Source organism: Sesamum indicum, linkage group LG10 (assembly GCF_026168435.1).
Source record: "Sesamum indicum cultivar Baizhima isolate 11 linkage group LG10, ASM2616843v1, whole genome shotgun sequence".
In the NCBI taxonomy this organism is placed as follows: Eukaryota; Viridiplantae; Streptophyta; class Magnoliopsida; order Lamiales; family Pedaliaceae; genus Sesamum; species Sesamum indicum.
This window is the reverse complement of record NC_142666.1, coordinates 667,662-909,366: the sequence shown is the minus strand read 5'-3', so window position 1 is coordinate 909,366 and position 241,705 is coordinate 667,662. Positions and strand designations below refer to the sequence as shown.

At 34.7% G+C, this 241,705-nt stretch overlaps 35 protein-coding genes, 4 non-coding genes and 1 pseudogene across 66 annotated transcripts in view; 24 read left to right on the top strand and 16 right to left on the bottom strand.

Annotated features, from left to right (window-relative positions):
- Positions 1–1,060, top strand: part of LOC105172979 (laccase-11-like) — a 2,174-nt pseudogene extending 1,114 nt beyond the window's left edge. Inside the window, exons 5-6 of the transcript XR_016067824.1 lie at positions 1–735; positions 862–1,060. The exon at positions 1–735 is cut by the window's left edge and continues 155 nt beyond it. The product of XR_016067824.1 is annotated as a laccase-11-like (transcript). The remainder of the gene's footprint in view (positions 736–861) is intronic.
- Positions 1,061–1,181: 121 nt separating this feature from the next.
- Positions 1,182–2,892, bottom strand: LOC105172896 (syntaxin-112). Its single transcript, XM_011094500.3, has 2 exons — positions 2,643–2,892; positions 1,182–2,447 (listed from the first exon to the last, which is right to left on the bottom strand). Exon 2 carries the CDS (start codon positions 2,432–2,434, stop codon positions 1,544–1,546), a length of 891 nt encoding a protein of 296 aa, XP_011092802.1. The 5' UTR covers positions 2,435–2,447; positions 2,643–2,892; the 3' UTR covers positions 1,182–1,543.
- A 615-nt stretch (positions 2,893–3,507) lies between these two features.
- LOC105172897 (protein RER1A) lies at positions 3,508–6,162 on the bottom strand. The gene is made up of 4 exons (XM_011094501.3): positions 6,004–6,162; positions 4,889–5,264; positions 4,059–4,239; positions 3,508–3,882 (listed from the first exon to the last, which is right to left on the bottom strand). Exons 2-4 carry the CDS (start codon positions 5,239–5,241, stop codon positions 3,829–3,831), a joined length of 588 nt encoding a protein of 195 aa, XP_011092803.1. The 5' UTR covers positions 5,242–5,264; positions 6,004–6,162; the 3' UTR covers positions 3,508–3,828.
- A 4,086-nt stretch (positions 6,163–10,248) lies between these two features.
- LOC105172898 (uncharacterized) lies at positions 10,249–15,433 on the top strand. 3 transcript variants are annotated; one of them, XR_016067813.1, is made up of 5 exons: positions 10,249–10,601; positions 11,120–12,554; positions 12,783–12,808; positions 13,939–14,792; positions 14,903–15,433. XR_016067813.1 is itself a non-coding variant. In XM_088885838.1 (5 exons), exons 2-5 carry the CDS (start codon positions 11,189–11,191, stop codon positions 14,704–14,706), a joined length of 1,833 nt encoding a protein of 610 aa, XP_088741964.1. In that variant the 5' UTR covers positions 10,249–10,601; positions 11,120–11,188; the 3' UTR covers positions 14,707–15,433. The 3 variants fall into 3 exon arrangements, 2 of the variants coding, with proteins under 2 accessions (XP_088741964.1, XP_088741963.1); XM_088885838.1 differs by having other exon boundaries at positions 11,120–12,062; positions 12,390–12,554; positions 13,939–15,433; XM_088885837.1 differs by having other exon boundaries at positions 13,939–15,433.
- Positions 15,434–16,852: 1,419 nt separating this feature from the next.
- Positions 16,853–18,386, bottom strand: LOC105172899 (small ribosomal subunit protein eS25). The gene is made up of 4 exons (XM_011094505.3): positions 18,245–18,386; positions 18,069–18,143; positions 17,821–17,955; positions 16,853–17,145 (listed from the first exon to the last, which is right to left on the bottom strand). Exons 1-4 carry the CDS (start codon positions 18,245–18,247, stop codon positions 17,032–17,034), a joined length of 327 nt encoding a protein of 108 aa, XP_011092807.1. The 5' UTR covers positions 18,248–18,386; the 3' UTR covers positions 16,853–17,031.
- A 5,456-nt stretch (positions 18,387–23,842) lies between these two features.
- Positions 23,843–24,977, top strand: LOC105172900 (uncharacterized). The gene is made up of 2 exons (XM_011094506.3): positions 23,843–24,069; positions 24,145–24,977. The coding sequence occupies exons 1-2, from the start codon at positions 24,014–24,016 to the stop codon at positions 24,698–24,700; spliced, it is 612 nt and encodes a 203-aa protein (XP_011092808.1). The 5' UTR covers positions 23,843–24,013; the 3' UTR covers positions 24,701–24,977.
- A 1,934-nt stretch (positions 24,978–26,911) lies between these two features.
- Positions 26,912–31,205, bottom strand: LOC105172901 (diaminopimelate decarboxylase 1, chloroplastic). Its single transcript, XM_011094507.3, has 8 exons — positions 30,643–31,205; positions 29,897–30,071; positions 29,522–29,671; positions 28,780–28,941; positions 27,909–28,094; positions 27,534–27,656; positions 27,362–27,451; positions 26,912–27,231 (listed from the first exon to the last, which is right to left on the bottom strand). Exons 1-8 carry the CDS (start codon positions 31,146–31,148, stop codon positions 27,151–27,153), a joined length of 1,473 nt encoding a protein of 490 aa, XP_011092809.1. The 5' UTR covers positions 31,149–31,205; the 3' UTR covers positions 26,912–27,150.
- A 2,049-nt stretch (positions 31,206–33,254) lies between these two features.
- On the top strand, positions 33,255–37,588 carry LOC105172902 (phosphatidylinositol/phosphatidylcholine transfer protein SFH3). 2 transcript variants are annotated; one of them, XM_088885654.1, is made up of 13 exons: positions 33,255–33,455; positions 33,813–33,932; positions 34,342–34,597; positions 34,705–34,804; positions 34,905–35,171; positions 35,351–35,428; positions 35,516–35,617; positions 35,704–35,753; positions 35,831–35,930; positions 36,040–36,153; positions 36,312–36,429; positions 36,786–37,165; positions 37,244–37,588. In XM_088885654.1, exons 2-13 carry the CDS (start codon positions 33,887–33,889, stop codon positions 37,328–37,330), a joined length of 1,698 nt encoding a protein of 565 aa, XP_088741780.1. In that variant the 5' UTR covers positions 33,255–33,455; positions 33,813–33,886; the 3' UTR covers positions 37,331–37,588. The 2 variants fall into 2 exon arrangements, with proteins under 2 accessions (XP_088741780.1, XP_011092810.1); XM_011094508.3 differs by having other exon boundaries at positions 33,262–33,455; positions 36,780–37,165.
- A 1,235-nt stretch (positions 37,589–38,823) lies between these two features.
- LOC105172904 (phosphatidylinositol/phosphatidylcholine transfer protein SFH8) lies at positions 38,824–45,131 on the bottom strand. Of its 2 annotated transcripts, none has more exons than XM_011094512.3 (15): positions 44,769–45,131; positions 44,542–44,660; positions 43,452–43,755; positions 42,880–42,979; positions 42,489–42,755; positions 42,296–42,373; positions 42,111–42,212; positions 41,971–42,020; positions 41,776–41,875; positions 41,567–41,662; positions 41,357–41,470; positions 40,630–40,759; positions 39,684–40,084; positions 39,190–39,264; positions 38,824–39,086 (listed from the first exon to the last, which is right to left on the bottom strand). In XM_011094512.3, exons 2-15 carry the CDS (start codon positions 44,573–44,575, stop codon positions 39,066–39,068), a joined length of 1,872 nt encoding a protein of 623 aa, XP_011092814.1. In that variant the 5' UTR covers positions 44,576–44,660; positions 44,769–45,131; the 3' UTR covers positions 38,824–39,065. The 2 variants fall into 2 exon arrangements, with proteins under 2 accessions (XP_011092814.1, XP_011092815.1); XM_011094513.3 differs by having other exon boundaries at positions 39,684–40,072; positions 44,769–45,128.
- A 4,913-nt stretch (positions 45,132–50,044) lies between these two features.
- Positions 50,045–50,809, top strand: LOC105172980 (uncharacterized). Its single transcript, XM_011094607.3, has 2 exons — positions 50,045–50,265; positions 50,441–50,809. The coding sequence occupies exons 1-2, from the start codon at positions 50,187–50,189 to the stop codon at positions 50,659–50,661; spliced, it is 300 nt and encodes a 99-aa protein (XP_011092909.1). The 5' UTR covers positions 50,045–50,186; the 3' UTR covers positions 50,662–50,809.
- Positions 50,810–53,081: 2,272 nt separating this feature from the next.
- LOC105172906 (uncharacterized) lies at positions 53,082–57,418 on the top strand. Of its 5 annotated transcripts, none has more exons than XM_011094519.3 (5): positions 53,082–53,313; positions 54,420–54,675; positions 55,748–55,776; positions 55,907–56,857; positions 57,030–57,418. In XM_011094519.3, the coding sequence occupies exons 1-4, from the start codon at positions 53,278–53,280 to the stop codon at positions 56,840–56,842; spliced, it is 1,257 nt and encodes a 418-aa protein (XP_011092821.1). In that variant the 5' UTR covers positions 53,082–53,277; the 3' UTR covers positions 56,843–56,857; positions 57,030–57,418. The 5 variants fall into 5 exon arrangements, with proteins under 5 accessions (XP_011092821.1, XP_011092820.1, XP_020552691.1 ...); XM_011094518.3 differs by having other exon boundaries at positions 53,084–53,258; positions 54,251–54,651; XM_020697032.2 differs by having other exon boundaries at positions 53,084–53,313; positions 54,251–54,675.
- Positions 57,419–57,785: 367 nt separating this feature from the next.
- LOC105172905 (26S proteasome regulatory subunit S10B homolog B) lies at positions 57,786–61,425 on the bottom strand. The gene is made up of 10 exons (XM_011094515.3): positions 61,228–61,425; positions 60,156–60,275; positions 59,704–59,840; positions 59,447–59,608; positions 59,280–59,366; positions 59,117–59,203; positions 58,886–59,023; positions 58,568–58,759; positions 58,400–58,498; positions 57,786–58,108 (listed from the first exon to the last, which is right to left on the bottom strand). The coding sequence occupies exons 1-10, from the start codon at positions 61,328–61,330 to the stop codon at positions 58,034–58,036; spliced, it is 1,200 nt and encodes a 399-aa protein (XP_011092817.1). The 5' UTR covers positions 61,331–61,425; the 3' UTR covers positions 57,786–58,033.
- A 1,460-nt stretch (positions 61,426–62,885) lies between these two features.
- LOC105172907 (putative receptor-like protein kinase At4g39110) lies at positions 62,886–66,282 on the top strand. Its single transcript, XM_011094520.3, has 2 exons — positions 62,886–64,139; positions 64,424–66,282. Exons 1-2 carry the CDS (start codon positions 63,192–63,194, stop codon positions 66,128–66,130), a joined length of 2,655 nt encoding a protein of 884 aa, XP_011092822.2. The 5' UTR covers positions 62,886–63,191; the 3' UTR covers positions 66,131–66,282.
- A 3,037-nt stretch (positions 66,283–69,319) lies between these two features.
- LOC105172908 (RNA-binding (RRM/RBD/RNP motifs) family protein) lies at positions 69,320–78,313 on the top strand. 5 transcript variants are annotated; one of them, XR_848687.3, is made up of 20 exons: positions 69,320–69,660; positions 69,913–69,973; positions 70,216–70,252; positions 70,340–70,470; positions 70,641–70,733; positions 70,817–70,895; positions 71,466–71,599; positions 72,341–72,480; positions 72,966–73,016; positions 73,158–73,240; positions 73,327–73,381; positions 73,970–74,084; positions 74,383–74,881; positions 74,963–75,176; positions 75,336–75,406; positions 75,961–76,129; positions 76,245–76,374; positions 76,563–77,257; positions 77,349–77,523; positions 77,789–78,313. XR_848687.3 is itself a non-coding variant. In XM_011094523.3 (19 exons), exons 1-18 carry the CDS (start codon positions 69,562–69,564, stop codon positions 77,243–77,245), a joined length of 2,832 nt encoding a protein of 943 aa, XP_011092825.1. In that variant the 5' UTR covers positions 69,320–69,561; the 3' UTR covers positions 77,246–77,257; positions 77,336–78,313. The 5 variants fall into 5 exon arrangements, 3 of the variants coding, with proteins under 3 accessions (XP_011092825.1, XP_011092824.1, XP_011092823.1); XR_848686.3 differs by having other exon boundaries at positions 77,336–77,523; XM_011094523.3 differs by having other exon boundaries at positions 70,653–70,733; positions 77,336–78,313.
- Positions 78,314–81,224: 2,911 nt separating this feature from the next.
- LOC105172910 (beta-galactosidase 3) lies at positions 81,225–86,956 on the top strand. Its single transcript, XM_011094524.3, has 18 exons — positions 81,225–81,957; positions 82,040–82,135; positions 82,245–82,357; positions 82,460–82,526; positions 82,616–82,708; positions 82,873–83,016; positions 83,463–83,551; positions 83,636–83,741; positions 84,050–84,137; positions 84,228–84,346; positions 84,566–84,730; positions 84,887–85,065; positions 85,154–85,263; positions 85,420–85,529; positions 85,653–85,763; positions 85,863–85,976; positions 86,332–86,534; positions 86,635–86,956. The coding sequence occupies exons 1-18, from the start codon at positions 81,784–81,786 to the stop codon at positions 86,750–86,752; spliced, it is 2,199 nt and encodes a 732-aa protein (XP_011092826.1). The 5' UTR covers positions 81,225–81,783; the 3' UTR covers positions 86,753–86,956.
- A 4,125-nt stretch (positions 86,957–91,081) lies between these two features.
- On the top strand, positions 91,082–94,251 carry LOC105172911 (chromatin remodeling protein SHL). The gene is made up of 5 exons (XM_011094525.3): positions 91,082–91,250; positions 91,413–91,758; positions 92,816–92,884; positions 93,473–93,608; positions 93,818–94,251. The coding sequence occupies exons 1-5, from the start codon at positions 91,178–91,180 to the stop codon at positions 93,842–93,844; spliced, it is 651 nt and encodes a 216-aa protein (XP_011092827.1). The 5' UTR covers positions 91,082–91,177; the 3' UTR covers positions 93,845–94,251.
- Positions 94,252–94,560: 309 nt separating this feature from the next.
- On the bottom strand, positions 94,561–94,633 carry TRNAE-CUC (transfer RNA glutamic acid (anticodon CUC)). Its single transcript has one exon. It is a non-coding gene; the product is annotated as a tRNA-Glu (tRNA).
- A 3,288-nt stretch (positions 94,634–97,921) lies between these two features.
- Positions 97,922–100,431, top strand: LOC105172912 (E3 ubiquitin-protein ligase RSL1). Of its 2 annotated transcripts, none has more exons than XM_011094528.3 (2): positions 97,922–98,678; positions 99,787–100,431. In XM_011094528.3, exons 1-2 carry the CDS (start codon positions 98,044–98,046, stop codon positions 99,896–99,898), a joined length of 747 nt encoding a protein of 248 aa, XP_011092830.1. In that variant the 5' UTR covers positions 97,922–98,043; the 3' UTR covers positions 99,899–100,431. The 2 variants fall into 2 exon arrangements, with proteins under 2 accessions (XP_011092830.1, XP_011092829.1); XM_011094527.3 differs by having other exon boundaries at positions 97,927–98,678; positions 99,792–100,431.
- Positions 100,432–102,060: 1,629 nt separating this feature from the next.
- LOC105172913 (cysteine protease RD19A) lies at positions 102,061–104,888 on the top strand. The gene is made up of 4 exons (XM_011094529.3): positions 102,061–102,606; positions 103,008–103,127; positions 103,801–104,047; positions 104,432–104,888. Exons 1-4 carry the CDS (start codon positions 102,112–102,114, stop codon positions 104,704–104,706), a joined length of 1,137 nt encoding a protein of 378 aa, XP_011092831.1. The 5' UTR covers positions 102,061–102,111; the 3' UTR covers positions 104,707–104,888.
- A 232-nt stretch (positions 104,889–105,120) lies between these two features.
- Positions 105,121–115,130, bottom strand: LOC105172914 (V-type proton ATPase subunit a3). The gene is made up of 18 exons (XM_011094530.3): positions 114,790–115,130; positions 113,714–113,758; positions 112,946–113,068; positions 112,763–112,870; positions 111,789–111,899; positions 111,534–111,707; positions 110,738–110,875; positions 109,867–109,974; positions 109,545–109,652; positions 109,227–109,375; positions 108,158–108,311; positions 107,463–107,623; positions 107,175–107,381; positions 106,807–106,990; positions 106,616–106,696; positions 106,329–106,522; positions 105,888–105,947; positions 105,121–105,683 (listed from the first exon to the last, which is right to left on the bottom strand). Exons 1-18 carry the CDS (start codon positions 114,937–114,939, stop codon positions 105,479–105,481), a joined length of 2,460 nt encoding a protein of 819 aa, XP_011092832.1. The 5' UTR covers positions 114,940–115,130; the 3' UTR covers positions 105,121–105,478.
- A 943-nt stretch (positions 115,131–116,073) lies between these two features.
- Positions 116,074–122,535, bottom strand: MCM4 (Minichromosome maintenance (MCM2/3/5) family protein). The gene is made up of 18 exons (XM_011094531.3): positions 122,385–122,535; positions 121,500–122,153; positions 121,298–121,426; positions 121,127–121,208; positions 120,272–120,404; positions 120,110–120,181; positions 119,880–120,002; positions 119,680–119,793; positions 119,368–119,580; positions 119,176–119,274; positions 118,833–118,993; positions 118,436–118,532; positions 118,190–118,351; positions 117,539–117,619; positions 117,378–117,456; positions 116,907–117,043; positions 116,763–116,816; positions 116,074–116,430 (listed from the first exon to the last, which is right to left on the bottom strand). Exons 1-18 carry the CDS (start codon positions 122,419–122,421, stop codon positions 116,356–116,358), a joined length of 2,502 nt encoding a protein of 833 aa, XP_011092833.2. The 5' UTR covers positions 122,422–122,535; the 3' UTR covers positions 116,074–116,355.
- A 5,876-nt stretch (positions 122,536–128,411) lies between these two features.
- LOC105172916 (protein SHI RELATED SEQUENCE 3) lies at positions 128,412–130,197 on the top strand. The gene is made up of 2 exons (XM_011094532.3): positions 128,412–128,991; positions 129,654–130,197. Exons 1-2 carry the CDS (start codon positions 128,694–128,696, stop codon positions 129,998–130,000), a joined length of 645 nt encoding a protein of 214 aa, XP_011092834.1. The 5' UTR covers positions 128,412–128,693; the 3' UTR covers positions 130,001–130,197.
- A 5,507-nt stretch (positions 130,198–135,704) lies between these two features.
- On the bottom strand, positions 135,705–139,061 carry LOC105172917 (mitochondrial import inner membrane translocase subunit TIM14-1). Its single transcript, XM_011094533.3, has 3 exons — positions 138,883–139,061; positions 137,077–137,255; positions 135,705–136,226 (listed from the first exon to the last, which is right to left on the bottom strand). The coding sequence occupies exons 1-3, from the start codon at positions 138,883–138,885 to the stop codon at positions 136,070–136,072; spliced, it is 339 nt and encodes a 112-aa protein (XP_011092835.1). The 5' UTR covers positions 138,886–139,061; the 3' UTR covers positions 135,705–136,069.
- A 1,112-nt stretch (positions 139,062–140,173) lies between these two features.
- Positions 140,174–143,690, bottom strand: LOC105172919 (protein IQ-DOMAIN 2). 6 transcript variants are annotated; one of them, XM_011094534.3, is made up of 6 exons: positions 143,406–143,690; positions 142,908–143,011; positions 142,483–142,803; positions 141,728–141,949; positions 141,374–141,493; positions 140,174–141,218 (listed from the first exon to the last, which is right to left on the bottom strand). In XM_011094534.3, the coding sequence occupies exons 2-6, from the start codon at positions 142,980–142,982 to the stop codon at positions 140,544–140,546; spliced, it is 1,413 nt and encodes a 470-aa protein (XP_011092836.1). In that variant the 5' UTR covers positions 142,983–143,011; positions 143,406–143,690; the 3' UTR covers positions 140,174–140,543. The 6 variants fall into 6 exon arrangements, with proteins under 6 accessions (XP_011092836.1, XP_020552998.1, XP_020553000.1 ...); XM_020697339.2 differs by having other exon boundaries at positions 142,908–143,006; XM_020697341.2 differs by having other exon boundaries at positions 142,923–143,006.
- A 2,668-nt stretch (positions 143,691–146,358) lies between these two features.
- On the top strand, positions 146,359–146,430 carry TRNAE-UUC (transfer RNA glutamic acid (anticodon UUC)). Its single transcript has one exon. It is a non-coding gene; the product is annotated as a tRNA-Glu (tRNA).
- A 529-nt stretch (positions 146,431–146,959) lies between these two features.
- Positions 146,960–158,364, bottom strand: LOC105172920 (kinesin-like protein KIN-7D, mitochondrial). The gene is made up of 25 exons (XM_011094536.3): positions 157,580–158,364; positions 157,370–157,467; positions 157,003–157,092; positions 156,738–156,790; positions 156,129–156,194; positions 155,893–155,946; positions 155,577–155,636; positions 155,094–155,172; positions 154,885–154,952; positions 154,151–154,207; positions 153,926–154,030; positions 153,525–153,629; positions 153,143–153,250; positions 152,931–153,062; positions 152,590–152,772; positions 152,005–152,229; positions 151,389–151,529; positions 150,465–150,584; positions 150,304–150,354; positions 150,088–150,135; positions 149,832–149,978; positions 148,345–149,082; positions 147,817–147,946; positions 147,626–147,737; positions 146,960–147,363 (listed from the first exon to the last, which is right to left on the bottom strand). Exons 1-24 carry the CDS (start codon positions 157,906–157,908, stop codon positions 147,655–147,657), a joined length of 3,270 nt encoding a protein of 1,089 aa, XP_011092838.1. The 5' UTR covers positions 157,909–158,364; the 3' UTR covers positions 146,960–147,363; positions 147,626–147,654.
- Positions 158,365–172,185: 13,821 nt separating this feature from the next.
- On the bottom strand, positions 172,186–172,257 carry TRNAP-CGG (transfer RNA proline (anticodon CGG)). Its single transcript has one exon. It is a non-coding gene; the product is annotated as a tRNA-Pro (tRNA).
- Positions 172,258–174,471: 2,214 nt separating this feature from the next.
- LOC105172921 (squalene synthase 2) lies at positions 174,472–181,680 on the top strand. Of its 2 annotated transcripts, none has more exons than XM_011094539.3 (15): positions 174,472–174,702; positions 174,917–175,117; positions 175,541–175,583; positions 176,075–176,164; positions 177,183–177,258; positions 177,638–177,707; positions 177,992–178,135; positions 178,278–178,382; positions 178,517–178,663; positions 179,274–179,349; positions 179,928–180,016; positions 180,826–180,917; positions 181,011–181,056; positions 181,154–181,223; positions 181,313–181,680. In XM_011094539.3, coding segments are annotated over exons 2-15 (1,245 nt in total). In that variant the 5' UTR covers positions 174,472–174,702; positions 174,917–174,922; the 3' UTR covers positions 181,315–181,680. The 2 variants fall into 2 exon arrangements, with proteins under 2 accessions (XP_011092841.1, XP_011092839.1); XM_011094537.3 differs by having other exon boundaries at positions 174,473–174,769.
- A 332-nt stretch (positions 181,681–182,012) lies between these two features.
- LOC105172922 (SH3 domain-containing protein 2) lies at positions 182,013–185,876 on the bottom strand. The gene is made up of 10 exons (XM_011094540.3): positions 185,658–185,876; positions 184,711–184,827; positions 184,415–184,484; positions 184,159–184,310; positions 183,553–183,654; positions 183,229–183,429; positions 183,079–183,141; positions 182,821–182,970; positions 182,640–182,714; positions 182,013–182,454 (listed from the first exon to the last, which is right to left on the bottom strand). Exons 1-10 carry the CDS (start codon positions 185,715–185,717, stop codon positions 182,338–182,340), a joined length of 1,107 nt encoding a protein of 368 aa, XP_011092842.1. The 5' UTR covers positions 185,718–185,876; the 3' UTR covers positions 182,013–182,337.
- Positions 185,877–189,354: 3,478 nt separating this feature from the next.
- LOC105172923 (cytochrome P450 84A1-like) lies at positions 189,355–192,060 on the top strand. Its single transcript, XM_011094541.3, has 2 exons — positions 189,355–190,330; positions 191,330–192,060. The coding sequence occupies exons 1-2, from the start codon at positions 189,392–189,394 to the stop codon at positions 191,951–191,953; spliced, it is 1,563 nt and encodes a 520-aa protein (XP_011092843.1). The 5' UTR covers positions 189,355–189,391; the 3' UTR covers positions 191,954–192,060.
- Positions 192,061–194,393: 2,333 nt separating this feature from the next.
- On the top strand, positions 194,394–198,646 carry LOC105172924 (uncharacterized). Its single transcript, XM_011094542.3, has 4 exons — positions 194,394–194,554; positions 196,398–196,642; positions 197,057–197,149; positions 197,879–198,646. The coding sequence occupies exons 2-4, from the start codon at positions 196,470–196,472 to the stop codon at positions 198,408–198,410; spliced, it is 798 nt and encodes a 265-aa protein (XP_011092844.1). The 5' UTR covers positions 194,394–194,554; positions 196,398–196,469; the 3' UTR covers positions 198,411–198,646.
- Positions 198,647–199,046: 400 nt separating this feature from the next.
- Positions 199,047–199,119, top strand: TRNAE-CUC (transfer RNA glutamic acid (anticodon CUC)). Its single transcript has one exon. It is a non-coding gene; the product is annotated as a tRNA-Glu (tRNA).
- A 53-nt stretch (positions 199,120–199,172) lies between these two features.
- On the top strand, positions 199,173–201,586 carry LOC105172925 (uncharacterized). 2 transcript variants are annotated; one of them, XM_011094543.3, is made up of 2 exons: positions 199,173–199,332; positions 200,539–201,586. In XM_011094543.3, the coding sequence occupies exon 2, from the start codon at positions 200,541–200,543 to the stop codon at positions 201,261–201,263; it is 723 nt and encodes a 240-aa protein (XP_011092845.1). In that variant the 5' UTR covers positions 199,173–199,332; positions 200,539–200,540; the 3' UTR covers positions 201,264–201,586. The 2 variants fall into 2 exon arrangements, with proteins under 2 accessions (XP_011092845.1, XP_020552890.1); XM_020697231.2 differs by having other exon boundaries at positions 199,179–199,332; positions 200,505–201,586.
- A 696-nt stretch (positions 201,587–202,282) lies between these two features.
- On the top strand, positions 202,283–205,314 carry LOC105172926 (fructose-bisphosphate aldolase 1, chloroplastic). The gene is made up of 6 exons (XM_011094544.3): positions 202,283–202,532; positions 202,912–203,181; positions 203,341–203,450; positions 203,554–203,644; positions 203,965–204,234; positions 204,820–205,314. Exons 1-6 carry the CDS (start codon positions 202,359–202,361, stop codon positions 205,096–205,098), a joined length of 1,194 nt encoding a protein of 397 aa, XP_011092846.1. The 5' UTR covers positions 202,283–202,358; the 3' UTR covers positions 205,099–205,314.
- A 148-nt stretch (positions 205,315–205,462) lies between these two features.
- On the bottom strand, positions 205,463–208,258 carry LOC105172927 (B-box zinc finger protein 19). 3 transcript variants are annotated; one of them, XM_020697269.2, is made up of 6 exons: positions 207,724–208,258; positions 206,638–206,812; positions 206,439–206,554; positions 206,139–206,345; positions 205,950–205,982; positions 205,463–205,852 (listed from the first exon to the last, which is right to left on the bottom strand). In XM_020697269.2, the coding sequence occupies exons 1-5, from the start codon at positions 207,814–207,816 to the stop codon at positions 205,962–205,964; spliced, it is 612 nt and encodes a 203-aa protein (XP_020552928.1). In that variant the 5' UTR covers positions 207,817–208,258; the 3' UTR covers positions 205,463–205,852; positions 205,950–205,961. The 3 variants fall into 3 exon arrangements, with proteins under 3 accessions (XP_020552928.1, XP_020552927.1, XP_011092847.1); XM_020697268.2 differs by having other exon boundaries at positions 205,950–206,041; positions 207,724–208,255; XM_011094545.3 differs by having other exon boundaries at positions 205,501–205,852; positions 205,950–206,041; positions 206,638–206,734; positions 207,724–208,241.
- Positions 208,259–213,325: 5,067 nt separating this feature from the next.
- On the top strand, positions 213,326–220,620 carry LOC105172929 (kinesin-like protein KIN-7E). Of its 2 annotated transcripts, XM_011094547.3 has the most exons (13): positions 213,326–213,485; positions 214,511–214,901; positions 215,359–215,448; positions 215,577–215,677; positions 215,819–215,932; positions 216,005–216,086; positions 216,184–216,251; positions 216,363–216,428; positions 216,545–216,669; positions 217,190–217,517; positions 217,990–218,919; positions 219,097–219,386; positions 219,977–220,620. In XM_011094547.3, exons 2-13 carry the CDS (start codon positions 214,679–214,681, stop codon positions 220,296–220,298), a joined length of 2,739 nt encoding a protein of 912 aa, XP_011092849.1. In that variant the 5' UTR covers positions 213,326–213,485; positions 214,511–214,678; the 3' UTR covers positions 220,299–220,620. The 2 variants fall into 2 exon arrangements, with proteins under 2 accessions (XP_011092849.1, XP_011092853.1); XM_011094551.3 differs by lacking the exons at positions 213,326–213,485; positions 214,511–214,901; positions 215,577–215,677 and having other exon boundaries at positions 215,361–215,448.
- A 1,103-nt stretch (positions 220,621–221,723) lies between these two features.
- On the top strand, positions 221,724–224,543 carry LOC105172930 (NADH dehydrogenase [ubiquinone] 1 beta subcomplex subunit 9). Of its 2 annotated transcripts, none has more exons than XM_011094552.3 (6): positions 221,724–221,914; positions 222,081–222,122; positions 222,631–222,712; positions 223,286–223,341; positions 223,694–223,767; positions 224,210–224,543. In XM_011094552.3, exons 1-5 carry the CDS (start codon positions 221,786–221,788, stop codon positions 223,733–223,735), a joined length of 351 nt encoding a protein of 116 aa, XP_011092854.1. In that variant the 5' UTR covers positions 221,724–221,785; the 3' UTR covers positions 223,736–223,767; positions 224,210–224,543. The 2 variants fall into 2 exon arrangements, with proteins under 2 accessions (XP_011092854.1, XP_011092855.1); XM_011094553.3 differs by having other exon boundaries at positions 224,107–224,543.
- A 650-nt stretch (positions 224,544–225,193) lies between these two features.
- LOC105172931 (epimerase family protein SDR39U1 homolog, chloroplastic) lies at positions 225,194–229,598 on the top strand. 3 transcript variants are annotated; one of them, XM_020697127.2, is made up of 13 exons: positions 225,198–225,520; positions 225,594–225,662; positions 225,844–225,919; positions 226,218–226,277; positions 226,836–226,954; positions 227,484–227,528; positions 227,649–227,727; positions 227,948–228,009; positions 228,142–228,244; positions 228,422–228,482; positions 228,563–228,633; positions 228,841–229,031; positions 229,192–229,598. In XM_020697127.2, the coding sequence occupies exons 1-13, from the start codon at positions 225,431–225,433 to the stop codon at positions 229,306–229,308; spliced, it is 1,143 nt and encodes a 380-aa protein (XP_020552786.1). In that variant the 5' UTR covers positions 225,198–225,430; the 3' UTR covers positions 229,309–229,598. The 3 variants fall into 3 exon arrangements, with proteins under 3 accessions (XP_020552787.1, XP_020552786.1, XP_011092856.1); XM_011094554.3 differs by having other exon boundaries at positions 225,210–225,520; positions 228,841–228,980; XM_020697128.2 differs by lacking the exon at positions 229,192–229,598 and having other exon boundaries at positions 225,194–225,520; positions 228,820–228,957.
- A 612-nt stretch (positions 229,599–230,210) lies between these two features.
- On the top strand, positions 230,211–235,704 carry LOC105172932 (epimerase family protein SDR39U1 homolog, chloroplastic). The gene is made up of 13 exons (XM_011094555.3): positions 230,211–230,352; positions 230,436–230,507; positions 230,943–231,018; positions 231,290–231,349; positions 231,923–232,041; positions 232,585–232,629; positions 232,747–232,825; positions 233,049–233,110; positions 233,242–233,344; positions 233,548–233,608; positions 233,678–233,748; positions 235,011–235,150; positions 235,346–235,704. The coding sequence occupies exons 2-13, from the start codon at positions 230,454–230,456 to the stop codon at positions 235,460–235,462; spliced, it is 987 nt and encodes a 328-aa protein (XP_011092857.1). The 5' UTR covers positions 230,211–230,352; positions 230,436–230,453; the 3' UTR covers positions 235,463–235,704.
- A 1,879-nt stretch (positions 235,705–237,583) lies between these two features.
- LOC105172933 (arginine decarboxylase) lies at positions 237,584–240,609 on the bottom strand. Its single transcript, XM_011094556.2, has one exon. It carries the CDS (start codon positions 240,092–240,094, stop codon positions 237,923–237,925), a length of 2,172 nt encoding a protein of 723 aa, XP_011092858.1. The 5' UTR covers positions 240,095–240,609; the 3' UTR covers positions 237,584–237,922.
- Between the last annotated feature and the right edge of the window lie 1,096 nt (positions 240,610–241,705).

Below are 241,705 nucleotides of genomic sequence, written 5' to 3'. Positions count from 1 at the left end.
AATTCTGATAGCACCTGGCCAGACGACAAATGTTCTCCTCCGAGCAAACCAAGTGCCTGGCAGATATTTCAAGGCCGCTCAGCCTTTCATGGATGCGCCACTATCCGTAGACAACAAAACAGCCACAGGCATATTGCAATACAATTCCAAGCCTTCCCCAGTTACCAGCTCTCAATGACACTGCTTTTGCTCTTAGTTACATCGCCAAGCTCCGGAGTCTACACTCTCAACAGTTCCCAGCAAATGTACCTCTTAACGTAGATCGTCTTCTTTTCTACACAATCGGCTTGGGAATCAACCCTTGTCCTACCTGCCAGAATGGGGCACAGCTCACAGCTTCTTTAAACAACATAACTTTGGTGATGCCTCAAGTTGGACTTCTACAGGCCCATTATTTCTCACTCAAAGGAGTTTTTACTAGACTTTCCCGACCAGCCCCCAATGCCTTTTAACTACACTGGTGCACCACTCACGGCAAACCTTCAAACAACACAAAGTAAACATCCTCGACTCAGCAAGATAGCATTCAATTCAACGGTGGAGTTAGTACTACAAGACACCACCAACTCGTGTCGGTCGAGTCTCATCCGTTCCATCTCCATGGCTACAATTTTTTTGTCGTTGGAACCGGAGTCAGGAACTTTGATCCAAAGAAAGACCCTGCCAAGTTTAACTTGGTGGATCCACCTGAAAGAAATACGGTAGGAGTCCCAGTGGTGGTTGGACTGCCATAAGGTTCAGGGCTGATAATCCAGGTACTGCCACCTGCTTAACTGTCTTTCTGAACTCATATTTCACATACTTTAGCTACATTAAAAATTAATTCATCAATCATTAACCAAGGAAAATATGATCTTGTAGGTGTGCGGTTTATGCATTGTATTGTAACTTGGAGCTTCATACCGGGTGGGGGCTGAAGACAGCATTTGTGGTGGAGGATGGACCAGGTCCAGACTATTCAATTTTGCCTCAACCAAAGGATCTCCTCCTTGGTAAAACTCACTCAAAATCGTTTGTTTTGCATTTGAAACTAAAAAGAATTATGATTTCTGTTGATTGAAATTCAAACTAGAATCATATATATTAATAACATGCTTCACTCTTTATCTGAGATTCTTGATTGGCTCGTCGATATTATACATCCAAATTCCGTATGGCTATGCGAAAATGCAGAAAACTCAGATAATCCAACAACAGAGATCTCACTGCTATTAAAATTTTAAAATGCTATTCACAATATTGTCAAGAAAACAGGGATCATCTATCTCCCTTCACTTCAAAAAGGAAAAAAATGAATACAACTTGGCACAACAATGAGAAAATCTCAATGAACACAATCGACTTCAATGATGCAGTGAATGATGAACAGAAATCATCAGACACATCGCACTCAAAATTAAAGTAAAAAGGGAAAAAGAAAAAGAAAAAAAAAAGCAATGAAATTCTCTCCAAACCCTCAAGTTCTGTGTCAAGCAGCTGAAGAGACAATAGGCAACAAGCAAAGACGATACACTGCATATAAATCTTAAGTTAGTTTCTAATTTCAGAAAAGCATTGCAATGAGGCATACCAACACGAACACCAGCACGACTACCCCAATCCAACAAGCCCACGTCCTTCTGCCCTTCATCCGTTTAGCACGATCGAGCTCTTTCGTCCCATCATTTATATATGCTCCAGCATTAACTACGTTCTGCTCGATATTATTCATTTGCTCGCCTTGAGTCTCGACCATCACTGCCATGTCAAGAAAGACTTGGTGTAGCTGAACTAAGCTTCTCTGTATTTCCTTCACTGCCTCATCTCTCTCTTGATTCTCCTCCATTGATTCTCCCTTGCCCTCAAGAACTCCCACAAGCCCGCCTTCTGATATCATCTTTTCGATCATTTGCTCGCTCGGTTGCTCGCCTGTAGCGCTATAATACCTCCTCTTAAGCCCTTCTTTGTGCTCAGAAACAATTTTCTCCCTCAAACACTGAAAATCATTCATTATATCTTTGAGTTTAACTCTCAGGCCATTAGTCACCGCAATTCTTGTACGATCAATGTGGCTTCCTTCTCTATACGCAGATGATACACTACGATTTGCAACATTCGATTTATCAAGCAATTCCAATCTCGTTTTGATGATCTTGGCTTTTCGAAGAACCATGACCATGTCGGCATTGATCCGGTCCCTTAACCCGCGAAGAATTTTGGAACTCTGAGCAGATTTAGTCTCTTCATTGAGATCTTGAAGATCAAGAAGTAGATTGGTGATTTCCTCCATGTCGGCCTTGATTGCGCCTACTTCTTCAAAAAACTTTGAGAGATTACTTTCATCGGATGGGTCGAGTTGCCCCATCTCAATATCTCGCCCTGCTTCAAGGTCCTTCATTGCTTGTTTCTTGAGATCAACATAACTTAGGAACGATTTCGTCATTAAGTCGTTCATCTTTGCAACAATTCTGAAAAACCCACAAAGAAAAATACCTCAATCCTTCAGAAAATAAAGACAAATTCAATCACATGAGTGTGTGTGAAAAGCACATACACAAACTCATAGTCAAGAAATCTCATATGCCTTCATAAGATTAAGAAAATTGAACCATATATAACTGAGAACACACAAACTCATAAGCCAAAGATAGAAAATGTCGTACCAAGAGATGAGAAATTAATAGATTATTTGGGATTTGAATGATACTGAAATTCCAATTCTTGAGAATATCTTCAAGATCCGCTCAGCAACGACAGAATGAGTAATTCCAAATCAGTGAAGAAACAGAGGCATAAATCTTGAAGAAGGGACTGAGAGGAAAAGGGTGAGAAGGAATACAATTGAATGCTGTGAGAAAAGAGTTATTAAGAGCCCAAGAGGGGACGGGATGGTTGTGGCAATGGCGGTGGGTTTCCGTTGGGATTTTGAAATATTAGACCGTTCCCAAATTTAAATTCCGGCTTTATTAAATAGCCGTTGTATTATTAATAGAAAGTCTATTTTGCCACTAGGGCTTGGAAACAGACGTACAACAGAAATAGTAATTAAAACATTTATACCTTGTTGACGTTTATTTCCTTTTAATGCATGTGGTTTGGATGAGACAAAATGTAAGTGAATTTTTGTAGGGATAATGAAATTTACACCCTTGACTTATGACTTATTTACACAAATTATTTATATTTTTTATATAATTATAAAACCACTCTTGACAGCACAAAAACAATATTGACTGTATAATATTTTTGACCTTTTTGAGAATGTATATCTAGTTTCTCAAAAAATAAAAGTGATCTGTGTAAATGATACAGTAATCTAAAAGATAAAAGTAATGCATATAAATAAACTATAGGTCAAGAGGTAAATATGTAATTATACCATTTTTTTCATAAAAGTCTAGATTTTCCACTCTTTTATAGATGCGGTTTAGGAGTAATGATATTGATAATATACAATCATTTAGGATCAGGAGTAATGTATGTTATCTCCAGCACACAACATAATAATATGAATGCAAACATTCGCCATGAAACAAACAGAAAATCGAATTACAACAAACTTTAATATTCCTGCAGTGAGGTGTCGTAAACAAATTGAACTTCCACTACTTCTGCTGCGTAATTAGCAGTTATGATGCCATAATGAAATAACAGCCCACAACTGAACTATATGCTGATAATTCTGTATTCAGCTCCATGTCAGTATCTCAATCTAAATACAGATCCCATAAACTAGAAATGTCGTAGTAAAGGTATTTTCCTGTGCCTTTTCTTGTTCTTGTTTCCCTGCTGCCATTTCATCTTTCTGATGTGATTCTTCATCCGGTTAAGTCATAAACCAGTATATGTTCAGTCGGCTCGCGGGCTGCTGGCGCTAGAGGCAGGTTTTTTCCCTTTGTACGTCTGTTATGAAACAAGAACCGTTACTAGCAGTGATAATAGTAAGAAAAGAACTAGAACAACCAGAAGAGTTCTCGGCTAAAAGCTACTACCATACTATAAATATGCTTCGGAAAGATGATTTACTGTGTATGATGAAGTGGAGGAAAGACAGAGTATACATCTTTCTAGAGCTTTACCTGCTTCCCAATGTTGAATGGGATATACTTGTACTTGATCATATGCATTATTTGACGCTTCATTGTTAATGCAAAAAGAACAAGCCAGTAGCACAATAATATAGGCCAGAAAACTGGAACATCAAACATGGAAAAGAAGGTCATAATAAATGCTATACAGAAAGCCTTCGTGATGGCATACCTGCAACCAAAATAAAAGACTTCATCAACATTGATATCTTTGTTAAGGGAAACCCGTGCATCTTAAATCAATGAAGTGATCCTTTCAGATTCTCTACCAAGACTGAAGAAAGGAAATTCTTTACCTGGCCTTCTACCAAGACTGAAGAAAGGAAATTCTTTTCCTGGCCTATAGGATATTAATCAAAAAGTTCATAGGCAAACTTATTTGCACTGTCGTTTTCAAATTACAGTTGTTCTACCAGCAACTACATACTCCCCAAGTAATTTTATGTTTAAACCTTTCATGGAGCTTTTCACTGAGTGTATTAAAGATGCAGAATAAGATCCATATAAAAATCAGATATGACTAGTCCAAAAATCCTTCTATGCCACCTTTTACATACTAATAAACCTATTCTTCATATCAAGTTCCGGAACTGTATGCTGCAAGTACCTCATGATATCAGAAAATTCAATCACAATTATCCATCAGATTACTTTCCAGGAGTTTATGCATTACTAAGAAAATAAGCATACCAATGACATGACAGTATGTCGACCACCTACTGCATATTAAAGCTCATGGCTGCAATATAATAATGTCTAACCTAATAGAAGTCAGAGCCTACAGAAACAAAATTATAAATGGCTAAAGAAAATATAAATACCAGAATTTGAACTCAGGGAGGCGGCGAATAAAAGGTTTGAATTCGTCGGAACCCTTCGTAGGCAACGAAGGACCATCACTAGGTTCCAGCTCTGGGTCAACTAGAGGTGACAAAAACCCAATGAGCAGATTCAGAATGTAGATCCCTAAACCGTATGAAACAATATAGAACCCTTGAATGTAGTAAACCCGCAGAGCATAAACAAGAACTACAACAAAAGTTCCAATCCATCGGTAAAGAGCGTGGGGAGTCGATTTATCTAAATAATACTGGAAAAGTTTAGATACTTCATTCCTCCGTTGGTTCAGCGCAGCAGCAGCCGTCGATGGACCATCACCTCCAACCCCCTCCATGATTAAGCTCGAACTTATCAGTCCTACAATTGGAGACAGAACTTCAATCAGCGGGCTAACTCTAATTTGAAGAAACATCATGTTCACATTACCAGTATGATGTTTGACAGCTGGGATACATGCAAATGTCCATCGAGAAGCAGTTCGAAAGCTTCGCAAAAGTTTTATTTGCAGAAAGGGAACTATAATTTTCCTGAAGACTACCCATAATCACTGAAAAAGTTTCTCGAATCAAATCATCCATAGAGCAATCCCAAGCCGCAGGTTGCATCATTTGCAATATTGACAACACAACAGAGCGTCGAAATCAAACAGACCAGCGACTAAGTATTTGATCAACTAACTGGGCTAGCTTATACATTGTATCTAGCAGTACCTTCGATGACTGAAAAATTGCAAGGGGGTCAAAAAATAGTAACACTTCTGCATCGAACAAAACCCTCGTAAATCCAGTCTCAAAATTAAAACGTATTTTCAACCTGATCTCCAATTACTCATCTAAACCTTATCTAGATGCTAAACAATACGAACCGTAAATTTCTAACCAATTGCAAAATAAACCCCTTATGACAAAGAATACCAAATCCAAATTAAACACAACTGTCGCCCTAACACTGAAATGAAATGACGACTACAAGCAGATCTGAAACAGGAATCTCAATCAAGAAAACCTAATGATTGCTGGTACCAAATATTAATAAAACCAGAGATCATACAGTCTTCATAAGGAAAACAAAGGAACAGCAAACAGATTAGGTTTACCTTCGCCGAAAACAAAGCAGGTGGAATAGAAATTATAAATTCAGGGGGTTTTCGGAGGTGAAGATGTGAATTGGGAATGGGGAGTTGAAATCCGTGCGAGAAAACACTGCCAGCGAGGAAGTACACTACTAAACGACGTCGATTAACTACCCATGGAGAATATGCTTGTATACTTTGGATAATATCGTCATTCCACAAACTTGTAGAGTCAATGGAATTCCTTTGATCCTGTCTGATCAGAAACTGTAATATTAGGGTTACCAACTTACCATTGCATGTAATTTTATCTCATTTTAATTAAAATAATAAAAAATAAAATTAAGCAAGATACGTATTTTCTTTAACGTGCGGTTTAATATGACAGTTGATGCGATGTATAATATATATTAAATAATAAAATTTATATAATAATTATAATTAATTTCATATTTGTACTTTTTAAAAATCAATAAATATATTTAAGATATATTTGGGAGAAAATTTCACAAGCAAAAGCATATTCGATCGAAAAAAATATTTTAGATGAGAAAAATTACTATATATATACTTTATAAGGCAGCTCCTATAAATTTATTTTAAAAAGTTTTTAATAATATATGTAATGATCCCTCAAATATTTTTCTTCAAAATTTAAAAAATAAGAAAATGGACCCCCATCAAACAGCTCAACAAATCAGGACCCGTTGATTCAAGAACAAAGTTTAAAGCCCATAACTGTTTCTTGTTTTTTTAACCCGATAGGCCTGAAAAACTAACTCAATCAAAATTCGGTAAAATAGTCATATCTTTGGACAAGTACAAATCACAAATGGATATTTCCGTTGAGTAGCTAATACGTGCAGCTTTCTGATGGGGTATGATTCACCATAACCACCTTTCAGGTCTTGCTCCATAGACTCTTATAAATAGACCCTTTGTGCAGTCATTTTGGGTGGACAAGCTATCAAATTTATTCTCACATTATGTCTCAAATTTTAAGCTATTTTCAGTATACCTTTACACTCCACACAAGTTATATCACTTTCACTCTCTTTCCGACCATTATTTTCATTTTGATTCAAGTTTTTTTTTATTTTCTCCATAAATTCGTTATTGATATAAATAATGGAATACTAACCTTTGTTTTACATGTTAATCATAGGATAATCTTAGAATTTTCGTGAGCATTATGGTGTTATTGGACCCGTATCAATATATAATTTTTAGTATGAATTTAGAAAAATAAAAAGATTTTATTACTGAAGATAAGCCCATTTGATGTGATTTATGAGCATATAAAATGGAATAATAGTATATTATTACCATTTCTTAAAAAATAAATTATAATTACACTTTAAATTGCGCCATAACACACAAGAAATAATTAATCAACTTCTTACAATGTATATCGTATTAGAGTTGTGGAGTCAAATTTGAAGAATGTTAGATATAATTTTTTAAACCATAAGAGAATTACGTGTAATTACACCAAATCTCATCGAACAAAAAGTAATTACCACTAATATCTAAATAATTTTTTATAATCTGATTTTATAATAACTTTTGAAAAAAAAAATCATAATTAACATGTGGAGTTTATTTATATATATAAAAAGGTGAACCTTATAATTCTGAATTAATTTAAATATTTTGTCTCGTAAACATAAGTCATATGGTCATACAAATTAAGAGATAATAACATAACTTAGACTGATAGCTTTAGCTATTTTTGTTTGTTTGAGGACAATGGATGTGGGGGGTCGAGACGACCTATGTTTGAACTTAGGCGCATCTCCTTTAAAGAGGAGAGTAATGTCAACTCTACTCTGTTAGGCATTCTAATTTTATAAAATCTTCAATTTTTTTTAATTTTATATTAATTCAATCAATACGTTAATATAATTAAAATAATAAATAAATTATAATAATTTTAATTTATATTAAATACGACAAATACTTACATATTCAGTAAGTACAATGTGGGGGCGGCCTGCCTCAAATGCACATCCACACCATGTCAAATTGCAACCTACCTTCAACTTTATCTCCACTCTCTCTCCAATTGGTCCAAAGAGAAGGATGACGTGTAGGAAGATGAGCCAAGCGCTACATAAGAGAATCCCTCCCAATCCTCTCTTCCAAACACTCCTTAAATTTAACACTAGTAAAAATTAAGAATTTTTAAAATTAATATTCTTTTTTTAAAAAAAAAGTAAAGTTGGTGTTATGCTAAATTTGAAGAAACAGCTGTATATTTTATAATTTTACTAATAAAATACAAAATTAATACAAAGCTGTTTATAATTTTTAATTTATTCTCAATAATAAATTGATCAATATTTATTTTAAATCATTGCAAACACCCGTTAAACCTCGTTTTACCTTGTGGTTGACTAATTCAAATTTGTATTTTAAGCACAATATATATTTTTTTATATATTATTTTTCCAATTCTTTTAGGACATTTTTTAAAGTTAATTCAATGAAAAGAATATTTAGATAGAAATTACAAATTATAAATTTTGATCTCACTAACATAATTATTCATTATATTCATTAAATTACTTTTTAAATTCGTTCAATTAATTTTGAAAATAGGTTTAATCGTTAAGTCTAACTAAATTTTTATTTATATAATTAATTAAGTTTATGAATTCAACACATCAAAAATTATTTTTTTTTTTGTAAAATTCATTATTTAACAATAAAAAATATAATCAACTATTTTATCTATACTATATATTAAGAAAGAGACTTTTTTTGGTGTTTTTTCTTTTTCGGTCTGTCAATTTTTTAATTTTCTAAATCAGTACATCATATTAATAAAAAATAATAATTTTTCAATTAATGTAGAATTTAAAAAGTTAGTTATTTTAAGAGTATTTTTAATTTTACAAATTAATATTGCGACGGTATTATTAACAATCGTTTGTAAGTGTGAAGGGATTATTTTTATATTAATATAAATTACTTATACCCAAGTACTGCACCGCCACATAACGGCTCCGTTGGAAACAGCACTGTCGTAGTATGTGCACCGTTTGGACTGCCAGCTCAGTAATTTCTTGACCATGAGAGATTGTTTGGATGCATTAATACCGTACAAGATATTTCATGCTCTACATATTTGTATTGTTTGGAACAGACAATCATTCTACTCATCAAGTTTGAATACAGAATTTTCTCAAATTTAATTTATAATAAATACAATGGAAAATATAGATTTTTTTCTAAATCCTCACATTTTATAAATAAATATATAAATAATGCGTGTAAGAACTCTATTAATATTCAATTAATTAACTCGTATTTGTCCCTCTACTGATAATTGTGTTGTAAATCAATTATTATATTTATATCAACAATAAAAAAAAATCAGAGTATTAAAAAGCTCGGTTAAAATGTGTTTCTTACTCGTATAAAATAAATATGTACTTAATTTTTTAAAAGAAAAAAAAAACTAATGTTAAAAAAATTTCTTAGTTTTTAAATGGAAAAAATACAAGGAACCCCTTTGTGATATCACAAATGAGCAAATTACCCCCTCATGAAAAAATAAATAGCGATTTACCTGCATGTATTTTCTAAAATACAATAACTTATCCCCCATGATTTTTAAAATGAAGCAATTTACCTCCCTGTATAAGGAAGTAAATTGCTTCACTTTAAAAAATATAGGGAGGTAAATTGGTAAAATTTTTCATAGGGGAATAATGTGCTCATTTTCAATATCATAAGGTGATAAATTGCTATTCACCCGTTTTTAAATAGGTGTTAGCAGTGCTTTCTTTGTTTTGGTTCTTGTGCTTATTATTAAAAAAAGCTTGTAGTTTGGATGTTATAAGAATTATGGGCAAAAACCTTTATGTAATATGTGAAATGAGTAAATACCCTTTGCAAAAAGAGAATTAGTAAATTACTCCGTATTTTAAAAAATGAAGCAAATTACCGTCTGTCAGTAATTTAGATATGTTGGTAAATTTACTTCATTTTTCAAAACACGTGAAGTAATTTACTATTATAATTTTCAAACGAAATTTTTTTTTTTTGCCTCATTTTTAATAACACATAGAGTCAAATTACAATTTTTCCGTTTATTACTCGTTCCGAGTTCTACTAACTATGCTAAAAACGCGCCTCATTATAAAATATTTATTTTCAATAACTTATTTAAATGTCAACAAAAAGAATAATAAAAAAAATAAATGATAAGAATATAAAAGGAAAGAATGCTAAAGAGCGACAGAAAAAGTGTAGGACAGGTGGGGCGGCTTGGTAAGTAGCATAAAGGCGAGGAAGCATAGACGATAGAACAAATAGCTTAACTCTCTTCTCGCGGAATTTTCTCTCTCTAAGGAGAAGCTCTACATTTACTTTTCAACATACATATGATATACATACAAACATGCGGCACGTATATGCACCGAGGCTGAGAGCCACACAACTGCGTACGACATTATATGGAGTATAATAGAGACTCTGAATCTTCTATTTCTCAGTGTTGTACGGTTCTTTGAGTTCGATCTCTGCGTATTATTTGCTCGGAGCTCTGGATTCAGCTGGAAAACGATGATTTAGTTCTGGTTCGGGAAAAATATCGAGGATAACTCAGCAAACAGGTGAGTCGAGTGCTTGCCGAATTTTGAAGTTGTGGTGTTGTTTCTAGCTCTTTCTTGCTCATGTTAGGTTAGGTGTACATAATCTGGTTTTGTTTTCTGAGTTTGCGAGTGAATCGCGTCTTGTTTGTGAGGAAGATTACGCTAGTTTTCATATATAGTTTTTCCGACATCTATGTGTGGATATCTCATGATTGGGGGAAGTGAAGATATAATTGTCAAGAAAACAACTTATGAGAGTTGTTTTGGTATTTGATTCTTTCACTGTGAGTTGCTGAATTGTTTTCCGAGCACGCCTCTCAGTGAACAGTAAATATTAAATTTCTGTAAATTTTACTAGTTTAATGTGTTTTCAATGTCAATTTGTAAGTATGACCAATAAATTGAAGGACCTGATGTTTTCCTTTCTATCCTGTTAATCTGCGTTTTCTAAGTTTTATGTTTCTTTTTACTGCTAGGAAGATGGATTTTTCTTCTCCATCTAGCTCTTTGTTGATTGCCTTTTCAAATCTTTTTGTTAGGTTAAAATCACTTAAATCTCTGAGGAAGTTCTGAAGTTAGACTTCCAACTAAGTCCAGTCCAAGTCATAATGTCTGAACGAATGGTGCAATCTATTAAGAATAGCAGTGACAAGAATAGGCAGACAGTGCAACCGTACCAGCCTGTTTGGATGGCGCATTGGATGCCGCTAAGCAGGAATGCAGCAGCAGAGAGAGGTAATCCGACTGTTTCTGAAAATGAGGAAATTAACCTCATATCCAAGGATGATGAGTTAACAAATGGATTGAAGGCTTCTACATCCCTAAAAGAAGATGGAGTCATTGAGACTAAAACTTTTGAAATTCTGAATGAGAGTCTTAGAATGAGTTCAAAAGGCTTGGGAAATGAGGGGATGTCCAGTTCTCTTGTGAAGCATGGCCAAGACACTGATGACATGCAAACATTAAGGTCAATGTCTGGTCGCAACCTTGAGCGTGGTAAAGCCACTGACTGTAAAGTTGGGATTCAGTTTCCATCTGGCATTTCGGCTGCAAGTGAAAGTTCCCTTAGAGGTACCTCAAAGAGATCTCTTGAATGGATCAAGCCTCATTCGTCTGCCAAGGACAAAAGCTTTGCATCGTCAAAGCCTTTTAAGGGAACATTTCTTGGATCCTCAAGACATACTTTGCCTTACTATGACCTTGAAAAACATAGGTCTGACAAAGGAAAATCGACAGTATGTCCATTTATCAGTAATCAATTGCCAAATGCTAACCTTAGAATGTTTGAGCAAGAACACTCCCACAAGCACGGCCAGCCGGCAGGTTTAATTTGTGAAAGAAAAATTTACAAGCACTCAGTATCAGATACTTTTATGAAGGCTTGTTTAACAGAGTGTAATACATCCTTGTTATTTGATGCTCCATCTACGAGTGACCATCACCTGCCAACATTTGGTCGCGATTGGTTCCAGAAGTGCCCAGGTATCTCACTGCTCCCAAGTCAGTGCATTGCTTCCGAGAAAACCGAATCAAAGAAATCACATTACGATTCTTACTCTCTACAGAAGTTGCCAAATTATGTCCGTAATTTGGGGACAATGAGAATATGCACCACCATGGATTCTGTAGAAGCGATACCTGGATGTTGTCCTAGGTTATCTCAGACAACTCACAGTCTATTAATCACAAAAAGGACTGATGTCAATCTGTCGCAAGAAAATGATATTTTTGGAACTGCCCCGTTAATTACTAAAATGAATGGAAACACATCTAGCAATCTACATAATGTATCGCCATTTTTTGGTCAAGGTAACGGAGGAGTAAAACTTCAACCTCTGAGCAGTTCCTCCAATAGTGAAGGGAAAAGAAATTTTGGAGATCTCGAGGCTCCTAAAGTTACTGGAAAGAATGAATCATCAGCTGAAACAGACACCATGGACATGAATATTTTCAAGGAGGAGGACCCGAATTCTGGTATGCATTTAACTTTGCATCCTGAGCTTTGCCATTGAACTTTTACCACTATAGTATGATTTCCTTATATATGAGCAGAAGGCAGGCTGATATAAATTTTCAATTTAAAATCATTTTTAGAAGGTATTGTATTGGATCTTTTCCGGTGTTCTGAAGTTACATCTATTATCATATTGCAATCCAAATAAAGTCCTTTTTTATTAAGCTATTTCCTTTTCTTTGCTGTAGGTGCAAATTCTACCCCCTCAACTGAGGTACACGTGCTATGACCGTGATTCCAAATTTAGTATATTCTTTCTGCAATTTATATCTTCATGCACATATTTTTTCAATTTTCAAGTACCTAGGTGGTAAATGGTAATCTCCAGTTTCTTTATGTGAAAATTTTTCTGCATACACTAATGCAGCATGTCTATTTCTGTTTATTTACACAATATCTGCAGCAGATAGCATGTAAATGTGCAAACATTAGTCTCAGTATAAAAGGTTACAATGCCCTAGAAAGGTCAGATTACAGAGCTGTAAATCCTTCGTATATGGTCATAGTCATTTTGAATAATTCTGCTCCTGCTCTCGCATTATTGATGAGATCCTGCCAGTCTCTGATCGGGGCCACCGGATTGGATTTATAGAAGCATGCAAAACAGGAATACTCCACTAAAATGTTCGCATCAGAAACCTGAAATCTGAATAGAACAAGGACAAACCTGCCCCTTGCTATAAATTTTTTGTTAATTTGTGGTTGTTGAAGATACAATTTAGTGAATGGGCCTTGCTCCATTCGTTATTGTATTTGACATGTTAATCTTGCTAATTCAGAACTTATATAAGATTGTAATGAAACTATTTTGCACAAAGAAAATGACAAAATGTATTGAAGATTTTATATCTTTCCCGTGATACTTGCCACTCTCGAGTGAAAAGTTCAAAGATCTTTGTGTTAAATCCCTAAGAGAAAATTGAAATACTCTTTTTGTATTTTTATGTCTTGTGGCATATCATGGAATTGGTGACAGTGCATGGCAAAGTCTAGGAACGTCTAGTCTGCTACATTCCTCTTCATGTAGCCATATATCTTTCTGCTTGACTTATTTTGTCAAGATCACCCCGAGCCTATCCACTGCTACTAATATTTAAGATCAAGTTTGGACTTCCGGAACAGTAGAAGGTGCACTTTTGAGTGAGATAATTGTCTAAGGATGTACCTAGCCTGTTTTTGTCAAGATTTCTACTTGTAGTCAGAATTTTTTACTTGTTAAGAAGCTGTTTTTAACTCTCATTCTCCGTTTCTGTTTTTTTTTCCTATTCCGTTGTCATAATTCTGGCTGTGCTGTTGCATCTGCAGCAACCGTGACCTCCATATTGATCACTGAGTGTGTTGTAGGGCTTCAATATTAAGTCAACTTTATCAACACGAATTGATGTTGCTTCATCAAAAGAAGTTGGACGTGTTTGGACGGACACCAGCATACCTGATATCAACCTGGAGCCGCCTGCCTTGCAGGCTGCTGCTAGTTCATCGGAGAACATGGCCCCCAGCTCCTCAAGGACTCAGAGTTTAGAGGTGGACGTGCTGCTTGCACACTCGGACCAGCCCAACCCAAAACCCAATCTGTCACAGAATGATTCTTCTAAAGCAGATCCAACCAACAGATGGGTCAAACGTCTCAAGCTGAGCTCTTCAGGCTCCTCTGCTCAAGGAACAAAGAGCTCGAATTCTGCTGAAAACTCATCTCATGATAAAATCAGGAAGGGTTTTCGAAGATTTGTTGGGAGTAGCATCACTGGTTCGGTGCCAACTCCAAGGAAGCATCATGACAAAGAAACAATTCTTTCTGACCAGAGAGCGGACTTGTCAAAGGAAGACGGGAACACCATAGTTGATACAGTAAAGAACGGTAAGGAGTTATTGCTTTCACATGCTTGGATAAACAGATGGCTGCGGTGTGGGTCAAGTAACCCCCAAAGGAAGCCTGAAACAGTAGTAATTTGTGAACCGCAAACTTCAAAATTGGCATTGGACGACCTCCAAAAGAAGCAGTTCCCCAGCATTGCAGCTATGGCTTTGATGGGAAAGGCTATGAGCGGTTTCCAGTCGTGCGAGCTCCAAAAGAGGGGATGTTTCACTATCTGGAACACAAAGACTTTCTGAAAACATTCTTGCTCTAACCAATGCTTGCTTTACAAGTGTTCTCCAGTCTAATGCTTTGGTGGTGAAGATCTCAATTGGCGCCTAAGGTAAGTGTTCTCTTACATTTACGTACTTTCTCCCACGACCTGTAAAGGGAATTATCTTTCTAGTACTACGACATGAGGCCAGTTCCAGAGCATGTTTGTTTTCCGAACAGGTGATTGAATTGCACACAGCTATGCATATATCCTAGAATATACATTGGGCGCAAAGAATGACAAGTCGAGGCTTGATTATCTTTCAACCAATATGGTAATCTTCTTCTGAATGCTCTTTGTAAGTAAGCTAAGCGCATCTCCTGTGGACCGAGTATATTAGCAGACCACTTCTAGAATGTGATGTTCTGTATCATCCGTCTGTTCTGTTTTGACCTAGTGTTTTGCTTGGATGAAAAGTGTAAGTTTGTTTCATTTTGGTTGTTGGAGTTACCAGTTACCACACCAGGTAAATTATGGCTGATATGTGCGTTTTGTGCCTGTCTCCCTCATTGTTGCACACGATAAGGTAACTTGAGTCGTTGAGATGTAACCACGTGCTTATTCTTCATGTGTTCAAGAGCTTTATAACTTCACCTGTTCTGCAGCTCTTTATAATAGGTCGTCAGGGGGAGAGCAGGCCCCTGGACCCTCCTATTCTGTGGTGGCCACTATATTATTTATTAATATTATTATTATTATTGTTGTTGTTACGGTTATTATTTATACAGTTGCAAATCTCAATGGCCTTTTGGTGTGTCATTTAATGCACAAACAAAATAACCCTATTTAAAAAGATAATACCAAATTGATTTTTCTCGTTCATTTTCTCTCTTTCCTTTTTCGTTTTCCAGTACTTGCAGTGAGTAAGCAGATGGTGCTGGTTATTATTATTATCGGAAATACTTGCGTTGCATAATAGTCTGAAGTTGAATGACTTGTACGAATCATTCATGGCTATGTTGTCTCAACTAGGAAAGTATAAGCATCCTGGTTAGATGGTAGAAGCCGCTCTTTCTCCATGCGCCTCTCGTAATATGATATCAATCCAGTCTTAACAAATTCCTAACAAGACTACGGAGACGAAACCGTGTTTTAGCATCAACATTTCTTTCATTAAAGAAATAGAATCCTCAGGACATCTCAAATTTAATGCATCAACGCACGCTAAACGAGTGGAGTACCTTATCTGAAAGGGTTGGGATTTTGTAACATTTGTTTATGTAAACAATTCTTTATATCTTTTTGCAGAAAAATATAAGACAGATTGTAGGCGAAGTTTGCAAAAGTTTACCTACTATCACACACACAAATTGTGGAAACCAAGCAATAAACCCTTGTTCAGAGACATTTTCATTGAAATTAAATAATTCAGTTTCCTTGTAATACAATTAAACCCTCTCGGAAGCATGTTGGTTGTAGAACACAGGTTTTTTCAACATGTAAACTTCGTAGCGCACACAACTTCAATCTCTTAAAGTTCACAAAATTGTTTGATATAACACCTGGCCACATTTTTAACATTCACAAGTAAAAGGCTTCCTTTTCAGCACAAAAAACAATTACGACTGCACCGTCCTACATTATAGTTAAGCCTAACGTTACAGTAAAGAATAAAATCACAATTATAGTCAAGTAAGGTTATACTAAAGAACAGAACCACGTATTCTACAGCTAACACGTATGTTGATAATGGGGAAACCCAATTTTCGAAATGGAAGAAAGGAAAGCTATTAATTCTTCCATCCTTCAGCGGTTTCCATACATGTAAAAACTAAAATCCGGTCGAGATCACACCCAACTCTCTCCTCAGGCAAACACTTCATTCAAACTATACAGTGCCTAAACACATCCGTAAAAAACTACTCAAAACAACTAACGCCATTCAACAATGAGAATATAAAATTTTGGCAATTTGAAGAAGCATAGATTTATAAATCATACTACCAACTTCTCAAACGGGACAGCACAAAAGAAAACCACGCCCTAAAAATCTATTTTTGAATTTGCAGTACTACACTACCATGTGTAGCTAGTAACCCGAAAGACTATCAACGAACAATGCAAAGTTCTGGATGGGATGGGAAGTACGGAGCAGGATCCTACCATAGTTAATATGCAATGCCAGCATATGAGAAAACATCAGCTTAAATAAACTCAACATTGCTCAGATGCTCTGAGAACAAAAAATAGTAAATCAAACACCTCAAGCTTAATTAATGTCTTTCAGAGAAACATTGAGCTACAAGAAACCAAGATCTAAATTGACAAAAACCCATTTGAAGATCCTCAACACCGTGAAGTACAACACTTAAGTATTAGTAGCCCTGGTGTATATCTGCTGGCTTGCATGAGCTGAAACCATTCTGATCAAGCCTCTGGCCATCAATTCCCTAATTGCCTTCCTTGCAAGTGATCCACTTATCTGTTACATGAAGGTATCAGTTTATCAGTAAGTAAACTAAAATCCTTCAAGAATCATCACAAGAAACAAAACCTTGCCATTCAAACTAGCTTCAAAAGCACACCAGATAAGATTGGTAAGTATATATTCTAATAACTAAAAGATATGTACAATTATGAGACACAAAAATCACTCAAATGGCTTACAAAAACACCATTATTACGTACAAAAACAAGGATCCAAAATCATGGGAATCATTCTAACTACGTTTTATCTTTCGTCGGACATTACATCTTACACACTGCATTCATTCAACCACAAACATTAAGAATTTGCACACGGGGACAGATTTCCGGATCGAAGAGAGAAGGCACTAGTGTGGGAGAACCGTAGATAGCAACCATCAGGTAGTCATGTACAAAATTGATCAAAATAACAAAGCAGATTAGATTACAATGATACCAGTGATTTAACTACATACATAATCAAACCAAAAGAGCACAAAATAACAGAAAATATAGAACAGAACAAAAACGAATACAAAGCAACGTTATACATACAATTAATAGAATAACGCTAACCAGTAAATCTCGAAAATAACGAACAAAATTTCAATACAGAAATCCGAAACAATTATACGTGCATCCAGATCTACATTTGCGTGTATCATAGATATCAAAGCATAAACGAAATTACCCTGAGACGATCAGAGAGAACAGAAGGAGTGATGAGCTTGTACTTAGGTGCCTCCGACAGCAACTTGTCGTAGGTTGCCTTATCAAAAAGCACCATGTTATTCACCTTCTCCTTTTGCTTTCCCTTGCTCCACTTCTGCGAATAGTAAATTTCCGTACAACATTCTCATTGAATTAGAATTCCAGTCCACATGAACACACACTGCAGAAAAAATCATACACAAGGAAAAATATAAATAAACGACCGACCTTCTTCTTCTGCTTGCCTCCACCGGACTTCGCCGGCTTGGATGACGGCGGAGGAGCCTTATCCTTCTTAGGTGCCTGCAAAAACGAAAATACAAAAAAAAATCAGCCATCGTCATCGAACGTACTGTGCGTTAAAGGAGTGTGTATGCGAATTAACGCTGAGAGCGAGAATGCACCATCGGAGGAGGTGTAGGGATGAGAGATAGAGAGCGCGGCGGCGAAGGGGGGGGAGTGAAATAAAAAGGCGATCTGGTTTCGTAAAACCTAGTTAGGGGGTTTTATTTGCTTCTCCAAAGAAGCGATGTCGTATAACTGTATTGGGTTGGGATTAGGTTTGGGCTGGCCGAAGCAACTTCTCATTTCTCCAATGGGCTTTTTCTGTGAAGGCCCAGCCCATGAATTTGGATTGAGGCTTTATTGCCCAAAAACAAATATAAAACGTCACATTTGAGTTTATAAATCCTTTTATTTTGGTTTTGAAGTATATTTTATTTAAATGCGTTAAATACACTTTGTTCCTAAATTATTTTTTATATAATATTTCTTCTTCTAAACTAAAAAATATAATACTTACACTCCGTAATAAATTTTTTGATAATATTGTCATTATATTATGTATATATATCTATATATCTATTTAGTTCGAAGAATTTTTTTTAGTAATTTCGTATTTTGAATTTAATTAAAAAAATTAATTAAAGAAAATATTTTTAACTATAATAAAAAATATATATACATATATATAATTAGTTTTCTTCCCTCAAATCCGAAATTCACTAATGCAATTGTAACGTACAAGTGGAACTTCACTATAGAGCTCGAGAAACACTAAGAATTGTTCTGTTTTTTTGTTTTATTTTCTATTTATGCGGAAAAAAAAGTAGTAAAAGAAATATAAATTTTTTTAATTATTCTATTTATATTTCAATACTTATATTTTCTTCAATTTTAATTTGATTATTGACGGATATTATCTAATGCACCATTCGACTGTTCTAAACAACTTTATTCGTATCTTGCACATCATCCCACCCTCGTTATTAAATATCCTTTCCTCCTTAAACAAAATTATACTGCAATTTTTAAAAAAGAATCAAAATCAAATACTTAACTTTTTTTTTTATGAATTACATGGAATTAAAAATCATATATAGTGTATTTTTGAGGATGAGAGATTGATGCACATGCTTTTCTCCCACTAAGCATTGGAATAATAATGTAGGAGTTGAATAAGTTCATATGCATATGCTTTCTAATTCTTTATTACATAGTAAAGATGCTTATTAGGAAATAATGCTAAAAGAGAGTTGAAAAATATAAAAATAAATAAAGAGTAGATATATAGCAAAAGTGGGTTCCAACTCAGAATTCTCAACCGCGTGCATCTTTCAGTTCACAAGCATATTACATTATGTCAGATTAGATTTTTCAAGATTTTGGTATCCTCTTTTCTACTTACCTTTCTTCTTCTTCTTTTTTTTTATTTAATCTTTTTACATACACATATTTACATACATACTCAAATTCGAACACAAGACATTCTGTACAAAATTTGAACCCAAATTATTGGATGTCCTTCAAAAAAATTTCTAATCGTCTGAGACGGCATAAAGAATGAAATAATTATTTTATATATATATTAAAAAAATATTATTATATATATGAACTACTGAAACTTTAATTTCGTCTTTCGTATATATCTATACTATATATCAAAGAAAAACACTCTTTTAGTGTCTAAATTAATTTTGATCTGTCATTGTTTTTTTTTTTATTTTAAATTAGTTAATTACTTTGAACCTCATCATGATATTCAATAATGACCTTTTGATAGTTTGTTTTCTCTCATGCATTTTTATCTTCTTTTAAGTAATTTTTAACTTACAAAAAATAAATAATATAACTTATATAAATATTTTATTTTAATTTTTTTGTAAAATTATGCATATACATATAATGTGCCGTACTTACTAGCCCTGTTATTAAGGAAAAAGGACATTTTGATGTCTCATCTATTTTCTCTGGTCTAGTGATTTATTTTTTAATATTTACTTTTATTTCTTTACGTATCATGTAACATATCACACACATAAATGGTACTTTGTAATAATAAGATAAATTACAATAACCTCCCCTAATACGTGTTATAATTATAAATACTATCTCGTTACTTGAAAAATTATAAATAATCCCCTGAAATTAAAGGTCGCCTAACAAATACCCCATCATGACAACTGATGATGAGGTATTTGTTAGAGGGCTATAATTTTAAGTCGTATGTATAATTTTTTAAATAACGAGGGAGTATTTATAATTGGACAAATTTTAAGGGGGGCCATCGTAATTTATTCTAAAGTATATTAGTATATTCTAGTATTGTTCACATGCATAATGCACTAAAAAGGAGAATAGTGTATTTGCATGGAAAAACATAAGTATGAGAATTTTAAAAATGTGGAACCAAAAATGTAGCATTTATTCTCTTTTATAATAATTGTATCCTACCTAAGTATGATTTAAATAAATTCCATACCGTTCTTATGCTTTTTGCATGACGCTTTAAATTATTTAGAATAAGAATATTAATGTTCACATACTAATACAACATGTTGGGATTTCTTATATATATATATATATATAAAATGTGAAATGCGACTACTTCAGAACAAACTAATGTGAAAGACTTTTGGAAAGGCATGCCCCCCCACGAAAGTCGTGTTTGTTGGATAATTTAAACTAATTAAGGACCATGGGAGCCCAGAGATCTGTGTGCTTTAAGCCCAATTATTGCCTATTGGCCCTGAAAAAAGGGGCCCCACCGCCACAATTATTCCTTTGTAAATTTAATTCATTAAATATATACATTAAAATGAGCATGTGATAGTCCATAGAAATTTTTTATTTTATTTAAGAAAAAAGTTGAGGGATGGGTTTGGGAAATATATAGATGAAAAAAATAAGGCAAAGTCATTTAATAATACAATTATTTCTTGCATATTTCTAAAGAAAAACTTGACATATTTTAACCGCTTATTGTTGAAAGTAAATTAAAAAAATATTTAAATTGTTTAAATTATATTGATTTAAGTTAAATATTATAAACAGTTTTCTACTAATTTCTGTCGTTTATTAGAAAATTGTAATTATATTAAATTCTTTTTTCAAACATCTTTTTTTTTAACTTTTAACTTTTATTTTCACTATTTAATTTATAATTTTTTTTAATAATTTATTCCTACTATATAAATAAAAGTTATTGCATTGAACCCCTTAAGTCCACTTGAAATTTTATGGTTTTGAAAAAATTAAATAAGTTTCTCCAAAATTTAAGTCTAACTATAAATAGCTTTCCTAATTTTTTTTTTTTGAAAGGATAGTTATATTTAATACCACATGATCTCTAATCTACTTGCATTAATCATCCGTAGCAGCAAAAAAGCAAAGGTAACTTGTGTAATGTTGTAATTTTTTTAAAAAATAGGGGTAATTTTTGTAAATGATGTTGACGTTTCTTGTAGGTGTATGTATAAATTCTTAAAAAATAATGGAGATTTATATAAATAAATCTAAATCAGGGGTATAAATATAATTATCCATTTTTGAAATTACACTATCTTCTTTGACTCTGCGTACAATTGAACATTCCATAGTTTCATTTTTCAGATCATTTGGAAATAGATAGAAATAACTCCAAACATAATGTGGGGTCCTAAACTCTCAATATTAAAAATAAATAAATAAACATGTCATGCCTCCTCTTCTTATGTTACTTTTTTTTTTAATAAAATTATAAATATTCACTATCAATGTTACAATAATTTTTATTTATTAAAAAAATTACTCTTTAAATCCTCCAAAATTCAGTAATTTAAAAATCATCCCAAAAATAATTGCAGACACTCTGCAAGTCTGAAAAGGGTCGGACGGTCCTAAGGCAGAATTTCTAAAGGAGCATTATATGTTGGGCTTCTTTAGCAAAGGGGGAATAGGCACCAGAAACTACAGCTAAAGTCAAATTTGCAAAGCTTTTTGGAGGGCCCTTGTTCTGAAATTACCATAAGTTGGAGGATTTTAATCCCCATCTCCCCCCCCCCCCCCCCCATAAAATAAAAGTCATCCACACCCGCCCCAATTATTACTTTTTGTGGGGTCTGAGTGAGAGATATTCAGCTAGTAAAGATGAGTTACGTGGCAGTTCCTTTGTTGGTAAGGAAGAACTAACTGACCCCACGAGAATCGAAAATTGCAAATCCCACCCCAATCAAAACCCACAAATATAACGATAATTAGAAAAAGAAAAATCAAGATAATAAAATTTAGGAATAACGACATCATGACCCAAGAGTGTAAGATGAGTAGAGCCGGCTCACAAACAGACTTGATAAGAGCTCGAGTCGAGCTCACTTCACGAGCTAAGCTCAAACTCAAGTATTTGTGTATAAAAGGTCGCTAGTTTTTTTTCATTTTATAAACATTTATATATTTTTTGTATTCTAAAATATTTTTATATATCTAACTACATAATTAATATTATATCAATATATCATATTTTAAATTTAGATAATAATAATAATAAAATATACTATTTTTATTTATATTAACAAATATCTACCTAAAACTGAGCTTAATTAATTTAGTTTTTGATGATTTTATTTATAAATAATTATTTCATAAAATACATATAAATTTTATTGGTATATTTTAATATCAGTAACCTCTTATATTTTTGTAAATCAACAAGCTCAAATAATTAACTTATAATAATTTATACTTATTTACGAATATATATTTGTACAAAGATACATTATGTATATGTAATATTTATCTTTTACTGTTTTTAAACTTATGTTAAAATTTGGTGATTCTTATAATTTAATAATAATTAAACACATTTACTTATGTTTTATTGATATTGCATTATGTATATGTCTATATCTAAAATGAGATCAATCACTGCTTGATTGAAACTTTTTTTTTTTTTGAATTGACAGATTTAAAAAGTAAAATTGCAATCATCATCTTTCAAAAATACATTTTCATGACCATTGTCATTAATTTTATTTTTAGAAAATACCTTATGTTTATCTATGTTATTAAAATTAATATATTATATAGTTCAATTATTAAAAAAATTATTTTGTTGGAAAAAAATATATTTTTAAAATTGAATACTATAAGTATTATTAAGTTATTTTAATAATTTATTAATATATTCTATATATTAATGTAGTTTATAAACTCGTCCAAACACCTTCTAAATTCATGTCAACAACTTGGCTCATATAAGAGAGATGATAGAAATACAAAATAACAGAATAACTTATTTAAAAATTTAAATATTGGTATTTTGTTAAAACGAAAGTGTTTTGTGGTCGATTGTTAATTTTCATAGGCAATGAAAATACAAAAGTCTTTTCATCCTCCAAAGGATAAATTCCAATTTATATGGAATGAGTTCACGACCACACCCATAAATATATGCATATAAACGTTAATTTAATTCATAACTTACAATCACCCCTAATTTGGACTTGAAAAGAAACTGGATATGTGCTATCTCTAACCCAACACAAGTCGTTCACCCCTCCCCCCCAACCCACCCACCCACCTATAGTTCACCCAAAACCCAAAAATTAAAATAAATCAAAACCACCATAACGTTTGATAAAGTAAGTGGAAAAGAAAAAGATGAAGATTCTTTTTTCTTCTTCTTCTTCTTTTTTTTTTCTTTTTTTAAATATACTGAGTCTATAAATATCATTACTCCTTGCCATGCATTTTCTCACTCCAAAAAGAGAGAAGCAAAATAATAATTTTGATTTTCTCTGTATATTATTTTATGATGAGTAGAACTCACTTCTGCTTTCTGTTCGGATTGAGGGCTGAAGCCAAATTCTCCAACTGAAGTCCCAGAAGAGAGCAAGTTCTTAGCAAATCAACAAGAAATGGAGTCCTTCAACTTTCACGACATAAGAGTCGAGAAAGCGAACGCGATTTCAAGGTACCGACGGATTCAGAGAATCACGACTTTGTTTCGGTTCATGGAGCTGTTTGTTTTCCTGATCGTTGTATCCAGGTTTTCCACGCAGTTTGCGCTGTCACTCAGGCTGTCCGGGGAGTACTTCCGGCGAATCTCCGTGGCGATTATCAGCCCCAGATTTGTTTTCTTAGTCGGGAACGCGATCGTAATCGCTTTGTTTTTGAAATCGGGGCGATTTTCCGGAGGAGATCGGGAAAAAGTCGCGGATTTTTACGAGGAGTACGTGGAAAAATGTAGGAAGAATCAGCAAGCTTGCAGCAGCAAAGAGGAGAAAAAAGCATCGGATGCTCACAAATCACACGGAGTTCGTCACGTAGAAAAGACGATGCACAGGAGCAATTCCGAGAACCTAGAGAGATGCGAGCAGGCGAACATTCGCCACCGCGAACTACGGCGAAGCATGACGGAGGATTGCCGGAAAATTCAGGATCCGGAGCGGAAGACGGAGAGGGCTGGCAGTTATTCGTACGCAGAGGAAGAAATGAGCAACGAAGAATTCCGACGAACAGTGGAGGCGTTCATTGCTCGGCAGCAGAAGTTTTTGAGGGAAGAAGAAGGATTTTCAGCTGCGGTTTCGTTGATTCAATCTTGAACTGCTGATATAGATCGATCCTTGTTTCCACTGTATCCGCCCGCTCTTCACACCTTTTCTCGTAGCTAGGTTATCAGAATCCTTCCTCACGGGGCCTTTTACTTTCCCCTGATAAATTAGAGTTAAAACGGATGACTGCTTCAATTTAGTTAAAATCATGCTCATGCTATGACATGTACATCACCTTTTTTCTTTCTTTTTTCTTTTCCTTTTTTGGGACAAAATATAAAATGTACATGTTTTATTTGGAGATCTATGGCATGGAAAAATTATGTTATATTTTATATACATGCAATATATTTATAAAATTCACATCACACTACAAAAAGTTTTAATTATTCTCCAACTATAAATCACTGCGACTTAAGAATGGTAATAAATCAATACTATCTACGATGGTCAGACAAAATCGAAACAAAAATTCAAGTTTATTCCAAGGTTCGCCATAATTTTACTTATAGTCAAAATATTTGTTAGTTTTTAGCTTTACATATGATCTCGCTTGTAAAAACAACGGCTAATAGTAATTGTGTAGATTAGTAATTATAGCAATCAAACATAGTGAAAAAATATATTATCTATATTTAAGTAAATTTTTTACACACATCCATGCACAAATCTAATAAATATAACATCATTTTCTAATAGAAAATCTGAATTACGGAAACAATCATTGTTTAAGAATTAGAAAAAAATACAAACACCGTCACTTTAAATTGTTATAAATCGAATGTCAAAATACCAACTAATACTGATCATATAATATAAAAGAAAATATCCAAATCATAACCAATCAAATAAAAAGTGTATCACACCTGTTATGTGACTGATTAATTTTTTTAAATTTTACATGTATCATACAATAATTATATATTTGTTCTACTATTGAACACGACTCAGTGTATATTATCTGATGTTTTCACACTGGAGGCATATGAAAAGATTTTGGTGGATAGTATTATGTAGAAAATAATTAAAAAGGAAGCAGGTGGAATATGAAAGAGAATAGCATTCGAAATTCTGGTTCTGAGGGCACATATGCTTTGATGTCGTATTAGAACATCTGATAATGGAATTTTAGAAGCAAAAAATAGGAATAAATCCACAAGAAGAAGCATAAATATATAATTTGCTGTTGTGTGCACGCATGTCTGCTGCCATTTGTTAATTTCATCTTATCTAAACACCTTTTAACCTCAAAAAAGAAAAGCTATAATGATCATGTTTGTCAAATGACTCACTTCCAACTCAGCATTCCAGAGAAGTTCAAATACATGTATTTATGGGATATTTATACTCTCATCTCCTAAATTTTATATAATTATACGCATATTTCTTGTAGTTTAAAAAATCACATTTAGCATCTTTAAAATTTACTTTCGTCTAACAAATAAGTCTCTCTATTAGTCAAAATTCACTAAATTTACTGATATTAACCAAAAAATTAAATAAAAATTGATGTTAACTCTTGATTGACTGATTATTGATTTATTAGTCAAATAATTTTTTTCGGACTAAACACCACTCTTATAATGGTGAAGATATACTTTCTCATATATATTAACGCGTAAAAACGAATTAAAGTAATTTGGTTATGAAAGAATCTATTTAACCTGTAATAAATTAATAATAAATTAATCGAGAGTATATATATTTTTTTTATTAATACTAACAAATTCGATAAATTTTAACTAACGAAGAGACGTATTTATTAGATGAAAGCAAATCTTAAAAGTGCTAAACATAATTTTCCAAACCACAAGAAATCTACATATAATTATACCAAATCTCAAAAGAAGAGAGAGTAATTATTCCTTTATTTATTATATCTTCTTTTTTGTACCCCAGAAAATCTGTAGTTTGATTGTGGACTGTTTCTTCAGTCCTTACATTAAACTCATCTAAACCAAATGCTATAATCTTACTCACCAACTTTTATCGGTAAAATTATAAATATATTAAATTATAATTTCCCCCATATCCTCCAATTCAATTTTTCTTTTTAAATAGTCCCAACTTTCATTAATAATTCTGTTTACAACCTTTCCTTATCGCAAAACCGGAAGTTTTTGCAAACACCACCTTAATGTTAAGAGTATGATCAAACGCAGTTTCTATGGAATAAATACGAGAAAGATTACGTTTTCACCTTATCACTCTCGCTGTTAGTAAGAATAATGATCATCCTGATTGCTCGAATATATGGAAATCTTGACAGGAAATGAATGACGAGGCTTTCCTGCATTCATTTTTTACTGTTGATCAACAAAACTCAAACTGCAGAAGTATACACAATACTGTTCACTTTTGGCAAATATAAATAGCATAGTTAGCCGTTGAAAACATACAGATACAAAATCAAGAGCAGAAAGAGGCAGCCGGTAAATTCAATCAGGATCCAAGATTCTAACGCAGTCAATGCTGATATGATCATTGACAGCTACAATAATTTAAAGGCCCTCAAAGAATCTTAAATGGTCGTCAAATGTCTCACCATGCCGGATTTTGGACACTGATCCATCATTGTCAATCTGAAAAACAAGCTCCATTTCAGTAACTCAATTATTAGATGTAATATTTCTAGCTTGATTACACAAGAATCAACAAGATTGGTGGCAATATATTGAGAGAAAGACCAATTCAAGAAGGAAAAAAACAAACCCAGTATTCAGGTGGACGCATCTTGAGATTGTACGTGGAAGCCATGCTCATGCAGTATGCACCAGCGTCGTGAACTACCAGTCCAGCACCCTAGACAGTAGAGTTTGAACTAGTAAGATGAGATGAAATCATCGACTTGTATCATGGATGAAGGGCCAGACTGGCACATTACCTTGGTTGGCGTGGGTAGCTCCCGATCCTTGCCCAAGAAATCTGCTGACTCACAAACAGGGCCGACCACGTCGAAAGTGGAAGTCTCGGCATCTGGAGGTGGAGGGGAAACCAGCTCTATGTGCTGCAATGAAAAGTCAAGCAGTGAACTAGGTTATTGGAAAATGAAAAATTCTCAGAGCCCAAATATAAAGATCAAAGCCAAATTCAACACTAGAAAAAAACTTCGTTATGGTATTGTTATATAGGATGAAGCTGTCTGTGGAATGAACGCCATGCATGAATATAGAAAAAGTAAAAAGATGCGGTAGCATGTTGCCAACTATAACATATTGGATCAACTGCTTTTGCTGAATGAATGCATTAAGAACCTCACCTGGTAAGCTCCATACAAACTTGGACGAATAAGCTCGGCCATGCTGCCATCAATCACAATGAAATTTTTTGTTCCATTTGTTTTCACTCCAGTGACACGATTGACAAAGCAGCAAGTGTTTGCAATAAGTGATCTTCCAGGTTCAATTATTAGATTGAGATTTCGTGAAATAACCAGTCCACGAACCTAAAAAAGAACACACTAGAAAATAAGTTCACTTTTATCCCAAATACAACCAGAAAGCAATACATTTGATATCATGTTGGCATCTGGTTAGATGTGTGCAAAAGTTACAAGGAAAAGCCCAATTTAGAAAGATATACAAAATATATTCAAGGTGCAAAATGCGAGGTCTCAGGATCGCGGAAAAGGCATCTGTCTGCTTTCTATCTTACACTAACCAATTGCCGAGATACAGGTGTTCTGTAAATTTTAGGGGTGACGTGAATATTTTTCCAACAATTTGACACATTACCATAATCCATGTATTCTCACAATACCTTAAGGATATTTGTACTCCATATGGTGCAATTATGTGCTAGAATATAGATTATTGGAACTTCAGCTAAATAATCAGCTCTGAAGATGACGTAAGAATCTAAAATGGTTATTAGGGCTTAAGGCCATGAATCCTCTAAAGATGTCATGCTGAGCTAACTGAAATATATGCTGCACTGATGGTAAAAGGAACTGCTTGATGATAGTCATCTGTGATTGCACTTTGAGCCAAACAACCAAATGGAGATTATATCACAGCGAAGACAAGTAACTTTGTATCGTTCTGAATGAAATGCCTTGTTTAGGACAAGGAAAATGAAAGAGCACCTGGTCAGAATTTGAGTATAAAAAAAAATGAAGTCAGATTACTTACAGTATCAATAAGGTCTTTAGGAGTCGGAAGGACAGCTCCAGTATGGTAATAATCAATCCCTAACCCTCCTCCAATATTTAAATAGTCTATTTCAAAACCTTGGTGCCGAATCTCATCTATGTAGTTCACCATCAAAACAGCAGCATCTCTGAAAATGTCTACCTGGAGAATTAATCAACTCTTAGGTTCCAAAATACTTATCTCAGCATAAAGAAAACAGAACTTTAACTGGTGAGATTTATGGAGAAAACATGCACAGAAGTTATGAGGTGACAAAGGACCAAAATGGATACAGAATACTGAAACTTTAGTTTAAACACAAGGATTTCACAAAATATGAAGCAACATTGCGGTCGTAACTGTTTTTGTTCTTCTCCACAAGAAGAAATGACCAACTGGATCAAGATGACATGTTTCAAAAAAAAAAAAAAAAAGAACTGTTCCCCCCCCCCCCAAAACAAAAAAAAAAGGAAAAAGTCAGCAAATAACATAAGTAATTTGGAAGTCCACAGTAGCAGGAATAAGCTGCTAAAAAGTCCCTGACTTGTGCCTGCCCTGTAACTAGAATAATTGCAACACAGCCACAAATATCGCAACATGTGCATCATCATTGCCACTAAACCCTAAGAGTCAATCTAGCAATAGCGAGTTTTACCTAAAAGACTCTATTCTGAAATATTTTTTTAAAACAACTAAAGTTCATGCAACAGCATAATCGTAGAAAGGCACACAAAGCAGGTACCTTTGTAATTGTGGAACCAAGATGACAGTGGGCCCCAACAAGTTTCAATTCTTTAGGGTGTGCCTTCACAGCATCTAAAAACCACTGCAGCTTCTCATTTCTGATACCAAATTTGGAGTTCTTATTTCCAGTAGCAACATAAGGATGGACCTATTTTACACAGAAGCAAGTGTTAATTCTGAGGCACACAAGAAATAGTGACATCATTTATAGGAATCTGCTACAATTTCAACTGAAGCACCGTTTCTAAAGTTCAATCATTAAGCATATTGCTCTTCTTCCATCTACTTATCCCTACGTATAGATTTCACATCAAGAATGCAACATTCAAATTAAATATAGTCTAACATATTACCATGCAATGGATCTCAATACCTGAGGATCAACATCTGGATTGATGCGTAGTAGCACATTAACCTTCTTCCCGGCAATTCTTGCAGCGGCGACAATGTTTTCCAAATCAAATTCACTGTCAATGTTCACAAACACACCTGCTTGGGCAGCCAAGACTAGATCCTCCAAGATCTTTCCATTCCCATTAAAGACACACCTGCATGCCAAAGTAACATGTGCATTTATCTTTAGGTAGAACAAAGTATTTTGCCAAGCTACATGCTAAAACATAAGATTCATCATGCCTCAAAAGTGCAAAAGTTTTATATCTAGATACAAGCTATTTCATTCAACCCAATATATCAAAAGGTGCATAATTCAGCGCTTTTCTACAGAAAAGCTCAGATTACACAGAGTGCTGCATGAAACACTTACAGTGATCAAAATAAAATGAAAATTTTATCTAGTGGGTTACTCAAGCTTCATGCTATTGCTATTGAAGAGTTTCTTTTCCACAGGAACCAATTATAGTAAGTCTAACAACATGTAAAAACATTCAACGTCAGGATTCTCAAGCTTCATGGCATTAACTTTCTCCAAGAAAAACTCTTTTTAGGAACAAGTGCAGTCACTGCTGCAAAATGTCAAACACTTAAGAGGTCACAATTCAAGCTTCATGCTATCGTCTTTCTCCTCTTGAAAATCATGGCATTCACAAACCCAGGTCAAACTCAGATGGAAAATGACAAAAAGTAAAGCATAACACAAATCACTCTGAAAATCAATACCTCGTAGGATCAAACCCAGCATGAAGAGCTAACTTAAGCTCATTCCCACTAACCAGAACCGCTCCACACCCCAACTTCTGCAAATGCTCCAGAATCTTGAGATTATTGTTCGCCTTAATCGCATAACCAATAATCGAGTTCAATCCCTGCAACGCTTCTTTATACGCCTCAACATTCCGAGTAATCTGCGGTTTGCTATACAAATAAAAGGGCCTTTTCTCCGCAACCTCCATAACTTCTTCCACTTTGACTCCCTCACAACGCAAGAACCCATCTTCGGATTTCGTGAAACAGTGCTGAAAGTTCTGGGTTTTGGGTTCTGGAGTGGACAGAACCGCCCTCAGAACACGGGCTTGGAGAGATGTCAAACTTCTCGAAATTGGCTTGTGTTTGAACCGCAAAATGGGGTTCACAGAAAAAGGATTAGAAGAAAGCTGGTGGGACTTCGTGGGGAGGGTTGTTGGGGTTTGAGAGACGAGATTCGAAGCCGCCATTGTTTGAAGCATAACAAGACTCAGCTACAGACCAGAAACTAAAGTAAAAATGTGGCCCTGTTACTACAGAGACAAATTCAACGGCCAAGATTCTAGGTTTTACGACGGGCGGCTAGATAAGCCGAATTCCAATAAATTCGTTTCATATTTTATTAAAAATAAATTAATTACATTTAGACCCATTTCAAGATATGAAATTATATTTTTCTTTAGAAAAAATAAAAGTACACTTATATCATTTAAAAAATTCTCTATTATTTACATTTGATTCTTTTTTATTAAAATTTAAATAAAAAATATTAATATTAATAAAAAAAATTATATAATTCTTAATTTTAACTCTCATTTAGTATTTCTATATATACTTTTATATTTATAAACATATAAATATAATATATATAAAGAAAATTAATATTATTATATTTTTCTTTTTGCAAGTATAAAATTCTTATATACGAGTATTAAATAATGAGTAGAATTAAAAATTTATATAATTTTTTGCTAAAGTTATTTTTTTTATCTAATCTAATAAAAATATATTTTATGTAAATAGTGAATTTTTGAAAGGATATAATTATAATTATAATTTTTTTAACTTCGTATCTTTAAAAAAATTAATATAATTAATTCAAAACCTAAAAAACAAAAAAATACTTCTAAAATTTATTAATTATTGAATTAAAAATTATACACGCACAGAATGTGCTAAAATTGGTGGTAAACAATATCGGAATTCCAATGAGAAAGTGCTCATTAAGCCGGCCCCAATATCAGTAAACGGTTAATGGTGGAAATGGGCTACCAGCAACATAGGCCCAATTATGAAAATGGGCTTTGAATTAAATAGAGTCCAACCATATGGGCCTATAAATATTTTCAACGGGCTACTGAAATAAATTAAATGATAAATTATGCACATCCAATAATATTAGGTCCAATTAACAAAACTATCTATCTTTGATAAACTACCAAATATATCCTTTGAAATTGTAATTATAACCATAATTTCACTTTTTATTAATTCGCGATAAAAGCTCACATAAACACTATTTTAGATACATTACACTAACCCTTCTCAAAATTGTGCTTATAACTTTATAAAGAGTAGGACGTATTTGCATATTTAAATTTAAACTCCAGGGGTATTAGAGTAATTTACCCTCAATTGAATGGTCTATATAAATATATATATATATATATAATAATATTTACATCTGATATTTTATTTAATATATATAATTTCACAATCACATTTTTATATGTAATAAAATAAGATAAAGACTATATTATTTTATTAAACAAATTGAAATTGTAGGTATATACAGTACATGCTATGCTATTATGAAGTTGAGAGAGACGGCGAGTGCCACGCTGGAATTAGTGGAGCACCACTAATCATAAGTGCTGGACTTCATCCAATGAAAACTCACTTAGTATTACTTACACTTACGCCTCTCTTAAAATATAAAATTATATATTTTTTTATTTTCTTTTTATAATTATATTTACACCTAAAAAATATCACCGTTTATATTTAATCCCCTTTCATTATAATTTGAATAAAAAGTATTGTGTTAGCAAAATAAATATATCTTATTTAACATTTTCATGTAATAATTTTAAATTTATAAAAAAAAAAATATAATAATATTAACATTACTATATATATATATAGATTAATCTCCTTATAAATGCAAAAATTATACATGAGACTATTAATGAAGAATAAAATTAAAAATTTATATAATTCTTTTTATTAATATCAAAATTTTCTGTCATAATCCTAACATAAAGAGGTCATGTACAATTTTATTTTCCCGGGAAATAAACTGAAAGGGACGTTCGTTCTCAACTCAAAATGGAAAGCCACTCACAATTTGAACGGAGTGGCTTTGCACTATGCACAAACTCTCTCTCTCTCTCATACACACAGCAGAGAGAGAGAGAGGAACAGGTAATGGGGAATACTGGTGGCCTGGTCCAAGAGCTGGAAGAATCTATCATTAATCAATTTCTGGAATATATATAGCTTTTTTTTCAATATAATATGATATAGATTGGTGGGTGATTTTTTTATTATTTCTATTTCAAGAATACAGCTTTAATGGGTGTGTGTGTGGGGGGGGGGGGGGGGAGAGGGGGGGCGGTGCTGGTGTTGGAAGAAAGAGTGGGGATGAATGAAGAATGGGCAGCCATTGATTTGTGAGGGAGTGAGTAAATAACGGGCAGCCATTGATTTTGTAATCAGGTATGGCGATATTAATACACCTCCTCCATTATTTCTTAATCGCCCTCCATGTTCGTCACTGACATAAATAGGTACCTCCTTTTTCCCCTCTCTCTCTTTCTCTCTCTTACTCCCAAGAAATCGGTCGAACTTCAGCTCTTTCTTTCATATTTTTTGTGGGTATAATTTAATCCGCTCATTGAAGGAAAGTTGTGGAAATTGTGTTTATGAATAAGAGTTAACTGATCATGATGCATTGAATTGTTCACAGCTCCTCTGTTCTAAATGCATAGAAAGATCTATTAATTTGCAATGCAGAGCCATTGTTGGATTCAGTATTAGTGAATTAGTAGTTTTTTTCTGTGCAATGTTTTTATTGTTGAGAATCAAAGTTTATGTTTCTGGTTTTTTAATGTAAGTATTGGAATTAACTCTTGTAAAAGTCACAGGTAATTTGCATGTTCGTGAATTTCGATCGTGCGAATTGCGCATTGAAACGTGATCAAACTTGCGAACTGCAATCATGAGTGACAATAGGTCAGCATCTCTTGAACGCCCATATAGGCCAAGTAAGTGTTTCTTTCTCCATATATATTAAGCATAATTCGTTTTATATAGTTCGAGTTCTGAGGATTGTTTGATTGAGCTTTTTTTCATGTCTGGAAACGAACACTTTATTTGATCTTCTGTCCGTAGGCACAATGGTCGAAGAATTATATTTGTGGGGGATATTGTGAATATGTAAAACGGCAAAAGCATGATGAAAAATGAGGTGTAATGGAGGGGTTTTATGTGAAATCTTGAAAGATGCTATGAATCTTGACCTTGAACAATCAAGATTATAGTAATCAACCGAAAATTCTGCATTATTGTTTGTCCGGATGTGGATGTTATAAGAGAAGATGAAATATCAACGAGGAGTGGTTTCTAAGAAAGCAGTATCCAGAAATTTTGACTGTTGGCGAAAATCTTGCGCAGGTCTTGAGAATATCGACATTTCCGAGGATGAGAGGAAAACTAGGCTCGGGTCTCTCAAGAAAGTGGCAATTAGTGCCTCGAGCAAATTCAGGCACTCTTTGACTAAAAAGGGCCGGCGTAACAGTCGAGTTATGTCCGTTGTGTTTGAGGACGAGCATGATGCGGAGGAAATACAAGCTGTGGATGCCTTGCGCCAGGTACTTATCCTGGAAGAGTTACTCCCTGCAAAACATGATGATTATCATATGCTGCTAAGGTAAATTTATTTCGTTCCTTTTGTGTATGAATACTGTAGAGTTGACAAGTATATATACGAAAGAAAATTTTGAACAAGTAGAAGTGTTTACGTTGTACATGATACAGGTTTTTGAGGGCCAGGAAATTTGATATCGAGAAAACAAAGCAAATGTGGGCTGATATGATTCACTGGAGGAAGGACTTTGGTTCTGACACCATTATGGAGGTATTTTGTGATTATTAATTTTAGCCTAAATTGCTAAATGATTTGGAAGCTTAGGCCCAAAGTGAAATGATCTCATCTTTTTGCCATATATTTCTGCTAGGACTTTGAATTTAAGGAGAAAGAAGAGGTTCTCAAATACTATCCACAAGGGCATCACGGTGTGGACAAAGATGGTCGACCGGTTTACATCGAGAAACTTGGTCAAGTCGATCCAACCAAGCTCCTTCAAGTCACAACAATGGATCGCTATGTTAAATATCATGTCCAGGAGTTTGAGAGGACCTTCATTGATAAGTTCCCTGCCTGTTCCATTTCAGCCAAAAAGCACATTGACCAGAGCACAACCATCTTGGATGTCCAAGGAGTGGTATGGTGCAATGTCTTTCATAATTGAACTTTTTAACATAAAATACCTAGATTTTTGTAACTATAATGTCTGTATAAATTGGAGTAGACGAGTCTCCATGGATACAATAAATGTTTTCCTTCTGATCTGCTATCTTCTTTGAATGCATGAATAAACTATATGGCTAAATTGTTCATCAGGGACTGAAAAATTTCAATAAGGCTGCCCGTGACCTCATTCAGCGTCTTCAGAAGATCGATGGTGATAATTACCCTGAGGTAAGTGACTACTTTTCTCTTCTTTTTAATCTCAGTGGTAAATTAGAATCTCATTGTCATTTTAACTTTCTTTTTCTTTTCTTTCAGACCCTTTGTCGCATGTACATTATCAATGCAGGCTCCGGGTTTAGGCTCTTGTGGAACACTGTTAAGTCATTCCTCGACCCGAAAACCACTGCCAAGATCCATGTAAGCTACATTCACCCTCTGTTTCACACATTTCATGTATTACTCAAGTTCCATCTGGTGAAGTCCTTATGTTTCTCTTTTACAAGGTTTTGGGTAACAAATACCAGAGCAAGCTGCTTGAGGTCATTGATGCAAGGTAAAACTAGTTACCTAATAAGCCTTCTCGATTTAGAGCTTGTATCATAGTAACTTTTTGCTTTTATCTTCCGTCAGTGAGCTGCCAGAGTTCTTGGGTGGCACATGCACTTGTGCCGATAAGGGTGGTTGTATGCTCTCGGACAAGGGCCCTTGGAACGACCCTGAAATTATGAAGGTTATCTATATTCATCTAATCTGTGAATTCTCAGTAGCTACTTCTGGTTCTATTTCATTTTATTTTATATTATAAGTTACCTAATCTGGGACAATCTTTTGATTGCAAGATGGTCCGCAATGGTGAACACAAATGCTCGAACAAAATTGTCATTTCAACTTCGGATGAAAAGGCAGATTCTCAAACCGTTGCACGCTCACAGCTCACTAGTGTTCGTGAAGAAGTATGTTGTGACAAATTTATAACTTATGTCTCTATTTACTATGTTACTCCAAGATTTATTTTAGAAAATCTCAACTGATTGATACCTCGAGACGTTTGTCAGTTTGTTTCCTATATCGTTATAGAATTTCTATGAAACTGAGAACAATTACTCGTCAGGCAAACAACAACTGCCCCAGCCCAGATGCTCCTGCTAAATATCAACCCACTGTTGACAAGGCCGTTACTGCTAGTTGGCCAAAAGCAGCAAAAGGTGACAACTATGCTGTCTCTAAAGGTAACATCTTTGTCATTCCTTATATTCACAAATCACTGATTGTTTCCATGTAGTTCCACTTATATGTAATGTAAAAGATTTTGGAATAATCACATCGACATCCCATGAAGTTTAAGCATGTTACGAAGAGAACCTTTGATTTAGAGAATTACGCTGTGCGTTTCGCAGTTATGCTTCAAATTACAGGTTCCCTCTAAAGACTGGATAATCAGAAGGGAATCTGTAACATAAAGACATGACTGCATGGAGTGCAGTGTAATTTTTCAAACTTTAAGGAGGTCTATGTAATTGCTCCAATAACATTTTGCTGACCACCAACTTTGACCTGATTAATGTTTCTCTTCCTATAGCCACAGATTATTACCCTCGGCACAATGCTTGTAAGACTTCCGACGGACTTAGCAACCATCTCTTTACTGGAGTGATGACCTTTGTTATGGGCGTAGTTACTATGATTCGCATGACTCGCAACATGCCAAAGAAACTCACAGATGCCACCCTCTATTCTAGTTCGATGTACAGTGACGACATCAAAGGTCAGTCACACGGCTACAACATGCCCACTATCTCCAGTGAGGATTACTTCATCATGATGAAGCGTGTTAACGAACTAGAGGAGAAGGTGAGCGTCCTCGTGAACAAGCCAGCATCCATGCCACCGGAGAAAGAGGAAATGCTCAATACTGCCTTGAAGCGTGTTGACACATTGGAGCAAGAGCTTTTAAAAACCAAAAAGGTATGTGGTGTTAACTAATTGAAATTAAGTTGAATGGTCCGCACATCCGATTTTTAATGAAAGTAGGAACAAATGCAGAGTCTCGAGGATGCTCTGGTTCGACAAGAGGAACTCCTTGCCTACGTTGAGAAGAAGAAGAAGAAGAAGAAGTTCTTCGCTTTCTGAATGAAGAAATGATAATGATTATCAGATTATAGTGCTGATTCTTGTAGAGATGGTGTTTCTTTTAGCCTCTCAAAACAACTCAACCCTCTGGACTCCAGATCTTTCTGCTCTGTTTTTTCTTGTGAACTGTTTAAGTTTTAACCTTGTGTAAATAGCACGATACGCTGTTTGTATTATAGCAAGCAAATTGCTTGTGTCTTCTGTATTGAATTTTATGCAACCATTGATAGGCCATGGTTCTTCTTGCTGACCTCGGCATTTTCGGCTCTTGTTCCAAACTCTGATGAGAAAAGGTTGCCTGGATAAAGGCTTGTTCAAAATATCGTTTTGCTTGCATGCTGAATCCATATCTAAGAATTGTTATCTCCACTTTGTTTTACTTTATTTCAACTTTTTTGCTTAATATTGGTAGCATCTTCAAATTATAAATTGAGAACCATACTTGCCTAATAAGCTCGAGTCAAGCAAAACTAATATGCCAAGACTTTTGATTCTTGAATTTGAATCCCACTCAAGGTGCAGAATGGAAAGGGCCGGCACGAATCATTCCACTATTGATCATTATCAGTCTTGGGCCTTTAAATGGGTCTTAATTGAGTTCATGTATAAATCTTGATCCAGCCCATAAACCATCTCAGTTAAGGTTCGGATCAAGCTTGAACGTGCCTAGTTTATTTTTATTTTTTTAATAAAATTGAGATTTTTTTTAACATTATTATTGTATTATGAAATAAAATAAATAATAAATTAAATCATAAAAAAATTATAACCAGAAAAACTAATAGTTAAGATATAATGAACTTAAATAATAATTTAATGAATATGCTTACAATATTAAATTTAGATGAAACAAAGAGTATTAATAAATTAAAATACTGAAAATTTAAAAAAATAGGATAAGGATAATAATTTTTAGAGTTTCAAAAGTAAAAAAAAAAGACTACAACAATAATCAAGTTAGAAAAATAAAATAAAATTCACAATGTCATGCGTTATTTTTAAAACAAAATGGCACAATAGGTCCGGCCCTGGACTGGCCAGACCTAGGTTTCAATATTTGAGACTAACTCAGAACCAATTCGATCCCAAACAAATTTGGACCAACTCAAACCCTTTTTTTATTGATTCAATTTAATTCTAAGCCGTCTAACCCAGTCCACTAAGCCAAAACCCACCATCATCTGTCTTTATGTGCATTCATATTCGTAGTAACTGTTATTTTCAGTATGTATTATTTACTATTTACTTGTTAGCAAACAAATGATATTTGTTTTAGCGGTCAGCTGACATTTTGTGATGTATGAAGATTTGAATTTAGAGAGAGTGAAATCCCTCGAAGCTTAAAATCAGCATGCAACCAATATTAACAGAGTTTTTCATCAAATTTAGGCAATGTAAAAACTGGTAGGTTCATTTTCCTTTTCTTTTTTCCAGTGGTCGTCGGGTGCTGGCGGGAATAAACATAACACATGAAAACATAAGAAGTCACATGGTAACGAACTTGAGTTGATATATTAGTCGTACCAAAGACGTCCCTCTGAAACAAACTAACCCACACCCCACTGAGTTTCCACAAGATGTAAGCATAGATGTTCAATAAATTCTCACAAAACAGTATGTATCAATGAGATTTACAACGGTCAAATTAAAACTCAAAATGATGGAGGTTAGGCGGTGAGCGTCAATTCTGGCGGAAGATGTCCTCTACCATCAAAGCTTCAAATATGACACAATCTTACCAGCAAAATTTCTTCTTCTGGGAAAAGAAAGAGGAAGGTAAGCAACAAATACTACAGATAACCTTGTGATAATTGATAGCTTTCTACTTTTCAGGTTGACAATGAAGCAACTTCACTTACTCGAAACTTCGCATATTCTTGACTGTCTATATAAGCAAGCAGTTCCTCTTGCTTCATTAAAGCCTCGTGCAGAGCCTGTCAAACACCACAATTCTCATTTTCGGGACTTCAGAAAGATGTGAATCAGGCATAAATAGAAGCGCCAGATACAAATTTAAACGACCAAGAAATTAATATTGGTTCTGTTACTGACGTTCCTTGCATGATTAGAGAATAAAAAGCAAGTGAATTCTGTTAATTAGTCGTTCTTTCCCACTTAAGGTTCTCTCCCTCTCACTGTAATCACCTTTATGTCATGTGGTTACTTCATAACTTTTTCAAGTCTATGAGAAGTAGCCAAAACAGCTCCTCACAGCATAGACTCATGTTATAATTCTTGATGGATGACATGGAAATGATGCTGAAGATAATCTTAGCCGAACAAAGTAAAGCCGACCATGCTATTTTTTCGTGGCTGTGTTTTCACAGTTGAAGATATAACGAGCAGAAGGTACCTTCTTGGTTGCAATTAACTCAGCTTCTAGAGCATCCACTCTGTAAACAGCAGCATTTAGCAGTTCCTCTTTCTCATGGGGCATCTGAGACGGCTTTTCTTGAAGAGTATTGACAGCGTCTTCAAGCTCAGCCAACCGCTTGAGGACAGAAGATAGGACCTCTGCATCTGTAAAAGATGGCGTCGGTGATGGCGGTCTTAATGTATCAGAGGCAAATTCCGGGATTGTTTGATCATTTTGTGACGGTGCAGCAGGAAGTTTCTTTGTCACACGGTAAGCTATTGAACGGGGAAGCAAGAAAAGGGTCATGAAGAAGGTCACAAGAGCTGCCAAAAGTCGAGCATGTAATCCTTCTGGCGCCTTCTGAGAATCAGGTGATGGAAACATCTCTGAATAAAAAACTTCAAACCAAATTAACACATGGGAATGAGGACTCTTTCATACAGAAGAACAAACAGAAAAACATAAAAACGAGGCAGCAAAGAAGAGATTGTCCATCTCATCTCCAAGACCAAGACTAGGTTTATTTGTCATAACAAATGTAAAACTATGTTTAACTAGAACCAAAAAATCAGCAAATAAAACAATGCATAGACAGTAAAATTCAAAGGAAAATTTTAAAAGTGGGAGGGATGACTAGAAGCACCAATCATCTCTAAGAAAAAAGTGAAATCTCATGTGTTTCTTCCTTTTCTCCAGTCATGATACCTACTGATTTCCTGTCTCAAACAGTTCAGCAATACATAGGAGAAACATGGTGATGCATCTCATGATTTGAGATTATATATACAAATAGCGCAGAGAGATAGAGAAAGATGTGTATATATATATACAGAGAGAGAGAGAGAGCACAGATCTTAATTAGAGACGATGAGTAGATCACTTGCAATATTCTACAAGCATAAGAAGACAATAAATTGATTTAAATACAGCATAAAAGATTAACCTTTAGAAACATAAGGCTTCTGGGGCGGTGTTTGCTTCCATCCAGAATCAACAGCCTTGTCAACCATCGGAACATATTCATCATATCCTGAGAAGTTACCAACATAGCCAGCTGTTCCTATAGCTTTAGCCTGTCAAATAAGTCGAATATTTCTTAGCATCATTAGGGAAAGATAAAACAATTCTCAACCCAACTTATTGGACAACACTCCCCCACTCCCAAAGGGGCAGTAAGAGTGAGAAATTTGAGATATAATGAGCTAGAAAAATATAAATAAGCAAAAATATAAAGTTTGTATAGGTCCTGGTTCTCTAGATATTTATTTACATTTATGATAGGCAGCCAAACAAGACAGAAATTGGCAACATGGGCAAGCATCTTCATTTCCTTAAAGGTCTTTCGATCTCAAAAGAAAAGAAAAAGCAATCAGTTAATTATACTAGGGTGACCCACTAGTATAGCTCATGGATGGAGTTACCAGAAGTTGGATGAAATTATAATAAGTGTAGCATAAATCTTCTATACAAGAGTCATCCCTTCTTTCAAGGAATTGGAGTGGGTTGTACCTACAGCTGTCAACTAAACATTTTATTGGTGAAGAATCAACTTTCAGAAATCTACACAGGCCTGCTGCTATATTGACACTAAATAAGGAGTTCATAACTAAATCAGTTTCTTTTCAACCATAAAACATATGATCTAACTATGAAGCTTGGCTTAACCATACCTCCTCACGAACTGGAGTCAACCGAAGGTGTGAATAATTTCTACTGGCTTTTGGTGAAGCAATATCTTCAGCTTCAGAACCAGACTCTGCAGTAGATGTATCACTGCCTTTCAACTGTTGCAACAACCGACAGAGATAAAATACATCCACTTAGAAAAACCTAATGATATAACATGAGCCAACAGTGTAAAAAAGGCAAAGCCACCATACCATGGGGTAATGAGGTTTGGCATATACCACCTTCCCCTCACTGTTGATAATTTTAACAACCTGCCTGGCACGCCGTGCTTCACCATTAAGCACCATCTGCAGCACAAGCCAATAAGTAAACTATCTTAAATTTGAAACAAATTTCATAAGGGAATACTTGTACGATTATGTTACAACATAAGAACTATACAATCAAGGCAAGTTAGGACCTTCAGTATATCTGGATTCTTCCAAGGTCCTTTATCAGAGCGAAGGCAACCACCTTGGTCTGCACAGGTACACATTCCTCCCAAGAACTCTGGCAGTTCACTGCACAAGCACATAAAAGCATGTTAAGCGCACACAAAAGGACTTCAATGATAGTAGGTTACAAGCAAGACAACAAATGTTATTTCAACTTTCACCTGGCATCTATTATTTCAAGCAACTTGCTCTGGTATTTATTTCCAAGAACCTGTAACAGATTCCAGCAAAAGAGAGAACCACAACTTAGAGTCAGCAAATCAATAAGTTCCCAAATGATGAAAAGTACGAACCAACATACATGAATCTTAGTAGCTGTCCTCGGATCTATAAAATTCTTTACAGTATTCCACAATAGCCGAAAGCCTGGACCAGCATTGATTATAAACATTTGATGGAGTGTCTGCAATTAAGAGATGACATGATTATGAACCGATAATATACAAAGCATCTTGAACTGATCAAGTTAAGAATCCAGTGGGTTACTTCAGGGTAATTATCGCCATCAATCTTCTGGAGCCGGGTAATGAGGTCCCGCGCACTCTTGGTAAAGTTTTTAAAACTCTGCAAAACAATATGGCAGATACAAGAGAATTATATATACAGTTGCATAGACCGATCAAGAAAATCTAAATCATGACAATTATGTAAACACAAAGCAAAAAGGTTTTTGACATACCACACCATGAACATCCAAGACAGTCGTACTTGAATCAATGTGCCGTTTGGCGGCAATGGTACAAGCTGGAAACTTAATGGCAAAGGCTTTCTCAAATTCTTTCACATGGTATCTTATGTAACGATCCATTGTTGTAACTTGCATAAGTTTAGTTGGCTCGACTTTCCCTAGTCTCTCAATGTACACAGGCCTTCCCTCTTTATCTACACCATGATAGCCATGCGGGTAGTGCTTCAAAACTTCATTCAACTCTTTGAAGTCAAAATCCTGAGCAGGAAACACAAATAATTCAGAAAATTTTCAACGTAGTGCTGAGAATATGAAAGAACAAGTACGACAAGAAAACGAAATCATTCTTATGAGCCACTGGCAGAATATTACAAAGTTTTACCTCCATAATTGTGTCAGTACCAAACTCTTTCCTCCACTGAATCATATCAGCCCACATGAGTTTTGACTTTTCAATATCAAATTTCCTTGCTTTCAGAAACCTGCATGCACCTCTCTCAAGAGTCTTAAAACATTGAAGATTCTTTTGTTCATAAGAGCATCAAGAGATGCAGAAAAAAGCAAGACAAAATAAAACTCTACAAGACAAAACTACTGCAGGGTAGAAGTACCAATGACATATTAAATGGAGGCCTCAAGCCAGAATGCCCTACCAAGAGAAAGTGTCAGTATAATAATACTGGGGATATTAAAACTTGTCCCATCAGAAGTGATGGAGTATCAAATACTAAATTAACTCCAGAATATTGAGAGAGAAAACCATGCTAAGTATATTATTGTCCATAGTAAGATCATAAAGGACACCTTTCAACTCCAAATTTTGCAGAATAAGACTGTGTTTCCCTAGATTTCCTCATGATCTAGTGGTAGAGAATCAAGGATGCTCCTCTCCAACGTGAAGCTTCACATTCAAAACGTATCTAAATAAAAGTCACAACAATAAAGAATATTAACCTCAACATCATATGATAATCATCAAACTTTTCTGGCAGCAGCTCATCCAATATCAAGGCTTGTCGAAATGACTCAACAGCTTGCAGTTCCTCAGCATCCCGAATATCTTCAATTGAAACTGAACTGACACGACCATCGCTCTTTCTTCTAGTGCTCTTCTTTTTGAGAGAATGCTTGAACTTCGATGATGCATTCAATGCTTTCTTTTTCAAAGAACCAATTCTCGTTCTTCTTTCATCCTCTGAATTCTCAAAATCAGATTTTCTCTCTCTTCTCTCATCGTTACCAGATGACCCCTCAAAGCCTGTTCCACCAGAAGGAAACATGTTGAAATTTGAAAAGTAAGCATGATCATATAGTTTTTGGCTTTTCTGAAGTAATAAGTCCACTCCTAAGGGATTTAGTCCTACAAGCACACTTAAAAGCTCAATGCAACAGTAGTATTGCACTGCAAAGAAGTGCTATCAATTCCAGGTTATCAAGAAATGACAAATAGGTTGCTTCGCATGCGTCCGCGTATAGGAAGCACAGGCACAAAAGTAAATAAAAGACACTACGCATATTACCTAAATTCTAGGAGAAGCTTATCTGTTTGATTCTTCATTCTAGTCAACCTTTAGCAACAGCTTTAGAAAGAAAATTCAACTAGCCAAACTTGGATAAACATGAACAGAAAACTCATAGATGCAGATAAGTCCCTAACTGCGTCGGGGACAATATTCCACTTAAACATCAAGAATTATTAAAAATTACTTGTACCAATAGCAGTCCCGGTCCTCAAATCCTTAACGACTAAAAAGAAGGAAAAGGTTCACAACAATGAGCACCATTCACATCCACCAGGAATCGTCTCCCCTTTTGTTTCTTGTTTTTCCAACTCCGACATTCTAACCCAAAAGCCCTAACACAAACCATTAAACGAAAAAAAAGATGCACTAACAAGCTCAAATTGGAGAAGGAAAACAATGTTCATCACATTCATCCATTCAGTACCAGCAAAACCCTAAATCTCACAAGCCAATAAAACCTCAGCTAATTCCCCGTACAAAAATTGCAGATCAGGAACAACCAATAAACAGAAATCACTTACAAGGCCTCGCCAATCTATCCAAAGGTCCAGACATCGCAATACTCGATCACCACCAACCGATTCCTGATGGCCGAACAATCTATCGATCGATCAAGAAAGCAGCACCAAATCTTCAACCACTGAAAAACAAACTTTAATCAGCTGAATAAACTGAAATAATTAAAGAAAACACCTATAAATCTTCCCGGATCGAAAACTCAAGAGTTCAATTCAGAGTAAAGCAATACCTCCAAAAAGTACCAGCACGAATCACGAGGCTGATCCTACGGTAATAAATGCATCAACATCCGTAACGGCGACTGGAATTAAATTCAGAGAGAGAAAAAAGAAAATAAAACGGCCGTCCGGAAAAAAAAAGAAAAAGTATTAATTACATAAATGCGTATATGTATCGCCGGATAACTTGAGCGACGGCGATTTTAGAGAGAGAGAGAAGAGAGGGAGTGGGGGAGACACTAGGGGGGTAAAGGATTATCTGCGGGAGGCTGCATTTTAGTGGGGGAGCCGTGGGACCCAGTACACGTGGCAGGAGGAGCGGGGGAGAGGATGGAATGAGGAAATAGGAATGTCCCCCTGCCCTCAAGCGCCAAAATGGATTCGGGGAGGCGACCCTCAAGTTTTTGTACAGTAGTGTATTATTTATTTATTACGGGTACCGGCTGGTCAGGGCCCGGTGAGCTCATTAATGCACATGATTGGCACGTGATTTGTCCATCATTATGTTCTGGTTATCACAAAATGGTGTCGGCGCACAGTTAATAACCACTTTGACTTTCTTTTCTTTCTTTCTTTTATTTTTTAATAATTTATTTGGTTGAATTAAGGTAAAGAAGTGGCCACCAGCTTGCCGTGCAATAGTAAGAGTACCTTTTTTTTTTTTTTTGGAATTTGTATTTTATCGTAAGTAACTATTTTTTAATAATTTTTTCTGTTGGAAAAATATTACATAACATAATTCTTAAATATTATATATATACTACATGTGATATTTTTTGATAAAAAAATAGTCATGAATGACAAAACGTAAAATTTTATATAATAAAAATGGTAAGTTGACCACCACAAAAAATTTACACGTTAAAGTGTAAAAACGATTATAGTTTGAATTACAAAATACAATTAGCCCTTTTTTAGCCCTTTTATCTTTTACATCCTTCATGAGATATATCAATACAAAAAAAAAATTGATATAAAAATTAATTAAATAATAACTCGAACATAAATTCCGTAAATCCACATAAATTAAGACAAACTCTTATATATTTAGTGAAATTCAAATTCATTTATTGTATTAATTTACGAGGATCTCATATTTAATTATTAGATCAATTTATATTTAAATCAATTTAAAATTATAAATAAAATTGTATTTAAATCAATTTAAAATTATAACCTACCTTGTGAGAGTGTATGCGTCATTTTAATATAGATTACAACATCGGTTATAATTTTCATTTTAGATGATGCTTCTGAGAAAATTATTTTAAATTAGACTAGAAAAATAGATTTTCTTGATAATCATAAATGTTGAGTATCGGTTTATGTGAATTTATTAATGTTGTTACAATTAACGTACGTCGAATTAATTTATATAATTGTAAAATTGATGTCAAAAGTCAAGAAAATTAGGTATAATTTCAGAAGAAAGAAATGTAAAAGTGAAATATCTACATTCAAACCTAACTTCATGTGAGGGTCGTACAATATTCATTAATGAAATTGAGTTGGGTGCACTAACAAACCAACAACAGCTAGAGACTTAGAGGACCACCAGCCTCCAGCTGCCTATATTCTGACCTTTCTCAGTAGTTTGACTTTATCAACTATGATGTGTCTATTCATTCTCTTGTACCTGTACAATAATGTATGTATAAGGTTTTTTTTTTTTTTTTTATAATTTGTGTTGCACAAAATCAAGATTATAAATTATTCGAGTCGGAGCATATTATTGTTCAAATTTATTTAAATTGATATCAAGTTTGAAAAATTATGTTTAAATTTGATTTGTTTTGTAATAAAATTTAAGATATGATAAAGACATAAAATTGTTCGTCTATTTAAAATCAAAGGGCCGATTACAACTATCTTCCTTAAAATTTAATATAATTGCAAATATCTTATCGTTACTTGATAAAGTACCTATTTAATTTTAATATTTGTCTAATAACGAGCCCGTATATTTAGCCTCTACTAGATTTTCACTCAATCTTTGTTGTGAACTCACTAAAATGCTATTTTAGATTATAAATTATAATTATATATATTTTTTTTTTAAAAAAATATTTTTATTAACTAATATTTTCTATGTATTATTTATTTTACCCACCCTTATTTTTTTATTTTTTCAAATATATATATTAAAATAAATACGTCATGGCCAATTGATCTTATTTCTTTTTGTCTTTTCAGGGAAATCCAATGCCCTTCTTGCTTCTTCTGGTCTAATTCTCCAAGTCCAATAGATCATATATTTTTCAGGCATTTCATCTAACACGTTTAATGCAAAATTCATATCTTGACCAAATTAAAAAAGAAATTCACTCAATTTTTATTAATAAAGCGATGAATATATATTAATAAAAAAATGTAATTACCATGCAATATATTCTAAAGCCACTTTTATCAAAGAAAAAAAAAAGAGAGAGGAAAAATAAAATAAAATGCAATTAGTGATTCTGATATTTAATCTCCACCACTGTTCATAGTGGCAATGGCTGCCTTCTTTTTATCTTTGGGTTTAATATAATTTACGTATTTGTGATATTACAAATGAATAAATTATATTTTTATAAAAAAAATAATAATTTATTCATTGTATTTTTTAAATAAAGCACTTTATCTTATTGTCTAAAGAGGTAAATATTATTTTTATAAAAATACTTTATTTATTTATAATATTACAAAAAATTGGTTGCATTTTTTTCTTTCGTCGTTTTCTAAAGTCTTGTGTATGTGTGTGTGTGTTTTTTTTTATAATATATTTGGAAGTGGGTAAACTTGGACAGAAGCTAGTTTAGGGCAACCTAGGCTGGTATGTCAGTAAACCAGACAAAATGACAGGCCTATGCCTTGTCTTTTTTGCATTTTCCTTTTCGGCTCAGAGGCTTGCTTTGGGGTGAAGGGAAAGAGCGGGCACGGTACACTTAATTAATATTTACAAATTCAGATAAAGAAAAAAATATATATTAGTTTTGAAGGAGGTGTGATGATGAGAGATATTTAAAGAATGTCTTTTGAATAATAAACAATTAAAAACTAACACAGCAGAAGTTCGTATCTGTATACATAGCGGGGAAATTCTAGCATAAATTGGTCAGACATTAATTCATTAATTAAATAATAAATATAATATATTTATCATTTATAGTCAATATACTTCAAAAATTATTCGATACAATGTATGTCAAATAAATAAATATGATTAAAAAAATTTAAATTGTTCAAAGTCGTCCTAATCAAATCGAATTGAATTGTTTTTCATGATATATTTTTAAATCGCAATTCTAAATTTAGAGTAAAATTGCACCGCACTATTAGTTTAATTTTAATTCAATACTTAAAAAAATGGCCAAAAACTTCACTGCACTGCTAAATATATAATTAATTTTCTAAATTGTATATATAATGATTCAACAAAAACTTAATTTTTAGGAGAATTTCATACTGAATTATATAATCCCAAAATTCATATGTTATCAAAGATTTACATTACAAAGTTCATTTTTGTAAAATTTATATTTGAACTTTATACAAATTTACATACATATATATGTTTAATTCTTTAAGCCCATTCAAATTTTAAGCTCAAGATTGTCTCAATTTTTCATTCATTTATTTTTGGAAAAAATGCAAGCAATTCCCTTGTGATATCGAAAATGAGCAAATTACCCTCTTATGAAAAAATAAATAGCGATTTACCTCCCTATATTTTTTAAAATACAATAATTTATCCCCCCTATGATTTTTAAAATAAAGCAAGGAGGTAAATTGCTTCATTTGAAAAGGTACAAGGGGGTAAATTGTTATACTTTTTCATAGAGGATAATGTGCTCATTTTCAATATCACATGAGGGTAAATTGCTATTCACCCATTTATTTTCTCCTATCTTTTTTTCCTCCCTCTTTTTCTCTTACCGTTTTTTTTGTTCTGTCTTTCTACCTTTTATTTCTATTCTACTTAAAACCGACCATTGTCCGTTGTTTAATTAGGTATTTTCTTATTGGATTAATATATATGATCTTATATTTTAATTTACTTAAAAATTTGTAGAGAGTGTTGGTGGTCTATGGTGCATAATGTTGATTTTTTTTGCTTGCTACATGCAAACGCTTGTTTCATTTCTTAATTTTGTTAGTTTTAACATCTTATTTTTGTTATAAATATTAAAACTGCCAAATCGTTCGAACATTATCTTTGATTTTATTTTAAAAGTGATAATTTAAAAAATTATTTTATAAAACTGTCAATGACAATTCAATTTGAAAATAGATTTAAAAAAACCGAAATTGCACTGGTAGCACGCCTACAAATAACGACACAATTCGGACATACTTTAGATACGACACCCACATGTCTAAAAAAATAAAATAGAAAAAAAAAAGGTGTCGAACACTGATTTTTTTGTCAAATAAATTAAAAAAAATTGAGCTGTCTTTTCATTTAAAAAGGGGGGGGGGGGAGGATTTGGCTTAATAAAAAAAAAAAAACAAATTAATTCACTCATTTGAGACTAAAAGCTTTGGGATGAAATTATTAAAAATTCTGGAGGTGATCATTATAATTTAACTAAATTGAATAGATATAAATTTTTCATTACATACTTTTTAAAATAAAGTGATTATGTATCTTTTTGAAGTCACATTTGGTTAAGAATTTAGACATAAAACATGTTTATTTTATGCTTAATTTTCTTATTTTTAATATTGCAATTTACCTCCTTCTAATATTACACCAAAAAATTACACCTTTATAAAAAAGTAATAGCAATTTATCCCATATATTTTTTAAAACGGACCGATTTACTTCCCTATTTTCATTCTAAAAAACACAGGTAGGTAAATTGCTCATTTGCAATATTAAAAGGAGACTGCTTGCATTTTTACCTTTAATTTTATGAGAAATTGGGAATATATATAATTAAAAAAATTATTATATAATAGTGTCAGTACTGTGTCATGTCTTAATTTTTTTAAAAAAAAAAACTTTTGTGTTGCTATGTCTGGATCACTGTATTTGTGTCGTACAATATAGATACCAATCAAATAATGAATATGTAGTTATTGTATAATTGATTGCGTTTGGACTAAATTTGGTTTGAATCAAAATTTTACAGCGTGGCATTGGATTAATGCATGAATCCTACTGACCGCTTAGACTTAGTGCTCTCCCTCAACTTTACAGTATTATTATTTTAATGGCAAAAGATGCATATATGGCCTTCTTCTTTACAAAATAAAACTGTTTAATTTCCCACTTATCCCTATATGTTTTGTTTTATGGTAAAATTGACTTTATTGTTCTTGTGCAACAATATTCTAAGGATATATATATATATAACGCTTCTCCAACAGAAGCTGATCAGCCTGATCGATCTGCCTCGGGAAGAGAAATTATAACTAAAAGCGTGTTCATCCAAAAGAACGCTATGGGTTTCGTTCTGATGAAGAAGAAGAGCCTTCTTTTTCTCCTCTTTTCTGCAGCTATTTTCTCCACCTCGTTTGCAGGTACGTAAGACAACAGCAATTTTCCCATTAATAATTACCCGGATTCAGCATTTTTCTTCCGGGTCGAGCACCTAAAAATTCAAATCCAGTCATAAACACGGGTCGGGTGAAAAATCTCATCATAATCGTTCAGCATTATGTTTTGGCCTTACTTTTGCTCAATTTGTGCATACAGTGCGACTATCCAAATCATTGGACAGCCCAGAGCTGAAGGAAATCGCAACGACTAATAACGACTTTGAATCGCGGGAGAATGACGACTTAGAACTGTGGAAGCAACAACGCCATGATGATGAGATCCAGGAAAGAGTTCTCAGAGTGGAAACAAATGACTATGGAAGATATGATCCTGCGCCGGCACTTGTGAAGCCGCGTTTCAAACTCATTCCCAACTGATCAAAGTGATGAGGAGATTTTCATTCGCTTTGAGGAGTATATATATATATATATGTAAATAAATATTTTTTGCAACAGTACTGTACATAGCAATCCTTTTTCTCTTGTTACCTATACAAATGTTAGTTTGCACTTGGAATGCAGCAAAGTGAAGTTGAAGTAATTAATGTACCAGAAATTGTAACTCAAATCGGATATGATTAGATTCAAATTAATTAATTAACTATATAGTAATTACAAGACACTCGACAAGTGATTGATATACAATTCAATAAAGTGACCAATTATATAAAAAGTGATTGCTTTTTTGTTCAATCAAACATAATACTGACATGATTTAGTCCTTAATAACATAAGGTTTCAATTTTTTCGATTCAAATAACATTAATCCGTCACATTTTATCATATTAAATTATGATGGATTGGAATTGACGTACTTAAAGTCATGGATGTCAAATCCCAAGTAATAAATTCTTTGGACCAATGTGAGTAATTATAAATTAAAAAGAACTTCAAACTCTTCGATTCTATATTTAAAATATGCTTTTAAAAAAATTCATGGATTTCGAATTATTCTATATTGGAATTATTTAAAATTCTTATTTACACATCAGCTACATAACTAAGTATAGCTTTGGAGAGTTTTGCAACTGCTTTTGAATGGATGAATTTGAAATTATGAATTTCAAATATTTAATAATTATTTTTTTTTATAATTCTAGGTTTAAAGAATTTCAATTCTTTAATTTTAATTTTCAATACGTTTTATTGAAAAATGATAGATTCTAAATTCTTATAATTTTCTTTTTTCGAATCTTCTCTTAAATCCAAATATAAAACAGGCCATCAATTTGGGTGAAATGGGGCCCAAATCGGGAAAAACACCTCCCTTATATTTGGATTTGTGTTTTAAATGTTTTGTTTTGTATTTTGAAGATAGAGAGAGAAAAATAGAGATAAGCGTGGGTTGAAAATAGATGGTATGTTTGAATTGTGTTTTGAAGTAATTTAAAATACTTTAAAATAAGTGGTGTAGTTTGATGTTGGGATTTGAGAGACAAAAATCACGGTTCATTGTCAAATCATATTTCTTTTATATATAAATATTATATGTTTAATGTTTGTATTTTTTGGAGACAAAAATCACTATTTATTGTCAAATCATGTATCTTTTATATTATTAAATATATATATAAAATTAAAAAATACAATAATAAGGTGTAAAAATACAAAAATAAATATTATGTATGTTTTATCTTGTCTCGGTCGAAACCATAAATCCAAACATTGCCCTCTTGTTTTGGACCCATGAAAGTCCAGACTGCCCGCAATTTCCCCGTGTTGGCATAACTTCAGAATGTGTGGAGAAGCAAGAGCGATAGTGATAGCTCCACTTCCAAGTTGCCAACAGAATAAAATACTGTACTTCCTCAATATGTCTATTATTATTTTTTTGGATAATTACATTTATACTCTCAATTTATAATTTATTTATATAAATTATTGTTATTTTTGATATAATTATAAAAATTATTTCTAGCTACAAAAAAATAGGTGTAGTTTGCGTATTGTTGTTGAAATTTTTTTAGGGATGTATGCGTAAAATTTTCAAAAGTATTGATAGTTTGTGTGAAAGACAAATAATAACGAACTCCCCTAAAATTTGTCATAATTATAATTACTTCATCGTTATTTGAAAATTTATAAATACTCTGTAAAAAATTATAAATAATCTAATAAATGTCATCTTGTGACAGGTTATTGTAGGGAGTATTTGTTAGAATATTATAATTTCATGGGAGTATTTATAATTTTAAAAATAATGAGAGAATATTTGTAATTAAGACAAACCATATGAGAGTCTTTTGTAACTTACCATTGTGTAAATAATGATAATATTTTTTGTGAGTGTATATATAATTTTTCAAAATATATGAATAATTTGTATAAATAAATTATAAATCAAGGAGTGCAATAATTGTCCAAATAAAATAATTTTATGAACTTGAAAAAAAAAGAAAAAAGAAATCCAACTTTAATTTTTTTTTTTTGACAGACCAATTTTTTCTTGTTGTGTATCTGAAATTTCAAAGCTAAAACACAAAAAAAACCATATCCGATTTATTTACATATTAATATTTTTAGATATTTATTTATTTTTATATAAAAAATACAGATTTTTTGCTAATACTAGAAATTAAGACCCACAAATTTACGATTAAAAAATAATTAATTATTTATAATTTGATATAGACCTTCCTTTTCCCTTTCATCAGAGATAACTAACGCCGTTAAATAAACCGTCATCTTCCCTCCCTGTAAATTGTATACATGAAGCGTAACTAAGTAATGAAAGAAGAGGAATCAGACAGAACCTTGCCTCTCTCTACTTTCCACGTCTCTTCTCTCTCTCTCTCTCTCTCTATATATATATATATGTATATGTATACTTATATGTAATTATTCATTTTATATTATATATAAATGTTTATACTAATATTTTTGTGTATATATAAATCACTGACTCTCACACACTCGTACGCCTCTCATATTCTTCTCTAGGGTTCGTGAGTGGGCAAACGGTACCGCTCGATCACGTAAGTTTCTTTAGTTTCTATGTGGGGATTCAATACAGTGCTGATGTTTTGTCAGGTATGTGTGTCTCTGTGTGTTTTTGGTTCTCGTTTGCGGTAAAAGTATGTTTATAGGAGGTGAGAATGAAAATTATGTGAATTCTAGTTGGTATATAATTGCTGTTTACGCGTCAAATTCTATTCAGCTGTCTTGGTTCGAGCTGGCTGTGTTTCTAGGGTTTGTCATAGTATTTTCCTTTAAAAATAGTGGATGAAAATAATTATGTTTTTCATTTTTCCTTTTTGCTACGAGTGCAAGATTATTGGTTGCAATTGTTACATTTATTTATGTTGTTAATTGTTCTGTGTTTTTGTCGTGTGGGATTCAACTGCTATTTGTATGAGTAAAAAGTATACTGATCAATTATTTGGCTAGTATGCACTTTTAGCTTGGGTTAATGGAACCCAGGAAAGGATTTAATCCGAATTGTTGAAGATGTAGATAATCAGCAAAAGTAAAATAGGAAATCAATCAGGGATTCTGATTCAGCTTATTGTTGAATTCTGTTGGTGGTCTGTATTTTTGTTTCATTGAGCTTCTTTATAGAACAATTTGGTCGGTAGTTGATATTAATTTACTAAGATCTAAATCCATCTTGTGTAAGAATCATAATTGGGCAGGTATATCTCAAAGTTATTCAGTTTCTATGCACACCTTTTTGGATGATGTTCTAGAATATGATTTTTGTTTCTGCATATCTTCCAAGTTGTAGTCTCATTAATGATGTTTTAATCATCTGAAGAACATTGGGATTGGTATAATACATTTACCTAGAATTGAGGATTAATGTTGTGGTCACGAATCTCTAAGGCTTGATATACAGCTTACCAAGATATCTGGGTTATGGTTGGGGATGTTTTATTATTTACAACATTGTCAGATAGAAACAGGGATCATCGTTTTTGGACTTTCTAACTACTTGTTAGATGTTGTTGACAGTTACTTTGTACTGCAGGTAATATTCTGCTGATGTCCTTCTTTTATTTTGAGACTGTTAATATAGAAAGCAGTTGGTCATAAGTTATCAATTCTTTGGTCTGTACTTGAGAAGAATGGGGGCTGTTTGTTGTGTCGCTGCAAAGGATAAAGCTATAGTAAATGGATCACATTCTGAAACATTGCAGAGGCATGTCCGCTATTCACCATCTTGGAGCTTTAGATGGGATAACCGTGGACGAGTAGCTGGGGAAGAGACACCTGCATATTGCTTACGCGATGGAGGTGGTGGACATCAACGAGTAGAAGTAAAATCTGGAACTATGGTTGAAACTACATTTGCTTCTCATGAAGGTGGTCCATTAGATAGTTTCAGGTCACCTTCAGAGCAGAAGTCCCCAATTTCTGAAAGAAATGCAGGTAGTTTAAGACTTCCAGCTTCTGGTAAGTTACTATATGGCACACCGCCACACCCTACTTGTTAATGCTAAGTGAGGTAACTGGGGTGAACTTGTTTGACTCTGGTTCTATTTTCCTGAGATTCTTTTTTATTCATCTTCATGATGGTGAAGTGGAAAATATATTATATTTCTTGTCTTTATCATTCTACTGTATTATCAATTGGTGCAAGGATTTTTAGATGTTATTAGGTAATAAGAAAGGGAAGGGAGATATCACGAAATATCTCTCTCGTACAAAAGTGGGTGATACTCAGGCAGACTTCTTTCGTGCAGTTTCCATGCTTAGTTGAAGAGGTCTCTAATTGAATAAGAAAATAAAATATTTTATAACGTAAATAATTATTGACAATGAATGAGGATATCGAGGATCTTGCTTTTATGGTCAACCTAGTAATATGTTCCCTATTCTGCTGGGTCGAATCTTGTAAAGTTAATGTAGAAGCACCCGGAAGCAGAGGAGTAGATTTATGAAATTCTTATATTTGGTGAGGTATAGATGCTTTTTACGTATCATGTGGTTCCGGCTTGAGCGGGAAGGGGAGAGGGCATAAAATGTTGAAAGTTCTCTGGTTGCCTCTTGCAGTTAATCCTTGTTCAAGGTCACATGAGAGGATGAGCTACTCAGAAAGAATGTTATGGTTGCAGATAGTTGTAAAATCTCTCTGGTTGTGCTTTGTAGTTGATTGAGCTTTTCTTCAATGTCTAAGAAGACTTAAAGCTTGCAGATTTTGGTGGATTGTTATTGTCCATAGTATAGTTTGGATGAAGTTTGACTTTTACCATGTCCCAATCAAAGATCTCTAATCACAGAGAAATATGAAACTCTCAGTAACTTGATGCTGTTCCAGCATTATAATTAATAGTTGGAGCATATTTATTAGAGATTAGTTGTCTCCATTTGAACAAAGTGGAAATAAGTTGCATCCCATGTATCAAGTTCTTCTCCAGTATGTCCTAGCAGAATCATGCTTATCTCTGAGATTTACATGGAGAAGACAAGAAAAGATGTTAACTTTGCTCTGGTTCTGTATTTGAGAAATTTTCATCTTTTGCAGATCAAGCTATCTCGCAGAATCTGGTAGAGGTACGTTTAGAGTGTAAGTTAGTTTTGGTACTTCTTAATCGTTAATCCATGTAAAATGCAAATATGTGGCATGCAAATTTTCTTCTGAAGTTTGAATCGTGTATTTCTCTTCTCCCTCTTCACTGCTCAGGTGAAGGAGTCAACAGAATCTCCATCTGTTTCACATCAATCCCCTGTAAAGCTATCTTCCTTGGCCCCTTCAGTTTCATCGATTTCAGCATCTCCTCGGTCTTCCCACAGTCACCTTCCTCCTCCAAACTTGACTCCTTCAAGATGGCATCACCGATCTCCCGGACATCAGCTATTACGTCACCTGTCAGATATCCGGATTCCAGAATACAAGTCGCCAACATTCTCAATTTCCGAAGAGGCCTCTTTGTTTGCTTGGGGAAATGAATCAACCAGGGGATCCAATGGGTCTTCAGATAGCTGGTCAATCCCTGTCTTTTCAGAGCACATGACTACTAGGAGAGAGAGGTGGTCATTTGATAGTGAAAACTCAGGCATCAGTAGGGACAAAGTCACCAGGTCTAGTGGCCGAAAATCAAGATCTACCTCTGATGATCTACAAACTTGTGGTGTTTGCACAAAACTTTTGACTGAGAGATCCTCATGGTCGTGGAGCAGCCAAAAATTAATATCAACTAATGAACTGGCTGTGGTTGCTGTTTTAACTTGCGGACATGCTTACCATGCTGAATGCTTGGAGCATATGACTCCTGAAACGGACAAGTATGACCCAGCTTGCCCAGTTTGTTCTTCTGGGGAGAAACGGACTGCTGAAAAGGCATTGAAAGCTGAACTGGATTTGAAGGCCAGAAAGAGATCTAGGAAACGTGTTGTTGACAGTGATCTGAGCAGTGATATTGTGTTTGATCACCATAAACAGAGTGGAGTTGAGGAAAGGAGTTCTAAGATGGGCTCAAGTACGAGCATGAAGAGCTCGCAAGGAAAGCCTTTTCTGAAACGGCACTTCTCATTTAGCTTGAAACCTACTAGGTTGTTGTCTGAGAATCAATCTACTCAGAGAAAGGGCTTTTTCTGGTCCAGATCTAGCAAGAACTGAACTTAAGGATACAAAGTAAGTGTCCAACTTCATCACTCTGATAGAACCGAGTAACATGTTATCTTTCTTTATCATGAGATCTCACTAGAAGCAAATGTTAGTGGGATGAGTTTTGACACATCTGCATACTACAATTTCCTGGGAAATTCTGCAATTTGATTTATTTTGTTTCACGTTTTGTGAGCAGAGATGGTTCTACGTGTAACCTCGATTCCATGGTTGCTCTACTGTCCCAAATATTGGAGAGTAAACCATGAAGGAAGCAGGCTGTAGGCCACCAGTATCTTCATCGGCGCAAGGCAGGCATAGGATAGCTGCTGCTGAGACACACTGTAAAGAATTGGTATAACACTAAATGAAGTTTCAATTCATTATACAGGAAAAGAAAAAGAAAACAAAGGGAAGATAGCGGGAATGTGAATTCCCTATTGACTATGCTTTGTTTTGTATAGTGGTGATGTTTGGTTGTTTCATGTGGTAAGTGCGCATCCCAATCATCTGTTGGCCAATATCTTGTAATAGCCATCACGACGGCAGATATCTGAGTCTCTTACGGACATTATGTGGTTCCCTTTACCTTTTTGTCCCCTTTCGCTTTGTTGTTTTTGATTTTTTTCTCTCTGGGGTGGGGCAAGGGTGGAATGGGAGTTGATGTTGAGCTTCCTGTCAACCCAATACCAGTTAAATATGAACCAACCAATTGCAAAGTCATCACATTTATAAAAGGAGCTACATGATTTATGAAATAGAATTTCCAAATTACTGTTGGGGGCAGCAAATATTTAAACTTGAGGCGGATGTGATTCAATGATAGTTATGCCTGAAGCTGGTTCCATCGATCATAAGCTGCTCTATACTGTGGCGTTGTTCTCCAAAAGGGGTAAATGTTGGCAATTGTTTCGTCTAAAAGGCTGTATGATGATGTTTAATCTGCATGCGCTCGTCCAGGAAACACGCATTTCCTTAGCATTCAAAGTAATAATCAACACAACAGACTTGTTCCACGTAATAAAAAGAACTATATTTGCTTGCAGCTAGTGAATTAAAATACAGAGATACCAGAGAGACTCAAAAAGTGAAAAACAAATGTCCAATAGAAACTGCACCCTGTCACAGGATCTTCTGAGAAGATGATACACCACATCTACCGAGACCTGTTTTGCTCCCATCCCGTATGGACTACAAGGCATTTCAATCCTTCCCAAAATCAGTGCTATAGTGCGCGCTGGATTCAAGTTTCTTCGCTTCATTTAGTTTTCTCACAGCCTGGAAAATTTTCAAGCATAAAAGTAAAATTCCCCCGTGAACAAATGTGGAAACCACAAGATTACCAGAGGAGAATCCTTAGTTGAGAAAGGAACCAGATAAACAAGTTTTATGAACAAGCAAAGGCATGCACACACATGAACTAACAGACGATGCACATGGACCACGAATAATAAGTCTATGTATGATGGCATTCCGACATTCCAATATCTGAAACTTTATAATGTATGACATCCCATAAAGGAATTGGTAAGTTGAATATTCATATATCTGAGATGCATGATAGTTTACCTTCATGAAATCTTCATGGATGACATAATCACGCTCCGCACGAATTGCTGACATACCAGCTTCCGTGCAAATATTACGAAGGTCAGCCCCATTAAAACCCTGGAAAATGGAACATGTTAAGCAAAAAACTCTTCAGCAACAAGGTTGGATAAGTGTCTTTTAGCTTACCTCTGCAAGTTTAACAACAGCTTCATAATCAATTTCGCCATGTTTGGCTATTCCAGCTGCATGGATCTTCAGAATTTCCATCCTTGACTGTTCATTGGGCAATGGTATTTCAATTTTTCTATCTAAGCGACCAGGACGAAGAAGTGCAGGGTCCAGAACATCAGGTCTGTTTGTTGCCATTATCATTTTAACCTGCGCATGACAATCCAAATCACATCATGTTGTAGCAAGGCCAGTATGTTACTCGGATATTTTGTGCCTGGCTGCTCATGTCTATGCAATAATGATACATTCAATACTTAATAGCAAGAACAGAACCTTTCCGAGCTGATCAAACCCATCAAGCTGGTTTAGTAACTCCATAAGGGTCCTTTGAATTTCACGGTCAGCACTAGTTCCCTCGCTAAACCGACGTCCACCAATGGCATCAATCTCATCCATAAATATGATGCATGGCTTCACACAAAGAAAAGGGGGTCCTTGATGTTACGCAGTTAATAAAGCTCTTACATTCAGTCAACAAAATACCATATTGCATCTAGTACATACCTGGTGATCACGAGCATACCCAAACATTTCCCTGATCAACCTTGCACTCTCACCTATATACTTATCGATAATAGCACTTGATACAACCTGCACAACTACAACTGGTAAGAAGCTAACAAAATGATATGACAACTGCTATAAAACAGGGTTTCTATAAGCCTACCTTTAAGAAATTGGCATCTATGTTACTCGCAATAGCTCTGGCCAACAATGTCTTCCCAGTTCCAGGAGGCCCATAGAGAAGTACACCCTAGAACAAATAAACAAGGCATTAACGAAAACACAAACCAAGGGTAATAAAGTTGCCAGGTGTTCTCTGACAAATGTTACCTTGGGAGGTTTGATGCCAACTCTAATGAAGAGTTCAGGATTCATTAGAGGTAATTCTATGGATTCCCTCAATTCTCGGATTTGGTCTGACAGGCCACCCACAGCAGAATAACTAACATTTCCAGGATCTTCATGGAGCATATTATAAACAACTGGATCTACCTGCACCAAACATCATAAAATAATGAGTCAGAGAAACTTGGATTGAACCATTTTGAGTTTTAACCTGCCAGATAACACTATTATACATATTTCACCTCACGAGGAAGAGCTCGCATTATTGTGAGTGTTGTCATATCAAGAACTACCCTGGTGCCTGCTGTAAGTTTATCTTTGTCCACTTTACTGCGGCAACCCACCACATATCTTGGGCCACTGCTGGCCTTGACTATCACTGAGAAAATAATAAAAATGATGTTCATTTCTTGAACAGAAACTAGAGAATAAGACTAACTATGGAAACTCCTAGAGATCATGATGTCATCACAATCACCCAGCCTGTTAATGATCAAACAACCTTAGACACAGCTGAGACAGATCTATACAGTAATACAGTTGGTCTACTGAGCATTTATGGAAAAGAGCTCAGAGATTGTGCAGAACACATTTATCAGTTCTACCAAGGTGGCAGAAACAATATTCAGCGATCAACTCTTAGAAAATAAACAGATACTTTGAAAAAATAAAAGAAAGCAAATAGATGTCTTACAGCGCTCATTGTCCAGAGGCCTTAGAACTTCTCCTATGATCTGCCCAACACTCTGGAGTGATTTCAAGTCATCTTCTGTTTTAGCATACTCCTTCTTTGTAGTTCTTAAATTCTCCCTTGCTATTAAAATCATATAATGCCCATTAGTCACAGCAATAGTGCATTACAGATGTGAAGACAAACCCAATATCATATAGAGGCAAACGTTGCTTCAACAAGTCTAGTTTTAGATTTGATCTATCATCAGAAGGAGCACGAACCACATTAGCCAAAGAAACTAAGTAGCAGAACTTACAAAAATCAGCATGCACCAAACAATTAATCCGACTAGAGAAACATATGAACTGAAATTGATATGCGTTCTATCTAGGACGGGAAAAAAAGGGCGCAGAAGGGAAGGAAAATGTAGCATTTGCTTCTTTCCAGAAGCAAACAGGTCAACACCTATGGAACAATACATTCACTCAGTATTTACATAGAATGCTCGAACAAGCCTAATAAAGAAAGTGGCTGGAGCAATCAGAACAAGCATTCGCTAGGAAGTGTCCTACAAAAGCAACAAGTTCCAAGCAATCATCCAAAGACCAGCCCACAATAGCAGTAGTGAGACTCACACAGAAAAAAACTACAACACGAATTTCACAACCTAAGCTGTTCCACCGTTTCCAGCTTAATGCCTGATCAATCAACTGAAAGCCCAATTTAGCTTGCTCAGCCAAAATGAGATCCCACACCCCGCTCAGTTCCATCAAATTGTCAAATCTCAAACCTGGATATTGCATCTTCACATGAAAACCCTATAATAGCAAATTCTCCACTCTTCATCCAATTTCTTAGCTCAATAGAACGAGTAAACACTATAATCCCCAATAACAGAATGCTAGATTCTATAAATTTCCTACAAAACACACTACTAACTAGAACCAGAGAAAATCTGGAAATACACAAAAACACTGCATAGATAAAAAAAAAAAAAAAAACCCTGCGGTAAAGCAAACATAAGTCCAAGCAACAGCGCCGCTTTAAAATATCCTAAAATTAAATAGGTGAAATAGGGTTAAGTAAGCGGCACCAGATCGAACACGGCCTTCAAGTTCTTTGTGACTTAGAAGCTTCTTCCGGTACTCCGCAATCGCCGACTTGCGGCGGGCGTCATCGCTGCTCTCGCTAGCCATTGCCGGTCTCTTTCCCTTCTGCTTCTCGCCTTTCTTTCCTCCTTTTGGGTAAACAATTTTACTATTTCTTCCAGTTTAAAAATGATCCCGACTCGGCTTGCTATCCAAGAAAGGGATATTTCTTATACTGGCGAGCCTGGGCCCAATATTAACGGTCCATTAAGGCCCATTTAACGGGATTCGGCCCACTAAATGATATTTCTTATAATTATTTTTTTTTTCTTTCAACCCACTACTCCATTTTTCTCTCATGTTCTCCATTTTTTTGTCCTCGCAAATTTTTCATAAGTTAAATAAACTCTATTACAATTAATTTTTTCTCAATCACATTCTTCATATTTATTTTTTCTTACAAGTTTTCATATTTTTAATAAACCCACTATTATAATTTTTTTTCTTTCTTATTTTATCCTATATTTTTCGTTTCTCACATACTTGTTTCTTTTTCATCATCTTCACTACTATTTGCGTCTTTCTATAGTTCTTTTTTTTCTCTTCATCTCACACTATAGAATTTTATATACTCGTGTAAACAACATGCAAAAACCACTAGTTAATATAAAAATGTAGTTGAAGCTCAATGGAAAAATAAAAATATAAATGATAACGAATTTTCTTTAGGTGTTTTATAATTATAAATATTTTCTTATTATTTAAAAAATTACAAATGCTCTATTGTGACAATTCAATATAGGGGGTATTTGTTAGGATATTTGTAATTTTATGAAAGTATTTATAATTTTTCAAACAAATAGAATGTATTGTAATTAAGACAAATTTAAGAAAAATCATTTATAATTTATCCTAAAAAAATATTGAATAGACTTTAATTATGGCTCTTCAATATTTAAAACTCCAAAATTAAAAAATAAAGTCAAATTTATGTACTTAGTGTTCGTATAATATATATATATATATATATTTCTATAATAATGATCAAAGTATTAGACTAGATATGTTCCTTTTATCCGGTAACAGTGAGATGATCACCAAAATTACTAATATCAACTAGTAGAGTTCAGGTTAGACATAAAAAACGTAAGAATTCCTTGAAGTATTTAGTTATTTTTGGAAAAATTTTACCCAAATCACGTTTAGTTCAACCAAATCAACTATAGAACGAGTATATCGCAGTTGTTATGTGATTGATCACTTTCTTGAACTATACACCGATCACACAGCAAGTGTATGATACTTGTCATATGATCAATTGAGATTCGGCCTAGCTCGATTTGAACTAAAATTTCCCGTTATTCTTCCAATTCATGAAGTCATTTGAATAGTTTATATAAACGATGTTGATATATTTTTAAGTCAAATTATATGAATGATTTATTGATACATTTGATAAAACCTAATTCCCACCAAAATTTCCCCAATCAAACACTTTGACAATCTTTTCTATTTTGTTTGAGGATTATGAGAAAGAATCCTGATTAATTATTATCCTCACATGTAAGAAACAATCACAAACACTAATCCAATTTCACCACACAAGAATGTAAATCAAGAAACTCCGACAAAGGGTGGAAGGCAATCAGATTAATGCGGACAACCTTAACACCCCTCCAACCTTTGATTTGATATTTCCTAAAAATAGTGTAAGAATTAACAAAAACAGAGACTCTGCTCATCCCTCCACCCCACAATCCTCCGACAGTATTGCAATCCCAAATTGAAATGAGTTTAATGTAAACATGAATTTCGACAAGAACCAGAAACGGAAGAGACAAATCGGCAAAATGCTTACAGCTTTTTGCAAAAGCAACCATTGAAACCCCAATTTTCTCTCCCATTCTTCCACAGCAGAATCCTCCTCATATTTTATCATCCTCCTCACCAGGAGGGGCAGTTGGAGATAATGGAAAACACGTCTCCACGCCGGTTCACATCCGGTCTCCGCCCTTATCTGCCGCCGCCCTCCGGCATGGCGATCCTCCTGGTTCTTTTCTGCATCATTTTCTCCGACGCCCCGACCGCAGTACACGCTGCGAGAACCGCTGCGCCAGCGAAATCCGATGCTTTTACCCCGCCGGACAATTTTCTCCTCGACTGTGGGAACTCATCCTCCACCACCCTCCCCGGGAATCGTGTTTTCATTGGTGATCAAGAGAGTAGCAAGTATTTGTCCTACGAAGGCCGCGATATCCAAGTCGGCATCGGGCCGGAGCATTCGGAGCTCCAACTCCCCTCGCCGCTCTATCTATCGGCCAAAGTCTTCGAAAGCAACGCCACTTACACCTTTCACGTGGCTCGACCCGGATGGCATTGGATCCGGCTCCACTTCGCCCCGATTCCGAACAACCAGAAGGATCTCAAAACTGCTAAATTCAAGGTGAGCACCAGCAACAACCTCATGCTGGTCTACAATTTCAAATACAAGGAGAACATGACGTGGTCGTTCAGAGAGTACCTCGTTAATGTCACAACCGAACGTTATTCTCTAACCTTCGAGCCGAATCTGGGCAACGTGGCTTACATCAGCGGCATTGAGTTTGTTTCGGCACCTGATATTCTGCTCGGCAATGTGGCCACCGCTGTTTTCCCCAAGGCCGAGTACTCGGGGCTGACGAATGTCGCGTATGAGACTGTGTATCGGCTGAATGCCGGCGGCCCGGTGATCACGGCTCAGAACGACACCCTAGGAAGAGCGTGGGAACCCGACAAGGAATATCTCGACCCGAAATCTACGGGCAGCGAAGCCTCCGTCGAGCCGAATGTGATCACCTATCCTGAGGGCGAGTCACCGCTGATTGCACCGCCGGTAGTTTACGCCACGGCCACCCAGATGGCCAACGCCAATGTTCAGGTCAGAAAACACAGCTCATAGTACTCAAGAAGAAGAATTAAAACGAATTTCAAAATATTTTAGGATAAAATCAAGAATTTTTATGATCGAATCTTCGATTGTAGTTTGTTTCGAACATAAAAATTACTCCCTCCAAAACTTAATTCAATGTTTGGGTCGGGTCAGGTTTGATCGAGAACCCATTTTCTTACACACACAATAGGAAAGATTCAATATTATACATTCTTCTGCTATCTAATTCTTTTATGAAGCTATATAGCTTGACTTCAAAGCAACTTATGCAGGTGCCCAGTTTCAACATCACTTGGAAACTGAATATTGATACTTCATTCCAATACCTGGTTCGTTTGCACTTTGCTGATATAGTGAGCAAGTCTGCTAATGATCTCTATTTCAACGTGTACATCAACGGAAAATCAGCAATTACGGGCCTGGATTTAACCACAGTTGCTGGCGGCTTAACATCTGCTTACTTTGCTGATTTTGTGGTGAATTCAACTATGGTTTCGACCTTGGACCCATTGACAGTTCAAGTCGGGCCGATGAACGAAAATGTTGGAACCAAGAATGCACTTCTCAATGGCCTTGAGGTGTTCAAAATGAATAGCTCTGTCGGCAGCCTTGATGGTGAGTTTGGCGTTGATGGTGCAAATGGCAGTAATGATGTCAATGGCACGGTTGCAGCTGTTGGATTCGCGATGATGTTTGGAGCGTTTATCGGGTTGGGTGCGATGGCTGTGAAGTGGAAGAAGAGGCCTCAAGATTGGCAGAAACGTAATAGTTTCTCTTCATGGTTGCTTCCTATTCATGCTGGAGACTCGAGCTTTATGTCGTCTAGCAATTTAGGCTCTCGAAAGAGCCAATTCTTCTCACAAACCTTGGGACTAGGCCGATATTTCTCGTTTGCTGAACTGCAAGAAGCAACAAATAACTGGGATCCAAACGCCATCATAGGTGTTGGCGGCTTCGGCAACGTTTACCTCGGCCACATTGATGATGGAGTTAAAGTAGCCGTAAAACGAGGCAACCCTCAATCTGAGCAAGGGATCAATGAGTTTCAAACAGAGATTCAAATGCTCTCCAAGCTCAGACATCGTCATTTAGTGTCTTTAATTGGATATTGTGATGAAAATGCTGAAATGATCCTCGTCTATGAGTTCATGGCAAACGGGCCTCTCCGAGACCACCTTTATGGAAAGAACATGCCTTCTCTTTCTTGGAAAAAGAGGCTTGAAATCTGCATCGGTGCAGCTCGAGGTTTGCACTACCTACACACAGGGGCAGCTCAGGGGATCATTCACCGTGACGTTAAAACAACAAACATCTTGCTTGATGAGAACTTCATTGCCAAAATGGCTGATTTTGGGTTGTCGAAAGATGCCCCAACAACCGAGCAAACACACGTGAGCACAGCCGTGAAGGGGAGTTTCGGGTACTTGGACCCAGAATACTTCCGCAAGCAGCAGCTTACAGATAAATCCGACGTCTACTCATTTGGTGTTGTCCTGTTGGAGGCTTTGTGCGCTCGCCCAGCCATCAACCCTGCTTTGCCTAGGGAGCAAGTGAACTTGGCAGAATGGGCAATGCAGTGGAAGAGAAAGGGACTGCTAGATAAGATCATTGATCCCACGCTCGCCGACCACATCAACCCCGAATCGATGAAGAAATTCGCTGAGGCTGCAGAGAAATGCTTGGCTGAGTACGGTGTCGACAGGCCAACGATGGGTGACGTGCTGTGGAATTTGGAGTATGCTCTGCAATTACAAGAAGCATCATCTGAAGGAAAGAGTGAAGAAGAAAATAAGCCTTTGCCAACCCCTGCATCGCCTGCCGTTGTTGTTCCGGTGGCTACTGCTTCTCCTGCAGCTGACAACAAACCGACAACGTCGGCACCCGAGGGTGCTGCGGTAATCCCTACTCAACCTCATGCCGTTGATGAGCACTCAGGAACAGCTATGTTTGCACAGTTTGCTGCTCTCAATGGCCGGTAAATTTGAGCGTCTGATTGATGGATTCGATTATATACGCAGATATAACCAAGCAAGTCGTTAGGTGACCAATGTATGTACACTGCACGAGGCAATCATAATCTCCCAGTTATTCACTATTAAGATTCACTTTTCTTTATATATATATCGACCAAGTTCTGTAATATCATCATTATATATATATCTATATATTGTAACTACGTAATATAAACTCACTATCTCTGTGGGTGTTAAAATTTTTCAACGGCTCTCTCATCATTTTGAGATGTAAAACTCTGCTTTTGTAAATCTGATGAAATTATTCAAAGCCTATTCCTCCCTTAAAAAGCAGTATAGTAGTAGCTTTCTTATTATCCACGTTTCAATCTAGTTGGCCGCTCTCTTTAAATTGTGAATTTATCATTACATACATTTGATAAGTGTAGAGCACTTCTCGTATTCAAGAAATAGCAAGATATTTTATTTTAAATAGTATTATAGAATTTGTATATATATACAAGTATCCCATAATCACTAGTATATATATGAATCGTTTGAGAGGCAAGTTTTTGAAACAACTTCTAACTAGCTCAATCCCAGGCTCCCTAAAAGTAATACAAGATTTGTATTAATTGATTTGAATTTGAGAAAATAATTTAGAGAAATGATTTCAAATTAGTAAATATCAAAAGTACTTTAAATTCACAAATATATAATAAAATATAGTTGTAATGATAAGAATGACAATTGAACCCGAACCCATGGAGACTTGCTCCTAATATAGGGCAGATTCAGGTAAAAAAATTTGACGATAGGGGTGGATAGCGGTTTATATATGCAGGATCAATATTTTCGCTGGCAACCTCAATAGGACTTCCAAGGTTTAGATTGTGGGATTGGTATATGGGCTCGTTTCCAAGGGCAATTGAAGTGCAATCCACCTGAGATTCAGAAATATCTTCAGCAGGAGCGGAAGGGAGATGAGAAGAATCTGTTTCAGGAGCGATGACTGGTCGCTTAGCCTTTTTTGCATGAAGTCTTTTCGCAATACGAGCATCCATGATAATGCGATCTGCAAGAGAAATTATTTAATCACAATATATGAAAACGACATAATGGGAACAAAGGAGAAGACTAATCACCTAAAGAGCCATGGACTTGGAGGGATGTAACACAGAGACCGGCTAACTTCAAGGCGTTCTTCGTCACGAGCTGTTTAGCTTTATACTGATGTTGGGCGAACCTATTAATCAGGTTGTCATCTAGAACCCCCCCTTGAGTTTTGGGTTCAGATTTTGAGGTATGCCATTCACAAGGAAAAGGCCAAGCTTGATTAAGTGGGGAGCGAATAAAATAGAATTTGTCTTTCCATGGACCAACATTTGATTTTAAATTAGCTATGAAAGTGCAGTGAGATAGAAAAAGCCTTGGTCACTCGACCTCTTTGAGGTCGTGAATTTGTAAAGAGCCTAGAAGTTATCAAAGTCGGGTTCAATCCCCATATGGTTCATGACTATGATAAACGCAAGTATATGGTAAATAGAGTTTGGAGCTAATTGCATAGGGTATATTTCTAATCTAGATAATATACGGGCAACAAGTCGTGAAAGAGGAAAGCACAAGCCTACGTCAAGATGAATTACAAAATGGGACAACAACCTAGAGGAGGTTGGTGCATTCGATCGAAAGAGGAAGGAAGAATGATTTCAAAATTTTGGTGGATATGGTATTTTTTCCCAATCGTTGTAGCAATCATCTGTAAGGTACTTTCAATGCTAAGCTAGGGTTTGTTGGCCAACATTGTTTCATATTTCTCGATGGTCATAGTGGGGGTTACGATTTCTACATCATTTATATCTATCCTAGAAGATGGACCGATTAAAAGGAAAGGAGAGCTCGCAAGGAAGATGTAATTAAAAGGAAAGGAGAGGTCGCAAGGAAGTACATACCTGAGAATGAAGGTACCAAGCAAGCAAATGGCACCTAGAGGTAGTAGATTGCACTTAGAAGAAGCAGATCGTAGATGAGTAGCAGGGCTGAGGTCAAATCCTCATATTTATAGGTGTTACACCATGAAAAAACGTGCCAAGATTAAGGGCTGGATGCTAAGAACAGCAAGAGAATCCAAAAGCTCTGATATGATGACTGTTCACTTCTCTTAGCGTGCTCAGCACACTAAGAAGAAGTGGGGGAGTAATGATAAGTATAACCTTAATTTTATCTAAAAAAGACTATTTTGCCTATCAAGGGCTTCAAATTGCAAATTTATCCAGAAGGTCTGCATCCTTTTAACAGTTTGGGTCCAGCGACCCGCCCCGAATAACTCGGGACACGTGGCGGACGGCTATTGGACAACTGAACCCCCTCGTACACTATAAATACTCCTTAATCAGTACATTTATGGTTAGATATTAATTACTTCCAATACTTTACTTAGATCGCTTAAGCTCGCTTATGCTCTAGCGTCCTGCTTGTTGGCGACCTCGATACCATCACTGACTTGAGCATCAGAGGGTTTTAGTTGGGGGCTACCCCAGCAAGCCTAACGATTTGCTTCTTTTTTTTTTAAGGGCCCGTACATTAGTTGGGGAGATGTAGCGATCTCGAACAACCTGAATGATCATTTTCGTCTCTGACTAGGGTAGAGAGGTTGCGTGAATTTCGACTCGGATCAGATTGGAATCTTTGACTGTGAAACATAATTTGATTGGCCGAAATATTTTATTTTGACACTTGTCGGTCATTGATTTGATGACATTATATATATTAAGATATCAATTCAATTGACTGTTTATACTATGAATTGATTTAGTAAATTCTAAAATATAAATAAAAATTAAAAATTAATATATTATTGGCACTTGTCTTTATTTAATTGGGTATAAAATTCATTTGGCTACAGACTTTGAAATATTATTTCCCCCCCCCAAATATTATAACCCTACATGGTGACTATATGAATCCAAAATTTGAGTAAATTCGGATGTATTACGATTTTCAACTATTATTTAATCCGGATCCTGTGGGTTTGTAGGATCGGACTGAAAAAATCCGGTTAATACGGGTCAGAACTGGATCCTTTGAGGCCCAAATTAAGTTTTGCTCAGGATCCATACTTTTGGAACTTGGCCGAAATGCCTCGGAGCCGTTCGATTTCGGTATCGAGATTTATTAGTGTTACTAGTAGGTGTGCTGGGTTTTGTATTTGCTGGGCTCATGTTGAGAATGGCCCGTTGGAGTGTGTACCTTCCAAATTTCAAAAACCCTATATAAAACCCCCGTATAAATCCTTGCCACCAGAAAATCGGCGTCTACGACGGGACAGCTCCGCCGGCCGACCAAATCGGTGTCCAATTATTTACGGTTAAATGGACAAAAGTTGTTAATTCCTTTGTTGAAACGTAGTTCCGATTATTTCTTCCAGCAAAAGAGGGCTTTCGAACTGTTAAGTGGCGATGGGAAAAAGGAAGGATAAGAACGCCGGTGCCGATAATGAGCACTCCCCGTCTACCGTATTTGTTGCAAATTTGCCATTCTCCTTCACCAACTCTCAGGCAATCTTTCCACCCTGAGTGTGTGCATGCGTGTATTTGTATATACTCTTTGTGTGGGTATTTCTATTTCTGCTGTGAGTAAACATGTAGACATCGTTCTATTGATACATGTTGTGTGCGTTGTGTGATTGCGCGCCCAGAGCAAGTGTGTTTTTTTCGCTGCTTGTATGTAACAGTTACTAAGTTCACGCACAAATAGTCTGTACAAGTAAGATTAATGCTGACGTTTTGTTGTTTCTTTTTATATTTTAGATGGAAGAAGTTTTCAGTGAGGTTGGACCAATAAGAAGGTGCTTTATGGTCATGAAGAAGGGTATGCTTACATGAACTCCTACTTGAGGATGGCATTGGATAATTATGTATTTTATCTTAAAAACAAGTCTCCATTTCCCCAGCTGTTGTAATTGCTGATAAAACTTGAGAAACATGATACTTTGGGAATTGTGTTTTTGACTAGTTATATTGGATTTGAGTGGTAGTTTGGTTCTTCCTTGCCGCTGGCTTGCTATTTCGGTTCTAAGTGTGTGCATCTTTTGCTATTTGTTTATGTGTCAGGGTCTACTGAACACCGTGGCTTTGGCTATGTTCAATTGTAAGTTAAGTTTGCATATATTGCATCACCATCTGGATGTTTACCAGCAGTGCGAGTGCTAATGTTGGATCTGTAATATGAATATAGTGCTGCTGTTGACGATGCTAAACGTGCCATTGAGCTGAAGAATGGGTCGACTGTTGGAGGTAGAAAGGTTGTTGTCAAACAAGCCACACACCGTGCTCCACTTGAGCAACGTCGAGGAAAAGTAAATGAAGGTTTGTCATTGTATAACTTGTTCCCTTATTTCTATCCTCCCACTTGTTAGAGCATATGTAAATTTCATGGTTGAAGTTACAATAACTTTTTTCCATGCACTTCTCCTCTGTATGCTCATGTTGGAAAAGTTACGACCATGTTTTGCTTCCTCACGTCTTGTATCTATTAGTTCAATCTGAAGATGCTGGCCATACAGAGAATGACAAGGCTGTTGGAACTGCAGTGGACAAAATTGACAAGTCTTCAAATATTAAAGCAAAAGGTTCTTGCTTCTGGAAGGCTGAGATATACATGCTTGTATATTCATACATTGAACTTAATAAGTATTAATTGAAAACTGTTTAGGTGAGTCAAGGGATAAAAGAAAAGGAACGGCTGTTTCCACTGGTCTTCTTGATGAAGGGAAGAATATCGAAAAACAAAGGTGCTGTTTCAGATGCCATATCGACCACTCTTGTCATTATATTTCCTAATTATGTTGGTTATGCAACTTATGATATGCTGGGTTATATTTAAATCAATAGCCATCTTTGAGATTAAAGTCCAATCATGGATCTCGTCTTCTTTGGGTCCTTTAGTTGTTTTGTTTATTGATTTTTGTTTGATCTTATAACTTCGTTAATTTGAGGACTGCAATTTAGTGCCTACCTGGATCTATTTAGGAACTTCCTTAATGTTTAAAATATTAGTTTACAATATTTTGTATCCCCAAGTTCAATTTCCTCTTTTTGATATCCATAATATAAAAATAGTGCGGGCATCTTATAGTAGCATTAGGTATACCGCATACGCAAATACTTATGGTTACTTTCTCCGCAGCGCTGATAAAGAATGTTCTCTGGCTTTCATTTTATTGGCTGGAGTTTAGTTTTGCTATTAAATTTGATTTATTTAATTTGTTGAGGTATATTTTGTAATTTGAAACATCATTCGCACATTGTCCTTTGTTTAGTTATTTTGATCTAACATATAAATTATTCGTCATGGTAAACAGGGTTGCTAAGACAGTTGTATTTGGTGGCCTTCTTAATGCTGATATGGCCGAGGAAGTTCATCGTCTGGCTAGGGAGTTTGGTACAGTGTGCTCTGTCACTTACCCTCTTCAAGAGGAAGAACTTGATCATCATGGTAAAGACATTTAAACAACTATTTTGGAACACCAACCTATAAAATTCGCTACAAAGACTATCTTTTTTTACAGAATATCCAATGATGAAGCAATGTGATGTGCTGGAACCTCTGTTTTCATGTTATTTTTCTGCCTTCTGAGGCAAAACTATTTATTTATGAAAACTTTAGTCAGCGACAAATTTATAAATTTGAAGTTGTGGGGTTTAGAAGACTGCTTGGTGCACCAGCTTGCTTCTCCCAAATTTCAGAAAATCCTCAAAACTTCCCCAACTGGGTGCATGGGCATTTGACAATTATTGCCTTTAAAGTTCCACCTACCATCTTGGACTGTATCAGAATTTTCCGTTTTTTGTCCTATGGGAAACTCTTGCTTCAGTTATCTGGTTCTTTATTACATTGATGATAATCCTTTTACCATCTGCATATTTTTATCTACTCTGCGTATTCTCAAAGGTTTCTGGCACTTTCATCATGTTGCCTACCATACTCTTTAGTTGTATTTGCATCTTATCATGCTTACCTATTTGGACTGCTTCAGATTTATCAGTACCTAGTAATCTATTTTCTTTTGCATATTAAACTTTGTATGGTTGCCTAATTTAGGATTAGTATTTCAGTAAGAGCTCTAGCTTCTACTTAGACTTTTGCTGCATCTTACCTTTACCAGTTCATATGCTCTTGAAGAATTGAATGCTTTTACTTGGTATTATTATACTCACTGAGGTATATGAGTTTTAGGGCTAGCTCAAGATGGATGCAAAAAGAATGCGTCATCTGTACTTTATACAAGTGTAAAATCAGCTCGTGAGTGTGTTGCAGCACTACACCAAAAAGAGATACAGGGGGGATCTGTTTGGGCACGCCAACTTGGTGGAGAGGTAGAAATATCTCATTCATTGTATTTAATAAAAGGGAAAAAAAAAATCTGGTTTCTGTAGTTAAGATCTTATCATGCTTAAATATAACTAAGTTTATGCAAATTGTGTTGTTGTCTTTATCCAACATTACCCCTTAACACTGCTCAAAATTTTGACTTCTTGAGTTAAAAATCTGAATCTCAATTTCTTCATTATCCTTTTTTTCTGGTCAACTTTTTGTTCTTTTTAAAAAGTCTCAAAACTCCAAATATTGTCACAACGACCCTTCTAATCTAAGTCAAAAAATCAATTTTAGATAACAATACTGATTGATTAAGGGGCTTAAGCTCTGTAATCTTTGGTTCACACTCTTATTGTTGTTGACCGTCGCTTTGATTGCTTTAAGTCCTTGAATGACATGTACTTGTTTGTTCTGAAGTCTACCTTTTGTTAATTAACACAAAGTTTCACAACTAATCATTTTTACCATTGAATGTGTTGCCCAGGGCTCTAAAACTCAGAAGTGGAAACTTATTGTGAGAAATCTTCCGTTCAAGGTTCTCATCCTTCTCTTTAGAATTTCTAGTTTCAGATGTGATTATCACCACTATGTTTACATGATTCAATAGTATTTTCTTGGAGGTTTTGTTTTAAGCATGGAAGTTGCTTCTTCTCACTCTATCGGCTATTGGTTGCAGGCTAAAATGGCCGAGATAAGAGATATGTTTGCTGCTGTAGGATTCGTGTGGGATGTGTTTATTCCTCAAAATCCTCAAACTGGGTAATTCTTTGATATTTTAATCAATACTTTAATTGCTCTGCATCTAATGTTCAACTAATTCCTTCCTTCTTGTTTGCATTTTGCAGGTTATCTAAAGGGTTTGCATTTGTTAAGTTCACATCAAAGCAAGATGCAGAAAATGTATGTTGCATATTTTCTGAATATGTTTTACTGGAAATAACTTGACACTAGGTACTATGGTAATGTGGACACTAGCCATAGGAATTAGCTTGTCCTCTTTTCCAATTTTGTGTAAGAAAATCATACTGAAGATTGTAAAGAAAGGGATATAAAAGGTGTTTGGCGGAAAGAACATGGTCTGCCTGGTTGTCAAAGTTTTCACTTGATACTGAAACCAATACGCATGTGGAGCATCTTGATACAGGAGCAATAATGCCCATGTGGGGAGAGGCGTGCTTATTCTCAAGGGGTTTCTCACTGATTTTGACGCAATTATACTTTGGGGCGTACTTGTGTATGGAGCAAAAATATTGTATCATATTTGGATTTAGAAAATGAATAAAGAACTTATACCCCTTTTCATGAATAGCTTGCAGCATGGTTGTTAGGACGTTCTTCCAGACATAAGTGCAGTATGAAGTCTACTGTTCATGGGCAGACTCATTGCATTGCATTCAGAAAAACTTTTAACTGCCTTAGAAGCATTTGTTAAGCTTTACTTGTGTTAGTGAACCATTGCTATATGGTTGAGTTTTTGTTCTTATGCAGGCTATCAAGAACTTAAATGGGAAAAAGTTTGGTAAAAGACCAATTGCTGTTGATTGGGCTGTTCCAAAGAAGATTTATACAGTTGGAAATAATAATGTTGCTGCCGTAGGAGATGGTATTTGACCTCTTATCTTTCTTCTTTGAAGTTAACTTAGTTTTTACTCTCTGTTGATTTTCTCTAAGATGTCCTTACTCTTGTTCTATACTAGCTACTTAATTAGCTAGAACCTTGTTCTTATCTTATCTAGTGATGTTGAAAAAATATTTGTAGGAGAGTATCAGATTCGAGAAAGTGTTTGTTTACTTGTCACGCAAGGTTGCGCATAGCTATTTTTCTCTGTGTAGTTCGACATCTAGGAGATCTCCTTGATAATTGTTTGATACTATCTTTCGATTTCATGTTCTGGATATAGGTCAGGAGAGAGATGATGAAAGTAGCAGCGAATCGGAAGATTATGATGTGGAATCAGTTGGAAAATCAAAAGAAGCACATGATAGTGATGATATGACAGATGAATCAGAATCAGATCCGGTTAATGAAAATGAGAGTAAGCCTGAAGTTGATTTTGAGGAAGAGGCTGAGATTGCAAGAAATGTACTGAAGAACTTCATTTCATCATCTTCTGGAAATGTTTCTGGAAGTGACGTACTGCCAATGGAAAACATTGATGATGAAGCTATGCCAGTTGAAAAAAAGTCATATGATGCATTCGGCACCCATGGTGCAGCCACAGTGAGTGATACCGGAGGAAACCAGAAAACTATCAAGTCAAATCAAGGAGAAGATGAGTTGCAGAGAACTATTTTCATTAGCAATCTCCCTTTTGATGTCACTTGTGAAGAAGTGAAACAACGTTTTTCTGCATTTGGAGAAGTGCAGTCCTTTGTACCGGTGCTTCATCAAGTCACAAAGTAAGGATGTGTGTCTTTCAAAGTGTTTTACATGCTTCACACATTATCCTGACTCTATGGGCATCTTCCATATTTCTGCAGACGTCCACGTGGAACTGGATTTCTCAAGTTTACAACACTGGATGCTGCCAATGCTGCATTTTCAGCGGCCAACTCTGTTGCTGGTCTGGGTATATTAATAAAAGGCCGAGCTGTGAAAGTGCTGAAAGCTTTGGACAAGAAATCAGCTCACAATAAAGCATTGGAGAAGGCCAAAAAAGATGATCAGGACCATCGCAACCTATACCTTGCGAAGGTTGATCTCCTAGTTCTCTCTCATTTCTTGTCATTATATATTAACTAAAATGCATCTGATCTATTGATCGAGAGTTATAATGTTGGTATTTATAGTTTTCCTGTTTATGCTGGGACATAACTTTTACATGTAGTTTTATGTTTTGTCATCTGTTAACAGGAGGGTCTTATCACAGAAGGGATGCCTGCTGCAGAAGGAGTTTCCGCCAGTGATATGTCAAAACGAAAGAAGTACGTAATTTGCAGAGGAAGTCCTTGTCATTATGTTCACTTCCTCACATGGATTCTTATTAATGTCTCATATGCTGCTATTACTTTGAGTTGGTCAATTTATTTAGACGATGGAATTAGAAATGCTATGGTTGAATACCGTACGACAATTAAGACTGTTACTTTTTTATCGTCCTCTTAAACTTACTGATGATCTGGTATATATGCCATTATTGGATATTATTGCTCCTTGTCTGAAAATCAAAGACATAGGATTGGCCAGCTCCAAATGTAAAGCATGAATATATGCCAACATAACAGAGCTCTGGATATGAGGCCATTTGCCAGCATAGCAAAGCTCTGGATATGCAGTTGTTGCCGCTCACTCTTAAGTCTTAACAATGTCTTCTGAAGTGATTGATGGATGTGAGGCTATGGAAGAGTGTTATAACAACTGTTTATTTTAAAACCCTCAACTAGCTGATGTCCATCTTTGACATGTTTTTTTCTTTTGGATATTTTTGTCTTCACATGTTTTACCACTCTTTGACATTATTCTTACTGACGACATGTAGGTTGCATGAAGAGAAGATGGCTAAGCTCCGTTCCCCAAACTTTCGTATATCAAGGACAAGGCTCATTGTATACAATGTACCAAAGACAATGAAAGAAAACGATCTTAGACGACTTTTTATGGATGCAGTTATTTCCCGTGCCACAAAGCAGAAACCCTCAATTCGGCAGGTTGAATATGGTTTATTGTAATTGATTTCTAATGTTAAGGATACTTCATCAGATTTATTTTTATTGTTTATTGATAGAAAGAGTTTTTTTATATAACCTTTTTATGCATGTGCAGATAAAGATCTTAACAGATTCAAAAAAAGGAAAGGAAGGCCAAAAAAGTCGTCCACGTGGAGTAGCTTTTTTAGAGTTCACAGAGCATCAACATGCACTTGTGGCCTTGAGAGTTCTCAACAATAATCCTGGTCAGTGTCTCTTAAGCAAATTATAGTCTTTGGTTCTGTTATTGTAGATTGGTTCCATTTGCTACAGCCCAGTCATTTCCTGGGTTGATCTTCATCCATTTTGCTTGGATCAAAAGCCAACTTTATGCGTTTATTCAATAGAATGAAAATGCTACTGAAATTGATGCAGAGTTCTTAATGGTATACAGATACTTTTGATCCTGAACATCGGCCTATTGTGGAGTTTGCCATAGATAATGTCCAGAAGCTGAAGCTTCGGCAAGAAAAGCTGCAAGTTCAGCAGCAGGCTTCTAACAGTGGCACAGAGGATTTGCAGCAAAATGACCATTTAAGCAAAGCCGGTTCTAATGCAATCATGAAATCAAGAAAGCGCAAGTCCAGAGATGATGATGCATCAACAAAAACTTCGGGGTATGAAAAGATGGAAACGGAGAACAAACTTAGTGAAGGAACTGCTCCCAAAGGAGGCAGGTTTACCAAGAAGCAGAAAGGTTTTGAAAGAGGGGGTTTTTCATCAGAGAAAAAGTTAAAAAGATCAAAGCCAGACGTTACAGGTCAGCAGAAAGGAAGGCAGGCTGGTGGTCACGAGACTCTGCCTAATGGAGGTTCAGCCAATATTTTTAATAAGCAAGAAAGCAAAGAAGCAAGAAAAAGAACGATATTACATGATCGATCTGAACAATTGAAAGAAGGCAATGGTCCAAGGAACAGAAAATGGAGTAAAAAGAATGATCCTGTGGGGCGTGATGTGGTGGATAGACTTGACATGTTGATTGAACAATACAGATCCAAATTTTCAGGGAGCGACTCTATTCAAACTGATGACAAGAAGCAAGGCTCCAAGCAGCTTAAAAGATGGTTTGAAACATAATTTTCTGACAAGGCAAGTTAAGTTTTATGCTTTATTCCTCTGACATTAGGTTATTTGTTATCCAGGCACTTAAATTTTGATGATCTGCAGGAAATATGAAAAGAAATCCAACTCCTCAGTGAAATAGATTTGGTGCATATAGGCAGAACATAAGGAATGTTGAACACAAGAAACATTCGATCTTCAGAGCTGCAAATGTGTTTGTATTTGGTGTAGATGGGATCGAAAATATGAGGGGTTGCTACACTTGGTTTCAGTAACTCCATTTTTGGCTGAAGGTAAACTTATTTCCTTCTTCCCTCCATTTTCGTGCCCAAAAGATGGGGAATGCAAATGCTCAAAACTCTTAAAAAATTTTGTACAAGCAGCACTGGGAACTCAAGTTTGCCACACCCTCAAATTTTCCTCCCAACCATCAAGGGGAAATCATTTTACCTCTCATTAGCTTTGGAATTTTCTTCTCCACTCATTTTCCCTTGTAGTAAAAGCAATCTGTATTCTTGATGGGGTGTCTTGAAGAAGATTTGGGTTGCTTTTTTGCAGTGTCATGATGGATCATTGTCTGGCATATGCAATTGACACAAAGCTAGTGTCAATGTCTATATATTAAAGGAGAAGCTGTATTGTAATATCTAAGCCTATCTGGTCTCCCTTTTTGGTAGGGCAGCAACTTATCCGAGTGATATAGAAGGTGGTGGGCTGCCTGAATAATGCGTAGTGGAGAAATAAATTATCACCGCCCGGAATATTAAGGTCTAAGGCAGTGCACATGATGTGTTTCGCGTGCGTTGTCTTTTGTTCCCCAAGTATTTAGCCTTTTGTGGTGTGTTTGTTTTTATAAGACCGTGTTTGGTTTGGTGCGTTAGGTTGGATATTCTAATTTATCCTAGTGCAAGGTGTACTTTGTTAGGTTGAGGTGATCGGTTCTAAATCCCACTGAGAGTTTCTTTCCGAGCGTAAGAAACAAGTGTGGCGTTATATTTACTAGAGTGGTGTTTATGAAGAGGTACGTGGGGGAATATTGCACTTTCTGTCCCCACATGATATAGGATGTTGTGTTTGTGGTTCTATGGTTTTTACGTTTGGCTCATTTAGTCCCGTAAAAAAAATTATAGCATATTTGGTTCTATAGGAGAAAAAATTATAATATTTTTGGTTTCAAGTGTTATAATTTTTTAGTTTATGCGATAAAATGTGTTTAATGGGATAAAAAATGGAACATCTTTTATAGTGTGGACCCAAAAGTGCAATTTCCCCTGTAGATGGTCACGGATTTTGCTGCACTTGTACTACTACAATTACAGTAGTCTGGAGAGCATTGGGATGGGCAGAATGAGATTTTAACGGAACTGGAATTGTTTTGGTTAACCAAACCGACATTCTAGTTGAGTCAGTGCGGACAAAAGAGTCGTAGTGGACACGGACTTGTCAAAATGGCAGCTCACATGGGCCTCCTCTCTATTCCTGTCCTTTTCTTGGAGCATCTTTCTTATAATTCATTAACACGTCTTAGTCTTGATTGCATGTGATTTCATAAGAGAAAAAAATGAGATAGAATTAATTTGGTTTAGACGTATTTTTTTTAGAATATTATGTGATTGGTAAGACAGATATGAGATGATGGTAGTTGGCATGACGTGCAAAATATATTAATTAAGAAAGGAAATTTAATAATTGTAGGTGATATGATATCACTTTTAGAGTAGTAATATGTGTTTCATATATATGTATATATATTTTTGATGAGAAAATTATTCGTATAATCAAGTATAATGACTTGGTCGAATGGAGTCGATGAGATATATCTCACAAAAAATCACAACCATTTTCTCAACTTCACTATGTACGGCTTGCATCCTTTGTGTATCTTATCATTATTATTTTCTAATAAAAATGATAGCTACATTATGACTTTATCACACCCATCAATAACCGAATTTATCTATCAGTAATTATAAATAAAAATGAAATTACAAATTTATGGATAAAAAACAATTTACCTCTTTGTGTTCTAAAAAAATAAATAAATAAATCTCATATAAAAAATAAGTTAGCAAAAAATGCCCTGTGAAAAAAATAAATAGACATAATACCCTTTTGGTACATTTTTAGTTTTTATTTAAATAATTACAGTTATACTCTTTGTCATAAACAATTAAATTAATTCAAAACATATAAAAAAAGAAAAAGAAAAGAAAAACAAAATTGGAACCTTTCTTCTTACCCCGCCCGTCCCACCCCTCCCTCCCTCCCTCGCTCAGCCCATGCTGCCGCCGCCGCGTCACCCTCCTCGCCCCCTCCTCTCTCTTCATATATATATATATGAGATATATATATATATATTTACTTTATATATATATATTATGTATAAACAATTCTAATATGGAGGGGGAAGATGGCGACGGCGTGGACTGGGACGAGGGAGGGGGCCTGCGATTGGGGAAGGAGTGGGGGGGAGGGGAAGAAAACTGGATTCTTTTCTCTTTTTTCTTTTTTTTCTGTGTAAATTGATTCAATTGTTTAGGATAAAGGATATAAATATAATTATATAAAGAAAAACTAAAAATAGACTAAGTTTCGCCAATTTTTGCCATTTTATCTCGTTGTTGTTCGATTTACAATACTTTCTAATATACATATTAGTGTATACAATATTTACTTAAATACATAAGTGAATATACATATGTGTATGTATATGTAACGTGAGACGCCACATGCAATATCATTTTATAGTAGAAAATTTTGACTTTTTTTGTTTTATTTTCTCTTTTTCTTCATCTCAACATGCTTTTGGTTGTGATTTTAAATAATTTTGCTATCTCAAACAATTTCTTTTTTGAATCTACAAAAGCTTGAAAAATTTCTGTCAATTAAATTGTTGATTGCAATTTCCAACTAACATGTGGACGTGAAAATAATTGAGGTTATGGATATGCGAAAGAAGGGAGGACCTCATGAGTTATGGATTAGGTAGGATGATCATCCTCATCTCATTTTCTTCTATCCATCTAACAAGAACTGGGGTCCGCTTCGTTTATGAATTAGGATGATCATCCACATCATATCGTTTATCATCAAAAATGAAGTTACCATGATGAGTACCGGATTCACTAAAACAACTTTAGTAGAAATTCTAAAAATTATCGGGCTAGTCTAGTTGTTGTAATCTATTTAGACCCTGATATTCATCAATTCATATTACAACGTTATTTAATTTTAATCTTGAGTTAATAAGACGAATGGATAGATACCTTGTGAAAAATTAATTAATTAAAAAAAATATTACCTAATTTGACCATTAATCAAGTACTAAATCTACTTGGTAAAATGGACTTACTATTAATTTTTCTGCTAGTTCTTGTTGTATTTTCTTAATCTGGAAATTTTCATTTATAAAATTTATGAAAATAAATTGATTGTCTTGATTTGTTACTAAGATTAAGAGATCTGAAAAGAGATCTAAGAATAAATAGTAATGTGTTTAGTGTCAATCATTGTGTGAATTAAATGATAAGGTCCCAAGAAAAGCACTGTGAATGTGCTTATCTTAGCAATCCAGACAGTGATACTCTATTATTGCATTCATCAAATTCAGATGGGCAAAAAGTGATAAAATAAAAATAAAAAAGAAAGAAAGGGTAGTAGGAAGATTCTTCTTTTGTTTCTTTTCACTCTTTCCAAGGAAAAAAGTGTTAAGCTAACACACCACAGATTATCATTAAAGCATTTTTCTCTTGTTTTACACACAACAACAACTCAACAAACACATTTTTCACACACCACTCACCTAAAAGCATCAACTTCCCCTATCCATGAAAAGGATTAGTTTGCCAAATTTTGTGGCCTCAAATGCTAAGAACAGTCATTTTCTGTTGCATTGAGTGTTTGATTCTTCCTGTCGATATGAAAACTATACTGATCAGTAATATATAAGTATTTATATAAATAATTTATAGTTCCAACAATATGCTGTTGGTCAGTAATAGTATTGGAGTTAAAATCACTCAAATCTCTTCTGTCTTTTCCCTTCCTTCTAAGTTCTAACATGTCAAGATGTTTAATAGTTGTCCTCCACTTTCACAACAGTTAAAATCCAGTTTTCTTGCTCCAGTGTTTTCAACTTCTGAGCTATCTCTCAGCTCCATCCCATCCCAAGAATTCTTTACTTCATGCAACTTGGGATTCCTTTTTTTTTCTTTTATTTTGACAAATGCATTAAATGGTCTATGAAAACTTTTGACAGAAAAAAAAAAAAGCCCAGGAAAAAGAGACAAATGAAACAGCATTCCCAAGTTGAAAGAAAGCACTGTGCAGTGTGCCGTGTAAATAGTTAAACGAAGAAATCAAAAGGCACACAACATTGTGTTATTGTCTTTAGTGCTGCATTTATATGTTTAAAATTTTAAAAGCTTGTTGTCAGTGAATCTTCACATTCTTTCTCATTTCAGCATTCATTTCCCTCCACAAGAACTCACCTCTCTCTCTTCCTCATTTCCTCTACTTCAAGGGAAGAGAAAACCCAAAAGAAAAATAGAAAAATGAAAGCTATCTCAGCTCCGAAGTGTCTGTTGAAATGCCTGCTGCTGCTGCTGGTTTCAGTTGTTCAGCATTCACATTGCAGTGTCAGTTATGATAGAAAGGCTCTCATCATCAATGGGCAGAGAAGAATTCTGTTTTCTGGCTCCATTCATTACCCAAGAAGCACCCCTGATGTAAACTAATTACTCTTCTTCGTTTTCTCCTTTTTCTTTTGTTTTTGGGGAGAGTTAAAGCTGAAAATTTCTTACAATGCAGATGTGGGAAGGGCTTATTCAGAAGGCTAAGGATGGAGGTTTGGATGCTATAGACACTTATGTATTCTGGGACCTCCATGAACCTTCACCTGGAACTGTACTTTTCTTCCTTATCCCTACATATATTTACCATGTTTCCTTTCTTTTCTTTTTGTTTTTTTTTCCTTACATTGCTAACTGATGTCTTCTACTTTGTGGGTTTTTAGTACAATTTTGAGGGAAGATATGATTTGGTTAGATTCGTAAAGTTGGTCCAGAAAGCAGGGCTTTACCTACATCTTCGCATTGGGCCTTACATTTGTGCAGAATGGAATTTTGGGTAGCCATTTCTGTTCTTGCAATGAAGTACTAATATCTCTCTGTGTTTGATATTTGCAGTGATTTGCTCATTATCTGTGCTTTTTCATACCTTTGGTTTCAGAGGGTTCCCCGTTTGGTTGAAGTATGTTCCGGGCATTAGCTTCAGAACCGACAATCAACCTTTCAAGGTCTGTGTGTGTGCGAATTTTAAGGATGTTGTGTAGGTTCCACAAACGTACATATATGTATGAGCAATTTTCGTTTTTGGGTGTTGCAGATGGCAATGCAAAGATTTACTGAGAAAATAGTCCAAATGATGAAGACTGAGAGGCTGTTTCAGTCTCAAGGAGGCCCAATCATTCTCTCCCAGGCATGTTTTTCACTGTTCTGCTTGATTTTTGCTGTAATTACACTTATTCCCTGCATTTGCGTAGGAAAGCATATTAGTGTGAGTATCTGAAACTCAACTCTATCAAGAGAGTAAAAGATTACAATCTGAAGGCGCCATACTTAATTGCCCCTGTTACAATGCAGATCGAAAACGAGTACGGTTTAGAGAGCAGGAACTTTGGTGCCGCCGGTCATGCATACATGTCTTGGGCTGCAAAAATGGCCGTCGATTTAGGTACCGGTGTGCCGTGGGTTATGTGTAAAGAAGACGACGCCCCTGATCCAGTGGTAATATGTCCTTGATATAATTACATCGACACCTTTTGAGATTTGATTTTTATTACCGAAAAACATGCTTGATTTTGGAAAATTACAGTGGCATTGCCTGCAGACACATTCTGCATTGTAAATTTTGTAGGCTAAGGAGAAATACGTAGTATCAACATGAATACTAGAGGTCAAACGTAGTTTTTTCAAAATTGAGGTACTCTTTTGTAATTTGCCAAAATTTTAGGGGTTGTGTGTGTAATTATCCTTACTTTGTTTATTGGCATATGCAAGAAAACACATTTTTCTTGCCTTTTGATTTAACATTGTTGTATCTTCTTATTTTCTTGCATTTGCGATCATTTAAAAAGTTAGAATTTCTTTGTGCTAAATTTTGATCAAAGTCTCTGAAAGTGATGATTGTGTTCTTCTTCTGTTCATGAAGTTTAGTTAAATTTTATTGACAGATCAACACTTGCAATGGTTTTTACTGCGACTATTTTTCCCCAAACAAACCTTACAAGCCAACAATGTGGACAGAAGCTTGGACTGGCTGGTATCTTCATACCCCCACTAAATTTCAGTGACTAGAAAAACAGTGTAATAGTTTTTTTATATATTTCTATGGCTTGCTGTCAAGGTTTGAAGAATTTGGTGGGCCAATTCATCATCGCCCGGTAGAAGACTTGGCATTTGCTGTTGCTAGGTTCGTCCAGAAAGGAGGCTCCTTCATAAACTACTATATGGTAAGGAAATTTGTGCTTTATTTTTCCATTCTTTAAGGTATTTTCAAAGAATTGCCTGAAAAACTTGAATATTGGTTTTAGGGCAATATAAATTCCTTAACAAAAGAGGATTCAAGTTGAAACAACTATGAGATATTCAGTTTAATGCACCTTGGACGAGCATTTTTTTTGTTCATGTAATCAATGCAATAGAGTTTTAGGTTGGACACAAACAACCTATCTGTCATAGCATACTCAGAAAATGTTGATCTTAAGGTTCCTGCAATAGTGCGTTAACTGCACTTTCTTTATTTGTCCTATTTAACCAGTATCATGGAGGAACCAATTTTGGAAGAACTGCTGGAGGTCCCTTTATTACCACCAGCTATGACTATGATGCTCCAATTGATGAATATGGTAAGCGAACAAGTACTGTGAAACCAAGTTTTACTTGTTTCATGTATGTTTACATCATAACCAATTAGTTCAATACCCTCTTTTCCGCAGGTGTACTTAGACAGCCTAAGTATGACCATCTAAAGGAGCTTCATAAGGCAATAAAGTTATGTGAGCATGCTTTGGTTGCCGCTGATCCCACTGTTACTCCTTTAGGAAACTACGAGCAGGTCTGCTTCTTGTTGTTTGATATCTACGATTCTATGCTTTCATATATTGTTAGTAGACGAGTCTTGAGGGTACTAAAGGATGCACAATTTTCATTTTATTGCCCCTGTCGGAGAAAGTGCGAGTTCCTGTCAGGCTTCACATTCCAATCTAACTTTAAATATTTTTATGGTTGTAAAAATTAATCTTTTGCCTGAATGGCTGAGCGATTCTGTTTCCAGGCACACGTGTTTTCTTCAAAATCAGGGCAGTGTGCAGCATTTTTATCGAATTACCACTGGGATGCAAGTGCAAGGGTGAGGTTCAATAACATGTACTATGATCTGCCTCCCTGGTCAATCAGCATACTACCCGACTGCAAAAATGTTGCTTTTAACACTGCCATGGTGAGTCATATGCCAAAACGACCTCTAGTGGTGCAAAATCAGACAAGCTTCAAATGTTATGCTAATACTTGTTTCTGACTTGCTGCTCCAAGGTAGCCAAACTGTAGGTCTCTGGTCTAGTTATTCATCTTACAAGTGAAGTTTTGCACCTTACAGGTTAGGTCTAAAAAGTCTTGGCCTCAAATGCTACCTACCAATGTGCGGATGCTCTCATGGGAAACGTTCAATGAAGACGTATCCGCCAGCGAAGTTGATGCTAAATTTTCAGTTCCTGGTCTTTTGGAGCAGTTAAACGTCACCAGAGATGCTAGCGATTATCTATGGTACACGACCAGGTACGAAGACAATTTAACAAAAGCCCGTTTCATGGAAATATGTTGTCCTGCAGTCTAACAAACTTGTATGAGCCAACAATCTTTGCAGCATCGAGATAAGTCCGACTGAATCTTTTCTACATGGAGGACGACGCCCAATTCTCACCGTAGATTCTGCAGGCCATGTCTTGCACGTATTCATAAATGGGCAACTTTCAGGTGATACACAGAGTCTTATCCTTCTAATTTTAGCCAAAAAAAATCAAAGCTAAGTTATTTCATTAATCTTTATTGGGGAGATAAAGATCGGTTTTATAGACAGCAAAGTTGAAATGTTGCCAAAAACAGTGAAGTTGAAATGTTTCCTTATTCCAGGATCGGCCTTTGGGACTCAGGGGAATAGAAAATTCACTTTCACAAGAGCTGTCAACTTGCATGCTGGAATAAACAGCATTGCTCTACTCAGTGTAGCTGTTGGATTGCCGGTCAGTTATCTGCTTATTTCCTTACTCTCCTAATTCGTTACCTAAGTCTAAATGCATCCCCTTGAAAAAATAAGAATAATTGAAAATTCGTCTTTACTAATACCTCTATTTTACCATTTCAAGAACGACGGCCATCGTTTTGAAACATGGAGCACGGGAGTCCTCGGACCAGTCGTCTTACATGGGGTTGACCACGGAACAAGGGACTTGTCCAGGCAAAAATGGTCATACAAGGTTTGTGATAGCATGTTTTGCTTTTTTCTTGGTTGTCTTGTTCCTCATATCGTGCAAAAATTTTGGTAAATTTGGATCAAATGTTATTCTCTTTATCAGGTTGGACTTAAAGGAGAAGCCATGGACTTAGCTTCCCCGAGTAAAATTTCTTCCATTGATTGGTCGAAAGCATCCTTTCTAGAGAACAAGCAACAGCCACTTACATGGTACAAGGTACTAATATTAGCTAAACCTTATTGAATGATGGAGAAAAACAAAATGCATCAATAGTTTGAAAGATATGTATTTCAACTTATATGTGCGACATAAAATTCCCTTCTTTCCCTTTGCCCCCGGCTTTTTCTTTCTTATGCATTGTACATGTGGTTGATGTTAGGTCAAAGTATTATCTTACATTTGCAGTGGTTCAAGTTCTCATCAATTGAATATATTCAGGCCAGCCTTAGACCATTGTTTTCAATCACAAGTTCACCCTTGAACATTAAGTAGCTGCATTGCATCTACCTACACGGTCCAGCCTCAAAATTCTAGGCCCTCACTTGCATTCTTTTCCGTACTTCACTTGCAGGCTTACTTCAGTGCACCACTAGGAAACGAGCCGTTGGCCTTGGACCTCAGCAGCATGGGCAAAGGCCAAGTGTGGATCAATGGCCAGAGCATCGGGAGATACTGGACCGCTTATGCAAAAGGCCAATGCAACACTTGCAGCTATGCAGGCACATTCCGGCAGGCAAAGTGCCAATCCGGCTGTGGAAAACCCACTCAAAGATGGTACATCATAACCGAGTTCTGAAAGCGAACTACTGAACCATTACCATGTACATGTACTCAAACTTTGCTAACTCTGCCTACTCTCATATTGGTTTCTCAGGTATCACGTTCCTCGTTCGTGGTTGAAGCCAACTGGAAATTTGTTGATAGTGTTCGAGGAAATTGGTGGTGATGCTTCAAGAATTTCTCTGGTTCAGAGATCTGTAACATATGTATAGAGAAGTAAGAAGGCTCCCATTTTTAGTTAGAGCCATGTAATGTATGCAAGTCAAAAAGTATGAAGAGAGATGAGACCTTTGTTTTGTAATCAAAGTTAAGGGTTTCTGTTGTGTTAACATATACGCCATTCTTTGTAAATTGGATCCATTTGAAAACAGAAGTGTTTCTTGAGGAAATTAAGGTCCTAATTGTTTGTATTTTCAGTCTAGTTTTTGAAATAGTAATTAAAATTAAGAATAATTACATTTACACACTTCACCTATTGCCTTTTTACACAAACTATTCCTGCTTTTTGAAAAATTACAAAAATTACAAAAATGCCCTTAGAAGTGTTTCTATAATTATTTTAAAAAGTAGAAGGGGTGTTAAAGTATTTTTCTTAATGAATAATATGACTATATATATTTTATTATTTATACTAATTTTTAATTTAAATATAAATTATTATATTAACTTTTTTATTAATTCTCTATATAAAATCGTACCTTTTAATAATTAAAATATTAATTATTTAATTAATATATAAATTATCCTTTCGTAAAATAATAAAATTAAAAAAATATTTATCCTCTCTTTTTATTTATAACTAAACGTTACTAAACTTAAAAATAAAAATAATTTATGTATTTTATATAAATTATATTAGAAATAATAAAATAAATAATTTATTTAATAAAAGATATTTTAAATTATTAAATTATTTATTTAAAAAAAATTATCCCTTCTTCCCCCAACTACACTTGCCATGCCCACCCTAACCCCCATTTTATTAAAATATCTTTTTAATAAATACATGTATTTTGTTTAATTAATTCTAATTAGATTTATATAAATCAAATAATATATAGGGTAAAATACACTTTGCCCTTTTAAATTATTCATCATGTAATATTTACCACCCTAAACTAACAAATGTAACACTGACCTTCTTGAATGAACAAAAATGCCTCCCATGCCTTGAACAATTATATTATTTTAAATATATTTCAGTGTTTTGCACACTAAATCATCATAAAATTATTTTTTAATTAATTTTTTTAATAAATAAAGAATTTAAATTAAAAGTAGAATATAAATTATATATACATATAGTAGACACACAATAAATATAATATAACCAACAACTCATATATGCTTCTTAAAAGAAATTGACAAATATATATACTTAACCAAAAGCTAAATCTTTTTAGAAAAAGTTGAACAAATATATTTTATCATATTTTAAAAAAAATACGTTAAAAAAACTGATATGTAATTACTCATTTTTATCTAAGAAACTAAATAATTAATAACTTAATGTTATTATAAAATTAATAAAATGTCTCATGAAATTTTTTTGTGTATTTATTTTACTCATTTATTACTTAACTTTGAGTCTGTAAAAATAATAAAATTCAACTATTTAATTCATTAGTTATATTTTACTTTACTATAAATAAAATATATTTTTTCCAATTAAGAAAATTTTAATTAAACTTAAAATGTAACATTATTAAAAAAAAAAAGAAATTATTTGAATTAAATATATATAAAGTATGAGGGTAATATTGTCTAACAATTTAATTATAAGAGGTAAGTGTTATATTTGTTAGTTTAGGAGGACCAATGTTAAATGCAAATAGTTCAAAGGGGCAAAGTGTATTTTACCCTAATACATGCAAGTGTGATAATTTTTTAATTGAAACTTATAATCAATTAATTAATTTCATATATATATTAATTAAATAATTTAATATTTTAATAATTAAAAGGTGCAATTTTATATAAAGATTCAATAAAAAAATTAATAAAATAATTTTAATTTAAATTAAAAATTAGTAATAATTATTAAAAAAATATATGGGGTCATATACTCATCTTTTTAAATATTATTTTGACACCCCTTTTACATTTTGATAATTGCAGAAACACCCTAAAGGCATTTCTATTTTTGAAAAATTATTTTAAAAGTTGACCTAGTCAACAAAGACATTTTTGAGTTTTAAAGGCTGTTAGGGGTGGTTTTTGTAATTTGTCAAAAGGCAAGAATAGTTTGTGTAGAAAGACAATAAATGAGGGAATGTAAATATAACCATCCCTTAAAATTATTATCTACAATTGAGATTTTTTAGCGTACGTTCATGTTGCATCTCATATTATATTTCACGCGTAAACATCACATTGCCCTTCATATAAATGCATAAAATTCATTTCTTTATATTTGAATGAAAAAAAAAATTAAAGTAATTACATCTACACTTCTTGACTTATGGTCTATATATATAAACCATCTTTGTCTTTTAAAAATTATACATCTACCGATCAAAAATGATGTTCTCTTTGAAAAAAAGTCAATAATATTAGATAAATTATTGCTAGTTTTTGACAATTATGAATAATTTCTGTAATATTATAAAAAATATAAGTAATTTATGTAATCGACCATAGATCAAGAAAGAATATTAATGTAATCATCCTTAAAAAATATGCATATACATATATTCTTAAGCATAAATTTTTACACCAAATGGCAGTACTAGTAAGGTCCTTGCATAACTTTTTTTTGTTATATAAACGTCTTTCGATTTAAATGTAATTTTATAAGATTTCAAATTTCATGGTAGGTTGTGAGTTCGCAAGAAATCACTGTGATGGGGGAGAACTTAGAAAAAGTCGGATATACCCCAGAAAAAGGGTAAAAGTGACTTTATGCGTCTAAATGGTCTGACCTAAATTGACATAATTTCAAGTAAAGTAAGTAAATATTTAAGGACATAATTAATGGGCATAATTACGGATTCCTAGCACATTACGTGTGATCATGGTGCATAATTCAAGAAGATGTGCATGTAAGTGGTATCCAAAAGTCAGAGATCGTGGGACACGTGGCATTTCCGAGATGGAAGCTTCATTCAGTATAAGAAGGGGAAAATTCCTCCAATAGAGGTAATTTTTCAGATTCATAAAAAAGGAACATATTTTACATCTCAGCATTTTACATTTAAGAAAGATAACTGACTTAAGCGTCGGAGTGTCTTCGTAGGGTGCCAACCCGACTAGATAGCGTTTCTTTTTATCCACAGTATCTGAAGGATTTGGGAGCGAAACGCGAACGTGATCGTAGAGCGATCCAGACGATTTCGAGCCCGATCACACTGTATGTATTACATAAATATTGCATAAAAAGCATTTATTGGAATGCATTTCTAGTTAGGGCCCTCGTTAGGTTATTTTTAAATCCAATCCCAACTCAATTAAGGCCTAATCCAAGCTCAGCTTAATCCCGAATCAGGCTCGATTGGGCCTTTTTTTTTTTAAATTTAATTGAGATATCTTTTAAATAATTACTTAAATTTATAATTATTTTATAAAATAAATAAATAATAAATTAAATTAACCAAGAATTTATAACTACAAAAAAGAATAGTTAAAATTACACACGACTAACAAGATTGAAATAATAAATTTAGATAATAACAAGTAAAAAAAAATTAAGATAAACTTTTTTTATAAATTAAACAAAGAGTATTTATGAATCAATGTTCCTAAATTTTAGAAGTAAATAATAAAAAATTACGTATCATGCATTATTAAATTGACCCAATTGGACCAATTCATTAGTTCGGACTAGAACCAAATGATCCTGAGCCACTAGATTGGGCCAATTCTAAGTGTCAATCAGGCTTGAGTCGAACAAATCCATTTTTCTATGGGGCTAATTTGATTCTGAGTCGGGCCAGCCCAGTCCGACCAACTTTGTATTTTAACATATGGTGTATGTATTTAAAGATATAGACACAAGTACTGCGTGCAATGATAGTTAGTTTGTAAAAAGAATTTAAATAAAAATGATGTGTTATCTTCCAAATCGATATTTTTAGAGTTTAGTTATTAAATTAAAAAACTTTAGGGCAGTTTATATAAGTCTTTTAAAAATAATTTCTTTAAAAACAATTTAAATATTTTGAGACAAATAATTTCTTTAAAAAAATTTAAATATTTTGAGACAAATAATTTAATAATAATTGAGAATGGTAGTGATGAGTGCAAAGATAGAAAGACGAAAGGCGTTCATAAGTTGAGGTGTGCTGTCTGTTGTTAGTTGTTACGCAGACAACAGTTTATATTGACTTCAGCTCAGCTCGCAACCGTTCCTTCTTATTCCGTACACCCCCTATGTCTTCTCCACAGCGATGTTCTAAATCCAACGGTATTTCTTACTTACCCTTCACGGTATCACTCATCCAACGGACTGAATCAACAGTCAGCGTTGATCGAGCTCAGACTACGTCTCCTTCAGCTAGTCCGCCAAGCACCTGATCACCACTCTCACACAAAACTGAAAAAAATTTAAAAGGAAATACAATTAAAACAACAGCCCCTCGAACTTTCTTTCTCTACGATCTTCTCTACATGTACGCTCTCCCTCCTCCGCCGTACAGCACATGGCTAAAGCCAAGCCCGCCCGCCGTACCCTCGATTCTTACACCGTTAAGCACATCAACAAGACCATCCGCCGTGAGTTTCGCGATTTCATCAATTTCTGATTGCAATTCAAGCGTATATGTGGTGGTCATCTGTCTGTGAATGTTAGACTTGCTTGAAATTGGTGGCGTAGTTGGATGTTGTTCGTCTTTTCTGTTGTTTCTGATTTGTTCGGTTGATTGTTTGTTTCTGCAGCCGGCGACTGCGTTTTGATGAGGCCTTCGGACTCGTCAAAGCCGTCGTACGTGGCGCGCGTGGAGAAGATCGAGGCGGACAGCCGTGGCACGAACGTGAAGATCCACGTTAGGTGGTATTACCGGCCGGAAGAGTCGATCGGAGGACGCCGGCAATTCCACGGCTCGAAGGAGTTGTTTTTGTCCGATCATTTTGATATTCAGAGTGCCGATACTATTGAGGGCAAGTGTACGGTGCATAGCTTCAAGAGCTACACTAAGCTTGATGCCGTTGGAAATGACGATTTCTTCTGTCGTTTTGAGTACAATTCGTCTACTGGTGCTTTCAATCCAGACCGAGTCGCCGTGTAGGTTTAATTTGTAGCTTCTGATCCTGTGTCTGGTTAAATTGTTTTACGTAGTGGACTTTGAGGTGAATTCACTTGAAAAAATGAAGACTTTCCAAGTTTCGGTGGAACAGCTAATTTGACGACCTTTTTGTTAGTTTTGACATTATTAATCTAGGATTAGTTATGGTTCACGTTGAATTTGCTTAGGCTGAGCGACTAAATTGTTGAACTTACTGGAGTTCCATTTCAACGAAGGTTGGAACAGTTACCTGGGTTTCTAAATTTGTCATCTACAAGTGCTGTGGGGAAAACAGTTCAGTTGTTTTTGAACTATAATAATTTACTTGATAAAATGACTTTTGAATATGGGATTGATATTTTATACTGCTCATTGACTAAAATTTCCTAATTTTGTGTCTTAATGTGTATCTACTTTTAGGAAAGAGCATGTTCTGTGTCAATCTTTTCTTTGATACTTATAACTTGAAGAAGGGTATCTTGCATTTGGCTACAAGTGTCATTTACGTTTTTGGCTGCTTTTTACTGAACTATGCATTATAAGTATTCATAAAAAAGAACCAGAAGTGTCTTCTGAGTTTTGTTTAATTAGTATATAGCTTTATCAGAGTTTACTTATGATTTTATGTGGGTAAAAAGTTTTGCCGGTTTATGATATTAGCTCACTCTACGGCCTGTCTCTTTTCTTACCTTTGTATTAATTGATGGGCGCATGAGGCTTTTAAGCTATTCGTATTGTATTTTGGCTAAGATTGATTACTAGAAAACTGAGGTTACTGACTAATGAGTACCAAGCAGGTGGAATTAATTATACTAACAGCTATAACATTTAGCCACCTTTCCAGCTTATGAAGTTGAAAGACAAATAAGATCATAAAACTGCTTCATTTTTATCTTGATTTAAGTGTCTTCAAGTATTGGAAATTCACCCATCTTCTCTAAAATCTACATACTAAGTAATGTAGGCACATTCATTTCCAGAATGTATGCTAAACTTTTTGATGCATGTTTGTGTTGAATAGTCTGTTTGACTAGTCTTGGTCATTTGCTGTGGCAGGTACTGTAAGTGTGAGATGCCTTATAATCCTGATGATCTCATGGTTCAGTGCGAAGGATGCAGTGACTGGTGAGTTTGTATGTGCATTATTATTTTTCAGTTCACTATTTTGCATGGATTCATTTTGTGCTTATCTTGTAACTTGTCAACTTACTACATACAAGGTATAGCATTTCAGCCATGGGATTTCATTATATAGCTAGCAGAGCATTGTGTATTTTCTTTGAGCTTATAGCGTTTCATGGTTTGCTTCTTAGGTTCTATGCCATTGGGCATTTTGAGCTCAAAGGCTACTATGTATACATGCATGTGGGTTACCTTATTTTGAAGATAGAGTCAGCCAATTGTAAAACTCTTTCATTATACCAATGATGCTGCTTCTTTGGCTCCTGGGATTCAAAGCATTTCCATTGCTTTACAGTTTACAAGTCACTTTTCTTGTGAATTTAGAATCAAGTCTCCTTTTGTCTTTTCACAGTCATTATGGTGCTTCTTTTTTTTTTCTCAATATGCTTGTAAAAATATGTTGTCTCCTAATAATTTTGCTTTTCCAACATTTTCTAAAATGTATTTGTCTGACATGCCGAGCTTCATGACACAATGTAACTAGAATGAATAGGCTTGAACTGAAGCACATGCTTGCAACCCTTGATTCAGGTTTCATCCAACTTGTATAGACATGACCCAAGAGGAGGCCAAAAAGGTTGATCACTTCTATTGCCATGAATGTTCCTCTGAGGATCAGAAAAAATTACATAATTCTCATGTTTCTACCAGAAATGCTGACGCTAAGGTAATCACTGATTATATATTATCTCTGATATCCTTGCAATTTATGTTTTCTAGAATCTAAGTTGAGTAAAAGAATTTAGTGAATGGAAACTATTTACATTTTTTTAGGTGCGAGGATAAGTATTGGCTTAGGACCCTGATCCCAGTCAGATCAGAACTTGTATTTCAAATTTGTGCATTTTCAATTATCCCTTTTTCTGGGATTTTCAGGTGGATACAAAACGCCGTCGGAGGTGATACACATGATATGCGAGAAGCAGTGAAACCGTGTTTCGGTGCAATGCAAACAAACACTGAGGCAGTAACGAGAAATTGAAACTTCTGAGATGTAAGAAGGGAACCAGTTGGGAAACTCTGTCTATGTCTATTTGCTTTGAAAGACAGTTAAGCTTGTTTCCTCTGAGGGTCGAGGATGTGTTTGGTTGTGTGTAACTATTTTAGATTCTCCTTTCTTTTCCTAGCTTCTTTCTCTTTCTTCAAGGGCTCTTGTTGTATTATCCTGACTAATTTCAACTTAACGAGTCATAGATGAGCTCTTTGATGTATGTATATGTTTGGTGGCTTGTTTCTATGTAGCTGGAATGAGTTATAAAGTGTAGGCATGGAGCAGCTCTGTATTTATCTCCTCTGGAGTTCTTTCATCATCTTCTCTGTTCAAGTTTCAGAACCCTCTACATTCCACACAGGGATTCCATGCGATTTAATTATCACCCTTCTCTAGTAGGTATTGTTTGGTCTTCACAATAGCAGAACATCTTTCACAGGTATAAATATTATATCATCATCCTATCCGGTGATTGGTTTAGATAACTAGATTCTCTGCCTCAAATCACACACACACACGCGTACGATATGCATAAATACAAGTGGACAGACACAGGCAAAATCAAGGACGTTGATTTTGAATAATGAGGTTCTGAGATAAAAGAAAATGAAACAGGTGAAGAAAACGATTCCGTTGCCGGGACTTGAACCCGGGTCTTTCGGGTGAGAGCCGAATATCCTAACCATCTAGACTAGAACGGAGCTATTGATGATTCGTCTTTCTCATTCCTCATCATCAAGCAACACAATTACAAGTTTACTCAATAGTTGTCTCTATCTTTTTATAATTTAAATAATCCACTCAAAATATGGAACCCATAAAATGTACCCGATTTCAAATCTCTTTCTGTTTTCTTCTTTTGACTAACCTCTAAATTAGGATTTCAAGTTCACATACACTAGATGAACTCAACTACCAAACCCTTAACGAACGAATTTTACCAAATTTCAGGAACTACAAAAAATAAAGGAAAAATTACACCACCCTGTTTGAGTTTAGTGTAATAATTACACGTAATTTTTTTTATAATTTGAAAAATTATATATGTTGCCACTAATATTTACTTCTTCTAATAAATATGTCTATTGGTTAGTCAAAATTCATCAATTTAATGATATTAATAAAAATAAAGAATGAAAATCGATATTCACTCTCTATAGATTTATCATTGTCTTACTGCAGGTCAAACAATTAATCTTTTACCAAACTACTATTATACATTTTCACACTTTTCAATACATGTGGGGAAGTAAATCTCCACTTTTATAAGGGAAGTATTGGAAAAAAAATGTGTTTGACCTGCAATAAGTGAATTAATAAAGGATAAATATAAATTTTCAATTCTTATTTTGTTAATAAAAAAAATACTATAAATTTAAATAATCGGGACGCATTTGTTAGACGAAAGTAAAATTGTTGAGCAGTATATGTAATTTTGAAATTACATAAAGTTTATGTGTAATTGCAGCAAACTTGAGGAGAGTACAATCTAATAATTATTCCAACAATAAAATATTGAGGAAGTTTACTTAAAATTATAGTGCAGGTTTTATTTTGGCAGGAGGAGAAGGAGATGGTTTGCAGTTTGCAGGGATATTGCGGGCTAACTTTCCACAAGTTGTTTAAGCCCCTGAAATGTGGCAGTTTTGGTGAAGAGAAAGAGAGAAAGGCCAAAATGAAATGAAAACGCATCTCCAAATGCAGAAAGCAGTCCTTCAAACCCGCCCCTTTTTTCTACTTTGCGTGACAACTCTATTCAAACAGCACATCTCAGTTGCATGAACATGAACCTCCTCCTCATTTTCTCACCTAACCTCATCAATTGTTTCTTCCATTTTCACACTCAAACTTCTAAACACCTTCAATTTACTAATTTACTTATGTATATATATACTGTGAGTTGACTTTACCACATAGAGTAATTCTTAGGAGCACCACATATATTAGGTTTTTTTTTACAATGACTAAAATTAAGGTCTCATGAACAAATTTGATATTACGGGTTCACACCATTCATTGTTTTCAAATTATATTAAAACATATTTATAAATTTTTAAATAATGAATAAGTATTCATAATTATAATAAATTTTATAAAAATTTGTTGTAATTTATTACGTCAAAATAGAGTTGGTGCATGTACTAATCATTGTTCTACGTATAGAATTGAAAAGATGGGCCTAGAAATTGAAATGAAAGTACACATAAATTACCAAGAAAGCAAAGCTTTTAATTAACTTGACTACTCAATATATATAGTCAATATCATTATAGTTGCACCCCCTTCTTAATAACAATTTTTTGGAATTTAGTTTAAATAATTTTAAATTCAAATGATTTATATTTTATTTAATAATAATAAATTTCAAATTATTTTTATATAGAGTTAACCGAAATCATTTTTCAAGTTATTCCTCAATTTCAAATATATTGTTCCGGTTTTTCTCTAAAAAAAAAATTAAATATTTTTATTACTGGAACACAAGGAACAATTACAGAAAGTGCTTTATGACTTGTTTGACACGTTACAAGTTTGAAAATGATTTGTAGGAAAAGACAGGGAACAAAGTTTACACAAGCTCTCCAGCTTTTCACCACTTTAGGGTATTTGAATCTACCATTGATTTCCGATGACGTTCACAACTTAGCATTAAAAAATTTATGTGTTGGAGTTTTATGGATATAGTAATTTAATTTAGTTTTAATAGTATTATGTTGTTATTTCTATTGCATATTGAATATTATAATAATAGTATATTGGTTGATTTATAATTATCTATACATTTTGAAAAAAAAATGATTTTATTGAATTTTAATCACATGACCGTTGATTCACTTTGGGTCTTTCAGGTCGGATTCTAGTGTAAAAACTCCTTTTTACTCGAATCTTCTTAATTCTTTGAACTAGATTTATATATACTAGCAATCAGACATATCGATGGGTGTATTACGTTCTTGATAATAATTATTTATTTATTATGATAAAAATATTGATTAAAATTTATATTTTTTTTCTAAGATTAATTGTATAATTTTCTCAATAACAATACTGAACAACTAATTAGTTAAATTGATATGACTCTCCTCGACGAATGACAGAGTCCTGGGTTCAAACTCAAGTTGTTCCCAACCACCCCCCACCCCCATTGTACTTAAAAACAAAATTAATAATTCTAAGTGTGAGTTTGGAAGGGCATTATAGTAAGATCATATAAAAACACTCCAAAACTTACTTTAGATTATCAATTCTACTGACTATCGAAGCAGTGCGACGTGTATATTTTAAAATTTTATTATTTTCGTTTTATTATATGAAGAAGAATAAAAATATAATAAAAAACTTATCAAAATTGATACTTTTTCAATATTTTTTTATTTAATATTATATATGTGTGAATAGAATATTACTGACAGATTTATTTTAAAAAAAGGATCATTTTGTGTAAGAATAAGTATACCTGAGGATGTTTTAGTTCGTAGACATTTTGTTAATGAAAATAGTTACTTTAACTCTCTTACACATACAAAAAAAAAAAAGAAAAAGTTTAAAAATTATTAAAACACTCTTATAAAATTTATGGATACGAATCTCATCAATATATGAATTTTGATCTACTTTAATAATAATTGTCAGTCTAATAAATATTAGTTGTTGTTTAGTCATAGATAATTAGTAATTGCTATATTAGTTGTCAATTTTTTAAAATATATAATGTAATTATAATTAATTTATACAAAAAAATGGGTAAATTACGATATATTCTCTTGAAATTTTTTATAATTATAAATACTTCATACAATGGATTGTTACCAGAGCGATATTTGTTAGAGTTTAGTAATTATTGACTTTAGGTAGTAATTTTTTAAATAATAAAAAATATTTATAATTATAACAAAAATTCAAGAGAATTTATTGTAATTTATTAAACAATAAAAAAAATAAAAATGGATGAGCTATTAACTCTTATAACACAAATGGAAAAAGAAATTAGGAGGTAGAAGACGTGAGTGGAAAGGAGTAGCAGCTTATAGTACTACGAGTTGCACATCTATATCAGTATCAATTGACCTCTTCACATGGCCTCACCACAAGCTTAGAACACACGGGAAAAATGGGGAACACTCTGCAAGCACCTCCCCAAGTCCTACCACCCCAACAACCACAGCAACATCAAAAAATCGCGGGCGGAGAAGAAAATCAAGAATTCACCTGTGAAATCTGCATCGAGCCCACTTCAAATGCAGACAAGAAATTCACAAACACCAACAGATGCTCCCACCCCTTCTGCACCGACTGCATGATCAAGTACATCCGCGTCAAGCTCGAAGACGACAACGTGGGCCACATCAAATGCCCCGCTTTCAACTGTGATCACACCCTCGACCCGCTCGCTTGCGCTTCGCTAGTTGGCCCGTCGCTCTTCGTGCGGTGGTGTGATGTGCTGTGTGAAGCTGCGATTGTGGGTTTCGATAAATGCTACTGCCCGCACAGGAATTGCAACGCGCTGATCGTGAATGAGTGTGGGGGGAATGTGAAGAAGTCGAATTGCCCGAATTGTAGAAGATGGTTTTGTTTTCAGTGTAAGAGGGTTTGGCACGCGGGGTTTGGGTGTGACGAGAGTGGGGAATTGAGGGATAGGAATGACATGGCGTTTGGAAGGCTGGTTGAGCAGAAGAAGTGGATGAGGTGTCCGCGGTGTAGACATTTCGTCGAACTGTTGGAAGGCTGTCAAATTGTGAAATGCAGGTAATTTGATTTCGCTTCAGTGTGTGTATGTGTGCTCTTTTCCTCGGAGCTTTCTGGAGCTCTGCTTCTTTTAGTTTGTGGTTGATGTGTTTGTGGATACTTCCATGATGAATTTAAGTTGTGGGTTTCTAGCCTTACCTTCTGAGTCTTATATGATTACTCAAATTCAACCGATGTATGATTTTAGGGGTTTTTACTGATTGATTTTGAAGTTTCTGATCTAAGCTTTACTGTTTAAGCAAACCTTCCACTTTTCTCTGGAAAATTTGATGATCAATGTGAGAAAATGCTGCTGTTCTTTACTGTAAAGCCTATTCTTTTCAGCAATTTTCTTGATGTGAATTTGGAGCATTTTTCAATTGAATTCCACTTGTTCTTCTCACAGGCAATTCTTGGTATTATTTACGTTGTCTTTGTTTGATCTATATGTTAAATTAGTAGCCTATAGCTAGCTACAAATGAAACAAGTAGCGACTCTCTAATAATACCCTTAATTTGGCTGCTATCGGCAGAGTTATGTTTTAAGTCCAAAAACGAGCAAAATGTGTGTTAGTATATTATCTTAGCCTCAGAGATTAGTCTTCTTTTTTGTGTTTAAAGAAAAAGATGAACATGTTAGGACATGAATATTGTCATGGGCCCTTTGCCAGGATGCTTCACTTGTTTCAGTTTGTTGATGTTCTTTGCATGACTTGTCTGTGTTTATATGTGATACACTCTGCATTACGAGATTGTTTTGACCTTAAGATCTGTATATTTGCCGTTTTAAGTCTTTGACAATTTGCAGAGTTTGAGTTCTTGTGTAGCCCTATTGATCAGTACCTGTAGACGCTTCTCTCGTGTGAGATTGAACTTGAGATTAATTACGTAACGGAATGATATCCTACCTTGTCGACAATCGCCACCACAAGATTGATTTTGGTTTATGAAACCAAGTCCGAAGATAAAAACTAATGAATAGGTCTTATATTTGATAAGGAGCAAATTAAATATTTGAGGACGATGTTATCCTGTAATTGCAACAGCGTCGTCGTTATTGTTCTCAATGTATATATAAATCAACATTTAATCTTGGGGGGTAGGCTTTTGATTTTGAATTCATTTTTAGTGCAGATGTGGGATCAGTTTCTGCTACAAGTGCGGGAAGCAGGTTCATCAGCACTGGTGCCGATGCGACACTACCTCTGTGTGCTGCGAATGGTGCTTCAGGATTTGTATAGTTCTTATCTTCCTAACTTTTGCGCTTTTTTTCTTGGCTTGGGAGACGGCAAGGCGCAGACGGATTACTTAATAAGTATGAGCTTGTTATAGTTGGGAACATCCGGATGTCGAGTGGGTTTGCATTGTATAGCTTTGGGAAAGTGGAGACAGGTTGCAACATGAGGGGAAATTCTTAGGAGGTCCACGAATTTGGACTATCGAACAATCACAATCATTTGTGTAAAATATAGATGATTATGATTGTCTTGAAACCTGAAGTGTGAGGACCTCCTAAAAATGATACGATGTTTCAGCTTTCGTATATAATCTCCTCCCTTTATTCTGGTGCAACACCAACCCTAGTCAGGAATCATGTATAAACTTGTGATATTGTAGTAGAATTGTTCTTCTACTGATGCGCACTATTGTATGTTGTAACTTAACAGAAGCAGTAGCTGTTTGCTGTTAACATTGAAGCCTTTTGAGCTAGCGACCAAGTTTGTCGGTTTTATTAAGAAATGAAACAAGTAGTGACTCTCTGATTTGGCTGCTATGGGCAGAGTTAATGTGTTTTCGTATATTATCTTAGATTTTTGTTTTCAAAAGAAAAAGATGAACATGTTAAGATGTGTATATCTACCCTGTCCACAAGATTGATATTGCTTTCTCAAACTAAGTCTCAAGATAAAAACTAATGAATAGGTCTTATATTTGTTATCTTGCAGCTGCTTCTGCCAATTCAATCTCATTAGGGATGCTTCCAATCAAGACAAGTACGCGTACCAAAAATAATTTTATTGAGCTATCTTAATACTTTTATTTAATAATATTAATTGCAAAATTATATTTTTTGTTTTTAAAATAATAATTAATTGTATTATTGAAAACTCATGATAAAAGATTGACAATATTTTAATCATTAAAAATATTTATCGTATTATCAAATACTAATAACAAATTATATTTTTTATTTTAAAAATCCAAATAATAATAATAAGATTTACAAATTAGTAATATTTTTTTATAATATTTAAATAAATAACTAACCCCTGCACGCAAACGCAAGTAGCTGGAATATTTGGACGTCACTTGAACAGGAATAACCCAATCCTCCCTCCAATACCATAACCATTACCCACCAACAATATTTGTATCATGTCATTTTAGGCAATTCTCTTTTTAATTTTTTATCAATTTTTTTGCTGAAAATAAATTCAATAAACTAATAACATTTCAAATCCTGAATTTTTATTTTTTAATAAAAAAAATATATATCTGCTAGATGTACAATTTTCGACACAAAACTTGTGATTGGTAGGGTCGTTGTCTGGTTCCTTATCCAGAAGCAGCTTCATTTATAATGCTTCCCCGCTCTGTTTTTCTATTCCGTTTCTTGGCACCATTATTTGTTTGTGTAACGTATAAACTATCCCAAAATAAAAAAGTTAGTGCAAGTTGCTACCAATAAAAATAAGGATATTTCTAAAATCTTTCCCTAAAATTATGTATAGGCCTTTGTGATTTGTTGACAGATTAAATTTAATATTTCTCATGTCATTTTTATCTAACAAATTGATAAATCGTCAATTAAAATTCACCAAATACGTTGATATTAAAAGATTGAATGAAAAATTATATTTATCTCCAATTGATTTATTACTAATTTACTTATTATAGTTAATAATATTTTTTTTAATCAAATTACTATTATACATCTTTACACATTAATACATGTAAAAATGTATATTTTCACCCTTATAATGATAGTTTGACTTGCAATAAATTTGTAATAAATCAATTAAGAGTAAAATATGAATTTTTATTTTTTTTATTAATATAAAGAAATTTAATAAATTTTAATTAATTAAAAAGTTTATTTATTAAAATAAATATTAGGACTATTAATATAAATTTTAAATTATAAAAAATTTATGAGTAATACATTAAAACTTTGGGGAGAAAAGCATATTATCCGTAAAACTAAGTGTAAATAAAATAAATAAATACTCCAATAATGACCTAAACAGAATACTGCAGCAACCAACCCAAGAAGCAGCAAAAGAATGGCCCTTCCTTGGGCAAATCGAATTTCTCCACGTGTCTGATGGTCATTGGCAGCTTCGGACCTTTTCCCACCGCCACGCTACATACACACAGCCCCTGTATCTATATATATCTTCGCCAAAGAGGAAAAGAGGAAGTACCGAGGTAGAATCAATCAGTCTTACACGCCATGGCTTCACGTTTTGCCCTCCTCTTCCTCTTCCTCTCCTCCTTCCTCGTTGCGACGTCGTTCCGGTATTCCTTCGCTGCCGAAGACGTCGCCGGGAACGACGATCTTCTAATCCGTCAAGTTGTTGACCACGGCGACGGCGGTGGCGCAGTCGACGAGAACTCGTTAGTAAACGCCGATCATCACTTCACTATCTTCAAGAGGAAGTTCGGGAAGGTGTATGCTACGCAGGAGGAGCATGACTATAGATTCTCTGTATTCAAGGCTAACCTACGCCGAGCGAGACGACACCAGAAGCTGGATCCGGCCGCCGTCCATGGCGTCACGCAGTTCTCCGATCTCACGCCGCGAGAGTTCCGCCGCCAATTCCTCGGCCTCAATCGGAGGCTACGCCTTCCTTCCGACGCTCATAAGGCGCCGATTTTGCCAACAAATGATCTGCCGATGGATTTCGATTGGAGAGATCATGGTGCGGTCACGCCGGTGAAGAATCAGGTGCGTTTTAGATTTAGGTTTCCCAGCGGTTTCTAATTTGAATGCTTTACAATATCATTTGGAGTTTTATCTGGAGTTGGTAAGCTCAGTATTCTATTACTTTGGAGTAGATTTATAAATTTTACATGGTATTATATTTAGATTGTTTAGTTGCATCGTTTGACAGAAAGAGAAAAATCATCCGAGTTCACTAGCGTAACTGTTGATTCCTCTGTATCTTTCCGTATTGGAACCTTTTACTTTACATGCTTCTTTCTATGTTTCCTTGTATTATATGATTTTTTTTGTAGGATGTATCTATGTTCATTAGGAAGTTTTGTGGCGTTGACTTCTGAATTTGCTTAATTTGGTTGCTGAGAGTATGTAGAACTTGTTGGTAAGTGCTGAATGCTTGATTGTAGGGTTCTTGTGGATCATGCTGGTCGTTCAGCACAACAGGCGCATTGGAGGGTGCCAACTTTCTGGCAACAGGGGATCTGGTGAGCCTCAGCGAACAACAGCTTGTGGATTGTGATCATGAGGTTTGTCTCATTTACCTTTCTTCTCTCACTTTGCCCTCTTGTTGCTGCTGAGTACTGATGAACGTGGACTTTGGTATGTCAAGTTCCTAATAACATGTGTTTCTTGTTTTATTTAGTGTACTAGTCGAACTTATTGCTGTATCTTAATAAAATTAGTAGCTTATACTTGTAGTCTTATTGTTAGTATATGTTTGCAGGGCTGTTTTGGTGGTCCAACAGCATTAAGTGAATATATTGTTAAGAGAATTTGATTTATGTGTTCAACTTCTACATGGAGTTTCAGAAATATTTAGTAGTTTGAAGTTGGTGTTACATGGCAGACAGGTTCAAGGTTTGATGAGTGTAAAATTTAAGATTTCTACACTAGGAAGTACTAAATAATTTATGAATTCTGAAAGTTGATCCTGTGTGATTGTAACTGATCTGTTAGCTGCTTTTAGATATTTGTCTGTCTTTGACATTGGAAATACAGAAGTTATTTATCAGTATCTGAAATGGCTATTTACAAGTTAATAGTAAACATAGTTGAGTAACTGGTTGATGTGCAATTTAAAGGTCTACCTTATTCATCTTTTGTTCTACTCTTAGGAGAATAATTTCTCAGAAGAAGTGTCCAATTACTTCCCTCCAGTTTTCTCTATAGTTGCATTTGACTGAAATTTTCTCTCTGCAGTGTGATCCAGAAGAAAAAGATTCATGTGATTCAGGCTGCAGTGGTGGACTGATGAATAGTGCTTTTGAATACACGCTTAAATCTGGTGGACTCATGCGAGAAGAAGATTATCCATACACCGGCACCGACCGTGGGGCTTGCAAATTTGACAAGAACAAGATTGCTGCAAAGGTAGCTAACTTCAGTGTTGTCTCCCTTGACGAGGATCAGATTGCAGCAAATCTTGTCAAGAATGGCCCTCTTGCTGGTAACTGCTCTCTCCATGTTATGTTAACCGCTTGTGACATTTTTACTTGTTAATATTTCTACATTTTTTATGATATACTTGTATTTTTCTCTAGGGGTACACATAAAACTGATGAAAAATCTTTGCTGATAAAAAATCTCTTTTGATATTATAATGGTGTAAAGGCCTTTCTTCCCTTGTATATGATCAAGGTAATCAGAGATATCTGATTTAGGAGAAAAGCTTTTCCTCTAACTGGACATCTTTTGTCGCCTTCCCCACGCATGCACATAATATAGAAACTCTCTTCTCAAGTTACTTTCTTTGCAAAGCCTAAACCAAATGCCCCTTGCTTTCTGATATGGTGAATAGTTTCTGAAAGTGATTCTGTTTTCTTGGATGCAGTGGCTATCAATGCAGTTTTCATGCAGACGTACATTGGAGGTGTTTCATGCCCATTCATATGCTCGAAGCGGTTGGATCATGGTGTCTTATTGGTCGGTTATGGTGCGGCTTCCTATGCTCCCATTAGATTAAAGGAGAAGCCGTACTGGATTATCAAGAACTCTTGGGGAGAAAACTGGGGGGAAAATGGGTACTATAAAATCTGCCGGGGCCACAATGTTTGTGGAGTGGACTCCATGGTTTCAACTGTTGCAGCTGTTAGCACCTCACAGTAGGATCCCGATTGCAGTCAGTACTCTCACCTCACCCCTGTACATAGAGGTGTTGCTGCATTTATTATAATTCACGAACTTGCCCATTTTCTTCTTAAACGATGTGCGACTATTTATGTTTGACATTTCTTACTTATAATTTCGGTCATCAACAATTTCAAGCAAATTATGTAATACTTTTGACATATGCTGCTAATTTGCTTCGGGTGTGCTCAACTTCTTAGGTTTCATCAGTGTTATTGAGAGAACGCTTCATATAGTCATCAGAAAGCATATAACAGCATGTCTTAGTCCTAATAATCGACAAGCCAAATATGTTAACTTCTTAACAGTCCAATGCTGTAACTTCTCAAGTGACAAATCACAAATGAATCCAATCAGAAGAGCTTTCACAGTAGATACTATTAAAAGAAATCGTAAGACGGGAAATATCAATTTTCTTTATATTCACGGAGTGCTAAATCCATGTCAAGTTGCATCACGAAAATAAGTAGGGGAATAAATTACATAATGCGCCTGTTGGGCGTAACTGTTGTTCATAGATGCAGTACTCAAATATACCTGCTTATTATCCTCTGCCTTCAATTCTCAGTGAGAAAATGATACAACAGGAGAGACAGAGAAGAGAGACCGGATGCCTAAAGCTTCATTACCAATATAAATTAAACAATACAATCCGTACGCATGGTGTCCAAATTAAAGAATCAAGAGACGCCCATGTTGTGCGCATTCACAAAAAAATCTTTATTTAGCTCATAGTTTAGTCACCAGAGTATCATTCTTCTTCATGGTCGAGCAAAGCCAATGAGAATGGATAAAACTTGTATCCATCTCCCTCGTAAAACTTATTTTGAAATTCCACCCAGTGAAGTCTTAACGCATGCAAGAAGGCGCTGAGTGTTTCCATCACTAACAATACTCCAACGGTTGCACAAATGAAGACGATGATGCCAACAATAAGGATAACTACATTATTGTACCTGCATAGAGAAACTGTAGTCATTGCTTGCAATTGCAATCAATTAACAGTATCTAGGACCAAAAAGCCTTCCAAATCCTAATTCCAACATGGAAGTTGATTCAATTGTAGTCTTTCCTTCTCTTTTTCTGGCAAGGAGGGGAAGACTAAATGGTGAAAACTAATTCATTAAAAGAGTTGAGTTGAATTAAATATAACAACTTACCCCCATGCCAGAAGAAGAACCTTCTCATAGAACACAACTGACAGCTCAGAGTGGGCAAGGCTGATTAACACCAAAATCATAAGGAAAAAGAAAATATAAGATATCAGATTTTTAGGATCTCTGTATATGATAATGCATTGAGAATAAAAAAGAAGTCTAGAATCTTTGTTTGGGATAAAAAACGCTGGTGAGGTGCGAGACTTCTCTTTCCTGTATTTTCCTGTCAGCTAAGCCCTGTGGTGATTTTAAATAGTAGCACATGTAATCAAAGAGATCTGAACAGAAAAGGCAATTTCTCATGTTTCAAGTGTACATTTCAGGAACCAAACTTATATGAGCTTTAGTATAACTCGGAATGAACTCAAGCATATAAAAATATATATGTGAGACAAATCGTGACTGGGTTGCAGGCATATTTTAACATAGTGAAAGCAAATGTACCTGAGAGCCCATAAACGAAGATAAGAAGCTGTATTTGAAACTGCCCCAAGCACAAATTCTATTGTATGTATGAGCTGATGTACAAACACTTCACTGAACTCAAACTCCTCGTGACTATGGGAATCGTGATTTGCTGCTGATCGCAAAGACTCTTCTGCATCTGGAAGGGGTGCATATGAATCCCCCTGCTGCCTCTGGAAAGACATGACATAAACAATGGTAGACCTATTTTAGAAAATTCAACTGCAATGGATAGTGGATAAAAAACAAAGTGAAAAAGTGCATACACTGTGTTGCAGCTTCAAAAGGAAAGGCTTCGGAAGCAGCATCCATGGGACAGAGACAAGAGCCAAAAGTAACAGCACAAGCTGGAGATGTGATGAATGAATTAATTTGATCAATCAAACTGGAAAGGAAAAATCGACTCTTCTTCAAATAAGATGAAAATGAACACATATTTGTCAAATGGTTATTCCACCTGAGCTGTCTTCTGACCAGGGAAAAGCTGGTTCTCACCAAGCTCATCAGTAGGACTCAGAAACATGTAGATCATCACATGATAAAGGTCAGCTTGGGATCCGGTGCACCATTTAATGATGATAAGGACAGAAAGGTATCCAAACAGACTGTTCAAGAATATAATCTGGGGAATAAATTGGAACCTGGAATACCATGAATTGCATAAGTTGCCAAGACAATGACAATTATGACATATATTGATAAAGCAATTTCCAAAAAATTGGCATTATTAAACAGGAAGGCCTTTCTAGATGCAAATAAATCTAGATTTAATCAGTAGAATACTTGGAAAGCATTTCTATATTCTAGCAATCTATATTGACTTACCATACATTTAGGCTATTTTTGAAGAATAGAGCATTAAAAAAGCTCATTATTATTCCCAGGTTCATTTGGGCAACTCCAAGTAGGATTGACATTTTCATTTTTAGTGAATTAAGGAATGGCAGCTCACTACGTGTCCCATGCCATGCAGGATCCACTCCAAATGGGTAAGTGTCTCGGACCTTGATCAAGCCCACAGTAGTAGAATCCCTACAGTAATGCAGTAAGAAATTTCAGTGACTGGAGGGAGTATGCAAACAGATAACAAATGATTCAAGGTCAATCAGATACCTGCAAGATGGATCACGACATGCATATGCTGAAGAAGCAAATAATTCAAATGGCACCGAGAAAAACTCATTATAGATAAACCCCGTGTAAATTGAAAATATTGCCATCAACATGATTACATAACGCCCACCAAATGTCATTTCCATGATGTCTCCAAGTTTCTGCAATCATAGAGTAACTTCGTCACACCTTCCATATAAAGGATAAAACCTTGCCAATAGGTCACTGCCCAATAAGTTGCAAATGAGGCAAGTTAAATGTCAATCAGAAAGTGATGTCTAGAATTTTCTGAATGATAACTTGTAAGTACGATATAACTCCATGCAGCACCAATTTCATTCTTATATTTGGATGAACCATATTTATTATTTCCTTTGATATCAGGAGCCGTTTAACTATCTGCTAAAACCCTGGCTAATATTAATATCAGTTTTCTTTTTATTTTCAAGTAAGTGTATCTAATAAGAAGAAAACTACGATAAGCTTTTACTTGTCTGAAGTCATTTAGCTCTCTGCAAATGTATTTCTCAGATTACAGCTCAGATTCACTAAATGTGATATTACGGGAATATAATACAATACCAAAGTAAGAAATTACAGGAAAATTGGATAGATATAAAAGCTACATCAGCCAATGAAATGGAAAAAAGAAATGCTTACGCTGTTATAGCTAAATTAATTAAGTATGAAATCACCTGACTAGAGAGTTTTTTTTCTCTGACAATAAAGTATAATGTGGCAAGTAGAAGGCATATGCCATGTCCCCAGTCTCCAAACATGACAGCGAAAAGGAATGGGAATGTGACAATAGTGAATACACCAGGATTTGCTTCCTGATACTTGGCCACTCTGCAATGGGGTCAACTAAATGGCATGAAACTCCATTCATGGTACAGATATACCTTAAAGCAAAACTTATGAATTTATCTTACTGTGCATGGACTGCATGGTCAAAATACATGACAGTGTATTATGTTGAAGCTTTTTATGTGGACAGAATGAATTGAATATAAAACCAATATCTAAGGTTCACTGTGGTGCATCTTCCAGATCATTAAAGCTTGTATTCCTGAAATCAATATACTTATTTTCAACTTGACTACATTTCATTATCACCAGAAACCAGTGCTTAGTGAGAGCATTAATATAAGAAATTTCAAGTTTAAATACTCTCTTTTTACATGCCTCAGAAGAAAAGCGTAGCTAATACCAGGAAAGCTAGTTTCGGCAGATATTTATCCCATAACACAAAATCAAATTGCTTTCAAACTCAGGAGGATGCTAGCAGATTGTATGAAATTTTACCTCAAATTTCTATATCTCTCAACTCTAACACACTCCCACTAGTAAATTCTCATTTCTGACCTTAGTCAAATAAAGATAGGCAGGTTAAGAACAGTCAACAGTGAGAGGCGTTATGTTAACCGAATCACCCAAGTTACATTCTCACCTCCCAATTTGACACCAAAAACACATGCATTATCTTCTCCTTGTTTTCAGTCATGTTAGACTATTAGTCAACTCTAAACTGTCGGGTGGCAGAAACCAAGGACCTGAAATCAGTAAGGCATATAAGTATCCAGATTCATAATTATATTACCGTGCAGCCAAAAGCTAGGAGTCCCATTAACACTTGCATGGTTTCATTTCCCCAGTGATGAGTCAATCTTTAAAAGCAAGTCTATAACCCGGCATGGAGTTGAACCTCAAGTAGCATATAAAACTTCCCATACTAGATATCGTTTTTTCTAGAGAAGAACTTACCCATAAGCATCAACAATCTCTTGGAAAGCTGAATTGAACTTGTTTGTCCGAAAATATGTTGGCGGCATCTCACGTGTATACAAGACTTGGAAAATAGCGTCAACCTGAGACTTGGAGTCATGTGTGGCTCTATGCAATGCCTCCTGAATCTGCAAGAAGCAAATTTCTGCTTTGCTGTGAAAAAGGTATGCATTTCACATGGCACTGGATTCATAAGACAATGTCAAGTAACCATATATACCCCAGTTACCCAAAGCAATAAATGGTCCCCAACTTGCCATGTCACAACCCAAAATAATTTGATGACAAGCTAATTACCTGTTTTGTTGCAAAAACAGGACTCCACCCTTCTGCCACAAGACATTTCTTTGTTACATCTATGCTGAGCATATTCAGAGTGTGGTAAATGGCTTTCTCCTTCCTCACCTTTATCAAGACAGAAATATATATATTTTATTGAAGGTATAAGAAAGCATTGATTCATAAAACAGTAATGAACCGAAATAAAGGAACACAGAGAACATGTGGATCACTTTGGATACAGTTAAAATGGTCAATCATCCATTGCATAGCTACTGGCTCTGATATACACACGGGTAAAAGAAATAACAAATAATTAGCTAAATTGCGTGTAACAAACCAAAAGGTTCCACTGCTCAAATTGTTCTCCAATAGTTTGTAATAAGTTCCCGCGATGAACTGCTCCTGCATCTATTGTTGACTTTAACTCTGAGAGTCTCCCAGAGACCTGAAGTAGAAAGAAAGGAGGTCACCTCAACTTGCAGCCCGTCAACTGGATTCATTGGCATGCAATTATCCCCACATGCAAATTCAACATAGGATAAAATAGATTTGAGCTCTTACTCAAGATGTGTAATAGATAATTCAAAAATTATGTATTACAATAATCTGCTAAACGACTCATTACTTGAATCACAGTTTTGGTAGTGAGAATCTTACTAGATGCCATGCCAAATGTTGATTTTCTTACAATGAACATTATGTCATGAAGGAACATAATACAATGATTCAAAAAGATGAAAATATGAAAAGAGAAAGAAAAACTACTTCCTGCACACAACTAAAATGAACAGACCAAAAATCTGATCCAGACAGAAATAGCATAAATAACGAAACTTCATTATACCATCTTAATATCATCGATAATGCAGCAAGACAATGACGCTTAGTTCACATGCATGAGTAAGCCTTGGACACATACACACTCCTCGAATATGATAATGGTAAAAGGCTGACCAAAACGTCCACCAATTTTTACTACCATCCACAGACAAATGTGACAAACTTTTCCTAACCTAGCACTCAAACTTTGAGACCAGTGGCATTTAAAACTGTCATAACATGGGGAAAACTTAACCTAATTAGTAAATCAGGATTCAGGAAACTAGAGAAAGCAAATCAAGCAACAGAGCAAGGAGAAGAATGCAGAGAAGGCACAGAATTGACAGAGTCGCAATGGAGACTGACTACAAAGCATATTGAATACATACCTCAGTAATCATTTGAGTTTTCTTCGATACGTCCTCACTGAAAGAATATCGATTTGCTCCAAAAGCTTCACATATTTTGAGGATTTTGTTTTTAGCCCTCTCTCCAGAGAAGAAGACTACAAACACATTTTTTTCAACCTATGTCATAATAAACAAAAATGAGTTTCTCTGTAAGATGACATAGTGTTTCTAGTTCTACAGAACAAGATACCTGGTGCCAAGCAAGAGACAGCAAATGCATTAACTTGTAGCACCATGTGTTACTCATCTTACAAATGACCAGATCGTTATTCTTATTGTTTAAAATATCATCAGTTATTTCTAGGACAGTAAACAAATTTGTTGGCAAGTGGGTAGTACATTTAGTACCTCTAATATCACAGCATAACAATTGCTAACATGTAGTTACAAAAGTGAAGTTGAATGGCCACTGGGATAAGCTTAGTTCAACCTCAGAACATGCAGAAACCCAAAATAGCCACAGTAAGCGCAGTTTCAGCATAACAAAAAAGTTTAAAAGAAAGCAGACGTATTGAAAGTCCAGCAGAACTAAAAATCATGCAAAAACAAAACACTGGAAAATTTAGTGACATGCGAAACAGCTATTACCAAACAAGGGACATGCGAAAACAAAATACTGGAAAAATAAGCATTCACAATGACAAATGTTATTATTAACTAATTGATGGAACTCACACAATATGCATTTACCAAATTATCCATGCTGCTGTAAACATGCATACAAAGCACATTGCCACGGATGTTATGATCATTAACACAAATGTCCTCTACAAACCTTCTCTCCTGATACAGGATCAATGACCGGCTCATCAACTACAGCCTGCTTAAGAAACACATTACCCCTGGTAGCTCGGAATAAAATCCTCTCAAAGGCCATCGACTTTTCTCTCGTAACAAGTCCCGCAATAAATCCCAGCTTAACGTGCTTGGATAAATCGTTTGCCGTTTCCTAAGAAGCAAAACATCATGCAACTAATGTAATATAAAGGAAAATGATAGCAATCGGGGATGTAACAGTTAAATCTTATACCAGCTCTGACAACAGTGGGGTTTCCAAGGACTCTTCACCACTTTGATGTGATGCGTATTCTCTTTGACGGGCCTCAGCACTGCTCAGCGCAGAGTTAAAAAATTCTCCAGCCTAAGGAAATACAATAACTTTTATGCAGCTCAGCTACTAAAAAACTCAAGAGGGAGTGGAAAAGAAAAAATAACAGATTGCATATCTTGAAAAAACGAGATATGGGAAAAAAAATAACAGAAGTGCTTAAAAACTAACTACTAAAGAAAAGAAACAAGGAAATATCTCGGGCTGGAATATGCAGATGAAATCTAGGTTACTCGTTGCACAAATGCGTTGATGCTGATAAACATAAATAACCTCAGCGCTGTTTCTTTCAAGAAGCACTTACTACTAATTAAAAGATTGTATGCATAACTAACTTAATTTCTTCTTACTCCACCACCATGAGTGTAAGTCCAGCATATATGATTCCCTTATACCAGTTCAAGGTTTACTGCAAATTGTAACTTTGAGATCTTGTGACAACCTGATGGCTTCTTGTGAATCAAAGAAGGCCAAATAGAAGACAAGGGGAGAAGACAAGAAAGAAACGTCTAGGCTATAATATGTTCCTTAATAGGTCTCTTTGTTATACGTTTAGTCACAACAGCAGTCAGTTGTCTCAGGTGAAGTGAGCATCGGAGGTCCCCATTTTTCGCATGAGGATACTATGTTTGACTACAGTTGATTCCTGTATGAAGTAGTTCTTTATAATACCAAGTAAAAACATTCATAGTTCACCTAGTTAAAAATGATTTGTTTCCAGCATGTAGAGACGAAATGAGATACGTTTGGGTCTTTTCACTAGTGAAATTGTGAAACGCTTTTGGACTCTTTGCCAAACAGCTGCACCAAGGTAGATTCATGTGCAAAGTAGAAATATTCACCAAACTATGAGCACCAAGAAACAAAAGGAACAAGCTGTAACTTAGTAGAATAACCTTTTGCAGAACAAGCTTGTATTCCATTAGTTCATTATAGGAACGCTGTAACTTTTCACCATTTGCGTTTATTTCGACTAACTCAGCGTCAAGGTCTCCAAGTTTAACCTGAAATATGACAAAACCTGGTTTGAACTCATCTACCAATAGCGAAACAAGGCATTTACAAATAGCCAAATCTACCTCAAGGTCATCTAAATTGAGCACATCTTGTGGTAGAGATCTTGTTGTGGGTGCCAACCCTGCCTTTGACATTTGGTCCCGAAAAAATCTTAATTTCCGTGACATTTCTCCACATCTTTTAATCTTCAGAAGAGAGAAAAACAATTAAAAAGTTTGCAATCTCTCTTGCAAAAAAAAAAAATTGACTTGCAGGAAATCCGTAGTAATAGGTCAAATACTCAATTCAGATTTTTGCTTCGCAATGTGAAATTATACAAGAAAGCATCTAGTGACACTGTTTGTTATAAAAAGAAAACAGCTTCTGAATTTCAGCCAATCAGGCGCTCTTTGTGTTTGCTCAGCTTTTAACTCCTGTATGTGGAAGTTTTAAACATGAGAAACATTGAACAACCTGGAAGCAAGCTTTCAGATCCAATTTTGTTGTCCTTCAAACCAAGAAAGAACAGGTGTCCATGCAAGTGCTGAATATTTAAATCAATCCAATTTCTCATAAGAAGTGGTTTTCTCAAAATCATCATAACAGTAGCAGTTTCTGTACTTAAATTGATTTGTCAAACAAATAGCGACTATCTTTTGAAACTTATTACTGTCAGTGCACTGTTATAAATCAATTTAGACAAGTTCATGAAATAGTTCCTTCAAAAGAAAATTTAAGCTTCAGTTTGCTCATCAAAAGCAAGAAACCTGCTGTCCATCACCTTTTGGTGATAAAGGACACAAGCATTCATATTATTAATGAATGAACATTTTCTATAACACATAATTTACCTGAATGGCATATGTTCTTTGGAATGGGCTTTTTTCTGCATTCAGCTGAGAGGGGACAGAAAATCAGAATTATAATTCATAAATAGAAAACTGAAGCATCCCAAAAATGCAAAAGCAAGAATTTCCATTCTTATAGTAATTGAGAAGGAAAGCAATATTGAGCATCACAGGCAAGAAGTTCCATTCTTCCAGTAATTTCAGTTAGCACCGAAACAAATAACCATAAGATTAAAAATCAACATCTCATTATCTCCATTTCTTTATCTCTTTTCCGCATTGACCAGTATAAGTAATTGCTCAACCTCAACCTCAACCTCAACCTAACAAGCAATCCTCAACCTAATTGCTCAAGCAAATACAACATGATACAGCCCCAGCAAACCACAGCAGAAGCAAAGATACAGCATGTTACTGGAAATATCGCAATTAACATAATTAAATGAGCAATTTTAAAATCAATATGCATTTATTCAAGGACAGAGAAGGTAATGACGCTAAGCAAGTGGAGAGAAATTCTAGCTCCACTCCTCCACCAGATCACCAAAAAGAAAAAAGAAAATGAAGGTAAAATTAGAAAAAAGGAGATTCCAAAATAACAATCTCCATTTAGTTAAGCACACACAAAAATTATCATAACATAATCATAACCACTACAAGCAAAAGCAGAATCCAGGCAATGACACAGTATCAGAAATCATAGTTCGCATGATCTAAAAATTGTCTCCAATTACTCCAGCAAACTCGCACATAGTCACTCCATGCAACCACAGCAGAAACCAATGTTACATCATCAACGGAAAAGAAACATAAAAATCTTAATGATCATTTCATTCTCCCCACCTAGTCCTGCTTTTCACAATATAATCCACATTTTGCGCGCTCAAATCTCAGTCAATTACTCGCTATCACCAGATTATTATGATTATTACGCCTGTAAGAGACTTCGAAATCAACAGACTAAGGGAAAAAAACAAACAAACAAAACTAACAACATCACATTGTCGAAAAAACTCGCAATCAAGACCAATAAAAACAACAATGACAGACTTAAATAAGTAAAATAAATAAATACGGACGTCTTTGATTTGAATAAGGCCGAGGTCACCGAGGTAAGAAACGGCGAGGTGAGCTGACTCAACGGGGAGAATGAGTTGGACGAGTTGCATAGGCTCCGACCGCATCAGATCCATCGGCGGACAGCATCCTCCTCTCCCGCGCTCCCCCATTTTCCACCGTGACAATGTATAACCTTATTCAATCACTATCTTAACTATCTACCCGAGAAGTCTCTCCAGTTTTATCTTTATGTTAGATGAGATGATGATGTGATGTGATAGTAACGAGTCATAGATAGATCACAAACGCCAGAGGGAGAGGGATGCCGAGCTGGTTCAATATTTGTATTGTTGTTTTTCTGGGAAAAAGAAAAAAAAAAAAAACGGGTTGTTTGTTGGCCTTTTTGGTGTCGCATCATTCCGTTCTACTATTTGTGATTTTATTTCAAATTTGACCCCTATTCATCTGTGTATTCATTGTTTGCATCTAAACTTTTTATAATTGCGGTAAAGGCCAACATTTTTTGGTTTCTATTTAATCTTGGCCAAAAGTATTATTTAGATATAATTTGTTGTAGTTACTAATGTCGTAGTCATTCAACTAACCAAAGCACACAAATAAATTACAATTAAATTATAGATTTTTTCTTATAAAATTAGATAATAATTGGTTTCATCAGAATAATTAAAATACATTGCCATTTTATTTAAAGCAATGAACAAGAAAATTTACTTCTCTCCAATTTCATCAACAATTTGACTCTTTTAAGAAATTATTTGATATTATCATTAATAATAAATCTTTTAAAATTTGTTTGTGTAATTCTACTTTGGAAAAGTATTTTGTTGAATATTAATTAATTTTTTTAAAAAATTATATAGATTCATTTTAAACATTATCTCCAATTCCTTTCTAAAATCCAAATCCATTAATTTAAATGTAACCTAAAAAATTGTTAGGTTAGGTAGGGACTATAGTTCAGTACACTAGAGAATCCAAAAAATTGAAGGGAAAAGCGACGTGCCTACCTGCATTGCTTGAATCCATTCTTCTGCTTTACAAGTTGAACTATTGTTATTATAATAGATTGAGGTCAGTAGTCCATACCTTCCTAACAGTCGGATAGTGCAAATAACAAGCTGAACCAATGAATTGAATTTTTTGGGAATTCCTAACATTAAAAATTTGCCCAAAGAATATAAGTGTTTCAATTGAATTGAAATGAAGCCGGGAAGTGGGAACGGGTACCCAAAGTTAAAAATAGAAAAGGAAGCCATTGCATGTTTTTGCCCGCAGACGACATGTTGAGCACGAAAGCATAGCTACACGCTAGATAGAGAGAGTTATACAGATACGTTTCCAATACAAAGAGTACAAAAGACTAAACTTGCTTTTATACAAACATAATTAACCACTAAAATCAAATATGAAAGTGGAGATTTTTCAACCTTTCAATTAAACTAATTACAGTCATACATCCGTTGTTCATGTCTGAATATGGTGACCCAAAGTCCAGCTTTTAAGACAGTGAATTCTCAGCTGACCTTTCACTTGGTACCCACCAGTTTGGCCCATCTCCCTTTTCATTAGATTCTCTTTACACTGTCGCCATGAACAACAACAAATCCTTCGGTTGAAAGAGTAGCAAGTGCATTCCGAAGCTGATACAACACAATATGCCGTCCATTAGCACATGTTCTAATTTGATATACATCAAAACACATGCATCCAAGTATATTACATATATTACAAAAAAACCTTTCAATTTTGAAAAATCACAATCCACATACACATTACAAATTCCTTTCAAAAGACAAGATAGTCGGAGGAAATTTGTAATGTAAAACATCGACTGCCAAAAAAAATGAATCAATGTAATTCTTCAAAATCTATTACTTCTTTTATAATATGCTTAGGTGTTTATATTATAATCACTATGGCTTAGTAATGTATAAAATTTGGCACAAACACAAGCATAGGGAAAGTGACTGACATCACTAAGATGGATTTCAGCTCCAGAACTCTGCTTCTTCAACTCTTCAAGTAACTAGAAAGCAGAATTCAATCAAATCAGCCGTGGTTTAATTTGAAGCCTGAATAGAAAGAGACAGGATTTTAATTTGGAAGCTTCACAAACCTCTAACAGCCTAGTTGACGGGCCTCCAAGTTGCATCTTCTCCATAATTATGTTACGGGTGGTTGAAACCAAGTTCTCCCTTCTCATCCGTTCACTTGCAGAAACACCAGTTGTAATGAGATCCATATCGATGGTTCCTGTTCCACATAACCAATTATTAAGCTGGAATATTTGATTATATGTGGAGCAGCAAAGTAACACTAAGACAGCTGTAAGAGCAAATCACAAGAGAAAATAACAGCATGGCACAACAGCAGGCTTGAACTATACAAAGTATTCTTTATAAAAAGAGAAACAAGGTGAAATTACATTAACCACAGACCATTTTACACTCCTACGTTCAAGGTTAGCTGTATATATCTGGACTAAAGTGGTAAAGTAAGCAGGAATTGGGATGGGCAAAGCAATGGGAGTTTCAATACTGATTTAAACCATCTTGAGAAAATAGAATCATGGAGAAGAAAGAATTACCAGTTGAATGGTCTGTAGCAGACTGTTGCATTGCAACCTCAAGAAGCCTAAAAGCCTCAGTTACATCTCGCTTTTCGACCTGCAAGAATGAGTAGATAATCATGCTAAAATATTAATTTCTTCAAATTGAAGAAATAGTCACCAAAGAGAGCTTAACCAACCCATTGTGAGAAACGAATACGAGCCAAGGCCTCACTGAGGCGTATCAAACTTTCAATTTGCCTCGGGGTTGCAGTTATGACCTGTAGATGTGAAATTCAAGCATGGAGAAAATAAAATGATGAGCAACCTGTGCAGAAACCAAGACTATTAACCAAACATGAAAAATTCATCCTTGGTTCTCTTTGTCCTCATTTTCGTAACTGCAAAAATCATTAGTAGCAATAATTAACATTAACAGATACATGCTTGATTCTGGAGCTTGTACAAACTTGTAAAATAAACTTTAACTAAAACCCCAACCAGTAGCCACTCATAAGGAAACATTATTACTGAAAGAAAAAAGCTTATTTTGACAGTATGTTTATTGTGAGGTATTTGCCTAGGAAGGATTGGAGAATGGTATTTATCTCCTCTATTAGGAGATCATAATTATCATACGTCCTTTTTAGGAAGAGTTGGAAAAACTCTTCTCTTAGGTACTATCAACCAACTTTAAGTTTTCCTTACAACGTTTCCCAAAGTGAAGGATTCAAATCCTTGACCCCTCCACTAGTCTACTTCTCCTCACTCCCTTGCAAAAGTAAATAGCCTAAACAGTCAAATTGGCTAAAACAAATGTGCAATCACAAAAGGTTACCATAATATCTAACCTTTTTGCTGCTTCCTGGGAAATTTCCTCTTCTTCTCATCTCCACGTATCCCCTTGTCAACTCCTCAGCAGCTTCATCTGATAACTGTGGATGTATATGTTTTCGTGCATAGCTTACATAAGCAGTTAACGTCGGCAGGTCAATGACATCCTGCTCTGAGTTCTGAGAACAAAAGGCAAAATTTAGGGATTAAAAGGTGGATCTCAATATTTATTGAAATAAACAAGAGAAAGAAAAGATTCGAACATCAGGATCTTCAAAGTGTAATGCCACAATGTGCTTTGCAAGCCGCCTATCCATTTGCTCATCAGCCTTGTCAAGAATTAAATAGATCAAATCGAACCTGCAATTTTTTCCAAGCTAGTGTTACGTAGTTTGACATCACTTCTCACTTAGTTCAACAGGAAATAAAGCAATCAAGCCAAAGTTTACCATATATCCTAAGAATTGTAAAGATGTCTCTATAATCATAATAAAGGCGTGAGAAGATTATTTTGCATGAATGAATCATAAAAGATAATCACATATTGAACTTTGTGGGCATGACATAATCGTAGAGCACCATAAATAGTTGGCAATTGTTACCAAAGGCTTTATAACCCCGAAAATACTAGCCACTGGAAAATATTTATGAAGTCCTTACCTGGACAGTAGAGTAGGAGGAAGGTGTATATTTTCGATCACAGACAAACGAGGGTTATAACGTGAACCAATCGGATTGGCACAAGCCAACACTGAAGTTCTTGCATTTAAGGAAGCAATGATCCCTGCCTTTGCAATTGAAACAGTTTGCTGCTCCATCACCTGATGAAAAATTCTTTATTAAAAAATATAATGATTTACCAAAAAACTGCAAGAACCCGATAAACAGCAACTCAGAAAAAACCAGATTTTTCCTCCATATTAAACTACTATGCACACATTTTAGAAACTAACATTTTTCAACTAGAATTGAATAGGAAAAAAATATCCATTTTGAACCCCACCTCATGTAGCATGCTTCTTGCATTGTCAGACATTTTATCAAATTCATCAATACAACATATGCCTCTGTCACTCAGAACCAACGCTCCACTCTCCAGGACCTACAAAGTAATTTTTTTCCAACGGAAGTTTCACCTTATTCATGGTTAATATGACAGTAGAATGAGAAACTTGATCTTTGCAATTTTACTCACAGTTTCACCAGTCTCAGGATCCTTCGCCACATATGCAGTTAATCCCACAGCAGAGCTTCCTCGTCCACTAGTGTAGATACCACGAGGGGAGAGCTTGTGAATGTACTGGAGCAGCTGAGATTTGCTGGTTCCAGGATCTCCAACAAGTAGAATATTGATATCACCTCTGAAGCTAGCCCCAGATGGCAGCTTCAGTGCATTTCCACCAAAAAGCTATTGCCAGCATTAGAACAGTATGAGCAATAAAATAAATTCCACAAAATTGACATAAACCCAGAATAACTAAAGAACCATTTGATTAAAATATGCCACCTGGCAAAGAAGGCCTTTCTTTACATCATCCAACTCCCATATGTTTGGTGCCAAAGACTTTGTCAATCTCTCGTATATATCAGGCTGTTTGGATAGCTCCTTTAATTGCTCCACCTGCAAAATTGCAGAAGAATATTACTCTGGAAGACAAACAATTTAGTATTTCTTGGTGATATGTAGCAAGGTGTACTTCAAAGCACCTTATCTTCGTCCAGAGTTGATTCATTCTCATTCCTACTTGGCCCATTTTCAGTTTCCATTGGATCTTCCACATGCATTCTTGACTTGTCCGTCTTTTTTAGATGAAGACAGTCAATGTAAGTCTGAAACATTAAAACCATTTTATACTAGTAAGTATCTGTTCCTTTAAGCTATGCATGTCATATTTTACCACATCATTAAGGATATAGGAAGAACTGAAGGTGCTTGCCTTGAAAATTGACTTCACTGTCCTCTGTGTTTGACCAACTCTGACACTCATAGCCCTATAGATTCCAGTAACCTAACAGCAATAGCAGCACCTCATACCAGACCATAACATGAAGCAATACTATAAATTCAACAGTGACAACATAAATATATGTGAACCTACCTCAACCCTGTCACCTGGCTTGCCAGCATCCACCAGCTTGTCGTGCATCAATAAGCTCACGGTGTGCGGTGTTCCTCCCTCAGGTATCTCATCTGGCATCTCCTGGACTCTCACAACTTGCTTATCAGCAAATCTGTTTTTTATTTTTATTTTATTATTTGCACAAACAAAAAAAATGTCAATTAGTATTACAGATTACTAAAATTAAATAGGCAAGTGCTAGGTTTTAAATAAGGAAACCCACCTCAGCAAAAAACAACTAACACAGAAGTTAGAAAGATATTCCTGTTATTTATAAGTTCAGTGGCAGGGATTAATGTAATGTTCGATTTCTCAATTTAACATGGACTCCCACTAACTTGTGCTATTTTACATAGTGATTGTATTTATATTATCAGTCACTAGAGTGGCTCTGCCAGATCTCTGCATTAACCTTTACATCACAACCAAAGTAAAAGTAAGATAACGAACATAACATATTCAATTGATGATTGGCAATTCAAACCCCTATTGCTCATGGGCATAATATTACTTCTGTCAAGCAGGACGAGATATTTTTCTCATTTTTCCGAAACTTGACATAGTGGTTTCAGAATAGAAAACATATAAGCAGTGTATATACGGTTACTTTCTACTGACAAGTAACAGATGGGGCAAGCTCATACAAAAGCCAAATCAAACATCATAAGGTCAAGAATCTATCTTACAAGATCAAAAAGTAAGAAAAGAGTTAAAATGATATAACAACCCAAAATTAGGCACTATTTGGGCCTACTTGTATTTTCAAGCCTATCTCAGTCACCACCAACTAGCCAACCAGTAATCAAATTATTTTAAGATACCTAGGTACATTACCTGCACCTGTTGTGCACAAGGGTCATGGAGTTTTTAGATCGACATTCTTGCTTTCCACAAATTGTCGGCTCATCAATTCTTCCTGAAGCATCAAAACATAAAAATGCAACAGAAAAAGAATAAGTATGCATAACCTGAAACAATATTTTAAAAACCATTCTAATCAATTACCTCTATCAACCACAATAGGGTCGGAGTAATAGCCACACACGAGACATCTGAATACAGCTTCCCTTATCTCAGGTATAATGGAGCTACATCTAATAATCATCCCTTTCAGTGAAACCATCTTCTCAACATCTAATCAAAAGACAGAAAATGTCAAAGCCAATTCACCATCAATCTAAGAAAAAATAAAAATGATAACACTAACCAGATGGGTTAAGATTTCTCATCGATGTTGAACTCTTAAGATTGAAAATCCTAGCTTGTATATGCTTCTCAAATAAAGGATTGATTCTACTGACCATATCCATCAACACAATATCAAAAATCGCTAAAACCTCAAGTGGATATCTAACCATTTTAGCATAAAGATCATTGTCATAATCAAACACATCGTGGGCGTCGACATCGAGCGAATCCCCCTCAACTTCAATCACATGATTAATAATTCTCATATACTTCCCCTCAATTTGCTGGGGATTTTCCCTAAAATGCCTCAAGAACCTCAAAATCGCTGCATTAACATCTTGTACACTAATGTTGGTTCCCCACACATACATTGGTGGGGCCTCATCATCATCCCCGTCACCAGCCTCAGAGGACATCGGTGCATCATCAGTGGAAGATGGCGTGGCAGCAGCAGTGGGGGTTCCAGCCGGTCGCCTAGCTCGGCCACGCCGACGGGAGTTACTGCCGGAGGGCGTTGGAGTCGCATCAGGGGTTGGAAAACGAGAATCAGAGGGCAGTGGTGATGGGGTGGCGTAGCTGGAGCGACGACCGCGTTTTGGACGCCTACGATCTCCAGGGGAGGAGACTGTATTACTGATTGGGCTCGTAGCCCAGTCATCCGGCGAAGAAGGGCCTGTTATTAGACAAATTACAGCATAAATTTAAGAAAGTGCATTCTGACATATAGACAAAGCGACAACTTGCTTACAGCCATGGAATTTAACAAATTAAACTATGCATCTTACAATGTGAAAATAATTTCACACACATCGACAGAGACATTACCGCCGTGCATTCCAACAAATTAACCGTCAGAATCCGAGAAGTGATATATGGAGACCTAGTGACAGAGAGAAAATCTTACCTCCGTGTATGTTAGCCGGAGAAGAATCGGAAGCCATATTTCACTCTGTGACCGAGAGATTGTCTATACGTGATAAAGACACGGAGAGAGAGAGCGAGAGGTCTTTCTTAGCCTATTAGGGTTAGAGAAAGCTGGAAAGTGAAAGTGAGCTGCCTCATGAAAGAAGGGGACGAATTTTGGCGGGAAAATGGAAGGTTGTTTTGGCGCCAACGGTCGAGGACATCTTGGGCCTTTTGTTGGGCTTTCTGGACATATTATTTGGGCCTTTGCTGGGCTCTGTTGAGAGGTATATTGAGCCGAGGTTGAAAATACAGCTCGGATCTTGCGCTTCTGCTACCCGGTTGTCAACGGGCCGGACCCTACCCTTTTAGCGCCAAGATCCACTATCATTTTGGAAGATCCAAATAGTCATTCAAATTGGAATCTTTGCCAAAAAAAAAAAAAATCTAATAGCCGTAAATGACTTATAATAATGGATTAAATGCAATTTTGATCCTCTAATTATAGTTAAATTTTATTTCAGTCCTTTAACTTGTTAGGGTTTGGATTTGGTCCTCTATGTATTTTATTGCTCAATTTTGGGACTTTTTTCGCCGTAAAAATATCCATTTTCGCCCTAGTTTCACCGCCACCTTCTTTTTAAAAATCTGCCGCCATCACTCAAGATTGTCGAGAGCCACATATACCGTTCGACTCCCCAGCTCAAAACGAACAAAACCCCTCAATCAATTTCAGGTTTCGATCACCATAAAGACTGGGCTTTCACCTTCACCGTCGCAGCCTCTTTGCGTCAATTCGCCCCGATCCGTACGAACGGCTGTCGCGGACCACCACAGTTCGACTCGCTTCTTCCTTGCAACTCTAACGAGACAAGTCCCAGCCATTTTCATCAACGTAGTGCGGAAATCCAAGGATTTGAAGTTCACAGCCACCGTCCGGCGGGCTGGATATTTTTCCGGCGAAAAAAGTCTTAAAATTGAGCAATTAAAATACATAGAGAATCAAATCCAAACGCTAACAAGTTAAAGAACTAAAACGGGATTTGACAATAGTTAGAGGACCAAAATTACGTTTAATCCTATAACGATTCATATGGATATACAAAACAATACATCAATTCAACTAATATATTATATATTAACATAACTAATAATAATAAATAAATTACAATAATTCACATAAAGTAAAATAAATACTCAAATATTTTTTAAAAATCGAAGTTATAACCTCAAACTTATTCATAATCTTTACATGTTATACAAAAAAACTGAACTAAGAAAAAGAAAAAGGTAAAATATCCGTTTGATTGTGTTTTCAATTTCAATCTCACTGTCTAAATTGGATTGATTTCTTCATGTCAAAAGCCCCTATTTACACTGTCTTTGGGGTAAAAATTTTATAGTAAATGATACATTTATGAAAGGTGGTACCAAAATTCGATGTTTCCTTTAATTAAAAAGAAAAATACAATTTACTCTCATGTGATATAAAAAATAATTAAAAAAGACTCTTATAAAAAAAATAGCAAATTAGAAGTGGTAATTTAATAATTATTTTTTCGTAAGAAATTTTTTACTTATTTCATATATTACATAAGGTAAATAGCATTTAACCTTTTTAATTAATTATTTACATGTTATCAAGATATATATATATATATATTTTTTTTTTCATGCACAAATCAATAATTCGATGGAACTATAAAAATATGGGTCCTCGTTTAATTTCGTAGCAAGTGAAAAACCCTTTTTTATCCTTAGATAATTTTCTTGCTTCACGGGACAACAATAACAACAAATATGTTGCACAAAGCTATATACATATCATTAGTTGGAATTATTGATAATTGGAATCCCACTTTGAAATAAAAACAAAAGAAACATGATACCGAAAACGATACAATTTTGATATGAAAAGACTGAAATAGAATCGCTTCAATTAATTTTTTTTTTTAAATATTGATTATGGACTTATAATTATAGTAGTAGCAATGAGGTTTAATTCAATTAATGAAATTGAGGTCCCATGATTTTGAGATTGTGGGTTTAACCTGTATCAGAGTTTGGATAGTAGGTATTGATTAGATACAGTTATTATAAATAATAATAATAATAATAGTTCATCACTCACTTTAAAAAAACAAAAAAACTATAGAAACTGGAATTTTTAATATTTTGGAGACCAAAAAAATAAAAATAAACAAATAAGATACTATTTAATATGATAATAACATATTGAAAATTCCATTCATTGACTGATATATGTGTAGTAATAATAATAACAATAAATTACGAGGAGCTTCATTAAAGTTTGACTTAAGTATAAATATCTTTTTATTATTTAAAAAGTAATAAATACCTTCTTCTGATATTTGATAAAATTGTAATACTTTGATGTAGATCTAACATTATTAACTTTGCTCTTATTGTATTTATTTTTTTTAAATTATAAAAAAATCAGATGACGTGAATGAAAAATTTTAAAAACTTATCCACATAGTCCATAAAAGAATTTTAAAATATTTTAAATAATAAATAAAATTATAATTCAATCTACAGGGGCATTTTGGTCAGTTCACTACAAAAAAATGGTGAAATTCTAACGAAAACTAACGGATTAGGTTAGTAGTTAGATGACTGTTAAAATCAGGGATATTAGTAATTTTCTAAACAAATAATGGGTATTTATAATCATGCCAAATTTTAAACGAGCTAGTTGTAATTTACTATGATTTGTTGTTGCACTCGATTCCCGCGAGCATATAAAAAATTATAATATGAGATGAATTAAAAGTAATTATAAAAAGATACAAAAAGTAGTGAGATGATGAAAAAGAAAGAAATATGTGAGAAAATAAAAATATAGGGTAAAGTAAGAAAGAAAAAAATATATAATTGTGGTTTATTAAAAATATGAAAGCTTATGAAAAAAATAATATATGGAGAATGTGAGAGATAAAAAAAATAATTGTAATAGAATTTATTAAAATTATGGAAGTTTGTAAGAGCAAAAAAATATGGAGAATATGAGAGAAAAAAATAGAGTAGTGGATTAAGAGAAAATAAAATAAAATAATTAAAAACTATTATGAACAATTTTGTATAAAAAAATAAATAAAAGGATAAAATAGAATAATAAAAAATTGATACAATCAATGAGTTTTTTTCTTTATAACAGTATAAATAATAATAATGAGCATTTATCTTGTTGGAACTGTTGATAAAGCTGTTGATTTGAAAGCAAACAGAGTGGGTGGCTCACCACCATTCCAACCTCCAACCACCAGGTGTCAATCGCCTCCTCAATCATCACCTCCTTCACCCCGCACCCCATCTTCTGGGGCTGTAACTTCATGCCATCTACTTGTAGTCTTACTCTACCCTTTGAATTTTCCTTTATCTCTCACTTCACCTTTACCGGACAATACAACAGATGAACAGAAGAATATCACTCCCTTCCTCCAATAAAAATAGATTCAGTTTGACCTTATTTTTAAAGCTTAGGTAAGTGTTAAAAATAGTAATTCGGACATGTTTTCTAGAAGTTCCGGAAAAATAATTTTAAGTATATGTAAACTCTTTACTGCTGTTTTTCTTATTATATATAATTAGTACGTACACTAAGTTAACTTATTTTAATCAATATTGACGGCAAAATATTTTTAGTCTTATAAAATAAGGGCACATTTCTTGTTTTTAGTGCCACAACTATGACAAGTGACGTTTTTTGTTCCCTAAAATTTAAAATCACGTCATTTTAGTCTTAAAAAGTGTAATTTTAGGACTTTTTAGTACAAAGTCATAACGGTTTTTTAGTACCAAACAATGTATTTTTAATCCCAAAATCACAATGCGCGTGATTTTTCGGGACTAAAAATGCATGGTTATGAGTTTTGTGGGATTAAAAGCGACACCGATCATAATTGTGGTATAAAAAAGAATTATGCTCTTGCCTTGTAGGGCTAAAAAATTATTTTTGCCCCTAATATTGATGATGTGCCTTAAAGTCTTTCATAAGTCTATAAGGAATACATGTTGGCCCAATTGGTCTCAATTCTAGCTGACCTACCAGCTGGGAGGTAAAAATCAAAAGGTTGTAATTGAGTAGTCTTTAACAAAAATTCTCAAATACTTAAATCAGTTCGTGAGATAGGGAGGAAAACTTAAAACCAGTGTGAAAATTAATAAATGACATATTATACCTCAAAAAAGTTATCGGGTATTTATAGGGCTAGATATCCGAACAAGTACGAATCCACATAACTTAATCTTGATCGCTTAAGTACACAACGATCCACGGTCTTGATTTAGGATCGATGGTCAGGACAATAGGGATGGGATCATCAACCAAGCTAAAAAATATGTGAATTTTAGTCCTATTTGGGTATTTTTGTCTTGTTATAGAGTCGATTAATACATCCCCATCAGTATAATAACTAAATTGCAATATTTACAGAAAATTGTTTTATGGGATAATTATACTCCCGGATGATTTTTCCTAAAATTATTGGGTCAAGCCCATAAACTATGCATACTTGCCCAGTCGGCTAAGAGCCCAGCTGGCTCATCAGCAGGACGGATAAGAGCCTACCAACGAGACGGATAAAGCCCACTGGTAAGACAAATAAAGCCCATCAACATGGAAGAAGGGCCCACAAGCTTACTTGCTATTTTACTGAACTGACAGGACCAAGAAACAAACCCATTTCAACCGGATACGTCATCATACAGTTGGGAAGACACGTCATATAGCTTACAAACACGTTTGTACATGTCACACTAAAATATCTTCAGGTGATTCCAAGTAAATCGGTGTCGAGTGAGCTAGAAAATCTATAAATAATCAACTCTCGAATTTTTAGGCAAATTTGGTAATGTTCATTCCGGCTCATGTATCTCAGTCAATATTTATCCACATCACCAACTGTTTGTTGAGGATGACAGTCAACTCAAAGAGCTTTCAATGGTGTACAAAACTCAATAGTTGACCCTCTATCCAACTCTGTACAAGTCTATAAAATAGAGGTCTTGTATAGATTTTTGGTAACATCAAACAACATTACACTTATTCTCAAATTCTCACCTTTTTTGTACTACTCTCTCTTTCAGTCTACGAATATTTATCACTCTCACATCATTCTTCACCGTTATTCTTACTTTATTTCAAGTAATTTCTTTTATTGCTTCTTAAACTGTTACTGACTTAAGTATCAGATGTGCTAACCTCCTAGTCCTTCTATAATCTTAGAATTTTTTTGAAAATCCTTCAAGTCTTGTGGTATGCAAAATTTTGGGTATGCATCACCCCCACCCCCTCCTCAAAATTTAGTATAATTACATATAAACCATATGTGATATGAAAAATTATATCTGGTAAATAAATAGGTATATATGTTAGTTGAAATTAATTGAATTTATAGATATTAATAAAAAAATAAAGTAAAATTAACATTTACCCTCGATGGACATATTACTGACTTATTGCAAGTCAAACAATTTTTTTCAAACTAAATTATCCTTATAATAATGAAGATATATATTCTCACATGCATTAACATGTGCAGATATATAATAGTAATTTGATAAAAAAAATTGTTTAACCTATAATAAATTAATAATAAGTCAATATGAATTTTTATCCAATTTTTTAGTTAATATCAACAAATTTAATGAATTTTAACTAACGAATAAACTTATTTATTAAAAAAAATAATAAAAATATCATATACAGTTTTTTAAATCACAAAAGATGTACGATATAATTATATGAAACCTGAATGTATTTTTTTTTCCCTTCATAGGCATGTATTTTTTATATCCATATAAATTAGCGAAGGTCGCTGTCAATTGCTTTTTCCGAGTTGTATTTACTGTTTGGTGCGTAGTGTAAAATATTGGAAATCTCACAACCACTGTAGCCGTAGTACGTTTTTACAGAAACAGATCCTTCACCCCAAAATAATTCCAAATACTATTATTCTTCCACAAAGATAATAAAGCTTCAATTAACACACACACACACCCCCGCCCCTACCCCCACCCCCCACAAAACAAAAGTAGTATAGTACACTTGAGCAGTGAGTCTTGATATGAACTAATCTAGCAACAACTGGAAGAAGAAGAAGAGGAAGTAGAAATCACAAGGAAACTTCACCATTACTATATATATAAACCAAACGCCACAAGAAGAAAAAGCCCAGAAAAATTATAACAAAAACCATTTTCTTAAAATGAAAAATCATTTTCTGTTTTAAAAGAACCCATTTTTCTTCTTTTCTCAACCTTTTTGTATTTTTTTATTTATGTTGTGATGATGAGAGGAGGAGAAATATTAAACAGCAGTTCATCATCGAGTAGTAGGAGGTGCCAAGACTGTGGAAATCAAGCCAAGAGAGAGTGCCAACACTTGAGGTGCAGAACCTGCTGCAAGAACCGAGGGTTTGAGTGCCAAACCCACGTTAAGAGCACTTGGGTTCCGGTTTGCAGGAGGCAACCCACGCACCATATCATGCACCACCACCACCAGATTTCCTCCACTCTTCACCAACACCAGCTCCTCCATGGATCAAACCCTAAGAGACACAGACAAAATCAAGCAGCATTTTTAGGTACTCCCTATATTTTGATTTCGCCTTTCCCCTCACTGTTGCCCAGATTCTGCAGATCGCGCACAACACTCCCACTCCACGCAGTAATTATTGTGTTTTCTTTCACACACACATATATGTACCTGTTCATTCATCATTTCATTCTTGGAAACCTATCTGCGTATAGTGTGTTTTAATAGTAACCCACAAACCCTAGCTACTGCTTCATACTACTATACAAAATGATAGAAAAATTCGACCGAAAATTTGAATTTTACTTAATTTTTAGGATATGTTTGGATTGATTAATTTGAAAAAATGATTTTAAATCGCAAAGAATTTAGAATCCACCAATGGTCAAGAAAACATAGTTTAAATTTAGAATAAAAGGATTTAAAATTATAGAAACAATTCCATCAATTCAAATATAACTTAGTACTTTTATTTTGTTAAATTATAATACAAACATATGTAGAACATATATAATGCCGAATTTTTTTTATCGAAATTAATTAATCTCTCTCTCTATATATATAATCTATATATGGAAAATAATAAATAAAATTTCTTTGATTGATTTTCTTCATGATATTAATTATAATATATATATAAAAGCTTGTCGATTCAAAAAAAAAAAAAAGGAAAAATAAAAAAGAGGATGAATGGTGGTTGTTCCTTTTTAGGGTTTCAAATTGAAGGGACTTTGCCGGGTGAAATGAGTTTCCCTGCAGTTTTCCGATGTGTACGGGTGAGCTCAGCAGACAATATGGTGGATCAGTATGCATACCAGACGTCGGTGAGCATCGGAGGGCATGTATTCACCGGAATTTTGTACGATCAGGGTCCAGAGGATCAACTGGAGGAAAGTGGAAACTATGTCACCGGAGAGAGCTCTTCTGATGGCTTGTTGCAGCAGCATCCTAATTTCGTCAACAGAGCTACTACTGGTACAGTCTCTTCTTCATATCCTACCTCTTTCTGTGCAGTTACCGCTGCTACTTCGCAGTTCTCTCAATACCCAAAATCTTGATACAGCGTGTGTTTGGGCATCAGGAGTATACGCACCCAACTAGAATTGGAATAAGAAATTCTTAATTTTGCTGAAATTGGAATAAAATTATTTCCAGCAATTCTTGCTAGTTTCCCCTTTTTCTCAATTATGTGTATGTAATTAATTACCTCAATCAGTACAATGCGAAGGAATTTGAAATTTTTATATTGATTAAATGGGGAAAGAAAATAACTGCATAAGAATTAAACTATTCTTAATTTTGTGATTCCAATGCATAAGAATTAAACTATTCTTAATTTTGTGATTCCAATGAAGAATTATTTGCTGTTTGTCGATCTGTGGTTTAAGTTTTTGCGTACACAACGTATCTTGCTCATGATTTGCGTTTTGTCTCGTTATGGTTCTGAAGTCTTGTTTTTGTTTGGTGATTATGTGAACAAGTTATTTTTTTATGAGTAGTTTGTGAACTTCAAAGCCAACTTTTCTCCAGATTTTGCGTTGGGCTTGTTGTCTTTTATGGCTGAAGAATTCACAGTTAGGGTATTGATATATATGCACTGGAAGAAACTAAGATTGATCAAATAGAATTTATCTGTATTAATTCTTGGTCATTAATTCATCATAATAATCAACCAAGATTAAATCAATCATACAATAATTAAGTATAATATATTTATCACATGATTGATTATTTTTTTTAAACATATATATCTACTATATAAAAAATATATTATATTTATTATATGATTAATTCAAATTTGATTGAGTTACTTGAATCGGGTTACGGTGAAAAAGTTATAATTGGTGGGCATCTTGTACTGAAAGTGGAGGTGGTGTGCGCGCAGAAAGCATGCACCGAGTAAATTAAACCACGCTTTTAGTTAAGCATTAATGCTTAAAGGGACTCACAGTACTAGCTAGCTAGCCAATGGAAAAGTTATGAAGGATGCCCCTCATTTACACAACAATCAGGAATATATATATCCTATAAGTAATTATTATGACATAATCCAGGGAGAACACATTATTAGTCCTACACAAATTAATTTTCTCCATGTAGTACTGTAATTTTAAAATTTTCATAAATTTACTCATTTTTTTGTCAATTTTGTTGAGAAATTGTATATATGTAACTTGCACATGATCAGACTAAATTAAAATTTTAGTCCTATAACTTAGGAAAGATTGATATTTTTTTGATAATATATTAATTGGTTTATAGGATAAAAATTGGAATTTAATTAGATCACAAGCAATTTCCGATCAAATTGGCCGAAAAATGAATAAAATGATCAAAATTTTAAAGTAATTTGTACTACTAGACCAATTAAAAATGTCAACCTCTCTAAACTACAGGACTAAAAATATAATTTTTTTAAACCCTAATACTATTTTCACCTTATTATTCAGCCGAATAATGATAATAATAATAAAAGTGTAGCAAATTAAATATAATTATCGAAATTGACATATATATATATATATAATAATAATAATATATTGAGAATGCATTATGATTCATATCGCAGCTATTTCTAGATAACTTTCCGGTTTTAGAAAAGAAAAGGTGAAAAAGAAAAGCCTTTAGAGGAAGGAATATAATTAATGATGAATTAATAAAAATAAAAGGCAAGGGATGGATATATATATATATATATATATGCATGCAATTGCAACCGCCGCTCTAACTTTATGCCAAATATCTTTTTATTATTTTACTAAACAATTCACTTTTATTATAATTATTATTAATAATATACCAAATTAAATTCTTTCACTATATATATAATTATAATAATATGCTGTCATATACATAAGAGCTTTGCTTAGAGGAATAATTCTCATAATCACCAGCCTTTCAGTTTATTTAATTCTGATGCTTTATACTTAGGAAGGAAGGTGACCATCATAAAGAGGGTTTCCAATCTTAAATTAAGATTTTTCTTTTTCTTTTTCTTTTTTTTTTTGGGGGGGTTAGACAAAGAATAAGTACTTCTATTGTACCCATTTTATATATGCATAATGTGCCTAATTATTTGCCAATATCACAACCAAAAAATAACTCAATAACTGTGAAAATAAATAAAAAATCAGCGTTGAAAATTTACTGGCTGATGAATTTAGTAATAGAAATTCACTTGCTAACGAATTTAGCAACAGATTTTTTAAAATTAGCACAAAAACTTTATTTGTTGATTAGCTCGATACTGATTTTAACATCAAAATTTTCATAATTATGGGTTATTTTCTTATAGCGTATATAATCTTGATATACATAAACTGGTAATTGTACACCATTTTATGCATGATAATTCCAAATTTTTATCATAAAATGATAGGTATTGCATCTTGTAAATGATTTATTGCATAGATGCCTAATTGTATATGTAAAATATATTTGTAAATGTATAAATAATGTAAATTTTATTTACATAGGCGACACACACACACACATATATATATATATATATTAAATAGAATACGAAATCTAGCAGTTTAGAATATATAGGCAATAACATTAGAATACACGTCTGGATTAGGATTCACACTTTAAATTATACTAGGGTTATAATTACAATTACACCCCCTCTCAAAATGCGAAATTATACTTTTTTTTAAAATAGTTTCGAAATTATACTTACACTTCCTTTAAAATTTTACTGTTTATACTTGACTCCATTCGTTAAAATTTGGACAGAAAATATTGACATTAGCAAAAGAAAATTATTAAAATTTTAATTTTACTCCTCATTAACGCTCATATATTATAATTTTATAATTATAAGGAGGCAAATGTAATTATGTTAACCTCACTCCACATATATATATATATATATATATATTGCATTTATTGCTTTATGAATACAAAAATATATGAGAAAATTTTAAATGAGAGGCAAAATTAAAAATTTATATAATTTTTTGTCTACTTCAATATTTTTTATCTAAACTCTAATGAAAAGAGGTCATGTGTAAACAAAAAACTATTAGGAGTGTAGGTGTAATTTCAAATTTCTTTAAAAGTATAATTCTGAATTTTTAGAGAAAGTCCAAATGTAATTAACCAATTATACTATTAGAACTAAAAAAAAAAAAATTTTGTTACGGTTAATTACATAGCCAAAAAAGAAAAGTGTAAGAAATACAAATCAACGCCTTGCAACGGCTATTAGCATGCCGTTGTTTTTACAAGTGTGATCAAAACATTAGCCATTGCTAAAACATACCAAATGTTAGGCTATTGCTAAAAACTATAGCAAATATTGATTAATTGTGGTAAAAATTAAAAATTTTTACTTTGATTTTATTTAATCGCAGTTAGTAGTAATAATTTACCATAAATTTTATGCTATTGTCATTTATACTGTAGTGATAACTTTTTTTTTTTTAATTTTTTATAGGGTAGGGAGATGTGTATGTGCGGGTTTTTTTGTGTGTGTAAACACTCAGTTTCAGCAGCTATATTTTTCCAAGTACACAGATGTAGAAAGATGTGCGAAATGATATTTTGGTATCGATTCCTCCACATATTTGTTGTAGATTAAAAAGAGTTAATTTCGTTTATGTATTTCTGAGAGAAATGATGCCAATCTAAGTTGAAACATTAGTTAAAAATTACTTAATATTCCAATTAAAATTAATTGATAAAAGCTCATTTGAATTTAATTTGTTAAATTTATCATAACCAAGCTTGAATAATTGTTTTTGTTCGATAAGTTTCAAACTCGATTCAAATAGTGCAAAAATAATAAATATACTTAAAAATATTAAATTATTCGAGTTCGATTTATAACAATTAAAATTTGATTAGATTAGTAATTAAATCAAATTCAAACATTAATTTGCAAGCTCGATAATAATATAAATAAATTTTAATAATAACGTGTTTGATTAAACTCGAAACATCTACAATCTTGTGTAAATCCCTGGTTAGGATGAAACTGCACATGTTGTGTTGCAGAAAAGCATCAATATATACATATATATATATATATATTATATTCACATGATCTAAATGAAAACCCATTATTCACAACATTATGATGAATTTGAATAGTAGCAGCATTTCATCCATCTAAACTGCTAGAACAGCGCCAAACAGGGACTTGCCATTGGACATCCATTTTACCATTTTACCATTTTAGCCCTACGTAGTCGTGGTGGACCCCAAGGCCGTGCAAGCACCAAGGCCTGTTATGGTAATATTGCATCCTCTTTGATTTTCTGAGTTTGGGTCCACCGCCACCCCTCCTACCGCCCGTCTTCTTTATCCTCCGCTTTTCCAACCTCCGCATCAGTTTCCATGTCAATAACTCATCATCATCATCATCATAATCATCATACACACCCTCCTCCTCATCATCATAACCATGAGAACCATCATGATGCATATCATGACGTGCCACGTCAGCAAGATAAGTCATCATCGACTCTACGGCTAAGGAGATATTGACTCCATCCAACGCCCCGGACTCACCTGCATCTTCAACTTCCTCTTCATATTCCACCGGCGCCTTACACTCTGGGATCACGTCATCTCCGTCGAAGGAATAGATGTCTTCGTCGTCGGACAGAGGTAAGTCGACCAACTCCCACGAGGAGAGATCCTCGACGCCGCCGCTCTTCGCCACCAACGCAGTGCTTCTTCTCCACATTCTCAACATTTCTCCTGCAGTATCTACAGCGAGCAGATCGGAATCGTGTTGAAATAGGAAAGAAAAGTTCAAATTTTAAAAAGAAGAAACATTAACATTGCGATAAAATTGGGGGGCGTCGCACGTGTATCTTTTGAATTCTATTGGCTGAACGACGTGGAGTATTGCGTGTAGTTCAACTTTTTTGCTTTTCTCTTTTCTTCATTTTCCTTTGGAATGAAGAAAGACAAGGAGGAGATGGTCAGAGTACGGTCCCCCAGTTGCTTTATAAATTGATTGTCCATTTCAAATTTTCAATGGATGAAAATTCATTTACGTTGGCGTAACTCCAATTATAAATGTGAGGCACCTATAATCTTTTATAAAGATTTAAAAATAATTATAAGTTGATACATCTTATAAGATGTATTATAGAGTTTATAAGATGTTAGTATAAATATATTTATAATTAATTTGAAAATAATTGTTAAGATCTTGTAAATAAAGGATAAATTACAACGAGCTCTTTTTAGATTTGTTATAATTACAAATATTTTCTCATTGCTTGAAAAATTACAAATACCTCTTTAAAATTACAAATATCCTAACAAATACTCTAAAGTTATAAACTCATCCCAACACTCTCTACATGACATCCAATCGAACTAAATCATCACATAATAAATATGTTAAATTTATTATATGATTGATCATTTTTTTTTAATTGTATACTAAATACATATTTATACTTGCTATATAATTAATTCAAGTCTGCCCAAGCTTGACTTGGGTTAAAATTTCCCCTCTAAATGTAATGTCTTTGTTCTAATAAATTATCGTGACTTCAATATTTATCTTCAATTCATGCTTTTTCTTCGCATATTGTTTGCTTTTTCTCTCTCACAATTACATATTTCTCTGTTCTGTACTAATCAGTGCATACCATTCAGTACCCAAACCTTTCCATGTCCAAACACATGTGCATACACGAAGAAGCAACGGCTATTCAACATTTAACAATAAGGCAGCTGAAGTATCGTAAAAGCACAGAAACACATCAACAGGTTGAAATTAAGTAGAGAGAATAATTAAGAAGTCAGTTGATCCATACTTTTTTATAAAGAGTACAACACAAAGCAACCGCACAACTGTTCTCTTATACACATTGAAGCCAAAATTCGCGCAGATAGCCACATGTTCCAGTGTGTTCAATAGTATAACTACAGCAAGCTATGCTACTTGTGAATATAAAATGCTCGTGCTCCAGAAATAATGTACACGAAAGGAGATTAAAGGTAGTAAGAGAACACTACCCGTAGATTCCAAGAATAAGTTTTTGATAAATCGAGAACAAGTTTGTTATAATTGTTTTATCAAGTAGTAATTTGGTTTTCGGGAGTGGGTCGGACTTAATTTCAGCTGTCAAAACTTTGCCGAAGCTCTTTAGTAAAAATTAAAAGGCAGAATCGCTGCTCTTCGTTTTCCCAAGCAATACGTCCTTAGCTTCGTTGATTTTGGAAGCAAGGTAATGGCTACCACCTGCATCAGGGTGGTTTGCTACCATCACCCTCCTGTGAGCTTCCCTTACCTTATCGGCCGGAGTGCTTTCCCTGATCAAGGAAATTAGACATGTTGAATTAACAAAAGATCAGGTTAATATCAGATATCATTGCTCTGATGTGCTCCAAGGATCTCGCTGGGTATACAAACAGAGAATAACTTTGATACTACTTCTGTATGATTAAACCGGAAAAAGGTTTTGTGACTTGATATAGCAAAAAATGAGCATCCATTAATTATAAAGCTCGATTGGATAAACATCATTAGTAAACATTATGAAAGAGCCCATCAAATGGTATCAGTTGAGATTACACTGATCTTGGGATAATGAAATAAGCAAAATCTTAGTTCATTCCATTGGAGAAAAGCAAATAAGAATAATAACCAATATCATAGATGCCTTCATATTATATTAGAGGCAGCAAAACTAAATAGATCCATGAGTACTCTCATTATGAGATATGGGTAACAGGACAACAAAGAATATATAAACCGTATGAGGTAGGAAACTCTTGATTTAACATTAGCTCCATTTTAGGTTTGTTTTAGACTGCATGACCATCAACGGGATATAGCAATTGATAAAATTACAAGCATGCATTCACCTACATTAATTCGTTTGCCAAGAGTAACATCCTCATGGATACTTCACAGTTAAAATTTTTTGACCCCGCAACTCTTAGCCAGACATCATTGTGTGTGGAGTTCTGTGTTATAAATTACTGCGGTCATTTTCATGAATCAAACAATACCTCATTATTGCAATATCAAAACTTAGTTCTAGCTTTGCCAAAAAAAAAAAAAAAAGGGAAAAAAATCAGCAAATTGAGAAACTGGACAAAGTAGAATAAACATTAAAATTCATCTCTGTCACCAAAGGGAAGAAGGTTTTGGACGCACCTGACTCCAAGAATAAGAGCTGCCTCCCTCCTCGTCATTTTTGGCTGGAAACCTCCTTCATAGAATTTACGCATTCTAGCAGTCGGTGGTCTTGCTTTGAATGCTTGCCATGCCTGAATGCTATATCTACCAGCTAGAGCGGCAGCAGCAACAGCAAGTCCAGCTATCAGTGGTGAAGTCTGTTGTAAATTTCAGGATTGGATTTCTCATCAGCTGGATTATTGGCATACTATAGAAGATAAAATTACACGAAAAATAACTACAATCTGTCAGCAACCACCGTAGGTAACAGCCAACAAAACATATCAAGCCATTGATCCACGAGACGCTGCTGAAGCACAGACTTCTTAGATGGGAAAGACATTGATCTCAATAAAGATTGTCAAGTTGCATTATTTGTATCCATTGCCATCATCATTTTTGACTATTGCCCTCTCTAATCAGCCATTTAAAAGATGTTACTATTTACACAAGGGAGGCCAAAAAAGGAAGTTTCTTAAAACATAGCCAATTCAACTCCTAAGGCGCAGAAACAAAATACAGCTGGAAAAAGAAAATCCAAAACAGAAATATAAGTTTCAAAAAGAGATTTCCAGTTTAAAGTTTCTCCGCTGCTTGCTCTCTAACACTCTTAATATACTTTATAAACACAAAACATCAACATTTTCTCATCTAACGAATCATTTAGGCCTGCAGATCACTCAGAGGCTATTGCCACATGGTTGTAGTGATGGAAATTCAAAATAGCAACATATCCTGCATGAATTGCAGGGACACAAGTTCCTCGGCCATAGCCAGCAGAAAATCTGTATGGACAAAAGTTGATAAAGTCTTACAACCCTGTCCCCCAAACTTTTCCCTAATCAAGATAAAAGAATTTTTTGTCTTTAATTCTTTCAGATGCAAAAATATTTATTAAAATATGTACAACAATAGCCTGATACAAAGAACAAATGGAAACGGACCAAATCCACTCGAGCAAAGGACACTCAGTATTTGCCTCCATCCTGTTCCTCTTATCCAAGCTTGAGGCATGTTTTAACAGTAAAACAACCATCTATGGACTATGAAAGGATAAAATAATAAAGGTAATTTCACAGAACCAACTTCCTGAGCAGCAGAACAACACGTATAAATCAAACTATAGGACCCAATGATCAATCAGATCAGAACCCATCGGATTATGCCATTGCACCAACATTTCGAGATATGCATAAAAATGGGTAGTACAACGACATTCAGACATTGTATCTTCCCTTTTTACTATTCTTCCTAACATCCCAGCATTCCAAGCATTTTTTTTTCCCTCAAGTCTTACCCGGATAAACTTCTTGACTAGGAAACGTACAAGAAACTCAATGTATAACCTAGCATTTGAAGGTAAAAACTGAAAATAGAAGTTAAAAGTTACAAAAAAATATGCCAAGATTTATATCAAATCGTCTATATATAAGTTCAAGAACGACTTACGCAAAAAATTCAATCATCTATAGGAGCAAATCCATTGATAAAAAATATAACTAAGAGAACCACTAAATGCTACAAATCAATTATGCAAAAAATTGAACAGAAAAAGAAAGAAATAATAAACTCATCCATGAGATGCAAAATGAAAACCCTGTAATATTACTTGATAGCCGCTTTGTTTATTCACATTCGTTGAACCAAGAATCATTATAATGTCGTAAAAGGTGAATTTTGTCTGCGTATCGCATATCTATATACATATCACTGTACGTGTGTGTGCGGGTGGGTATGTACCGGATCATCTGGTTTTATGACGAAATAAAAGGTTACGGCACTTACCATTTCTGATTCCAAGATGACTTCAGAGCTCCAAGTAGTGGGAATCCAACATTCAAAGACTCTGAATTTGCTTCTTCTCTCGTTCAAAATCTTCGGGCACAATCCTGTCCCCTTTTCAGGTATGAAGAAAGAGAATTAGGGTTTTGTTGTGAATAAAAAAAGTCGGTGAGCGTTGAGCATCGAGAGAAAGGGCGGATTAGTGAAAGACTGACGAATAATCATCACGTGAGATGCACGTGGCCTCCTATGCCTTGATCTTTTTCCTTTATGAATTATAATTGAATTTTTTGCTTAATATTTATATATATATAAAAAAAAAATCTCCATACTCACAAACGATGATTAATAACATCATCGCATCAATTTTTTATAAAGTCAATGTCCTTCAACTAATAATACAACTAATTTATTCAACTTTTCAAATTTTATATTAACCAATAAATTATTTTTTAAATATAATATATTTTAAAATATGAAAGATTATATAATATAGGTATCCAAAAATGGTGAACCACAATTTCTAATTTTTTTTACAATTGCTGCAAAATATTCATTTCGGTAAAATTCATTAGACCATTAAATTTAATTATCATTACTGTACCAATATATTAAAAATTAAATTTAAATATCAGTTGATTGAAATATTATAAGCTGACTGCTGTCAGTGACATAATGCCCACCAAAACTTCTTCAAGATTGAAATTATAGAGCAGCCACGCCTGAAAAATGATGCCAAGTTTTCAAAAATTTACCACCATTATATTTCAACTTTACAATTAATAGAAGGGATAATTGCACTATTCTCACCTAAAATTTGGTACAGCGACCAAAAATTATATTTAATACTTTTGATATTTATAAATTTTACTGAATTTATTGAGATTAACAAAAAAATAAATAAATAAAAATTCATACCAGGTTAAACAAATCTTTTTTTTGACTAAATTACCATTCACACACTAATATATGTGTGGAGGTTATATTCACTTTTATAAAGGTAATTTAATCGAGAAATAAATTTATTTGACATGTATAAGTCAATAATAATCAAATGAAGATAAATATGAATTTTTCTTCGATTATTTTGCTAATATCTACAAATTCGGTGAATTTTGACTAGCAAAAGGATCTATTCGTTAGAAAGGTACTAGACTTAATTTTCTAAACCATATAAAATTTACGTGTAATTACACCAAACCCCATGATAGAACAATGTAATTATAATTTAATTAAGCATATGAAGAAATAGAAAATGTATTTTCAAATAATAATAATAATAATAATGAACAGATTACTTTAATTATCCACATAATTTCTTATAATACTTTGTAACATATCAAAAGATTCACTCAAACAACAACAATTAAGTCCCTTCTAGTAACTGTTCCCAAATACGACAATCTGAACAACAACTAGAGAAGAACAGAAAAAAGCAAATCTATAATAAGACCTGACTCGAGACTGAATCACATCAACCCCAAACAACCCCTCACAACAATTAATAAATAACAACAAATATATATATATAAGTGTGAACTTCACAAATCAAATGAACACTTGGTATAAGTGGGAACTAATTTGTTTCTTTCTTCTTCTCTGCCAGACTGCCACTGAATTCAAACAGCTTATTGCCTGCTGCATTCTGGTAAGAGGCAATATTTTCAACTCAGCACTCCATTCACATCGTTGTTCGTAATGGAGCTAGTGTCGACCTTCGGTGGGCCTGAGTGTCGCCTGGTCCGGGCCGGAGAAGGTGGAAAAGAAAGCCGTTTCTTGGCCAGCCCAGCTGATCCCTTCTCAGGAGTGCCGTTTTCCAACCCCAATGGACTTGGTAACTTCGACTTGGCCTTTGCCGACCGAGTTGGTGCCATGTAACTTGGAACCGATGAAAAACTCGCCACGCTCTCGTCGTCTCTTACTGATGAACCAGCAATGCTGTGTCGCCTATTCCCGACGCTGACTACACTCCTTGAGTCGTCATCTTGAATCATTGTGCTCCCTCTAGGGCTTGCAGGTTTCAATTTTCTTGCTGCCGGCTTTGAAGAGGGAGTTGCAGGGGATAGGTGGCTAGAAGGCGGCTTTTGGCTGACTGGTGAAGATGGATTGTCAGAGTTTAGCTGATGACGGGCGAACGATTTAGTGATTTCTCCCACAGCAATTCCTGGGCTAGCACTTTTGACAGATAAACGGTCACTGTTAAGATCTTTCTCCGCTGCGGTTTGAGTCTCACCTGACTGGGCAGCCATCCATCGATCTAACCAGCTCCAGCCCCATTGGGGATTAGTTGGGTCCATAAACAATAAGTTGGTAGGTTTTGCTGATTTCTTCCATGTTTGCTGTTCAATTGAAGCGCAAAAATCTTGAATAAAATTTCGCATGCCAGATACTAAGAACATTCCATTCTACCCAAGGCACAGGGAATGACACTTAAACTTTCAAATCCTTTATCTATATGTTCTAATCGCTACCTAGTGGATATATGAAAAAGTACCTGGTGAGTATATGAATAAGCTAGAGCTCTTTCTCGCCTCATTGCAGCTTCATACTTCTGCAGCAAGCTCGCCTCGATTTGCTCTTTTGATTGAAGACTATCATCCCATTCCTCTCCCATCTGCAACAGCATTGAAGACTCTATAGGTGAAAAGAACTTGTTGAAATTTAAAAGAATGGTTAAATGAGGCTTTTGATGTAGGAAAATTACAAGTTGACGCTCCACGGTATGTCTCAATGAAAACAGTGGCCAAGTTTATGCTTTCATATTAGAGAACATACCCGAAAGAGTCACTATGTAATGTGGAGATTCTTACTTGCTTATAAAGAAATAATGTTACTAGCAAAAACTCACTCTCAGGCTCTCCAGCTCTCTAGCGCGTTTCTGCAGGAGTTGTCTCTGAAGTGCCCGATTTTCCTCCAACATCCTGATTCGTCTCGACTGAATCTGAGACTGCACGCGAGATAGAGTCTGCATGCATTTGAGAGTGTTTGAAGTCTGACGTTTTGCAGTCGGCCCATCAACAAGTAATTTCAGTCTGACAAGCCCTCTTAGAGCTCTCAATGCTCTCCTTGCCTGAAAGTTAGGAAGTCAGAGATACCAACCCTCTAGTAAACATAATTCTACCTGAAAGACTTATCTAAGCGAAGGTGACTGTGCTCTTTCCACTAGAGTACAGAAAACAATTACCGGAAAAAATTATCCAGAAGTTACAAGTATTGCCTCATACCGAACTTCATGGAAATGCCTCAATGAATTAATGCCATGTGTTTGAGTTGTTTGGCCAGTTAAAATATGCACTGGTATGTGCAGGTACCAACTCAAAAATGTGATCAGATTGAACTCAAAATAAAGTTAGCCTTCTTGTTTAATATGTTTCAGTTCTTACATTTTCACAGAAAACTTTCTCTTCGAAATAAGCCAATGAAAACATACATATTTCTAACAATTCAAGTTCAACATATGTTATTAGCATACTTATTATGGTAGGCAATAGCATGCATCTCGGGCTGTCTATCATTCAAACCATCACGCCTAAGTTCTAACAAAATATCATGATCTATCATATCAAGTTCACAATGAAGCGAGATATTTGTATAATACCATACCAGATAACCTCGGAATGCAGTCTGGATTCTGATTGCTGCCACTTCTTCCTTGGACTTTCCCGCAAATTGAGTCACTGTAGTTAGCCGAACAACCTCTGCAGCAGCCTGTGCAGCAGCTACAGCTGCTTCAGCAGCTGCAGCTGTAGCAACTGCAACGGAGTAAGCATGTTTTGTCTGCTCATCCTCCACCTCCGTCACCTTCACCTCTTCCACAGGCGGGAGAGGATGAGGGTCAGGCAATTCAACAGGATCTGGAGTTGGAGAATAGGAAACAGATGGTGTTTCTTTCCCAAAACATTTCTGCTTCGATTTGTTTGCTTTCTGAAAACGGGCACGAGAGTACTCGATTATTAGGCATTCATGCTTAAAACATCGGTTATAGACTTATAGTCAATTGAATAGAGCCACTGATTTACTGTACAAACCTCAGCCTTCTTTACCTTAGAATCAGGGCTGAGAACCTTCTTTACTGAAGAAAACCAACTTCCTTTCCTTCCCATCTTTATATCATTCCTCAACTACTCCTACTCTGGAAGCAGAATTCGACAAGATTAACAAACAATCAACAGATAACCCTACTAATAATAATACTCAAGGTTCCATCATTCAAATAGAACTTCATGACAATAAAGACGAATCCTAATCACGCCTTAAATCTCTGGAAAAAGTGTCAAAATGATCAAACCCAACCACCCATATCTACTAATCATAGTGATTTCTAGTTCTACTACACCCCACCTGCATTTCCCACATAGTAACAATTGCTCATTACTAAAAAAAGCAACATATGCCAATACTGAAAAAAGCAATTACCATTTCAAGAAAACAGATGAATTTCAAGAAATGCCATTTTTAGTTACTGGGTTCATAGAATTGAACCCCAAGAATCTTAGTTTTAAATCAGATTACCAGGAGAAAATCACCTGAAAATGTAGTTGCCCAGATCTCAGAAACTTACACTCTCTCTTTCAAAAAGGAGTCCATTGATGCCCCACTCTACATACAAAATCAGAAACCCCACAAGAAAAAACACAAAAAGAAGTAACAAAAAGGGAAAAAATAAAGATTAAAGAATTTGGACCCCTCTAAATTTTTTTTTCTTGATTCAAGTATGAGAAGTGGGAGTATGTGTGAGAAGACTAAGAGAGAGAGAGAGAGACAGCCAGATCTCGGCAGAGGAACAAATTCAACGGAAGGAAAGAAGGGAGAACATGAGGAGGAATCACACTACTTCACAGCTGGGTTTTGCTATTGTGGGGACCACCTGCTTGTCTGGGTCCCACTTTTTTCGAACGTTTGTCATCATATCCAAAGGTAATTTTTGTTTTACTCCTATTATTATTATTATTATTTTTCTTTTGACTGTGATGGAATTGTTTTACTCCTCACTGTACTTACTCGCTATTTCCCTTTTCCTTTTTTTAGATATATTGAGAGTTCTACATTTTTTAACCGGTAATTGCATACATAATTATATTAATATCTTCATAAAATTAAATAATATATTAATTTAATTAATATATAACAGAATTAAAAAAATAAATAAATTACAATATTACGTATAAAGTAAAACAAAACTCACGTATTCAGAAGAACTCAAACTCATAAACCTTAAATTTGTTCATGTATGGAACCTCACTCTTAATTATTAAACTAAAACATCATGGGTTATTAAATATAAAGATAATTGGTGTAATTAATTATTCATAGGCCTGTTTAAAAAATTACATCTAACACCTTAAGGTTTGCTTTCGTTTATTAAATAAGTATCCCCATTAGTTAAAATTTACTGAACTTACTAATATTAATAGAAAAATCGAAAAAAATCTGTATTTACCCCTAACTGATTTATTGTAGGTCAAATAAATCTTTTCATGACCAAATTACTATCATACGTGTCACAATTTGAATGCATGTGAGGAAATAAAGGTAGTTTAGTCGGAAAAAAAATTATTTAACATGCAATAAATCAATAATAAGTCCATCGATGATATACATTAATTTTCATTCAATTTTTTTTGTTAATATAATCAAATTCAGTGAATTTTGACTAATTGATGAACTTATTTGTTAAAAGTAAGCAAACCTCAGGAGTGTTATATGCAATTTCTAAACTATAGAGAATCTATATGTAATTACACAAAACCTCAAGAAATGGGGTTTAATTATCCCTTAAACATAAGTTTATGACTTTTTTGTTCAAATTTTCTGTTTTATAAAATCATATTATACTACATTTAATATAAACAAATAATATATATAGAAACTATATTATTTATTTTATTTATAAAAAAAGAAATGAAAATTAAAGCGACTCCAAATTTCGCAAAATACAATCATTAGGGTACCGTTTTATTTATTAATGTTGTGGAGAGACCGTATTAACATAAGTAAAAAGATACATTTATTACTACGCTGTAATTCTTAATTATTCCGAATTGAAACTCAACTCAGATTTATCTCTTCCAGTAACAAAACCTTTTCAAAAAAAAGTTTTACGATAACAAAGAAAAGTTCATTTGCGCCACTTTTTCCCTCTAAAGAATTTGAAAGAGCATCTTGAAATGCAAGTAATTTCCCCTTTTAAATAATTACATTTACACTCTTTAATTTTTGATCTATTTACACAAATCACACGTATTCTTTTATATAATTACACAAACTATCCATGATATTAAAAAATATGGATAGATTATATAATGATGTTGATGTTTTTTGGAGGTATGTGTGTAATTTTTTAAAAAAATATGAGTGTACGTGTAATTATCCAAAAAATAAAGCTAATTTATATAAAGACATTTTAGGTGAAGAAGTGTAAATGTAATTATTATTATTTAACTTCCTAAAGGCCAAAAATTGTTTTGAGTGGGCAAAGGCATAGCAGTGGGCATTTAGTAGGCAACTCATAATTCTGAGATATCATTAATTGATTTGTGATGGGGTGTTGGAGATTTGTTGGAACTTGTCTCAAATTATTGACACATAATTTTGGTTGGTGTAAATTTATAATTTGGAGTTTGGATTGAGTTCCAATTCAATTTAATCTGGGATTTGAATTCCATTTATATGGGTGTTGGTCCACTAATATAGTAGTCTGTAATTCACTAATATGAAGGTGTAAAATACACTTTTAGCCCTTAAGTAATTATCTACATCTGGAAATTGTGATCTTTGCATGGATAATTCAGTAAATGCATATAATTACAAAAGAAAAGTGTGTAGTTCTCCTTCAATCTATTTTTCTTGAAATGTCTCTTATGTCATTCAATTTAGTAACTTTTGTAATCATCCGTTTTGAGTATACAAACAATGCAATTTTCTCACAAAGATCTTAACACAAGACATATAATAAAAAGGATATGGATAAGAGTAGATATCTTAAATGCCAAATATTTATACCCCTAGCGGCTAGCTTTTGCCCCTGACAATAATCTTTGTGGGGTACTTGGTCTATCCGTAAGTCCCTTCCACAATTTATATGCATAGATCACAATTCACATGTCTTTTCTTTTCCAGCAAGAGTTTTGAATTCAAACTCAAGTTTTCTCGACTTCCACCTGTTGTAGATGAAAATAAAAAATAAAAATTGATCAGATATCTTCATCCAATATGAAAATTTGAATATTTGTAACTAATATCTATTTGAATGAGACTTGGCTTCACCGTAATTTTTTTCAAGTTGAATCAAGTCATTGCAACAAATGCTCCTATTGCAAAATCCATCATAAAACCAGTTTTAAAGTTTAAGCATCTTTGTCAAATATAATTTGGTAATAAGTACTGGAATATGGAAGATTAAATAAATTAATAAGGGGAGTGGTTAAAGTTGCATTGATTATATTCTTTATAATATAAACAACGAACATGTTAACAAGTTCCGTTGTCGTCCAGCGGTTAGGATGTCTGGCTTTCACCCAGGAGACCCGGGTTCGATTCCCGGCAACGGAATTTCATCTTTTGGTAGATTTTCAAACAGGAAGTTGTTCGGAGATATCCTTCTCTCAAAATATACTTTTAAGAAAGGAAAATGAATGCGTTTTTGTCGGTGTAGGCCTTGAAAGAAAGGGGAAGTGAGAACGATAATCATTAATCAATAGGTAGTATACTTTGATGCCCAACCAAGATTGCACCAGCAGTGAGCTTTGAATTTCACCCTTTAACTTCTTTATTCCCACCGTCTCCAATTAACAAACCTAATTTTCATTTAATTATTTATATCTATTTAATCATTATTTTTGTCCCCCTTCTAGTCCAATTTTTTCTTTACATCCTCTTTCAAAATTCTCTCTTCCTTTTTTTTTAACATTGAATTCATATTTTTAATATTATATATAAATATATATATAAGTATTCCTGCATGCACAACAAGAGTGGAGGCAAGACGTTTATTGATGGAGCCTCCGCAATGTAAAACCTGCTTGGTGGAGTAATGTGTGTATTGAAATGGAAATATAAAGCAACCGAACTAGCAATATAATGATGCAGAAATAAGACTGACTTTCTTCGATTAATAGTTGAAGAAAGCAACAGATATACAGTGACTTCTATAAAAGGAGTAGAAGAGTAATGTTTCATTTCGATATTTTCTATACACTACAAACTTCAAAGAAAATTCACATTAGGCATCATATTAGGAAAGCGAAGTTGAGGCTCAGCACGGAACATCATATCTGCCGTGAGATCCCTCGCTCTCTGTTTCCCCTCGCCTCCCCACCCCCAATCTCAAAGGAACTTGAGAGAGTCCCTTTTTGGAGAAATACAAACCAACCACAATGATATATGGTGCACTGAGTTACATACAGTTTAACTAATGAAAGAATGGCACCTGCCATTTAGGAAAATAACAAGCAGGTAAAAGGATGGTGAACAATTGACAAATCCCTGCAACAATAGAAAGAAAATGAAGATCGATTAGCAATTTAGCATCATTACGATATCTTAGTGTCTCTTAAATCCCTCCTTTCCAGTTTCTTCATGATCAAATTAGCTATTATCAGAAAATGAAAAAGGCTACACGGATATTGACACACAATTTGCTGAAAAACCAACAATTCAAATTTTTGCATAAGTAAAGATAACATGCATGCCCAGCATGCTGTAGCGGCTAACATCTTTTGATGTATAAAGCAGGCATTTTCCTCACCTTATCTTTAGACAGTATGAACGGTGACGTCAAGTAAAGGCAAAAATCCTATCTGCAATATTTGTCCGACAAATTGGACATTCAGAACATGCAAGCGAACATGACTTGCACACTGCACAAATAGCGCAAAATTAGTATGCTCCATCAACAAGTATAAAGACAAACAAGCTTCAGAAAGTAATACAACTTACAACAAAAATGACGACATGGGAGAAGCATTGCAGCAGTGGGTGATTCGAAACATACTTTACACACATGAGAATTTGCATCCCCATTCCCAGTGTACCTCAGTTCTTTCTCCTTCATCTCCTGCATTCGAGCCTGAAGGAATTTGAGGAAACATTAAGACCAAATCATTCTACTACATAAAGCATAACTAGTCAGCAAACTTGTTTCACTCTGGCATACATGCTAAATATGCATTTTCTTCTCAGACATCCCTTCTCTTTTGATCTTGGAAAAAGTCCCATGAGAAAACAATATTCAACTTGTAAAAACACAAGCAAATAAGTTACTTTGTGACCATGGATTCAAATTTTGTAAAAACATGCTACAACCATCGAGGAACCTAAAAATTGAGAATGGGCTACAGACAAGCTCAATTTCCACACACAGCATAGCATATTAAACACTGAAAACATACATATTCTAATAGGAAGCAAGTTCTGGCCAAAAAAAGTGAAATGAACATTTAAAAGTGTGAGAAGGCAATAATGTACCTTCAGGCGGACAACAAGAGGTTCTTCTTTGGGAATGTTAGAACCTGTTGTTGAATTATCTAGAGCTTGCCTATCTTTGAGTATTGGGTCTATGTCAACATCAGCAACTTTCAGATCACTTATTTGGTTTATGTCCTCATTCTGTCTGTCATTCATCTTCTGTTCCTGCACAACATTACCCTCTTTCTTCAGCTGAGCAACAAGAACCCACATGTTTGCTAGGTCATTCTCCAGTGCCGCCTCCCTCTTCTTTGCCTCTTCAATCTTTTTCCTATACTCATCTTCCAAAATTTCCTTCTCAGCCAAGGCAGCCTCGAGACTTGCCTCCCGCTGTTTCCTTGCTTGCAACTCCAACTTCAGATCTTCAGGATCAAGATTCCAAGAGTCAAAATCAACATTAGCCATTGCAGAAACATCATTCGATCGGCCAGTTAGCCGACCTCTGCGACCACTCCTTTGCGCATCATTGTGCTTGCGGTTGCCAACATTTCCAGCATGAATGCTCGAACTTCTAGAGCTTAATTCACGAGCAGCCTGTAATTCTTTCTCCAATTTGGCATTTTGTAAGGAAAGCTTAGTAACTTCACCAGCTAAATTCTTCAGCTCAACTGCAGCAGCAGATGCTAGTTCCTTTGCATAAGAAGCTTCCTCCGATAATTTCTGATTCTGCACACGTAATCCACTATTCTCCTCTAAAATCTGAACATGTTCTAGCTTTAGTTTCTCATTCTCAATTTCCTGCTTAGAGTAGAAAAAACTTTGGTAGAGTTACATAAGAAAAACAGAAGCTTTTAATTATTTTGGGGTGCATACTAAGAAATTGCCAAGCAGTAGATTAAACAAAAGTCAAATCCCCGGGAAAAAAATCAGCCATACTTTACAGGAAAAAAAGAAAGAAGAAGCTCCAAGATATCATCACAACTAAACAAGCTAAGGGAATATCTTCACAACATATAACAACTCATGACGCCCATAGAGGTCCTTCAACCACCTCAAAAGTGATCAGCATCTAATTTGACATGTAAAAAGAGAATTTAATTAGCCAAGAGGAGAAGGGCATAAAAACTCTGACAATCACCATCGGCCTATTTAAGTGGCTACGGTACAGTAAAAAACGAGGATTCGTTTTCACAGTCTCATAGACAAGGTTATATAACAACTTGTACATCTCCAAATTCTCCACAATCATAAAGGAGACAATCTATATGTTAAGATTAATCCCTAGATTGTTTATATTGGCAAAAAAACAGAGCAGCAAAGTTAATATGCAATCAAATACCCCTCATCACTACAGCAAAAGCACATGCCATGCCTCATCACGCAACCTTGAATTAAAGATAAGGCCATGTTGACTAGTTACCAAGATGAAAGGATGCTCACACTGCTTAGAAGCTTCTACCCAGTATTGACATCAAGTTCATGCATTTGATATGTTGAACACATAGGAGAACACCATTGCTATAACAAGTGAACTAGGAAAAGTTTACCTGTGATTGCATTTTCTTTCTCAACCCATCAGCATATTCATCAGATATACACATCTCAGAAGGGGATGACATTTTGTCACCAGATACTGAAGCTAGTTGCTGCTCCAGGTGTAAAATTTTCTCTTGCAATTCCTTGTTTTCAGCACACTGATACAGTAAAGAACAACCACTTTACATGACAGGAAAATGACTTAATTACAGAAGCAGGAAAAAACCAGAGGTGGAATCAACTTTCATAAAAGTTTTGTTGTTTGACCTTGTTTTGAAGCTGTTCCTGAAGAACACGGTTATCTGCTGATTTAATCTGCATTGCAAGATAAAGGCTTAACTTACTCCATAGCATCTATTATACTAGGCAAATAGAATAGTAGATAAGTTTAGTGGAAGGACTAATGGTGGATGACAGATGATAGCACTTATAAATGAAGCAAATAAAGTGAAAAGCAGGCAAAGGTGAGGAAAGAATAGAAACCTCTAGCTCGAAACTCTTCTCGCTACACTGTGCCATCAATTTCATGACCGTCTGCCACAAGAAAAACCAAATAAAAGTAAATGTCAAGTTAGGATCAGAAGGCCTATCGCATATCTTGTGGAAGACAGGGAAGCATGTGTTCTTTGAAATAATAAGATGACCTGCTGCATTTCAACCATAGATGCATTGGCAACTGAAGCTTCACCATTCTCAACAATACGCTGTTCTAAAACTCTCATCTGCTTTCTCTTTTCATTGATTTCACGCTCCAAGTTTTCAATCTGGGAATCATGCGGGGAATTTTATGAGTTTGAAATCACCGACCAATTACCGCAGTATATATGTGTTAGGAAATAAATAACAATAAGACCCTCAATTTCTTACAGGAGCAGACTTGCAACTTAGTCATGGCCGCAAGAGTTAGTTGTACCCTCTTATTCGAGTATCCAGAAACTCAATTTTTTCATTCTCCACCACAACTCTGAAGCGAGTGTCAAAAAACTCAAAGTTTTTCATCTTCCAAAACAACTTTCAAGTTACTTTCCAAAAATACATAACCAGTTCTGGACACCCCTTTTTTGAATTTCAAGCTTCTATGAACTAAGCCTCTTCCAAAATTGTATATTGGTAGTGTTGTGATTCTGAGGGAGTATGTTAATTTGTTGAACGAGAACAAGGACTACTAGGTCATCACAGTTAGAAGGATTATTTGAAAATTGGATAAAAGATACGAGAGGACAAGATCAAATGCACCATCCAATAGTATTATACACTATGCAAAGCTACGAAGCAGCATGAGTTTAGATAAAAACCAGCAGATGCATATTATTAGATAAAGGAAAATTAGAGGTTTCATAATCCAGCCAAAGGAGCAATACAAGTGAAGAATGCATTAACATGAATAGTATCCAAAAAAAAAAGGTGCAAATGTTGAATCATGGTCCTATCCCCAATTGGCCAAAGGAAAGACTTACATCGCTGCCTGGCAGACATGGGAGACAGAGCATTCATAACAAAAAATGTACACCCAAACCAATAGCTGCAAGATTATCCATATATGTTTCTTAGAAGGAAAATTTGGGTACCTGAGTTTTTGAGCTTTCAGGATCATTCATGGACTGCTCCACCAGACGCTTTAGGGTACTGGTATTGAAAGCAATCTCTCCAGCAAGCATCTTAACTTGCTCAACAAGGAGGTCCATCTCATCCGACATTGTTAGCCGATCCTACAATCAACAATAGGAAGGAAAACAGCTAAAGAGAAGTATTCAAATTTTAAAACTAACAAGTTTTCCCAATACTAGAAATCCAAGGTCCAAAGGCAGAACATTCTGGATATGATCAACCAACAAAGTCAAAGGTGACACAAGACTATCAAAAACCAATTGAGGAAATAACAAAAAGATATGTCAGATTTTAGAAAGTTCCTCCAAACAAGGAGCTTACCCTCCCACCTTAAAAAAGGATCGAATGTAGACATATACAGAGCCACATGCACGAAAACATACAACAAAGAATATACCGACACATAATCATATGTACATTGCAAGAAACAAAGAACAATTTCTAACACAATTTCAAGTACTTTAATACAGCATCTGTGGAATGTGGATGATGATATTACTAAGTTTAGAAAATAAGTGAGTTATATTAAAAATAAAATCAGTTATGAATTTCAGAAGAGTAGTATTAGGAGCATACCATAGGAAATTTTGACACACAGGAAGAAACCCCAATAAGTTCACCCACTTGAGTAGTTTCAGTTATAGCACTGCCAGCTTGTGATATATCATCATTCCACTTGCTACCAGATCTTCTGTGTTTAAAATCATAAGCATCTGATGTGATAGTTAAAGCAGACGATGGAGAATCTTTCTGATTTTCGCCAGCATGTTTTAAAGAACCATCATGCGGAACATCCAGCCTCTGTTAAACAAGAGCAGAAAACAGCAAATGAACTATGTGCAGACTAGTTTTCTTTTTTAGGTATCTCCTAAAACATACCATAGGTACATAATTCAAAAGCATTGATGCACAGGATCATGAAAGAAGTAATTACGGCAACCAAGCAAGCTAGCTCCAGAGAACATTAACTAAACTTTACCACAATTTAGCAGTTTCACTATCACCAAATTCATACATAAGTAAAGAATTCCAGAGAAACCTAGGACGATAATACACATTAAAGTCCAGTTTCAATGAAATGAAAACTGCAGAAAAAAGGAGAGCAAGTGCAATCACTTAAACATGCCTAGTAAAATAAGTAAATACATGCAATGAGCTTACTTCCTCCTCCAAACCAGAATGACTCCTTTGGTGAGAGGGCATGTCACTCGTGCATCCTGGTATTGTATTTTTAGAGGAAACAAGTATTAATTTAGTTAGCCTCTGAATTCTGCTCATTAGAGCAGCCTTGGCTTCTTCCTCCTCCTCCAATCTTGATTGCAATTTGGATTGTCCTTCTTCCAACTATATAACAACATAGATGGCAGAAATAAGCCAAGTGTCTACCAAATCTGCAGACAGTGGACTAAATTTCAAGGAAATAAAATTAACAATTCTTTAGTGCACTGCAGGATGTTCTCAAGCATTCAATTTGCGACATTCCAGGAGTGAGTCAACAATACCTGTTGCCTTAAGACCATAATTTCTTCATGGCTGACACCAGCAAGCATTCCCCTCCTAAGTTGCTCAAGTTCTTCTTTGAGACTTGATATTTCTCTTTGATACTTCTTGATCAATGATTTTTCATCAATTATCTGAAAAAAAAACACATTAACACAATGGTTCACCACTCCAAAACATGGACCAAACTCCAAAGCATATATGTGCAACTCACCCTATTACGAGAGGCATAGATTTCGACCCGTTTTGCCCTGCTGGCAAACTTTAAGGTATTATGTGTTTCCTCCAAATTGCTTGATGCTGGAGTAATTGTACATATAAGCTGAGGGAATTAATATGATTGTGTTAAACTTCCCACCAACATATTCCAATGATAGAATTTCAAAATCACAAACGGGTGAGATGCCTAATGTAGATAAAGAAACAATAGAGTGCTGATGTAACAAGAGAATACCAAATAACAAAACCTTGAGCTTCAAACTGAAGAAATCACCACATTTTATACAGAACTTAACATCCTCTTTAGACCAATAAAGAGTTATAATACAAATATAGAACAAGAAGGAACCTCATGCTATGAAAGTACAGGTTCTCACCGAAACATGTCCATGTCCACTAAGCGAAGATTGCAAAAGGCGGGTAAGTTTTGAATCTCGATAAGGAACGTGAGACGCCTTCCCTTCACTAAGTTTTCCAATAACCTTCACATTATATAAAACTTTAAAACATCATAGGAAGCAAAGAAATGGGAAGAAGAAACTCATTTAAATGTATAACATTCCAATTTCTGAAAAGAAATTCTGAAGCCGAAGACTATTGTTAATACATATGTTTTTATCTAGTCAGTTCGTCCCTCAATTTTGTACACATGATTGCAGAAAAGCCCAACACAACACTGCACCAAGACAAAAGGAAGCGTCCTACAAAGAGAGGAAAAAAGGACAAACTGACAACAGACATGTGTTCAACTGGCAAAAGAGTAAGTTTATTTACTCACAGTTCCAAGTGTTAGAAGACTTTTATTGATGTAGGATCCTTCCTTCCTCCTCAACCCGGTTGTTTCAGTTTTGGAGCTTTCAGACCCAGCTAAATCAATTAAGTTCTACATGGAAAAGGCCAAGCTATAGGTGAAATCTTATTATGACTGGGAAACAAATACAAATCTGTACGACTAAAATTGATTTATTTTTCCACATTCCAGATGATTAAACGGCATACATACCAACTGTGAGAATATGACACCATCATAATCATCTCCATGTGCACTACTTTCGATCATCTGAAACCATTATGAATGATTGAGAGGGTAAATGTAAAAGAGATTTACATAATAAATAAAATATGCACGTGAAGATGTACATTCCTTTGAGAAATATCAACAAAAATCCAGATAACTGTGACGTGATAGATCTCTAACTTACTAATACTTCAGGAATTGACATGGCAGTCTGTCTATTTATAACTGCTGTTCAGTTGATTTAACATTCCATTTGTTCAATCATGAATTCATGGGTCCTTCGTAAACAAACATAAGCAATTCACATTATTCATATTTGCTAAATTTCCCTTTTGTTTTGCTCTTTCGTAACCAATAGACGTGCTTTCCTATTGCTTATTTTTCTCCACCTAAAGTCGCTTATCAGTTAAGAAATGGCTAAACTTATTATACCCTTGAAAAATGTATATTAACATGTGATTTGCTTATCGTTGCCCTTCCTGGTCTTGTTTTCTTAAGAAAAATAACTTTGCATTTACCTCAAAATATTAAAAGACATTAAGTAACAACCATTACAACACTTTCTAAGAAGAATTATGGAGACAAAGTGACAGAGAAAGCCACTGAAATGTAATCATTCAATAAACTGAAATAAACCAGATACATAAATCTTTTAGTGCAAACCAAAAACAGGTCATGTGGAGCTCAATGGAATGTTAATCCAAGCAGAACATACATACCAATGTGAATATTGTATGACTACGGCTGCTGAATAGGTTAAAATTATTTGATCCAACATGTCGATGCTCTGCAATTGGTTTCAGATAACAGTAAAAAAAGATGTTTTTCATTATGCTACAAAATGATAGATCAAATCATTTTTTAACAGAAATCATTATATAATGGACTATGCATGTGAAAGGAAATGGAAAACAACTAAGATATTCACCTTCTCCTGCAGCAATAAATGAAAGAACATGTCCAGGGGACAAAACAACTTCTTCCTTTATTCCCTCAACATAAGTCCCCTGTAGACATTTAGCGAGGCTGAAATAAATGAGCACAAGATGGAGGCTTGAGAAAATTCAGAGGAATAGCTTCAGCTGTCGAATAGGTTTTAGGTCAAGGAATAGAAGGTGCTAAGAGTCTAAGACAATGAAAAACCAATGAAATTGCAGATTAAACAGCCTCAGCAATAAGACAAAGTATGAATACAATATAGCATTTGTACTGTCAAAGTGTTTAATAAAATTGTTAATATAGTTCATGTGATTTTCCGGAATTGTCGAAACCTGAGAGAAAGATTTTTGCAAACACTAAACACTCCAACAGATTCAGAATATGCAGCTTAGAGAAGATGGTTTGAGCAAAAGTAAAGCTGAAAATAGCCAACATGCGGAACAGAACAGAAAGAGATGATTAGTATGGCAACCTGTGCATCTTCTCTCACACGCAAATTCTGGCCAGTTGGGTCCAGCAAGTCATTAATCACCTGATAGCAACAAAATAATATGAATTATAGAATGCCATAATGATATTGACATATTTAAGACTACCAAATTGTGGATTGTAATTCTAAGAGTTTGAATTGGTGAAGCTAGAACAAAATTCTTTAATTAACTTATTTGGAGGCATAAACTACTTGTATAAGACATAAAAAATAATGGAAAGCGGTGAACTAAGAAACAGATCATGATGCTAATATCATGCTCAATTGTTAATATCCTTTCAGATATTTTACTACTAACCTCATTGTAGATTTCAAGATACGACACACGAAGTAGGAATTCACGTCCTGGAGTCTGAATGAAAATTACCACCAGTCATCTATACATTGATTATGGGATTCATAGTTTAATTCATAAGCACATAAATAAATAGAAAAACACAACATAGGCTACTTATCACTTGAAATGGTAGTATTTGAAAATACAAACCCCCAGAATTAAGTTTCAAATCTCCAAAAAGGCTCAAGCAAACTTACTTCTTGGATGATGCTGAAAACATCCTTTATAGCTAATGGTATGATCCCCGGAGAATTTTGATCTCCCTAATACAAAATGTGTAGAAAATCCATGAGAAACACATCAATCCAATAAGTCACTCTAAACACCTGCACTTTCAACTTGGAGCCCAGGACAAGCAAACAGAACAAAATGGCAGTAGAACAACTTGAATATCAGCAACACTGAACCACGTCAAAAGTTTGCATATATACAACTATCCCATGCTCCAGGTTAAGAAATGTCTACAAGGAATTTTGAGTCTTAGTTTATACTTTATATGTTATGTAGCTTATGCTCATTGAACCAATATACTCAAACAACTGGCCTCTACGAGTCCACTACATTCCAGGAACAGGCATCTATGCATCCATGAATCTCAACAAAAGGATGTCAAACAACTATGGGTGAAAGAAGGACACTAAAACTTTTAGTAGTATCATTTTGAAAAATAACAAATAAATGACTAAGCAGATGATAAATAAGATCAATTCAGGATGAGATTACGCTAACATAGTTTTCGGTGTCCTTCAGACCATGAGTTGTGTCAGAAAATTATGAGGATCAAAGTAATGGAAGATACAACTTACATGCATAGTATGTGTCTTTCCACTACTGGTAACACCATAAGCAAATACAGTTCCTGAATATCAACTTGACCAGTGTCAGTTTTGCGAAGGCTATTTACACTTAGAATCAATTGTCTTCACAATCAGCAAAGCAGAATCCGTTGTCATTAAACAAAACAGCAATTGAAATGCAATGCTGGACCGCAACTCAGCACAGCTTGAACTGTAATTTAGGCAGTTTATTTTGCCTGAACAAGGATTAAGAGTAATAGCAAGTTGATCTTACCATTTACACCTTCCATTGCAGCCTTAACTACAGGTCGGGCAGCTACTTCATACACTTCTTGAGTACTTGTATTAGGCCCAAAGACTCTGTCTGTAATGGGAAAATTGCAAAGAAGTTAAATGTACCACATTCTGATGAAGCAAATATGACAGCATTCGGCAGTCACAAAAGAAGTGTTGGTGTTCCATACTCCAAAACTTCAAAAACAAGATAAATTTAATTCTATCAATTTCAGCAATTCCATCATCCAACTGCTAAAATACTAATTGCAGCTCATAGAATACTGAATGCAGAAACTAGTATCAATGGCTCGTTTATTATTGACAGCAGGATTTAAGCCAACAGGGGAAAAAGCAAAGAAGTTTACCAAATGCATATGCAGTCATTGGATTATACTCATTGCGCACAATTTTGTCACCGTCTGCATACCAGGCGATTTCATCTCCTCTCTGATATTCCCTTTCACTGCCACCACAGCACAATAATGTACGCAAATCTAAATCGATTGTCTCAACTCCCCAAATTCAAAAGATATCAAATCAGTCCAAATCAGATCTATTATAAAATCCAAATTCACCTCAGAGGTCGAAATCTAATCGTCACTGAAATGCTATCCCCCGATCTCGAAGCACTCTCCGCAGGCTCTCCAATCAGCGGCTCTTCCATTGACGGATAACTCACCGGCGTTCGGCTTCGAGAATAATCGCCTTTATTTCGGCTCGGTGTCATGGATCTAGAGCCGTATCCACCGCCGCCATAAAACGACGTCGTGGAGGATGAGCATGAACGCGGCATTAATCGACCATTTATCATCGACGACGACGACGAGGTGGAGGAGTACGGAGTAGAAGATTTCCGATAACCAAACGGTGAGCTACTTCTTCCTCGAGATGATGAAGCCGCCATTACTCCAAAAACAACAAATCAAATAACAATTCCCAATATATCACTCTATTATATTTGCTCCGTTTGCTCTGGCAGTAGGTAAGTATACGTGAAGATACAAAAATTGGGGAAAATGCAATAAGAGGAAGAATGTGTCAGAAATCACATGGTGTGAATCAGTAAAGTGAAGAACATCTTTCCAATTTTTGAAATTTTTAAAGCCTTTTTCAGCAGAATGCCCTGTGTCAAAGAAGCTTCAGTAGAGAACAATATGTGTATATTTGTACGTATACACACACACACACATGCGTGTTCGTTTATCAATGAGGGGATGAAGAGAGAAAACCTTCGTTTCTTCTTCTTTAAGACAAAAGAAGAATAGCTGCAGAGCACAGAGAGAGAGAGAGTAATGAGTGAAGAAGAGAGGTGGAGTAGCAAAGAGTGAGAACGACGGGAGGGGATTTATATTATTTTTAGTTTTTTTTGAATTTGTTTGAAAAGAAAATGATATCCTCAGAGAAGATTTCCAATCGTGCCAGAGACAGAGTGTACTCCCAAATAACTGACTCTGTACGATTTCTATTGAGCGGTTTTTATTCTTATTTTTAACTTTTTTTATGAAATGAGCGGTTTAGGACATAATAGAGTATTTGTTTTGAAGTTTCTAATTACACAATACTTTATATGTGATTTCAAAACATTGCAGCATTAAAATTTCGAAATATTGAATTCAAATTTTTTACTGTTTTGAATTTTGACTCAATAATCATTTTCTGTTTCCAATTAATAAAAAATGCCCAACCATTCTTGTCTTATTTTAAAAGTCTACTTCAGCAAATAATATATTTTTCAACCATACTTTCAACATTTAAATAATGTGAATCCTGTATTGCAATCGATGCGAACTAATTCAATCGGTGAATTTGATTCGTCATAATTATAAGCTAATGGGTTCGAACTCTATCAATATGTGTATGGGATTGTTGTAGTTGTCAATAGTTGTTAAATATGAAAATTTGACATTAATGATTGTAATAGATTTACTAAAAAAGTAATCGTTTGTCGCTTTTTTTTAAAAAAAATAAAAAAGAGTCTATATTGCATTTTAGAAAAGGTTCGAACCTACCAACATGAAATGTTTTCTACTTTAATACTAGGTGTCATTCTACTTTAATAATAATTATTTATTATATATAATTATTTGATTTTGGTTATTAGTATATGATTGTTAGATACAGGTATTTGACATTAGTGATTGTGATCGATTTACTTAAAAAATAATACTTCATTATTTTCATTTAAAAAATAAAAAGAAGACATGTATCGCATTTTACAAAATAGTTTACTACTTTATGCCTTTTTTTTCCCCAAATATTTCTCCTCCATGTAAGTTTAATGGAAGTGAATTAAGTAGTTTCTTTTCAAAATCCCACGAAAACCCGATTGATGCTCCTTTGTTTTATCTATCTCGTGATTGAAACGGAAGAAAAACTTTTCAATATTCATTCTTTTTTGCATATTCATGACTGATATAAATATTTTTCTCAAAAAATCAAATATAATTAATTTACGAGATAGTAGCTTTCCAACTAAATAAAATTTAGAATCATTAATATTGACGTACCATGCACCGTTCAGGATCACAACTCGCCTCTCCTACTCTTCAGTAAATTTTAAATTAACTTGTCGACTTTACAACTATTAATTCAAACTCGTTCTAAAATAAATTAACAAATTCCATATTTAGCTATTACCCATAGCGATATTTAAGATTTTATACACATTGTAATTATTCTCGTCGGCCTGTTTTCATATAAATATATATGTTATCAACTTATTATGGACTAACATATAATGAAAACAACTTTATATGTCATCATTAACACGATAACGACGCACGCCAAAAAAATAAAATATAGAGTACCTCTCATAAAAACGAAATAAAACTCAACTTTTTCCATAAATACATTGCATCAATCATTTTCATGATGCCAATTTCACCATATGTAATACGTGTCTCCAAGTATTTTCCTCATTACACTTCAAATGAATATTCAGTGTTATTGGGTATAAAGCTTCAAATCATCCAGAAACATACTTATTTAAAAAAGCCACGGAATTGCGAAAAAGCACAATGTTCAAATAATTGTTGTGGAGAGTAAATGAGATTTAGTTTAGTTGGCGAAGTTGAAATTCTATGGCTTTGTTTGAATTTGTTACTTTGCATTTTCCAAGATAAAATAAAACAACTCAATATTTGTTTTTGTGTTTTTACACCTTATCTGCATGTTTTTTCTATTTTTCAACTTTCTATATATAATATATATATACATAATATAAAACAGACATGATTTGATAGTAAACAGTAATTTTTGTCTCCCAAAAGTACAACATTAAACATAAAATATTTATATATAAAAATATATGATTTGACAATGTACAGTGATTTTTGTCTTCCAAATCCCAACATCAAACTTACACCATTTATTTTAAAATATTTTAAATTTTGCCAAAATACAAATCCAAACATATCATCTATTTTCAACACACACTCACTTATCTCTATTTTTCTCTCTCTACTTCCAAAATAAAAAACAAAACAACTAAAACACGAATCCAAACATAATGTATGATTTCAGATGTCATGGATTCAAACTTTGACTTATGCTTTGGATGTTATTTTTACTTAATAGTAGGTGTGCTATCTTTGTTAAATATTGATACCCGACTAGAATAATTGTAATCAATTTATTTCGATTAATAATAGTTCACCTCTCTTACTTAAAAGAAAAATAATTGTTGTCCAAAGTATTTCACCAAATAGAGACATCATTTCAACTAAAGGGTACACATATTCAGTTTATTAGATACGGTTGAATGATGATTGTGCGTCATCAATCATCATCAATGTATAATGATCTTATTATGCGTCGCACATTGTAACCAATCACTTGTCACGATTTAATCTAATCGAAATTAATTTTATTACAATGAACTTGAATCTTTTTAAAAATAGCAAGATATCTGCGGCTCAAATATTTTAATTTTTTTTCCAATTATAATTATACTTACTTGATGGATTTAAAATTTAACGCTAGCGATAAATATCTGTCTAGTTCATTTCAAAAGAACAAAAAAGGAAGATAACAAAGAAAAAAGGATTAACATATGTTAATTTCTAGGCTATGTTTTAGTCAAATGCATGGGTCAACTTTCATCCTAATTGAATTACTTGACGAAATAAAAGAGAAATTGAATATTTACTTGCACGCAAGAACATAGTTTTTTTCTAGATGTTTGGCGCAATTAAACTGAAATAAATGTTCAATTTATAATTTCAGATCTCTTATAACTTGAGAAATTTCATCTAGCACTTCTGAAATTTGCTCCCGTCTAACGAATAAGTCCGTTCGTTAGTCAAAATTCACTGAATTTATTGATATTAAAAAAATAAAAAAATAAATATATTAACCACTAATTAGCTTATTGCAGGCTCAACAAATCAGCAGTGTTATATGTAATTTCTCAAACCACAAAAAATTTATGTGTAACTATACAAAACTTTAAGAGATGGGAGTGTAATTATCCCTAATAATAATAACAATCGATTTGTTGTCAAGTTAAACTATATTTGCTCGAGTGGCCGATGGTGCACACTGCATGCACTCTGACAAGGACCCAACAACTTTACTCGGGTTACTCGAGGTGTGAGTCTCCAGAATTACAGAATCACCCTTTAATTGTATCAACATAGTATCAATTTTACGTTCGGTTAAAATACAAGTTTGATATATAATTTATAGGTCATGAATTCGAATTTCAAGTTGAGATCTCAATACTTAGTTATAAATCATGAGTTTGAATTTTATCGGATATATATGTCTTTCTCTTATTTTTATATAAATTTATTATAATAAAAATTTTCATTATTATAATATATTGATGTATTAATCTAATTATTGTATTACTCATTATTTAATATATAAAATAGTGATGTAATTATATAATTACTATTTAAAAGAAAAAAGAGTGCTGGTGCATAGTCTACACATGACTAGACCTACTTGGGGTGGGGGGGGGGGGGTTAAATTGTGAAATAGCTTCAAAGTTGGGAGCCAACTGCAATTTACTAGAAAGCATTATATATATATATGGTCAGAAAATCCAATTGTAAAAGAGTAGAAGGCAAGAATAGACAATCATGGTCTCCAATCTCCATCAATCATTAATGAACAGAGAGGTCTTAGGTAGCATATAGTCCCTTTGCGCTAGTGGCCGCGATGGACTATGGAGGAAAGCAGTGAGATCTGGTTGGAGCTGTTTGCTTCATCTCTCTAGTTACTACTTCTGTTAGCTTTGTGAGTCGTTATTTTATTTTATGAATAATTATATTTACATCCCTCAATATATGATTAATTACACAAATTATCTTTATATATCGCATAATTGCATAAACAATTCTAACAATAAAAAAATAAGAATAGTTTGTGCACTGATATTGATATTTTTAAAAAGTGTAAATGTAATTTTTTTAAAAGTAAAAGTTGTTCGTGTAAATAATGTGAGATATATGTAATTAATTAAACGACGGAAATAATTTATGTAAATATTAAGAAACATAAATGTAATTATGACATTATTTTATATACAACAATTATGTAAAGTTAAAATGATAATGTCGGTGGGATTTTGCAATATCGTACCTTTACATCCCTAACTTCTATCTCATTGAGGTGTTTTAAGCTTCGATCTCTGTATGTATTATTGCTATAGCAATAACTCGCAACTTCAAACACACACTGAGTATAAGGGAGTTGGTATAGCCAACGACGCCTAACGATCTCTCGAACTCCATTAATATGAACAATGTTATTTTATTGTACAGTAGGTCTTGTTTAAATATAATTTATCTAATATTGTTGATTAGAGTATAATTTTTGTAATTATCTTTGTTAAATACAGATATTCGACATGAATAGTTAATTATTTTCAAATAATAAGAGAGATGTGGTATAAGAAATTTCAATTTTGCAAAACTGATATACGATCCTGTAAATTATTTTAAATTTAAATTTTGTGCAATATTTCTAACAGCAAGACATTTTTTTTATTTTATTTTATTGAACGAAGCTTCTATTTATTTTGATTTTATGCACCAATATGAGAAGAAAAAAAATTAATCTGAACTCAAATCATTTTTCCATCTAAATCACAATAAAAAAAGAAATAAAAATAACTTTTCCAGAGACTAATTACGGTTGAAATCTTCTTAAAATGATTCGTCAATGGGGTCTAATCGATTGGTGAAACTGATGCCTCATAACTTTAGATGTCATGGGTTTGAACTCCACCATATGCGTGTGATGTTGCTCTATTGCATGATATATATTGTATACTTAATAGTAGGCGTTCATTAGATTTAACTTATCTGATATTGTTGATTAGGGTATGATTGTTGTAATTATTTCTCTAATAGTAGGTGTTGTTTAGATTTAATTTAGCTGATATTGTTAATCATATATTGTTTAAATTTAATTTATCTGATACTATTACTTATGAAATGATTGTTATAATTATTTTTATTAAATATTAATATTCAATAGAAATAATATATACAATTTATTTTAATTAATAATAATTAATCACTCCAAACAAAATCTTTTAAAATGATCCACAACACAGGCACAAGGTCCTTTTTACATTTTACGTGGGAAGAGATGGGCCATAATAGGCTACTGACCCAATTAATATTCGGTGGTCCAAAGGCCAACTTGCCGTCGCTCTGTTAACAGCACCGACTCTCGCTTGCGCTTTCTGCTTCTGCCAAACAAAAAGGATAACGAATTTATTTATTTATTTATTTTTAAAGCAAGAGTAATAAACTATTATTACTTGAAATATATTAATTACATTATAATTATTATTATCACAATAACTCCTACTATGTAACACACAACGTGGTTCGAACCCGTAACTTCTAACTTTACTTAATGTAATTAAAATATAGTTTTTTCAATTTTGTAAAAAATAATTGACTCTAAGATGCAATATTAATAACCTTTGTACTATAAATAGATATCTATATTATTATTAAAAAAAAAAATTATTGTCGTATCAATTTTTGAATACCAAAATTATCTCTTAATTAATTTATTCTCTTAAAACAAAATTAGGTTAGAATAGTAATTTACCCGTGAATTCATTTTTTTCTTTCAACCCATCACTCCATATTTCTCTCACCCATTGTCTCTGTTTTTTCCACAAACTTTTATATATTTAATAAGCCCACAATTACAATTATTCTTTCTTCTCATAAACTTCTTTGTTTTTTTTCAACTCACTAAATTTGCATCGTTTCACTTGAGGCTATATATGTACTAAAATTGACCAAAATACATAATTTAAATATATTGATCAATGTATATTAATATTTTGGATAAATTATGTTAACACCCATTGAGGTTAGGCCAGTTTATATAAACATCTCTATCTTTTGCAAAATTATAGCTACACCCTCTAAGGATTTTTACTATAACTTTTCTGCAAAAATACGGCTACACACCCCTGAAGGGTATTAGTGTAATATTTTTCAGGGTATGTTTCTATAAATTTTGTATTGAATATAGTGTAATTATAATTACAACTATAACCTCTTGGTGTAATTTTGTAAAAAGAAGATAGTATTTTTGTAATTTGACATAATCTCATAGAGTATAATATTATTTATTTTAATATTTTTATCATAATTTTTTATATTTATTCACGCGTTGCGAGTGCGTAGACTGCTGGTAATATATATACAATCTTGTACAAATATTTAGTCGTAAGAGGCTGGTGTTACTGTTAATTTAATAAAATAAATGCTATCTCAAAAATAAGGGGAGCAAAGTGTCGGTAACCCTTCTTTCTGGTCAAACATAAGTAAATCATTCAATACTCAAAATCGAAAGAACTGCAATTGTCTTATCCTAGAGAAATTACATTGCATCCAGTGCACTACTAATACGCAACGTATATTTTCTTCAAAACAAGCAGTAAAGTTTGCAATTCGGTTAAATTTACGATACAATTCTCATTGTAAGTTTTCGATTTAATTTTCTTATCTTTAATAGCGTTTCTAACTTTTATGTATTATTTATTCCAATATGATTTTTATTGCTTTTATTTTCTAAAAATTCAATTGTTATATTTCAAAACATTGTCTCTAATTTCTATATTTTTAGAAATAAATAAATATATATATATTTTTTTATCATATCTTTTAAAAAAGTTATATTCAAAAGACCGATATGTAATTATTTATATTTATTTAAGAGAACAAATAGTAAATAACATAATTTTATAACCAAATTAATAAAAAAAATTTATGAATTTCTTTTGTGTAGTTATTGTACACATTCATTAATTAACTTTGAATTTGTAAAATATAATAAAATTTAAAGTATTTAATTAATTGCTTGTATTTATTATAATTAAAATATGTTTTTCCTAGCTAAGAAAAATTTAATGAATTTAAAATGCAAAACTGGAACTAAATATACATATATATTTATATAGGATATGAGTAATATGTTCAAAAATTTAATTTTAAGAGATAAATATTACATGTATTAATTCGGAGTGACAAAGTATATTTTATCCTATTTATTTAAACAAAAATACAAACAGTAAAGGGAGTTGACATCAGTCTAGTGGTCAAATGATTAAGTCTAGAATTCTAGATTCACAATAAATATATGCAGAAAAGCCAAATACAATTATCAGAAGTGTATTTTCACCAAAAGCTCCGCTGTCAATATTAACTAAGCAGTGCTACATTCTTGCTGCGGCGGACTACAGTTTCGATTGACGTGCGTGTGTTTGGATTGCTACCTAAAAGGTGAAAAGTAAGAGGTGAAGCAATTATCACTACTTACTGGATAATTACAAAATAATAATAATTTATTTTAACAAGCACAAATAATTTTTTATTACACCAACTCAAGTCCTATGTAGTTTTTAGAAATAAAAGTAAAAATAAAACATGAATATGTATAAATAATATATACCTGTAAGTAGAATAATTAACATTCTCAAGTAAGGATTTTATAAATTATTTTTTTAAATTGCAAAATAATAACTTAATAGTTAAGTAAAGAGTCAATATCGAGCTAATTAGTAAGTAAAACACTCGTCGTTTATTTACATTATTTCACATGAGAATTTTCTTACTAATAAATTTAATTACTGAAAAATTGTTTAAAATATATATTAAATAAAATAAAAAATAAAAAATTATTTATTAATGAGTTCAATTTTTTTTATAACTAGAATCATTTTTTTCTAGTTGTATTACAATAGCCCTTCAGACATAAGTTGACATAAATTAGTATTAAATCTATAACAATAAAATACAATTCTTTTTCTTTTTTCATATGTAATTTTGGTGTGGAAAATAAATTCCCCTTTAAATTAAATTAGGGAAATTTCTTTAAATGTGCTTGCAAGTACTTGAAACAACCGCTTATCAATTTATTATTGAAAATAAATTAAAAATAATATTTTTCTTTCACAATTTTTGTTTTTGCATCGCATAAATTAAATTGATTTAAATCGAAAAATATAAGAGTTGCCCAATAACTGTTGCAGCTTGGCAGCAAATTATAAATATAAGTTATTTTTTCAAATATTCAAACTTCAATTTTTTCCCACTTTTAACTTTTATTTTTCAATACTCTCAACCTTGACTACTATCTAATTTTAAATTTTTAATAAATAAAAAATTATTGCAAACACCCTGTCCACTTTAATTTATTCCTCGAGTAGGAATTGGTATATGGCAGTTGCATTTGACTGATTAATAACCGGCATACTACATTTGCATATTGGTAGGGTTGTAAATTATTTGAATCGAGTTGAATATATCACTTTCAAATATATTTGTATTATTATCGAGTTTTAAAAATTGCGTCTGAATTTAATTTGATTATTTAATCTGATTGAGCTCAAATGAGCTTTAATTAATCAAATTTGTGTCGAACTCGAGTACTTTGATATTTTTAATTATATTTTATTATTGTCAGAGCTAGAAAGATTATAAAAAGAATAATTTTGTGAAATTTGATTTATTAAATTGAAGATTGAATTATAAATAGTATATTATTATATCTAAAAAATATTAAATAATTGTAGAAGTAGATGATTTTGAATCCGCCCTATTTCTGTGATGACTATCCAAACAATCCCCAAATTGCCGCATCATCTCCCACTCCCATTTCATTAAATAAGCGTCATTAATGAGACAGCAATAACTCTTTCAAACCCTTCCTCCATTAATGGCTCTCTCCCACTCATCTCCCTTCTTTACAATGTCACCTCCAACCCCTTCCATAACAACCCTGAACCCTTTCGCACCCGAGTATAACCCTATTCCTCCCGTAATCACTCCGACGCGCGCACAAGCCTTGCCGCCGTTCCTCCTCCCTCAGCAGTCGTCCACCGTCGTCCACCAACTCTGCACTCGCCCTGTGTCTTTTTTCACGTACTCATCAACTCACAGCGCACATGAGCCTTTTTACACTAATTACGCTACTTACTATGTCGTCCCTGAACTGCACTCAGTTGCTACGAACCCTTCACCACCACCACCACCGCCGCCGCCGCCGCCGCGAGCGGATGTTGGAATCCCATACGAGCAGCCGGTGAGAGGCCGCACCTGGCAAAGAAGAGGGTTTCGGGGAGGTAGAGGAAGAGGACGAGTGAACTCTTGGAGAAGTAGAGAGAATAATGGAGGAGGGTTAGAGTTAAAATTTGAAAGAAGGCCCAACGACAAAGAGAACGTGGGATTATGGAGCATGCAGAAAGAGGCAAACAGGCATAAAATCGTGCCTTTGAAACGCGAGGAAGAGAAAACCACAGTCATGATAAAGAATATTCCTTATGATTGCCCGTATTTGCTTATGCTCTCTAATCTTTTGTGGTTCTTTTGCTTCATATAATGATTTTTAGGTGTTTATAAATGGCGTTTGTGGGTAAAAACGCTTTTGAGTAGAGATTGGTTTGTTAAAATTTGGATTATTTTCTTCTATTACTTATATTTCCCAACACGCTTTTGATGTTTTCAGTCAAATACTAATAATTCCCACCTCTTTGCAGACGGCAGGAACTCATAAATCTCTTAGATGGTTTTTGCCTTGTGGAAAATGAGAAGGCACGCAATGAGAGCTCATCAAGAGAAGCAGCTCATGAGGAACATTTCACTTGTGCCTATGATTTTTTATACTTGCCAATTGATTTTAGGTATATATTTCAGTGCGTATCAAAACATGTTTAGGGTTTGTTGATGACTGATTCAATCATTCAATCTTGATGATCATATCAGGACTAGAAAGAGCAGAGGTTTTGCATTTGTCAACTTCACAGATGCAAGCACTGTGTGGAAGTTTTTCGACGCTTTTCATCTGAAAAATTGGGACTCTGTTGATCGCAAGAAATGGCCCAAAAAGATTGAGGTTGTCTGCGCCAAAATCCAGGTATGCACGTAGAAAACATGATACTATTAAAATTGTGCATGGAATTATAATGTATTCAGCAGTTAGTAATCATATATATAATTAATGAATAAACTAATCAATTATCATCATAATATTTGTATTTTTTGTATTCATAATTATATATGTTATTGATTATTAATAGTGTCCAATATAGTGACACTTTAACACCATTATATATATATATATTAGTCTTAAATATAATTTTGGTCTTGTAATTACTATGGTTAGTCCCGTAAGTTTTTATTTTTCATGATGTTTCGTTAAAATTGGCTGGAATTCTCATAGCCAATTTCATCACTTAATCTACCTGACATTGTAAAATTTTGAATATAAGGACTAAATTAATATTCTAGTAAGTTATGGGACGAAAATGCAAAATGTTATAATTACACGAATAAACATGCAATTAAATCTTATATATTATGCATGAATTGAAATTATTAATAGAGTGAAAACTTTGTTGTGAATAATAGGGGAAGGAAGCTCTGGTGAAGCACTTCTCAGAGTCTATATTTGAGTGTGAAAGCGATGAGTTTCTGCCGGTGGGGTTCAACCCGCCGAGAGATGGCTCCGGACAGGCCGTAAAGCTGAGCATTATTGGAAACCGGAGGGTGCAGGCGCCGGTGGCCTCTCCTCATTGGGAACCCCGCAACAATCATAAGGCCTAATTCCTAAACTCTGCAGGTGGCTGGCTAGCTACTAACTTTGCAATGATTTGGTGCACTGTCACATCGGAAATTTGAGTACCTGTTTCTTCCTTACCTCACAAACGCGACTTCTCTTGCTGTGTGGGTGACGTTTTTATATATCTTCAAGTTGGGAATTGGTATTTGCGAGTGCTGCCCTTTTCCCAGTTCAAGGTATAACTCTTAAATACCAAAGAACAATCAAGATTTATAGCTTATCTTCTTAGGTGAATAAGAGGTTTATAGGCATCATCATGATGATGATGTGTGTATTTAGGGTTTCTATATATATGAATCGAAATGAAGGGTGGATCTTGGCACCTGGATATGATGAAGCGTATCCATCCATGTAATGGGGACAGGTGGTGGGGTCCACCCCTCTGTGCTGACATAGATTAGGGTTTCGGATTTTTGGTTTGTGCATGTATCCTTGTATTGTAATCTCAAGTTGTAGCAGCAGCCAGCAGTAGCATATGATTGACTCTTATTTGTAATGTCATGTTGTAAGAATGTGAAGAACGAGGCTGCGTTGTTGGGGAGATTTGCAGAGTCTGTACGACGTCGTGCTTTGCCTTTTCATAGGCCTGTACTAGATATGTTTAGTTTAGTATAGATCTTTCCCCCCTAGTGTACAGTGGCAGCTCTGATTTTCTGGCCTAATTGCGGTAATTCTGTACGGTGAATGATTATCTCAAAGTTTGAATAGTGCGGTATTAGTGATGTGGGTAAATAGTTTCATATATATAAAAAAAAGGGATAATTATATTTATATTTTTTATTTATAATTTGTTTACATAAATTATTTTTTATTTTTTTGAAAATTTATACATATTATCTCTATTTTTTTAATTTATACACATGTAACACATCATCTCTATTTTGTTGTTGTTAGGGGTAGTTTTTATAATATTAGACAAAAGACATGAGTGGTTTGTGTAAATAGACTACAGATTAGGGGTATAAATATAATTAATTCAAAAAGAAAAATTACAAATATCTTATTTTTATTTAATATTCATTTACCTCGTTTTCCTCTATTTTTATTCTCTTATATTTTCGTTTAATTTTTATATTCAATTGATCAAAACATTATTTTGGATATTATGAATAGGATTTATATATTCTTAAAATTTCTTAAAATATTTTTATGGAATATGATTTTTGAATTATTTAACTTTACTCATTAACATTTTGATATATGCTTTTTTAAATTCTGAAACTTATATTTTATTGTTTTTATTTGATGGGTATTTATAATTTTTTAAATAAATATTTATAATTATATATGTAATGGAAGGCATCTGATGCATATACGCAAATTAGGAATGCATTGTGAGTGGGGTGTGAAATTGGTTAGGCATGAAGGAATATTGTCGACGAGTGATTAAAATAAGTAGTTAAATTTTCTAGTTTTAAAAGTAATAATTATGATATAAAATATAATAAGTAATAAGTTAATAATAGAGAAGAGATGTTATAATATATATTTTTTTGTAATAGACAATTATTTTATAACAATAAATATATATTGATAAACAAGAGCAGTAACACCTACAACAATATATACAGATATATATAGAGAGAGAGAAAAGAGAGAGAGAGATCGTATAAACTAAACTTGAGAGAGTGAAAGATTGTTGTGAACAAGGCAAGGAAACTCTGGCGAGATCCACTTCTCACACAGACCATATTTGAGTGTGAAAAGGGATGATTTTCTATAAGTGTGGTTCCACCTTCACAAGCAATATATCTATTTCCAAGGGAATGTAATTAGTTGGACTTCTTTGACCAAAAATTGAATCAATTATATGACAAGTGTAATATATTTATCATATATTTGGTATATAATTACGAAAGAACGATCAATTACATAATATGTATATTATAATTTTATAATTAATTTAATTCGATTAAATTTAATTTGAATTAAATTTTTTTATTTAAAACCCCTTAATAATAATAATAATAATTAGGTCTAATTCCTAAACTGTGGAGGTGGCTACACTACAAAGTTTGCAATGATTCGATGATGCACTGCGCTGTCGTATCGCAAATTTCACAAGATTTGAATGATTAGACTGCTGGAGTTATGTTGCTGTTTCGTTTCAGCTTCCACCAAAACGCCATTCTTGATAGCCTCGGATTTCACCATATGGACAATCAATTTGCAATTTTTCAAAAATTATTATTATTTTAAATATATATTAATTAAATTAATTATTATTAAAAACAATCAGAAAATAAAAATTAATAAGAGAAGAAAAACAGATGTGGAAGTTGAAAAAAAAAAGAAAAAATGGGAAAATGAAGAAAAAAATTAATTAAATATTTAAAAATAAAAATTGACGTACAAAAAAATTGAAGATTACCAATAGGATGTTTTTCTATTATATAACTTTTGAGTGTTTAATTAAACAATTAGAATGTACAAGATGTATATATTCCAGCATCAACTTTGGGACATTTTTTTTTAAATTATTCAATTTTTCAATAGACTTTAATTAATTTTTATATTTTCTACAATTATCGTTTGAACATGATATTATTGGGTTTAATGCAATTTACCCTCCTATAACAATGAGCAAGTTATCCCCTTATAAAAAATAAATAGCAATTTACCTCGCTAATAGTTATTTTAATTTTCATAAGGGAGATGTTTGTCTATTTTTCAGTAACAAAAACATGTAGATTGCTATTTATCCTGATATTATTGCTAGAGTGTGAGTCTTTTTTGGACTGAAATTCATGGGGATTTGAAACCGTCCAAAATTTAGCTTATTTCAAATTTGTTTTACCTTAGATTATAACTCTTCCTGTTGAAAATACCTCCTAACTCTATTAAGAGAGTCATGCAACAATGAAGTGTTTTACTTAAAATTCGAGTTCTCAAAATCTTGTAGACATTTTCTCCTTTATTCTGCAATTTCAATTACTTCTACTCCATCAAGTCACTTGGTTTTAACTTCCAGTCGAACAGTGTGGTTTGAATGTTTAGAAAAAACCGTGAAGAAAAAGGTTAGGTAGCTGGTAATCTTGAAAAGAGATGAAGACACCACTGCGACAAATATAAAGAGGAGAAAGGGGTGTTGCGAGAATCGAACTCGCGACCTCTCGCACCCGAAGCGAGAATCATACCACTAGACCAAACACCCAATGCGTCTGTAGTTATTTAATAACTTATCTAGATCTCTCAGTGTGGTTGACGCGGCCATGCGCTTAAATTACCAGACGTCTTGTGGATCTCCAAAGTCTGAGTCTGACCCTAATTAGAATTTATACATGATTTATTATAAATCGGTACTCATTTAATAATCGTACAGTACACCAAACACCAGTTCAAATTAAAGATGCACATTATTAGGTGAGAAATCCGAAACAACGATGGAAGTTTTCTTAGAATATCCTGTCCAGTCCAACTTGGGCAGCTACTGCTTTGTCAACGAGGAGGGCCCCTTGACGGGTGAATCCAATAAAACCTCAAGACTCTACTACTCTATTTTATCATTCTTCATTAAAATAAAACGCTTAATTACTTTGTTGCTTAATCCACCTGCCATCAGAATTGACAATTGTAACAACTAATATACTTGCAGTTTGAGTCAATTGAACTAGGTAGTTGTAGAGACATGGTTTCATTAGGAATAAGGAAAACAAAACATGCGAGTCGATTAATGCTATTATTCGTTCTGCACTTCATATTTTTTTTATAATTTATAATTTGTACGCATTTATTAAATTCACAATAAGAAAAATATGGTATCCAATCATTTAGATGTTGAGGGATAAAATTAATTTTTCGTGCTGATCTTGCTCGAATTCAGCGACATCAAGGGTTGACTTCTTGACTAATTGCTAACTCCACCAAGATCGAGTATTGGGTTCCTGAGAATGAAACAAAAACGTGAAGCTCATCGGGTGCGTCCCCGACAACGAACCTCCGACTCTCAAGTTAGTGTGATCGAGGTAAAAATGTGCGATTAGAAATAGTAGGTCGAAAAGTCTATAAATCAGTTACCTTGAAATATAGCGTCTTTGAGTATTTATAGGGCTCATGTGGATACTATTATATGAGCCACGTGGCGTTATACTGCTAGTCCTCATCCTCAATCGGATGGTTCTTGTGCCGGGGTCTTCAAGTAGGACTCGGGTTCGGGTTGGTTCGACCCGTCTTATTAGGGAGACGCGGATCTAAGGTGCGCAATAACTAAATTGTCATTCATTAAGGGTATCTTAAGTATTTCGTGCATAAAATGGGTTTTACCCATCACGTGCCCCAATTAAACGCATTTTATAGTATAAATAGATATTTTGGCTGAAGCAAAGAGAAATACATTTTAGCTAAAGACTTGCCGCCTATTTTTTTTTAAATGTGTTTAGATTGAGTTTTGTTAATTTTAGCCCAACAATTAGTTTTTATCTTATGTATTTCAAAATATATTTTAAATAGTAATTGGTTAAGTCTGAAAAAAAGTGAATAGCAATTTACATTTATCTGATATTGCAAATAAGCAAATTATTCCCTATGAAAATAAAATAATAATTTATTCCCATGTGCTTTTATAATGAAGCAACTTACCTCCCTATCTAAGGAGATAAATTGCTGTATTTTAAAAAACGTAAGAAAGTAAATTACTATTTTTTTTATAAATCGATAATTTACTTAATTATAATATTACAATGATGTTGCTTGCATTTTTTCCTTCTGAAAAATATGCACCAAACATGTTATGGGATGTGTTTGTGTTCAATAGTATCCTACTAGGTACTTTGATATTTTAGAATTTAGGCGCATTTTGACATTTAAGTTAGTCTTTTGGTTTTATTTTTATTTTTAATTTTCAATTTTTTTAATTGGATGAAAGTGTTTTATTGATTTTTTGCACAAAAATAAAAATATAATCGAATGATATGTTTTTAAGTCTAGGTTTATAGGTTTGAAAACGAGAATTTGTCTGAATTTAATTTGATGTATTGGAATTTTATAAATATTGTATTTTGAATTTATAACATATTTTTGAAAAAATCAAGATGATAGGAACGTATGTTGTTATGTCCTCCTTGTTGCTAAAGACAAAGGAAATGACGAGACTTAAAAATGTATATAAAAAAGTGGACCTAAACAGCAAATTTTATCAAAATTGAGTGTTTACAATAAAATTGAGCTAAACAATCAAACTTTTAAAATATCAAAATAGTGTACAACTGAAAATAAAACCGGACGACTCCATATTTTTAATTGGTGTTGTTGCCAAACACAACCTTACCTGTGGCTCCTCAAAAGAGAATAGAGTAGACAATAGACGCCCAGCTGGCAACTGGCAAACCAGATACTTATAACCGTAACTACCGTTTCGTCAAACAATTCAGCCTCTTCAAATTTCAAACTTACTCCACAAACATCTGACACTGTTACACACACAAAGCGCACTCGCAAGTCAGGGCCGCAGTCTTTTCTCCATTAAACTCCCCACCAAAAAATTTCTTATTCCCTCTTTATCAACACACGCATAAATTTCATCGCTGCGTATATAAAAATCGCTATTGCTCACTCTTGACTTCCGCATTATCAAATCAAATCACTCTCGAGAGCCAGAGAAGTACGGAATGCGGTTAACCTCAATGTGATTCTGATTCAAGGATTTGTTGCGAACTTGAAATTTTTCGGTAATTAAATACTCGGTGTTGTGTTTAAAAATCCGTGGATTTCGTATCAGTGACGAAGACCTTGAATCAGAACTTCTGACTTTGTATGCGATCTTCTGTTTGTGGATTATTGTGATTTGATGTTGTTTGTGATTTGGCGTTGATTAGGTAACAATGGTGAGTTTGCAAGCGATTTGGAGGCATCCGGATGATTTGTATCCGATGGTGAAGCTGAAGCTGGCGGCTAGAAGGGCGGAGAAGCAGATCCCAGCGGAGCCGCACTGGGCATTTTGTTACTCTATGCTTCATAAAGTTTCTAGAAGCTTCGCTCTCGTCATCCAGCAGCTAGATACCGATCTTCGTGACGCTGTGAGTAATTTCTTTTTGTCTAATTTTATTTGTTACTCTGTTTCTAAATTCGTAATTACTTTCGCTCTCTCGTGTTGTAGATTTTATGTTTCAAGGTTGGGTTATCTTTTTCTAGCAATTGCATGATGTAGTTGAATAGTTCTAGCATGTGATAACTGACATAATTTTTTGGTATTAAGGATTGAAGTCTATAGTGTCAGAATTAGAATTAGAACACTTGATTGAAAATTGGAAATGATTTTTAATCAATTCTAATTAATGAGTCAAATTCTATGGATCCATAGAATATCAGTAAATCTGAGATTAGTAAGTATAAGATGAGCAAATTCTAGTTCATGTTCTGATATTGACTTGCCAGTAAGTCATAGTATGTATTTTGCGGTGCCAAAATGACTTTTGGGTAAATCTTCTCGTATTTCGCAGGTGTGCATTTTCTATTTGGTTCTTCGAGCACTAGACACTGTTGGTAAGCTCCTCTGTTGATAAGTGCTTTTGCTTATGGTAATATTTGTTCAATCAATTGAGAAGAACTGATGCCGGACGCCAGAGAAAAAGGTTATTGGAGACCTTTCAAAGGCCTCTTGCTTAAGGCCTTGTACGTATAATTGCTGATGAGGGCTTAAACTTTTGATAGACCTTTCTAATACAGTACCTTACCTGCATTAATGTTGCTCTACTATGACTAGCATAGTAGTAGAAAACAGGTCAATTCACCTCCTAGAATAAATAAATAAGTGAAACAGATGGGTCAAATGTAGACTCTTTTGTTACTTGAATGAAGCGAAGTTACATTTAGTCAAGAAACGCAAAAGTTCATCTGTGAAGACAGGCTTGATATGCGGTTTTTGGTGTGATCATGTTGATCATCTACCGCATTAGGTTGGTGTTCACAGATTTTTATTTTTTCGGCAATAAATCTAAACTGACCATTTTTGTACCATGTTATTGATTTGACAGAGGACGATACAAGCATATCAATGGAGGTTAAAGTACCTATTCTGATGGCTTTCCATCGTCACATATACGACCGTGAATGGCATTTTTCATGTGAGTTTTTTAAGACCTGCCTCTAGTCTTTCAGTACTCCGTGTATTATCAGCTTTCTGATTTCACACATTCAAGGGTGCTGTAAGAGTTGATTCACATACTGTAATGAGTCTCCTCATGACTTCTTGATGTCAGAGAGGTTATGGATTAAATCTGAATAGGCCTAAGAACCACTCTGTTGCTCTCTGGTATTTTTGGTTTACCCATCATACTACTCATCTTTCTTCCAAAAGCATGCTGAGAAGGGAAAGAAAACGAATGAATAGAAAACAAATAGTAGTATATACTCACCTGATCCCCCAGTTGCCCCAAATTAAACTGTTCTAGAAATAACATTCTGTGGTCTGAATTCATTGTTTAAGCCTTATACAAGTTTACTTGGCCATAAATCTTGACCATACATTTTGGTCTGGACTTGGGTTTTTTCTTGGTCGGTTATTTGATAGAAAATACATAAGCTCTCCATATGAATCTAATATTTTAATCTGTTATGTTAAGTCAATAGTAGGATACTTTGACTTCAGACATTCCCTCCTCCTTGTAGCTGCAATATTCAGTCATTTATTGCCACCTACGTCATTTAGGACCATTTAATTGTCAATTAAAGAAGTCACCTGTAGGTCTTAAATCTGTTCCAAACCAGCATAGACAGCATTCACTAATATGAAGACTATAATGGTACTATTGCCACTCCCCAAGGCCAAATCAAATGCAAACTTTACTGATTATAGGTACCATCATGGCTTGATAAGAAATATGATATTGCTTTCGATCCATACCATTTCACAGGTTAAGAAAGTTATCATTATGATTTCCATCATTTTTCAGCTTAATTGTGCACTTTACTTCATATGGAATTTGCAGTTGGTTATCGTTTCAACAAATTGGGTCCTACTTCTTTTGATTCTTCTTGCTGTTTTGATGATGTTGTTATTGCAGTCACTCCAATATAAAGAACATGCTAGAAGATTTTGATCCAACATAGATACTCTGACAAGTCTAGTTGTTCCTTTGATAGGTGGTACAAAGGACTACAAAGTTCTCATGGATGAGTTCCATCATGTTTCAACAGCTTTTCTGGAGCTTGGAAGCGGGTAAATTAAGTAGCTCTTAGCAAGTTGTTTCAGCATGTTAATAGTCTAGTAGGTCTGCCCAAGATGGATAGGTGTCTCTAACATTATTCTGACAAAATAAAACTTTCTTCACCTAGACTTCCTATGCGACAACGTAAAGAATTTAAGTTGAATTTGGCTGATTGAGAGCATGACTCACCTCCTGATCAATATTTGTCTAAGAACCAAAAACTTTTAAAAGTTCTTAGTTAAACAGGATTATGCTCTATCAGTTTTGTAAAATTGGGATGCTCCTGATATTCAGTTTTCTGGTAATCGAAGTTACTTTGCTCCACAACTAGTTAAATGTATATGATATGCAGTTCCGTGCATTCAAGATAATTCTCCTTCCCTTTTGCAGTTACCAGGAGGCAATTGAAGATATTACCATGAGAATGGGTGCGGGAATGGCTAAGTTTATATGTAAGGAGGTATACTAGAAATATCATGCTGGAGGCTGACATAGTTGCGAAACTGTGTGATGTTACCTGGCTTTTAGCATAGCTTTCCTTGAAATCTAGAGATTAAAATCTAATAACCTACAAATTTGTTGCTTCGATAATATTTCTTCTGGCAAACACATCTATACAAGCTACTAGAACATCATAATATATGATGGATAGAAAATCTTTCATGACAGATCTTAGGACAAAATTACATCTTGGCTTGACAGAAATTGCGTTAATAGTCCGCTAAAACTTCTTTCTCTTGCCAGGTAGAGACAATTGATGATTATGATGAATATTGTCACTATGTGGCCGGACTTGTTGGACTAGGTTTGTCAAAGCTGTTCCATGCTTCTGGAAAAGAAGATCTAGCTTCAGATGCTCTCTCCAACTCAATGGGGTTATTTCTCCAGGTGCTGATTCCATTATGTGTAGCAATCAGAGCAGTACACAGGCTGCTCACTAGAGGGTCTCTCACATTTGAAACTCTAAAATTATCTTATTCTCTCTCACATTTGAAACTCTAAAATTATCTTATTCTTGCAATAATTGCAGAAAACAAATATTATCCGGGATTATCTCGAGGACATTAATGAGATACCAAAGTCGCGTATGTTCTGGCCTCGCCAAATTTGGAGTAAATATGTTAACAAACTTGAGGTACATTTCTTCCCTTGCTTCTTGTCAAATTTAGCATTTATTTTCAGAATTCTACTAAAGTTGCTTCATAGACGGAGTTAATTCCATAGGATCAAATTGTGGAAGTGACAGTTTATTTGGTTTTACGTTCATAGGACTTAAAATATGAGGAAAACTCAGTTAAGGCGGTGCAGTGCCTGAATGACATGGTCACAAATGCTTTAGTGCATGTAGAAGATTGCTTAAAGTACATGTCTGCTTTACGAGATCCAGCAATATTTCGGTTTTGTGCAATCCCGCAGGTACAATTTTATTTTGGTTGATTCACATATTTTAGCCGTTTCAACCACGAAATGCTTTTATTTTTTCTATTATCAAATTATTGTTTAGAAAGCATTTAGTCTTCTTATGATGTTGGTGGTTGGAAGATTAGGATTGAATGAATGAATCATAGTCTTGTAATTTCCTCTTCCCGGTACATTTCTAGGTTTCTACGAATTTATCATTTTCTCTAAATGCTGGCAGACCATATTTTGTGGCACAAAAGGAATGGCAAAATTTCAAGATGTCTATCTGATGTTCTCTAGATTATTATTGATTTGTCGGTGAATTAGACATCTGGTCATTTACTTATTGGTTCCTCCTGCCATAATTTGTCCAGTTTGGGTTTGTTAGCTTCTTCACCACTTGTATTACCCATGAAAATACTGAAAACTCACATGTCTTGTCTATATGCTTGCACACGTGAGTACTAGATTTCAATTGATTGGAAGAAGCTTTTTAACACATTACTTCCTACAGTCGTTTGCCATAATGTGATCACTACATCCGGGAGTGGTCCTGAGATCATCTAATATTGTTGTTGTAATATCAGAAAGGGTGCATCTGATATAATTTTCCTAATATTACCAGATCATGGCAATTGGGACACTAGCTTTGTGCTACAACAACATTCAAGTCTTCAGAGGTGTTGTAAAAATGAGACGTGGTAAGATGACTTTTTTCACTTTCTCTCCTCACACTAAGAATCAGATCTGCTTTGATGAATGCAGTACGGTTTCTTTCAATTTCTTTATTCTTTTTCTCGTCATGAATCGAGGTGCCTTGTGGGCTGTCAAAGTGTCGAAGGGCGTATTTAGTAGTGAAAAGAAAATTACAATCATGAAAGATAAATACATGTGTGGGAAAAAAAAGGGTTTTCAATCCTGCTGCATTTGGATTAGCTTTGTGTTGGCCTATGATTTACTGACACCATTTTTCACTGGTTCTGAGCTTCTCTATGATCTTGGACATGATACCAGCTCTCAGCTGAATTCATCTTTTTTTTTTTTTTTTTGACAGAATTCAAATTGAATTTCAGATTAGGTATATATACATGTAGAAAAACATTGGGGTCCCTTTCCTAGAATTTGACAAAAGTTGACATTGTGGTTTAGCTTTCAGAATGTTAATCTTCTAGACCATTGCAATTTTTTGTGCTAGGTAGCATTCTGTAGTTTTCCGTGTTTCATTTCATATTCATTTCTTCTGGATACTAATTACTTCTGTTTTGTTTCTCTGTCCTAGGTCTAACTGCAAAAGTTATTGACCGAACTAAAACAATGACGGACGTGTATGGAGCTTTTTACGATTTTTCTCGTATGCTAAAATCAAAGGTACAATGCTTCTTTGGGCCAAGAAGCCAGTTTGGCTGTTATCTATGGACTCCAACCTGATGCCATATTCTGTTCTTGGGGTTTCAATATATTCTGATAAACTGACGTAACTTTCCCATATATGATGCCATATAATAGGTTTTACAGCCAGGGTCCAAGATATATTTACAGAAAAATTAAGAAATTATTTTACCTTTAATACTTGCTATTGAAATTGAATATAGGTTAATGCATACACCACAATTTAGATTGAAACTGGTAATTTGTTCCTTCAAAAAATTTACTTTAGATATAGTTCCAATCTATCTATTTCTGCATTCTAAAAATCTCACCAAATTTACAGAGTTCTGTGTCTTGGTCATGATGTGTCATTGGATGCCTACCTCCAGGAATCTGAATTCCTTCAATTTGATAATAAAATGTTAAAATATTGAATGATTTTCCTTTCTAAGAGTGTAAGATTTTAGATAAGGTGGTCGTTTAATATGGTATTAGACTAGGCCAAACAAGAGATTTCCGGTTCAAATCTCATTTCCAAGTGTGTTAAGATATTAAATATTAAATGTCTCTAACATTTTAAACTTTTAGATGAGGTGGTTGTTTAACATAAAAATGGATTAGAGTTTGATTTTGAATGCCAGCAGATTTCTGTATACAATTTGTGAAATTTGTTAGAATGTTAACCACTCTTGTACATAAGGATTACAAATTGCAAAATACAATGATATTGAGTGTGATTTTTGTTTTCCTGATTGGCGAGGACGCGTTCCTGTTTGCTGAAAAAACCTTCTGCCTCCTGGACTTTCTAGGTTGACGATGCTGATCCTAATGCTAAAAAGACAAAAGAGAACTTGGAAGCAATCCTGAAAATCTGCAGGGACTCTGGAACCTTAAGCCAAAGGTAAGCTTGGTTAATCTCTCTCTCTCCCTCTCTCCTTCAACAAACTAATTGCCCTTTTAACAAATTCTGAGCGACCTTCTTCATTTTTACCAGGAAATCTTACATAATCCAGAGCAAGCCCCAATACAATGCAACTTTGGTAAGTATTCAGTGCCTTCTTTGCTGATTATTTACTCAAGAAGCGATCTGTCCAAACGGATAATTCTCTAATCCTCAATTTTTATTTTGTAATGCAGATAGCTCTCATCTTCATCATTTTGGCTCTTCTTTTGGCATACCTATCTGCAACTCGACCAACTAATATCTGTAAGTTTCTTTCTATAAAAATGTAGTAACCATGAGTATGAGAAAAGATTTTAAGCTTCTCGCTCATATTTTGCTCTCAATAATTGCAGGATTGGGTTTTCAACCTTTGGAAAACGCTACTTATTATAGTTACCTATACAAGGCAATTCCTAAAATAAAGAATCTCTGGGGTACCACAATCAGATGGTGATGATATGAATTTCACAACTTAAGCATTGGAGCGAGCGGGCCTATTACACAAATAAACTTAACGAATGTTGCCTAGTTTTCTTGTGTATTGGTATCCCCGACATGTATCTCAGCAATAGTCCAGGAAAGAGCTCCAGCTTATGTTAAAGCTGAAGGATGTGTAGTTTCGTTCCTTTTCATTTAAAAGTTTGTACTTAGACATGCAAAAGTATATTTTACATCCCTTACGTCTGCTGTATGAAAATTTTCAGAGTGATTAAACTTGTAATTTTGTGCACAAGTAAATATGATCTACGAATTGATTGTAATTTCACCCAAAATTTTGGATGTCTGAGGTCGGCTTGATGCTGGCTCGCTATTTCCCGAAATTTGGAATGCCAACTAAAAGCAATTAACTAGTAAGAACAAAGTTAATGCACCAAAACTTCATATTATCTTTTCCCTATGGTACCAGCTTATTTATAAGAATCTCGTTTTCATGTCTAGGTCAAACTACAAATTGTCTTCTGCCTCTTCCAGGTTGCATCAGAAGAAACGGCAACTGGTAAACAATACAAAGCACAAAGCATCTGAAGAAAAATTATGTACGAAGAGTCTCAATAACTATAAAATCATGCTTCTTTAAAAAGACACTATCATGTAACTAGAAGTCCGTGTCTAATGTATATTCAAAAAGAAAATAGAGAGAGAGAGGCTGAATTTGGGACATTTCAATTGATTATAAAACAAATGATAAGGCTTTTCAAGGAAAGAAAAGAAGTCTGGAAACAGCAGACAATATGTCAATCTGTAAAATTGACTGCAGGCCAGAAAGCAGCAGGAGAATGCTCTTTTGCTGTAGGGGCAAAGCTTGAGTATCTCTGCATCTCCAAGATAAAAGAGATACAGAAGTGCATGTTGAAACACAAAACAGCACCACGGGAGTTCAGAAAACTTCAGCTACCTTGCTTGCAAGTACACGCTCGCGTCTCTCAATGTATCCAAAAGGAAACCAACCGGCTTTGCCTTTGCATTCACCTTCAGCCCACCCGTTATTTGAAACCTTGAAAGGACAGAAAAGATATATCAGCTAGAGACCTACAATTAGATGGTCGCATGAAATCCAGCAATGAGAAGAGATAAGAAGGGATTTACAGCTTCATAGTGAACAGGGGGATCAGGAAATGAAGTTATTTTAGTCAAAAGGGAAACTGAAAGATCTATTACTCAAAACAAAGACTAGCAAACCTTTCGAACGACAATATAGTCTCCAATTGACAAATTAAGCTCCACATCAGATTCAGCTTGGTATGAGTACATGACCTGTTGTAGAAGCAATGAACAATGGAAAGTATTAAACAGCTGCTCTCATGTGCTGTCAGCGGCAATTGCACTAGCTCATCTATCGTCTTAATTAGTCATTTATTACCTCCCCAAGAAAGTAGCCCATGTTATCAGTTGATCCATTCTGCGCTGGTGAAGTAGACACCCCATTTGCATCTTCATATGATGGAGGTGCAGAAGTATTGTCCACACGAGGACTAGGAGCTGCTTCAATTCTTTGGCATTCAGATATCATCTGAACAAAAGATATAGTCGTCATGTGTTTAAGATTACAAAGCTTAAAATATGACAAGACAGAATTTGCTTCTGCTCATATTTGAAGTTTTTTTGACATTATGCCTACCTCGCCTTCTAGCTGATCAAGTATTTGAAGAACTCGTTGATGGTAAGCACGTTCTGCTTCAACCTTGAACATACAGCAGGACAAATCAGAAAGTTTGCAAGTTTTGTAGGAACTTTCACTTATGCTACTTGAAATTGCAGACTGTGTTACCATGGCTGTCAGTCGTTGCAGTGTCAACCTTTGTTGTTGATCTTCAACAGCAGCCAATGCTGAAGCAGCTTCTTTACCCAGTACAGCAACGTTGGACTTCAAATCTTGCAATTTAGCTTCGGCTGCTTCAAGTTTGGAAGCTAAGTCTGGATGGTCATTTCCTTCTCTAACTTTTGCTTGTCTTCTGGCAACTTCAAAAGCCTATCTAGGTTCAACAATATAAAACTAAGGGGCAGCCTCACTCCAAAGAAGCTGCCTATATCTCAACATTAATGAGATGGAGGCAATTTACATGATGTACATGACAAGAAGTACCAAAAGTACCTGAGCTTCCGCATCTTGTCTCATTCTATCATATCGTTGAGCAAGATGACGGGCATCATCCAGTGGAGCTCCCATTACCATAGCTCTTAATGGTTCAGTCACCTGATACACAAGACGTCAGACATTCACTGATAGAAGATGAAGATGGATCAAACCAACAGTCTAGAAGGCAGACCATTGAAATGGAGGGAAGAAGATAGAAAATAACTTCATATTTTGTCACTATATCCAGGAGTAACCGAAAACTATCAACATTATTTATCTTATGGAAAAGTTTGGTCAAGATGCAGGTTCATACTTGCATCTCTGATCTAGTTAAAACAGAAATAGGACAGAATCAAATGCGCAGTAAGCAACAACCGCCTTCAAGACTCAACTCCATAGTGGATTAAAGAGAATTGTCTCCGAGAAGTATAAAAAATGCAACAGACACACATTGGCCTGATATCATCCATAAAGATTAACAACGGCAGTATCCTGTTAGCAGGCTGTGGGTCATTCTGCAAAATTTCCTGCAGAACTTATCACAAGAATAGATATGCTAGGGCATGATGCCTGATCAATCACCCAGCATTTTGGAGATGTTGGGAAAAAGTGTATTACGACCTGTGTCCCAAGCGCTTTCAACAGATCTCCACGCTCTTTCTCCATTTGAGCACGAGCTCTTGCAAAATTCGATGCAGCTTTTGATAATGTATTACCACTGGTGCATGTATTCTGAACACCATACTTTCTGCTATCTTCTGACATTTTAGTTCCTGAAAGAAAGGGGCATATAGAGAGGATCAACATACTCGTACCTGGTAAGAATTACAGTACAAAAATGAAAATGAAGATGGTTTTTCATTGTTCAGCAAATTACCTATTTCAATTTGTTTGGATCCTATAACTATACAGCCTTCAATGCCACGAACAATGTCCCTTTGGAAATGCTGAAGAGTAGAAGAAAAGGACATATTTCAATCCGAGAACACGAATTGTGGTCAATATGACAATATCATCATAAATTAACTGTAGCTACTAATGGATTCAGAGTGTTCAAAGAATCAGTTGTCGATCAAGCTTCAAAAGTCTGCAGGTGTGAGCATGATTTGCACCGCCTTGCCCCGTTACCAACACAAATGGTCCCCAAATAAGATTTAAATGAGGAAAAGTGACCTTGGCAGCACGAGTAGATATGTATAGCTTTTCCAACTTCTTGTGCTGCCGGAGCTCAGCATCATTATTCATGATAACATCTGTATCTCCATACGCACCGAACTGCCTTAGAACAGCCTGAATTCAACTCAACAATATCATGCTACTTTTTCAAGTACTAAACAAGAACACTTCACGACAGATAAGTAGAGTAGTAAAAGAAAGATGAAGTCAATGCAACACAAAGCCACACCGGTATAAGCTTAAGCAATAAGTTGAACTGAGACGAGTTCAGATTTGTCATCCAGTAAACCAAATTTAGATCCCCTGCTCAAAATAAATCCACACAAACAGACATGAATACTCACAGAAATTAGCAGTCAAAGTGGCACATTATCCTGATATCAATTATTAAATTTGCTTTTGCAGACAAATGAAAAATGTAGAGTCAGATGTTTCATATGACTTGGCTGGACATACTCTCAACATTTTCTTAAAACCTGATTTATCAAAGTGATTACAGGCACACGCAGATGACTTGGTTGGACACATACTCGCAACAGCGATATCAACATTTTCTTAAAACCTGATTTCATCCAAAATATAATGAAATAAATAAACGTCAGAGAACCTAAATCAAAGTGATTACACGCACACGCAAAACCGCCGAACTTCAAATGGAAATGATAGGAAAAGAAAAATGAGAAACGAATTCAACTTTGACGCACAAAACTATACCGAATCATGAAAAATGCATTGAACTTTAAAGCAATCATACCGAAATATCAACAAATTCATACAAGTTTGAAGCACAAAGTTATAACGAAACATCAACAATTGACGAAGATCTGAAATCACCGTGTTATTTAAAAACGCGCCACTGATCCGATTATGTTTGCGTACAAATTCTAGTTCAGAAACATGCAGACATGCCACGCAATGTGTAGAGAGAGACATATATACAGTACCTGCTGCTGCCTGGCTACCTGTTCTCGTAGCCTGGAGGCTTGCTTTCTGATGGCTTCCATTAACGAATCGATCAATACCTCTCAATGTGTGCGTTTACAGCTGAGATGTTCTAATCTCAAGTAGAGCATCAGGAGAGCCGTCTCATCGCTCGTAAAAAATGAGACTCGGAATTTGATTTGATTTTTGGCTTGCTAATTTTGAATTAATGGCCACTTTTTCTATTCTGGGAGGCAACAGAAAAGCAAAACTAATAAAACAAACAAAGACAAAACGCATTCAATATTTGTTTTTTGATTTTTTATATTTTATTTATGTACTTTTTATTTTTAAACTTTTTATATATAATATATAAACACACTTATTTATCTTTATTTTTTCTCTCAATCTCCAAAATACTAAAATAAAGCATTCCAAAAACAAATCCAAACACAAGCATTATGTTTGGTTTTGTTGTTGAAGTGTTTTGTTTTGTGTTTTGGAGATAGAGACAGAAAAATAGAAATAAATAAGTGTATGTCTGAAATTGATTGTATGTTTAGATTTATTTTTAGAGGTAATTTAAAATACTTTAAAATAAATGGTGTATGTTTATTGTTAGGATTTGGGAGACAAAATCACTGTTTATTGTCAAATTATGTATTTTTTATATATTATATATATATAAATATGTATACATATAAATATTGTATGTTTAATGTTGTATTTTTTAGAAACAAAAATTACTGTTTATTGTCAAATTATATTTTTTTATATTATATTTATATATAAATGTGTATATATCTATTATACATAAAAAGTTCAAAAATATAAAAGCACACGAACAAATTGTAAAAACATATTTTATTTTATTTTGGAGATTGTCAGAAAATGAAACCAAAGATAGCGAAGGACTTTGCAATCTGAATCTTCTTTATCTTATTTCTTTTTATATATGAATTTGTTGGGCCAGTATGTGGTCGGCCCAAAAGAATACATGGTTTATTAGGCCCAAATAGTCTTTGAAATGTCCAGAAAATTAATAAAAAAGCATTTCAATAAAACTCTAATTTAAACATTAAAAAGATTACAGAAAGGAAAAGGGCTACATTTCCAACCCTGCAACATTCTATCCTCAGTCTCCAACAACATGCTGAACAAAGACCACACCACCAACCCTTCTTATAAATTTAACAATTTATAATGGACAAAAATGAAAATTAATATACATCAAGTTAGTTGTCATACCAATTTATTAAACTACCAAAAATACCCTTCTTCAAAACCTCTTCCCAACTCTCCCATTTTCCACCCATCATCACACGTCCAATCACTTCAACTAAATTTAAATCACATCAAATCTAAAACCATATTGTTTGATACATTATATATGATATCAATTATTTAGCACTTGATATCTATAACATATTTAAATACATAAAATTTATTTCATAATATATTATAAAAAAAAAGTATAATTTACAATAATAAGTATATTTTTGTTGAATGAAACAGACAAAGAAATTTAGATGAAAATACTTTAATTTTAGTATATGTTGTTACACCTCTTTGAGATTAAACCACTTTCTCTAGCAAATGTGATTGAACTTATTTCTAGGAAGTGCGTAAGAGGATATTCAGGCAAAGAAAAAAGATTGTATATATTCGTTAACAATTTTTATATTTTTTAAATATTTAGATTTATATATCTTGAATCACATATTTATTCGAATTATATATGTACGTATATTTGACCTTTTATTCTTTTAATTTCATTTTACTGGATACTATGTATTAACATTATGAAAATACATAATTAATATATATTAATATTTTTATTATAATTTTTTTAATTGTTCACGCATCGCTTGTGTTTGTATCTGGATTTGGCTCTAATATAAAACTATTGATCAGTTTCGAGTTTTATGAGTTCAATTATTTGCCCTTAATTTACAACAAAAATATTTGGCACCCCATACTCAGATTGGAGGTGAGCTACTTCTTTGGTTGCTCTCGTGGGAAAAAGAAAGGAAATTCACACTTCCCCCCTTTTGGTAAGTAACCGTTTAAGTTTCAATATTCAAAATGCAATTAATGACCACTCACCCTACAAAATAGAAAAAGAAAAGAGAACTGCCAAATTTGTCATTTATGCATGTTTTAATTTAGGCAATTAATTTCTTATTTTAAAGGAAAATTGTCACACCATATATAATATTAATATAACCTTCCTAATAAGTGCAATATATATAATTAATAATAAGGTATATTAATTGTTTAAATAAGGTATTTTAATATAACTTTTCAAGATATAATTCAATATTGATATAATCAATTAATTGTTTAAATAAGGTATTTTAGGGTTAGGTGAGCAAAGAATGAATTCATATATATCTCTAAAGATATGGAAAGTTGGAATTTTTAAGTATGAAATGTCTTCACTTATAAAGAAAAGATTAGAAGTAGGAATGCATTGGACCTTGACTCTTTTCTTGAATTACATGACTACATGAACACCTACATAAATAGAATAATATACTGATTATCAATACATAAATATAATTATAAATAATAATAAATTAAAATTATACTAAATTTTATATAAAGTAAGATAAATACCTACAATCTTGTGGGGATCTATTCAACCTTGACTCTCTTGACTTAAATTTAGGGCTTACTAATTCAAATGTACCATAATATGATGATTTTTCTTGAAAATAAGTAAAATTTTGATTTTTTTTTTACCCAAATCAGGTCTAGTTGAACAAAATCAAGTATTTACCATGTGTTGGTTACTTTTTTTGAATTGTGTATCGATTACACGATGAGTGTATTACATTTGTCATATAATTAATTCAAATCCAGTTGAATAGATCGAGATTAAAATTTCCCGTCATAATTATGCGACTAAGTTAAGTTTGAAAAAGATTATTCACAAATTAATTGTGTAGTTTATATAGTAAATTTGAAATTGATCATTGTCCAATTGTGTATATGCAACTAAGCATCTTGATTAATTGGACAATATAAAAAATAAAAAATATTTAATTCATATTAACCATCGAAGCACTTAAAATAAAAAAAATATCAATAAAGACAATTAATCAAAAGAAGTGCTATTTTGGGGGAGACAATAAATATTTAAAGGTGTATCTGGATTGATATGAATATGGATCTCACTAAAGGATTTCAAATAATTTAATCTGAAAGAATTTGAAATCCATTCTCATCCCAACAAAACATAATCTAAAATAAATATTGAAGGATTTTTTGAAATCTGTTAAATTTAGAGTTATTCAAATAAGTAATAAAATTTATTATTAAAAATTTGAAATTCGTAAATTCAAACTCCTGTCCAAATGCAACCTAAGGGTATTTTAGTCTATATACATATTTTACCAACCAAAAGTTGTTAGTAATTCTTGAAAATTTTATTATTCAATTAAGTCATATTTGACTGAATCTAATCTAATTACAGAGTAAATGTAATATAGTTGTCTATGTAATTGATAATTTTTTTAAAATTATACAGTAATCAGAGGTCAAATATATTGTATTTAGCATATAATTGGTCATATTCAACCAAACAATTTTCCTTAATTGTCCTTGTAATAAATATTACAGCTAGATTATGCAAATAAACCCTCAATTTTTCAAAACCCTGAGTTGGAAGGTTCCCCTCGTACGGACTGCTTTCATAAATAGGGCACAAGACAACACTTAGACACTTCTGTGTACCAAACAATACTTGACAGCCATGGAGAGCATTCTTCAAGATCTCCAAACATCTCCAAACATGTCCTTAGCATTGCTATTCCTTCTTCTCTTCATCACCATACTTTTGTTGAACAAGTTGGTAAAAAGAAACCCTTTCCCACCAGGGCCGAAGGGATTACCAGTGATAGGCAACATGCGGATGATCAGCCTGTTGACCCACCGCGGCCTGGCGGAGCTGGCCAAGACCTACGGCGGTTTATTCCACCTGAAAATGGGTCACGTCCACATGGTGGCTGTGTCCACGGCGGAGATGGCCCGACAGGTCCTTCAAGCCCAAGATAACGTGTTCTCCAACCGGCCCGCAACTATTGCTATCAGTTACTTAACCTACGACAGAGCTGACATGGCGTTTGCTCATTACGGGCCCTTCTGGCGCCAGATGCGAAAGGTTTGTGTCACAAAGGTTTTCAGTCGGAAACGGGCCGAATCATGGGCTTCGGCCCGAGAAGAAATCGATTCGCTGATTAAAGCTATCGATGCTAGGGTTGGATCACCGGTTAACATAGGGGAAATAGTGCTTGGATTGACTAAAAACATCACTTATCGGGCCGCGTTCGGGTCCATGTCACAAGAAGGGCAAGAGGAGTTTGTGAAGATTATGCAAGAATTCTCCAAGCTTTTTGGGGCTTTTAATGTTGCTGATTTTTTACCATGGATGAGGTGGATCAACGGCCAAGATTTCCATAAAAGGCTCGAAAAAGCTCGTGGATCATTGGATCAATTCATTGACAAGATCATCGACGATCATTTAAAGAAGAGACACAACAAGAATAGTCATGAAGAAGATGATGGGGCGAAGGTCGAAGATGATATGGTGGATGAGCTAATGGAATTTTATAATGAAAATGACAACAGCAAGAATGATCCCGTATCGACTAATATTAGCATTACAAGAGACAACATCAAGGCCCTCATCATGGTGAGAAAACAAATCTATATTTCATTACTTTCTTTTGATTTATTATTTAATATTTAATAATAATAATAATAATGGTTGTTTTATTATTAATGCGGGGTATATTTTGTGTTTTCGAAGTATTATATATTTTTTAAAATTTATACAATAAAAGAAAATCCTTAACATATATATATATATGATTGTTGTTGGAAAAATTATTTGTTAATTTTGTGTAATGTATCATATTCAAATTAAATTTAGGTTTTAAAGTAATTCCTAATTACAAATTTGAACATATTAAAACTAATAAAAGTGATACTTTTTTTATAGAATGTATTTGAAAGTGACTAATATATATGATATATATGTATGGGAATCAGATCTTTACCAAAATCTGTGTTGAAAGTAATTGGTGGTGGTTATATTTTTGGCTTATATAATTCCTCCCATAACATGTTTCACATTATAAATAATCAAATTTTAATATTAATATTTTATGCTTTAAAAAGAAATTAACATACTATTTTCAAAGTGATGGATTTTAGTGCATAATTGTATATGGTATTTAATTTCGGTTGTTTGCTTGTCAGTTAATTGACATCTTTTACCAGCCACTGATGAAACCAAATTGATTATCTGCTATTTTGACTCAATTTCTTATATATATAGAAATTAACAGTATGGAGACAGTGTATCGTAATTAACACTAACTGCCTCTTGGGCCTAACTTTACACGATTCAAATTCAAACCAAGGTTTTTATAGATGGATTTGAATGAATGGAGTATTGAATAGTTTGATTTATTTTTTAATTTTTATTTTAGACATTCAAAAACAATTTTCATGCATTTCAAGTTAAGGTTTATTTTTTAAATAATTCAATATCCAAAACTCAATATTATGATAGTATTAATTTGTAATTATTTTAAGTATAGTGATAACTGATATACGGTACATTAAATTCTTAATAATACTTTTTGTTTTTCACATGTAGTTTTTCATTTTCTTCATGTACTTTTAGGACGTCATGTTTGGCGGGACCGAAACTGTGGCGTCGGCGATCGAATGGGCCATGGCGGAGCTAATGCACAGCTGGGAAGACCTAAAGAAAGTGCAACAAGAGCTCGCCGAGGTCGTCGGCTTCGACCGAAAAGTTCAGGAATCCGATCTCGAAAAACTCACCTACCTCAGATGCGTCGTCAAAGAGACGCTACGTCTACACCCCCCGATCCCGCTCCTCCTTCACGAGACGGCCGCCGACGCCGTCGTCGACGGCTACAAAATCCCGGCGAAGGCGCGGGTGATGATCAACGCGTGGGCGATTGCGCGAGAGCACGGCGCCTGGGATGAGCCCAACACGTTCATGCCCTCTAGGTTCCTGGAAAGTGGGGCGCCCGATTTCAGGGGGAGCAACTTCGAGTACATTCCATTCGGGTCGGGTCGGAGGTCCTGCCCGGGAATGCAATTGGGGCTGTATGCTTTGGAGTTGACTGTGGCCCACCTTTGCCATAGCTTTAACTGGGAGTTGCCTGATGGGATGAAGGGTGATGATCTTGATATGAATGATGTGTTTGGGCTCACTGCACCCAGAGCAGTCCAACTTGTCGCAATCCCTCAAAATCGTCTGAATTTCCCATTGTTCTAAACTCTCCCAAAGTAGATGGAAAATATGCTTTGGATGTGATGTGGTCATAAATGATTAATTTGGTATGATAATATTATGTTAATATGAATGAATATTTCTTATAGGTATGTGCAAGAATATTCCCCTATATTTGTGTACTTAATTTTATAAAATCCGTAGTGTATAATTTTTATTTTTATTTTTTTAATCATACATCAACTTTATGCAGAATTTCTCGAATTTTTAAGTGCCAACTCGAAAATTTTGAAATTCTTCTTTCCAAAATTATTTATTTATATAACTATATTATCCTCTATTTAGATTCTTGTAATTTCATATACTCTCAATTAATTTAATACTAACTTATTGCAGTTCACATAATTTATTTTTTTAATTTGATCAAACTATCCCTATAAGAATACAGATATATATATATATATATGTCTTTTCACATATATTAATGTGAAAATATATAAAGATAGTTCGATCATAAAAAGATTTGTTTGACTATTCTTAAGTCAATTGGAGATACAAATAGATTTTCATTCAATTTTTTTTTGTTAACATCATCAAATTCGGGGCTTTTTAAATAACAGGGAGATCTATTTTCTATGTTAGGGTAGATATAATTTCGCAAAGACTATAAAGATTTACATATAATTACCAAATTTTAAGGATGGGCTTTGTAATTATCCTTAATTTATAAGTTATCCAATATTAATATAAAGAAAATACTTAATTATGAAAATTATAATTAAACAAGGCTTGAAATTGAAATAAATGAAGTGGGTATTTAAAAATAGTATTTGATAATAAAAGACTAGGAAGCCCCTGGAACTTGATTTGCAATTATATTTATTTAAGAAAAAATAATTTAAATAAATAAAATAAAAATAAGGAAAAATAAGAAAAGGAAAAACTTGCACTTACACGTCAGTCTATAGCTGGATCAACCCAAACTTCGGTTTCTATGTTATTGTAAATGGTATTTTTAGTTTTATAAATTAAATTTATTTTAATTTAATTTCACATGATATGATTTTCTTACATTGCATTTTATAAGTTAGAATATTTTTTAATTTTCAATCCTCACGTGACTTCTCTGTCCAATAATTAACGGATAAGTCATAGGACTTTTAGTCAAGGTCTCATGACCTCTTCATTGTTATTGGACGAAAAAATCAGGTTATGAATAAAAATGATAAAATTCCTCATCCATATAATGCAATACATGAAACTCATAATTATTAATAGATTTGAATCGAAAAAGTCGTTACATATTGGATAAGAAATACGATTTTCCCCAATCTCACCTAATCCACATTGCGTCTCTTTCGAACTTGTGAACAATACCTTTTGATGGTCTACACTTTACACACGTAACACAAGAATCAAACACTTAGAATGGAGAAGCAGTTTAGGTAGGTTTCGAGTAAATACAAATGCACCTCTTGATTTGACACAGCTTGCTGATAAAGCTGTGGTAATTACGTAACAAACTGGGTTAACATACTTGTTTCAAGTATAAATAATAAGAAAGGCGAGACACACGCCTTACATAACTGAGCCGCGCTTCGGATTGGTTGTTGGTGAATACAAGTAAGGATCAGCAACACTGCCGAAATTTGACCGGAAAAAAAGGCGCGCATACATGATTGGTTGGGGCGTCTTGATTAGTGGGTGTTTGGCTAAGTTACATTTAAACAAATTTGTTAAAATCTTAGAAATAAAGTGAGGAGGGGACAAAGGATAGATAAGACATCAAATTAGAGGAGCTTGTCAAAAAGAGAATAAGGTATGGCCTATAAAGGAAGTAGAGCCAAAATACGATACAAAACTAATAAAAATACGACTTGCTTGATATTTGATTGAACTTTATAAGGAGACAAGAATCTAAAAGAAATTCATTGGGAGGAAGCCTTTACGAAATAATATTTTAATTAATAAAGATATATCATACACAAATTTTTTATTAAATTTTATGTAATATATATTATATAAATATATATTTTTAATTTAGACCATTGATTAAATTTAGTAAAATTTGAGATCATTGATCTTATTAATTAAATTTGAGTCTTAGATTCAATTAGATCCAACTACTATTAATAAGGAAGGAAGAAATTCCTTTAGTTTTTTTTTTTTAATTATAGTTTCACTCTTTTATCAAGCTCTTTTTATCTTCAAAATTCTAAAATACTTGGAGCTCATTTTGTTTTAGTTTTACTTGCTCGTAAAAATAAATTTAAAAAATATATTTATAAATATATAATTAATAAAACTAAAAGGGTGACGCACTAATAAAAAATATAAAATTAATATAATATGAATTTTACTCTTATAAATATGATATGAGCTCAAAAGAGAAAATTAGTGACAAGTTTGGATGAAAGGTCTTATTTGAAAGTAAGGTACGAATATCGTTAGCAAGACATTTTATTCTAAAAGCATGAGATAATGTCCTTAGTAAGATAAATAGAGGGCTCATGAAGAGGAAAAAAGGGCAGGTTAGAAGAATCAATATTCTTACACAATATCCTTGAATATCATCTTTACCCTCGCCTCTGCGCATCTCCATCCCGCAGCTCCGGTTTAGCTTCACTGTGCCTTGAGCCAGAGCAGGTTCTCTCTCTCTCTTTCTCTTTCTCTCTGTCTGTATCGTAAATCTTCAAGACATTTAAACATGACTATTGTCTACATCTTGCTTTAGATTTAGCGATTAGGCATGATTTAGATGTCGTGGTTTATGTTATTTTTTGTGCCTTGTCTTGTGATGGTTAATTTACCACGAAGCATTGTTGGGGTTAGATTTATGATGAATTTTTGGGATTTCTTGTTAGGGTTTGATTTGGTGATTAGTAATATTTCCCAGTTTGATTGTTGATTTTTGGGTTTCATGACCTAGGATTTTCTTGAATTGTATAGTTTGTACTGTTCACATGTATTTTGGACGAGCTGCGACATGGTGATGAGTTTGAGAGATAGTCTAACCTGTTAAGGGACTAGAGAGCATGAACTTCTGTTAATAAACAACATTGTAATGCGAGTTAATGAGTTATGAATACTGATCTTGCTCGAGCTTTGCGACCTCGACGGTTGACCTCTCAGCTGGATGCTTAGTCTACCAAGATCGAGTGATGTGCTCCTGAGAGCAAAATAAGAACGTGAAGCTCGTCGGGTGCGTCCCGGACAATGACCCCACGACGCTCAAGTTAGTAGTGTTCGAGGTGAAAATGTGCGATTAGGCGAACAAAGGACGAAAATAAGAATAACACAGTTCCCTCTAAAAGAGCGCGGCAGGGTATTTATAGGGCCCAGGTGGCTACTATTGTTTGGGCCACGTGTAGGCATCTGGGATATGGGCGCCCTCGATCGGATGGCTATCCATGTATCGGGGTCTTCTGTAAGCATTCGGGTCATAATTGTGGACTATCCGACCCGTGAAGTCTAATGCGCGGATCCATTTTTGTAATGCTGAAAATACCCTTCATTAATGGCATTTTCGGTATTTCGTATTAAAATTGGGGTTCTCCTCCTCAAATACACACTACTTTTCTTATTCTACATTCCATGCTAACACCCATCACTTCTGATTCGATTTATTTTCTTGCAGTCACTTGTCCTTTTACTGTGTTATGACATTTATATGGTTCTCTTTGTTAGAGTTTTTTGGTAATATGTCATTGACCAAGTGAACATTGGAAAACTGTTTATGTTGTTATTATCTATGTGAAGATTGTGTAACTGTTGAAGAGTGCTGCTATTGAACCATTCAATCAACCCCATACAGGCTACAGCTTTAACAGCCTGATCTCCATTTGAGCGAATAACCATATGACACTCTGATGTACCTTATTCTTTTCTGGAAGGGTGCCAGGGGTGGGGGTGAGGTGGAGGTCATGGTGGTGTGGAGCTGAAAGCAGTATGTGGTTTGGGTAGAATGGATGGAAATTGGTAGGAAAAAGGAAGCATGATGACTTTTGTATGTTGGAAGAATGAAGGCAAGGGGAAGGGGTACTCTCATTATGCAACAGATTTCTTAATGATTTGGTTCCTCTATTCCTCATGCCAATCTCCTGAGAGCAATTGTTTCCTTTTCCCCCCTCCTCTTTTATTCTTCTCCTTCATCCCCCCACAACAAAAGGAAAAAAGCGGAAGAGTAACAGGGAATAAAATAAAAGTAAACAGAAATGGGTGGCTGATGTGTTTAAGCATTTATCTTATTAGTTGTTAGATCCGTGTTAATACGATATGAGATATTTGCAATACCAAGGATGTTACTACACAGTACACTTTTACATCAGAGAATTCAATGGGTGCTGACTTCCAATTCTGAAGTTGATGTATGGTGGCATCGTTTGTTGAAAAAAGTAATACTAGTGTGGCAGTAGTGTTCAATCAAGGATAAAGTAAGATTTCATGGGATTCATTGACTTGGTATTGGGTGTGTGGTTGTGGTGGACAGGGAGGAGGCAGCAGCTGTGGTGTTGATATTTTGTACTTAAGTGGTGGTTTGTTGATTGGGATAGTTTTGAAAATGAGCTTAGACAACAGGAGCCGGAGCAGAAGCAGGAGCAGGGGCAGGGGCAGGGGCAGGAGCAGGAGCAGTAGCAGGAGCAGGAGCAGGAGCCCAATGGATCGTAAGATGCATGCTCAGCGCTATTCCTATCGTGATGCACCATATAGTCGGGATTCGAGACGGGGCTTCAGGTTCTTTTTAACATGCTTGTGTCTTTTGTTCACTATTACATATTTGGATGGGGAAGGAGGAGGCAACTGATGTATGGGATCATTTAAAATTGAAACCTAATCAGATGTAACTCTTGGCTGCTTCTGCATGCATGTTTGGATCATGATGAATCCGTGTAGTTCTGCTCCTAGAGGTTGTGTGACTGTTCGTCACCTTCTGCTGGTTTCTCTTGTATCTCAGTTCCGTCCCAAAGTAACCGGGAAAACGGAAAGAAATGAACAGAAATTTTGCAAACCTGCTTGAAATATAAATCTAATTACTGCTTTGTTGTCTTTCTCTGTCTCGTACCATTGTGGGTTTTGTTTTCTAAAATTTTACTTTACCAGGAAGACTTCTTACTGAGATCATAAACGTTCTGGTCTGTTCTTCTGCAGTCAAAACAGTTTGTGCAAGAACTGTAAAAGGCCAGGTCATTTTGCAAGAGAATGCCCAAATGTTGCCATTTGCCACAATTGTGGCCTTCCTGGGTAAGTATCTGAAATATAGATTTAAGTTGATAATTTCAATCATGTTCTCACCCTGAATAAGCCATATGTTTCCTGGAAACCTGAGTAAGGTTAAGTAATTTGAGTTACATTAACCAGTCTCCAATCACCATGATGTGGTTTGTGATTTTTCTTACTAAATATGACATCAATATCCATGTAATCTGTGTTTTTCCCTGAATTTGTCAAATATTAGTTATTTTATTGAAATTACTCTAATACATTACAGTAATATTACCTGCAGTCTACACAGCATGTTGGGAGGGCTTTTGCCTCTTACTGAAATTATTTGTTTCCTGCTTAAGTTTTGACACTATAATATGTGGTGGATTATTGATTAACAACACTGTTAGGACTAGGAATGCTGTAAAAATAAGGGACCGGCAAGTTGTGCATGACTATTGCCATGTGACATGACTTTTATCTCAAGATTCTATACGCATGATCTGTGACAAGCAATGGGGAGCAATCCATATTTTTATTTGATTAGATGAATGCATGCGTTCTTGAGCCATGTATCTACTTCTTCATTAGATTTTGTTTGAATTGCTCCATCATTTTTTAGCTATTAGGAGTACTTCTCATTAGCTGCAACTTTATATTACGCATTCATCAGTTGCATTCATCTTTATTAACCTGGCCTCTGAGAGACTTCCCATTGTCCGCTTGTATTTTTCATGTTTGCTTTTTTCCTTTGAAAATGTGAATCAGGCATATTGCATCAGAATGCTCCACCAAATCTCTTTGTTGGAACTGTCGAGAACCTGGCCACATGGCCGGAAATTGTCCAAATGAGGGCATCTGCCACACCTGTGGGAAGGCAGGACACCGTGCCAGAGACTGCACAGCTCCTCCAGTGCTTTCTGGTGATCTGAGGCTGTGCAACAACTGCTTCAAGCAAGGCCACATTGCAGCTGAATGTACCAACGAGAGGGCCTGCAAGAACTGTAGAAAAACAGGTCATCTGGCACGTGATTGTCAAAATGAGCCTGTGTGCAACTTGTGCAATATATCTGGGCATGTGTCTAGAGACTGCCCAAAGGCCAATGTGCTTGAAGACAGAAATAGTGGAGTTCGTGGAGGTGGTTTCCAGGATATTGTATGTAGAAACTGTCAGCAGATAGGGCATATAAGTAGGGACTGTATTTCAATGACCGTTTGCCACAACTGTGGAGGAAGGGGCCACCTTGCGTTTCAATGCCCTTCTGGGAGGGTCATGGACCGCTTTGCAAGAAGATACTAGAGTATGAATTGTGCCTTACGGGTTGACAAATAACCTTAATACCTTTTCTCGGTGCCCTCTGAAGTGAGGTTGATGTTGTTGCACTTCTTAATACTTTGTGATTGAACTTAGTCATACTCTACATTTTTGTTCTCAGGCACTGGTACTAGTTCAGATGGCATGAATGTAATGAGAAGACATGTTTGCGATGGTTTTCATTAGTTATTAGAACTTGATGTTTGTTGTTTGTGATATAAGCAGCTTGAATTCTTTTCCGTTTATCCAGTGAAAACAGGGCAGATATGCTTCTAGTTTAAATCAGCTCATGGAGTTGGTTTTTCTAGTGGGTAAAATTCTTAGTCGCATTGAGGCCGAAGGTGAAAGCACCATTGCCCATCCTTGCTACTTTGCCTCTTTACATGTTATTTTTTTCAATGTGAATAGACATCAATTACCTCATATCTCAAAATTAAGAAGATTACAATTATTATTATCTAAAAAGTTAAATTTTCACTGACTTTTCTTGCGTTAGGTGCAAATATTTATTCTGCTCTTTCTTTAAAAAAGAAAAGTATAAATAATCATCAAAACATTCTTTTGAAGATCGTATATTCACAAAATATAAGATTCTATTTCCATGCAATAGATGTCATCAATTCCGTTGTAGTCTAGATGGTTAGGATACTCGGCTCTCACCCGAGAGACCCGGGTTCGAGTCCCGGCAACGGAATTCTATTTTTCTGTCTCCTCTTCTTTACTTAGTACGTCGTCGTGTTGCAACCTTACTTTTGAACACTTATACCTATAATTTTAATTTCTTCCCACAAGCCCTAGTTTTCAATTTAAGGTACATCTTTTCTATCTTAAATTTTCTCAGAGCGATCCTTCTAGTTCTCTTATGCGATCTCACTGGTTGCTTGTTGGTAGGCTAAAGAACCAGAAGGTATGTTATTTTATTTCACTGCGAATGAAGTCTATTTGATCTTTGTAACTGCGTTGATATTTTGATTGATCTATCACGTAATGCTGGCTGAAGAAAGCCCTATATGCACATACCTTTGTATTGACAGGTGAAAAATCTACACTAGTTTTGCAATCACTGTAGTACCCTGTCGACTATACCTATGTTTTTATTATGAATATTTTATTTGTAGATCAAGAGATTTTTCAGTTATTGGTGAATAACAGGCTGCGATGTTGAGTCTTTACCAAGGGATTTCATACGGGAACGCTAACCCTTATTGTTTTCAATACATATAAAAATGCTTAATTTGGTGATCTCACCCTGCTGTTATGCTCGCCAGGTGCTTAATTAGTGCCTGAAAAGTGTAAATTTCTTATGCATTGAAGAAGTCCTAAAAAGATTGTATCATGTGTTTGAATTTGTGAGGGGAGGCGATCACCTATCTCTATATGTCTGCTTCCAGAAAAGCAAGCAGTTATGCTTATTTGATTCATGTTTCAAAAGCTTGCGGTGAAAGCGTTGGGTGAATCTATGGGAACTATCTAAAGTGCATGCTAAATGCGTTTCAGCTTTGGTCTAAAAAGAAACCGATGTTGAGGTAATAGTGAAAGGATTACGGGAAGATGCATTAATGTGTTGTAAAAGGGAACTGGGCTGGCACTTGTCCTTATATCACATTGGCACCTAAGTGATCCTCATTCATTCAATTCATACCCTGCCTTGATGAAATTTCTTGAGTGTTGAGCAAATTGATATACAATGAAAACTCATGTGGACAATTTATGGAAAGGGAACTGTGCTTGTCTCATACTTCAGGGTTTGCTCAGTGTATGGTATTGAGGACAGTAACTTCGGGCTTGTGAGTTACTCAATGGAGTTGATTTTATGTATACAAAGACCTCTAAGATTTCACATGCCCTTGTCTGCTCAGAAATAATCTAGAATCTATGTATTGGGGAACATTAATTGTACCTTTGCGAGAGTTGAACTTAAGATTCTTAACCGGTCCTTTTATTGGCATCTAATTTATCAGAATAGGAAACTTGTCTTTCCAGGCTTTAAGTTTTAAATCAAATGCTTGATCTCATGTACATCTGTGACGAATATTTTGTGGTCTCTGACAAGATTTTCCGAAATCTAACACTCAACAGGGACTAAAACTTATTTTCCATCTTGGTGTTGTAGCCATGGCTGTTGATGATGATGTGACAGAAGGCTTTGTTTCTTCATTGGGTATCAGTTCTATCAAGTCTGAGCAGGATGGGGAAATGCTTTCAGCCGAAGATGTTGCCTGGGCAGATTCTTGTCTGACCAAAGATCCTGAAGTATTAGACAATGACTGGGATTCTATGAAAGAGGCATTATTGGAAACTCTCAGTGTTCAACACGACTCATCAGCCCATGACGAAGATGAGTTTTCTGAACAGCCAAAAATGGAGACTTCTTCTTCTATCGAGTTAACAGACGATATAAATAATTCAAGTAAACCAGACATCAGCACTACAGCCAGTAACGAGGAAGCAGAACCAAGCAACGGTGATCAGTCAATTCATGAGGAAACTGATGATTTCTGGTCCAGACATAAGATGGAAGATGTTTTCCTTCCTTCATACAATGAAAGTTTTAGAAACCTGGGAACTTCTGATACCAAGGAGGATCTGTTTGTTCAAGAACTCCAATTGGATCTATCTACTGAAGACATATTCAAGGTATGGGATTTAAACATTCCTTCTGAGGATGACGACGACCTTACTAAACGGTTGCATAAGGCTCTTGAACAGAGTTCGTCTGAGCCAACGACTTCAGTTTCTGATCAGTCTAAAGCATGGAAAGGCTTGAATGATGATGAGTCACTTGATGATCTGATTTCCGGGATAGCAGACCTCTCATTGAGTCCGACTTCTCGCTGACTATTTGTCGAGTCCGACTTCTCGCTGACTATTTGTCGAGTCCGACTTCTCGCTGACTATTTGTCGAGTCCTAATATCTCATAGCTCAAGAGTAGCTTAAATGCCTGGGCTTTGTGTCTGTTAGTTTTATGTTTTCATATTTGCAGAATCTTTCCATCATTTTATCATCTTTGAGCATGCTGTATATTTCTTTTCCAGTGATACTAGTCTCAGCAGATAATTATTTTTTTCTTTAAATAGAATCTTTTGAGGAAAACTTATGTCCTAAATTACAAGATTTGTGTTGGAATGATGTATAAAGCAACAATTTGTTGGTGGCTTGATCTTCTATGTTGCACTAATAAGCAGCTGTTTATGCTTGTCTTCTTGTTCTTGGGATGTCCGGTGTATTGGGCCGTATTTACCAACACCAATTTGATCACAATCAAGTCCAAATGGAATTAGCGTGCTTGTCTAATCCAATGGCTGGGGATGAATCTTTTCATACGCGAGTCCCAATCACAAGCCCAAAACTATGTATATATATGTATATGCGTCTTGGAATCATAATCAAATTTGGGCCATAAATCGACCCAAAAGGTGATCACGAAGCTAGTATGATCTTGGTGATGTAATCACATCTGACGTGGCACAGCCTACGGTTGATACACTGCTCACCGTATCCTGAGACTAAATAATGACCATTAACACTCAATCAGAGTCACAACCGCATCAGGAAAGATCACAACCTCACGTTTCCGGTTTCCCTTTCCAGTAGGAAGAATCTCTCTCCCCAAAGTCCAAACAGTGTGTTAAAAAATATCAAAGGGTTTTCCCGAATTTATTTCTCCAAATTCCTTTTTACGAGGTGGGAATAATCCCATCTATTTCAACCACTTCTGCACCCTCCAAGTCAGACAAATCATCTCGTCCACGTAGCAAGTCCTCATTGGTCCACTCATGACAGCCTCAAGCTGCACATCTTTTAACACTATGTGCACATACTGTACATGCATATTATAAATTGGGGTGCGTGAGTGAAAGTGTGTGGCAAAGAGAGTAAGAGGGGGATAAGATTTTGTGCTAAGACACTCAAAACTTAACTGGAAAAGCACAATGGCCTCAGCATCACTCCTCAAGTCATCTCCTGTTCTTGACAAGTCTGAGTTTGTTAAGGGCCAAACCCTTCTCCGGCAGCCCTCCGCCGCTGCCGTCCGCAGCCACCCCAATGCTGCCCCATCTTCTCTCACTGTCCGTGCCTCCTACGCTGATGAGCTCGTCAAGACCGCGGTAAATAATAAATATTGCAGATTTTATGAATGGAGTTAATTACTGAATTCTGCACGTATTTTGTATTAGTACATACTTAGAATTGGTGTACAATATTTGTTTTGAATCAAGTAAAACTATAGGTCTGCATGTAGAAATCTAACCGTAGCATAAACTGCTGATGATGCCTTGATGAAGACAAGAAGTCAAGAACTGTTCAAAACCATGTTTTGCATTACAAAGTTTCCTGATCATTTGATCCTTTAGAATACTATAATGTAAAATATGAGCATAGGATATACAATAAAATTTTATAAAACCAACTCCTTTTTTTTTTGTTTTAATGGTATGTCTAGACAGGATTATAGTGTAACAATGTGGTATTGTTATGTTGGTCTAGAAAACCATTGCATCACCAGGGCGGGGAATCCTTGCGATGGATGAATCAAATGCGACCTGCGGGAAGCGTCTGGCGTCCATTGGGCTGGAAAACACAGAGGCTAACCGCCAAGCCTACCGCACCCTCCTTGTGACCGCCCCCGGCCTTGGTCAGTACATCTCTGGCGCCATCCTCTTTGAGGAGACTCTCTACCAATCCACCACCGATGGCAAGAAGATGGTGGATGTCCTTGTCGAGCAGAAGATTGTCCCTGGCATCAAAGTCGACAAGGTTACGAAAAATATATATATATCGCTTGAATTTTATGCTATGTGATATGTGTGTGTTAAATAGAATTAGAGATGCAATATTATTTTGTAAAAGAAGATTCAGACTGAATTATATAGTTTATGGTTGATTGTGTATAAAAGACGGATTGGGCTGATGCAGGGTTTGGTTCCCTTAGCTGGTTCAAATGATGAGTCCTGGTGTCAAGGTCTTGACGGCCTTGCTTCCCGCTCTGCTGCTTACTACCAACAGGGTGCCCGTTTTGCCAAATGGTAAGAAAATTTCTCTACTGTAATAAGCAAGAGCTGATGAATAGTTGGTGTAATGATTCAAGTTTTAAGAAATATGTAAGTTCTCATCTTTTCCGTGATTCAGGCGTACCGTTGTCAGCATTCCCAATGGTCCTTCTGCATTGGCCGTGAAGGAGGCTGCCTGGGGCCTGGCTCGCTATGCTGCCATTTCTCAGGTATAATATCGATCATTCAGCTTTAATGAAGATTTCTCATACTAGTGTATAGATAAGTCAATAACTTGGACGAAAATCAAATGAATTTAGTATAAAATCAGCTATGGAAAATGAGAGAAATGATAAATATGAGTTCTGTACATTAACACTCTATTTGGTGTAAAGGTGATGGAGAAGGGAAAAGTAAATTCGAGAGCAAATACAGCATAAGTGGAGAAATTTCGTTTTTCCTTTCCTTACCAAAATCCGTGATCTAAACAGAGTCCAAGGATCTTGGATTAACTAGTCTAATTACTTCTCATTGTTTTGGTGGTGTTTAGGACAATGGATTGGTCCCGATTGTGGAGCCAGAGATCCTGTTAGATGGTGATCATGGCATTGACAGGACTTTTGAGGTTGCTCAAAAAGTTTGGGCTGAAGTGTTCTTCTACTTGGCTGAGAACAATGTGATGTTCGAAGGTATTCTCCTCAAGCCCAGCATGGTGACTCCTGGTGCCGAAAGCAAGGACAAGGCCACACCTGAGCAGGTTGCTGACTACACCCTCAAGCTCCTCCAAAGGAGAATTCCCCCAGCTGTCCCTGGAATCATGGCAAGTATCCAATCTCTCTACTTTTCGTTTATACTGTATATATATCATGATTTTGGAAGGGGTGCTGTTGAATCGAATCAATAGAACAACCAGAGTCCATGCTTGGTTTGAGCACTTTTACTGCATTTAAATAATGTTTGAGTTTGTTTTAAGTGTTAACATGTTGAGATAGATTGGGATTTTCAAGTCAAGTTGGTATTTCTTGAACTTGATTGCTATTTTCAAGCTTATGGAGTCATTAAAGTCAAGTTTTAAAATCAATCTTGATTTGCGAAATTGATGAGCCAGCGGCTGAAGTGAGGTTTTAGTCTTAAATCAATTGTGGATAGAATAACATGATTCATTTTCCAGTGAAATAGGCCTGGTTGCTTTTGAGATGGGTCGTTCTTAGGAGGTCAGTCTACTTGAAGTTTTAGTACAATCACAATCATTTATGTAACAGACCCACAGGAACTTAGACTCGCTCAGACTCCCCAGGACATAGAATGATCCATGAGACATGCTTTGTAACATATTGTGAAATTTTTAGAGTTTTTTCTAGGTAAACTAACAGGTATACCAACACTGCCTTGATGTTTTCTGCAGTTCTTGTCTGGTGGGCAATCCGAGGTTGAAGCTACCTTGAACTTGAACGCCATGAACCAAGCTCCCAACCCATGGCACGTTTCATTCTCGTACGCCAGGGCTCTCCAGAACACATGCCTGAAGACATGGGGCGGGCTTCCAGAGAATGTGAAGGCTGCCCAGGAGACTTTGCTTGTCCGAGCCAAGGCCAACTCTCTGGCTCAGCTTGGAAAATACACAGCTGAGGGAGAATCCGAGGAAGCCAAGAAGGGAATGTTCGTCAAGGGCTACAGCTACTAGGCTTATTACATTGTACTACCAAAGGAAAAACAGTTTATAGATGGAGCAGAAGTGTGATAAGCTTTTGTACGCTTATAGCAATTGAGACTGTTTTCGTTGATTACATGTGCTTTTCTTAACCTCTTAATAAGCCTAATGCTGATGAGAAATAGTTAGTGTGTTTGTATCAGAACAGCATGGTATATAAATTTTTCCATACTTGGTGGTTTGAGTACATTTTCTCTGTGTTGACAACTGTCTAATAATCAGCAGCGTAAGAGAGCCAAAAGTTCTTATTGGCTACTTAGGATACAACATAGGTCAAGACTAGTTGCAACTGAGGACATTATTAAATATTTACATTCTGGTACTTTGTTTTATAAGATGATAGGAAATACAGTTTTTATTTTTCAAAGGACAAAGTACAGTAGAATCAATCTTCATTGCAAGTGACAAGGAAGTGAATAATTGATATTAAGTTACTGCCTCATTCTAGACATGGTAACAAGGCAAGATCAAGGATCACTATTGTGAACACTTGAACGACGTCTAGCAATTTTTTGAAATTAAAAAAGAGTCCCTTCTCTCCAAGAACAACTCTCAATGCTTGCGACTGGACAACAGTAAGAGTTGCAAAAATGGAGTGCACATAGTTCATCAGTATTGCTACCGTGAACTCCAAAAAGAAAAAGGGTTGTGGCTCTGGTTGTTTTTTAGGTTCTGTCTCATATCCCTCGCCTCTTTATTGCCGACCACCTCAAAGCAGGGTTGTTGGCTGCAAGAAAACAGAGAAAAGAATTAAATTCCTCCTTCTAAGTTAATATATACTGCAAACTCACAGAGCTTATGCTTGACTACTCGTAAGAACTCGCCTCTTTTACTTCTCAGGCTCCTCTCTGAAGTACCTGTTCGGAACCATAGTTTGAGATGCATGATTAATATCAACCAAAGTATCCACTTGTTCCTTGATAAGAAGAAAATTTAGTTTCCAAATTAAATTTAACCATAGTTTAGAGTTAAAAACCATGATACTTAAAACATTGCCATAAAAAATTAAAGACCTGGTTATTAGCAGCTCGGTCGTACAGCCCTGGAGGTCTGGCATTGAGGTCGATCAAAAAATCCTCCATTTTCTCATCACTTTCAGAACTGTTACCTATAAACGAGTTTGGAGAAAACCGATGATTTTGCAGATTCTCTTTTTCTCGGAGACGGCCCTTTTGTGATCCCAGCTCCTCTCGGCTTCCAGGCTTATCATTCCCTGGAAACTACACAAGTTCACCACAGAAGAAGTAAACCATGTGTCCGATATTTAATTCTTGCAAGAATGAGAGCAAGCGTCTTCAACATCAACTACAAACCTCAACTCTCTGCCTGAGCAGGAGATATCTTCTGTGGGTTCTTTTGCCACCTACGTGGACGATCATGTCGCATTGCAGACAAAGAGAACTTCCATCGATCTCGCAATAAAAGAAAGCTACATAAAAAGGTTGATGAAGGATTTTTGACAAGATTGTTACTTTTTAACATGAGAAAAAGGAAGGATTTGAAAAAGCATACCAGGTGCATTTTCGCATATGTCGCAACGCGGGACTTCACTTAGCTCGGCAAGCCCAACTCGTATGTGTCTACTAGCAAGCTTGTTACACGTATGAACCTGCCAACGCCATGTTAGCCTATTCATTGTGGCTATAATCACTGCTAATCTGAATATGCTGAGGGGCTCGTCATGCCGCTAAGTAAATAAACCACAGTATACCACCAAAAAGCATTAGAAGAAAGAAAAAAGCTATAAGCTCCTCTTCAAGACTGGGCCGAAGCCATGACAAGAATAAAGGCAATGCACAAGCAAACCAAATATTGAAATCAAAAGTTATATCAACTCAAAGAAAAAAGTGTCATATGCCTCCAAGAATTCAGATGTTCAAAAGGGTGTTTGGCTAAGTTTATTTAAAAGATATTATAAGGTACGATATTTTTAAGTTGTTCTTGAAATTCATAAGGTGGTTTTGAATGTTCGGATGAAATAAGATAACGAATCTATTAAAATTTTAAAATTAAATTATGACATCCTTATGGAAATCTAATATCTTATCTTGGAAACTTATAAGCTGCAGCGCTTAGAAATTTACAATAGCTTCTCTCCTTTTGAACATCTTACCACGTGTTTGTGGGAAATTCTAATTCAGACCTAATTCGGTCGGATCTTAATTAATTTATGGTAAGTCAGTTTATTTATCGTATTATTAGTGTACAACTCAAAAAGACTAACCAATTACATACTAAGTACGCTCTATAATTGATTTGGTTCGACAAAATATGATCGGTGTAAAAGAAATTCATATTAAAAGGCTGTTTATGAGTTCAGGACAAATAAACCATTCATGATTGTCTTAACTATGGGACATAAATAAGTTACACGCAACTCCTTAATAAAAATTATAATAACAGCTAGATAAGAATCTATCATAAGTTCATAAGCTATGAAAACATCACCAGAGACAGCCAACTAATCAGAATCCAACGCATACTCTACACAATCTTCAATGCAAAAATACACTCAAAACTCATACTAAAAAAAGAAGATCCCAATTAGATCCACACATCTATACATCCATTCACCTACCCAGACACAACCAGAAATACCTTATCATCACAAGCACGACAAAGCGCCGCTTCATCCGCCGCGCAGAATAAAGTCGCCGCCGCACTCTCACAAACGTCGCACAGCGTCCTCATTGCCACTATTTATCTCTTCAATTTTCAGTTACCCCACGCAGATACCTCTTTCACTTCACAGTCACCACAGACATACATATACATACATAAATACGCGTATAACACCTCGCCATAAACTTACAGATACGGGCAACTATACGTATATACGACTCAAACACACACTAGAATACACTGACTGTGTGTTTGAATGAAGGTTACGTATTATTGAGACAAGGCGAGGTTTTCGGCGGCGGGTTTTTATAAGGTGTGGCAGGGGACAGAACAGTGGCTGGGCCGGGGTTCCGAGGAAGGCGTGCAGGATTTCGGAGGTACAAGGAAAACGGGTCAACAAGTTGCGTGCGAGGTTTTCTAAGCTACCTCGCCAGTGCACAGTAAACCGGGTGTATTCACTGTGCTTAGCTGCCGCGTCCCCATATATTAGTTGATTTGGGGTGCATCCCCACTTTGCCCTCATCAACTAATAACTTTCACACAAGTGTCCTCATATTCTTGAAATTTAAAAAATATATGAAATTAATTATTCTCCAATAATGAGTTTTTTTTATTATTTTATAGATCCTGTTAAATTTATAGTAAGATATTATAATACAAAACAAGGTGAAATAGAATAATTTAAAATTGAAAGAATATGGGAATAACGTAGTATAGAGACACATGTCCTACTAATAATGTGACACTATAGGAATAATTACACTTTTCTTCCTTGAAGTTTGATTTAATTATACGTAAACCCCTGAAGGTTGAAAAATTATATTTAGCATCCTTGAGATTTATTTTCATCTAACAAATTAGTTCATCCAGTTAGTTAAAATTCACCAAATTTGCTAATATTAATAGAAAAATTAGAAAAAAGATCTATATTTATGACCAAATTATCCTCATACGTCTTCATGCATTAATGAATGCGAAAAGGCATATCTTAACCATTATAAATGTCATTTAGACAAAAAAAATTATTTGGTATATAATAAGTCAATCGATGGTCAATTTTCATTCAATTTTTTTTTTAATATCAACAAATTTGATATGTTTTAACTAACGAAAGGGATTAGTTGTTAGACAAAAGTAAATGTGATGAGTGGTATATGTAATTTCTAAAACCACATAGGATCTACTGTAATTGCACCGAATTTTATGAAAGAGGAATGTAATTATCTGTAAAAAAATAAAAAGAATAATTATAAGAAAGTACCAATTACTATCTCCCAAACTATAAAAACATACAAATATTAGTTGATATGATTTAGCCGAAGTGCGGCATGCAGTGCAATCAATGTTCCATTTGGTGCAATGTATTATTTGTTCTAGATTCATAAGAAACTCATAGTTTTATCCTAAAACAGCATCTTAATACGGGATGAGACATTTAAACTTATAAGTCTTTATTTTTTACGAAACTTATAATTCTATCTTAAAACGGCATCTCAACAAGGGATGAGACATTTGGCTTTATAAGCATGATTTCGTACAAAGCTCACAATTTTGCCCTTATCGACATTTTACCAAAAAATGAGATATTTAACTTACGTTCCATTCGAACTCCTTATTTATAATTAATATGGGACGTATACCAACACTAAGCAGTTAAGCTAAAAGATTGCATATGCTTTTGTTGCATTACATTAAAAAAAAAACAATTAATTTCTTAAGTTTATCTCTATTACAAATATATTTAAAAAAAAAATTATTGGAGTTAAAATATTGAAGTATAGGGTAGATCCACAACCAACAGCCACGTGTAGAGAAAACAAATTATTTTTATATTTTGTTTGAAATATTTTATTAGAGTCTCATCAAACTGCTGCAGAAACCTCTTTGCTAATCGGAATCATTATTTGGAATGAAAACAACCCTTCGTCCATTCCTAGCCACCACTCTCATATCTTCTATGTCCCACAAATATTTTTCTCATTGTACATGCTGTTGTCATTTTTGTGCAATTGGGCCGCCCCAACTTCCACATTCGGCCCAACACACCATGGACCGACCTTATGGGCCTAGCATTTGGGCATGTCTATGGAAATAAGGGGGTGTTTACACACGCTTTTCAAATTTTGATTCCCTAAAAACACTTTTGAAGTGTTTTGGATGCTTATTTCTGCTTCTAAAAGCACTTTGGGGGTGCTTTTTTGGCTTTTTTTAAATAAATATAATTTTATTTTTTACTATTTTACTCTTATTATAATAATTTAATTAAATTTTATTGTTTTTATTTTATTTTTAAAATTGTACATTTAAAGTTTATATCGAAGTTTTTAAATAATTTAAATTTTAACAATCATTAAATTTACACTTTCATATATTTAATATTTTAAGTTTTTTCTATTTTATGCATTATATCATCTAATTATATTATTTCATTCACATATAATTATTTGATAATTAATAAAGTAACTTTTTTATAGTCATGTAAGTTTAATTATTGTGCATGAATTAATATTATATTACTTAGTGGGAGCATTATTAACTTAAATATATATTTTATTATTTTTAAAAACACAAATATGAAATACTAATCGAAATAAAATTTATGATTTTTTGTGAAAAATAATTATTAGTGACAAACAACAAGTGAAATAATAAGCAAAAAAAATAGTATCTTTTCAACACATAGGGACAAAACAGTCTTCCATCGATTAAGTTTTATTTTAGAAGTGATTTTCTCCATGCATTATTCAATTTAGCTTTTATCTATTTTTTTTCACTTTTTTTACAAACACTGCCCACTTTTAATTCTACTACAACTTTTAACTTTTTTCTACAAAATTCAATTCTCTAAAATCAGAAGTTTTTGGAAACACTCGATAAATAAGAACTTGTCTAGAAAAAGGGTAAATCACACTTTCAGTCTTTATATTTTGGGTCAAAATATCGGTCCCTAAATTTTTTAAGGTGGATCGGTTTTTAATCTTTATAAATTATAATAATTTTGATCCAATTAATTAAATTGAGTTTAAATATGTTAAGTGAGGGGGGAATCAAATTGATCTCAATCTTAATAATGTGAAAGATTATGAAGTAAAATCAATTTTCATCCGAAGTATAGAGACCAAAAGTGTAATTTATCTTTGTTTGGAAGTACATTGCAAAAGTTAATCTGGTTGGGTTTTCTTTTTATTAATATTAAATACATTTTAAAAACAAGACGACACTTTTTAAAATGTGTATTTTTTTTAGAGAATAACTTTAGTTTCAAAAGTGCTTGCTGAAATTCACTAAATATTTAAGCAACTTTAATAGTATACATTTAGTGTAACGAGACTTTATTCGATTGGTAAAGTTGAAAAATCTCACAATCACAATATTATAAATTCAAGTCCTACAAATATATACATATATTTTTTATTCGAAAAAATATATTTTGATTTGTAATAAGTCGAGACGATGGTAAATTTCGTTCATTTTTTTTGTATATCAGCAAATTTTGTGAACAAAAACTTACTTAGTTCATCCCTTATAACATTAGTTTGGGCATTAATATGTAGGAATATTAGTGTGAAGTGAAATAGTTAAAAGAGTTGAATAGATTTGGAGACGTCTATTAGTGTTGATTAATGAGGGGATGTTGATTGGGCCCACGCCCACCTTCAGCCGGTAGGTTTAGACAGGTTGGTTTGTGGGTAATCATCAACTGTCTATTGCTTAACCACTTACCTCTCTTCTTTCTCTCTTAACAAAAAAGTCAACCGTTTCCTCATAATTTAATCATCTTACGCTCATCATTTCCTTGAATTTGCAAACACTTTGCATTGGAGAATATGTGCCCATTTTGCCTCTCCCACTTTCTCTTCTTTTCATGTAAACACTTGTCATTTAGAATATAAATTTATATTTTATTGACATAAAATAATAATAATAATAATTAACTATAATTTTTCTTTTTAACAATAACATCAAAAGAAAATTAATTAATATTTTTTTATTTTACAGAAAAAAAATGGTAATACTGCTGATAATTTTTGTCTTCATTACAATATATTTAAACTTTACCACGTTTATTTTATTTGATTAGTTTATACAAACTAAATAGTATAAAATCGTATGTTGTTTACTTTGAGAGATTGGAGTCATTGTTCACCATAGAAGCTCCATAATTCATCCCACCAACTTTGGTGGGTTGAGTTATCACGAGAATAGTGGTCATTGGACAAGGACTTGAAATATCTTTTTTCTCCCCAATTCTTCGCCTGCGTTTACCTTTAGAATTATGTTGGTAATTTTATTCCTTTATTTTTTTTGTTGGTAATTTTATTTTAGAGTCTTTTACTCTAGCAATATTTTTTGCGTGATTATTTAGTAATAGTGAATTACTTTTGTTTGTAATTTTGTTTTAATTATGCTGTTGATAAAATTCTATGTAATTTATTATTCATTATTTTTGTTTTAATTTTATGTGAGGATCACGATTATTTATTTAGAATTTTTCGAAATATGCGTGTCGCAGAGTATATTGCACAATGTGAAAATTTATCTTAATTTTAAACTAATTTATCTATGCTATGGCATTTTTCAAATGGACTTAAAGAACAAAAAGAGGCGCAACAAGGTCATTTACCCATTTTATGTATAAATTATACCAAACTTAAAAAAAAAAGAATATAATATATTCCAACATTAATTTATCAGATACGTGAACAGCATAGTAAATGATGATTATTGCAGCAGTACAAGACCAAAATAGGTAAAAAAATAAACATAAAAATAAATGTTGTATGATAGTGTTGAGATTGTATTTGATGGTCTGAAAAAATGGTCCAAGGTGGGGCGCAGTTTAATGATTTCACCATGTTACTTTCTGCGGTGAAATAATGATTTTCAACCTTCCTTTGCTAAAATCTTACCATAAGTCTACGTATTGATGTCTTTTAATTATGGTTCAAATTTTATAAATAAATTTAAGTTCATCTGTTTGAAGTATATTAAATGTGTGGTTATGTATTAAATTTATTTTATTGCTTTTAATAATATTAAATGTATTGTATTATACAGTTCATTGATTAAAGTATTGGTATAATTATGTTATTGTTATATTAAAAAATAAAACCTTAATTTAATTGACTAAATATCACTATTTATGAGATTGTTAATTTCAATTATATTAATATGTATAAAATTATTATTTATTTTAATTTGAGTGATTAAAAAATAAAATTATTTTTATATTTAAATTAATAGAAAAATGAAATGAGAGATGAGGCAATGTTGCTCGAAAAATACCAAAAGAAGTGGGAGAACTTGTAGTACAGGAGAGAGGGTGGGCGGTGGAGCGCGCCATTCCGAGCTAGTGGCGCGTGGAGTCTGGAACTCAACGCAACGGTAAAGTTATTGGTCCAGATACTCCCGTTGTACCGTAGTCTACGCCCTTGAGTTCAATCCACCGACGACGCTCACGTGGGCACGTGCTTCTCCCCCAGGCTTTTCAAAGTAAAGCAAGGGCAAGTTCGTCATTCTATGCTCTCGTCCATTCCCGGAGGCGCAACAAGTATAACGTTCACACTCATCTCGCCATTTACGCCTCACTTAGTTCTGTCACTGTGTGCGTGTATATATATATATATATGTATACACACAATATTTATTTGTATATGTATATATACATAGAGAGAGAGAGTGAGAGTGAGAGTTGCTAATGGCGTAAGAAGTTTCTCAACTTCAGTTGGGGTCGGGGGGTAAGATTTTTCACCGATTTTTACTGTTCCATTTAGTGTTGGTAGTTTGATCTTTGTCTTCTTCTTGTTCTTACTGCTTCCAGAAGTATTATATTCACTTTACTAGATGCGTAAAGTATATTCACCTGAACAAGACTGGGGGAGAACTCAAGCGTCGTTTCTAATCTTCAAGCTCACGCTTCAAGCTCTTTACTTTTAGAGAGATGAAACTTTCTGCAGTTGGGTTTTCGGCAATTAGAAAAAGTTTATCTGAGTTGCTAATCCACAATATCAGATAAGCTTTTGAATGTGTGTGCATTAAATGCTTAATCTTGTAGGGGCATTGTTACCAAAGTAAGCACGTAATTGTTATTAGTTTTTTCGTCTTTCAAAATTAAGGATGGAGTTGCTCGTGGTTTCATGACCAAATCCTGATTTTTTTTTTTTTTTTGAGGTTTTTGCATTTGATGTTTAAATTTATGCGGGAATTCGACGATTACATTCTGCATTTATTCTGACTTCGCATGGGGGGAGCTTCTGATCGAATTCAATTACAAATCCTAATCTGAAGTATAGGTTCAATAGGAAACAACATGAAAAGGTGAAATCTTGATGTAACTGTCACCGTATAAAGTTGTAAATGATGTATGTTTTTTGTATACATGTTGTATCTGTATGTATCTGCGAGTGAGTGTTGGGGGTCCACTATTCATGTTTTCACCGGCCATTTGTAATAAAAATTAAGAAATCTATAAAAAAGCATCATGACTTGGACTTGAAGCATAGTTGGGGTCCCCATTAAGCAAAGCTATCTAATGTTGATTTTTGTTTTGGGACTCTGTCAAAAATTGGAACTTTAGGTTTCTGTTGGAAGAAAAGGCATGAGGCCTAACATTAAGCAAAGTGATTAATCACAACCAACCCCTGAATTATTCCCTTTTTTCTTAATCAATATTGTATTAGTTGGTTAAACCTTTCTATAACCAAGCTTTCTTTGTTGCGGATAAACAATCTATTGACCTGTTCTGGTATTTTATTTATATTAGAAGGCACAACAACCCTGTTGTTCACTGGTCTAACTGCCTTGCCATGTTGGGCTAGCGAGATATGTCCATTCAGTAGTTCTGCATTGATTGTTCCTTTATTTGGGATTTCCAAGAAGTTCAAGTTATGGACGTTTCATCCTTCATGCAATAAGCCAAAACAAAGGGGAAATGGGAGCAATGGGTGCAGAAGACTTGATGAATTGGGACAAGCTGCAAGGTATGGGGAATGGGACAGAAGAGAAGATTTTGGTGTTGGTGAGGTTAAGGCCTTTGAGTGAGAAGGAGATTGCACGGAATGAAGTTTCCGACTGGGAATGCATCAACTCAACGACCATTTTGTACCGGAACAGCCTCCAAGAGCGGTCTGGACTTCCCACAGCTTATTCATTTGGTAAGCGGTGCTTTTATTTATCCCTGGATTTGATAATTTTTCCAGTTTAGGAGGAGAATTGATGGATCTCTAAGCATAATTTATATTTGCTTTTTATACTGTCTGAACATAATTTCTCATGTTATATTATCAAGTCCTTAGTAGAAGGAATTGAAAGTATACCGTGTAGTTTTTCTTGTTTCAGGATAATTCTGGTTGTGTTTTACTTTATTTATAGAGTAAGTATCTGAACTTGTTGCTTGACGCTGGACTCTATTCCAGGATATTAATAGTAAATTTGATGTTAACCAATGCTAAAAGTTAACAGATTCCTCTATGAATTTGAAACAAGGAAATCTGGCATGTCAAATATGTCGCTCCCTCCTCACGTTTATATATAATTTTTAAGATTCCTTGGTGATTCTGAAACATCCATTACCCACTGTTTTATTGTATCTGTTTACATTTATGTGTGTAGACAGAGTATTTAGGGGTGACTGCAGAACAAGGGAAGTTTATGACGAAGGAATAAAGGACATTGTTCTTTCTGTTGTTGGTGGCATCAACTGTAAGTTGAATTAATGAAATTACTTGGTTACTTGTTACTTTCCGGATTCTGTTTTTAATTTCACTTATTATGTGATATGTAATTGGTTTCAACTAATTGACAAAACATTTTGGACCAATTCATATCAGCAACTGTTTTTGCATATGGTCAAACAAGCAGTGGAAAGACATACACCATGAATGGTATCACTGAGTATGCAGTGGCTGATATTTATGATTATATTCAAAAGGTATGTACGTTCGATGAGGATCCTGGATGACAGCAGACCAAATTGTTTCTCTACATTAGAGAAGTGCTTTTCTTTCTACCTTTATAAGAAATCTTAATGGAACTTTTCTTGGAAATGACAATTTTCTTCTCTCTCCTCCAGCATGAAGAAAGAGCATTCGTCTTGAAGTTTTCTGCAATGGAGATTTATAATGAAGTTGTTAGAGACCTTCTTAGCACAGATAATACTCCACTGCGGCTTCTTGATGATCCGGAAGTGAGTTTGAGTTACTATATTCTTCCTGCATGCTCATCTACGTAGCTTTATTTAATTTTCCTAATTCTGCAGAGAGGGACTATTATAGAGAAGCTCACTGAGGAAACTTTGAGGGACCGGAATCACCTCAAGGAGTTGTTATCCATCTGCGAAGGTTTGGCAAACTTCCTCTTCATTGTTTGGTCTATGGTTGTAGCATTGTTATAATATAGTGGCATGTGTCTTTTTTATTTATTTTAACTTCTGTATAGCACAAAGACAAATCGGGGAGACCTCGTTGAATGAAACAAGCTCTAGATCCCATCAAATTCTTAGATTGGTTAGCTCCCTTCTCACTCCCCATACATCTTATATTATAATATCAATTTTTCTTTCTTTTCTGGAAAATTTGAAGCCTCACAGTTGGCTCGTTTTTCTTTAATTTCTCCAGACAATTGAAAGTTCTGCTCGTGAGTTTATAGGGAAGGGCAACTCAACCACCCTTGCTGCTAGTGTGGTAAAAAAAATTGAATTTTTTGATAAATTAGCTTACATGTATATGCTAATTCCTTCAATGGTTTAAATAAATATAAGTTGCTCAGGTTTGTAAGTTATAGAATTCGTCGCCTGCAGAATTTTGTTGATCTGGCAGGAAGCGAGCGGGCGTCTCAAGCATTATCAGCAGGGCAAAGACTGAAAGAAGGCTGCCACATAAACCGCAGTTTGCTGACTTTGGGAACTGTCATTCGCAAACTTAGGTTAATTGATTCTGATTCCTTTGCTTCCTCTTTTACAAGCTGGCTGCCCTAAAGTTTCATAAGTCAATTATTAAGTGTAGTCACCAACTCATGATATTGAGCTTCCTTGTGTTTCACCTTGAGATAGTTGTTGATGTTTTCATTTTCACTATCTTGCCTGCTTAGGCTGTGTTTTTTTCTTTTTACTTTTTATTTTTTATTTTATAGAGGATCTTGAATCTATAATTGTCTATGGGTGTCTCTCTGAGGGTACTAGTCTTACTCCCCAAAAGTTTCACTTTGTGAGGAAATCTTAGTTTGATAAAGGATTGAGGCATGATTGTCATCACAATGATGATGGATGCTCTCTCTCTCTCTGTGAGTTCATTGTCTATCTCCACACCCACCCACCCACCCACCCTGTTCTGTAGATTTCTGACAATCTTATGCATGGGTAATACTCCTTTATTGATTTGTAATATATGTTGCATATTGTACGTTATATCCCCATCGAGTTTTTGAGCTGTTTAACTTAATGCAGCAAAGGAAGACATGGACACATAAATTACAGAGACTCAAAGCTTACACGTATACTGCAGCCTGCCTTGGGAGGCAACGCAAGAACAGCTATCATTTGCACCTTGAGCCCTGCTAGAAGCCATGTTGAGCAATCAAGAAATACCCTTTTATTTGCCAGCTGTGCAAAGGAAGTATCAACAAACGCAAAGGTCAACGTAGTGATGTCTGATAAGGCATTGGTGAAACATCTGCAGAAAGAGGTTGCCAGGTTGGAAAGTGAGTTAAGGACTCCAGGATCAGTATGTGACCATGGAGCATTGTTAAGAAAGAAAGATATGCAAATTGAAAAGGTTATGATTCTTCTTTTAGGAAATAGCAGACTTATCTGGTCTCCTTTTACATGTGTCCATTAATGATCATTTCTCAGTTCAACTTGATTTTCAATAACATCAATTTATCAAGATTTTGAGCTAGTTTATTTTTCAATAAATGAAACGTGGACGAAATCTAACATGCCATATATTTTGTATGTTTACTCAGTCTCATTTAATTATTATTATTTCCAAACAGCGTTATTCTGTTTATTCAGGACTGGGAATCTTCTGACAATTAACAGATCCATAAACCTAGGATATAGCAAGTATATATGTATATATTCCTAAGATAAAGTTTATATCAAGACTAATGTGATGAGTTATTCCTCTTATATGTACTGCTTACGGTTGCATATGAGAAACCCAACCGGGACACGATCTTGTATCATGCAATTCTTGGTTACAAATAGCTCCATGCTGATGTGATTTCATCTCTCACTATCTGCAGTTGGAGAAAGAGATTAGGGAGCTGAAGAAGCAGCGAGACCTTGCTCATTCTCGGATTGATGATCTACTACGAGCTATTGAAGGTGATAAAGGTTCACAAAAAGTCAACCAAATTCAGTCAGTTCATGGAGACTTTAGGAGTAAGGGAACTTCATACCTACTGCATACAGAAAATAGTGTGGATAATTTTTCATCTGATGATAGATCTGACCCAAGCCAAGAAATTGAGGATCCTGAGTTAGGAACTGGAGAAGATTCTGATGAAATATATAAGGAAGTTCGATGCATAGAGATTGATGAATCAGGCCACGACAAAATATATGAACCACTGGGCCAGTCAACTAGTGAGAGTGAAGAAAGCATGCCAATGTTGTCCGAGCCTGGGAGTGTCCATATTGTCGAACAGCAGACATTATCAGCTTCATGTAGACAAGATAGTGGCACTGAAGACGGTTATGGTATGTTGCAGCAGAGAATTCGAGGTGGGCAGAACTCGATAGATTCTCTGTTTAGACCTCACCCTGATGCATTATCGCCTGGGGCCCCATCAACTAGTATGAAAGTTTCTGGGAGCCAAAAATTGACAAGAAGCCAGAGTTGCAGAGCTAATTTAATGACTGATTCACCTGACTTTCACATTGCTGAACAAAATGAAAGCACCCCTCCAACTGTGTTGGATAAAAGCTTCACAGGAAGACCAGAAGGTGCCTCCCTAAGGAAGCAATGGAAACTTCCTCCTGTGATCTATGGTGCAGATACTGTGATCCTGTCCAGAAATGATTCTCAATCTTCTGAGTTTAGTAGTTTTATAGATGAAATAAAGAACCAGACTTCCAGCCATGGCGATGAGGATATTCCTACTCTTGGTTCTTTTGTTGCAGGACTCAGGGAGATGGCAAAGCTTCAGTATGAAATTCAAACTGGCAATCAGGTGAGAGTGATACTAATCTCATACATATTCCATTCTTCTATCAAGTAGCAACTATCTTCTCGTACTTTTCTTTCTTCTTGTTTTTATTTTTCTTGTTAGAGGAGTTTATCCTGGCTATTTGGTTCGTACTGGAAGGAGAACATACCTATGATTTTAAACCTCATGCTGTGTTCTTAGGTTCAAGAAACAGATATTATAGATGAAAAGAAAGCAAGAGATATTGCTTTGGATCCAATGAATGATTGGCCCCTCAAGTTTGAGAAGTTGCAGAAATTGATAATTGAACTGTGGCAAGCTTGCAACGTTTCGTTGGTCCATAGGACATACTTCATCCTCCTTATTAAAGATGACTTTGCGGATTCCATTTACATGGAGGTTGAATATAGAAGATTATCCTTTCTCAGGGAAACATTTGCCAGGGGTAACTCAGCCATACAAGATGGCCGTAATCTTACACTGGCATCAAGGTATTGTCTGAAACTCTCTCATTCACAATGAATTGTGTTTCACTTTCAGAAGTTTGTTGTGCTGTCCATTGAGGTGAGTGAGTGTGGTCAACATTAACACAGTCGTGGAAATGCTGTTAAAACTTTAATTGGGCTGATGGGAATGTCAACTAAGGGGTGAGGACTGGGACCAGTTGTGCATATGCAAGATGTGGAAGTTATAACACAATTTAAATTTAGGATAGTTACGTAAAACTTAAAAAAGAACACATTGTTTCTAAAATTTCACTTTGCACTCTGTCCTGATTAAGTTTTAGATTATAGATTTCCTTAAAAGGTCGAGTAACCAGTTGGGCATCTGTAACGTTAAAAATGACTGAAAGGGTGTTGTCAGTTAATTTTCAAAGATACTCTTGTAGAATATGGAAACAACATGACATTGTCTATGTAATCATCTCTCTAATTTTGGCAAAATTGTTTAGTGAACACAAATTTATGTGTCGAGCAAAAGTTGCTGATGCTGCCTATTATTAGGTCACATGCTGTTAAGTTTTCTCTTGGAGTGAATGTTGGAACTTATCTTCAATTATGTACTTTTCTCGAACTGATAGCAAAAAAGCTCTTCGTCGGGAGAGGGAGACTCTGAGCCGGCTCATGTATAAAAGCTATACAGAAGACGAAAGAAATAGACTCTACGAGGAGTGGGGCATCAGTTTGAACTCAAAACAGAGGAGGCTGCAGCTCGTCCACCTTCTATATAGTGACACTGAAAATATGGATCACATTACAAAGAGTGCCGCCATTGTAGCAAAGCTCATTGGTTTTTCGGAACACGGCCAAGCCCTCAAGGAGATGCTTGGACTTAGCTTCAGACCTCTACGCACAAGCCGAAGATCCTTCAGCTGGAAAAACAGCATGGCATCTCTTTTATGAGGCAGGTGGAAATGTCTTTTATGTATCAGAGAAACTGTAGTTGGCATTTGGTATTTGATTGAGTAGGAGTTTAATGATTGATGTGTCAACTTTTGTGACGATCATTTGTCTGAGTTTACTAGAGACAAGGGAAATTCTTGGCTAGATTTCTGGCCGTGTATGAATGAGGTCGAAATGAACTTGAAACTCTTGACATTGAAACTGTAAAATTATATATATATAAAGAACAACAACAACTCGCGAGAAAAGTATGCTCTGGCCCCTTTGGTTCCGAGTGAGTTTTCATGGGAGTATTCGTTGGTCGCTTCACGCTTGATCGAAATGCATGATTAAGTAGGTTTCAATATGATAACTGTAATCAATTCGTCAGATATTTTAATTTAGAATAATTACATTGTCCTCTTTCTAAGTTCGATGTGATCATAAGTAAATTCAATGTGAATTGAAAATTACATTTAGTGTTTTGATATTTGTTTCTATTTGATAAACAAGCTTTTCTGATAGTTAAAATTTATCGAATTTATTAATATTAAAAAAATAAGTGAATAAAATTTTATATGTTTTCCCGATTGTCTTATTAGTGATTTATTGAAAGTCAAACAATTATTTTTTATCAAACTACTCTTATACATCTTCATACGCTAATACGAGTGATGAGGTATAACTTCACCCTTATAAAGATAATTTGAACATAAAAGATTTATCTAAATTGTAATAAGTCAATAATAAGTTAATAAGAGGTAAATATGAGTTTCCATTCGATATTTTCACTAACTTAAGCAAATTCGGTAAATTTTAACTAATGGAGGGATCTATTTGTTAGACGAAAATAAACTTCAAATGTGGTAGATGTAATTTACTAAATCATATAAAATTTAAGTGCAATTACACTAAATCTAAAGGAAGCCCGAGTAGTTTTCCCTTTAATTTATTCTAGATAAGGAATTCTATTCTGTGTATCACTTGCATCTAAATTATGTTTTGATAATTTGAAAAATGTTGAGATATTAAATTGAGTTTAACATATGGTCGTTTCACGATAATATTAAGCCCAAACCTAGTGGGTCTCTTTATAATATGGGCTTTTATCTGAAATATAAAGCCCAAAACTATCAAGCCTCTTTATTTATGGGCTTTTTCCTGAGCCCAAAACTAGAAGATCTCTTTTAATATGGGCTTTTCTCTGAACTATAAAGCCCAAAATGACCGGGTCTCCATATTTGTGGGCTTTACACTTTAATGTTAAGCTCGATATAACGGGAAGCCCAAATTTGTAGGCCTATTTTTAAAATGGGCTTTCTCGTAATCCATTAAATAGGCCTTATCTTGTTTAAATTATGCTGTCCCAAAACGATGAATCTATTGAAGGTCCAATACCGAAACGACGTCGTGGTTCAGTAAAATTCATTTCTCTCATGGCAGAAATAAGAAGCTTCACAGATCGAGTAAGGTAGCAGGGATCGCAGAGAGAAGAGAAACAAAGAGAAATGAGCTTGGCTACGGCGTCGTATCTAGCTCGACGAGCAGCGCAGAAGGAGAGGGTTAGGATCCTCTATAGGCGAGCACTCAAGGACACTCTCAATTGGGCCGTCCATCGCCACCTCTTTTACCCTGATGTAATAGTTCCTTTTTCTCTGCTTTCTAGGGTTTATGTACACTGATCCGATCTTGGCATTTCATTTTGAATTTTACTTGGGCAAATCCATTTTCGAGCTCAACTGTTAGATTGATTGTGTAATGGATGATTCCTGAAAGTTTTCTTTTCCTCCTCGTTTTGTTCAGGCTGACGCACTGAGGGAGAAGTTTGAGACCAACAGAAATGTGGTTTGTGTTCTTCTATGATTTTATTTATTTATTTTTGTTTCTGAAAAATACGTACTTTTTTAGTTCAATGCTACGACGATTTTTTATTATGACGAAATGGATTGTGCCGCAGATTTTTGTAAAAACGCACCATTTCTATGAGGAAAGGATTCGTTTAACTGACCATAAAAATGTTTGATAAAAATTTCATCAAAGTAGCCTCCTATTTTTGTTATGGGCTGAATACTTAGATAAGTGCCTGCAGAAGTGATTTATGTGCTCATTATTCAGATAGAATCTAATTCTTTAGTGAAGCAAAGCGGATTTATTTGCTGAGTTATCAGTCAACGAGAATGGAGATTTCAATTGAGAAATTATTAATATGTTGGCAGAGTTTTTTTCTTTTCCTGTAGATGTATGCTAGTGATGATGATGATAATGATATAAATTTCTGTGCTTGGTTGCCCAGAAAATGCAGCCCGTGTGTAAAATAACTTCTGCATTGTTGTTTTTTAACATGACCTTCTAGGAGGACATTGAACTTATTGATAGAATGATTGCTGCTGGTGAAGCAACCTACAATAAATGGCGGCACCCTGATCCTTACATTGGTAAGTGTTTAGATGTCATCTCGGGTTTGTATACCAGTGTATTCAAATACTTATGACATCAAAGAAATGCGTGTATTTCTAGGATTATTTCTAAGGGAACAATGGTAGGCTAAACTTTCATGTTGTTTATCTATGAATATCCTCCAGCAATAGAAGAAGAGTTTTGCTACATTTGGCTACTATTTTCCCTTTGAAGACTTCAAAGTGGTACTTCATTCTAAGTAGGGAATAATCACGTTTGACATCTAGCTGGTAAGAGATTTATTTAGGATAAGTGGATTGACATCAATAGATGGAAGCTAAGTAAAATGCTGGTCACCTATAATCAGCAAATTAAGGTGAAAAGTAGGATAAGTGGTTACTTTTTGATAGTGTAATGCAAGTTTAATTTGTTTTGGTGTTCTTCTATTTCGTGAACCATCGTGTTCCCAATGTTTTTCTTATCTCACACCTATATCATTTGAGGATCTTTAATCCTTTTAAAAATGACTTACCGCTGATTAAATAGCAATCATGTATCAGAGACTTTTTGACCATACCATTTGACGGCTCACAATCGTTTTCTGTGAACAGTTCCATGGGCTCCCGGTGGGACCAAGTTTTGCCGAAACCCAACGCCACCTCCTGGGGTAATTGATTGAATACTTTGTTGCTTCTTGTGCTTTAAATAACTGTTTAGCCATTCGTATCCTATGTGTTCCGTCCCGGGGTTACTGGCTTGTGGATTTTCTGTTTCTTTAATTGTCCTGTATTTCTTCAGAATTGGAACCCTTTTCATCAGTTCATCTATAGCATGGAATCCAAATAGTTGATTGTATAGTGTTGCATGTTATTATGAGCTCCTGGGTCCATACTTATTTGTTTCCATTGTTCACATCATCAAACTACCAATTTATTTGATAACGTCATTGCTCTATTGCTTCTTAAGTGATGAGACATTATCTAAATACTTCCATGCCTTATTTTTGGTTGTTCCTGTAGATTGAGATAATATATGACTATGGTCGTGAAGACAATGACTGAACTACAATCATGGTCCTCGGAAATAAATAAAGGTCAGTAATTTCTTGCTACAATGACTATTTTTATTATATTTCGAGCATCGTGAGAGGGAACAAGAAAGGAAAAATCTGGACAAAAGAACCTACTTCAAATTTGAATGCATGAGTTGGTGGTAGCTTAACTACACGAAAATGCTGAATCAATACTATTCAACGATTTGAACTGTCTTGCACATTTGAATGGTTGGATGTGGTTTCATGTCCAGATGGGTCGTGTGCTACTTGAGAGTTGAGACATCATTTGGAAGAGAAAGGAAACACTGTTAATTGCTTTAGTTTCTGTAGGCATGTGTGGTGTGTCTAATTTTCTTTTTACTTTTCCAATTCCTGCAGTTTCCGCGTTGACTTCCACTCAGTTGTCTGTTTCAACTTTCACGAATGCAGAAATGTGTTTAGATTTAGCAATTGCATTTGCTGAAACATAGTAATGTTGCAGATTGCCAAGGTGCACGACATATGGGAGAAGACTGGTATCAATCTCGTTTGTGTTGTTCAAGTTAAGTCCATTGTAGACCTTCAGATCAGTGTTGTTGATCTTCCTCTCGTTTGACATATTAAGCATTTGACTCTTAAAACGAGCTCAAAGACATCTCGACTTCTGATGTTTGATGGATATTCATACCATCTCATTCATTTTCCTTCCTGTAGTCTCACATTTAGGTGAATAATGCTGTGAATCCTCAGCAAGCATTTGTAATGCTTGAACACAGATTCGTTTACGTTGACAAATTGCTGTAGTCCATATTCCATAATGCCATTTTTTTTGTGTATCCTCTTGATGCTAGCAAGCGTTGCTGCGACGTGCTTATTGGATGACTGTGCACTTCTAGTGGGATCCGTCCAATATTGCATATATACACTTAAGTTAAAATGAAATACTGGATGCAATTAGGAGCTTTTTGCAAGCAGGCCAAGATATTAGCAGCAAAGTTGGAACTCCACGAGCAAACAACCCCAGATTTTGTTTGCAGAATCATCTTTCTGTTTGGTTGTTTGAATTTTCCTTTAATTCGTAAAATATTAAACCCTCATAGGGTGGAAAGTTCCAAGCCAAGGGCCTAAAAGTAAACTACTCCCATCGGCCTAAATTGTCGTTTTATATGTTAACGTGTTACTATTTAATTTTAGAAAAATATATTATTTTTTCAAATTATGCTCATTTATAGTAAAACGTTGCATTATCAATTTTAACCATGATTTTAAATACCGCAAATTCTTGAAAATACCGCAAATTCTTGAATGTATAATTTCATTCTCCTATCTGTATTAAGTTCTTGTGTTTCATAATCGTGCCTTTATTTAACACATAAAATATAATAAATTCCAAAAATCAAGAGATCTATGATAAGAAATCTGTCTATGAAAGTTCTAATTGAGTTGAAAACGGTCTCACTAAAATTAAAAGTCATAAAATGAAATACTAAAAAGGAGAGGTAGCGGAAAAAGAGAGGTATTTTGGTTAATGGATATGGGCAGTGGTTGATGTGGCTCTACATGACACACATTTTCCTTGCACAACCAACGGACCAACTAACCCAATCAACCAGAACCCGGAAATCTCAAACTATTGCTCTCGTTTTCTTGATAAGTGAAACCAGTCTGAGTGCGCCGAGTGGAAAGTACTTAAATAAGAGGAACAAAGAAGCAGAAATTTGTAATGAAAATGGAGCTCTGTGGACATGGAGCCACAACAATTACTTGGGCAAAGTCCATATCTCCCCCTCTCCACTTCCCCCGAAGTTCCTCGGTAGGTTCTCTTATATTTCACTTTGAGAGTTCTTGATACTTAGTAGCATTTTTTGTTCTGTTTGCTTTTGCAGGTGTGGAGATTTAGGAGGATGAATACTTCCTGTGTTAACAGCAGCCTCGACTCCGGGGAATCTCAGAAGGTATTGCTTATTCAACATTGTTATTATTATTTGTTTTTTGCTCTTAATTGATTGTGTGAATTATCTGATGGACTTGATTCAAAATTTAGGTTAATATGTGGCGTAGTGTTTTCTTTTTTTTTTTTGGGGGGGGGGGGTCATTACATGCATATTTTACTTGGTGCTTTTGTTTTTACAACAGGCAGATGAGATGATTGTTTCAATAACTGGAGCCACTGGGTTTATAGGTAAAAGGTTGGTGCAAAGATTGCAAGCAGGTATATAATCACTCCATATCCATGTTTACTATGATAATTGAATTGATAAACACCACCTAATCAAAGACAAAGAAGCCTTATCCCATCAAAGAATCGGTTACTAAGTAATTTAGCAACTATTTGTAATTCTAAATTACGTCTACATAGTAACATTAATGTGTGGCTTTGTAATGTCATTTCAGTTATCAATTCATTGGCACTAATTGATTTGGCTGATTGTTTCATACCTGTGCATTATCCTATCTACAAGCATTGTATATCTAATGAACTGGTTCTTTGTCACACCTTTGGAATGTAGATAATCATCGTGTGCGGGTCTTGACGCGGTCTAGGTCAAAGGCCCTTTCGATATTTCCTGGTAAGAAGGTAATAAAGCTATAGTTCCATTGCGCTCCTTTTGTCACTAACAAGAAACCATGAAACTAAAAGATCAATCTAATGCTCATTTGTTTCCCTTTACACTAAGAAATAAACTTAAACAGCATTGTCACCAATTAAAGTAACCTTAGTTAGAGATGGATAAAATGCAAAAGGAGAAAGAAGAATAAACGCTTGGATTTCCCTCTCTCTTTCTGTTCTTCAATGATAAATCAGAAAGAACACCGTGTTCAGTTGAATGGCTCACCTCTTGGGCCTGAGAAAAAGATTATGAAACCAATCAAAACAACTCAATTTTAGTTACCACTTTCAACATCGTATTTCTAAAAAGAAAATAATCTGTTTCTCTTCCATTTTCCTCTGTCTTTCTCACGGTTGTTTGAATAATAACCAAGAACAATTCCGTGATATAAGAAAGCAATTTTAAATTATTTCTCCCATTGCGCCTCTCAGCCTACAAAATTTATTATTCTTTCTTTGACATAGCTAAAGTTCACCTTGTCTTCCTTTTGCTAAGTTCATATATTCTTAAGTGTAGTCAGGGACCATCCAGGACTTGTAATAGCAGAGGAGCCAGAGTGGGGAAAATGCATTCAAGGATCAACGGCTGTTGTAAATTTGGCTGGAACACCTATAAGCCAGAGATGGTCTCCTGAGGTATGCTCTAAGTTTGGTAAAGAAGCCCAGCATGTACTTATTGTACTACCTCATCCATTTTAATTCCTTTCACATCCAGTTCTGCCTTCTTTGGTTAATAATTATTTCTGTGGTTGTAGACCTTCTGCCAGTAAAGAGCCTCAACGATTATTGTAATGTGTATATATATTATTCTGCCTGGCATAATTTGAATGTTTGATGGCTTGCTATTTAAACGAAAATTTGAAGAAAATCATCTATCAATGGTATGCAAAGTCTTGCTAGTTCTAGTTTATGCTGAAATACTACTTGGTAGTTTAATTGGTAGAAAATTACCAATGACCATATATGTGCTATGCAAATAAATCCTTGGCACACCAGGATGGCGATTGATTCTATTCACTTGTAAGTATATAATGCTAAATACTATAGACTTCTTTGGAATGAGTTTGCAGCATTTCCTATGGGCACACTTTAGTTTGATGGCTTCGTGTAGCCTATACTTCAAGTTTCTTGCATATGCATTTAATCTTCAAATACCATGTTGCAGATCAAGAAAGATATCAAGGAAAGCAGGATTAAAGTAACTTCAAAGGTTTTCTCCTCATATCCTTATTCAAATTTCTTCCTAAGTCTCAAAATTGTTATGGATTTGGGTCCAAAGATATATATATCTAATGTGCTATTTGGTTGTGGAAAACATTGGATTCTGTAGGTTGTTGATTTAATTAACAGTTCACAGGATGAACTTTGTCCCAAGGTTTTGATTAGTGCAACAGCAGTCGGCTACTACGGTATGCATCATCTTAATTTGTACTGAAGTTCTGCCCTTTGTTCTTGCCATTGTTTTGCAACTGCAGTATCTAAAGTGAGAAACAACTCCGTGTTAGTAATGCAATCTAATTGCAACCTCCTACTGATGACTTCACAAGGAATATATGTAAAAAGCTTCACTTTTAGTGGATCAAGCACCTATCACTAATTCATTGCAATTTGTGGAAATGACTGGCTCAGGTACCAGTGAAACAAGAGTTTTCGATGAGAATAGTCCATCTGGAAATGATTACCTGGCAGAGGTGAGTGAGATGATTTTTCCCTAATAAGATGTTGATTTAAGGGACATGCATAACGGTTTAAATTCACTTTTATCATGTCAACTCTTGTGCCATCTGAAATACCTATTCTATTGAATTTTATTTGTTTCTCAGGTTTGTAGAGAATGGGAAGCAGCTGCTCTGAGGGTGAATAAGGATGTCAGGATAGTGTTGATTCGTACTGGTATCGTCCTTGGAAAAGAGGGTGGTGCTTTGGGTATGGTTTTAGCTTTAAATGGTCCTTGTTAATGATGTTCAGATTGAAATTCAATCTTATATATATTTGAACAAATATTTTGAATCAGGATTGCTAATCCATATAAACAGTTCAAATATTGATCCAAGTTGTTAACTTATGCTAAGTGTTAACTTGAACTTGTTTTGGGTATGACAGCCAAAATGATACCCCTATTCAAGATGTTTGCTGGTGGACCTTTGGGGTCTGGAACACAATGGTAAATGTCTTCAGAAGAACATATTACCTAGCAATATGCTGGCTATTTTGGGAATCATTTTTATTGGCTTTATTTCGCAGGTTTTCATGGATTCATGTGGACGACCTTGTAAACTTGATCTATGAGGCTCTATCCAACTCTGCTTATAAAGGTGAAACTGAACTTGCCTGTGACACTAAGACATCATGGGTTTGAATAACTTTTGTCCTTAGCCTCCCAATCTAGTAGGATATTTATAATGTACTATCAGAAGATGCGCTGATACTATGTTATAACAGTTGAATAATTTGTTACATTCTCTCTTATGCTAAAACTACCAAGACTTAGACCGACACAGTATGTGTACTCTAAATAACAGGAGTGATCAATGGCACGGCCCCAAACCCTGTTCGGCTGTCAGAGATGTGCGATCATTTGGGATCCTCCTTGGGACGGCCCTCTTGGCTGCCTGTACCAGAAATTGCACTGAAGGCTGTTCTCGGAGAAGGTGCTTGCGTGGTAGGATTTCACGGTCAAGATTTTGTACATGATTCTCAGATCTATTTTGTGGTACAGCTCTAAGAAAAAAGTAGATGATCAAAGGATTCTAACACTCCAGACTAATATAATCCTTTAGGCCAGGAAACAAGTTATTTTCCAGTAACTCTAAGCAAGATCTTGGCAGCCTTAGCTTCTGTATAAACCTACTACATTATGTGGCTTGTTACAGGTTCTTGAAGGACAAAAAGTGATTCCAGCAAGGGCCAAGCAACTTGGTTTCCCTTTCAAGTATCCCTACGTGAGAGAGGCTCTAAGATCGATCATTTCTGAGAAAACTCAAGTCTGAGACACAATTGTAAATCAAATTTTAGATTCTTTATTCTTTCATGTAGAGCTGCCAACTTGATGCTTAGAATATTGGTCAGGTTTGGTTCACTTTTATCTTCGAACTCGTTTCTTGGAGAAACTATAGTACTCTCAGTCTGCGCCAGCCACTTTTCTTGGATGTCAAAGGCTTTTATTGGTTTTTTTTTTTCTTTCTCTTACTGAAATTCTGTTGCTATGGAAGTGTAACATGTAAACTACAGAGATGCCACAGTTCAATTTTGAGATTTCTTGGGTGGTTTTGCTGTTGAAGCTCAAAGTAGTTTTAGTTGGTCTGCCTTGTGAAGCTGGATCACTAACTAATACGTATTCATGTATAGCACGAGATGTACGGTAGCTTGTAACAACAACGGTGTATTATTAATTTCAACTATGATTTTCCAAGTCAACACATACCGCACATTCTTGAATGTATAATATCATTTTCCTATTTGTATTCGTTTCTTGCATTTCATAAACGTAAATAATAATAAATTCCATAAGTCAATCGTTTTATGATAATAAATCTGTCTATGTTTTCTGTTAAATAGAGTTGAAAGGGTCTCAATATAATTAAGTCATCAAATAAAATACTAAAAAATAGAGGTGGTGGAAAAAGAGAGGTATTTTGGTTGATTAATATACGCAGTGGTTGAAGTGGCTACATCACAGGTATTTTCTTGATATTATTCTACTTTAATACCAAATGTTATTTTATTTTAAAAGTATTTATTGATTAAATATAATTATATGATATTGATGATTAGTATATAATTATTAAAATTATTGATACAAGTTAATTATAGGTATTTAATATTAATAATTCTAATAATGTTACTGAAATAATAGTTTATCTTTTTCAATTAAAAAAAGCAAATGGACCAACTGGTCAATAAAATAAGAGCGTGCGGACGGCAGAGTTGAAAATAAGTGTGATGAAAATGGAGGTGTGTGGAGTTTTGGAGACACCTCAATTGCTTGGGCAAAGTCCATATCTTCGCTCTCTACTTCCCCAGAAAGTTTCTCAGTAGGTTCTCTATATATGTGATGCAACTTTCACTTGGAGAGTGTTGATACTTAGTTGTGTTCTTGTCGTGTTTGCTTTTGCAGGTGTGGAGATATAGGAGGATGAGTACTTCCCCTGTTAACAGCAGCAGCATTGACTCTGGGGCATCTCAGAAGGTACTGCTTGTTCTACATAGTTATTATTATGATTAGCTTTTTGCTCTTAATTGGTTGTATGAATTATCTAAGACTCTGTTCGGGTGGGTGGAATGATTTGGATTTGAGAAATGAATTTGGAGAAAGTATTTTGAATGACTTCATATTAAATGGATGACAAATATAGTTTGAAACAAGAACTGAAAATTTTGAAATTCTTTCAAGTATTTAATTATTCAAACAAGTTTGATGGATTTATCACTATGAATTTGGAAACAAATTGATCCAAATACAATATAATGGATTTGATTCAAAATTTAAATTAATGCTCAAGTCTTTTTCTATTATACCTGGAAATTTCGCCTGAGCCAGAAGGTTAATGTGTGGTGTGGGTTTCTCTTTTTTCTTTTTTTGTCATTACAGGCATATCTTACTTGAGCTTTTCTTTTACAACAGGCAGATGAGATGATTGTTTCAATAACTGGAGCCACTGGGTTTATAGGTAAAAGATTGGTGCAGAAATTGCAAGCAGGTATAATCACTCCATATCCATGTCTACTATGATCATTTAGTTGATAAACACCACCTAATCAACGAAAAAGAAGCCTTATCCAACAAAAGAATCGGTGACTAAGTAATTTAACAACTATTTGTAATTCTCAATGTGGCTTTGGAACATCGTTTCTGTCATCAATTCATTTACACTAATTGATTTGGCTAATTGTTTCGTACCTGTGCATTATCTTATCTACATTCACTGTATATCTAATGAGTTGGTTCTTTATCACACCTTTGGAATGTAGATAATCATCGCGTGCGGGTCTTGGCACGGTCTAGGTCGAAAGCTCTGTCAGTATTTCCGGGTAAGAAACCATAAAGCTGTAGTTCCATTGCTTTCCTTTATTCATTAACAAGATACCATGAATATTGTGAAGTTAAAAGATGAGTTTAATGCTCATTTGTTTCGCTTTCTACAATAAGAAATAAACTTAAACAGCATCATCGATTAAAGTAAGCTTAGTTAGATATGGATAAAATGCGATAAGAGAAAAGAAGAATAAGCACTTGGATTTCCCTCTCCTTTTCTGTTCTTTCAATGATAAATCAGAAAGAACATCATGTTCAGTTGAATCGCTCACCTCCTCTGCCCGAAAAAATATGAATTCAGAAGTTGTAAGATATGAAACCAATCAAAACAAACCACTTTTAGTCAGTATTTCTAACAAAGGAAAAGAATCTGTTTCTCCTCTATTTTCCTCTGTCTTTCTCATGGTTGTTTGCGGAATAAACCAAGAATAATTTATTGATATAAAAAGGCATTACTAAATTATTTCTCCCATTGCTCTTCTCAGGCTACAAATTTAGTAATCTTTCTTTGACATAGCTAAACTTCACCTTTTCTTCCTTCTGCTAAGTTCATTTATTCTTAAGTGTAGTCAAGGACTATCCAGGACTTGAAATAGCAGAGGAGCCAGAGTGGGGAAACTGCATTCAAGGATCAACAGCTGTTGTAAATTTGGCTGGAACGCCTGTAAGCCAGAAATGGACTCCTGAGGTATGCTCTAAGTTTTGTGAAAAGCTCAGCATGCACTTATTGTACTACCGCTTTCATGTTTAATTACTTGCACATCCAGTGCTGCCTTCTTTGTTTACTAATTATTTCTGTGGCTGTCGGCTACCTTCTGCCAGTAAAGAGCCTCTATGATTATTGTAACGTGTATGTATGTTATATTCCGCATGGTATATTTTGAGTGTTTGATGGATTGCTATTTAAACAAAAATTTGAAGAAAATCATCTATCAATGTATGCAAAGTTTTGCTAGTGCTAGTTTATGCTGGAATACTACTTCTCGTTTTATTGGTAGAAAATCACATATTACTTTCAATTACCATATATGTGCTATGCAAATAAAATCCTTGGCACCTCCGGATGGCGATTCATTTCATTCACTTGTAAAGTATATATTGTTGAATACCATAGACTACTTCAGAATGCGTTCGCAGCATTTCCTATGGGTCACACTTCAGTTTGATGACTTCGTGTAGCTATACCTCAAGTTTCTTCATATGCATTTAATCTGCAAACGCCATGTTTCAGATCAAGAAAGATATCATGGAAAGCAGGACTAAAGTAACTTCAAAGGTTTTCTCCATTTATCCTTATTCAAATTTCTTCTTAAGTCTCAAATTGTTATGCATTTGGGTCCAAAGATATATATCTTATTTGCTATTTGGTTGTGGAAAACATTGGATTCTGTAGGTTGTCGATTTAATTAACAGTTCACAGGATGAACTTTGTCCCAAGGTTTTGATTAGTGCAACAGCAATCGGCTACTACGGTATGCATCATCCAAATTTGTACTGCAGTTCCATCCTCTGTTCTTGCCATTCTTTTGCAATTGCAGTATCTATATAACCGAGAAACAACTCCATTCTAGTAATGCAATCTAATTACAAGATGCTACTGATGACTTCGTAAGGAATACATGTAAAAAGCTTCATTTTTAGTGGATCAAGCCCCTATGGCTAATTCATCGCAATTTTTGGAAATGACCGACTCAGGCACCAGTGAAACAAGCGTTTTCGATGAGAACAGTCCATCTGGAAATGATTACCTGGCAGAGGTAAGTGAGATGAGTTTTTCCTAATGAGATATTGATTCAAGGGACGTGCATAATGGTTTAAATTCACTTTTATCATGTCAACTCTTGTGCCATCCGAAATACCTATTCCATTGAATTCTATTGTTTCTCAGGTTTGTAGAGAATGGGAAGCAGCTGCTCTAAGGGTTAATAAGGATGTCAAGACAGCGTTGATTCGTATTGGTCTTGTCCTTGGAAAAGAGGGTGGTGCTTTGGGTATGGTTTTAGTATTTGAACAATTATTCTGAATCGAGATTGCTAATCCATATAAGTAGTTCAAATATTGATCTAAGTTGTTAAAGTTACGCTAAGTTGACTGAAATGAATTCAGGACTCCTGTAACTACTAACTGAAGTTGCTAACATTTTATCTCATACAAAGAGTATTAACTTGAACTTTCTTGTTTTGGGTACCGGCAGCCAAAATGATTCCCCAGTTCAAGATGTTTGCTGGTGGACCTATGGGGTCTGGAAGGCAATGGTAAATGTCTTCAGAAGAACATGTTATCTAGCGATTTTGAGGATCATTTTTGTTGAGTTTATTTTGCAGGATTTCATGGATTCATGTGGATGACATGGTAAACTTGATCTACGAGGCTCTATGCAACCCTGCTTATAAAGGTGAAACTGAACTTGCCTGTGATACTAGGACAAAATGAGTTTGAGTAACTTTTGCCCCTTAGCCTTTCCCAACCTCATAGGATATTTGTTAGGGAGAATTACAATAACACCCCATTAACCTATAGCCTATTTACACTAATCATCCTGACTTTTGAAAAATTACACATATACCCACCAGAAATGTGAACATCATTCCACCGATGCCACCTCCCCCTTTTCCGGCTCAGAAAATTATGCCATGATCGAAAAAACCAATAAAAAACCCAAAAAGTGACCCCATTAACCCGGCGAAACATAAACTTGATTTTTCATGGACCTCAATGCTCCCGGGGTGTTTCTGTAATTACCAAACTTCAAAGGGGATGTTATAGTAATATTTTGGGCAATAATAATATTTTTAATCTTTACAAAAAAATTAAATTAGTATATATTTATTATTTGTTACCCTCTAACTTTTTTTTTATAAAAAAATTATACCATTTAATAATTAAAATATAAAATTATATTGTTATATGATAATAAAATTAATTATTAAGTTATAAATTTCAACTAAAAAATTTATCTCAACTTTTACAAATTATTATAATTTTTTTACATTAAAAGAACTTTTTAAAATTATTGTATATTTATTATTTGATATCCTTTAATTTTAATTTTTTAATAAATGCTTGATAACATTAATAAAGTACAATTGAAGTTAGTTTTCATCTAATAAGTATTTATGAAATTATAACTTATCATTATAATTATATTAAATTATTACAATTAATTATTAAAAAAATCTAAAAAACCAGTACAGACAGCAGTTCTTTCCTGTCAAAATCGCCGCCCAGCCAGCCTCCCTCGACATTTCAGATTTATCTTGTGTGTGAGTGTTGATCTGTATTGTGAGACTATATATATATATACATTATATATAGAAATATAGATTTATGTATTTGGTAGAGTTAGAGGGACAAAAACATTAAAGCACAAAATAAAATTTTAAATAAATTTTCTTTTTCTAAACACACATTTTCGGGCAGGGCAATTGTGACGTGTCACCATTAAAAGTTGCCGGAAAACACTTATGTGAGTGGTTTGTATAAATAAATCATAGATCAACTACCATCAATATAATTATCCCTATCTTTAATTTACTATCATAGGATGCGTTGATACTATGTTATAACACTTGAAATAATTAGTTTGGACATTTTCTGTTATACTAATTAGAACTACCAAGACTTAGACCCACCCAATATGTGCAATCTAAATAACAGGAGTGATCAATGGCACGGCACCAAACCCTGTTCGGCTGTCAGAGTTGTGCAACCATTTGGGATCCACCTTGGGACGGCCCTCTTGGCTGCCTATACCAGAATTTGTACTCAAATTTGCTCTCGGAGAAGGTGCTTGTCTGGTAAGATTTTGTAAATGATTCTCAGATCTATTTTGTGGTACAGCTCTAAGAAAATATTAGATGATCGAACAATTCAAATTCTCTAGATTACTATAATCCTTTAGGCCAGTAAACGTTATTTTTCACTAACTCTAAGCAAGATCTCGGCAGCCTTAGCTACTGTATAAACCTGCTACATTATGTGGTTTGTTGCAGGTTCTTGAAGGACAAAATGTGATTCCAGCGAGGGCCAAGGAACTTGGTTTTGCTTTCAAGTATACTGACGTGAGAGAGGCTCTGAGATCGATCGTTACTGAGAAAACTCAGGCCTGAGACACAATTATAAGATAAAATTCTAGATTCTTTTCTTTCATGTAGACTGCCAACAGGATGTTTGGAATATTGGTCAGGTTTGATTCACTTTTATCTTGGTTGGAGAAACTACCCTCAGTTTGCGCCAGCCACTTTGTCTGGGATGTGATAGGCTTTTATTATTTGTTTTTTTTCTTCCGAAATTCTGTTGCTATGTAAATGTAACATGTGAAGTATAGAAATGCCACAGTTCAATTTCAAGATTTCTTGGGTGGTTTTGTTGTTTAAGCTCAAAACACTTTTAGTTGGTCTGCCTTGTGAAGCTGAATCATATGTACTAGTGTTAGTATGATGATCTTAAAATCAGAGACAATGCCGAGGGAAGAATCTTGCCAAAAGTTGGAGAAATTCATATTTCGACATCGGCTCTCAGAGCTACTCCAAGATGAAGCTTCCTGCAACCGCAACTAGCATGCCTATGGCTATTCGATGGGAAGGTTTAGGTTGAAGCAAAACCCATTTAAAGAATTCATACTGGAAATGCATCAAAAAAGAGGAAAAGGATCATCAGGAATACACGTATTTATGATAGTCAAACTTTGAGTAGAGATAGAGCCTGAGAATGGACAATAAAATTAAATTCCCATCAGAAGCTTCAGCTAATAGGCAGGAAAACAAGCACGGTGTCCCGCCAATGTATCTATTTACCTGAGACCATTTTTGTTTATGAGGCAAACCATCTCTAGCCCCTCATCCCGGAAGGGTGCCGCTGTCACTACTAAAATTATCTAATATTATAGCATTCTAACTTTTTCTAAAGCCCTCAAGGAAGAATATATATATGAATGAACAAGAAAAACCGAGACAATACAATACAACAGAAAATCTATGAATACTTGTAGGAAAATCTTGATAGCTAATGGCACCACAATTTAACGTATTTGAGAAACTCTTAACCAACTAATTAAACAATAGTTGTGAGGAGAAGAATGCATTCATAACAGGTTTATGACCAGTTATTCACAATTCAAATTCTAGCATCCAGAAACAAATTACATTTATTACCAAAGAGCAACCTTACTTGATTCAAAAGTCAGTCATGTGATGGAATTGATCCCTAGAGACAAATCCTTGGGTTGGACGTATTTTTGGAGGATCATGTTGTAAAAGAATTATAAAAATAAATGGAATCCCATGAATGTCCTATCAACTTATGTAATAGTTCGTCTATTAATATTTGATGTTTTTATATAATGTTTGAATTTATAATTCAAAATTTTAATCTAATATTTTATATATAATTCAGAAATTTCATTTTAGAGAAAAAATATAAAATAAAAAATGGCAAGAGGGTTGGGCGAGTGTAATTGATTGGAGACAACGTGATCCGCATTTCGCTTGACGTATATCATCATCCACATCCCAGAGTTACAATAAATGATACTCTCATTTTACTCGTTTCCAATTAAATTTAATACTAACACTTACCTTATCAACCTACTGTTTCCAGAATTAGTAACGCATTTTAAGATATCAGGACGAAATACCGTACTCAGAAATCTCTTTAAAACACACAAATGGTTCATCTTCATTCCCCAACACAGAACTCTGTTCATATAGAGATATGTAGCAAAATCTTGCAGCATTATAATAAACACAAGAAAACTTAAAGGTAGGAAGGTTCAAGAACCAATAATAGGTTTTCCATTAGAAGTTGTGCTGCTAACCACTAATCCATACTAGTATCTTTCAGTGACAGGAAATCATTAGAATAAGAAATTTCTAAGACAACTATGCGAGTCTGTATTATCATTATATGGTCCCTATGTATTATAAATGCAAATCAAGATTCAAGCATTTTCAAAACTAGTTCAATCATAGCTTTTATAACAGTCCCAAGAAAATAGTTAAAGAATCGAAACTACAAAAAGGCTGACCTTAGGAGAATAGAACCTAAATCAGGGAAGCCCCATGCGGTATACAAACTATATAAAGGGTGCGGAAAGAAAGCCACAACAAGGAAGCAGTTTACAAGAGACCACAGACCAGTCATCTCTCCACTCAGTGCCTAAAGTGAAACCTTCAGACAATCATTCAAGGTCACCCAAAAATAACATCTAAGCGCAAATATAAGTACAGGACTAAACATCAACCAAGAATTTATTACAAACAAGAAAAGTCTACACAAGATGACACTGGAGAAAACATTACAAGGAGCAAGGGGGAATTTTGAGTACCAAATTTCAAAACAGAATCATAGTGATTCTGCTCAAGTAGCCACTTCTGCACAGAACGTAAGGACTCAAGCTCCTGCTTCTTGCACCCGTGTACATCACCACGAACTAAGGAACAAGAAAAGAACAACATACTAATCCAAAAAGAAAATAATTCTGATTCGGCTGGAACAGACAAATTACAGTACAGGCGCCCACAACCACGAAGTAAAACCACTGGAGATGCAAAAGCTTCATGATGATCAACTCAAGCAACACAGTAAGACCACTGCTCATCCTCAGCAGTAACTGTATCAGCAGCAGCAGCTGCATAATCCTCATCGTCACAACAATAGTAACCATTAATACCAGCAGCAGTCAGGCTGCAAGAGGATGCTGCCGCCAAATAAGGCATGTTATTAAAAGAGCAAGCAAGGCCATTTATGAGCGCCATGCTGCTGCTGCCACCATCACTGGAGGAAAATTCCTCCACACGGTGCTTGAGGGTCTCGAACATAAGCTCAGGCTCGTGCTGCATCAGTCGGAGCACATCCCCACAAGATGGCCCAAGAATCGCATGTGTCACAGCAAAGCCGTGAGGGCCTTCTCTCAGCGAAACCTGCACAACACTTGGGCCACCAAACAAGTTGTGAACTCCTCCAATCGCCTCCTCATAAGCCCCACCTAGAAACATCCCCAAATAATAAGAAGCCCCACCATCACCATTCACGCCTCTATTGCCTTCTAATTCATGCAAAGGCAAGCTGGACTCACCCCCAATGAACTTGTCGATCTTGCCATCACTGTCGCAAGTCAAATCAGACAAAATCCCCCTCACTGCTGGCCTCTCGTCAAGCCTGTGAATTGGAATAATCGGAAACAACTGGCTAATGCCCCAAAAATCAGGAATCGAGGTGAAAATTGAAAGATTCACATGGTACGTGCGGACAGAATCAGAAACACCAATTGCATTTGACACCAGTTCACAAAGAGCATCAACTGCTGCAAGCTGTTCCATTCCCAAAGACCCTTCTTTGAACTGGTCAACACATCTCTGTTTCAGCTGCTCTGCATAAAGCAAACATGTATCGTACTCATTGTGAATTGCAGCAGAAGATAAATTTCGGTAATCAGAAAGAGCATCATCAGTCAACCGCTCCAAAAAATACTGGAGCCCATGAGAAGATATCTGCGGAGCATCATGGGAACTTGTTGAAACAGCTTCAAAAACTAAAATTGAGTGGTGAGAAACAATTGCACGGCCACTTTCACTACATATTACTGGATGTTTCACCCCCTTGCGGTCGCACACAAGTCGAACAGCTTGAACAACAGCTGAAGCATAATCTTGAAGACTATACCCAACAGAACTATCAGAATCTTGAGACTTTGAGCCATCGTAATCAATTCCAAGGCCTCCACCAATATCAATAACTTTCATACAAGCACCAAGGCGGACTAATTCGCAGTAGATCTGTGCAGCTTCTCCTACACCATCGGCCAGCAAAGAAGTAGAAGGAATTTGAGATCCAATGTGGAAATGCAGCAACTGCAGGCAATCTAGCATGTCGTGATCGTGTAATTTCTTAACAACGCGGAGAATCTGCATTGTTGTCAAACCAAATTTTCCTTTTTCACCAGAGGTAGAACCAAAATGGCCTGAATGCTTGGTCCTCAGTTTAGCCCGGGCCCCAATTATGGGCCGCACTTCTAGTTTCTTACTGATCTCAATCACGGTATCGAGCTCTTCCTCTTGTTCTAGCACAATGACAGTGTTCAAATGTAGCTTTCTAGCAACCAGAGCAAGAGATATGTACTCTGCATCCTTGAATCCATTGCAAACCAAGAGTGCCTCAGGGCTTCCGTTGCAGAGGCTGCTCATTGCTAATAGAAGCTCTGGTTTGGAACCAGCTTCCAGACCAAAACGGAAACCCGACCCAAATTTCACAATATCCTCAACCACAAACTTATTTTGATTGCATTTCACCGGGTAAACGCCCTGATAATGGGCCTGATAGCCCTGAGATTCAATCGCAAAATCAAAAGCACATTGAAGAGACTCAAGGCGATGTTTCAGCACATCGGGAAAACGAATAATAAGAGGAAGCTGAAGCCCGAGCCCGCCCAAAGTTTTCGGGGCGGAAGCATTCTTCACGATCTTGAGAAGATCGATTTCTTGGTGGGCCAGGGTGTCGGGGCCATACGGGCGGACAGAGACATTCCCGTTAGAATTAACGGTGAAGTAGGGAGCGCCCCACCCGTCCACCCGGTAAAGCAACGCAGAGTGGGCGGGCGACCAGACTGCGGGAACGGCGGAAGCAGAGGCCACGGAGGAGGTGTTGTGTGACGGCGGAGAAGCGGGAAGAACGCTATCCCAGCCGGAGAACGCGTAGGGCTGAGGGGAAACGGCTGCGTCTACGCAGCAAGCGAGGGCAGGCATCTCTCTCCCGATCTGTTCTTTTTGATAGGTTGGAAAAGAATCAAAGAATCAATAACAAAATGCAGCAGATTATTTCTAAAACCGAATCGAAAGATGTTGTATCAGGTGGGGGCTTTAGAACCCGCCGAGGCCGGGGCCCCGGCTACCCCCTCAAAAGAAGCAAAAAGAGATTCCGGTCACAACAGAACGGGAGCCACAACCACGCTTACAGGACCCCGAAATCCCCACGCCGATCCGTCAGAAGAAGGAAATTCTAACAGCACAAAATGGAGAAAAAAAACTGCAAAAATGGAACCAGAAACAATTCTATTCTAATTCCTAAGAAACGAAATCCCACGATGTGGATGATTCAGGATAGGAGTCGATGAATTATGTAGAGGAGGAAATGAGAGAGAAGAGGGTGACGGAAACCTAACGGCGACAGAGGAAATAAACGGCGGGGCAAGGGTTTCGGAGTGATTCAGGAGATAGAACGTGAATGGGAATCGAACTGAGCGAGGATTGCATGAACGGTGAAGCCAGCTTTTTATAGGGGGAGTGTGAGAAGGCCGAATTAAATATCTGCCTTTTAAATACTTTTCTCTTTTTCCGCCATTCTTTTCTCTATATTCTTTAAATTTATTTAAATTATTATTATTATACCAATCTCAATAAATAAAAAACTATAGATTTAAATTTAATTTTCACTTAATCTGAAAATTCGTAATATAAAAGATATTAAATTTTTACTTTAATAAGTGATGAATTGGGGTATTAAAGCAATTTTAAAAAAAAATTGGGGTTGTTTTGGTTAATTTAAATAAGTGTTTTGATTAACGGTCTTAATTTGGTGGGCAGGGGAGATTCTTTCACGGAAGGGAAAATCAGCTTCGAGATGCCGCGTGGCAAGAAAGGGACCCACAAATTAATCAAAGATATGGGTCTGCAAAAAAGCCGGAAATAATTTACTATAGGTTGTAAAATTGCAAGGAAGGGCTGCCCACCTCCACCTCTCCTCTTCTGTGGTCGTATGTGATTGATATGCAAAACCAATTCATGGCGTGTGATTCAATTAAATTACTATACCTACACATTCTTTATATTTTTATATTTAAGGAGGATTTCCCAAAACTTACATTTTAGAAGAAAAAGTTAGAAGCTCTACTGAAATTAAAAATAGGTAGAGTTCATAAAAATGTGAAAAAGTTAAATTATGTGTGGGAAAAAAATACTTTTAGAGTAAATTTAATTTATGAACCAACATTTCGGTCCTACATGTTAAAAATAAGCTACTTTTATTTAATATTTGCACTTCTCGAATGTCAATATAATTACTTTTAAAAAAATATAAATTTTATTTTAATTAGCATATTCGAGAGTTAATTTTTTTATGAATATTTGTAATGAGAAGATGGCATTTTTTGTACCATAGTATAAGGCACTTTACAACTTTGGTACCATATTTTTGTATAGGATCAATCTTGGTACTAGATAAACGGTGCCGTTTGCTCAATACATACCACCATTAGTTTTCCAAGAAAATGGAGCACGAAGCCATTAATTTGGAAAGGTTAATCCAACTTTTGGTATCATAGAGTTATTTTCATATTTAGTACCATGCTTTCAAGTTAT

Bases quoted from the DNA above. Each gene is read 5' to 3' on its own strand.
- LOC105172896 (XM_011094500.3), bottom strand. From the start codon at position 2,434: ATGAACGACTTAATGACGAAATCGTTCCTAAGTTATGTTGATCTCAAG.
- LOC105172897 (XM_011094501.3), bottom strand. From the start codon at position 5,241: ATGGAGGGGGTTGGAGGTGATGGTCCATCGACGGCTGCTGCTGCGCTG. The intron at 4,240-4,888 runs GTATTTATATTT...TTTTGGTTGCAG, and splicing joins CTCCCTGAGTTCAAATTCTG to GTATGCCATCACGAAGGCTT. The intron at 3,883-4,058 runs GTAAAGCTCTAG...GTTTCATAACAG, and splicing joins CATTCAACATTGGGAAGCAG to ACGTACAAAGGGAAAAAACC.
- LOC105172898 (XM_088885837.1), top strand. From the start codon at position 11,189: ATGTCTGAACGAATGGTGCAATCTATTAAGAATAGCAGTGACAAGAAT. The intron at 12,555-12,782 runs GTATGCATTTAA...TCTTTGCTGTAG, and splicing joins GGAGGAGGACCCGAATTCTG to GTGCAAATTCTACCCCCTCA. The intron at 12,809-13,938 runs GTACACGTGCTA...AGTGTGTTGTAG, and splicing joins ATTCTACCCCCTCAACTGAG to GGCTTCAATATTAAGTCAAC.
- LOC105172899 (XM_011094505.3), bottom strand. The intron at 17,956-18,068 runs GTCGGTCGTTTA...TACTATTCGCAG, and splicing joins GAGGCAAGCAGAAGAAGAAG to AAGTGGAGCAAGGGAAAGCA. The intron at 17,146-17,820 runs GTAATTTCGTTT...TTCATGTAACAG, and splicing joins TTCTCTCTGATCGTCTCAGG to ATAAGTGGATCACTTGCAAG.
- LOC105172900 (XM_011094506.3), top strand. From the start codon at position 24,014: ATGGAGTCCTTCAACTTTCACGACATAAGAGTCGAGAAAGCGAACGCG. The intron at 24,070-24,144 runs GTACCGACGGAT...CGTTGTATCCAG, and splicing joins AAAGCGAACGCGATTTCAAG to GTTTTCCACGCAGTTTGCGC.
- LOC105172901 (XM_011094507.3), bottom strand. From the start codon at position 31,148: ATGCTTCAAACAATGGCGGCTTCGAATCTCGTCTCTCAAACCCCAACA. The intron at 30,072-30,642 runs GTATTGATTTTC...TTTGGCATGCAG, and splicing joins GCTGGGTTTGATCCTACGAG to GTGTGTCTTTAATGGGAATG. The intron at 27,232-27,361 runs GTTTGTTTTTTT...CTTGTTTTTCAG, and splicing joins TGCGTCCACCTGAATACTGG to ATTGACAATGATGGATCAGT.
- LOC105172902 (XM_011094508.3), top strand. From the start codon at position 33,887: ATGAGTGACAATAGGTCAGCATCTCTTGAACGCCCATATAGGCCAA. The intron at 35,429-35,515 runs GTAAGTGACTAC...CTTTTCTTTCAG, and splicing joins ATGGTGATAATTACCCTGAG to ACCCTTTGTCGCATGTACAT. The intron at 35,618-35,703 runs GTAAGCTACATT...CTCTTTTACAAG, and splicing joins AAACCACTGCCAAGATCCAT to GTTTTGGGTAACAAATACCA.
- LOC105172904 (XM_011094512.3), bottom strand. From the start codon at position 44,575: ATGTCTGGACCTTTGGATAGATTGGCGAGGCCTT. The intron at 43,756-44,541 runs GTAAGTGATTTC...CTGGTGGAACAG, and splicing joins GGATAGATTGGCGAGGCCTT to GCTTTGAGGGGTCATCTGGT. The intron at 40,085-40,629 runs GTTAATCTTTTA...TTTGGTTTGAAG, and splicing joins GAAGCCTTATGTTTCTAAAG to TTTTTTATTCAGAGATGTTT.
- LOC105172980 (XM_011094607.3), top strand. From the start codon at position 50,187: ATGGGTTTCGTTCTGATGAAGAAGAAGAGCCTTCTTTTTCTCCTCTTT. The intron at 50,266-50,440 runs GTACGTAAGACA...TTGTGCATACAG, and splicing joins TTTCTCCACCTCGTTTGCAG to TGCGACTATCCAAATCATTG.
- LOC105172906 (XM_020697032.2), top strand. From the start codon at position 54,348: ATGGGGGCTGTTTGTTGTGTCGCTGCAAAGGATAAAGCTATAGTAAAT. The intron at 54,676-55,747 runs GTAAGTTACTAT...CATCTTTTGCAG, and splicing joins TTTAAGACTTCCAGCTTCTG to ATCAAGCTATCTCGCAGAAT. The intron at 55,777-55,906 runs GTACGTTTAGAG...TTCACTGCTCAG, and splicing joins TCTCGCAGAATCTGGTAGAG to GTGAAGGAGTCAACAGAATC.
- LOC105172905 (XM_011094515.3), bottom strand. From the start codon at position 61,330: ATGGCTAGCGAGAGCAGCGATGACGCCCGCCGCAAGTCGGCGATTGCG. The intron at 60,276-61,227 runs GTGCCGCTTACT...TGATTTTAATAG, and splicing joins TGAAGGCCGTGTTCGATCTG to CAAGGGAGAATTTAAGAACT. The intron at 59,204-59,279 runs GTAGGCTTATAG...GTAGTTGTGCAG, and splicing joins TAGATGCCAATTTCTTAAAG to GTTGTATCAAGTGCTATTAT.
- LOC105172907 (XM_011094520.3), top strand. From the start codon at position 63,192: ATGGAAAACACGTCTCCACGCCGGTTCACATCCGGTCTCCGCCCTTAT. The intron at 64,140-64,423 runs GTCAGAAAACAC...CAACTTATGCAG, and splicing joins TGGCCAACGCCAATGTTCAG to GTGCCCAGTTTCAACATCAC.
- LOC105172908 (XM_011094522.3), top strand. From the start codon at position 69,562: ATGGGAAAAAGGAAGGATAAGAACGCCGGTGCCGATAATGAGCACTCC. The intron at 70,471-70,640 runs GTTTGTCATTGT...TGTATCTATTAG, and splicing joins TCGAGGAAAAGTAAATGAAG to TTCAATCTGAAGATGCTGGC. The intron at 70,734-70,816 runs GTTCTTGCTTCT...AAAACTGTTTAG, and splicing joins TTCAAATATTAAAGCAAAAG to GTGAGTCAAGGGATAAAAGA.
- LOC105172910 (XM_011094524.3), top strand. From the start codon at position 81,784: ATGAAAGCTATCTCAGCTCCGAAGTGTCTGTTGAAATGCCTGCTGCTG. The intron at 83,742-84,049 runs GTAAGGAAATTT...CTATTTAACCAG, and splicing joins CCTTCATAAACTACTATATG to TATCATGGAGGAACCAATTT. The intron at 85,764-85,862 runs GTTTGTGATAGC...TCTCTTTATCAG, and splicing joins GGCAAAAATGGTCATACAAG to GTTGGACTTAAAGGAGAAGC.
- LOC105172911 (XM_011094525.3), top strand. From the start codon at position 91,178: ATGGCTAAAGCCAAGCCCGCCCGCCGTACCCTCGATTCTTACACCGTT. The intron at 92,885-93,472 runs GTGAGTTTGTAT...CCCTTGATTCAG, and splicing joins TGCGAAGGATGCAGTGACTG to GTTTCATCCAACTTGTATAG. The intron at 93,609-93,817 runs GTAATCACTGAT...TGGGATTTTCAG, and splicing joins CCAGAAATGCTGACGCTAAG to GTGGATACAAAACGCCGTCG.
- LOC105172912 (XM_011094527.3), top strand. From the start codon at position 98,044: ATGGGGAACACTCTGCAAGCACCTCCCCAAGTCCTACCACCCCAACAA. The intron at 98,679-99,791 runs GTAATTTGATTT...TTTTTAGTGCAG, and splicing joins TGTCAAATTGTGAAATGCAG to ATGTGGGATCAGTTTCTGCT.
- LOC105172913 (XM_011094529.3), top strand. From the start codon at position 102,112: ATGGCTTCACGTTTTGCCCTCCTCTTCCTCTTCCTCTCCTCCTTCCTC. The intron at 102,607-103,007 runs GTGCGTTTTAGA...GCTTGATTGTAG, and splicing joins TCACGCCGGTGAAGAATCAG to GGTTCTTGTGGATCATGCTG. The intron at 103,128-103,800 runs GTTTGTCTCATT...TTCTCTCTGCAG, and splicing joins TTGTGGATTGTGATCATGAG to TGTGATCCAGAAGAAAAAGA.
- LOC105172914 (XM_011094530.3), bottom strand. From the start codon at position 114,939: ATGGGGGAGCGCGGGAGAGGAGGATGCTGTCCGCCGATGGATCTGATG. The intron at 108,312-109,226 runs GTAAGTTCTTCT...ACCCCATTGCAG, and splicing joins GAGATTGTTGATGCTTATGG to AGTGGCCAAGTATCAGGAAG. The intron at 105,948-106,328 runs GTACATTTGCTT...GGTGTTAATCAG, and splicing joins CTTCGTTTATGGGCTCTCAG to CCTTGCCCACTCTGAGCTGT.
- MCM4 (XM_011094531.3), bottom strand. From the start codon at position 122,421: ATGGCTTCCGATTCTTCTCCGGCTAACATACACGGAG. The intron at 120,182-120,271 runs GTAGGTTCACAT...TATTGCTGTTAG, and splicing joins AGCCAGGTGACAGGGTTGAG to GTTACTGGAATCTATAGGGC. The intron at 116,431-116,762 runs GTCAGTCACTTT...GTGTTGTATCAG, and splicing joins CTGAAATCCATCTTAGTGAT to CTTCGGAATGCACTTGCTAC.
- LOC105172916 (XM_011094532.3), top strand. From the start codon at position 128,694: ATGATGAGAGGAGGAGAAATATTAAACAGCAGTTCATCATCGAGTAGT. The intron at 128,992-129,653 runs GTACTCCCTATA...GTTCCTTTTTAG, and splicing joins AAATCAAGCAGCATTTTTAG to GGTTTCAAATTGAAGGGACT.
- LOC105172917 (XM_011094533.3), bottom strand. The intron at 136,227-137,076 runs GTGCGTCCAAAA...TTCCTTGATCAG, and splicing joins GCTCTTATTCTTGGAGTCAG to GGAAAGCACTCCGGCCGATA.
- LOC105172919 (XM_011094534.3), bottom strand. From the start codon at position 142,982: ATGGGAAGGAAAGGAAGTTGGTTTTCTTCAGTAAAGAAGGTTCTCAGC. The intron at 141,494-141,727 runs GTGAGTTTTTGC...ATGCTGTTGCAG, and splicing joins GAGAGCTGGAGAGCCTGAGA to ATGGGAGAGGAATGGGATGA. The intron at 141,219-141,373 runs GTACTTTTTCAT...TCAATTGAACAG, and splicing joins CTTATTCATATACTCACCAG to CAAACATGGAAGAAATCAGC.
- LOC105172920 (XM_011094536.3), bottom strand. From the start codon at position 157,908: ATGGCGGCTTCATCATCTCGAGGAAGAAGTAGCTCACCGTTTGGTTAT. The intron at 154,208-154,884 runs GTATGTATGTTC...TAATGGTTTCAG, and splicing joins GTCATACAATATTCACATTG to ATGATCGAAAGTAGTGCACA. The intron at 149,979-150,087 runs GTCAAACAACAA...TTACTGTATCAG, and splicing joins AGGAACAGCTTCAAAACAAG to TGTGCTGAAAACAAGGAATT.
- LOC105172921 (XM_011094539.3), top strand. From the start codon at position 174,923: ATGGTGAGTTTGCAAGCGATTTGGAGGCATCCGGATGATTTGTATCCG. The intron at 177,259-177,637 runs GTAAATTAAGTA...TCCCTTTTGCAG, and splicing joins TTTCTGGAGCTTGGAAGCGG to TTACCAGGAGGCAATTGAAG. The intron at 180,017-180,825 runs GTACAATGCTTC...TGGACTTTCTAG, and splicing joins CTCGTATGCTAAAATCAAAG to GTTGACGATGCTGATCCTAA.
- LOC105172922 (XM_011094540.3), bottom strand. From the start codon at position 185,717: ATGGAAGCCATCAGAAAGCAAGCCTCCAGGCTACGAGAACAGGTAGCC. The intron at 184,485-184,710 runs GTCACTTTTCCT...TCTACTCTTCAG, and splicing joins TATCTACTCGTGCTGCCAAG to CATTTCCAAAGGGACATTGT. The intron at 182,715-182,820 runs GTAATAAATGAC...CTTCTACAACAG, and splicing joins TGGGCTACTTTCTTGGGGAG to GTCATGTACTCATACCAAGC.
- LOC105172923 (XM_011094541.3), top strand. From the start codon at position 189,392: ATGGAGAGCATTCTTCAAGATCTCCAAACATCTCCAAACATGTCCTTA. The intron at 190,331-191,329 runs GTGAGAAAACAA...ATGTACTTTTAG, and splicing joins ACATCAAGGCCCTCATCATG to GACGTCATGTTTGGCGGGAC.
- LOC105172924 (XM_011094542.3), top strand. From the start codon at position 196,470: ATGAGCTTAGACAACAGGAGCCGGAGCAGAAGCAGGAGCAGGGGCAGG. The intron at 196,643-197,056 runs GTTCTTTTTAAC...GTTCTTCTGCAG, and splicing joins GATTCGAGACGGGGCTTCAG to TCAAAACAGTTTGTGCAAGA. The intron at 197,150-197,878 runs GTAAGTATCTGA...AATGTGAATCAG, and splicing joins CACAATTGTGGCCTTCCTGG to GCATATTGCATCAGAATGCT.
- LOC105172925 (XM_020697231.2), top strand. From the start codon at position 199,288: ATGCGATCTCACTGGTTGCTTGTTGGTAGGCTAAAGAACCAGAAG. The intron at 199,333-200,504 runs GTATGTTATTTT...AACACTCAACAG, and splicing joins GTAGGCTAAAGAACCAGAAG to GGACTAAAACTTATTTTCCA.
- LOC105172926 (XM_011094544.3), top strand. From the start codon at position 202,359: ATGGCCTCAGCATCACTCCTCAAGTCATCTCCTGTTCTTGACAAGTCT. The intron at 202,533-202,911 runs GTAAATAATAAA...ATGTTGGTCTAG, and splicing joins ATGAGCTCGTCAAGACCGCG to AAAACCATTGCATCACCAGG. The intron at 203,182-203,340 runs GTTACGAAAAAT...GGGCTGATGCAG, and splicing joins CTGGCATCAAAGTCGACAAG to GGTTTGGTTCCCTTAGCTGG.
- LOC105172927 (XM_020697268.2), bottom strand. From the start codon at position 207,816: ATGAGGACGCTGTGCGACGTTTGTGAGAGTGCGGCGGCGACTTTATTC. The intron at 206,555-206,637 runs GTATGCTTTTTC...CTTTTTATGTAG, and splicing joins CATATGCGAAAATGCACCTG to CTTTCTTTTATTGCGAGATC. The intron at 206,042-206,138 runs GTCTTTAATTTT...CTTCTTATCAAG, and splicing joins ACCGAGCTGCTAATAACCAG to GAACAAGTGGATACTTTGGT.
- LOC105172929 (XM_011094547.3), top strand. From the start codon at position 214,679: ATGGGAGCAATGGGTGCAGAAGACTTGATGAATTGGGACAAGCTGCAA. The intron at 217,518-217,989 runs GTTATGATTCTT...CACTATCTGCAG, and splicing joins AAGATATGCAAATTGAAAAG to TTGGAGAAAGAGATTAGGGA. The intron at 218,920-219,096 runs GTGAGAGTGATA...CTGTGTTCTTAG, and splicing joins AAATTCAAACTGGCAATCAG to GTTCAAGAAACAGATATTAT.
- LOC105172930 (XM_011094552.3), top strand. From the start codon at position 221,786: ATGAGCTTGGCTACGGCGTCGTATCTAGCTCGACGAGCAGCGCAGAAG. The intron at 221,915-222,080 runs GTAATAGTTCCT...CGTTTTGTTCAG, and splicing joins GCCACCTCTTTTACCCTGAT to GCTGACGCACTGAGGGAGAA. The intron at 223,342-223,693 runs GTAATTGATTGA...TTGTTCCTGTAG, and splicing joins ACCCAACGCCACCTCCTGGG to ATTGAGATAATATATGACTA.
- LOC105172931 (XM_020697127.2), top strand. From the start codon at position 225,431: ATGAAAATGGAGCTCTGTGGACATGGAGCCACAACAATTACTTGGGCA. The intron at 228,483-228,562 runs GTAAATGTCTTC...TTTATTTCGCAG, and splicing joins TTGGGGTCTGGAACACAATG to GTTTTCATGGATTCATGTGG. The intron at 228,634-228,840 runs GTGAAACTGAAC...TCTAAATAACAG, and splicing joins ATCCAACTCTGCTTATAAAG to GAGTGATCAATGGCACGGCC.
- LOC105172932 (XM_011094555.3), top strand. From the start codon at position 230,454: ATGAGTACTTCCCCTGTTAACAGCAGCAGCATTGACTCTGGGGCATCT. The intron at 233,345-233,547 runs GTATGGTTTTAG...GGGTACCGGCAG, and splicing joins AAAAGAGGGTGGTGCTTTGG to CCAAAATGATTCCCCAGTTC. The intron at 233,749-235,010 runs GTGAAACTGAAC...TCTAAATAACAG, and splicing joins ATGCAACCCTGCTTATAAAG to GAGTGATCAATGGCACGGCA.
- LOC105172933 (XM_011094556.2), bottom strand. From the start codon at position 240,094: ATGCCTGCCCTCGCTTGCTGCGTAGACGCAGCCGTTTCCCCTCAGCCC.